At 34.2% G+C, this 288358-nt stretch overlaps 2 protein-coding genes across 2 annotated transcripts; one reads left to right on the top strand and one right to left on the bottom strand.

Annotated features, from left to right (window-relative positions):
* The first annotated feature begins 78054 nt into the window (after positions 1-78054).
* On the top strand, positions 78055-99035 carry Chodl (chondrolectin). The gene is made up of 6 exons (XM_020153569.2): positions 78055-78697; positions 87636-87945; positions 88097-88254; positions 91824-91910; positions 93844-93946; positions 97650-99035. Exons 1-6 carry the CDS (start codon positions 78616-78618, stop codon positions 97732-97734), a joined length of 825 nt encoding a protein of 274 aa, XP_020009158.1. The 5' UTR covers positions 78055-78615; the 3' UTR covers positions 97735-99035.
* A 1794-nt stretch (positions 99036-100829) lies between these two features.
* On the bottom strand, positions 100830-219307 carry Tmprss15 (transmembrane serine protease 15). The gene is made up of 25 exons (XM_020153573.2): positions 219163-219307; positions 216262-216392; positions 215940-216007; positions 204468-204619; positions 199819-199854; positions 191396-191527; positions 187297-187405; positions 183856-183962; positions 178492-178632; positions 177758-177907; positions 169850-169955; positions 169386-169536; positions 166505-166640; positions 159986-160075; positions 156941-157066; positions 154606-154746; positions 145451-145561; positions 143203-143335; positions 131606-131701; positions 128022-128071; positions 127696-127870; positions 112184-112365; positions 110823-110918; positions 106204-106343; positions 100830-101161 (listed from the first exon to the last, which is right to left on the bottom strand). The coding sequence occupies exons 1-25, from the start codon at positions 219305-219307 to the stop codon at positions 101006-101008; spliced, it is 3060 nt and encodes a 1019-aa protein (XP_020009162.1). The 3' UTR covers positions 100830-101005.
* Positions 219308-288358: the final 69051 nt, after the last annotated feature.

Genomic DNA, 288358 nt, shown 5'->3' with positions numbered 1-288358 from the left:
TTAGAAACCACCATTTTATAATTTAAAAACATAATATAAATTACACTTAAGATAAATTTCAAAACCATGTATGAGTTACAAGCTAGCTATTTTCAAAAGGTTATTGAATAATCTACATAAATGGCATAGCTAATATCAATATGTTTTTATGAATAGTAACATTTCTAGTTGATGTTACTCATTATTAAAAACCTTTGAACAGTAATTAGAAGGGTTCTTGGCATCATTTATTTTATTACTATTCTGTGTTTTATCCCACTTCTCTAACAAGTTCTGAGGGGATTGAGTTTTGTTAAAAATTTGCTGGTTCTAAATGTTGACTTCAAATTCATATTGCTTTCCACAATTTTTATTCCACATATTAATAGAAAAACACACTTACAGAAAAATATAAAAATCTCAGCTTAATGAATGCTGTATCTAATGGGAAAAAGAAAGTTCATGCACATTCAATTCTACGTAAACTGATTTCAAAGTAAAAGCAAGGATATTAGTACAAGGATATTGTGCTTCATAGGGCAACTTCATTTCTTTCTCCCTATTTTTAAATTTTGAGACAAAATTATGGTTATGCTTTTCATTTTATTCTGTAGATTTAGTCAAGAAGAAAGTATCCTGTGTGCTATCCTACCTGCCACCCTCTCTTCCATATTTGCTTTATAAGTTAGCATTAGCCAAAACAGATGAAGGGTGGAGGTTGAGTACAGCAATTCTAAAGTTACAACAACAACTCTATAGGGTGGAAAAAAGAGTTAAAGTATGTCATTGGTTTAATGCAAAAACCATTCTCTAAAGGCTTATAAAAAAGAAGACAACCATTAAAAACTTCTCATATTTTTAAAATACATTTTTTTGGCAGTACTGGGTTTTGAACTTAGGGCCTCACACTTGACAGTCAGCCACCCTACAAGTCTTTTTTTTGTTTTGTTTTGTATTCAAACAAGATAGGATTTTCAAGATAGGATTTCTCTAACTACTTGCTTTGGTTGGCTTCAAACCGCTATCCTTCTGATCGCTTCCTCCTGAGTAACTAGAATTATAAGCGTGAGCCATGGGTACCTGGCTTTAAAATAGATTGTAAAGGTATTTGAGAAGATAAATTTTAGAATCGCTTTCACCAAGAACACACTCAACCCTCCCTGATACCTGTTAATAGGGTTTTTAGGTTTTTTTTTTTTTTTGGTATTCCCTAAATTACGTTTATGTTATAGCTATGTATACTATCACAGTGTCTTTGGATGAGTGATAGAGATTGGATCCATGGGTTGGTTCAACCCCAAACCAAATTGTATCCTTTTCTAGAAATTTATAATAGTATATACAGGATTACACCCACAATTTAGAATAAATTGTATGAATTAGGAATTGTAGCATGACCATTATCTACTGGATTCTCTAGGTAGAAAAGGAAATAATGAAGATGTATAAATTAGAGAATCTGGAGAGAGAGAGACAGAGAGATTGAAATTCTAATTCTTCTTGAGAAACCAAATCTTTGGGATTTTTTTAAGTTTTTCCTTTTTTTTTTTTCGGTGCTGGGGACCGAACTCAGGGCCTTACACTTGCCAGGCAAGCGCTCTTCCACTGAGCTAAATCCCCAACCCCTTTTTTTAGTTTTTGACCAACCCTTCTGACCACAATCCCTGCTAACCACCAGAAAAAACAAATCTTAAATCTGTCTTTGATACTCCTGGGATTTTTTTGATATTTCTTAATATTTTTCTGCCTATCCTCTACCCCCCTCAAACTAGTTAGAGTTTGTTACTTGTAACAAGAAGCACTAACGATTCAAGCTTTCACAAAGAGAGAAGGCAATGCTTTTTTTATTCCTGTTTTTCCTGAAGTTGCTGATAGAGTTACATAAAAAATTGATAATTTTATGTGCACCAATGTAACACAGAGAAATCCTGAATTAAGGATATGTTTTTCAAGGCTCATATAACTCACAAATGGGGGAATTAGCTACAGAATAGACCAAAAACCTGATGTCCACCATTAGAAATTTTAAAAAAGAAACTTTTGCTTGGATTTGCTAATTTTTGTCTTTGTGAATTTTCTTACCACAAAATTCTAGCTTTTTCAAAGCCTGATTGTTTGCATGTTTTTTGACCTAGAAAAACACAAGGTATAATTAAGAGCATAATATTAAAGGTAACTTTCCAACAGCTCTTGTTTTCATTTTGGACTCAAAAGGAGATTTAGCTATGTGAGTTTTTCATTATTTAGAATTAGTTTGCTCTTTCTAATAATGGACTCTGTACAGTTTCACATATTCTTTTAAATTCTGTATTATCTAAAATGTCATAAAAATAAATTTAAAAAATTCAGTAACTGAATGATTTGAAGACGATGAGTTTTAAGTAGAATCAGTTTGCCTAATGTCAAACACAGGGAGAGAAACTTTTGCAAGGTTTGTAAATCTCAAAATCAGGAGGAACTTTTGGTTTTCGGCACTCCAGGAGCAAGGGGCAGCTGACCTCCTTCTGTCTCAACTGGGGACAAGTACTTTGAGAATTTGAAAGCCTTGTGGCTAAGGTCCAAGCTTTTGAGGCATATCTTGAAACTATTTCTCCCCGGGGAGCTGCAGACAAATAGGACCTAGTTTTCTGTCACTTATGGAAACTTATGAATCCGTTATCAAGTCAGACTTGCTAGTGCTGACAAGCCCTCGTGGTTCACTGTTGTTTCCCTTCTTGAGGGAAATGCCAGCATTGGCCTCTCTGTCTTTTCTCGCTGAGTCTCTACTTTCTAAATGATCCTGGTGGCAGTTTCCATAAGTAAGACTCCTGTCGCAATGCATAAAAATGAAACTCTCATTTAAGCACATGAAGGTTTATTATTGTCTTTTATTATTCAGACTGCTGTAACAAAATAATACTTAGGGTACTTTTTACATCAGAAACTTACTTCTCACAGTTCTGGAGGCTAGGAGTCTAAGATCAGCGACCAGGAAATTCAGTCTGTGGTGAAGGACTGCTTCCTGGGTCACAGATGACTGCCTTTCACGCTCATGTTGGAAAAGGAACCACAACATGGTCTCCTACAAAAGTATGAATCTCATCCATGAAGACAGAATCCTTATAACCCAATTATCTCCCAAAGGCCCCACCTTCTAGTATCATCACCTTGGTGATCAGGTTTGTTTTTTGTTCTTCATTTTTATTTTGTTGTTTTAGTTTGGTTTTCAGTGCTAGGGATTGAATCCAGAGTCTCAAGCATGCTAGACAAGCACTCTCACTGAGTTACACAACCAGTGTCATGATTAGGGTTTGACATATGAATTTTGGGGATGGGGCACAAACACAAAGACCATAATAACTGACTTAACAAAATGAAAGTTCCCTAGCTACCACTGGTTTCAGGTGTCAATATACCCAATGGTAAAAACATCATTCCTGCCTCTTTACTACTTGTTTTGATTTTCCCCTTGCTGTCTTTGCTCTAAAGCAGATTTACTCAACTGGAAACAGAGGTGGACCCTAACAGTGTTTGGCTCCCTTTATTGTTATTACATTTTTAAAAGTGTCAGTGAATGCTCCAATTGATTAATAGTATGGACTCATCTCTGTGGTAACCATTACGGCTGGGGAGAAGAATGATCTGGATTGGTCATACCAGAAGACATGGAATATGATAGGTTCCATGTGAATTATCAGAATAGGGAAGAAGGTGGTTCCTTAGACAAGAGCACCATGGGGAAAAAGGAGGTTCACTATAGGGCTTTCTTTCATAAGGTCCCTGATATAAAGAATTCTGTAATTTCCTTTCTACTTTTTGATAAAAAATTTTTTTTATTTCCCTTTGCTTAGACGACAACCTTAAACTCAGAACACAAATGGTCTGGTTATTTATTCAGGGTATGAGGAGGCAAAATACCTCTTGTTCTTTATTATTTCTTTTAGTAGTAGAACCAAAATACATTTCAATATCTTGTGTCTTAAAGTGTATACTTTAATAGTATCATGAGGTAAATAATTCAAAATTTAAAAAAATTTAAAACATTTACTGTTATGATTTTGCTTGGAGATATATTCATACACACCATCTTACATCTAGGTTAAGTTAGGATCCCAACCTCCCCAGGAATTATGAAATCACCTTTCTTCTTCCATGGCTCTCCTTTTAAATGCACTAAAGTGGCTAAATTTTTTATAATGCACAACTTCTTATTTATAAAATAGCAGTTATATTTTATGCACTTATATTCTCAAAAACATGCAGGTTCTCAGAGTTACAGGTGTATGACACAAGCATTTGGAGAGCTTTCAGTCTGTTAAAAATGACAGATTTATGATTAGATACTTAACTACAAAAGTATTGTGAGAAAGATAGAAATGTAACCATAGAGAAGACTGCACATTATCTGAGAAGTTTCATTTCCAATTAAACAAAATCCAAAATTATTAGCATGACATTTTTAGAATTCAGAGCTCTAGCTCAAATCTTCCTTTTGAGTCTGTCACTGCTTTGCATAGCCCTCCGTTACAGACAAAGGACCCTTGTCTCTTGGGCTCTCACCGTGTGTGTTTTCTAATGCCGTCATCTTTCCCCTCATTCCCTTTGTCTTGGAGTCCCCCTCCCACATCATGTCTACCTTCCATTAGCTTGCATAGCTTTGGTGCATAGCTAAAGGTCTTCCACTTTACTTTCTCTGGATTTAATTTCCTCCTTTGATGGCACTGTAGTGTCTTATGTTATTTGTCATGATTCATGAGTGTGTGCACATTATAGTTGTTATAAAGGCTTTCTCTTTGCTGCTCCCACCCACTCTAAACTTCAATTCAGATCCTTTTCTTAACTCATAAATGTGACTCAATTTTCATTCAGGAGTTCCCTTATATTCCTGTCATCAAAACTCATCTACAGTCTTCACCTTTCCTTCTATTACCTGAAATGAAGTTATCTCTGCTCTGTCGTGAATCTTATTCCTGATGACTTACCAAAGGTTCTGATGGCGAAATCATTGCTGCTACCCTCATAACATTGGTTTCTTCCCATGTTTTACTTTATTTTCTTAAAAATATAAACAACCCTTGTTATCCTATATCTTAAATGAACGATACCTTTTTTTCTGGGATTACTTGCACAGGTCTATAAATCCCAGTTATTTAGAGGCCCAGAAATTAAGATTGTGGTCTCAGTCTCCCCTGGGCAAAAGTGGGAGTCTCTATCAGGAAAATAAGCCAAAAATGAAAGCACTAGGGCATGATACAACTGGTAGATTACTTGCTTAGCAAGTGAGAGACCCTGAGTTCAAACCCCAATACTTCCCCCCAACAAAAAAAACAGATACTTTCTTGACCTGCAGTCTTGTTTTGACTATAATTTCCTTTCTTTGTTTACCTTTGCAAAAAAATTTCTTGAAAGAGGCATCCATAATCCTTTTCTCTATTTCCTACTATAGAGAGACAAATCAGCTGGGTAACCCCACTACTATATTTTGGGTCACACTTCCTGGTAAACTCTTGGATTTCATGATTACATGCTAGACTGGTTTTCTTTTTTTTAAGAAATATTTTGTCTCTTATTTTCCATGTTAAGATTTTAGTTCTGATTTTTATTTATTTATTTTTATTATTTTATTCACATGTGCATACATTGTTTGGGTCATTTCTCCACCATGTCCCCTTCCCCCACCCTCTCCCCCTTTTCCCTCTCAGTTCCAGGCAGGTCCTGTTCTACCTTTATTACTAGTTCTGTTGAAGAAAAGAGACAAGTCTAGTAAGGGAGACAAAGTGTTTTTGCTAGTTGAGTTGAGGATAGCTATACAGAAATATTCTTAACATTGCTTTCGTGTACACGTGTTATGACCCATGTTGATTCATCTCTAACTGATCTTTACCCTTGTTATTGATCCCCTTCTCATGATAACCTCTGTTGCTTAAAGGTTTCTGTATTAGCTCCTCTGGAGTGGGGACATCAAATGCTTTTAAGTCCGCATATGAGGGAGAACTTATGACTTTTGGTCTTCTGAGCTTGGCTGACCTCCCTCAGAATGATGTTCTCTAGTTCCATCCATTTACCTACAAATGATAAGATTTTATTCTTCTTCATGGCTGAGTAAAATTCCATTGTGTATGAATACCACATTTTCTTGATCCATTGATTAGTAGTGAGGCATCTTGATTGTTTCCATAACTTGGTTATTGTGAATAGTGCTGTAATAAACATGGGTATGCAGATGCCTCTGGAATAACCTGTGTTGCATTCCTTTGGGTATATCCCCAGGAGTGGTATTGCTGGATCATATGGCAGGTCTATGTTTAGATTTTTAAAAGTCTCCAAATTTTTTTCCAGAGTGGTTGTACCAGCTTGCATTCCCACCAGCAATGGATTAGGGATCCTTTTTCCCTACATCCTTGCCAACACATGTTGTTGGTGGTGTTTTTGATTATGGCTATTCTAATAGAGGTGAGATGGAATATTAGTATGGCTTTGATTTGCATTTCCTTTACGGCTAGAGATGGTGAGCATTTTTTCATGTGTGTTTTGGCCATTTGAATTTCTACTTTTGAGAAAGTTCTATTTAGTTCACTTGCACATTTCTTAATTGGTTCATTGATTTGGGGAGATCTTAGTTTCTTAAGTTCCCTGTATATTCTGGATATCAGTCATTTGTCTTTTGTATAGATAGATAACCACTTTTCCCAGCAACATTTGTTGAAGAGGCTATCTTTTCTCCATCATATATTTTTGGCCCCTTTGTTAAAAATGTCAGTTATAGTTGTGTGGATTCATATCCAGATCCTCTATTCTGTTCCACTGGTCTTGATGTCTGTTTTTGTGCCAGTACCATGTTGTTTTTATTGCTATTGCTTTGTAATATAGTTTGAAGTCAGGTTTTTTTTTTTTTATTCATATGTGCATACAAGGCTTGGTTCATTTCTCCCCCCTGAAGTCAGGTATTGTGATACTGCCAGCATTGCTCTTTTGCCTGAGATTTGCCTTGGCTATTTGTGGTCTCTGTGTTTCCAAATGAACTTTAGGATAGATTTTTCAATACCTGTGATGAAAGTCATTGGCATTTTTATGGGAATTGCATTAAACATGGAGATTGCTTTTGGTAGTATAGCCATTTTTACTATATGATTCTAACGATCCATGAGCACGTGAGATCTTTCCATCTTCTGTAGTCTTCCTTGATCTCTTTCTTCAGGCGTTTGTAATTCTCCTTGTAGAGGTCAATCACATCTTTTGTTAAGTTATTTGATTTTTTTTGAGGCTATTGTAAATGGAATTGTTTCCATATATTCCTTCTTAGTTTGTTTGTTGTTGGTGTATAGAAAAGCTAATGATTTTTGTAAGTTGATTTTGTATCCTGCCACCTTGCTGTACCTGTTTATGGTGTCTAAGAGTTTTTGGGTAGAGTTTTTTGGTATAAGATCACATCATCTGCAAATAGGGATATTTTGACAGTCTCTTTACCTATTTGTATTCCTTTTATTTCTTCTTCTTGTCTAATTGCTGTGGCTAGAATTTCCAGTACTATTTTGAATAGGAGTGGGGATAGTGGACACCCTTGTCTCATTCCTGATTTTAGGGGAAATCATTTCAGTTTTTCACTATTAATTATGATGTTGGCTGTAGGTTTGTCATATATAGACTTTACAATGTTGAAGTACATTCCTTCTATTCCTAGTTTTCTTAGAGCTTTTATCATGAAGTGGTTTTGGATCTAGTCGAAGGTTTTTTCTGCATGTATTGAGATGATCAAGTGGCTTTTGTCTTTGCTTCTATTGATGTGCTGTATTACACTTATAGATTTGCATATGTTGAACCACCCCTGCATCCCTGGGATGAAGCAACTTGGTCATGGTGTATGATCTTTCTTTGTGTTGTTGAATTCAGTTTGCCATTATTTTATTGAGGATTTTTGCATCAATATTCATGAAGGAAATTGGCTTATAGTTCTCCTTTTTGGAGGTGTCTTTGTCTGGTTTTGGGATGAGCGTTATATTGGCTTCATAGAATGAGTTAGGCAGTGTTTCTTCCCTTTCTATTTTGAGGAACAGTTTAAGGAGAGTTGGTATTAGTTTTTCTTTGAATGTCTGACAGAATTCAGCAGTAAGTCCATCGGTTCCAGGACTTTTTGTTTTTGGGAGACTCTTAATTGCTGCTTCATTTTCTTTTTGTGTTATAGGTCTATTCATGTGATTATATCTTCTTGGTTCAGTTTTGGGTGGTTGTAAGTTTCTAGAAATCTGTCCATTTCTTCAAGATTTTCAAATTTATTAGAGTATAGGCTTTCAAAGTAGTCTCTGATGATTTCCTGGATTTCTGTGGTGTTTGTTGTTATCTCTCCTTTTGTGTTGCTAATTTTACTTATTTGGGTTTTTTCTCTTCTCATTTTATTCAGGTTTGCCACGGGTCTGTTAATCTTATTTATTTTTTCAAAGAACCAGCTTTTTGTTCTCTGGTTTTTTTGGTTTCTATTTCATTGATTTCAGCCCTTATTTTAATTTTTTCTTTCCTTTTGCTTGTTTTGGGATTTGCTTGTTCTTGTTTTTCTAGGAGTTTGAGCTATAGTATTAGGTCATTGATTTGAGATCTTTCTGTCCTTTTAATATGTACACTCATGGCTATGAACTTTCTTCTTAAGACTGGCTTTGCTATGTCACATAGGTTCTGGTAGGTCATGTTTTCATTTTCATTAACTTCCTGGAACCTTTGAATTTCCTCTTTTATTTCATCAATGACCCATTTGTCATTGAGCAATGTGTTGTTCAGATCCAATTGTTTACATGTTTTTTCATGCTGTTTTCATTTTTGTTGTTGATTTCTAGTTTTAATGCATTGTGGTCAGATAGAATGCATGGGATTATTTCTATTTTCTTATATTTGCTGAGGCTTGCTTTGTGCCCTAAGACATGATCAATTTTGGAGAAGATTCCAATGGCTGCTGAGTAGAATGTGTATTGTGCAGAAGTTGGATGAAATATTCTATAGACGTCAGCTAAGTCCATTTGATCTATGGTGTGGTTTAGTTCTAGAATTTCTTTATCGATTTTTTGTTTGGATGACCTTATCTATTGATGATAGGGGGTTATTAAAGTCTCCCACTATCACTGTGTTGGAGTTTATATATGATTTTAGGTGCTTCAGAGTATGTTTTATGAAATTGGGTGCATTGACGTTGGGTGCATAGAGGTTGATAATTGTTATTTCCTTTTGGTATATTTCCCCTTTTATGGAAAGGAGTGTCCTTCTTTATCTCATTTGATCACTGTAGGTTTGAAGTCTGCTTTGTCAGAGATAAGTTTTGCTACTCCTGCCTATTTTCAGGGGCCATTGGCTTGGTAAATCTTCTTCAACCTTTCACTTTCAGCCAGTTCTTGTTTCTGTCGATGAAGTGAGTCTCCTGTAGGCAGCAGATTGTTGGATTTTCCTTTTTAATCCAGCTTGCCAGTTGTTGTCTTTGATAGGGGAATTTAGTTCATTAACATTCAGTGTTAGTATTGATAAGTATGTGGTGATTCCTGTCATGTAGTTGTCTTTGTTGATTAGGAGTTTGATTACGTGTAGCTGAAATAATGTTGCTCTTTACTTTCCTGCCTTTTCTTCTCCTGTGGTTTGGTAGTGCCTGCCCTTTCCTGGTTTTGTTTGCTTTCATTATCTATATGCAGAATTCCTTGGAGAATCTTTTGTAGTGGTGGCTTGGTTGTCATATATTGTTTTAATTTCTGCTTATCATGGAAGACTTTTATTGTTCCATCTATTTTAAATGATAGTTTTGCTGGGTAAAGTATCCTAGGATTGAAGTTATTTTCATTCAGTGCTTGGAAGACCTCACTCCATGCTCTTCTTGTTTTTAATGTTTCTGTTGAGAAGTCAGCTGTGATTTTGATGGGTTTACCTTTGTATGTTATTTGTGTTTTCTCTCTTACAGCCTTCAATATTCTTTCTTTACTCTCTGTTTTTGTTGTTTTAATGATGATATGTCATGGGGTAGCTCTATTTTGGTCAGGTCTGTTTGGTGTTCTGGCAGCCTCCTGTGCCTGAGTGGGCATAGTTTTCTCTAGATTTGGGAACTTTTCTGTTATTATTTTGTTGAATATATTATGCATTCCTTTTGCTTGAAACTCTTCTCCTTCTTCAATGCCCACGATTCTCAGGTTTGGTCTTTTGATGGAGTCAGTGAGTTCTTGCATTTTCTTTTCACAGGTCTTGAGTTGTTTAAATAATAGTTCTTCAGTTTTTCCTTTAATTGCCATTTCATCTTCAAGTTCTGAGATTCTGTCTTCTGTTTGTTCTATTCTGCTGGAATGGCCTTCTATTTTGTTTTGTATTTCTGTTTCATTCTTTTTACTGAGGTTTTCCATATCATGGGTTACTTCTTCTTTAATATTGCCAATTTTTGCCTTAATTCATTTATCTCACTGCTTATAGTGATCTTTGTTTCAGTTTGGTGTTTGTTTAGGGCTCCTATTGTTTCATGTATTTGTTCCTGTGTTTTCTGATATTCTTGAGTTTTGTTGTCTTGGAATTTCTTGAGTGCCTCCTGTACATTTTGGTTGACCATGTCTAGTACCATCTCTATGAAATTCTCATTAATTACTTGTAGAATTTCTTATTTCAGGGTGTTCTTGTGATCTTCATTGTGTTCCTTGGTATAGTTTATCTTTGTTTTGTTGGAGTCTGGGTCTGGTTATTTGTTTTCTTATTTTGCTCTAAATTCTGTATTACTTTATTTTTGGGAGAAGAATGGTTTCCATCCCTTTTTCTTCTTCCCATATTTCCACTAGGTACCATTTCTGTCCTTGGACTATGTGTAATTTGGTATTAGCTGGGTTACAGTATTAATAATAACAAAATCGTGAGAGAGGGATAAAAAAAGAAAGAGAAGGAAAATTAAAGGGAGAGAGAAGAGAAAAAAAGGAAAGAAAGAAATAAAAAAAAAAATGGAAGAGATGGTGGGTGATCAAACACCAAACCAGACTGCCAAACCATTTAAGAAGGGAGAAAAAAAAAATCACCAGTTCTGAAACAGTAGGATTGCAGGATTAGTTGTTTTTAGTTCTTTGGTGTCCAGTCCAGTCTGTGCGTGTCTCTTAGGCAAGTTTGGAGCCCTCTAGTGGTTGCCTGAGAGGGAGCCTGGTGGAGTGGTTATCTGGGAAGCCTGTAGAATTAGGGCAGGTTCCACCCAGGGGGCAGGGTTCCTGGCAGGCTGGTGGATGCAGCTGTCTTGCACCAGGCTGGTGCCTGTCCCAGTGAGGTGGGACTTCAGTCGCTCCATATGGAGCTGGAGACAGGCAGGGCCTGATGGATGGGGTGGGGGTCTGGTCAACTCATGTGGCTGGGGCTCAGCAGAACTTGAAGGGTAGTGGGCTTGGGATGAGGGGCATGTTTCCTGGTAAGCTGTGGGACAGGTTCTGGGCTGGGATCTGGCACAGACTGGTAGCGGGGATCGCAGTGTCATGGATCTGGTGGCATGGTCAAGTGGCGGGTATTCCTGAATGGTGTGGGTCCGCAGGTTGGAGGCCAGCATGGCTGAGGGATGGGTATCTCACCATATGTGGGTCTGGAACAGGGCTGTGGTCTGGCACAGCCTGAGGGGTGGAGAGCCCAGCAGAACAGAGCAGCAGCTCTGCAGACCTACAGGGTGGGGATTTGGCAGGTCGGCTGTTCTTTTATTAGATCATGGTGTGATGAAGCTTTCCATGATCTAAGCCTCTGGAGTGCCTTGTTTTTGGCTTTCTCTGGTGTTTTACCTTAGGCATATCCCCAGCTTCTCTGCAGGGTCTCTGGGTCAGGAGTTCAGGAGGTCTGTGGCTCTGTCTCCCTCACCATCTTGGATCCTCTAGACTGGTTTTCTTTAATGGTACAGGTATGTTCTGAGAAATGTTTCATTAGGTGATTTTGTCACTAGGTGATTTCATCATGAAAACATTACAGAGTATACTTATATAAATCAAGATAGCAACATCACAAGATTCAAGATGGCAGATAGAAGAGGGAAGCAGAAATTCTGAGCACTATGATTTCAGAAAACACTTCAGAGTCATGGTAGCTACACTGATTCATTTTAACCAATTAAGTTTCCACCAACACATAAGGTGCACATAAAATTCAATAACTGATCCTTAAAATAGTGTTTAATAGCACATAACAGCTGGGGAAGTCCTGATGTAGGATGGGACTGGCACAGTTGCCAGTCTGTCTTGGGAAAAGTCACTGGTCATTTCTCCTTTTTTTTTTTTTCTCTCTGTCTTCTTTTATTTTCCTTGAAAAAGCAGAAGACTGCAGAACAAACTGAAATTCTGCAAAGTACCAGACCTGTATAATGCAGACACAGCTTATACATTCTGCTGGTCTGGACCCAACTCCACCAGAGAAGGGACAGGTAGACGGGACCAGCAACTGCTCACAAACCAGCCTCCTGATGAGACCACTTCAGAGAGCCCACTGCACCAGATGGCTTATCAGACCAAGGACTGGGCTCAACCACCCTGAGCCAACTCCCTCCAAAGCTGTCCCACAAAGAGAGGCAACATCCATTGGCACACAGCCCAGCATACCACCTTGAGCAGGGAGAGGGAGACTGAGAAAGGTCCAGGAAAAAGTGCCACTACCTGGGTTTGATGCTAAAGGAACAAGTCCAGAGCTTTCAGTGAACTGATTTTGTTTTCCCCCTTTTAGTTAGTATTTTTAATTTTATTACCACTATTTTCTTATCTTTATTCTTACTTTCTTTATATTCTCTCCTTTTCTTGTGCTACAAGCCATTGTTACCTAGCTCCCTCTTCCATTCTGTACAAATATCAATCTTCTTAGCCCTCTCTTGCCCCACTTTGCTTTCTCTCCCCCAACTATTTTTTCTGCCCTTTTCTTCCATTCCCTCCTCCTGTCTTCACTTATCCCTTTTTGCCTCCCCCTACCTGTTACTCCACTGCCCTTACCTCCTTCATACTCATTACTCACTGAATAGTCTATTATATCAACTCTGCACATTACCCCCATCTGTCCCATCCTTCTACAAACCCTTACACAAGCACCCTCTCCCATAGCAACTGAACTACAACTTGACATGCATAAAGTCCCTAATACCCTACAGCCTCCACACTTGAACCACCCCCACACTCTCCCATCCTGCCTCCCAACATCTTTTTAATTGCCTAAGTGTAGATCTCTAGCCAAACAACCATTTCATCCCAATTCCCACTGTTTATAGATAATATCACCAACGGGTTCTCTAAATATATAAATAACTGGTCTGGCATTGAATCCATGAATTTTTTATTGCTCATTTATACCTCCAGATCAGGGAACAGAAATAGTACATCAACCTAGCTAATGACTAAGCAAGTCAGAGCATACTCAAGGGAAAGATAACAGATGACTAAAACTCCTGACTAGTCAATTCATAATACAGGAGCAAGGTATAAAATAGAAAAATGGGGAGAAGAAGAAGGCAAGGGAATACAACCCCTCAAAAGTCTAACAATTCAATAGAGGATATAGTGGGAAATGAAGGAATACTCACTTGCTGACTTCAACAGAGTGCTGATAAATATGTCCAATAAGCTTAATGAGGACCTCAAAGAAGTGTTCAAAGAGGAAATCAAAAGGGAGCACAAAGAAAACCTAAAATGGAGCTTAAAGAGAAGTTTAAAGAGAGCATACAAAAACAACTCAAAGAATATCAAGACAACACAAATAAAAAGCTTGAGAAGACACAGAAACAACTAAATGAACTCAGAGAGAATTTCAACAAACTCCAAATGAAACCAAGGACACTATAAAAAAAAGATATATGAAATAAAGAAGAAATCACAAGATATGAAAGAGGAATTAAATAAAGATATGGAAAATCACAGAAAAAAGAATGAAACAGAAATCCTAAAAATAAAAAGTTCCTTAAAATCAAATTAAAAATAAAGTCACTCTGCCAGACTAGAACAAGTGAAAGATAGATTTTCAGGGCTCAAAGACAAAAATGGACATTAAAAAACAGAACAGAAGAATTCATAGACAAAAGACTCAAGATCTGCAAATAAAATATGCAAGAATTCAACAGTTCCATCAAAAGACCAAATCTGTGAATCATGGGCATTGAAGGAGAACCAGTACAAGCCAAAGATATACATAATATATACATCAAATGGCATAAAATTTCCCAAATCTTGAGAAAGAGATGCTCATTCAGGCATAAGAAGCCTCCAGGACACCAAACAGATGTGAACAAAATAGAACCTCTCCACAGCATATTATCATTAAAACAACTAGCACAGAGAACAAGGAATGAATGTTGAAGGCTGAAAGAAAAATCAAATAACATATAAAGGTAAACCCATCAAAATAACTGCAGATTTCTCAACAGAACTGTTAAAAGCAAGAGTGGTATGGAGTGAGGTATTTCTAGCATCAAAAGAAAACAATTTCAGTCCTAGGATGCTCTATCAAGCAAAGCTATAATTCAGAATAGATGGAGGAATAAAAGTCTTCAATGATAAACAGAAACTGACATATGACCACAAAACCACCATTGCAAAAGATTCTGAAAGAATCCCACACACAGTTGAAAAAAACAAAGATAACTATGAAATGATGGGAAATGTTAAACCTTAAGAGAAAAACATACAAGTATCAGAGAATAGCATGGAATTCACTGCACACACTTAAATCCTTAAACAACAAAAACAACTAAATGCAGGAATCACCACATACCTCTCAATATTAAGATTAATTGCAAATGGACTCAACTCCCCCATCAAAAGACACTGTTTGGAAAACTGGATTAAAAAGAAAGACCCAACAATGTGTTGTTTACAACAGAAACCCAAATTGTTGTTTGCAAGAAACCCAAATTATTGACAGAAACAATGTTTTAAGCTGAAAAGGTGGAAGAAGATTTACCAAGCCCTCAAAAAAAGTCAGGAGTAGCAATATTCGTATCAGATAAAGTGGACTTCAAACCTAAATTAGAAGAGACAAAGAAGGTTACTTTATGCTAAGAAAAGAAGCAATACATCAAGAGGAAATAACAATTATCAACTTATATGTGTCCAATGTCGGTACACCCAACTTCATTGAATATACCATAATGGACTTAAAATCACGAATAGACCCCAACACAGTGGTAGTGGGAGACTATCATCAATGGATAAGTCATCCAGATAAAAAATGGCAAAAAAGAATTCTTGAATTCAATGACAACATAGATCTAATGTTTACAGAGTATTCCATCCTGCAACATCACAATATATATTCCTCTCCACAGCCCATGGAGTTTTTTCCAAAATAGACCATATCTTAGGGCACAAAGCAAGTCTCAACAAATGCAAGAAAATTGAAATAACTCCCTGCATACTGTCTGACCACAACTTAATAAAACTAGAACTCAACAAGAAAAACAACATTAGAAAATACACAAACAATTGGAGACTGAACACACTGCTCAATGATCACTGGTTCATAGAAGAAATAACTGAGGAAACAAAAAAGCTCCTGGAATTTAATGAAAATGAAAACATAACCTATGAGAACCTATGGGATACAGCAAAGGCAGTCCTAAGAGGAAACTTTATAGCCATGAGCGCATATATTAAAAATGCAGAAAGATCTCAAATAAATGACCTAATGTTGCATCTCAATCTCATAGAAAAATAAGAACAAACTAAATCCAAAATAAGCAGAAAGAGAAAAATAATAAAAATTAGGGCCAAAATTAGTGAAATACAGACCCCACCCCAAAAAAAAACCTTACAAAGAATCAATGAAACAAAAAGCTGGTTCTTTGAAAAAGTCAACAAGTTTGGCAGACTCCTGGTAATTCTGACAAAAATAAGGAGGGAAAAGACCCAAATTAATAAAATCAGAAACAAAAAGGGGGCAATAACAACAAACACCACAGAAATCCAGGGAATCATCAGGGACTGTTTTGAAAATCTATACTCAAATAAATTGAAAAATCTGGAAGAAATGTACAAATTTCTACACACATATGACCATACAAAATTGAACAAAGAAGATATTAAGCACCTAAATAGATCTATAACACACAATGAAATTGAAACAGCAATAAAGAGAGTCCCCAAAAAGAAAAGTTCAGCAGATGATAGATTCTCTGCTGAGTTCTACCATATCTTTAGAGAGGAACTAATACCAACACTTCTTAAACTTTTCTATAAAATAGAAAGGGAACATACACTGTCAAACTCATTCTATAAAGCCAGTATTACACTAATTTCAAAATCAGACAGGGACACAACAACAACAAAAGAATTACAGGCCAATCTTTTTAATGGACAGATGAAAAAATCCTCAATAAAATAATGGCAAACCAAATCCAACAGCATATCAAAAAAATCATGCAACATGACCAAGTCAGCTTTATCCCAGGGTTGCAGAGATGGTTCAACTTATGCAAAACATTAAATATAATACAGCATATTAACAGAAGCAAAGACAAAAGTCATTTGATCATTTCAATGGATGCAGAAAAAGCCTTTGATACAATTCACCATCCTTTCATGATAAAAGTTCTGTTGAAGTAGGAATATAAGGAATGTACCTCAGCATAATAAAGGCTATATATGATAAGCCTATAGCTAACATCATACTATAGCTAAATTATAGAAACTTAAAGGATGTAAATGACCTCCACAAGGAAAACTACAAACCATTGAAGAAAGAAATCAAAGAAGATTACAGAAGATGGAGAGATCTCCCATGCTCATGGATTGGTAGAATCAACATAGTAAAAATGGCTATTCTACCTAAAGCAGTAAAAATGGTTATTCTACCAGAAGCAATCTACCTGTTCAATGCAATTCCTATCGAATTTCCAATGACATATATCACAGAGACTGAAAAATCTACCCTAAAGTTCATTTGGAACCACAAGAGGCTACAAATAGACAAGGCAAATCTGAGGAAAAGGAGCAAGCTGGAGGTATCACAATATTCTATACTATAAAGCCATAGCAATAAAAATAGCATGGTACTGACACAAAAACAGATATGAAGACCAGTGAAATAAAACAGAAGACCCAGATATGAATCCATGCAGCTATGCCTACTTGATTTTTTGACAAAGCTGCCAAAAACATGTTGGAGAAAAGATAACCTCTTCGAAAACATGTTGGAGAAAAGATAACCTCTTCGACACTTTTTTCTGGGAAAACTGGATATCTGCCTGCAAATATCCACCCTGTACCAGTATCAACTCAAAGTGGATTAAAGTCCTTAATATAAGATTTGAAACCTTGAAACTAATGCAGAAAAGAGCAGGAGATAATAGGCATAGGCAATGACTTCCTCAATAGAACTTGAATGTCTCAGCAAAATGGAAAGGACTGACGTGTGACTACATGAAATTAAAAAGCTTCTGCACAACAGAAGAAATGGTTTCTAAATTGAAGAGGCTACCCACAGAAAGGGAGAAAATCTTTGCCAGTTACACACCAGACAAGGAACTGATAACCAGAATATACAGGGGGGCTCAAAAAACTAAACTCCCACTAAATCAGTGACCCAATGAAGAAATCAGCAAATGAACTGAACAGAGCCTTTTCAAAGGAAGAAATCCAAATGGCTGAAAAATACATGAAGAAATGCTCACCATCCCTGGCCATAAGGGAAAAGAAAATCAAAACCATGTTAAGATTCCATCTCACTTCTGTCAGACTAGCTACCATCAAGAATACAACAATAAATATTGGTAAGGATGTGGGGAAAAAGGAACCTACATACACTGCTGATAAGAATGTAAGCTAGTACAACCACTATAGAAAACAGTATGGAGACTCCTCAAAAACTAAAAGTAGATCTGCCATACAATACTGCAATACCCTAGGAACATACTTGAAGCAATGTGAATCAGGCTACAACAAGGGCTCCTGCACACCCATGTTTATTGCAGCACTATTCATAATAGCTAAGCTATGGAAACAACCAAGGTGCCCCATTACTGATGAATGGATTTAGAAAATGGAAGAATGAAATTTTGTCATTCACAGATAAATGGTTGAAACTGGAGAACATCATGGTAAATGAAGTTAGCTAGGTTCAGAAGGCCAAAAGCCTTGTATTCTGTCATATGTAGACTATACACCTAATACAAATGCAGCAATATTATCAAACAGTCATCACACTAAGGGGAAACCACATACTGGAGAGGTGGGGTAAAAGAAGGAAACTACAAACTTGAATATGGTTGATATGCTCTTTATACAAGAATGGATATAGAACTCTTAAGCCAGGTGAAAACTTCATAAGAAAGGACTAAGGCAGAATAGAGAAAGTTAGAGGAAATAAACTTCTTGGGGTTACAAAACAGATATACATGGAAATATCACAAGGAAACTCCCTGTGTAGCTACCTTTATCTCAAATAAGCAAAAAATGTCATTTTTTTCTTTTTTCTTCTACAAAATTGGAGAACAGTAGGGAAGAGCAAGTTCTGCCCTACTTTTACAAATGCCGGGGGGGAGGTGGTAGGGACGGGGGTAAGAGGGTGAATATGGTGTAAAAAATGTATACACATGTATGTAAATACAAAAATGTTCCTCTTTGAAACTATTCCAGGATTCAGGGCAAGGGGGTTTACAGGAGAGCTTGGAGAGGGTGAACCCAAGCATGATATATTTGATATATTGTAAGTACCTTTGTAAATACCACAATGTACCCCCACCCAGCACAACTGTAAAGGAAAAAATTTTTAAAAACTTAAAAAAAAGATAGCAACATCACTAGGTGATATGATGTTATGGGACCAGCATGTATACAATTGGTTATTGATAATTGTCATTATCATTATACAGCATGTGACTATGTGTGCATCTATCATCTGTCTATCATCTATCTATCCATCTATCTTTCTGTTCAGCACTGACTTACATAGAAATGCCAGGTCAGCAATTAGATATGCTCAGTTGATAGATCCACATGGATATTTAATAGGTGTTTCAAATTTAATACAAACAAAATAAAACATTTTATTTCCCTTTTATCTTATTTATATCACAATATAAATTATCAATCTGGTCCACACAAAATAAATGTCTTACTCAAAGCAAGTGTTATGAACATTAATGAACTTGATTCCCAGGATGTCCCACACCTTCAGAAGAGGCCTCTTAAGTCCTGTTTTCAAGTAGGGACACATTTTGATATTTGGTTTTGGAGTAACTGATGACCACTATCTATGAATTTAGAAGTCATGTAGGGAAGTTATTTTCTTATGGAGACTTAACTTTTATACTTCCTAGAATAACTGATTTTTTAAAAAAAATTTCATTTTTCATTGTACCTGAATCCCAGAAGTCCAGAGATTTCAGGTTCATAAAGTTTTTTGGTTTTTCTTTTTTTTGTGTGTGTTTTTAACAATAAGCAAGAACTTTGCTTATTCGCCAAAGTCCTCACAAACCTTAGGATTCAGTAAGGAAATGAGACTCTAAAAATTCCTTTCTTGGTTAGATCAAAAAGAATTAACCTAGAAGGTAACACCCACGCACAGGAAATCAATGTGAGTCAATGCGCTGTATAGCTATCCTTATCTCAACCAGCAAAAACCCTTGTTCCTTCCTATTATTGCTTATAGTCTCTCTACAACAAAATTAGAGATAAGGGCAAAATAGTTTCTGCTGGGTATTGAGGGGGGGGGAGAGGGAGGGGGTGGAGTGGGTGGGGGCAGGGGGGAGAAATGAACCAAGCCTTGTATGCACATATGAATAATAAAAGAAAAATGAAAAAATAAAATAAAATAAAAAAATAAAAATTCCTTTCTTGATTTGTGCATGTCATTTGAAGTTAGGGCTGATAGTGATGGGTATGGCAATTTCATGAGTGGTGTTTCACTCTCATATCAGTGTGAGGTAGGACCATTCTCAATCTAGTCTATTGTCAGTCTTTGATACAATGGGAAAGACATTGATAATTGCTGAGAGCTGAGTTGAAGAGAAGTTTATGAGCTGCTGCTGCCAGCCCATTATTCACAGATTACTTTGTACAACCTATCATTATGCATTGCAGAATGACAAAAAGGAGTAAAAATAAAAAGAATATAATAGAAAGTTGGAAATACATTTTCATTCCATAGAAAGATATTTTCTTCACAAATGAAGTCATCCCTTACTACATTCTTATTATTAGAAACATTGCAAGATATGAGTTGTGCAAATTAGAAATTACCTATGTTGTAAAGTTTTTCTTATATTTGCCATTTCATCATTATTTATTATGCCTTTCTAGCACATGTTTTATTAGCTTTTATGTTTTGCAAACATTTCTGATCATCTGTACAATGTGGTGAGTTTTAAAGAAGACATGAGATGGGAGAGGAAGATTTTGAGTCTAGATGTTCAGAAAATATTAAGAATCATTTCACTGCCGTAGTTCAGCAAGGGAATCAAAGCAACTCTTTTGTGATAAAAGCTACTTACTGCTGGGAGCTGGTGATTCAATTCTGTAATCCTAGCTACTCCAGAGGCAGAGATCAGGAGGATTGCAGTTTAAAGCCAGCTTGGGCAAATAGTTCCACACCCTGTCTCAAAAAAACCCTTCATAAAAAAGGGCTGGTGGAGTGGCTCAAGGTTTAGGCCCTGAGTTCTTCAAAAAAAAAAAAAAAAAGAAAAGAAAATAAGGCTAATTATCAAGGTCTTTTTTTTTTAATTGACCAGTAATTCAAAGCTATTCCATTTTGCTTTGTTAATGCAAAAGTAACTCTGGCATCTACAAAATTGAGGATGCTTCATCAAAAATCCCAATCAGCTGACAAATAAAGGGACTGATTATTTTAAGTCGTTATTGGAATCTCCAAACAGAGTAGTGCTTTTACTGAAAGAAAGAAAGAAGGAAGAAAGAGTGAGCTTTACTCAATAGAAAGGGTCAGGAAGCATATCTTTATGTCTGAAAGTATCCCCCTATAAGTGTGCTAAATTTTAATTACCAGTGTAATAGTACTAAGACATCAGACCTTTAGGAGGTGATGAAGTCATAAAGACTCTACCCTAATCAATAAATTTAGTGCCTTAGAAGAGTCTTCACACAGTGAGCATCAGCTCTTCTGTCATGTAAGGACAGAACAGCAGAATGCAATAACCAGGCACAACCTTTGTTTTCAGTGCTTGCAAAAAGACCCTGAAGTTTACACATGGTAGTCAATTGCTATACCACTGGGCTACATACCCAGCCCTTAAGGCACCATCTTGAAAGCCTAGAGAGCCAGTCTTCAGCAGACACAGAGCCTGCTGGCACCTTGATTTTGGACTTTCCATCCTCCAGACTGTAAAAAATAAAAGTGTTGTTTCTAAACTATCCAGTCTTAGGTATTTTGTGATAGCAGCATAATGGGACTAAAACACATTTAATAGAAAAGTATATTCTCACAAAAAGAGAAATTGCAAAGACTGGGTAAAAATGACAGAGAATGAAATACTAGGAAAGATATAGGGCAGAAAGTTAAGAAGGTTCTGCTCCCACCTGGGATGACTTGTTAAGTCACATATGTTTGGATAAGTCTTGTTTCATAAATTGATCTATTTCCTATTCATATTTGATGTCATAAAAACTAGAGTTTCAGCAGATTTCACTAAAGATTGTCAAATTGGAGAATTTGTAGGGTTTGTAATTTGATGGTGAAATTCAAGGTATCTTTTTCTGCTGAAGAGATTTCCTTTTATTAGCAAAATCCACGATAGATTTAATTTTGTCTCTTACTTAGAAACAAAAGGCCTGTCTTGGGGTATCACACTTGTATCAGTTCTGAGGATCACTTATCAATATTGCCTCTATGAGAGATTTGCTTTTAATGTAAAGAAAATAAGTTCCAACAATCACAATATCCTGCTTCCTTCATAGAGGTGCTTACATCAAAACTTTTTAACCAAAAAGGAAAAAAAATTCAAATTATGCTACAAAATAATTAGCTTTATGAAATTGTTAGCTTTACTAAATTGTATTAAGTACTTTATCATCATTCAGGAGTGATTTCAAAACTGTGGAACCTGAATTAATAGTGCATGAATATTCTGGTACTGCAGGAATTTTGCATAATATCAGAGGCAGAGCTCTGAAGGTTAAAGTATGGGGAGACTTGCAACAGAACAGTAAGCTAGATTTTGCTGAGGCCTTTGAAACTGAAAAATAGCTACAGAAAAACCATCCTTCCTAGCAAATATACTTTTTCATCAGGTTTAACCAGTTGCCAGTTCTCTGCCAAGTCTTGGGGAAAGTGTTTTGACCACAAGTGGGAAGATTTTTGTAACTTAAAAGAAAACTGACAACAGCCATCCCCAAAGGTGTAAGTATGTATCTGGCTCCAGTTTTAGTTTGCTTTTATTTGATAATTAGTGATGCTGAATGTACTTAGTAGAACATATTAGCCACTTGTATGTCTGTTTTGGAGACCTGTCTACTTAAGAATTTAGCACATCTTTTAATTGGGTTTCTAGATTTTTGCAACTGACTTGTAGGAGCCCTCAAGTGAAATGAACCAGTTACTGAAGTACAAATACTGGATGATTCCATTTATGTATGATACCTAAAATAGTCTCACTTACAGAAGCAGAATAGAATTGTGCTGTCGGGGCTGGGAAGAGGAAGAAGAGGGGATGTTTTGTTCAATGGTATAATGTTTGAGTTGTGCTAGATCTATAAGTTGCAGAGATCTGCTGTATCACAGTGTCCCTGCAGTTAGTAATACTGTATTTTTCTCTTAAAAATTTGTTAAGCTTTAAAAAAAGAAAGTAAAACTTTGTGGAAATTATTTTGCAAATGAAAATCTTGAACTGTTTCCATTGCTGCTTTGGTTTGAAAGTGAGAAAGAAAGTATTGAGAGAAGCCAAATGTTACCTACCAGGTGTTATTTAAACCACTTGGGAGAACTGAATTACATTAAACACTGCTTGTCCAATCTTTTCAACACAGGTAGTCTGCAGAAATAATCCTTTCTCTGAGTCTTCTCTTTAGCCTGAGAACTTGACTTTGAGAGAAAGAATAAATCCAATAATATACTCTATAAAATGTACTGACCTGCCTCTAGACACATTCTAGATTTCTGCAAAGAAGGCTATTCATTCACACACAGGACAGTAATGAGCATTTGATGTAGTTTCCAGTTTGTTCCAAGGAAAAGCAAGAGTTTTCTTGTTTTATGAGCATCTGGAACATGGAAACAAATCTTCTCATTTAATTTGAAAATTCAATACATGTATTTATCTTAAGTTTGGTTAAAAAAAAGGAGTATTTATGCAGCAAAGAAGTCATAGTGCTCACATAAAAATGTCAATTTTAGTTTAAAAAACAATACCTTTCATTGTATTACAGCCTGATTTTAAAAGATCAATAACCCAATACATTTTTATAACATTGCTTGTCCTATATTTGACGACATTGGGAGAGTTCAGGGTGGTATGGGTGTAAACTGCTTGCCCTATATTTGAATTTGAACATATTACTTACTAAGAAAATGTATCTTCAAAGTTTTGTAAAAGAGACATAAAGTTATATTTCTGTTTGTATTGCTTTGACTTTAAGATGTAGTAGCTTTATTATTCAACATAGTCAGTAACATTTTATGTGCAGAAATAAAATTGTTTAGAGTCTATTCCTACCTTTATTAAAATTGTATCTATTCACTCTAGTTTTAGAAAAAACAGTCCCGTTTTGATTTAAATATTATTTGCTATGTTTTCAATATAAGGTTTTAAGTTTTGGAAAATGAAAAGAATGAAATTGATCTCAAGAATCCTAAAGTAAACTCAACTACTATTTTAAAGTTGAGGACAGCTATTGAAGGTATTTCAGCTGTAAGAAAAACAACTTTTGTACCACATGTTATGGTGTTCATTACTGACTTGCCTAGTAGAATTTATTATGTGACTGAAGTTTACTGAAAGTTAAAAAAGGTTATGTGTAAATTAAATAAGTATTTACTTGCATTAGAATTGGTATCTGTGGGGTAAAGAGAAAAACAGAGTAAGTTGGCTAAGATACAGGCAGTGTTCTGCATGCATTGCTGTTATTATATATATCATTGATTGTGCTAGCATATTTTCTTAAGGTAGTAGTATTTATGTAGTGGTTCCCTGAGACCTGAAATGTTTTCAAGGTTTCCTCCAGAATAAAAATATGAGAAAGTTTAATTTAGACAGACCAGGATTATCATACTCATTGTATTTCAAAGTGGACGCTGCAAAGAAACCTTGAAAAGACCCTTTTTGTCCTTCAGCTAGTTGATTCATCAGTCAAGATTTACAATGTCCCCAAATTTGTCTGGTTTTCTAAGAAGGGAATTCTACATTCAAATACATGATAATGCTTTTCTTCCTCTCCTTAGAAAGTAGTTCCTAAAATTTTCCCCTCATTGTATGTGGTATCATTAGTTACCCACAATTTCCAACTTGAAGTATCTTTTCCTCACTCTCTCCTTGATATTCAAGGCAGAAAATCTCTAAAGGAAATCTCAAATCCCCAAACCTCTCTCTCTACTGCCATTGTTCTCATCCTGTGCAAACTATGATCTTCTCTTACCCTAATTATAGCATTACCTGCCTAGTCTGTCTCCCTGCTTTCACCATTGTCTTCTGCCTTTCTACTCTCTTCTCCCTAATGACTGAATAATTATGAAAGTCTCAAATCATATTATCTTTTTGTTTCCCTAAATTCTCTCCCCAAGTCAATATTCTTCAATGTTTTCCCATCAGATTTATCATAAAATAGGTTTGGTATTCCCAAGTAATATTTGGCCAGTACCCTGTTCACATTTATGACTTCATTTCCTAATGATATCCCTAACTCTTGGTCTCTATGCTTCAGCCATCTTTCTGTTCTCTGAATAAGCTGAGCTTAATCCCACTTTCTCATTTGCACTCACTGGTTTATTTTCCTGGAAACGTTTCTCTCCTAATCTTCTATGACTGGCTCCTTCTTTTCTTTCAAATCATATCTTAATGTCACACCTGTCAAAGAGGACTTTCCTGTGCTCCAATTTAAAGTAGCCAGAGTGACTATTTTTAAAAATTATGATATATTTTCACAGATAAAAACATATTTATAGTATACAACATGATATTTTAATATAGGTATATATTGTGAAACAGTTTTATTAAGCCAATTACCATATCCATCCTCTTAAACACTTTTTTTTTGCCTTAAATACTTCTTCTGGCTATTGAGAAAATGTTTGAGATTTATTCTCTCACCAATTTTCAAATGTACAATACATTGTTTCTCTATTTTTAATTGAATATATATACCCACATATATATGTTTGTTGTATATAGTGTTTTGAAATGTGTAGCTATTGTAGAATGGCTAAATTAAACTAAATAACCTATGCATTACTTTACATATTTTCCAGTTTTTTTGTGATAAGGACACTTAAAATCTACTCTTTTAGTGATTTTCAAGAATACAATACATTGTCATTAATACTAGGTATTATTATTAGCTATAGCAACAGGAAGTCATTCTGATTGTTGAACTGAAACTTTTCATCCTTCACCAACATCTACTATGCCCCCATCATCAACCTCAGTCCCTGGTGATCAACATTCTACTCTCTGCTTCTAAAAATGTTGACTGTTTTAGATTTCACATATGAAGGAGATCATCTGGTATTTATTTTTCTGTGTCTGGTTTATTTCATTTAGCATAATGTCCTCTATTTGTTCCATTGTCACAGTAATGGATTTTCTTTTTATACCTCTCTATTTTAATCTCTGAAAGGCACTTGGTATTTCTAACAGTTTCTTATTTACACATGATTTATTTATTTGCTTTTTGTTTCTTCCCAATAGAAAGCAAACTTAATGAAAACAGGGATATTATCTATTATCTGTGTGCTCATCACTGTATCCTCAACCTATAACAGTTCCTAGAACAGAAAAAATAAAGTTTTAAATGGCCACATTTAAAAAATGCAGGTTGACAGTGACTGGCATATCAGGTCAGAAGTATATGGTGATCCATCTGACCATGGTAAGCATCATGTGACACATACAACTTCTTTGTGTGTCCTTGTCACCTTAGTTCCCTCATTTGCTGGTAAATGGATGGAATTGGAGAACATCATTCTGAGTGAGGTTAGCCTGGCCCAAAAGACCAAAAATCATATGTTCTCCCTCATATGCGACATTAGATCAAGGGCAAACACAACAATGGGATTGGACTTTGAGCACATGATAAAAGCGAGAGCACATAAGGAAGGGGTGAGGATAGGTAAGACACCTAAAAAATTAGCTAGCATTTGTTGCCCTTAACGCAGAGAAACTAAAGCAGATACCTTAAAAGCAACTGAGGCCAATAGGAAAAGGGGACCAAAAACTAGAGAAAAGGTGAGATCAAAAAGAATTAACCTAGAAGGTAACACACACGCACAGGAAATTAATGTGAGTCAACTCCCTGTTTAGCTATTTTTATCTCAACTAGCAAAAACCCTTGTTCCTTCCTATTATTGCTTATACTCTCTCTACAACAAAATTAGAGATAAGGGCAAAATAGTTTCTGCTGGGTATTGAGGGGGGGAGGAGAGGGAGGGGGCAGAGTGGGTGGTAAGGGAGGGGGTGGGGGCAGAGGGGAGAAATGACCCAAGCATTGTATGCACATATGAATAATAAAACAATAAAAAATAAATAAATAAAATGAGTGCTGCATCAGAATGATGTTAAAGACCCTTTCCAGAATGTATATACCAATATACATTCAATAATGAATTGCAGTAAATTGTACATTAGGCTTCCAGTGACTTTGATTACAAGTATCTATATTACTCTCTACTTTGAACTGCAGCAGCAAGATTATCATGCATGTAATTAATACACATATCATTGATGTGACTGAGATTTTCAAAATGTTCAAACTGCATTCCATTTTAGCATGGTTTTTTGAAAGTATACCACTAACCACTATTGCTATACAAATATTGATATGAAATTTTTATTAGGATGAAGAGAAAAGATAGTGACATTTCTAAATCTTAGGACATTTTTTCATTTATTGATGTAGACTACTTTAAAAATGCATTTTGTGCCTTCCTTTGGAAATGTTTACTCCCGTTTCATACAGAATTGCTATGTTACAATTAACAGTAAGTGGTGACTGGCAAATATAAGTGACAGAAATACATTATTTTTGTGGAGAAGTAGGAGAAACATTCACAAAATCAATATGAATCCATTTGTGAAAATGGACTTGTTTAGAGATATATAAATATTTCAGTTTTTGTCCATCTACTGAAACAAAATGTAAAACTAAAATTGAAAAGGCCACATTCTTCTAGAAATTTTCCCATTAAATATTCTATCATATAAAATGATTTCATTGCTGTTATCACAAATATTTTTCTCACATGCAATATTTCCCTCATTCCCTTGTGACTAACTTTAGGGGGAGAAAATTCTTTAACAGAAATCCATCCGATTTTCTAGGAACCTAAAGCTATTCTTTTGGCACATTAAATATATAATATTAACTTTTCCTTTAGGTCAAAATAGCTATTAAACTTTATGTTATTTAGAATGATGACTGTATAACTTATTATTTTCATGTCAGTATTTACTTTCCTCAAAATAATAATCATCTTTTGTAGCAGCTGATATAAAGCTACTCAGTAAAGCAAGCAACCTAAATCTCTCATGTACCTCCACAATATTAAAACAGAAAGACAAATGGAATGTTGACTTCCATGCAAACTATGTGATAAGAAGCACTTTCCTCACTTGTCCCAGATTTCTTTGTAGTTTTTCCTACCATATTAAGAAAGTGTTTTGCTGTTACCACTTCAATAACCACCTGAATTCTTGTGACTAAAACTTTGCTTGCATTCACAAGCTCAATTTTTTACTGTCAAACCTCTACCACATATTTCATTAATGCTTCTATCTCAATATATTCCTAGGCTGAAATAAGCATTCACAATCCCCAAATCAGCTTCCATTATCAATGTCTCTATACTTTTCAGACATTGATATTATTCTCCTAGTCTTCATGTGAATTTTTAGGAAATGTAGGTTGAATACTCACTGTAAGAGCAAAATCCTGGGAATGCAACAGAGGCATGGCTCCTGTAGTGATATCCATTGCTAGTAGAGGTATCACATAATATTAATCAACTACAATTCAATGAAGTAAGAGGCAATGTTTGCCGCATATGCAAGTGTTCTTTTGCATCTTAACCTTTGCATAAGGTTTAAATAAAAAGAATCTTCCAGTTTTTATCAAGATAGGGTCTCCTGAACTTTTTTCTGGGACTGGCCTTGAACCATGATTTTCCTTATCTCTGCCTCTCAAGTAGCTAGGATTATAGGTCTGAGTCACCATAACCAGCTTTAATTCCAATTTTTATTCAAGCAGTACTTTGCAATATGCATTTGTTTTTATTTTGACTACTTAATTCATTTTATAAGTTTGCATATGTTCCGTTTCTGAATCTTCTATGAAATCATCTTAATATTATAGTATATTTTAGTAAGTCTTATTATTTCTAATGATTAGGTAAATGTAGGAATATCTCATTTAAAAATAGAAACTTATCATTTAAATCCCTGACATCAAAATTTCTGAGTGGAAAATTCTGTGGCTTGCTTGCTCCCAAACCAGTAATTACATATTGACAGTAATGTTGATGAATGTGATGAGTTTTGTCTGTATTATGTAACCTATTCTAAAGTAATCATACCAGGAACTTGGGAACTTCTGTATTTGGCTCCAACTAGCAAGCTTCTTATTTTTAACAGAAAAGACAACATTATGTGTATACATCTATCTATCATCTATTTTAATATTATATTTAATATTATATGATGATAAGTGTTTCTTAGATAGTATGGTACCCTTTAACATCAGCAATCTATTTCTGAAAATCACATATTTTGAACGAAATTGAAACTAGAAACCTACTAGTAATTCTCATTATTTTAAATGAGAGAACCTATATAACAACAACAACAAAACTGAACAATCTCCTTAAATATAACTGTAGAAAGGCAGAATGCATACACACACACACATAAGAAACTCTCATGCTTAGAGCACCATTTCATAGTTATCTGATAATTAATATTCTAAAAGTTCTTTTATATGCATTAACACATACAGTTTCTATATCAACTATCATATATTTACTATGCAACATTGTAAACAATACCTAATATCAAATAAACTTGTTTTAAAAACCAACAAAATATGCAATAAAATAATTGAGCAGCTTTATTAATTGAATTTTTCCCTTATAACTGGTAAGTTGAAGTGTAAAGTTTGAGCAAAGATAAGAAGCAAGTTAGGAAGGATGATTGAAGATACCATTTTTGTGGTAGATGAATGTGAGGTGGATAAGTTGAGATGGAAAAGAACAACAGCAAGCAATTATCAAATACAGAACTATGAATAGAGTTACTTTGCTTTTTAAATAAATATTTTAAGTGATGCTATAGATTTCCCTAACAATAAAGATTTTCTTATAATCTTAAGAATGTAGCCCATAATTTATAATGTAAAAATTGCAAAATGGACTTACTCTTTCTGGAAATTGTTTCATGGATTTATTTGTATGTATACATGAGTCCCTTTTTAAAAGAGTAGCTTTCCAGGATGTCTATCCTAGCATCTCTGTCACCCCTAAGGCATTAATGTCTTCTTCAGATTCAGATTTCATTTGCCCTATGCTGATAATTTAACATTCTTTTCAAGGTATCCATATGCCATTCTGATGTCTTCTGAACTATTTGGATTATAATTCAAGAATTTTCTAAGGCATCACTTTTTTTTGTAGAGTTTTAGGAACATAATTCTGAACTATATAAACATCAGCTGATCAACCTTATGTGAAAAATGTGTAATCTCTGACATTTACATTTAAAATCTAAAAAAAAGTTCATCAGGAGATTACCCAGAGAGATGATCTATGGGATATACATCACTTCTATGCTAGTTTGTGGTATTGTTGGTCAGTATTAGACATATGATTTGGGGAAAAACATTTGCAACTATTTCAATAAAAATACAACTAGAAAGAGTATGATCCAAGATGAGCACTAGTTATTTCTTAGGGTCTTTGATGGGGTCTAAGACATGGTAAGTACAGCAAAAGTGTAAGGAAAATGCAAATAAAAAAAATCCCTGTATTACTACTAGAGCTTAAATTAGGATATACAGCCTCACATAAGAGCCAAAACAACCTGGTAAATGAATGTACCTTTTCAATTATGTCAAAATAGGAACAAAAGTATCCTGTTAACCATAGAAGTAAGTATCTGGTGCTATATTTCCCTACCCTATATATCACAGACTTGTGATATTCAATATATATAATGTACCTGAGTACCTCACAGGGGAGGAAGTAAGAAGAAAGGCTGCATCAAATAAGATATAAAGACTGACCTAATGAGAACGTAGGCAAGTGTCTGCTTGGAGAGAAAAAGAGAGAAAATGAACTGAACCGAGCCATGGCACCTTCACCACATTTGCTAGTTAGAAAAGTCACTGCTTTGCCCACAGGGAAAAGTGAGTAAAGTCTGTGGAGAAAGGCTGAGAATACTACATTTTGTGATCAATTTTATATGGAAGGCAACAAAATCATTTTTGTCAATAATTCCCAATGTTTTTTTTTCTATTAACCTTTGCCTAGATAAAGTTCATTTTTTCAAATATGCTTCTTTGAGAAAGAAGGTAGCATGCACAAGAGGATTACTACTTAAATATAATAAATCTATAGTGTCCAACTTATCCCATTGGAATTTGACTTAGCCATCACCTGTGACTCTGCTCCTCTGTAGAAAAGATCAGCAGAATCTCAAGAGTCTCAATCTGCCATTTTCATGAGGTCACTCCCATGATATCAGCCAATGCTTCTTTGATTGTCTCTGTATGAAAAAAGGTTTAGATGAATAAGAATAGTGCATTTCAAGGTCACTATTCAATTATCATTAAAATATACTCTCTCTTATTTAAAACTTTATCTGGTTTTATTAAAAGTTCTTCAGTGAAATGAAATGATTAAGACATAGTTCTTAAATGTTAGCCAGGTGTGGTGGTACATGACTATAATCCCAGCACTGTAGTTTGAGGTCAGCTTATACTACCTAGAAAAATGCTGTCTTAAACAAAGAAGAAATAATAATTTAAAAAAAGGGAGAGAGAGAGGGAGAAATGCTGACAGTTCAATGAAACAGGTTTATAAAAAATTTGAATACAATTCACAAAAAATCATAGGAAAAATTACTATCCAAATATTAATTCACTTTGCAAGCTAAAGTTCAGTAGCCAAAAGATTGAAATTCAAACTGAATTTTTAGTTTGTGAATGGAAAGTTCAAAGCTATCTCCAGGGACTTTACTTACTCTCATCTAAAGATTTCATTGCAGACATAGAGCTAGGCTTCTTTAATAACTGTGGGAAGCCATGTTTCTGTGGAGTGGTTTCAGTCACACAGGGACTTCTTATTTATTAAACCGACTTTCTTACAAGATTAACCTTTTTAAGAGACCAAAAACTTAGTAAGACACATAAAATTATCATAGCACCCTTCTCATTCAAACCAAATTTAGGAAATAACCCAGCTTCCAAAGTCTGGAGCCAATTTACCATTTAAGAATTCAATATGTACTGTCCAGGATCAGAGCAGGGACTTAGTCTGTGAACATACTTTCTCAGTGCTATTTTCACCAGGATGTCAATTACTGCCAGTTGTCCATAATCCACGGCTGGAAGATGATCTGAAACTCTACTGAGACAAATCAATTTAGGTGGTGTTGATCAATGATTACTCAATAATAACATACCTATGCATACTGCCTCCTCACTGAAAGAAGGATCTTTGGGGGAAAAAACTCTAGCTTCTTGCAAAATTTAAAATAGGCATTGTTGGCAGCACTTGCATAGGTCTTATTTGAAGTTCCTTTGTTTCCTAGTTAGCATATTAGAAAATCTCCTAATTTACATTTCTGTTTGCACCTCTTGTTTCTGGCATCCCAGTACTGACCTGAGTGTGGGTTGGCCATCTTTGAATGATAGATTTTTAGAACTGTGACACATTGGCTTCTTTTACTACCTCTTACCAAAGAACAGTCTATGCCTGACAAACCTATGTCTTTGGGAAGTTTACTTCTTATTTATACTAAAACTGTCTAGTCATAAGAATAATATCATTCCCAGCTAATTAAAGGTTTGTGGCATTTTCTTTGGTAATTTTTAAAATGTAAAGTTTATATGATCAGATTGAACCTTTTAAAAAAACTTTCATCCAGTGTAATTCTTCTCCAAAATTATATATCTGTAACATTTCCATTCAATAATCTGGGTTCATGGGATGTAATGATAAAGCAATTTTATTTTTGTGTTTCAAAAATTATGACTGAGTTGTCGTAAAGTGACTGCATATCTCTCCTCTGTTATACTTTCAAAGAACCTGAGAATTTTACCCTTAACCTGGTTTTTACAATGCAGATGAAGAAAATGACTTAAGAAATGGCTGAGATCAAGATGGAAAGAAGTTGGATCCCATTCTCTCACACAATCATTTCAACTTGAGCTTCCAGTCAACTGGAACTCAGATTGTTACCAGAAGGAGAAATCAATTGCTGTCTCATTTGAACCATTTAAATTTTCTTCCTTGTTAAGCAATTAGCATTACTAGAAACAAAGTAGCAAGAAACACTACGATTTACTTGGAACTGGGCATGTAGGCAATCCTACTGTTATAGATAGGCAATTTAGATGAGTGTGGTTTAGACCAGGACAACTTACAAACATCTAAAGAGAAATATGTTTCCCTTGAGAAAATAAAAGCACACCTATTTGACGTTGGGAGGTAGAAGGGAGAGGAAAGGTAACATGGGATGTCAAGCATTACAGTTGATGGAACAAAATATGGAGATTTAGAAATGTTAGGAGATCACAAAGGAGAATGATATAAAGATGTAGTGAAAGAAAAACAAGAGAGCTGTGTGAGAAAAAAAGCAAAATCCTGATTGGGTAGTTTCATAGATAACAGTTTGTTAAATTAAGAAACAGTGATATAAATGTATTCTTTAAAGGTGTAAATGCTTGTTTACCTAGAAGAAATATAAGTAGAATTAGTTACAAGTTGTAAACTTTGGGAAACTTGAACTGTAGAAGCATTTGCAAGAAAAGTTTTCTTTTAATTATCAATCTTTGCATACTATGTGTTGTTTTAAAAGTATATACTTTTTACTTCCCATGCTTACTGCAGCATTATTCACAATTGCTAAGTTGTGCAATTAGCTTAAATGTTCATTGCTAAATAAAGGAATAAGAACAATGTAGTATATACTTGCAACAGAATATTTTTTCGCTTTAAAAAAGAAGGAAATCCTGTCATTTGTGACAATGTGCAAGAACATCAAGGAAATTATACTAAGTAAAATAAGGCAGGTACAGAGAGCTAAAGACTACACTGTTCTATTTAGAGGTGAAATCTAAAAAGTTGAACTCATAAAAGCAAAGATTGGAATGATAGTTCCTGGGCTTGGAGAAAATGAGACAGTGTTAGTGAAAGGGCACAAAGTTTTGGTTACACAGGAAGAATTCCTTCTGGGGATCTAATGTACAGCATAGTGACTATAGTCAAAAAAATAATGAATACTTGAGATATACTACACATACAGAAACACACACACAAATGTAACTATATGATGGAATAAATATTTTAATTACCTTGATTGTGGCAATAAGCAAATTTAAGTATACACTCAAAGTTTGAGAATATTATCAAGCACTGTAGTATGAAAGATAATATGTAAAGCCATGATTTTGAAGTTAAACTTAGTGAAAAAACTAGCTTTAAAAATTAGTTGTGGCACTCAAGAAACCAGGAAAGAATGAGATCTAGGATAAGTGAGATTTGAAAGGTCAACCAAAGGGGAAATATACCCAACTTTATAATATACTAGATATCATTTAGAATGTCACAATAGGATGGCAATGATACCTGAAGAATGGAGCATCAAATGGGAGGGAAAGAAAATGTGAAAGCTGAAAAGAAAGCTTTATTGAATTCACAGTTATTCACATGAGTATATAATTTGCAAATGCAACCAAATAAATATTTCATGATAGTTTAAACTTACCTAAGCATTTTGACTCACCATTAAGGAGAGACACACAGTTAAGTAGGCAACCACAGAACATTTACTTAATGAAAAGCCAGTGTTTATTATTTATTTGAAAATAGTAAGCTGAAAGTTATCTACAGGTCAGCAAATAGTGCAGACAATTGAAAGCAGATAGGTCCTTTAGCATCTATAGCTTTACTTATTAGATTTTTCAGTTAGATGGTAGACAGTGCATTATGCAAATAACTTCCATATTCCCTAGGTAGGTATAATAGTTTATGGAGACTTTATACCCTATTAATCATGGCATAATGGGATATCAACAGCAAGATTATAGGATTCATTTGGTAGTAGATTGTGCACATGCTTGCAATAACATTGAAATAAACCATGTTCCGATCAACTACTCATACTGTATTTCCCTTTGTATCTCAAATGGCAGCATATAACTTATGAAGTTTTATTATTATTATAAAATCATGACATTCAGACTAAAAAGAGTAGAAGGCAACATATAGTTACTTAAAATAAAAAATAATATGATGTCATAGAATACCATAATAAATTTAATTCACATGATTTGATATTGTTGTTTGGTATGATTTAATCTGGTGCAAGACAAAACATAATTTCCAAAATCCCAAAGAGCAAATTTTGCCAAAGTTTTGCTCCTTTTAAATTTTAAATTGGGGATCATATTAAGATAATAGAAGAGTAAAAACTATGTTCTTGAGGAGAGAAAATATTGTTGCTATTATTTTTCCATGTGATAACAGACTATGTTTGTTATGTAAATAAGATGTGTGTTGCTACACAAACATAAAAACCTTCATATAAAATCAATAGTAAAAATCACCCAAAGGAAAAAGGGGCATTCTATGGTGTTGGAAAGCCCTGCCCCTTAAATTACTTAAAGTGAGAGAGTATAAGTAAACAATTAAAATAAAATTAGAGTTTTGATACATATAACTGATCTTGAATAAAAGTGCTATGAAATTAATAGGAAATGCCATTTTAGATTAAAAGTAAGTTTTCAGCCTTTGTCTAATACCATTTTAAAGATATTGAGAGAGATTCTACAGGCCAAGGAATTCAAATAAGTTGATTAAGTAACTTCCTGCTGAATAGAAAATCTAAAATGCTAATAAGCTTATATGTAGATATTTAGTTCTCAAATAACAGGTTTGATTTATTTGTCATCTTTTAGATATCATTGGAACAGAGCTCCAGAAAACATGGAAAAAAGGAAAACAGAATGATGATCCTAAGCCATACCTCAGGGGTCCATGATCACAATCCTGGATAGCTCAAAAAGACTGTGCTGCTGCAGTCAAACTTGACTTAAGATAGAAAAAGCAATTTATTATTTTAATGTTTTATTAATAATCTTTATGTATTTTAAGTAAATTTACTTAAACTTTTTATAATGCATATATTTCAAAATATTATGTTGTACATAAATATAAACAATTTTATATGTGCATTTTAAAAGTAAGTAAATTTAAAAAACACTATTTATGAAGTTTTAGATTTACAGAAAATTTAAGAGATAGTAAGTTTCTTTCACATGCCTTCCAGTTTTTTCCCCATTGTTAACCTCCTGATTAGCATAGAAATTTTGTTATAATTGATGAACCAGTATTGATAGAGAATTAACTAAAGTCCATAGTTTACAACAGGATTTACAGTTATAGTTTTTGATAAGCACGTAATATCATGTACCCACCAATGCAGAATAAAAGCAGTTTGAGTTAAAAATTCCATCTGCTCCATGTATCTATTCAATCTCTCCTAACATGAACCTTTGTGAAGTCACTGATTATTTTACTGTATCTATATTTTCTCCATAATGGCATATATTTGGAATCATACAGTATGTAGCCTTTTCAGTCTAACTTCTTTCACTTAGCCATATCCATTTAACATTTCTCCAAGCCATTTTGTAACTTATCATTTTATTCTTTCTTTTGCTCTAAATATTTTTTCATTAATTTTTTATTAGAATATATTCCTTGTACAGGGGGGATTCACTGTGACAATTCCAAGTAGGCTTATATTGTACACTAGTTAGATCACCCCAACGAGTCTCCCCTTCAACCACATCCCTGTGCCACTTAAAGCTATTGCAAGAGCTTTCTTTGTTCTATTTTGTCTAAGTACATGAAGTCCATCAACCAAATTCCCTCACTTCAATCTCCTTTCTTCACCCTCCCACCTCCTACAAGTACCTCCCCACACACTGTACCTATTTTACAGTCCTGTTTTTCATTATTAATTTCTAAGTCTATGTTCAAAAGAGTTTCTCAATGTATCCCCACTATGGGCATACTTTACTTTGGTCTATTCAGCTTCTTCCAATATGCTCCCTTATCCCTGTACATCCCACCCCCCATTTTTCAACAGCTTTTAATACATATCCTTATATCTTCTGTCTTCACAGATGTTATGTTTTACAATATTGTTGATGCTCCATTATTCTCTTTTCCTCTCCCTCCCTCCTCAAGTTCCATAAAGTATTTCTATTATTATAAGCATGTTGTACATATGAGTTTGTATATGATCATTTTTTTTATTGTTGAGTAATATTCAACTCTTTAGATGTATCACTGTTCATTTATCCATTCATGTTTTGAATATCATCTTGGTTGCTTCTAGTTTTGAGCAATTATGAATAAAGCTGCTATGATAATCTCTGTGCATATTTCTGTGCCAACATAGGTTTTCAACTCATTTGATTAAGTATGTAGGAGACAGGTGGGTGAATCTTATGGTAAGACTATGTTTAATTTTCTAAGAAACTGCCAATCTAATTTGCAAAGTGGTGGTGCCATTTTGCATTCTCACCAGCAGTGAAATACTGGTCACATTGTCCTGCATCTATGTCAGCATTCAGTATCATCAGATGTTTGGATTTTAGCTGTTAAAGGTTTTGGCTTAGTGTGGACTCTTTTAAACTCACAGTTTGTGTAACTTGCTATTTTAAATCCAAATGAACAAATACAGAGTATGTTTAGAATCTGAATATTACTTGGTTAATTTCTCATTCTGATAACAGTGGTAATAAAGAGTTGGACTATCGATTTAATAAAGCTGAGTTTAAACCTTAACTACTAGTTATTTTGTTATTGATAATCACTTTTTTCACTATTATAAACACATCAATGCTTAATTTTTTTATTTTATTATTTTTTGCTTAAAATTTTAATGTAGATTTAAAAAATGGAGAGTTGCTAAAATACCTGTATAAACTTTTATGACTACAAACTTTAATGGTACAGAATCATTTACTTGATTTGGAAAGATTAATTAAAATGTAGCTTTATTACATTTAAAGCCAGTTACCATAAGGGTACTTTGCTTATTAATTTGTTGTTAGTATAATTTTAAAAAGCCTATAATTTGAAGGCCAGAAGATAAATAAACATCCTTGAAGGAAAAGTATGATCAGACATTTTGTAGGGACTTATTTTGAAACTTAAAAATTGTTTTTCTTCCCTTGATATATTGAACTAGTACTAAAACTATTTTAAATTTAATAGTGAACAACTGACATAGTGGAAGTATCTGAGTCTTAGTCCACATTCTAAAAGATGAACTGCTTTAATTCGGTGAATCATTAGGAATTTAGAGGTCATGTCATGAAAGAATTTGAATTTGTGTTTTGAATTATCTTCTGTATAGAAGAATCACAGATGCTGTGATTTGGATCTCCAGTGTCCCCAATGTTTTATGTGGTAAACACTTGGTCATCAGTGTGGCACTATTGGTAAGTGGTGGAACTTTTATGAAGTTGGGCCAAGTGTGAAATCTTTAGGTCACTGAGTGTATGCTCTCTGAGAGGAAAGTGAGAACCCAACCCCCTTCTTGTTTCTTTCTTTCATTTCCCAGCCATAAGGTGAACAATTTTTCTCTGCCACACACTCCTATGTGAAGACTGCCCATGAGTTTGACCCCAAAGCAGTGAATGGGGCCAGAAGATCATGGAATAAAACCTTCAGTGTCATGAGCACAAATAAACCCGTTATCTTTATAAAGTGATAATCTCAGGTTTTTGTTACAGTAATAGAAAGCTAACACAGAAAACTGGTACTGAAAAGTGGGGCCATTGTTCCTTTATTTTATGTGATGTGGAGAAGTCTTTGGAATAGGTTTTCAGGAGAATTCTAGAAAAGTTTGGAAGAGCGAGATAAAGTCTAGAATACTGTAAGTGGAACTTACCTAGTGATTCTGGTGAGGACTTAGAACAAAACAGAATGCTGACTCCATGCAGAAGGTAAAGGCAATGTTGATGTTTCATATGAAAATGAGGATTTATTGGAAATTGGAGTAGAGCTCATACTTGTTACACCATACCAAATAATATGGTTACATTTTGCCTATGTCCTGAGAATTTGTAGAGAGGCCCATCTTTAAAGGGATGGGCTAGTTTATCTGGTGGAGGAAATTTCCAGGCAGCACAATATTCTGGCAGCAGCATGGGAATATGTGAATTACTGGCTACTTTTAGCCAAATTCACAGTGAGAATTGAGAAAGAAAAACTTTTTGTTTCATAAAAGCATGAAAAATACACAATTTGGAAAGATAAGAGCATGTGTAAAATTTTGACCAAGGAAGATGCAGTTAATAAGCTAAGTGCTTTGCATCAAGAAAGTGTGAAAGATGTTTTCACATTATCTCAGGAATCAGCAAGGCCACACTCATTGCATACTAAGTGATGTAGAGATACAGATGTTTAAAATTTTTCTAGGACATAATCTTTTGAGAAGAGAGTACAGTGCGTTCTGTTTTCCAATGTCTGCCTAAGTTGCCGAGGTGCTCTGAAGCCACTGAAGCTCTCGTTCAAGTGAGTCCAGACACGGCTGGTACCGGCAGCAAACTTTGGCATTGGGTATGTGATGCTGGGTTTGCAGACACAGAATTCAAAAGTTACAGCATCATGGTGGCTTCCACCAAGATTTCAAAAGAAAGCCTGAGCGGCTAGGTGGTATGTTGGGGGATTGGAATCCCTGTAAGCAGACCCTGACAGAGTGAGCACAGAGCTGTGATAGTTATGCCAAAGCTGTGATGAAGAACCCATGAAGGAAATGATGTCAGGAGTGTGTACCATCTGTTGAGGTGCGTTTCTGGAAGCAGGCAAATGCACTCTGAGAGAGAAGCTATGTGGACTGCAACCAGGAAAACTATAGGGCAGGTCCTGAACATAGAGCTGTGGGAGTTAATGTTTGCTCTCTACTGGGTTTTGTCTTGCTTTTTCTTGTTACTTCTTTTGTGAATTGGAATGTTTACACTATGCCTGTCTCACCATTGTATCTTTGAAGTATGTAACTTTCTTTTTGACTTTTACAGGGGTTCACAGACAATTTTGCCTTGCATCTCAGAAGAGACTGGTTTGTTGAGCAATGATAAAGGAGTTAAAACTTTGGGAACTCTAGGAGATTGACTGAATGCATTTTTCATTATGAGATTAATATTAACTTTTGTATCAGGAACATATTATTATGGTTTGAATCTTGGGTGTCTCCCAAAAGTTCATGTGGTAAAGGATTGGTGCCCAATGTGGTGACTTGGGGAGGTGGTGGAACTTTTAAGCAGTGGGGCCTACTGGTCATTAGGGGCATGCCCTCAAAGGGGATTGTAGGATCTCAACCCTATCTTCTTTCTTTTATTTTATAGCAGGGAAGTGAGTGGATTTTCTCCATCATGTGCTCCTGCCATGCTGCCTTACCACAATGCACAAAGTAGTGGAGCCAAACATCATGGATTGAAGCCTCCAATACCATGAGTCAAAATAAATTCTTTCTCTTTGTAAGTTTACTATATCAAGTAGTTCTTACAGTGATAAGAAGCTGGTCTACACTCCAGAGAAAGGTAGACTCACATTATAATAAATTTACATTTGTAAGCAATTTTGTTGAAGTCCATAAAGCTAACAAGAAAAATTCTTTCCACTGATAAAAAAAAAATCCTTAATTTTTATTCAAACAATGCTGAAAAAATAGATGACTAGAGTCTGAAATATATTTTTAAGTTAAAATTATTTATAAATAATGTAAATGAAAAAGGAAAGCATATATAATAGACTGAAAGTATATATCCTCCTAAAATTTACCCCAATTGTGGCTGTAAGAACTAAGTAATTAATTCATGTTAAGTAAGACACTAATTTAATAGGATTAGTATCTAGTCCCCAGGAACCTCTCTTTTTCCATCTTTGTCCACACCAAGTGAAGACCCTTTGAGCAGTTAGTGAGAAGGCAGCTCTCTCAAGTTAGGAACAGAGTCCTCCAAAACTGTAAGAAAACAAATTTCTGTTGTTTAGGACATCCAGTCATCTGTGGTATTTTTTTTTTTTTTACAAAAGCCTCAGTAAACTAATATAACATGTAAACACAGCAGTCATCCTTAATTGGATGCCTCATGTTTCTTAGAAGATTTTTTTTCATTTTTTAACAGACAGAGTGAAGCTAATAGAAAAATCACTTAGTTTTTGATAAAGATCAGATGTTCATCTGGGTCTCTCATTGTATTTAAAATTATTGCATCTGTACCATTTAACATAAGCAATAAATATGCTGTATCCACCAAAGCTACTTTATTATTCAATGTCAATTCACAATTTGAATAATTTAAAAGGAAAGTCCATCTTTACAAATCATTGTTCCTAAATGCTCTCTGATATAAATAAAAAATAATAGTTTAGATGGTAAAGACTAATTGAATCATTAAATGAAACTTTCTATTCATTTTTTTGAGACTATTGAAAATATTTTACTTTTTTAAAACAGGCAAAACCATCTATAGTATTCTATTCTATTGTCTCAAGGACCTTTATAAATATGCACATACTTTTGAACAAATATATAATTTGGATTTTATTAATAAAATTCATGAAACTATATTCTAAATTCAGTGATTTTTTTAGTTTGCAATCCAAATTAAATTTTAATCTATCAAAATTACTCACATTATTTAATGTTCTTCAGCTCATAAGAAAATTATTTTGCTTAAATGTACATGAACCATCGCTCAGATAAAGTTTTTGTAATCATGAGGAAAAATGATAGAACAGCTTTTTTAGGAGTATTTAATGGCTTTTAATAATTGAGGGTGAAGTCAGATGACAGGTCTAATGTAACTTTTTTCAAATTTTGAAATTAGTTCTGCAATATTTTTAAGTGGTTACTAAAAAGCTTACATATAAAAATGTGTGCAAAGGTTTATTTTAAAATTTCAATCTTCTTTGTTGCATTTAAATCTCTATGGAAAACAATCATGGAATTATAATTTTAAGTTTTGTTTCTGGATTTACTTATCATAATTGAACATATAAAGGAGATTTTAATTGTAGTTATTTGTGGCCTGTAATTATACTTCATGAAAACTGCAAGTTTTCACACTAAGTTTTTTTATTATTCTCACACATTTGTCTCATAAATTGTAAGAGTGTAGTCATTAAATAAGTAGTGTTTAGAAAATAGTGCTTGTCCAATTTGATACTAATCACATTCTTCATCAGTTTGAAAAATATTGTCTTAAAACCACTTATTGAACTCTATTGTACTCTTAATGTGTTGAAATAACTTATCATGGCTTCTTTTACCTAAAACCTGATTTTTGCTCAAAAATTTCTATAGTATTTGGGAAAAATACTCAACAAGAACACTTGTATCAAAAGCAACAAATTAGTCTACTGTTCTACTTTTATTAGTTTTAAAAGTGATAGCTAGTAGGACATATTCTGTAATGAAAAAACTGACTGATGCTTTGAGCAAATTACAATTATTTAGTAAGTCTGTGAGCAAGACCATACAATCATATAAATGGATGCAGAAAAACCACCTCATAAAATTCAGAATCCAGCATCCTGTCAGGACAAAAATCTCTGAACAAATTAGGTATGAAAGGAATATATCTCGAAAAATCAAGGTCAGAGATAAAAAGCTCACAGGTAACATCAAATTCAATGATGAAAAGTTCAATTTTTCTTCTGAAGTTAGGAATAAGAGAAGATGCTCACCATTACCACTTCTATCCACATAATACTGGAAGGCCTAGCCAGAGCAATAAGTCAAAATATAAAATGAGTCATTTAAAGTGGAAAGGAACAGGTTAAATTGTAACTGTCTACAGACAGCTTATGTGTGCACACACATACACATATACATATAAAATCTATAGTCTTCACCAAAATGCTCTTGGAACTAAGAAGCAGTTTCAGTACAACATTGACTTATAAAAATCAGTAGCATTGTTGTACACCAATAACAGATTATCTTACATAGATATCAAGAAAGCAATCCCATTTATGATAGCATGAAAAAAGGAAAATAGGAATATTTAAACATAGAGATGAAAGATTGTACACTGAAAACCACAAAACATTCATGAAATACATTCATATGTTGAGATTTGAAAATGTGGATCATATAAAGAGGTGAGCCTTTAAGATGTGATTGTCTCAAGAGCATGGAGTCCTCATGGCCTAGTTAAGGCCCTTATAAAAGGTCTTTGGAGGGACTGGGGCTATAACTCCAAGGTAGAGTGCTCACCCAGCATGCTTGAGGCAGAGTTCACTCCCTAACACTAAAAAATGAATGAATGAATGAATGAGCAAATGAATAAGAAATAATAAAAAAGGTTCAGAGTTGGCTTACTGGCTTCTACTCTTCTGCTACAGGAGAACAACAACATTTGTTCCCTCCAGAAAATAAAGCAACAAGATGCCAACTTGGAAGCAGAGTCTGGGCTCTCCCTAGACACCACATTTGATGGCACCTTGATCTTTGGCTGTTCAGTTTCTAGAACTGTAAGAAATAAATTTATGTTCTTTATAAATTGCTCAATTTCAGGTGTTTTGTTATATTGGCATGAATGAACTAAGCTAGCTCTTGAATATCTCACTCTCAATGACTTTAAGCTAACAATTTGATGCTTTGTGATTACTATCAGTGGAAACTTACACATGACATATGTCATCTTCAGGAGTATTTTTGTTTTAATTCCCACTTCAGACTTCTAATTTACTGACATCTTTAAGAAAGATAATTATCTACACTTTTGAAAGATTGAAGTTTATTCTTCAAAGAACCTCTAAAAATGTGCTGTCCAATATAGTATCTTTTAACTACATGCTTCTTTATATTTAAATTTAACTTATTTAAAGTAAAACATAATTTAAAATTCACTTGCAGTAGCCACATGCTAAATATACAATAGGTACAAAGTGTTAGAGAGTCCTACATTGGCCAGCACTGATCTAGAACATTTCTATCACTGCACAAAGTTTTAGTTACCATCCTGTAGGCTTGATTTTACTGGTTGAAATAAAACTTATTTCTCCTGTTTGTTTTTCCATCTTAAATTTATTCATTTGAATATATGTATTCCATGACAAATGTATGATAGCCTCTATGTTAATGGAATTTAAAGAACTTAAAATACATGAACAAAGCTAAACCAAAATATTCATGCAACCATTGTTCCATTAGAGGATGTACATAGTATTATATAAATAAAAATGAAGTAGGAACTAATTTTATCTCATGTATGGTGACTATCATGCAACATTTTTTATTTATTAGCATATTATAGTTGTACAGAGGGTACATTATGACATTTACAAAAATGCTTATAATATATCTTAGCTAGTTTCACCCCTCCATATTTCTCTTTTATCCCTCCTTCCTCCCTTCTTAGAATAGTTTCAACAGGTCTCATTGTTCCATTTTCATAGATGAGTACATGCATTTCCACCATATTCAATCTCCTTCACCCTTTCTTTATGGTGACACCCCCTTCCCACTGGTGTCAACTCCTAAACAGGACTTGTTTTACCTTCCTTTCACTCAATTTTTTTTTCTAAAAAGGACAATCTTGTTTATTTATGATAGTTATACAAAATTTCATTGTGACATATATGTATATACACACATATATATATGTAAACCCAAAATTGATTCATCCCTTCCATTATTCTCCTTTCTACCTTAGTCCCATTCTTATGGTGATTTCAACAGGTTTGAATGTTCCATATTCATTCTTGTATAGAATTACATTAACCATATTCACCTTCATGCAGTATGTTCTGAATCTCTCTTTTTTGCTAGGGCATAACTGTCAGAAAGAAATAACCAAACATTTGTGTCTAGTATGTTTATATTTATTGTTGGAAAAAGCCAATCAATATCAATCTGACCATTAACTAATAGTATGGCTTTTCCACTGCCCAAATAATATCATAGTTAATAGAAATTTTAATGTCTGAACCACTATAATTGCTCTCAAGAATCAATAAATCAATAAAAGACTTTTTTGGTTTTTGATACATGTATTGAACCATAAATCACATTTTAAAAAGGTTACTTTGGTCATGACAGCTCAGACAAATTTAAAATTTACTTGAAGACTAAATAGAAAGAAGTGAATTCCTAAATCCTATAAATGTAGACTTAAAGAAGCACAAATATATATATATATATATATATATATACACACAGACTTTATTATATAATAATTTAAATTTAATGAGACTTTGCATGTTTTCTTTGGAAATACAAATTTACTAAACTAAAAGAACTTATAAGTAAATGAAGTTATAACTAAACAATACTGTTTGAAATAAAGTTAAAATTTGAAAACACCTAGATCCAAGATGGTGACTAGAATGCAGAAGCAGACAATGTGAGCTCCATAAATCAAAAATCTTGCTGAGATGCTGGAGCCACACTTGGTAGAAAAAAAACACCAAGAAGAATCAGAACTCTGACTCCCTGAACCCCCAGCTGTACACAGCTTCTTCATGCTGCATTACACTGAGAAGACAGGAGGGCTTCTGTGCTGCCATACGCTGGCTCCAAACCTGCTTGGGAGACTTTCAGTACACGAACAGGTGGGCAAATAAGCATCATGAGGTATTCCCACAGCCACACCTGGGATAAATCAGCATGGCCCCCTGGACGGACTGACCCTGCCCCACAAAAATAAAACAAAAAAAATTGAATAATAAATAAGGAACTGAAAAAGAACACACAGCAGAGGGGGGTAGGTGCTCTAAGCACACTGAAGTGAGAAGGAGCAAGGAGCTGATCTCCACAGGAACTTTCAGTAAACAAAGACTGGAAAAGCAGAAGGGCTGACAGTGGGCAGGTGATAAGCAGCTGCCTGAAATAAGGCAGATAGTGGTCTACAAAGCTCATCTCCAAGCCAGTGAGCAACATCTGAAGTCAAATGATGCTGCAAAATTGAAAAACAATCAGCAAACCAGCATAACATGCTGACAGCAGTGAACCAGCTGACAGATCTCTGACCTTGCCCCAGAGAAAGGGGGTGAGGCAAAGAAACAAGCCTCCAATAAACCAACACAGCAAAAACCCAACTCCAAAGCAGGATGGCTGGTGGGCTACACAGCTATTTTCTGAACCTGAGGACAATATACAAACTCAAACTGCCACACCTCACTGAGGGAGGAGCTGACTAAGCAGCTGCCACTGAAAGAAAGGAAAAATAACTCGCAAGTCTCCCCAACCACCTGGCGAGACTAAGACAGAGTCTTTGTTGCTTAAATACCAACACCAGGGATGGATGCTGAAGGAGTAACACCAGAACTACTAAGACTGAAATTCTAGTGTTCCTGAACCTGGAATTTTTTTATGTTTGTTTGTTTGTTTTGTTCCCTGTTTGTTTGTCTGTGTCTGCTTGTCCACCGCCCCCTGTTGATTTCTTTAGTTTTCTGTTTTTTGTCTTTCTTTCTTTTACTATTGTGAGTTAACTAATACTAAATTACACACAGACAAGGGACACAAATAGCATACAAACACAAACCTAAAACCCAACACACCCACAAAACAAAATTAAACCAAGGGAAAGAAAGCAGGTGACTGAAACTACCAATGGCCTCTCAAGAACATAGTAACACAGTACCACGTGGAGTGATGGGAAGACAAAAAAGGGATGGAAACCATTCTCTCCCCCAAAATAATTTAATACAGAATTCAGAGGGAAATGAAGAAAACAGATACCCACCTCCAGACTCCAACAAAACAAAGACAAACTAGGCCAAGGAACCCAACAAAGCCCACAAGAACACATCAAAGAAGAAATCCTACAAGTAATCACTGAGAATTTCATGGAGATATTGGCAAACATGTTCAACTAAAACATACAAGAGGCACTCAAGAAACTCCAAGACACCAAAATTAAAGAATATGAGAAGACACAAAAACAAATAAATGAACTCATAGGAGCCCTAAATAAACACCAAAATGAAACAGAGAACACTATAGAGAGATAAATGAATTAAAGACAAAAATTGACAATATTAAAGAGGAAGTGACCCATGATATGGAAAACCTCAGAAAAAAGAATGAAACAGAAAAACAAAACACAAGGGAAGGCCACTACAGCAGACTAGAGCAAGCAGAAGACAGAATCTCAGAACTGGAATATGAAATGGAAATTAAAGGAAAAACTGAAGAACTATTACTCAAACAACTCAAAACCTGTGAAAGGAATATGCAAGGACTCACTGACTCCATCAAAACACCAAGCCTGGGAATCATGGGCATTGAAGAAGGAGAAGAGGTGCAAACAAAAGGAATGGATAATATATTCAACAAAACAATAATAGAAAATTTCCCAAATCTAGAGCAAACTATGCCTATTCAGGTACAGGGAGCCTCCAGGACACCAAACATTGACCAAAGTAGAACTACCTCATGACACATTATCATTACAATAACAAGCACAGAGAATAGAGAAAGAATGTTGAAGGCTGTAAGAGAGAAAAACCAAATCATATACAAAGGTAAACCCATCAAAATTACAGCAGATTTCTCAATGGAAATCTTAAAATAAGAAGAGCATGGAGTGAGGTATTCTGGGCATTGAATGAAAATAACTTCAAACCTAGAATACTCTCCCAAGTAAACTATCATTTAAAAAAGATGGAGCAATAAAAGTCTTCCATGATAAGCAGAAACTAAAACAATATATGACCACCAAGCCACCAATACAAAAGATTCTTCAAGGAATTCTGCACACAGAAAATGAAAGCAAACAAAACCATGAAAGGACAGGGAATACCATACCAAAGGAGAAGAAAAGAAAAGGAAGTAGAGAGTAACACTGATTCAGCTGCACACAATCAAACCCTTAAACAACAAAAAAACCTAAATGACAGGAATCACCACATATCTATCAATATTAACACTGAATGTTAATGGACTTAACTACCCCATGAAGAGATGCTGTTTGGCAAGCTGGATTACAAAGGAAGATTCAGCAATCTGTTTTTTACAGGAGACCCATTTCATCATAGAAACAAGCACTGGCTTTGGGTGAAAGGCTGGAAGAAGATTTACCAAGCCAATGGCCCCCCAAAACAGTCAGGAGTAGCAATACTTACCTTGGACAAAGTACACTTCAAACTCACACTGATCAAACAAGATAAAGAAGGACACTCCATACTAATAAAAGGTGAAATACACTAAAAGGAAATCACAATTATAAACCTATATGCACCCAACATCAATGCACCCAATTTCATCAAAAATATTCTGCAGGAAAAAAAAATATGTAGACTCCAACACAGTAATAATGGGAGACTTTAGTATCCACTATCACAAATAGATAGGTCATCCAAATAAAAAATCAATAAAGAAATTCTAGAACTAAATCACACCATAGATCAAATGGACCTAGCTGATGTCTACAGAATATTTCATTCAACTTCTGCACAATATACATTCTTCTCAGCAGCCCATGAAACCTTCTCCAAAACTGATCATATCTTAGGGCACAAAGCAAGCTTCAGCAAATATAAGAAAATAGAAATAATCCCTGCATTCTATCTAATCACAATGCATTAAAACTAGAAATCAACAACAAAAACGACAGTAGAAAACAAGCAAACAATTGGAAGCTGAATAACACATTGCTCAATGATCAATGGGTCATTGATGAAAAAAAAGAGGAAATTAAAGGTTCCTGGAAATTAATGAAAATGAAAACACGACTTACTGGAACTTATGGGACACAGGAAAGGCAGTCCTAAGAGGAAAGTTTAGAGCCATGAGTGCACATATTAAAGGACAGAAAGATCTCAAATCAGTGACCTAATGCTACAACTCAAACTCCTAGAAAAATAAGAACAAGCAAATCCCAAAACAAGCAGAAGGAAAGAAATAATTAAAATAAGGGCCAAAATTAATGAAATAGAAACATACAAACAAACAAAAATACAAAGAATCAATGAAACAAAAACCTGGTTCTTTGAAAGAATAAATAAGATTAACAGATCCATGACAATCTGACTAAAATGAGGAGGGAAAAAAACCCAAATCAGTAAAAGCAGAAATGCAAAAGTGGAGAAAACAACAAACACCAAGGAAATCCAGGGAATCACCAGAGACTAGTTTGAGAACCTATTTTTGAAGAAATGGACAAATTTCTGGATACTTGTGACCATCCAAAACTGAACCAAGAGGATATTAACCACCTAAAGAGATCTATAATACGAGATGAAATTGAAGCAGCAATAAAGAACCTACCACTGAAAGATCCCAAATCAATGACCTAATGATACATCTCAAACTCCTAGAAAAACATGAACAAGCAAATCCCAAAACAAATAGGAGAGAAATAATACAAATAAGAGCTGAAATCAACGAAATAGAAACCAAAAAAAAAAAAACAAACAAAGAATTAATGATACAAAAAGTTAGTTCTTTGAAAAAATAAACAAGACCGATCGACCCCTGGCAAACCTGACTAAAATGAGGAGAGAAAAAACCCAAATTAGTAGAATCAGGAATGCAAAAGGGGAGATAACAACAAATCCTATACCTTAAAGACCCAAAAAACTCTACTCAGAAGCTTCTAGACATCTTCAATAGCTATAGCAAGGTAGCAGGATATAAAATCAACATAGAAAAATCATTAGCATTTCTATACACTAACAATGAGCAAACTGAAAAAGAATGTATGAAAACAATTCCATTTACAATAGCCTCAAAAAAAAATCAAATACCTAGGTGTAAACCTAACAAAAGATGTGAATGACCTCCACAAGGAAAACTATAAACTTCTGAAGAAAGAGATTGAGGAAGACTATAGAAAGTGGAGAGATCTCCCATGCTCATGGATTGGTAGAATCAACATAGTAAAAATGTCTATACTCCCAAAAGTAATCTACATGTTTAATGCAATTCCCATCAAAATTCCAATGACATTCATTAAAGAGATTGAAAAATCTACTGTGAAATTTATATGGAAACACAAGAGGCCACAAATAGCCAAGGCAATACTCAGTCAAAAGAACAATGCTGAAGGTATCAGAATACCTGACTTCAAACTATATTACAAAGCAATAACAATAAAAACAGCATGGTACTGGCACAAAAACAGACATGAAGACCAGTGGAACAGAATAGAGGACCCAGATATGAAGCCACACAACTATAACCAACTTGTCTTTGACAAAGGAGCTAAAAATATACAATGGAGAAATAGCAGCATCTTCAACAAAAACTGCTGGGAAAACTGGTTAGCAGTCTGCAAAAAACTGAAACTAAATCCATGTATATCACCCTATACCAAGATTAACTCAAAATGGATCAAGGATCTTAATATCAGACCCCAAACTCTAAAGTTGATACAGGAAAGAGTAGGAAATACTCTGGAATTAGTAGGTATAGGTAAGAACTTTCTCAACAAAACCCCAGCAGCACAACAACTAAGAGATAGCATAGATAAATGGAACCTCATAAAACTAAAAAGCTTCTGTTCATCAAAAGAAATGGTCTCTAAACTGAAGAGAACACCCACAGAGTGGGAGAAAATATTTGCCAGCTACACATCAGACAAAGGACTGGTAACCAGAATATATAGGGAACATAAAAAACTAAATTCCCCCAAAACTAATGAACCAATAAAGAAATGGGCAAGTGAACTAAACAGAACTTTCTCAAAAGAAGAAATTCAAATGGCCGAAAAGCACATGAAAAAATGCTCACCATCTCTACCAATAAAGGAAATGCAAATTAAAACCACACTAAGATTCCACCTCACCCCTGTTAGAATAGCCATCATTAGCAACACCACCAACAACAGGTGTTGGCGAGGATGTGGGGAAAAAGGAACCCTCTTACACTGTTGGTGGGAATGTAAACTAGTACAACCACTCTGGAAAAAAATTTGGAGGCTACTTAAAAAGCTAAACATTGATCTACCATATGATCCAGCAATACCACTTTTGGGGATATACCCAAAAGACTGTGACACAGGTTACTCCAGAGGCACCTGCACACCCATGTTTATTGCGGCACTATTCACAATAGCCAAGTTATGGAAACAGCCAAGATGCCCCACCACTGACAAATGGATTAAGAAAATGTGGTATCTATACACAATGGAATTTTATGCAGCCATGAAGAAGAATGAAATGTTATCATTCGCTGGTAAATGGATGGAATTGGAGAACATCATTCTGAGTGAGGTTAGCCTGGCCCAAAAGACCAAAAATCGTATGTTCTCCCTCATATGTGGACATTAGATCAAGGGCAAACACAACAAGGGGATTGGACTTTGAGCACATGATAAAAGCGAGAGCATGCAAGGGAGGGGTGAGGATAGGTAAGACACCTAAAAAATTAGCTAGCATTTGTTGACCTTAACGCAGAGAAACTAAAGCAGATACCTTAAAAGCAACTGAGGCCAATAGGAAAAGGGACCAGGAACTAGAGAAAAGGTTAGATCAAAAAGAATTAACCTAGAAGGTAACACACACGCACAGGAAATTAATGTGAGTCAACTCCCTGTATAGCTATCCTTATCTCAACCAGCAAAAACCCTTGTTCCTTCCTATTATTGCTTATACTCTCTGTACAACAAAATTAGAAATTAGGGCAAAATAGTTTCTGCTGGGTATTGAGGGGGTGGTGGGGAGAGGGAGGGGGTGGAGTGGGTGGTAAGGGAGGGGGTGTGGGCAGGGGGGAGAAATGACCAAAGCCTTGTATGCGCATATGAATAAAAAAAAAAAAAAAAAAGAACCTCCCAAAAAGGAAAGGCCCATGACCTGATGGATTCTCTGCTGAATTCTTTTAGACCTTTAAAGAAGAAATATAGCAACTCTCCTTAAATGGTTCTATAAAATAGATAGGGAAAGAACACTGCATGACTCATTTTATGAAGCCATTATTACACTCATTCCAAAACCAGACAAACATACCTCCAAAAAGGAGAACTACAGGCCTATCTCCTTAATGAACATCAATACAAAAATCCTCAATAAAATAACGGCAAACTGAATCCAACAACACATCAGAAAGATCATTCACCATGACCAAGTCAGCTTCATCCCAGGGATGCAGGTGTGGTTCAACATATGCAAATCTATAAATATAATACAGCACATCAATAGAATCAAAGACAAAAACCACTTGATCATCTCAATAGATGCAGAAATAGCCTTTGATAAATTCAAAACCACTTCATGATAAAAGCTCTAAGAAAACTAGGAATAGAAGGAAGGTACCTCAACATTGTAAAGGCTATATATGACAAACCTATAGCCAACATCATACTTAATGGAGAAAAACTGAAACCATTTCCCCTAAAATCAGGAATGAGACAAGCGTGCCCACTATCCCCACTCCTGTCAAACATAGTCCTGGAATTCCTAGCCAGAGCAATTAGATAAAGAGAAAAAATAAAAGGAATACAAACAGGTAAAGAAACTGTCAAAATATCCCTATTTGCAGATGACATGATCCTATATCTTAAAGCCCCAAAAAACACTACTTCAAAATTCCTGGACACCATAAATAGCTTCAGAAAGGTGGCAGGATATAAACTCAGTTTACAAAAATCATTAGCTTTTCTAGACACCAATAACAAACAAACTGAGAAAGAATATATGGAAGCAATTCCATTTAAAATAGCCTCAAAAAAATCAAATACCTAAGAGTAAACTTAACAAAAGATGTGAAAGACCTCTATAAGGAGAACTACAAACCCCTGAAGAAAGAGATTGAGGAAAAGTATAGAAGGTGGAGAGATCTCCCATGCTCATGGATTGGTAGAAACAACATAGTAAAAATGATTAAACTACCAAAAGCAATCTACATGTTTAATGCAATTCCCATCAAAATCCCAGTGACATTCATCAAAGAGATTGAAAAATCTGCCTTAAAGTTCATTTGGAAACATGAGAGACTGAGAACAGCCAAGGCAATACTCAGCAAAAAGAGCAATGCTGGAGGTATCACAATACCAGACTTCAAACTGTATTACAAAGGAATAGCAATAAAGAGAGCATGGTACTGGCACTAAAATAGACATGAAGGCCAGTGGAACAGAACAGAGGACTCAGATATTAATCCACACAGCTATGCCCACTTTATTTTTGAAAAAGGCACCAAAAACATATGATGGAGAAAAGACAGCCTCTTCAACAAATGTTGCTGGGAAAAGTGGTTATCTGTCTGCAAAAAACTGAAACTAGATCCATGTTTATCACACTATACTAGGATCAACTCAAGATGGATTAAGGACCTTAATATCAGTCCTGAAACTCTGAAGTTAGTGCAGGAAAGAGTAGGGAATACTCTGAAAGTAATAGATATGGGCAAGGACTTCCTCAATAGAACCCAAGCATCTCAGCAACTAAGAGAATGGATGGACAAATGGGATTTCATAAAATTAAAAAGCTTCTCCACAAAAAAAGAAATGGTCTCTAAACTGAAGAGCCACCCACAGAGTGGGATAAAATATTTGCCAGCTATACATCAGACAAAGTACTGATAACAAGAATATACATGGGACTTAAAAAACTAAACTCTCCCCAAATCAATGAGCCAATAAAGAAATGGGCAGCTGAACTAAAAAGAACTTTCTCAAAAGAAGAAATTCAAATGGCCAAAAAACACATGAAAAAATGCTCACCATCTCTAGCCATAATGGAAATGCAAATCAAAACCACACTAAGGTTCCACCTCACCTGTTAGAATAGCTGTAATAAAAAATACCACCAACAACAGGTTTTGGCGAGGATGTGGGGAAAAAGGAACCCTAAGCTACTGCTGGTGGGAATACCAGCTGGTGCAACCACTCTGGAAAACAATATGAAGGCTTCTTAAAAATCTAAACATAGATCTGCCATATGATCCAGCAATCCCACTCCTGGGGATAAATCAAAGGAATGCAACTCAGGTTACTCCAGAGGCACCTGCACACTCATGTTTATTTCAGAGCTAGTCACAATAGCCAAGTTATGGAAACAGCCAAGATGCCCCACTAGTGATGAATGGATTAAGAAAATGTGGTGTTTATACACAATGGAGTTTTACTCAGCCATGAAGAAGAATGAAATCTTATCATTCTCAAGTAAGTGGATGGAACTGGAGAACATCATTCTCAGCGAGGTTAACCAGGCTCAGAAGACCAAAAATCGTATGTTCTCCCTCATATGCAAACTTTAGATCTAGGGCAAATACAGCAATGTTGTAGGACTTGGGTCACACACTAGGGGGAGATCACAGATGGAGAGCACAGAGCGAAGGTATGGGGATCAGTAAGAAACCCAAAACATGAAAGTGTTTTATGTCCCCACTGCAGAGGAGCTAATACAGTAACCTTAAAATGTCAGAGGTCAATTTGGGAGGGTGACTGGGAAGTAGTGAAGAGGTCAGGTAGAGATGAATCAATTCAGGTTGTAACACACTTGTGCATGGAAGCAATGCTAGGAATCTCTCTGTATAGCTATCCTTATCTCAACTAGCAAAAACTCTGTCTTTCTTATTATTGTTTATGTCTTCTCTTCAACTACTTGGAGAAAAGGGTAGAACAGTTTCTGCCTGGAAGTAAGAAGAGGATTGGGGGTAGAGTGAAGGGGCAGGGGGCAGGGGGTAGAAATGGCCCAAACAATGTATGCACATGTGAATAAATGAATAAAAAATTTATAAACACCTCAGTTAAAAGAGTAAACTCATAAATTATACTGAGAAAACATCTTGGATTTTAAAAAAAGTTTTATCAAGAAATATAGAAAACTTTCTGTATTTCCTTGAAATGAAAATAGTTTCATTTACATATTTCTTTTTGCATTCATGTATATGCAATGTATTGAGATTCTTCTATAAGAATGCTACATTTAAAATTTTTCACTTCAAAGGGAGGTGATTTTATAGTCAAATGTGTAAATGCCATGTTTATCATAGCTGGACATCAAACTAGGCTGGAAGCAAAAAGCATAAGGACATCATATTGTTTGGAGGAAGTGACGGTGTTATCATTTAAAGAGTAATCACTTATATTGATTGCATTCAGCATTCAGGAAACTAATAGAGATGCAGTAGTTTGTTTTCTAGGTATTTGGGTGATGTCAAACAAAAGATTTGGGTCCAATCTCTGATACATGAACTAGTCTTCTGTTGGCATGTGTTTACTGGAATTGTGAGTAATATTCTGATACATCTTTTGAGAAACTTTTATAATTTAGCCAACATCGTTGGTCTAGATTGCTATTTGGACATTTTCAGCCTTTAATATCTGTAGAGCTTGTACAAGTACAGACTACTCACTACTTATGAAATGGTTATTAACATGATCAAAATGCCTATAATTTCCTAAGGCAGTAAAAAAATAATCTTTTCTGTCCCAGAATATAAACAAGATGTTCCAAAGAGATTGCCCATTTTGTCTCCTTCAGTATGGTTCAATGAAACAATTGAATGCTATTATTACTCAACTCTCCTTTTTACTGAGTTTGAGACACAAAGAACACTTCTCTGCTGTTGAAGCCAATAGGATTTGGATATCATGATATGACCCTTGACATTTGAAGGGTTGAACTTAGAAATGTAGGAAATTAGTGGTAAGAAATAAAAATTGTGTGATGTTGGATTGTGGGGGAGGGAAACCAGTTGAGATTGGAGGATAAATTTGAATAGAGGTGAGGTAAACAGGACCCAGAGCTAAGAATAAAGGGACATCTGATTGAATCATCTTAAATGCATAAGCTCTAAATTTTTTAGTTAGAATTGTACCAGTATAGGGATTTTTATTCTTTAAAATCAAGGTAGTATGAACAGAAACTGAGACCAGGTCAGTGAGAAGTGGGTTAGATCACAATGAGTTTTGTCAGGGTGCAAGTGGGTCAGTATTCCTATCACTTATTATCTCAGTGACAAAGTTGGGGAGAGAGAAACACTTGATAACTGAGTCAGCTAGTATTTCTCCTATATCAGGAATGATTAAAAGCAGAACTTCTAAAACATATGGATGAAATAACAAGTCTCTCATCAAATTTCAATGAAGTATGTTCACTGAAATTAACTTTTTTTCCTATCCATGGAATGAAGTAAACATACACTGTCAACTTCATCATCCACCTGCTTTTTTCCCATATCTAATTTCCTCAAATTTCTGCTGCTTTTATTTTTGACTTGTATTACTACATCAGCCTCTCATTCTCCCACATTTTCCTCCGAAATCTTATTTGTCCATTAAGAGAAAATTAAAAGTCATCTACTGTTAAAGTCTTACCATATCTATTCATTATAGTGAAGCTCATTATTTTACCTCTAATTAGTACTTACACTATGATTGAGTTTGCTTTTGTATTTTTCCTGTGATATTGCATCTTAAAGAGATTAGTGTCTTATTTTTCTGTCTTCCTAGCACCTAGTGGTGCACATAGTAAGCACCAATAAATGTATATTCAATCAAATTACATGATATTTGAAAAACTTCTAAATCTGACTCAGTGATTTATGAACCTCAGATGGGTTACTTTGTCTATCTTGTCATCAGCTCATCATTTGTAAGTTGTAAGATACAATTTAGTTTCACAAGTTTATAGATTAATTTTAGAGTTAAGGAATTCATATGAAGAAATAAGAGAGACAGTAATAGATTAAACATATATTTGTTGAACATCAACATTTTTCTAAGCATTCTTCTGGGTATTATTAGTTGCTAGAAGAATCTCTTCAAAGAGAGCATTTGAACTTTAGCGAGAGACAGCTATATAATATTCTTGATTTACAACGTGGGCCAATCTTACACAACCACAATATTAGGATGCTACTTTAAAAAATAATATGCAAATAAAAGGACATAAAAATAACATCTAAAATGAAAAAGTTGTCAAATTTAAATAATCTCAAACACAAAAACGCAGGTAAATATCTTCAAAGTAAAATGAAACCTCAATTAGCCAAAGTAAAAATTTAATATTTTTCTATTTTTTATGTTTGCAGTACTGGGGATTGAACTCAGGGCCTCAGGCTTGCTAAGCAGACAAGCCCAAGTAAAAATTTAAACATAAATAATTTTGGCAAATAATATACTTTGCTCTGAGGTTACTCTGTAATCAGATACCATATTGTTTCATTGTCTTCAAACCTGGACTCACTCTAGGCAAGCCATGTTAGAGAAGAGATATCTCAGGGTTATATTCTTTGATTCCACAAATGTGGGAAATAAATGAGTTCTCAGAATCACTTCCTTCAGGAAATTTCTTCCCATTGTATAATAATCTTGTTCAGTCTGGGTAGGGCTAACTTTCCTACTCCCAACCCCCACCATAGGACATGAAGCAATTGGTCTTCCTCAGCACAACTTCAGAAGCAATTGAGATCGTAAGCATTTGCTGCATGGGGGAAAATTGTCTACGAACGAAGCCAAGTAGAGCAGAGAGGTATATAGAGAGGCATGGTCTTGATAATATCTTTTGAATCCTTTCATCCAACGATGTTCAAATTTGGTTCAATTCCTTGGCTTCTCAGTTATATTGAATAAATATGTATATAATTATTAGTTACTAGAAAAATCTCTGTAGGGTCAACTCAGAGCAGAAAGCATTTGAACTTTAGCCAGTAGTGTCACATGGGCTCTCTATATAATATATAGTGTGTATATATATTATATATACAATATTATATACTTATTTTATTTATAACTAAAGAATTTGTTCTAACATTAGTCTAATATTACCTAATATTAAGCCTATCTTGTTTGTCTGGCATCAAATCATTCATAATTCAGAGACCAATTTAGTTCTTGAATTTTTTTCTTCTATTTTCAGTTTTCTCCTGAAAGTTAACACTCAAGGATTTGTTTGGTTCTGTGGTATTGGATCCCTTACTATTGTCAATCTAAAAGAAGAAGAAGGAGGAGGATTCTAAGATAATTTGAATTCATTTGGGACAATACAGCATGCTAGGTTATGAGAAGTCAAAGTACACCCAGAAAAGATGAGGTAAGGGGAAGCTTTGGAAGGCAAAGATCAGCCCTTAAAGAATTTCTTGTGATTAACTATGTTACAGAAAATATGCAGATATACAGGACAAGCAAGGAATGTAAGTCAGATAAGGCACAAGATACATATAAGCTGCAAAGAATTTCCCATGGAAATCAGAGTCTGTGTGACAGTCTTACCTCAGGTACATAAACATGAGCCATCTCTCCCCATTTTTCATAATCTCCCAGCTCTACTTTGTTCTAATGTTTTAGAAGACCAAGAATATTTTTTCTTTTTTTTCTATTATTGTTGTGCTGGGTGAGGGTACATTGAAGTATTTACAAAGTTATCTTACAATGTATCAAATGTATCATTCTTAAATACCCCCTTCACTGCTCTCTTTCATTCCCCCCTCTCCCAATTTCTGGAATAGTTTTAACTGGTATTATGTACACATACATGTGTATACATTATTTGTGCCACCTTCCCTGCACACTTTTGTATTGAAGCCACTGTTAAGAGAATTGCTATTACATAAGCCAATGATTTGTGATACTACATAAAATACTGCTATAATTAATGTAGAAATCAGAAATATGCAGTTACTTAAAGGTAATATATGCCATTGGAATTAAACATACATCATATTAGCTAAAAATATAACCATCCTTGAAAAATTAGGTAGTACTTTTGTTTACTTCTGAGTGTGTGTATAAAGTGTTTGGTCTTACATGTAAGGACAATTGCTTATCACTTACAGTTGCTACCTTACACACTCAAATTTGCCAACAATTGGAAAGATATCAAGTAAAATAGATTGCTTTCATTCTGTATTAGTATTATGTTAGAGGCATGCAGACTTTTTGCTTTGCTAATGTGAATAAAATGAATTTAAAGCTATTTAAAAGAGCAATCACTTATTGTAGATAATTGATAAAAGTATATTGTAAATTTTTTAAAAATGCAATGTGCAAATGTACATGGTATTCTATTATTTGAGTAAAATTAATGGGAAAGGAGTAATAATACAGTTTTATTTTTTCTTATAAATGTTTAGAATATACTTGAAAGAAAGCAAAATAATCAAAGTGACTTTTTGTTGAATGGATAGGATTGGGAAAGATTGGAAACGAGATTGAAACAAGACACAGTAGTAAACACCTTTATGATTCTTAGTCATAAACATTATAAATAGGCTGCCTACTAAAATTTAAAATAACATGTAAATGTTCAATACATTTCCTAAAATATCAAACAACTAGATTTTATATGCATTTTTCTCCAAGACCCATATAAAACTACAGATGAACACAGATGACATTCACCTGGAGATATGGCACTATAAGCAAAGGGATGCAGCACCTTGGGGAGAAGAGGCAGGAAGAGAAGGGAGGAGGGAGGTGCCTGTGGACAGGAGCCAAGAGTGAGCTTTGTGGCCTTGCACTCTAGTGCTCGTTAAAGGCTGTGAGAGCTGCCAAATTTGGGGAAAAACGAAGTATATCATTTTCACAGAGATTCTTTCCCTTCATGCTTAGGACTAATGGCTTATTTCTTCCAAAGTTCTAAGGAATAGACCCATTATTTTAAGTTATAGACGAAATGAGCGGCGATTGAAAAGGAAATGCATTGCATTTTATATACCAAACAGAAGATATTCTTCCTGTTCCTGTCTCTCAACAGTGTTATAGTTTCTTTGATTTTGATGTAAATTGATTTTTTTTATTGGGATCCTCTGTACTGTCTTATGCTTTTTGTCATTTAAAATAAGATTTTAATATGGTTCATATATTTAAACTAGTTGTTTAAAGTCTAGTTTAAAACAGTAAAACAGTTTTTCTCTTCCTTCCCCGGGGAGGAGAAAGTTGGGGAGGGAAGGAGGGAAGGAGTGCAGGTGAGAAAGAGAGAGAGAGAGAGAGAGAGAGAGAGAGAGAGAGAGAGAGAGAAATACTAATCTAAAGAAAGCTTAAGGCCTTCAAAACATTTCTAAGATATTCTGCTTTCCATCTGCCACATAAAATTTAGCAAAATAACTATGTTTGTCTATCCAGTGTACAGTAACAAAACATCATAAACTGGATAACTTATAAATGACAGAAATTTATTTCACACAGCTCTGAATGCTGGGAAGTCTATGATCAAGACTTTCACGGGTTTTGTACCTACTGAGGGACCTCTTTCTCATAGATGGAGCATTCTCACTGTGCCCTCACATGGTAGAATACACCAGGCCAACTCTTGGTGGCTTCTTTTAGAAAGACACCAATGTCATTCATGAGGACTCTTCCCTCAGGACTGAAACACCTTCCCAAGCTCTCCCTCCCAATGCTACCACCCTGGATAGGATTTCAATATATGAATTTTGGGGATATACAATAATTTAGACCATAGAAATAATTGGCCTAAATATTATAAAATTTTAAATTGTGAATATTCAAATGAATACCTCTACTATGAAATTAATATTCTTAACATACAAAAGATTAAGATTTTCTGTGCCTAATATTTACAATGGAAAATATTGCTTATAATTAAAAAATTTTTACACATGTTATATGTAGTGAGTATTTAACTTTTGCTCCATTAATTTCATATTCATGTGAGGAAGGCACATATATCATAATTTTACTGGTAAATAAAATCCTTTCTTTATTAGTAGAAAGTCAATTTGATTTGGACTTAAAAAATCAAAATTTAGGTTTGTCCTCTTCCAATTATAGCTATGTGATGAAGTGAGAGGACAGGGAAATTGATTTGTTCATGTATCAGGTGCTTCATTGTTAAATGCAGATGATAGTATCTAATGTTAATAGAACTTATGCAATTATATAAAATATTTTCTCAATTATAATATCTATAAATTATAATATATTATAACATATAATATATATTATAACCTAAATTATAATAATATGTAAAACCCCTTGCTCATGGCATAGAATAAAGAAACTGGAAAACATTCTACACCATGTTTCTTGGATAAATTTATATGCAAGGCACATGATGGTGACAATAACTGAAATAAAATAATGCTCTATTATAAAAGCAGACAAAGTTCTAATGTTTTAGAAGACCAAGAATATTTTTTCTTTTTTTTCTATTATTGTTGTGCTGGGTGAGGGTACATTGAAGTATTTACAAAGTTATCTTACAATGTATCAAATGTATCATTCTTAAATTCACCCCCTTCACTGCTCTCTTTCATTCCTCCCTCTCCCAATTTCTGGAATAGTTTTAACCGGTATTATTTTTGCATTCACATACATGTGTATACATTATTTGTGCCACCTTCCCTGCACACTTTTGTGTTGAAGCCACTGTTAAGAGAATTGCCATTACATAAGCCAATGAGAATAATAAACTTGCAATGTTTGGGCCATATTAATTTTTCAGTTTTTCATCTTTTAAATTGATATATATCATTCTTTGTGTTAGTACCATTTGTTCACGATTTTCATGTGCAATTGATAGTAATCTAGGATTGACTTTCCTCAAGTTCTCTTATATTCTGCATCAATATTTTGCACTAATAATATAATTAATTTGCTGACTCATGCTGCCAATACATTAATTTTTCAAGCTGTTGGCATCACACATATGAGAGTGTAGATGGTACAACATAAGACAGATTTCTAGACAATTAGTTATGAGGCTGTGTCTACATACAAACAACATATCCAAGTAATTTCTTCCCATGCCATGATTCAAGGATTAACTACAAGTGAAAAAAAATGGCATATGAATAACCCACAGATGGTTTGGTCTTAAGGGTTGCACATGGGATGGATCATTAGCTTCGTGTCTATGCTGCCCAGGAAAGCTAACTTCACCATGGGCATCTGGCTGGCAGTTCTTCAGGGGATTGTGGTACATGGAATCCAAACACCTCAGCTGTGTTTCCAGTTCCCTGGTGTCTACTCTGGCATGGAGAGGCCCTTGTGAGGCAGACAAATTCTCTTGTCAATTTTGTAAGCAGCTAGAGTGGACGCTTAAGTCCTAAAACCCTATTATCTGCTCTGACTTCCTTCTTTCATTTAAATTGGTTGATTAGCAAAAGATTTTTTTTCTTAGATTTTAATTAATGAGACTTAGGACTAAAGCTTCATTTGAACTAAAATAGTGATTATAATGAGATAAAATATACATGGAGTAAAAATTGCATAATGAGGCCACTAATATATATGGTTGCAAGTTTTGTGGCTGTTTTGTGTTTAGTTTAGCAGATAGAAAGAGCAGGTTATGCATATTTTAGCCATATCTTCATAATTTACCATATAAAACAAATTCTTACGGTTTTAATGTCTATGAAATATATCTGGGAGAATAGCTAGGTTGAAATCCTAACCTTAGCATTTATTTATGAATCTCCCATAGTCCTGTGAATGATGTAGGGATGCTTGGTATAAACAAGATGCCAATACAATATGTCTTTGCAAAATAATAGAGTATATAAAATATAAGAAAATGGGAGGAAGCAGGAAGAAGGCATGATCAGATGCAATCAGGTAAAACTAAGTGTAAATTGCTCATTTGATACGCATGGAATCATGCATAGTGACATTAGTGAAATTATCATGTGGTAGTTTTAAATAATAGCCCCATATTTCAATGGATTATCAAAAGTATTTGTTCCTTACTCACATGGCTGCATTATGGATGAGGCCATCTCTTCTCCAGACTGAATATACTAGATGTATTCAACATATGTGTCATTCTGAGACCCAGACTGAAGGAACATAATATATATTTTTTCAAGGGATAGAGGAAAGCAAAACAAAACTACAGAAGATGTTTGAAGTTTGTGTATGTGCCTGAATAGAATGTGTTTCATATCCTATTTCATTCCTTTGGTCAAAGCAAATCCCATAATGAAGTTTTCCTTTCTTCTTTCTACAAAATGTATGCATCCTTGTTTCCATGAAGACTTTCTGCTCTCCTCAAAAGTTTTTTTGTGTTTGTTTGTTTCAGCAGTATCAGTAGTCTAAAATCTTGTGACAATCTTTTTATTTATTTTTTTGGCTCTGGGGTTTAACTCAGGGCTTCTCCTTTGCTAGGCAGGTGGTATGTCACTTGAGTTACATGTCCAGCCCTTTTTGCTTTAGTTTTTTTTCAGGTAGGTTCTCATGTTTTTGCTTGGGCTGGCTTGTATGGTGATTCTCCAACTTTAGCTTCCCATGTAGCTGGGATGCCAGACACAAGCCACCATGGCCAGCTTTTTCATTTAGATGGGGTTGTATTAACTTTCCACCTTGGCTAGCCTTGAACCATGATCTTTGAGATCTCTGCTTCTCAAGTAGTTAGGTTTACAAGCTTGAGTATTTGTGCCTAACCATTAAGGGAAAAACTTTTATCATTGTTTTGTTGGAGGCACTTTTTTAGGGCCTGTGCTTGCTATGCAGATGCTTTACCATTTGAGAGCCATGCTTCACAGCCCTAACTATCTTTATATCGTATCTTTCCTTTCCCCAACATTTAACCTTGGAATAACACAAGATATTCTTCATCAGTGTGTAGTTTCCTGGCCTTCTGCACCTGGCCCCAAAATGAATACCATAATTTAAAGTTTTCCTTTAGGCAGCTACCTACCTGCCTTTGGAATCAATAAGTGGGGTATACCCAAAGGTGTGGAAGAACAGTAAATATTTTTGAACAGTAATATGATCTACCTCAAATGTCTAAGTGGGCTGTAGTTTTTAAACTTGGGAGGCAAACACTTATAAATATACTCTAAGAGAAAACTTTCATATAATGTTCATTTTCTCAGTGCCTTCTGGGTCTTCTCAGTTCTAGATACACAGAAAGTTTTCTTAGCCAGAAAATTTCTCTTTGCTAAGAAAAAAAAAAAAAGTAAGAAGAGGTGAAATCATTCAGTATAAATCACCACAAGTGTAGGCCAGATAGTTATTCCTTTATTGCATAAAACATAAAGAAGAGATTATTTTTAATGTAGCATTTTTAGTTCCTTATTATGCAATTTAAATTTTAATATAGTCACACTGATTAATAGGAAAGAGGAAAATAAATCAAAACTAAATAGATTTTCAAATATTGACATTCATGATCAATTGGACTTTATTCTTTGTATTGCTGTTGATACCATATAATAAGACTTTTTCATTTAAAAAATATTAAAAGGGAAATAAAGTGGGGAAATATGAAGCAAAACATAAGAGAATATTTATAGTAGCATTTTATAAATAAAAATCTTATTTAAAGAAATTGTCTGGAGTTAAAAATAATGTTAATATACCTCTTAATAGTATTATGCATTAACATACCAATCAAGAAAGTAAAATACATGACTATGAATCATTAAACAATTAGAGTTATAATAATTTTGGCACAACTTTTTCATTATTGGCTAAAATTATTTTTATACTAATATGACTTTCTCAAAAGTGGGTAACAAAAGAAGAGTAATATAAACTGTTAGAATACAAATGATTTTTCCTTTTATGATTTACATTTCACTCCCACTTAGATTATCTTTATTTATTACTGTGCAGTTGTTCTAATCTTTATAATGAGTTTGGTTCAATTCAACAAACATTCATATAGTCTCAACCATGGGGGAACCACCATGATGGCAAAAGTGGCCCTTTAATTTGATTATATTATTCCACTGGGGAGAATATGTCTGTTTTACTTTGCATTTGAAGAAACAATCTTATTCACCTTTTAAGTGTAAAAATGAAATAATCAGGCTATAATAAAGTAGCCATATTTCTAATACAGATTTTGACAAGGTAAATGACTGCTCCTTTCCCTGCCAGCTCACTAAAATGCTCCATGTTTTGGATCCAGCATCATAAAATGACACTGCTTGGAGAGTGCCCTGCAGTAGCCTATTTTATTTTACAACCTACTCAGCAGAAATTGTTTCCATGGCTGTCAGCCATTGCTCCTATGCTAACTCCATGACTTGGCACAGCAGTGCTTCCACTTGACTTAATTTAAACATGGTTCTTCTTCAGCAAGACCTTCCAGTGAATGCTCAAGCCTTTCCAAAAATGGGGCTACAAGTAGCCTTGCACTGGCCCTTTAAGGCGGTAGTTGTGAATTCATGACTAATGCACTCCTAATTTTTTTTAACCTTTTATGAGGAGTATTTGAAATATAAAATTTCAAGGTCTCTTTACTTAACTTCAGTTTTTCTGCATTGTTCTCCTTCAGTCTGTCTTGTTGAGTACAGAATTCCTGTAGAATTATAGAAACCTGGCTCCACACATTGCTTTCTGGGTTGGCTTAGGTTTCTTTAACTGTAAATGAGGGACAACCATGCCTTTCTTTTTTGTTTTTTAAAGCCTTTTTATTTATTTAGTTATTTAGTTAGTTATTTTTCCTTTATTGTTGTGCTAGGTGGGGATGCATTATGGCATTTACAAAAGTTCAAACAGTCTATCAAATATATTACACTTGAGTTCACCCCCTCCACAGCTCCCTTTTATCCTCCCTTCCCCAATTCATGGAATAGTTATAACAGGCACCATTATTGCAATTACATGCATGTGTATACATTCTTTGTACTGTATTCACCTTCCTACCCCTTTCCCTGCCACATCCCCTCTTCCATGAGTGCCATCACCCACCCCTGCAGGACCTGTTCCTCCCTCCTGTTCTCTGATTTTGCAGAAGAGAAAAGATAAAAAGGAAAACATGACATCTTTGTTTCTTTGAGATAAAGGTAACAATACAGGGAGTTTGTTTGTGGTATTTCCATGTACATTTGTGTTATACCCCCAGATGGTTTATCTTCTGTAATTATTTACATTCCACCTTAATCCTTTTGTATGGTAGTTGCAGCTGGTTTAGGATTTCTATGTTTATTCTTGTATAGAGAATATGTATCAACCATATTCAACATCTTAGTTTCCTTCTTCTACCATATCCTTCCCATGTGTGACCTTCCCAATAGTGTGACCAGTGTTTCATAATATTGCTGCATTGTATTAGGTTTATATTCCACATATGAGATAGAACTTGTGGCTTTTGGCCTTCTGAGTCTGGGTAATTTCACCTAAGATGATGTTCTCCAGTTCTGAGCATTTACTTGCAAATGACAAAGTTTCATTCTTCTTTGTGACTGAGCAAAATTCCACTGTGTATAAATACCACATCCATGATGACCATGCCTTTGTCACAGCATTATTTGGAAAAGCAAACTAGCTGAAGCCTGTAGAGTATAATATTTTAAACACTGCTTAGTATGAAAAAAGTGTTTTCCCTTTTGGTGTCCCAATTTTGTTCCTTGCCATCTATCCTCACCTTTTTCTGTGTTTACTCCTCAGAGCACTATGAAAGGGCCTGGCTAGGTGTTCTGAGGACAACAGAAACTGAGCCCCACTGTGGTCTACAGGAGGTTTTGGGCAGAAAAGCCACAGCTGAATAATGGGTACAACTGCTTTTGTGGTCTTTGGTTGTTCTGACAAGAGAAAGCTTGTAGATTTTTGACACTGCTTTGATAATTCTGTCCCATTGTTGCTGAGATACTCCAGGGTTGGTCTATGTACAAGTTTCATTCAGAAAGAACAGCACAAATCAGCAAACACCTATCAGTCCACTCTATTTGTCTACTGCTAGTCCTATTATGCACTTAATATTATTTTCTAACAGTGATACCTGCAAAATCACATTTTGATGTGCTCATTATTGATTTTTTAATGCACATTAAAAATAAACATCTAACTCTTTGTCTTAATCTATTGAGGCTGCTATAGCAAAAATGAAGAAATTTTTAAGGAATGAAAACTTATTTCTTGCAGCTCTGTGATTGGTGTATAATGCGATCCTTTTTCTTGTAAATGGCACCTCTGGCTGTATTTCCATATGATGGAAGGGGCCTAATAAGCGCTTCCTTCATAAGGGCACTAGTCATTTTCATGATAGTGAAGAGCTCCTGAATCATTTCTCAAAGGTTCCCCCTCTTGGTACCACCATGTTGCAGATTAGATTTCAATGCACAAATTTTGTGGGGTCATAAAAATTTAGACTGTAGAAATCTTAAAATTTTTTAATTCTAAATTTAGGGTCCTAAAAACTATCTCAATCACATTTGGGAAACATTGGCTTAGTTTTATTGAGGATTGGTAAATGACTGTGTGATTACCTGAAGAATAATGTATCTGAAGTGAGAAAGATATCTACTGTCTCAGGAAATAGTGGAAGCTCCAATATTAGCACTTCTGTGGCAGGAAGGTATAGTATCATTTTTAAACTTTATATTCTTTAAAAAATATTTTCAAGTTGTAATCATAGATATTTAGATGGTATGCAGTGGTGTTTAATAGATAAATGATAGATGATAGATAGATAGATAAATGATAAAGTGTAATGGTTGAACCAAGTCAATTAACATATCTATAACCTTAACCTTTAGCTATTTCTTCTCTCTAATTATAACTTTATAGCCTTTGGACAACAACTATCTCTCAATTCCTCTCATCCTATAAACCCTGCTAATGACCATTCTATTTTCTGCTTCTATGATTTGGGTGGTTTCAAATTCCACAAATAAGTAGTAGCATGTGTTTTTTGTCTTTCTGCATCTGGCTTATTTCATTTCCCATCAAGGAGGGCATATTTTTGAGAGGTGATTTGCCATTGTGTTTACAAGCACAGACTCTAGAGCCTGACTTCTTGGGTTCACATTCCAGCTAACATCCTTTACCTTCTCTCAAGAATTTGTGCCTCAGTTTACTTATCTTTAAAAATGGGGCCAATTGTAGTGTCACAAGACATTTGTGAAGATGAAATGAGTTAATATATATAATCCTTCGCAACAGTGCCTGGCACATAGTAACTATGAATTGTTATTACTGATAACAATTGATAATTACTCTTCAAACAGGTCAAGTTGGTCTCACTCTCTTCACATTATCCAATGTGAAGATGATCTTTGAGTTTCAACAGTTCAGCTAATATTATGCTAAAAGAGAAATAGGAAATATTCAGGGCATTTTTTATTTTTACTAATATAATTTGATTTTATTTCATAATGGTTAGGTTGTTTCTGGTAACACTTTATGCATTTTTCTTTTCTTCTCCTCTAAAGTGCCAATGCAAAGATTTGATATCCAAAATTCTATTACTTATTGCTTTACCCTGTGACTTAGAAAAATAAATCTATCAACGTTTAAAAGTTTAAGTCAATAAAATATTGTCTATATTCCAGTCACAACTTTTCAACATATCTAATGCAAAATCATGGTATTTTAATTCTTGATAATATATTAATGAATAATAATCCAAATTATATTGTTTTACAGATAATCAATAGAGCATTAACTTTTAAAGACACTGGAATAAAGAACCATACCCAAGGCTGTGGCTAATGGCACACATTAATACAAGTATAAGAAAGCAAATAGTATCTTATATTTTACCACTAAAGAGAATAATAATCTACTTAGTGTAAATACAAATATGCATCTTCATTGTATTTTTACTTTGTGACTGCTGTCAGACTTCTCTCTGTGAGTGGAAAGTGTTTGCCAAATAAATGTAATCTTTTTTGCCATAATGATTACAAAGATGCCTGGAAGGATATTAGATGACTTACTTAGGGGTTCAGGAAAAGGAAGCAGACTGGACAATACTTTTTTGTCCTTACTTGGTCATGAAGCCTCAAGGTGGCATGACTGGTCATTAAGCAGAGAAGGCACACCCACTTTTCAGTGGACAATTTTCCTATCTTTTCTGTCCTCTTCAAAGTATGTTCTGAATGTATGCGAAGTTCTCTGATGGGTAACTACTGAAGTTAAGGGATTTCAACATTTATTCAATATCTGAATAAGAGAGGGCAATACAGTTGAAATGAAAGGTAGGAAACAATACTGTTCAAACCTTTCCCTTTATTCCCCAGAAGTGTTCACACATGTCTGATGTCTGGAAGAAGAGTGAGTTACCAATGTGTGTCACTGGAAGGTGGGAAGGGTTGGGACCAAAACTTCCCTGGAGCCACTAAAAGAAAACTATTTAATACAACAACACCAGTGTTGAGTGAGATAAAGATGTAGTTCTTGCTTTGAATAACCATTCCTTCTCATTAAGTAGATTAAATATGTACATGTAAGCAGCTAAGTAATTTGTAAAGATAAAATCATAGTATGTAAAATTCTACAATATAGATTTTATTCAGGAACTAGATGGATATGTATTAACCATTTAGAGAAGGAAAGAGAGTAGCTTGAGATGACATTTTTTTTTTTCAAGAAAGGTAGAGCCAATGTTTTGGGTAGTTACAACAGAGGCAGACATTACAAACATGGAGAAATTACACAGATATACAGCAAGTAACAAAACATAATACTGTCAGTCACCTTACTGGTCGTGGAAGTGACTGACGGTATAATGATAAAGAGAGTCAGATAGACTTCAGACGTTCTTGAGTCAAGGGAAATTCTATCTTTATTCTATTGGCCAGAGTGTGACTTGAAAGCTTAAAAGCAGAAGATTATATAAAAGCAGGTGCATCTTTAAAATATTCTTTTGATGGTGGCCTTATGCAGAAATTATTCTTCTAATTTTTCACTATATGTTCTACAACTATGTTTATGTTAACATTGAAAGAAAATTAAGAAATTAAAATTCTGTTTATATAAGAAATACTTATTCTGGACAAAACTATGTGCTGATGATATATGAGTGATGGTAGTGGAGCTGGAAAAGGCTAAACCAAATCTCAATTAACTTGTTGGACTGACTATAAGTATGTCTGTATTCAAGTTATTCCTCATTGTTAATGAACATGAGGGGTCATTTTACATTATGAAAGGGTTAGCAAGTACCAGTCATAGGAATAACATGATCAAAGGTGTTTTTATATAGTAGACTCTGTCATAAATGCAATCAACTGAATGCATTACACTTAAGATAAATTAGGTGTTCCAAATAGTATTCTAACAAAACTTATTGAAGATAACATTTATTACTATGGCAACCTAGAATAGAAATTGAAAACTAGAGCAATAAAGGTGAGATAGAAACAATAGACAAATTGTTTCTATTTAGGTACAAACTATTTTTAATTTTTATAAATCCAGGGACAAATTTGAAATTCTTATTAAGTGTTCAAAAACATACAGATTTTTATCCTTAAAATTGTATAGATTTAAAATGTACAGTTACATTTGTATCTTCTGTTGGTTATTAAATAAATGAATCAGTTCTCCATTTTTTCTGAATCTCAAAAGTGGTCTTTATCTCTTTGTTTCTGCTTTGATTCCTTTTGGTCAATTCTGAGCATTTATACCCTTACCTCAGAATGTTATACCTGTTTATTGATTAAAATTCTGGTTACCAAAGCATGTTTATAACACTTAATGATTACACAAAAAAACTGTAGTTTTTTTGGAAGGAAGTATGGTCATGGAAATAGGTGACTGGAGTATTTTATATTTCTTTTGCATTTCACTTCAATTCCACATTAGAAATTATAATTGTAGAGCTCAGAAAATGAGCATGAAATTTCATGATTTGAAAAGTTTGGGGCAATTTGATAAAAAGTTATAAAATAGCTTAAGTCCTAGTAATTTTTAACATGTATTTCAGATAACCATTTGAACAATAAATGATACATTTCTATTTCATTTGTAAGTTATTCTCATTGAAAAAGTGGTATTTTAATATAGATAAAATTTTATTCTACATCATTTTTTTCCTTTTACAAAATCAGAGAATAGGGCAATAGAACAGGTCCTGTCTGGGAGAGTTGGTACTGGTGGGAAGGGGGGAGGATGTGGGTGAAGGGTATAAGAAGGTGAATATGGTGCAAATACTGTGTACACATGTAAATAAATGAGAAAATGATACCTGTTGAAACTATTCCAGAAATGTGGGGAGAGAAGGATAAAGAAGAATGGTGGAGGGGATGAATTCAAGTATAATATATTTGATATAATGTAAGAACTTCTGTAAATGCTACAGTGTACCCTCACCCATCACAACAACTAAAAAAATTAAAAAGAAATAAGGTAAAAAAATTTATTCTGTTTTGCCATTTGTAAGATTGTTAACAATTTAGATTGAAAACATTTATTGAATTTTTAGTGCACAAGAACTGCTAGTCAGTCACCAAGGACACAGGAATATTATGTATCCTGTTTTACAGGAGAATAATGTGTACACATAAAGAGACATAATATACCAGATAATTGCTGAAGAAAAAATATAGTATTATGTTTAAAAATCAGAGCAAAGAATAATACTTTTTTATGGAAATTTAAAAATTAAGCTTCATATAGGAGGTGGTAATGAAGCACCTGGTAAATATCAAGATGTGAGCCTTCATTATTTTGGGTAAATAAGGACAGTTTCAAGTGGAGCAGGATATGTGGTCACTGTATTTGTGACTGATGTTACTTGCAGGAGCGTTTAGCTGTATGAAGTAGAAGCAAAATTTTGAATCTGTAACATTATCATCTAGGAATGTCCAGTCCTCCCTGGTTACATGTATTGTATTGGTTCCAGCAACTCCACAGTTATCAAATGCCATGGATGGTCCAGTCCCTTTATAAAATGGTGTAGTATTTACACATAACTTACATACGTTCTCTTTTATACATCAAATCCCTGTAGATTACTCACAATACCTAATGTAATGTACATGACATATAAATGTTTGCTATACTGTATATGTTTTGTACAGATCCAACTTTTTCTCAACTATTTTTGATCCACTACAAGTTAAATCTATGCATGTACAACCCAAGAATGTACATTTGATTTTTGGACTAATGTTCACTCTTTCTTAGAAAACAAACAAAACAAAAGAAAACCCATGTACACTTAAGGTGAGAGTGACTGATTTCAGCCAAATAGGAAGGAAATGAGAACTCAAAAGTCTGAAAATCAAGGGACATGAATTAAGCTTGAAAACTTCTCCTTTTTAAGCATGAAATCATTTGCAAAGTTAGGTGAGGTTTTGCAGGATTTTTGTGAATTACTGAAATCTCTTTTTTCTTTTCCTTTTGGCAGCAATAGGGATTGAACTCAGGACCTTGTTCTTGCTAGGCAAGTCCTGTATCACTTGAATCACTACTCTTAGTTTGTTTTTCAGATAGGATTTCCAGCTTTGCTTAGTCTGGTCTTAAGTTGAAACTTTCTTACCTCCATCTTCTAAGCAGCTGTGATTACAATTGTGCACCACACATCTGGCTAGATTTTTGAGGTAGAGTCTCACTAACTTTTGCCTATACTGGCCTCTTAACTATAATCTTCCCATCTCTGCCTCCCAAGTAGCTGGGAAAAAGAGAAAAAATTTGAAAGCCTAGATATAGGTGGAGATAACGAACGTATTAATTCAGAAATTCATGCACTTATTTATTCAATGTACATTTAAAAGCTATTAGTAAATAAATGTTTATTTAATATTTATAATCCCATGTAAGTAATAAATATTAACTATACACACCAAATATTTATTTACTTAGTATTCATTTATTTATTTATCAAATTATAGTAAATATTGCCCACCTATTGCTTAATTATCAAAAGATATCAACACTTCCACACCTACTCTTCATTTGCTATTTTATTTACCAAATAGACAATAGGTGGGGATAAAAACATCTACACATAGGAAATTTTAAAAAGCTTAGAATTTACAATCTACTGGAGGGAAACAAACGTTAAACAAGTATACACACATTTTAAACAGAATAATTGCCTCATGTTCTCAGCAAATATTTGTTGAATGAATAAAAGATGCTGTCATAGAAGGAAACGAGGTGGGGGAGCGAGGTAAGCAGAGGAGGACTGAGGTTCTCTAGCTAAGGAAAATCTTTATGCAGAGAGGCAGCACCTTCACTTCTTTTGTGTTGTGCTAAAGCTTCTTAGGTCGTGAAGTTTTAACTTGGGGTAGGATAACAGTGTAGAATCTAGAAGACACCAGGGCTTGTATACCTTACCTGTTAGAAACTAAGCCTTGTGGAGAGATACAGGTGTGTAACAGTTTGGGGAGGGGTTGCTGTGGATGATTAGTGGAACTAATTAGGGTTTTAGGATACTTGAAGATCTTGAAGTCTACCTCTGTTCTTTATTTCCAGTAAGTATTTTTTCAAAAGTCTTTGAGTCACGAGTTAATGCCTCCTTGTGGAGTTGAGCCTGGGTGCACCATGATTATCCTTGTCTTGTTGTAAGAACGTTATATATATTGTATTATTTAACTTCATAAACACTTCAAATTTAAACCATTATTTCTGATTTTTAAAATATCCAATGAAATGACTTCTGCCCACTAGACTAGGAAGCCCTTGGCTAAAACATTTTTGATGAGGTTCTTAAATTTTTAAAACTGCTATAAGTTAAGGCTATCTTATGAATTTTGGGGGTCCGTTGTTTGGAAATAAATATGATAGTTTCAATTCCTCATATAATATGGGAAATTTTTTTTTCTGGTACAAAGGATTTGTCAATAGAAATGCATTTACTTTTGCTGTTTTTCCTCCTTCAAGTTTATTTTAAAGGCGTTTCTGTGGAATGCAGAATATTTATCTACAGGTTACTTGGCAGTATGGTCCTTATTATTTTCAAATTTTCCATTTTGCTGTGCTACAATATATACATGCAGTTGGCATGGGAGCTATTTACACTTAGAAACAGTGTATGCAAAATATCAAAGTGACAGATGCACATCCAGAAGGATATTCAAATTGATTTTTTTGTCTTAATACCTTTGTTTTCTCCCCAAATTCCCTCTAACTTCATATGTCACCACACATAATGCAGTTTATTGTTATTATGTCTGGCTTTGGAATCATTGTTTTCTAGTCACTTCATATATTTGGAAAAACCATTGACTGTAAACACCATAAAGACATACTTAATTTTTTTAGATCTTTTGATATTACTCCTCCTTGCAGCACATTTATCTTTTTAGTAAAATGGAACACTCTTAGAGAAAAAACTCTTGGCTCATTAAATATTCATTTATAGTTTTATGATCTCTTAGTTGGATTATCTTCAACTCAGTTTTATTTTGCTTTGTTTGTATTTTCCATTTATGTGACTTCTGTGTGATATTTTGATTTTTTGTGCAAAGGACCATAGAAAAATTTTCCAGGACTCCTACTTTCAGTATAATTTGGAAATAAAATAAGGTAGAAGAACCTTTTATTATAAAATGGCATCATATTGTTTCTATAAAGACAGTAAGAAAGGAAGGGAGAGAAGGAGGGAGGAAGGGAGAGAGGGAGGGAGGTGTTAGGCTTTCTTAATAATAGTGAAATAGAATTGTAAAGCTGAAAATTACTTCAAAAATGATCAAGCCTGGTATTTCTTGTTTAACATATATATTATTTAGGAGTCCACTTAAGAGCAATCATTTTTTCAGTAAATATTGATCAAAAGATGTGGAAAACAGTTTTATGAAGTTAGTAACACTTTAAAATTAAATTTATATCTGTTAAAACCATAGGCTCTCTATATATTTGGGAAATTAATGCATATGTATAAATAAACATATGGAATTCTGTCTGGGAGCATCAAAGTTTAAGATTTGTTCATGGTTGACTATGACAGAAATACATAATATATAAGTATGAAAACGTCATAATGGAACTTAATATTCTATAAAATTGGTAATAACAATAAAATTTGCACTTCATCAAAAAAAGCTTTGAAATTTTGTGAAATACAGTAACAGCATTTCTAGAGGAGAATGTCATCAAGTTGGGAAGTACAGAATTTTCTCAACTTAGTCTTTTTGTTTTTTTTAAAGTCAAACCCAAAGAGATAAAGAAACTTGGCCAAGATCATATTATCTGAAAATTTGAATTTATATTTCTGCTAGCCAAGCAATCTTTCTATTTTGCAATACACTTTAAATAGAGTCTTCCAATTATGTACCAAATAAGTAAGACTGCACACTTGAAGCAAAGATAACTTGGGCTTATGTCTTTGTCTTTTTTGGTTTGATTATTTGGGTGTATTCATGTATATTAAGACCAGACTTTTAAGTAAGCCAAGTATTATTTTAAATTAAGAAAGAATCGCTAAAATGAGTTGATATAATATTGACATAATAATGAATAAATGTTTACTTAAATATTAAGTTATGTTTACATGATTTTTCATATCTGGTAAGTTGTGTATCCTTTAATATCCATACGTATTTTAACTCATTACCTGAATAGTCATAGCTTTTAACAGAATTAATGGCTATTAAACTTAAACTTCAAGTCATAGGAAGGCATGCTTTTGCAGAGTGTGCAATTCTTCATATGTTTCTCACATTGCTATGAATAATGGGGCTCTCCTTGTTAGCCCTACAAAACTAAGACTTCTAACTGAGGATCTAAGAGTGGATCTGACTCCTGCATGAGGCAGGTCGTGCATCCTCCAGTGCACACAAATTTAGAAACACTTGCTCTTTCATTTGAGCTGGTGAAAAATTGCACACATATCATCTCTAAATATTGAGAGGAAAAACTTTGTATTAAATGCTTACTTTTTTCCAGGAAGTGCAAAGAAATCATTACTTAGAAACACAGTGTTTTGCCTTTTGATAAAGTAATTATATATTAATTGTTTTAATTTTAAACTTTCAACATACTTTGTTATGTCCTGACAATATTATGGATAGTGCTTATGGAGAATCATTGACTGTGGTTAAACAAAACAAATCAGCTAATATTGGATTCTGGTAACACCTCAGACATATGAATGTAAAATTATAATAGTTGTATGTATTGTAACAAATCTCCTTTATAGACCATATTGATCACCTTTTGATCTGGGGCACATATGAATGAGCCCTGCTGTGACTGAGGCTGAAGTCACTGCATGGAATTGTCCTTGTGAGGAGCCACTGACCGCACATCAGTGCCTGGAATTCAGGCTGTCTTGAGATATATTAATGGTAACTTCAGACATTTGAAAATGAATGAGGAGAGTGAAGAGTAAGTCCTATATTTGGGATATACAGATTCCATACTATACTATTAAGGGCTCTGATATCACGTTTCAAACCTTGGGATTCCAAATAGCATTGTTCTGTTGATGTTTCAAAGCTTCTGGGAATTCAGTGATCGACTAATTCTGGGATTACTTTGGTCTACTTTTATTGAGACCATGCTTTCCATTTTGAAACTTGCAGAGAGACATATATCATAGGTATTGGATCAATGTTGATCTCCTTAGCCAACTCAATTTGAAGTTCTTATTTGAAACTTTTCATTATTATTTTTACTGAGAAAAGAGTCCTAACACTTGAGAGACCAAATGATTTCCAGTGCTGACCTGGGGTTTGGCTCCACACACATACAAACAACAACTTATATATTCTAGGGTCTCTTGCTGGCCTTAAAGGAAGCCCCTAATCTACTTATTGATTCACACAGAGTTCTTAAACTTCTGACTGTGTCTATTTAATTTGGAACTAAATTGTGTTTGCCATCCGAAAAGCATTTGTTTTCTATGGTCTCTTATGCATTTCTAGTGAATGATAAAAACTGTTTATTAATAAAACTAATTAATCTCTGTTGCTAACCCCAAATGTATAACATTTTAAAATGCAATTTTTTGAAGATCTTTAATGTATATCCCTTGATATATACAATACTTATTTAATATAAAATATATATCTTATATAACTTTTATGGTGAAATTCCCCAGTGCTCCCCAAAGATAATGCCCACTACTTTTTAAAATTAAAAACAGAATCTTTAATTTTAATTATATAACACTGTTTAAAAGAGTGAACCCAGACTGGAGGCTTGGCTCAAATGGCAGAGCATGTGCTTTGCAAGGGTGATGCCCTGAGTTCAAACTCCATTCCTACCAAACAAAACCAAGAACAACAACAAAAGAGTGAACCCAATTTACATAAGTTCACATCTGATCATTTATATTTGGTATGTTTTAAACTTATGTATATATAATATTGCTCAACAACATTTTCCTAAGCATCCTCTCTTGTAATAAATTCCATAGGAGATACTTTCCTATGTCTTTAATAATTCTTCTTGATGACTTTACAAAATAAAAGGTAAGATGTGTGAACTTAAGGTATGGCCACCTACAGCCAACTTCTAGCATAAAGATAAGAAAGAGTATTTTAGGAAGTCAGTGCAAACCTATTGAAGATGAAGTTATTACTGTAATTTGGTTTTTCTGAAGTATTAAACCTATGGGGCCCTTCCCTGCCAATAATGGTTTTAAGCACTTGTTGTCTTAGGCATGAGGTATATTTAGGACATGATAAGGTCAACTAATATGTAGGAAAACACATCCAGTGTTCATGTTGTATTCTACGGTTTTCTTCCCAAAGAGAGACCTTCTCACAATAGCTTTGGTCTATACAAATGTCCAGGAGTAGGGTACCATGAAAAGGGGAATGAAGTATCTTTCACAATCCTAGTTGTATAGGCATTTGGAGAAGTCTCTCAGGCCACGAGCCAATGGAGATAATCACCCTCAACTTGACAGCACTGGAGAGTGCCTGAAAGTATACTACCAGGTGAATTCCTGATTCCTCTGCACTCCATTTGCCCTTCCACCACAGCTTTTTTTACTCCGTCATTATTTCATTCCATTTCTCTTTTCACAGTAAGTTGTGTGTACCTGGAAGGCAGCTTTCTGACCAGAAACATGCCTAGTGATCCTCATTGACAAGGTTTCCAAGGCTGAGCTATTCCTCCATCGCCTTGGGACATTTATCAGTTTTCCATTCAAAATCCCTCTGGTGCCTGTTTCTTGGGAACATTTAGCAAGTGGAAAAACTAACAGACCCTCTGCCAAGTCCAGATTTATCAATTATCCATGGTCCTACAATAAAATAATATATTTATAGGGAATATAAGTAAAAATGAAGTGACAAGGTATGCATAACTGTAATTATTTTAGATATTTTACTTTCATGAGTTGGATAGCTTTAATAATGAAATTAAAGTTTAGCACTTGGAAAGAACAAGTGCTAAAAATCTTGATTCTGCAAAACTTATCCTTGCTGTGGCAGTATGGACTCCCTTTGTCCAAGAAACTAATCCAACAAATATTTTGAGTATCCTTATGGCTTATGAAAACCAAAGACAGTGAGATCTTACAACAAAGTGTGTTGTCCATTGAGATATTAAGGATTTTATTTAAGAAATCCTGGTGCCTTTAAGCAACATAATTTGAAATGTCAAATTCTACCAACACTGATCATGACAGCATTTTCAAGGTCCATATCATGAACTAGATATGAACTCCCATGAACTTCTGTCTGATACTCCAGGAAGCTGTGTAAACAGGCGTTGTGTGGATTGTTATAGAAAAGAGCAGGTCAGGTTATGGAAAACTGTCCTTCCAGTTTTCAAAATGAGCTTTACTTATAAGCCACAGATCACTGACAAATGATTGCAAAGGAAATTCCCAAGAATTCAGGACATTCATTTTGTCTTGATGGTTTTCTCTGGAGGTGCAAACACTGAGATTGAAATCAGTTGAGAAAACCATGTTTCTAATATTTTTTTTTCAATTTGCTTCTGTGGCAGTTTAGTTAAACAACCTTCTTGAAAACAATCTATTTGCACAACCTAGGTGGGGAAAACCCTGGCACATTACATAATTCACTGAGCAGATTTTTGCTCCCCCTCTGCCAATCCATCTTAAATACTGGCTGGCTACTACCCTGCATCTAGCAATCTATATGATCAAGCAATTTAGCACAAAAAGAGAGAGGCCCCACAACTTGGCATCCCTGTGGACATTTATCTTTGAGAAAAGCAAATGGAGCCAACTTTTGCCAGAGTTTAATAGCAAAACTGTCACATTTTACACAAATGAATATTGAGGTCTGTTAGCCAATGGAAAGGAGGTAGGGGGAGGGAACAGGAGGTGGGACTGCTGACTGGACTGTTTTCAAAGTGGCTTCAGTTTTTCGGGGAGGGGCTGGATTTTCTGCTTGGCAAGAGCGACGAAGTAGTTAAAAATTATTACTAGCTAGGGGCAGGAACCTCGGGATGTGGGTATATAAGGCCGTGCCTCCTGCGCAGAGCCGCTGCTGCTGCTAGAACCCTCCAGGACTCAGGGGCTCAGCTCCTTAGTACTCAAAGGCTAGGAAGGGAAGCAAAGGTGAACGCTAAGAGTGCAAGCTGGGGCTCCAGCTTCACCTCTGGAGCAGACGAGGGCTCCCCTAACTTTTGTCCCCGTTCGCAGACACGCTAGCGGGTTTGTGCGCTCCAGCCCAGCAGACCCGCGCGCGGCACAAACACACCCGGCAGCAGGTCCCGAGCAAGGGCGATGTGCTCACGGGACGGAGCAGGGCTCTGGCGGAGAGAGTAGGGCCCAGGAGAAGGCCAGGGAGGCAGCAGGGTTAGAGCCTCGGGCTCCCCAAGGGCGGAGGCCGCCTTTGCTCCAGGAGACACCTGCTGCTGACGCCTTGCAACCATGATGATCCGCGTGCTCTCCCTGCTGCTGGGCGCCGCGCTGCTCTGCGGCCACGGAGCATTCTGTCGCCGGGTGGTTAGCGGTGAGTCAGGGGGACGCGGGCCAGCGCAGAGGATGACACCAAAGGACCATGGGACGCTGCGGAGCAGTCTGTCCTAGGGTGGAGACTTTCGGGAGGGTTGGAAACCTGTACTGAGTAGGAGGTCGAGGGGAGGTAGGGGAAAATGGTTTGTGTTATTCTTTATTCTACTCCCCCAAACACACAACAAAAAGTTTAAATTCTTTCGAAGTGCCTGGTTTAGTAACTGCGGAGCAAGTTTCTGCTAAACCACCAGAAAAGCTGCCTTTTCCAGGAGTGATTTCCACTTTCTTTGTAAGACAGTTAATCTCAAGACAGGGTTGGGCACCTGCAAAAGGGGTGGGGTAGGGCGGATGCTGAGGATCCCAGAGACAGAGAAGCTCTTGCAGAAATGCCATCCTCTTTGGCTTGGCTCCACTTCAGCCCTAGCACCCACCATGCACCGTGTTCACACGGATGGTTCCTCAGACCGGACCAGTTCTCTGTGGGTCCTTTACAGATGTCTGGATAGGCAGTCTTTGTTCTCAGCAGGACTGGCAAAGAACAAACGGGGGACAGGTCATTGTGCACACACGCCTTTTCTTTGCACATCTCATCTCAAATTAGGGATCTCTCCGAAAATGAAGTCAGCCACATTTGGGTTGAGGTGTACTTGGTAATGACTATGGATTCGTGCATTTAGAAGGTGCAAAGTAAATGGATCAAAATTGGAAAACTTCCAAGCTTTGTCTCCTTTTTTTTTCTTTTTTCAACGTTCATTGTCTTATGGTTGAGCAGTTTATCTTGTATCCACCTTCCCTTTCTTTTTGGAGAATTCTTTTAAGAAGGGGATAGACTTTCAATGGCTGGGATGAATGTGAATAGCGCCTCACGTGAAAGTTCAACACAGGTATAGCTGCCCTTACAGAAATCTCTTGCTATGCTCATTAAAGTTTCAGTGAATCTTTGTTAGATGCTTGTGGACATTTTTTTTAAACTAAGGGTGAAAAGGTTTTTCTTAAACATAAACATCATGCTTTTCACATTTAGTGCATCTATACAACAGGTGTCACTTGTTGTTGAGCTACATGACAGATGATAGCAACTTAATCAGTTGTGAAGCCAGACCTTTAGAAATTGGCATATTAAGCCTAATGTTACTGATCTTCCCCTCAGCAATTGGTGGTGTTCCAGATCACTGAAATATAATTCTTAAATGTGTAGTGACTAATCACTCTTTACTAACCTATTAACTTTTTTCAAGATGTACAGAAACCGGTCTTAGTTTCCCTAATTTAACTGAGAATAAAAAGTCCACTATAGAGACCTATCTAATGGTATGGATTGCATATCTGACTGTCTTTATCAAAATTATTCATGCAAGTGAATGAACATGAGAGACCATACTTTGAACATAAGGTATTTTTCAAACAAATAGAAACAATTAATTGACTTAAATAATAGCCTTTTTGTCACAGTCTTTCATTTGCATGTGCCTTAAAATTTCGAGGGAGAAAAGAAATGTAAAGTAAAAACAGAATTTAGGAACTTGCTGATAAAATGTTTACTCTGTTTCTATGTGTACATCAATTACCACAAACCTTTTGTTGTGTTTCCTTCTAAGAATTTATAGGCAACTTGAAGGTGACATCTGGAAAATTTCTAATTAACTAAACCTGATCTATTTGATTTAGCATAAATGATGATGTTTACTTGATATTAAAATGATTACTCAGTTCTGTTTTTGTTATAAATAATTTGATTGTCTTTAGTCATAAAACTCATTGCAATTTATCCATCTGTAAATTGATTTGTGACTTTTATACTTTGAAGAATAATTTTTTAAAAAGATAAATGTCAGCCATGTTGGGCTTAGTAAAGAGCAGCCTAAAGACTGACATTTTTGAAGCAATTATTTCTTAACAGGTTCACTGGTGGCCCAGTTGAAGGAAGTTCTGAAAGGTGTGTCAACCTTTTCATCCACTAGGGACCATTTACCCAATCTCTTCTCAAGTGTCTGAGGAGAAATGAAATAGCATTTTTGGTTTCCACTATTTGGAACATATTTACAACCCATGGAATAAAGTTCCTATTAAATTCACAACAATTTCTATTTTCTATGTGGTATACTTAAATTGTCACCCAACATACATACCCCTTCCCCCAGGACAGGCATTCACAAAATAATCCTTTTAAGAATATTCAGTAAGGTAATTTCCAGTACCTTTCAGATGCATCATTTGAAAAATTCAGAACCCTATTTAAAACTAAAGTGAAAATAGTTTAACAAGAAATAGCATTTCCAGCAACTTCATCATCATCTGGCCCCTAAGATTTAATAGCATCCAACAGCAAAATGGAAGTTTTTGATGCATGAATTAGCAATAAAATATATAATTACAAGTGATAGCAATCAAAGAGTACTTACTGAATATAATTCAAATTCAATTCTACTTTGAAGAACATTTTAACTCTACTGATTTCTTACTACCCAGAGATGTGTAGAGAGTATCTGTGATGGCTGCAATCATTTAATTCTGGAAGCAGCTTGTAGGTAATAACATCTTTAGGATAGAGGTAGGAGGATTTTTATCTATAGTGTATGAATAAATCTGAAAAAATAAGCATTCAAAATTCAGGTCTCTAAGTTGAGAGGATGTATTTGAAAGCAAGTGATATTTTTAACATTTGAAGTATTTTAAAGTAATATGTTCTTATTTTTCTTTTCCTTCTTTTGACTTTTTTTTCTTGGTATGTACAGCAGTGGTCCTCAGCCTATCCATGTTGCAATTCTGTGTACTTCATGACATCTCCAAATTTCTCCAGAATATCTTAATATGTGTTAGTTTAATCTTACTACAACTGGCATGTATTTTATTTCAGAGACTGTGTGATTTAGAGACCTCTCCTTGTATTATGCAGATAATATTACAAATTCATGAGTGATGACCAGTATCATATAGATTAATCTAACTTAATGGCAAGGGAAATACAAGAAAAACTGCTGAACATAGCTCAGCCTATGGAACAATTCCATGACATCATCAAAAGATAAAATGATGACAGTGCAGCTTTCAAAACTGCAATTACTTTAAGTATCTCCTGGACAAGTAGGGAAAAATTAATCTTATTAGTAGTCATTTAATAAATTACATTTATCATAGCTATTATTCCTTAACAGCTGTTCCTCATTATTTTATGATTTTGTTTTTATAACTTTTTCCTTAAGATGGTGATATCTGTACATTAATGTTAGCAAAGAGCCAGTATTACATAAATGGGCCAAAGGGGAAATCCAGCTGGTGCTTCACTAATAATTTTTATTATTTGCAACTGCCTTCTGTGTCAGAGATTCACATGCAAGTGGACAGGTATGCACAAATGTGAGGTAAAAGTGTTTCTTTTGTTGTTAGCAAGCCTAAGAACTTGACTGCAATTATATTTTTTATTGTTAGGAAAACATTCAGTTTAGAACCCATTTGTTTTATTTCAAAGATAAAGGGGCTAATTTAAAAAAATTAAAACTACACATGGCTTGAAAATTGGAGATATGGTGTCCCAATATAAACTGTGATCTAAATGTTCAGCAGGGGAACATCCAGAACCTCCTTAGAAACAAGTTCTCAGTGCACAATTCCTTGCACATATTACCTACACAGTAATCAATGACTGAACAATGCTGGTGATTATAGCATAGGTAACATGCATACTGTGTATAGTCATCAATCCTTTTGTTTATGAAGTATTTCAGCATTATATTCTGTTTAGACATACATGGAAACAGCATGAAAATCAGAGTAAATGAACTGCAGAGCCAGACAGCCTGGTTCCAAGCTCCAGCTTTGGCACTTGTGCTTGTGAGCTATGTGAATTATGTAACTTATTAAACTTTTCTCTGTCTCCTTTCCCTCATTTAAAAAATGGAATGATATGCAAAGAGGATGGGAGGAGCTCAGTTTGGCAAGCCCTGTGGCCAGAGTTGAGGCTTCCTAGAGGCAAAGGCAATCCTCTCCAGTAAGTAGTCTAGTAAATAGTCTCCTTACTGTCTATCACCAGGCACATCATCCTTTCCTAATTTACCCAAAGGTGTGGATTTTACTAGAAGCCAGGTCCTTCACTCTAAATGATTTTTAACCTAAGAACATTATTAATATCATTATTTCTATGAAACCCATAACCACTCTCACTTTTTAGGTGAGGAAGCTGAGGACAGAAAAGTTGAAGTAATTCCAAGTATTTGAAGTTCAAGTTTAGAACTGGGATTCAAAGTTAGTTCTTTTTGATTGAGTGCTTAAACTCTTAAACTACACTATTACTTGGTTTTCTACTAATTATTATGATCTCAAAAATATTAGTGTTAAAATAAAAGAAGTCTCATCCCCCTGTCATAAGCTTGTGGTACTTTCCAGCTGGACAAGTTGCAGCCATCACATCCATAAAATGACCCAACAGTACAGACTCGATTTTGTTTCTCCTTGTCGGATAATGGATTCCAGTCATAGTGCACTCTGCAATTACAAGATCTCTGTCATTAAAGTGAAAGTTTATTGTATTTTTTTCTTATTTAAAAGAAAAATTCTTAGGAAGTTTGTGTACTATTGATCACTGAAAGCAGAACACTTAGAATCTAAAGCATTCTCTTTTATTTCAGTTCAAAATTGTTGGCATTGTTCTCAGAGGTCATGCCACCCTGCATATTGTCATATAAACATATCTTTTATTGTGATTTTGAAAGATTCAAAGGATTTATGATAAATGTGATTTTGTGAGATCATAATAAAAAGTCCATAGTTTAGCCAATCATGCTTTAGGGAAGATTTTCCATATAGATACTCTTCTATGTAACTTCTTTTTTGCAATTGAAAGTAGAAATAATAGGAATTTATAATATATAAGGCATTATAGTATATCTTCTATATATAAATTTATACTTTATCTTCTATGTTTTTACTGAAAAATGATCTAAATTCAGTACTCATTTAACATTGATAATATTTTATTACAGTGTGAGGCAAAATAAAAATTGTCACTTTCACCGTGAATTGTTGAACATTCAACCATATGAGAGTAAATATATTAGCAAAATAAAACTAAATTAGAGATCCTTCTATTCAGGAAAACAAGGAAATTTCCAAGACTTCATGGGTCATTACTAAGAATTATTGCTACATAAAAGTGCATGTGCATATTTGTAGCTGGGTATTTGTATGCTTCATGTTTGTAAAATAAAAAAACTAATGGGGGTGAATGTTTCTTTTCATAGATCTACAAAAATTCAGTGCAGAACATTTAAGCATGTAAATATTTTCTAGATTTAAAATTATTTAGCTCCTGTTACACATCCCAGTTGTTAACAAAAGAAGATATCTTGACTTCATTTTGCTCAATGTCTATAGAATCTTGAGTGGGAGGTCTTTCCTTTCTCTTATAGATAAGCCAACATGTTATATCAAAGGATGTTTACAATTATAGATACTTGGTGACAGTTATTTATCATTAGATAGCATAAATGTAACCTTAGTGTAATAAAAGACAGTATATGGTCCACAGAATACTTACCTATCCCATAAAATATTAATGGAAAAATTTTTTTGAATATATTATTTAAAAGTAAGAGACTGGCGAATTCTCCATATGGTCTCACAGTACATAAGGGAGGTAATCATAATTGTTCTCTACAAAGATTACTCTTTACAGAAGTGGGAAAGTTGCTTCCAGAAGATCTGCATTAACAGAACTTTTCTGGGAATTAGGGCAACATTTGTTTCCCAGCTGTCGGAGTTCCACTGTGATAGCAACCAAACCGGATCAGCTGAAATGTAGCGAGAGGTTCTGCTTCTTCTGCTGCTGATTTTGCAGCAGCTTGGACCAAATTTGCACAATAAGGTAGAAATCAGTAGTAAAATAGAATTGGATGTAAAGAAATTTGCAGTGTCAGCTTTAACTGATTATACATAAACCATTAAATTGTGTCTATAATTTTCCTGGAAACTGCCTACTAGATTTGACCTGTGAGTAACTTTTATGTTTAAGATCCAAAGACACGGCTGATAGTCACTCAATACCCTTTGGAATTAATATGCCTGTAACAACTGATAATTGGTGGCTGTTCCCCATCTCTTTGAGAGTCCCCATTCTGTGCACTGATCACAATCTCTATTCCTTCATCCAAGACTTGTAGAGCACTCCACTATCCACAACCAAAGATTGCCTGGTACAAAGAGTGCTGTGGTTGGCCATTTTCCAGGACTCATGCAATAATAGTTGTTAATTACTGTCAATCATTGTAAACATAATCCCTGTCAATAATTTTTTTGTTATTATTTCTCTATACACTATATAACATTATTAGGAATTTCCACATAATACTTAAAATTCTCATATACCTTTTCGTGGAAGTTCTATATTAATTTTGTAAACAAGTTAATTCTCATCACCATTTTTGTGTGTGCCCACCATGAATAAATTGCACACATTTTTAAGTGTATCAAAGACAACAGAATAGTGGGTCCTTTGACTGTGGTGCTGGCATTGTTACAAATGAATACATTTTACTCATTAGAACATCTGGCTGTTTTTAAGAAATTGACATATTTTTGACATGTTGCAAAACAATCTTCCACAAGTTTAACATTTCAAAACTGCTGGAATCAAATACAAGGCTGAAAGTTCATGGAGTGAAAATTGGTCAAGTTGAAATCTCAAGAGAATGTAGTTAGATATATTTGGAGACTTAGAAATGCGTAAAGGCTGTAGTAAACGCAGATGGAATGTAGGCTTCTAAAATACAGGCACAAAAATCTAGGCTTTCTGGAATTGCCAGAATGTTACCAAGAACAATCATCCTAAATAATGGATTAATTACAAAACCTAATAACATATAAGAAAAAGACTAGAGATTACTGGAGGATTGGGACAGCTATTTGAAGAAAAGAAAAAATAAGAGAGATCCATGCAGGTTTTTTTTTTTTTATTCCATATGTTTCTCTTTTTTTTCTATTGTGCTGGTTGAGGGTATATTGCAGCATTTACAAAGGTTCTTACAATGCATCAAATATATCATGGCAGTTTTTAAAGTGAACGCAGAGCTCAGAGATGAACAAAAGAAGAAGCTAAGAAAAATGAAAATAGGATAGTCTGACCATTCTGGAGATGGTGTCTTTAATCTTAGCAAACATGCCTAGTGGTGAAAGGTGGTGGAGGTGAGATAAATATAACCAGAAGAAGAACTAGAATTCCATTGCTGTTAGAGTTAGATAAATCCTATCCACTGTAATATCTCTACTAAAAATATGCTTTAGTATGACCTAATAGAGTCATTCATATTTGAGGTTATGTCCCAAAGTAATTGGGGAAAACTCATTCTGCTGTGTAACATTTGGTTTTGAAAGTTTTCTTTTTTTTTTTAAGGTCAAATTCTTGTTGCCTGTATATTTATGATTTTAAACATGTGGTTAGACAATATGAAGTCTCATAGAAGGGTGTCATTCCATTCAGAGGTTGCAGGGATTATATTAAATGTTTGTCATAGTTCTGGTTAATGAAACAAACTTATTTAAAATATATATATATATGCTTTTTAAAGTCACTAGATGTCAGAATGTGGTTAAATTGGGTGCTATAACATATATAAGCCTTTAAAACATAAATATAAGTTTAAAATTTCATTTTATACTTCCTGTCCAAATTTTGAGTACTGAAGATTTTGGTATTTGGTTGGTACCAGTCTTTATTCCCTAAGAAATATGTTATAAAGTCACCAATTAATAAGTTTAACTAGATTAATTTAGGTCTAAATTTAATGAAACTCTAAACTTTTAAAAAAATGTAATGTTATAACTTTTAAACTTGAATAGGCACAAACTTAATCTAATAGAATCTTTTAAAAATTAAATTTGAAGAAGTTATTGTTATTTAGTGAGTGTTTTATGAAAACATAAGTCTTCTAAAGCTGGGAAATAATTTATTCTCAAGTTTCCTAAACATTTATCACCTTACCTGTTTTGGACTAACCTTTTTTAACTGACTTTGAAAGATGAATTTGGCCAGATTTCAGCCTATCCTTATCTTCATCCAAATTATCAGAAAGGAAATAATTAGCCCTTGATAAGATTTCACTAGATCCTTTATTTCATGACGTATTCATTCCAACTGTACTCTAGGTAATCAAATATTTTTGTCACATTTAGAAAACATTCCTTTTTTGAAATACTTGATTCTCTATGAATTTGGGAGATTTCACTTGGAATTTATGATTTATCAGAGATGTTTTTGTAAAATGAGAGATGTTAATCTAGTAATTTGAGTTTACTAACAATATGTCCAATAAAAACAGAAAAATATTCAAAGAATTGGCAATGAGATTCTTTTCAAAGGATAGTCTGGAACTCTATTCTGCCACATCTGATATAATATTATATTAATTGTTCAATGCTATAATTACCTTCATTTTGGTCTCTACTACCTTTCAGCTTTGTAGATTCCCTCTCAGACATAATCAAAGTAAATATTTGCATTGCAAATTTGACACTTTGAATCTTCGTCAGAACATCTTAGAAAAAACTATTTTATTTTGCTCATTTTTAAATAATTAAGCTCTTTTATGATGTATTGTTCTTTTGTGGCTTTAATTTTTCAGCTCACTTTACTATATATAGTATAGCTACTTTTAGTTCCTATGATATTTGGCTTATAAAGTTTAAGCCAGAAGAATTTGACTTCCCTCAGCAATCACTTTCTTCAAATACTATGTTTGAAAATTTATCTTCCCAATTTACAAAAGAACCAATTTGCTTTTATGAGTTGAAAATAATGGGCTAGTAAATAAACCTTACAAGATTATGCAGTGAGAAAAGCATTATTCTTGATCATATGCTTCTTGTTTTGACTGCCTCTTCAATTTTGACTAATAGTGGTCTTATGAGCATAGTCCTAATGAACAGTATGTATTTATTTTTTTTAGGCCAAAAGGTGTGTTTTGCTGACTTGAAGCATCCCTGCTACAAAATGGCCTACTTTCATGAACTGTCCAGTCGCGTGAGCTTCCAGGAGGCGCGCCTGGCTTGTGAGAGTGAAGGAGGAGTCCTCCTCAGTCTTGAGAATGAGGCAGAACAGAAGTTAATAGAAAGCATGCTGCAGAACCTGACCAAACCTGGAACAGGGATTTCTGATGGTGATTTCTGGATAGGGCTTTGGAGAAATGGAGATGGCCAAACATCTGGTGCCTGCCCAGATCTCTACCAGTGGTCTGATGGAAGCAGCTCCCAGTACCGGTAAGTTTGGATCCAAGGAGTCCATGGGTGCTCTTGGGGACTCAACAAGATAAAGGGAGAGTTCTGTTACCTGCAGTGGATGTCAGAATAGAGCATGCAGAAGCACTCAGAAGGCAGGGAGCTAAATGTCCCTGTTGCTGTCTATTTATAGAAACTGGTACACTGATGAACCTTCCTGTGGAAGTGAAAAGTGTGTTGTAATGTATCATCAACCCACTGCTAACCCTGGTCTTGGGGGTCCCTACCTTTACCAGTGGAATGATGACAGGTGCAACATGAAGCACAATTATATCTGCAAGTATGAACCAGGTAAGAAACATCATCAATAAGTATAGGAATATATTTGTGCATGTTAGATTTTTTTCTTTGACCTTTACTTCCTTTGGCTCTTTTCTTTTTCCTGCTACAACATAGAAATTGCCTTACAGTTGCCCTATCATTCACTGTACTGAAGCACATTATATGTCACAGAGCAAACTGCGCAATGAGTTAAACAGAAGGAAGTAATTGAAACATTTGAAAAGGTGTCTTTAAAAGAAAATGATCATTTGTAAAACTAAGATAAAAATTTGTTGTAATGAGAATTCATGAACAATAAATAACTCCTTTCAAAAGTCATAAAAATTTAGTACAATGTATGGGAAGTAGGTAAAAGTCACCAATGCATCTAAAGATGTGCCCATGCGAGAACAGTTCTTCAGGAGATTTCTGGTGAATTTAGGGGAAGAAAGCACATTAACTTAACATGTTGTAGCACAATATTTGGCATGTGAGACTCCTATTACTAGTCATAGCTCCTTGGACTATAGTGAGACAAAGTTGGGATGTGTGACACATCTACCTCCGATTTCCATTCTTTGGAATGTGCGACCTTAGTCAGTCTTCTGAAGTCTCCAGTTGTTTGCGATATGCAGCAAATGGGGAAACTGTTGCCTTGAGCTATATTAGTGTGGCTTACTCCTGAAGTAGTGAATTTTCATTACTTTGAGTAGGACACCACAACTGAATTGATATTTCACTAAAAAAGGACTAAACAAAACCATGTAAGCTCATACTTTTTATCATCTGAGAAAGGCAAGTTAGATATTTAGACTTTGAAGGTATTTTTTTTTTTGGTGTTTTTTTCTCCTCCACAGTATTTAGAGGTGTCATTTTAACTCTTCTGGAGAGCTGTCTGCTTGAACTCATAACACGTGTTCATGGAAGGCAATTATAACCAAGTACTACTGCTTCCATTATTCTCTTGAAATTACATGGTTCTTTTTTACATAACGCAGTAAAGCACAAGGGCTATTTGGATTAACTTACCCTACTCTTATGTTTATCTGGTTCTTGAATATATTAGCCAACTTTTTATATCCCTGGTAAATTTGCTTTTTAACCCCCTTGGTTGCTAAATCCATCATTATCCTCCCGGAAGCCTTTGCAATGCCAAGTCTGTTCTGTACTTACACTCTTTCTTTTTATCTTTATCTTGGAAAAATATAAAGCTGAGATTCTCCAATATTTTAAATTTGTAACACTAGGTAGTGAAAACTATTGAATGAAATAAAAAGTAAGTTATAGAGTATTCTTGATATATTTCTCTGTCTGATGTTTTCAGTTCTCAGATGAGATATGTGACCATTCATTTTATTTATTGTATTCTATACATCCAGTCTTATTCCACTATTTAAGACTTTACAATATTTGTCAGCCTTATAATATTCTTTGTGTGTCTTGTATTATTATCTGTTACTCATGTAAGAGTATTTAAGATGAAAAATTATTTTCTATATTCTACTAAAATCTCCATATTTATCAATCCATATTTTTCAAAAGATATTTTATGTATTTATTCTTTTTGTACCACATGTGCAGGGTTATAGTTGTCCTTATTAATATACTCAGGATTTTTTAGACTTTATTTTGCTTTTTAGTCTTTTTATCTTTAACAATTTGATTTCTCCTTCCTTGAGTTTAGTTCTGCTTTGTAAATGATATTGATTTTAAGCTCCCTGGTTTTCTAGTCAGTGCTTGACTTTTGGTGGTGAAGGGGGTTAGAAGACTAAGAAGTATAGCTAGATAGAATACATGAATTATACCACTGATTATTTTGAACTTTGTTGTTCAATTTTACTAGAAATTGATGTATACTATGAGATAGAAACTCATCTTTCTGCTCCTATACATGATCTACTAACATGACTAATGATATCAAATGTGGTAGAGAATTAATCTGGCAAGGCAAAAACTAGAGAATTCACTTTAAAGTTTTGTTCCTCTTCTCTCCTTTTGTTATTGGTCTGTGAGCTGTATATCTATTCTTTGGCTCTACCAAAGTCATCTGAAGACATTTCATGGGGATACTGTTAATTGTAATTTTAATGTTAAAATTGCCTTATGCACTCTTGTCTTTAGATACTGAAAAATGCATGTATGGAGTTAGGTTTCTAAAATTTTGTTTGATTGGTAATCACATTAAGGTTTGTTAAAATTATTTTTAAAGTAACCAGTTCTTTGCTGGTAAACTGCATAATATCTATATCATTTTTTCAATAAACACTAGTTGACCATAGAAAGACTAACATCTGTAGAGGAGCAGGTATAGGTTAGGAAAGAATCTTAAACCTACCAAAAAGTATTTCAGTATTAGGATTAAATTTATGTATAAGCATAATCATAAACATTATTAAAGAATGGTGTATAAACTTTCAATGACTTGAGATTCTGACAATATATAATAGCAAATATGACTTCTAAAGACTGTAAGAAGATGCATTTAATTTTTTTACCCATTAGTTGATGAAAGTAAACAGAGAATTACATTTTTGGAGCAAATGGACACAAATTTATGGGCTTTTCTTGGTTGTCATTAACAATACTGGGGTTTAAACTCAGGGCCTGTGGTTGTTAGGTAGGTGCTATGCTACTTGAGCCACATTCCTGACCTTTTTACATTAGCTATTTTTTAATAGGGTCTTACATTTCTGGCTATAGGCTTGATTCTCCTACCTGTGCATCCCATGTACTGCCCAGCTTGTTTGTTGAGATGGGTCTTACTAACTTTGTGCCCCAGATGACTTTGAATGGGGATCTTCCTTATCTCTCTCTGAGTCCAGAGTACCTGAGATTACACATGTGAGTCATCATCCCCAGTCCACTTTTTTCTTGTTAATACAATTGATTTTCACTAAATTACTAATAAAACAAATAGTTCCTTAAGGGAAAAATCTGAGACAGAGTAGTACCAGATCATGGTAAAAAATTTCACCATCTTTGATGAAATTGAATCTCTTAAAACCAGAAAAGAAAAAAACTTGCAATGTTTATTATTATTATTTAAAGAAGTATATAGCATTGAAATAAAATATAAGAATAGTTTTGTTGTGTAAGACATAAATGTGTCTTTGAGCATGGTTGTTTGAATCTTGAATCATCATTTCCAAATGCAATCCACTTAGTCATCTGCTGATTATTACTGGAAGGAGAAACCTAAATATTACACTAAGAAGTCATCTTTGCTTGTTTTTGTACTGCATTCAGTGTCTCAGATTCTCACATTCATGAATTCTTGCTTTTCTTTGTCTAACTTTGGTCCTGCTTTATATTAGCACAGGTAACAGGCTGCCATCTGCACAACCGTACTGTTGATTGCTAAATGCAGTTTCAGATTGCAGAGGGAATTCATCGAATGGATTTTTTTTATTCAAACATAATTACATGTTAACCTTTATACTTAGATAATTTTATATAAGTTTAACTTCAGAATATGTTTTTATGTATGTTGTTCAGAAATCAAATTAAGATGTTTTTATTGTCATATAATAAGCTTTCATTTCTGTTTGTGTTTTTCTTGTCTAAACATTACCTGTGATTCCCTTACTAATTATTTACAGAGATCAACCCAACAGCTCCTGTAGAAAAGCCTTATATTACAATTCAACCAGGAGACACCCATGAAAATGTGGTTGTTACTGAAGCAGGTAATTCATTCATGTGTCTTAACTCTGTCAAGTGTAGAACTACTTTAAAACACTTTTTCCACATTGACCCTAGTGAAATCCTTCTTGTTGAATTGGTACACTAAATATGTCTATGGAAATTTACTTTTGAAGTAGTTTAGAACTAATCGTACCAAGCCACTTTTTGAATAGAAGAACCTGTTTTGTTTTCTCTGGATTTTCATTCCAAGTTGATATAACTAAATGATCCATGTTGAAACCTGGACATACAAAGAACTGTTCCCAACAATAGGTAAACATGTTCATTTCTGTTGGTCTACAAACACAGTATGCCAATTAATGCTTAAGGTTTGGCTGAGGTAGGGGTGAGGCAGAAAATAAAAAGCTTGATTTGTAGCCCTTTCTGATTTCCATGTGTGAATACTCCTACCTGGGCAGTTTTAGGCTACCCAAATGACTGCATAGTGGTTTGGGAAGAGATTCATATAATGAGTTCAGATCCAGCTGCTTCTAGCACACTACTGCCTACCAAGTAAACAAAGTGCAATCAGCAGTGCAAATCTCGTATTAGAAACTGCTCACTAGTTTTAGTTAGTGGATCTTTATAGCATGGCCCTGTCAGTTAGATGGAAATGTTTATTTATCCAAGTTGTTTTGTGAACATTGGGCCAAAGACCCAATGTCTCAAAATCTTTCTGCGAGTGATTCAAAATGCACACAAGTGTAGTAATACTTTCTTTTTCTTTATCATTGACATTAGGAATGATAATAGCATTTTGAAAAGCAAGAATTTCATGAATTCTTAAAATGCTTGACATTACCTCTTGGAGTCTCTAAGGAGTAGGTGAAAAGAGTAAAATATTCCTAAATTACTCCTCTTATTAGACTTCACTAATATGTGTTCTTATAACACAGGAAGTGATATGCAGTTTTAAAAATTTTTAAATTTAGTTTAATTTTTGGCAGTACTGAGTCTTGAACTCAGGGCCTCACACTTGCTAGGCAGGTGCTCTACCACTGGAGCCATTCTTCCAGCCCAGTATGCTATTAAGTGAATAAATTGATCTACATCTGGTCCTCTTTGACCAGAATTATTTAGATTAGTCATAATGACAACTTGCAGTTTGCAAGATAAATGCATAGTTTTAAAACTTGCTTTCCTTATATAAATAGGATATTAAAACAGTGCTTTTCATTTTTTGTGTAGCTAATTTTAACATTATTCATAATATCTAAACCTAATTAAAGATATCAGTAAATATTTACATTTGGAATATTTTCCATCTATATTGAAAAGAGTCATTTCATGCTGGGTGGGACTGGACTGTTGCAATATTTTATTTTTTATACATTTAAAAAATTTTACTAAGAATATCTCATATTATCAAGTTTAAAGGAGCAGGACTAAAAAATGATTCGTTTCAGAATTTAATTAAGACCATGTCTTTGTGCTTTTGGTGTCTGTGTCTCTAGGGTAAGATTGTATTATCGCTTAATATTTGTATATTGTGGTTTAATCCCAGAGACCTGCGTATCATCATAGCATTGAATTTATTGGGTAAGCTAGTGATTTATCCAGTAAGTTAACAGTGATTTTAATAAGTTCTTGCTTCTCCAAATAATGACAGAGAAAAAGTAATGAAATTAAATAATGAAGATTATTAACATATTATAAAAATTGGTCCATGTCTGAATTGCAAATTTAATAATAGCGTTAAAAGTATAAATATCAAATTGAGCATGACAACCAGTGCCTAAAAATTTTAAAAACTTTTATCAAAACTTGTGTTTTTAGTATTTTGGAATGAGCCTCATTTGAAATACATTTATTGGTAATAATTCTGGGTCTTTGTGTGTGTGTGTGTGTGTATGTGTGTGAAATTCTTATGTAACATTAGTGTTAGAATCCTTCCTTAGTCACCTTTGTACATTAAGACTATTTTACTTTTTGTAGGCATAATTCCCAATCTAATTTATGTTATTATACCAACGATACCACTGCTTTTATTGATACTGGTTGCTTTTGGAACCTGCTGTTTCCAGATGCTGCATAAAAGGTAAATACTTTTTTTATGAAGAGATAACTTATAAAACTTTAAGCAATTTCAGAAATATTTAAAGTAAATTATTTTTAAAATTTTCCTTTAAAAACTTCTGATGTCCATGTCTGCCAGTACAAATTCAGTATACACAATCCTATAAGGCATGCCTCATCACCAGCCTTGTGAAGTAGGCACCCTTTTGTTTCTGTTTCTAGTTGGAAAAATGGTGGTTTATGGGTTACTTCATCAGCTTTTGGTCTCATAACTAATGTAAGTGGTGGATGTGGATTTGAATACTGTATGCATACAACAGAGGCACTGTACAATTCTACCTCTTGTTTGTTAAATATAAGGATTGTTACTAAATTTTTCAATCTGAATATTAAACTATATAAAAGACCTGATTTTTGTACCATTTCAAAATTCAAATTGTACGCATCTGTTTTATTTCAAAATGATCCATGAAGAATGAGAAATAAGGTACAGTGGTAAAAATTAGTCACTATTTGTCAGGTATTTTGAAATAAAATTATGTATCTGAACAGCAAGATTTCTGTGAATATTTTAACTTTTATGTCTGCTTACCCATACTCGTTAGTTTTTTCAACATGTCAGTTTGTCGGTTAAAAATTTAAAGTGAAATATAAATATATACCAAAGGAAAAAAATAAGATATTAGATTGGAATAAGAGCATGTTTGTTAGAAGAAACTACGTATGTTTGTCAAGATGTTTTAAATAATAGTGGATCCAAAGAATGCCTATAGCAGTGATAGATCTGCAAATGAAATAATTTTTCCCTTTTGATTTCATGTTCTTTCCCTGAAACAAACCCTATGGAACCAACTGAATAGTAAAACCTCCCACCAAAATTAAATAGTATAAGTTCTAAATAGTTCATATATAGTTCTAAAAGGATCTAAACTTTAATTAATTGGATGTTAAAAAATTTGAATAATGACAAAACGAAGCCTAACAAATTGATGGGTTTTTTTGTGTCCTCATGGCTTTCTAATATATGTTTATAGAATACAATATAAATTTGTTCTCTAATATTTTTGCTCAATATAAACACTATAGTAAATTTTTAGTTTCTCCTTGTGATGAAGATGATTTCTCCTTGTGAAAGAACAGTGATGTTATTTCACATGAATTCTCTATTAAGGAATAGAACTATTTGAGTAGTAAATCAGTTTGACAATGATTTTACTCAGCCATGAAGAAGAATAAAATCTTGTCATTCGCAAGTAAATGGATGGAACTGGAGAACATCATCTTAAGTGAAGTTAGCCAGGCTCAGAAGCTCAAAAATCTTATGTTCTCCCTCATATACAGACTTCAGACCTAAAACAAATGCAGTAATATTATTAGACATGAGTCACACGTTAAGAGGGGGGACACATACAGGAGGAATAGGGAAAGATAGGAAACCCAAAACTTGAAATTGTTTGATGTGCCCACTATAGAGGAGCTAATATAGTAATCTTAAACTAACAGAGGTAACTACGGGAAGGTGACCGGAAAGTAGTGAAGTTTGGGAGAGACAAATCAATTCGGGTTGTAATAAACTTGTGCATGGAAGCAATGCTAGGAATCTCTCTGTGTAGCTATCCTTATCTCAACTAGCAAAAGCGCTATGTCTTTCTTATTATCACTTATGTCTTCTCTTCAACAAAATGGAGAAGAGGACAGAACAGATTCTGCCTGTTCTGCAAGGGGAGTGGAGAGGATGGGAGACAGGGGGTAGAGATAGCCCAAACAATGTATGTACATATTTAACCAAAAAAAGAAAAATAGATTTAAGACTACATGTGGTGGCTTTAGTCTATAATCACAGCTATTCAGTAGGTGGAGGCGGGAAGATCTTTGTTTAAGGACAGCTTAGGCAGAAAGTTCAAGACCCCATCTCAACAAACAAACTGGACTTGGCGACACATTGAAATCCCAGCTGCACTGGAGGTGTAGGTAGGGGAATTGTGATCTGAGGCTGGCTCTGGGCAAAAAAGTGAGTCTCTATCTGAAAAATAGCTAAAGCAAAAAGGAATAGGGTGTGGTTCAAGTGGTAGAGTGCCTGCCTAGCAAGTAAAAGAATCTGAGTTTAAACCACAATATGGCAAAAAACAAAAACAAAACTAGAAAATACGATTCAGATGTTATTATTTGTAAAGTAAAAAAGTGCTAAAGTATTGAATAATTGCAATTTCTCTAAAGTTTTAGTTTTTCCCAAACAGAATATTATTGTGGCAATTGTATTCATTCTAAATCTTGTAGTTTGCTTTTTTTTATATCAAGACCTATGGACTTTTCACTTGTTTGAAATTTCAGAGAGAGAAAATATACAAAAATTGAGCCCTTCCAAAGGCCGGAATTAGCTGTCGTACTTCCTTCATTTGTTCTTAGATCCTCCCCTTTTCCTTTCTTCCAGGAAAGCAAGGAGAAACTTCATCAAAGATTCAACTCCATTATCATCTGAGTGCCATGCAGAAAATTTAAATTCCAATCTGGTACACATGATGGTTTCTATCATTCCATGTCATGTTCAAAACAACTCTGATTTCCTTAATTAATCGTAGTTCTTAAATGAAATATGAACTTTACACAGAAGTCCCATTAGTAACGTAACAATTTTTACCTTTTAAAATTTTGTGCTTTTAATAAACCTTGCCTTATTTTCTATTCATGTTAGATGACTTGGTAGAATAAAGTTATAGTGATCTTATTTATTTGGAGGAAAATGTGTAAATCACACAATCTGGATATATTTACTAGTCATATAGTTAAGTTTAAGTGAATGAAGTAAATTTTTAAAAATGTAATGATCAGCTGTGTCTAGAAATAGTTTTTCTGTCCTTGAAGATGTCTGTAGGATGAAGAGGTTGGGTGGGGGAGGCAGGTCTCTGGGAACTGGAGGGAATGATGGAAACTTGAGGAGTTGCTCTGGGGCAGAATAAGTACAGAGCACAGTGAACAAGAACAGGTAGAGGATCCTGATCCAGACCAGAGGTCATGCTCAGGAAACTGAGCAAAGAAATGTAGATGTTGAGATGTAATCTGGTAGAGGACAATTTGGTTCAACTTACAGATAAATGCTTCTGCAGGTGCTCAAAAGGTGATAATCTAGGGAAAAACAGAAACAGAATTCCAAGCACAGGCTGGAATGCAGGCTAGAATTCCAATTGACAGGAGAAACTCACATTCCTTATTGCTATTTTAGATGCTACAATGGTTTTAGACACTCAGGAGCCAAAGACTTAAGCAAAGGGCAGAAAAACTGATGAAAGGAGGGCAATATGTGGGCACATACACTTACACCATAGCATTTGTTTTCATGATTTGACATCAAATTCAGCACACATTGTAGCAGGTTACTTAGAAAGCAAGGATCAAAAAGCATTGATCAAAGAAAGTAAAGGTGGATTGAAGAATAAAATGGACATTTTTAGCATGGTGTCAGACACATTTTTGCATGTGTATATCTGAACTCTAAGTTATGAAGAGTCAGAAGGAGAAAGATACATTTTTATTTTCATCATTCATGAGATCTGTTTGCCATCTTCACATTGGAATAATTTGAAATTTTTTGTAGGAATGAAAAATACTCTGGTGAGAGAAGGCTTCTTTTATCAATAAGTGTCTGAGACATCTCTCTGTGGACCAAAACACGCACAGTTTGATAAGAAATTTCAGGCACTGAACTTATTTCTTATTATGTCTTTCAGTAAAGGAAGAACAAAAACCAGCCCAAACCAGTCCACATTGTGGATTTCAAAGAGCACCAGAAAGGAAAGTGGCATGGAAGTATAATAATTCACTGATTTGGTTCCAGAAATGAAAATAGTTTTATACTTCTGGATCAGTATAAGGAATGGCATCAGAACATAGCTTGGAATGGCTTGAAATCTCCAAGGATCTGCAAGATGAACTGTAAGCTCCCCCTTGAGGCAAATATTAAAATAATTTTTATGTTTATGATTTCATTTACAAAAAATGCTGTGCTAATACTGGAGTGAGACATGCTTATTTTGCTAAAGGAAGCACCCAAACTTCAAGTAAATAAGAATGGACCATGCAGATGAAATTGCTGTCAACACATTAGGAGTCTATGTGTTGGAAGCATTTATTTTTATTTTTCACCTTTCATAAGTTGTAATCTAGTTAATGTAATGTAAATTGTATTGAAATTTACAATGTGCAGAAATATTTTACCTTTGCATATATGTTTGATAGAAATGGACTCTTCTAATATTTATTTTTATGGCATTTCATTTTTCAATACATACTGTTTTGATTATAAAGGTAAATCACTATTGTCAACTGAACTCACACACAAAGATACATTACCATAGAAAAACATTGTTTTCTAGAAATGGTTCATCTTTTTTCAGTTTCTGTGTTTTTGGTTGGACAATGTGTAGGAAATCTCTTAAGAAATAAGAAGCTATTTCATTAACTGTGGTGTAAATCTCTTGAAATATTTGACTTAGAGGCAAGTACTGTCTAATTTCAATTGTGCAAGACATGTGCCTTACAATTGTTTTTAGTTTTTAGTTTAAAATTAAACAGATTTTATAATAAAATAACTTTACTAATAGCTGTATGAATAGTATTATGGTCAATCTTGAACAAATGTGGCATACACAGTATAAATCATTATGTCTTCACATGTTGCCTACATAGCTACAAGTAGCTGAACTACAAGGGTTCTGGAATCATTGTGGACCCTCCCTTGCCAACCAAGCAAAGATGGCTGTTTGCAGGCTCAGGATTGACATCGGAGGCAGATACTTGGAGAATTTTTCTAAGGTTTCCCTAGCTGAATTTAGCCTCTTTAGTATATAAGGGGGCCGTATAGGTGAGACCAGGTGAATGGTTTTCATCAGTGTGGAGCTGAGCACAGCACACTCACATTTTAGGACAAGAAAAGAACTACGAATCACATCAACTAATGTCACATGGTTGAAGGTCATTGATGATTGAATATTCATTGATGAGGGTTTATTTGTGATGGTAAACCGTGGCTCCTTTCTGTCTAATCTCCTAGTTTCTTCAATTTTCTGACTTGTTCTTAAGAGAGAGTTGTAACTATTTGGACTTCAAATGTTCCTGTGCTCCTTTTAACCAAATAAAAAGTTCTTGTTTCTGAAGAATGATAGCTGGTGTTGTCTAAGTCTTTTACATGAACACAGACATGTTGCGTCATGACCTGAGATGAAAATTTGAGATTGTGGTTAAAGAGCGTAAACAAGGAAATTTAATCTTTACTCTGTCAATCCTTTTCGGCTGGACAATAAAGTGCTTTCATTAAGGCAATTATCTAAAATTGGTTGACAAAACTAAGAAGCAAAATAGAAATTAGTGGACATCAGCCCCTTTTAAGATGCTTTGTGACTGAGAGATTCTCAGTTCAAAATCTGCCCTCATTTCTCTCCTTCTTTTCATGGCTATTCATCTTCTTAGGTAGACACAGGAGAGCAGCTTGTTCCCTACAATCTACCAGCATGAGTTTCCTCCTTTAGTCAGGACTTGCTGGAAGGAAAACCAGACATTTTCCTTTGCCTGTGCTACCCAGAACTAAAACGGCTGCAAGGCAGAAGCAGCCAACAGATGGGGAAAGACTCTGTATTTGTCTTTGATCATTATTCAGGTCTGGATGGCTCTTCTGGTATCAATGACTAAATTTGTAAATGACTAAGGATGGGAAATGAAACTTTTCTTTTATTAGAAGGTGGTGCTTATTCACCTTCTTAAAATGTTGGCAGACTTTTGAGAAATGGATAGGAATAAATGGTGTTTCTGTTGAGAGTGTTCATGTTTTCAGAACTGGGTTTGATATGTGTTGGGAAGTGCCAGTGAAATGTGAATCAATCTTAAAATATTGAATACAAGCAGCACACCCTATCTCTGCTGCTACATCCCATGTGGGAGAATCAAGTTAGTAGAAAGTTCTTAAAAAAGAAGAATGTACTCAGGGATTCCTCATTTTTGCCCTAAGAATAATTTCCCCATTTTTCAGTCATTTGTCATTTGGCCACAGCTTCCTTACATGACGTTTTCCCTTTCCCTGACTGCTTCCCAGGGAGAACCATCTCGTGTCAAAACACATGATTCACCACCAACCCCTGTCCCTGAACGCTCAGCGTTCTTCCCACCTGCAAAGATGTCCTCAATGCCCACTTCTATGCATTAATTATGTAACCATTCCTTATAGGTGGAGCCTGGGCCTCCTTTCTTCATAAGGCCAATCCATCCTGATTGCCCCATCTTTCAATATCTCTAAATCTCTCTCTTCCATCATACTGGCTGCTGGAGAAAATGTATATTGTGTTTGTGTTGTGTGTGTGTTTTGTATTATGTAGATATGACTTTTGTGTCCCTAAATGAATCAACAGATATTATGTGGTAAACTGAATTGAAGTTTGCTGTTATTCTGGAAATAACCCAAGAGATTGAAGGAGTGAAACAAATTCATTTATTACACATTTTTGGCCTTCTAATGGGCAATTTAGCCATGCCCAAGTAAGTTTTTCACATGCTAGAAATGCTCACTATAACACACATAAGCCAAGAAAAACATGTCTAATAGTTGCATTTCTTTGAAGTGTCTGGTTATTTTTTGAGACTTAAAATATTAGCTTGAAAAAAAGTGGAAAATATTAATAAACCTGATAAAATGATCTGTGTGGAATGACCATTATCAGTTAATTTAGTTTTAAAAGCACTTGGATGAAAAGGCAAGAAAATGACTGAGATTCTGAAATCTGATGCCAGACAATCAATATGTCTTAAAATAACAAAATTACATAACAGAAAATAGTGAAAATAATGATTAAGAACAAAGGAAATATCCATGGAAGAATATTATTCACTATGAAATCAAAATTTATTTTAAAATTACTTCGTGTTGCAAAAATCAATTTTAATTTTTTGTTTTTCTCCCTCCCTTCATCCCAGCATTTCAGTGATTTAGGTAAAAATAAAAATTTTCAGTACTTTTTTTCCCATAAAACTCTGTTTCCATGCTCCTTTGAGTGAAGTGGGAAAACTGCCCAGTTTTCATGTTTGGCTTAGGAAATGCTTAATGTACAAGGCTCTGTATCCATTCTGTGAACCTTGGAACCCGGACATACACTCCTGGGCGATGAGGCTGTGCACACTGGTATCCAAATGATGTCACACCAACAAGGACCCACCTGTCGTCTTCTTGGCACATCAACGGTCCTCCTGAGTCCCCCTAAAGAGTGAGTCAAAAAAGAAATCTGTGGATATGTGGTCAACTAGTATAATATGTAAGAATGCTGTAAGCTAATCAATGAAAAAAATTACATATTCAGAATAATGCAAGCCATGTGTATATACTTTCACCATTATTTTAAGGCATGAATGGGAGCCCTTTGTTCCTCAGTAAGGAGACAGAGCAAGCAATGACAATAGAAACACGGTTCATAGTTTTTGTGGTGCACTTTTTCAGCAAGAATTCCCTCACCTTGGTTAAAGTGTTTTAATGGGTAGTAAGAAATTCTGTAAGGATAATGAAAAACACTGTAACAAAAATATAAGATAAGCATTTTATTAAAGAAGACATGCTCTAAGTATCAGGAATGACTTCATAAGGAAAGACAAAATAATTCAACATTATAATTTAGGAAAACTAAGAACTCATACATAATGTTGATTTTATTTTTCTTGGGTAGCAATGAATTTTCTGCAAACATCAAATAATCAGAGTTGAGAATCTTACCATTTCAATTGAAATAAGCAAATCTTTGATATAATCTCTAGAGATTAGAACAACTATTCTCATCTAAGATTTCAACTGATGGACAAATATTTTTAATTTTCAGAAATATTAACCATAGCATATCTTATAGAATTGGCTATATAGGTTTTATTTACAATGAAAATAAAGATAATATAAATATATACTATAATTATTTAATGATGTAAAATTGGCAAATACTAATTTGATATTAATTATGCAAATATTTTAAAAGTTATTTGTATGGAGTTTTTTTTGCGGGGTGGAACTCAGGACCTTGTGCTTGCTAGGCAGTTTTCTGCCACTTTAGCCATGGTCCCCAGCTTTTTTGTTGTTGTTCTTTTTGGACTGAGGTTTAAACTAAGGGCTTCTTGCTTGCAAAACAGACACTAACACTTGAGCACACCTCTAGTCCATTTTACTCTGGCTATTTTGGAGATGGGGTCTTGTGAACTATTTGCCTGAGCAATCCTCAAACTAAAATCCTCCTGATTTTAGCCTCCCAAATACTAGGATTACATGTATGAACCATGGGCTCCTAGCTCTCTGTTCTTTTTCTTTTTCTTTTTTTGCTTTAGTTATTTTTCAGATAGAGTCTCAGACTTTTTGTTATGTGCTGGCCTCAGACCGTGATCCTCCTACATATGCATCCTTAATATCTGGAATTACAGACATAAATCACCTCGTTTGGCTTGTTCGTTGAGATGGAGGTCTCACACTAACTTCTTGGTCGAGCTGGCCTCAAACCATAATCCTTCTGGTCTCTGCCTCCATGGATCTGGTGTTTCAGGTATGAGCCACCACATTTGGCCCTATGTTTCCTTATATTAGGAAATAATATATAGCCTTCTATACCTTGTTTGAAACCACTGGTGTCAGAATACTTCAACCTTAGTTTCATTTAGGAAATATTCTGGAAGACTTTGTGCCTGATTCTTTATATCTTTCAGCCCTATATTTAAAAGGAAAAAAATGTGGCCTATCCAAACATGTTTTTCCTCTTGGGTGAAAAGAAACATAAATTGCATTGACAACCACAGCTTACCTAAATTCTAGAGATAACAAAAGTGTCCAAGCTGTTCAAAGGGAGGGACGGTGATTTACATTGTTGCAGCCTAGGTCGTCTGTATGTACGTGAGTGCAGAAATATTTATGGAACTGTATAGCACCATGGCTCAAGATATATCATATATGATTTAGAAATTGTTAAAAATAAGCTTTAACTGCTCAGAGATTTTTTATTTTTTTTTATTTTTTATTTTTTTTTCATTTTTCTTTTATTATTCATATGTGCATACAAGGCTTGGTTCATTTCTCCCCCCTGCCCCCACCCCCTCCCTTGCCACCCACTCCGCCCCCTCCCTCTCCCCCTCCTCAATACCCAGCAGAAACTATTTTGCCCTTATTTCTAATTTTGTTGTAGAGAGAGTATAAGCAATAATAGGAAGGAACAAGGGTTTTTGCTGGTTGAGATAAGGATAGCTATACAGGGCATTGACTCACATTGATTTCCTGTGCGTGGTGTTACTTTCTAAGTTAATTCTTTTTGATCTAACCTTTTCTCTAGTACCTGTTCCCCTTTTCCTATTGGCCTCAGTTGCTCAGAGATTTTTTAAATGAGTCATTTGGCTGTTGTTGTCTAAAATAATTTACTTTTAACTCATAGATAAGTCATAACCATACATGGGTTGTATAAGCAAGGATGTAATTCACCAGTAACCCTGGGACAGTGATCGCCTTCTGCTGGATAGTTTCACTCTGTGGGAGACTCAGGTCTGTTTCCATCACATCACCTAGTAATACCATTTCATTTAAATTATGTAACATCCTTGTCTTCCTTTTCTGATTTATTCAATCAAAATATTTCCTTCTTCCACTATTTCAGAGATATATAAGTACTTAAAATGTGAATGAATGGCCAGGTCATAATTGTGTAAACTTCATTTATACCCTTGGGTCCACTGAGATGCTATATTTATAAATAAAAAATGTCACCACCTTTTTAAAGTGGTGACACTTGTTTAGAACAGTAGTTCTCAAACTTCACTGTGTGTCACAATCCCCTGAAGGACACCACGAAGCACATGTTGCTAGGCCCCAGTTCAGGGCTTCTGACTTAGCAGGTGTGTGATGGGATCTGAGGTTTGCACTTCTAACAAGTTTTCATGTGGGGATCATCTGTCTGCTGGACTGGAGGCCATGCTTAGAAAGCCACTGGTATAGAATGGGATTCCGAATGGTTAGTAGAATGTCATTCACTCAGCTTTGTAAAGAGACAACATCGTCCAGTCCCTGATAATGCTTTTGTTGTTTTTGTTGGGACTAGGGTTTGAACCTAGGGCTTCACACTTGCAAAGCAGGTGCTCTACTGCTTGAGCGACACCTCCAGCCCATTTTGTGTTAGGTTACTTTGGAGACGGGGTTTTGTGAACTATTTGCCTATGCTGGCCTTGAACCGAGATCCTTCTGATCTCAGCCTCCCAGGTAGCTAGAATTACAGGCATAGCCTGATATTGCTTTTGAATTCAGACAACTGCCTCAAAACTGCCAGCTTTTGGTAAGCCAGGAGATATTTAAAGAAATGTGAATGCCTGACAGGGCAAATTTTGAGGCTAAAAAATATTGCTCTTAAGAATCTACTTAAGAAATGTATGAATAATAACTAGCTCACAATTTTAAATAATGTATTCTTATTTAGCCATTTAGTACTAAAGTTATCCCAGAAAAATCATGTGACAATCTAAAGTATTGATTGCTCAATTTTGATAAGATTTTATTAAACAAAGTATTTCCATGTGTAACAAATTTCTTACTTGCTAATGAATAACATGCTCAGATTCTGTAGACAGCAGAGGCAACTGTAAGATTTCAGAGCTCTGGAATGAGTTATTGCTTAAGGTAACCCTAACAGCAATGGTATTAATATGGTGATATTTTCTGCCTAGAGCACGAGGTATCTGCCACACAGTCCCCATTAACTGTAATTGAAGTTGTACAGCTGATTTCCCTCCTGCACAATGATTCTATAAATCTCCACCTAAGTGGCAATATATCTACCTTTAGCACACTTTTCATTTAAAAGGGGAGTATAAAGATCCAGAGGTAAATTTAAAGCAAGAAGAAAGTTAGCCAATTTGTCTTGAATTTGCAAGTGTTCATCAAAGCTGAATGAATGTAAAACAAATCTGATAGTTTAACATGAATTGAGATGGATTGAACTAGAGGACAGAAACACAGATTTATCCGTAGAAGTGTCTGTTAAAAAAAAAAGGTTTGTTGAATGATATATGTGTTAATATATTATTCTTTAACGTTATGAAGCCATTTTCCCAAGATATAAATTGCTGCTGTCATATGTACGAAGCATTCATTTGGTCTGTAATGCTTTTAGGTTTAATCTAATTCCATAAATGTTGATGCATTAATAGTTAATATTCAAATGCAAGAAACATGTTAGAAAATTTATTTACTAAGGCTCATGGTAAAAACTGTTAATATTTTTGAGTGTTTACTTGGTGTCTCACTTGCTATCTCCCACTTCTCAATAAATCCCAGGTGACTTGCCCAAGGTCATTCGTTCTCATCAATGACAGGAAAGCCAGGGGCAAACAAGAATAGTCTGAAGACAGAATCTGTACTCTCAGTGACTGTCCCATAATGCACATAAAGTTAATTATCACTCTAAAATTAGAGAACTTCTATTTCTTGCATATATTAGTTTTCAGGAGCTAATAGATGGCTATATTTATTTTAGCTGGTAAGATGTTCTGATAACAGTAGTACATAGGTAAGTTTTCTACTGATGGTCACAGAAGTCAAAAACTATTGACACTTCAAATTTATTGCAATATTGATTTCTATTATAGTGAGTTCATGTTATTACACATTTAAAACAAAATCTAAAAAATACTAACAATATTCTAGACTAGGAGTTCTAGAGCCAGAGTCATGCCAGGCTGTCTTCACTTATGCTTCACTTCCTTAGTGGTACACTAGCTCTAACTAGGCTATCCAGAGAACTTTTCGTGGAAATTACTTCAGGTCCCTGGATATTTGGACCATACTCTACAGTCAGGGTAAAAATTAGAGGATCACAGATCAAATTGGTATCCAGGCTTGTTTTCTTTGTATTACATTTGCCTAAGGTTTAAAACCACTGGAAATTTGAAAACAAAGTCTGCCTGTTAAGCTGAAAGCTCTCTGGCTCATACCAAGTCCATCACTCCCCATTTTATCTCACTGCCTCACACACTCAAATATTATTTCTAGTCTCTAAAAACATCTGATTTGTACTATTTGTTCCTAAGAACTGATTTTGTTTCTAATGCTTGGGTTTACTGATGAGTACTTTGCAAATAGCCAAAAAAGCCAGCTTTATAAAGGAAGAGTGAAATTCAATAATGAATTCTTTATTCTCAACTGAAACAATTATCAAACTCCAATACTGCCAAAAAGCCCCAAATAATTATATAGAGATGCTTTCTGAAAGTGTAAAGTAACCAGTTTTACATATTTACCTGGCAAGTGTCTACCCCTCCTTCTTCGTAGCCTGCACATATCATATTTTCAGTAATGTCGTATTCTGGCATCTGTTGCTGGCATTTTTCATTTGATACAAGAGGAACATCAGCTTCTTGCAATATGTCTGCAGGGGAACCTGTTCAAAATGAATAATGCAGACAGCCAGTCAGAAGTGATCAACATGCACCCTTGAATGAAAACCATCAGTCTCATTTATTCCAACACTTTGCTCTCATTATTGAGTACTGTGTGTATATAGAATGGAACTAACTACTAACCTTGCTCTTTAAAAGCACATAATAAAGCCCACCTGTGGATTTTTCCAAATGGATAACAGTAATACACCTCTTTATTTCCCAAGGGCTAGTCAGAATGGTGGATTGGACTAGGGTGGTTGTTAGGCATTTTCAATAATTTTAACAGTTGCAGTATTGCTCATGGAAGTAAAGCATGCTAACACAAAGAGTCCCATTCATAGAAATTAGCACTGACTCAGAAATCTAGAAGTGCTTTTTCATCAGCACCTGAGGAGGAGTTCCCTCCTATATAATGGCATTCATCTTCTTTATGGTGCTGTGTGAGTGAACAGGTGCACACTGAGCAGAGGACAAAGCCCTGTGAACTGTGCCCTGGTCTAGGGCCAATCAGCTTGTCATTCATATGCAGGTGAAGAGGGAAAAAGCATTTTTTAGCACCAAGTATTCATATTCTCTTTACTAAATGACTCATCCACTTAAGTAGTATTCTTGTTTATTGAACATCCCAAGAGGATATGAAACAAGCAGGTGTTAATGTCCCAGACAAGATTCACAATAAGAACTTTCTAACAATTAACAATTCTATTGGTTCCTCAAGAGAAGCAGAAAGTTGATAACAGCCACTATTGCACAAACTGCACATGACCTCATTTCCAGTTCAATTTCACCTATGCTCTAAAGAAACTAAGGAAATCTTGTGTGTGTGTGTTTGATCTAGGTGCAACGCAACATATATATGACTCAATGGTGTGTTGATAAATGTAGAGCAACTGTTTTTTCAGAAAAATATAACTTCAAGGCATCTTCTTCATTGCCTGATGCAAGCACTTCCACCACGACCAATTTCAGGGTAGCAGCACAAGAGTGAAAACGGAGTTGGGAGGAGCTGCCAACTGGAGCCAGTGAATTGAGCAGCACACCCCTGGATAACTTTCAAAGTTTGATAATAGATTTTAAGTTAAGAAAACAAATTGGAGAGATTGAAATGGGGGAGAAAATTCAACAGCTTGCTATCATCTATTCTGTGAAATCAAGAATGGGTTCATATACCTAAGTTTTATAATAAAAACCAAAGACATGTTTGTTCCTTGAAGAAAAAGTTTGGGTAGATAATAAAACCCTTTCCTCAAAGAAAATATGAATAGTATCCTTATACTTAATATCATTTCTTAACAAATTGCCATGAGGACAATTGAGAACACACAGGTGCACATGCACATCCACAGAACTATATGTAAAAATTTCAGTAAAGTTATTTTAAAGTTACTGATTGCCTTAATTTAAACAACTAACATCACCTCATTTTTCCTAGTGAACAGTATGTTTTTGGTTTTCTTAGCTAAGTAATTAGTCCAGTATTCTCACAGAATGGGAAACTGGGATTTTTTATAAAATTAAGTGGATGGAAATCAAAAGGTAAAATTCGTAAAGTTCATTAAAATTGCAATCATCCAAGAAGGATTTAAATGTGACCTGGCCACTTTTTCCTAAATGAAATTGATCTCAGACATAGCTTTACTCCTGGTTCCATATTATTCTTAGAGACCTTCTTAAGTCAATTAAACATATATCCTAGTGACAATAAATGTAAGCCAAGTTTACTCAGCTCAAAAATTTTTTTCCCTCTGGAACAAAAGAGAGTTCAATTTTGTTAGTGGATAATTTGTTTTTGAAGAGTCTACCTTGTGGCCATATAATGTCTTTTAGTTTGAAGTCTGAAAGGAAATATATCTATCTAGAGAACATTTTTGCTCTGTAAATTTCAAATTGAATAAATCATGACATTTTTTAAATGAAGGAAATACAAGAATATAAAGTCTTTGACTTTAATATGTTTTATGGACAGAAGGCATGAAGTATTTTAAGCAAAATAATGTAATAGCTGTGGAGAACCATCCTGGGACTCATCACCATCATTTGACTTGGAACTTCATGCTTTCTGTGATGAGAAGTAAGGATATTTGCAGTGTGAGCATCTGGATTCTTCTTCTTTTGCAGTTCTGGGATTTAAGCTCAGAGCCTCACACTTGCTGGACAGCTGCTCTACCATTTGAACCACTGTGCCAGCCCTTTTTTTGTGTTAGATATTTTCAAGATAGAGTCTTGTGAACTATTTGCCCAGACTGGCTTCAAACTGTGATCCTTCTGATCTCTGCTCGAGTAGCTAGGATTATATGTGTGAGCCACTGGTGCCGGAGACCTGCATCTCTCCACAAGATTTTGCACATTTTCATATTACAGCTAGGACTTTTTAACATTGTGACTATAATCTATTTTGACTACAGAGGTAATATGCTTCTACCATACTAAAGTCCGTTTTGCCTAGCATTACTGTATGGTAAAAATTCTGTCCTAGATGGGTTCCTTATGTAAGGCAATTCTACAGTCAATGAGTATCCAGATTACATGTAGAAGATTTGAAGTACTGGAATATATTTAAAAAATTCATGCTTGGGCATATATTTTTGACTTATATATTTTGCTTAATTTTGTAAAAATTTATTATAATTGATACATAAAAACATAAAAATTGTACATATCAGTGGGATACCATGTACTGTCTTGATGTATATATGCATTACATAGTGCTTAAATTGGAGTAAGCATATCTGTATCCTCAAGAATTTATCATTTCATTAGGCTAAAAACTTCCCAAATATTTCCTCTAGGTTACTTTTGTCCACTGTCACCCTATTACACAATTACACACACCAAAACTTCATGATCCTACCAATTTATACCTTAGAAACCATTGATTGACCTGGCTCCACCTGCTGCTCTCCACTTGTTACTCTCAGATAAGCACTTCTGCTCTCAACATTTATAAATTCAACTTTTTAGGTTTCCACATACAAGTGAGATCATATGGTACTTGTTTATCTGTGCTTAGGGTATTTCAACTTAACACAATGATCTCTAGTTCTAACCATGTTGTTGCATATGAATTCTTTTCATGGCTGGATAGTGTTCCCTTGTACACATAAACTACAGTTTCTTTATGCATCATCACTGATGGACACATTTTGTTTCCATCTTGTGGCTATTGTGAATAGTATTGTGACTACAAGGAACATGGGAGCACAGATGTCTCTTTAACATCCTGATGCCATTTGCTTTGGATATGCCCAGAAGTGGATTGCTGAATTATGGTAATTTTATTTTTAATTTTGAGGGAGAAGCTCCATGCTGTTTCCTATAGTGGCTATACTAATTTACATTCCCACAAAAAATATGCAAGTTTCCCTTTTCTCCTCATCCACACCATCACTTGTTATCTTTTGCCTTTACTAAATATTCATTCTTACTCTGATAAGGTGCTAGCTCATGGTTTTGATTGGCATTTTCCAAATGTCTAGTGATTTTTTTGGACATAATATGTATTGATTTTGCATTTTGAAAACATGGGATAAAGTTCTGTAATTTTAGATGGTCAGTATATCAATTTATAGTCTTCAAGGTAAGATTCATGCTATAACTGAGTCTTCTTGCTAATAAGGCAGAATCAGCATGTTGAAGCTAGAAGAAATTCCCTTCCCATTTTAGGGAATTTAAATGTGAAAGTTTGCATCATAAATAAAGATAAGTTTATTGATTGTAGAAAAGTGGTTTTTGATGAGACTTTATCCATGTACTTTATAAAAACAAAATTTTGTAACTTCTCAATAGCTGTATGTTTTCTAATTATCAGAATGTTTATAATGCTAAAATTAAATATTGAGTTTGGCTGATACTTAAATTGTCCTTCAAAGGGCTATAATACACACCTACATGGAAATGTCATGAAGAAACTCCCTGTGTAGTAATCTTAAACAAACAAAAATATCATTTATTTTTTCTTTTACAAAATCAGAGAACAGAAGGGTGGAACGGGTCTTATCTGGGGTGTGGCACAGTGGGAAGGGGAAGGAGATGGGGAGAGGGTAAGGGAGGGTGAATACGGTGCAAATACTGTGTACACATGTATGTAAACAGAAAAATGAGACCTATTGAAACTATTCCAGGAATGGGGAAAGGGGAAGAATGAAGGAGAATGGGAGGGGGTGAATTCAAGTATAACAAACTTGATAGATTACAAGAAATTTTATAAATTCCACAATGTAACTTCACTCAGCACAATAAATAAGTAAAATATTAAAAACATTTAAAATAATTATAATTTTATAATATGCTTTCCACAATCTGGAACTATTTTATGATAGTATATAAACATATTAATCCAAGTCTGAGAATGTTTTGGGAGGGTTATAAAAATAGTATAGTACAAAAGTTGCAAAAAATATTAAAAATATTCACAAGATAGTACAATAATATACTCTTCACTACTAGGAATTTTATTTTTTTCAAATCAGTTTATTTACCTTGATATATAATCCTTCCCCAGCCAGCAATAGAACAATTCTTTCCAGGAAGAAAAACTTGATTTTCTTCTGGTAAACAAATAGGTTGTATGTAATCTGAAAAACAAGCAGGAGAAAATAATAAAACAAAAAATAAGAGCAGATGTACATGTGTTTCTAACACAGTTCAAAAGACAATCATTTGTCTTTGCTGTAAAGCTTAAACTTTGGTTTTATCTTGCCTGAACAACTTCTAGAAACAATTTTAGTCGAAAAAGGCATTTTGAAGCAATACTTTCTGACAATGTGTGAGGTGCCACTGTTAGGCTTCTTGGGCCCTCCCACTGGTCCTGTAATTACTCTTTTATAGTGTAAACAGTGTCTCAGTTCAGTAATCATCTATGTTTGATTTTTAAGTAATCATAGTGTTAAGTCCAAAGTAGCGCCAGCTTTCTGAAATCTTGGTAAGGCTGTTTTTCACTGTCAGTTAAGAGAAACGTGGACAAATTTTTTAAAATTTGTCTCCAATTATCTCCATATTTAAAAAATTTTTACTCACTTCTTTTACAGGGCACTTATGGAGGCATTAACATTGGTCATCTGCTTTAAAAGCCCTTTTGCATCAATTTACAAGTTCACCTATGTTCAGTAAGCTCCCGTTACCTATAAAACCTAGGAAAGACCTAAAAATGAAAATACAGTGCTCACCCTGAAGGACAGGGCCATACAACTAACCACAGCGATAGTCTGCCTGGAGTAAGTTCTACAATTCATGTGTGGACCAACTTTCATGAAAACACAGAGATAGCAGCACTTTATCCTAACAGGACATAGAAAAAGGCTTCAGAGTGAGAAGAGATCTTCAAGACAAAGCTCCCTTCCTCAGGTGAAATCTCTCACGTTTTCCAGGCGTTTGGAGGAAGTTCTTCTATGGTCAGTCTAGTAATGCTATTGAATATACTACAAAACCTTCCTCATACGAGTAACTTCTTACTTTCCTTTAGAACATGTGCTCTTCTCTCAGTTTATGTCATACTCTGTCCTTTCTGGTAGATGGACCCACCTTTCTATTACATTAGAAACAGAGAGGGCATGCATAATATTTCTGATGACCTATCTGTTAGTGCTGCTCCTTTAAGTTTACTGATTTAGAGGGTTCAAAAAGTTTTATCCTACTGATCCTTTCTAGAAAGATGAATTTAATCCACTTTAATGAGAGAAAGTTAAGATATTTTCTCTACACCACAATTCCATTTAAATTATAATTTCTCTAAAAAATTAGCCAATTTTATGAACTATTAATGAACACATACTGATAACATTTCCAATTTTATTCTGGAGTGATTCAAGCAGATAATATGACTAAAAGATACTACTTTTACCTGTGTAATTCACTTTAAATTCAAGATGCATCATGGCAATGTCACTGTCCTTTCTCCGTTTATTGTAATGAGGATTTATGACAATTTGATCTATCAGCAGAGTTACTGTATGAGGAGAAGTAAGATTTGATCTCGTATTCAGGCCTAGGATTGCTGTCCACCTCGATGGCTGTACGTTCCTCCTGAAGATTGTAACAAGGAAGTATGTGAAACTCTCCATTCAAACTGTTACTTATAAGAAGATACCTAACATAAAAATTTTAGAACTACTTATTTCCATTCTATAGAAGTATTCTTATATTTCTAAGAAGGATTCTTCTTTTAAAATATTTACTTTCTTATTTATTGTTTTTAAATGACAGGCGCCAAACTCGGATGTCCTTATGGGGTACCACAGGATGCTTTGATATGTAAATGCGTGGCACAATGTTCAAATCAAGGAAGCATGTCTATTTCTTCAAACATTCATTATTTCTTTGTGGTGAAAACATTCAAAATTCTTCTAGCCTTTTAAAATATGCATTACTGTTATCTATAGTGACTATATTGTACAATAGAGCATCAGAACTTATTTCTCCTATTTTAGCACTTTCTATTCAACCTTTCTCCTTCCCTCCTCTCACTCCATCCCCTAGCCTCTGGGAACCACTATTCTAGTCTTAACTTTCAGATCAGCTTTTCTGGATTTTATATATATAGTTAAATTTTTATATTTCTGATCAGAATGTATAAAATACACTAATTATTGATAATCTCACTATAACACTGCTCTTAAATTGTGTCTAGTTCTAGATTGTGGTTCTCCAGTCTGACTGCACATCACAATCATCTGGAATGCTTTTAAAGAACAGGCACCTGCTTCTTTTCCTTCCTCAACTCTGATTTGCTGAGTCAGGAACGGTCCATGAGACAATTTTCAAAACAATTTTTAAATTTAAACTCCATATTTATGCTAATATATAGCTATGCTTGAAAACCTCTGCATTTGATCACACTCTACTCTGGAGATCATGGCCCAGTCCAGGGTTTCTTCTGACTCCTGCAGCAGCTGAGGTAATACTGGAGGGAAATTCAGGGACATTCTTCCACTTAGGAGGTCACTGAACTTACATAAAGTTAAGGTAAGATAAGCAGTAAAACCTGTCATGGTACTGACTTGAACAATTTCCATATACCATGTTGACCTTAGTTAACACACTGGTAAAAAATAATACATCTATCATAAGGCAGGTTAAAATGGGTAATATATTATAATTTAAAAATGAGCAAGGACTCCTAAATGTGCTATTGGCCTGCACTATCTTGAAAATTACCAGAGAAAAGCTGGAATTAAGTCAATTAAATCATATCCATAATGAAGTCAAAATTCAATGTCTGTGATTATAGGCAGAAGTATTGATTCAATTCTTAACAGTTGCAAATGCCTGGTTTAATGTGGTTTTTAAAATGTTATAATCCAAGTCACCTACAAATGTAAAGTGAGGTGAAGTTATTTTATATCTAGCTACATTTTAATATGTCACTATGTTTTATTTTCCAAATTTTCATGTTTGACCAAGTAGCAGTTATCAGTTAAGCCAACAAATATCTAAGCAACCAATGAACATATACTGACAATCACATCATATTAAAACAAATTATTAAACAGAAGTAAGTACACATGACCTAAGACTGGCTTCAGAGCCTATACTTGCATGGGCACACTGGAATGCCTCACGCAGCTCAGAGCAGGGTTCTGTGGGAGGAATGAGAACTTCAAAGGAGGAATTAGGGGATGACAGGAAGGAGGGAGAGACATGGTCTGCCTGGATTATCTGGGCTCAAATACAGCAAGGGTGTCTCTGCTCCCAGTGGTTTTTGGCAGCTCCTTAGGTAGTTTAGATGCTGGGTCAGGAGAGTTCTACACTTCTGCAGAGGCTTTGTCTATTTCTCAAGAAGCCTTCTTGCTTTCTTTTCTCTAGGTGAGAGGATTCAATATTAGGTTATGCCTGGCACACTTTTAACTGCAGACATCTTGATCATACTTCACCCTCCCTGTACCCTGGTTTTTCCCTGTTACCTTGGCCTATCTTGAACAGTAAAATCTATTCCCGGTTGTCCTATCTCTGAACTTCCTTCTCTACCTATCATGTAATTGTTTTCTAAAGCGCAGATGATCACAGTTTCACTTGATTACTTTGCCTGATAAGATGGAGAGATACTAGGTACCTCAGCTATTTAAAAAATTATATTTTTATTCAGCATTTAATTCATATATTTACTCAACCTTTGCAGTTAATGTAGCAATTAATCTTGATATTACTATAGCATGTGTTTCTTACTTTGTACTTCATTTTATTTATTATATTTTTCACTATATTTAGTTATATAACCAATGCATTGTATTAATATTTTATATTTATAGTGTGAACAAAAATTATCTATATAAATTATTTTGATTATATTAATAATATAAAATTTTAATAATTTTAATATTTGCTCAGAGGATATGAGAAACATCATGCAGATCTATTTGAAAGTTAACAGAATGTGTGTTGTTATGATAAATGACTAGATTATTTCCTGAAGTGTTTGCTACAGTTTTCATCTTCAGAATCTGTACTATAGAAGTTCCAACAGGTATATGCAGTTTATTTGGTACAGATTTAAGTCAATGCTAAATTGGGGCAATTTAGAAGAAGGATGGCTAAGTTCCAAATTCTTACCTCTTTTGTGAGTACTGTTCTCTGAGAGCTAATTAATATACTTACAGAGAGAGCTTATAGGTAACACAAAGTTTAGTAATCACCATTTCCTCTCATCATTAAAAACCTTGAGTAGAAAACCAACAAACAAACCAAGAATTATGAAGATTAAGTATGAATTCTTTAATCTACTGGACAAATTAAATACAATTTCTAAGGTCAATCTGGCAAATTTCTGATTATTTCTAAAATTGTTATCACACTACCTGGAAAAACATCCTCTTCATACGTTTGTTACTTCAACATCTGCAGTAGCACCATGGTTAAGAAAATTCCCTCCAGCATGTATCATTTACATTTCTTGAGTCTCAAGTCCTACTTGCAAAGCTTTCTGTGTCTAAGTATGTAATTTCCCCAGCATAGTCACTACTGATATTACTGCATTCTGTGCTAATCCCAAAGCCTTTTCTTTGGGATTGGAACAATGACTGGAGAATACAGAATTATAATCAATGCTTCTCAAATTTTATGAATCACCTGAAAAATTTTCTGAAATTTAGATTCTTGGTTTCTGTCTGCAAAGATTGTAACACAGAATGCTAGAGCTAGTATCAAGAATGGGTCCTTTTTAATCACTGTTGGAATATTGGGCAATGGAAAAGCCTTAGCTTTTTTGTTTATCTACAGTTTAGGGATGGGAAAACAAAGGCTTCATAGATACTTCAGCTGATGAGAGGGACTCATTATGTTTTTAAATTTTTCTTATCTTACAAGATGTATATTATAGTTTAAAAAAGAAGAACTATAGGAAAGGCAGCAGGTGTGGGGAAAATGTGAGCAGGTGGCATCTTGGATAGGCAACCCACAAATCCACAGATGCTAAATAAGGCAGACACAAGACATCTTTAGGTAGAGAAGTTGACTGAAACCACCAAATTTCACCTCTATCTGCCTGTACAATCAAAATGTTTATCCTGACTTCTGTAACTTCAAAGACTAGCACATTTCCTGGGACACAGATGCTACACTGGATGTAATAAACCAGTGTTATCACCAAACTTGGTTGCTATATGTGTAGTGTGTAAACAACTTCACTGCCCTTCACTGCATCAAACTTACCCCATTGTTTGTGCTCACATCTTTAATGTTTTCTAAGTTCCTTACTTCTTATCTGTTTCCTTAGTAAATTCTGATGACTCTAACCATCAGAACTTACTGAGATTTAACCACTTGTCCAGGATCCTACACCATGATCACAGGGTCACAACTAACTGGTCTCCACAATTTTACTCAAGCCCCTCTCAGCAGTCTCATCTCCACACACCAGTCTGATTATATAAGGTCATTCTGAACCCTCTACTTGGCCTTTCATCCCATTTACTATAACATACTTAATACTTACCTGAGCCCTATCTCCACCTTAGTCTCTTGACAATCATGTAGAGCAGCAGTGCTTCCTGAGGCTCCTGGAATAAGCCTACTTCACCCCTACACCAAGAACTAAATTAGAGTTGCCTGGTACCTCTGCAAATATCTGTGTAATTTCCACTTCACTTCTCTAGTTCTTCCTTACAGTGGTTCAATGAAATTTTCTCCAGTCATCCTGCCCAAATTGACCTCCATGTTTGCATCACTCTTTTTCTGTTTAGTTATTTTATCCTTCTTCATTGCACATAGCATTCCCCAAACTATTTATTTGAATGTTTTTCTGCCTTTACCTATAATATAACCATTTTCAGGACAAGGATTTTGTTGGTCTGTATAGCATTATCAGCCCCAAAACTTAGAATAATGCTTAGCAAAGAATAAGTGCCCAACAAATATCACTTGATTGAATGAATATATGAAAAACAGAAAGAAATTCAAGTTCAGGAAGGACTGAGAGCCACCAGTGATCTCATATTGTTGCCAGGTAAAGAGAGGTGTGTTATATGTCAAGCCATATGAGCATAGGTGCTTACACAAAATAAGTAAGAAATGAGGGTTCAGCAACATGAATAAAGATGATGACATTATTCTTAAAGTGGAGATATGTCAGTGATCTGATACTAAAACTTCTAGAAAATAAAATTCCTGAGTGGACTAATTAATAATTATACCCAGTAAGAAGAGATATGTGACTAAAAAATAGTACTCTTACAATGGTGTCAAGAAAATGGGTCAAGAGGGATTTAAATAATTACATAATTTGAGGGTGGGTGACAAGGTTTTAAGTTGATAAAGATCCATGTGGAAGATATAAATTAAAAAGTCCTAGTCATACAATAAGAAATTTTTATTTTGGCAGTGCTAAACTCAGGGCCTCATGTGTGCTAGCCAAGTGCTCTATCACTGAGCTATATCCTCAGCTGCTCTTCATTTTATTCTGCAAAAATAAATATAATCTTGAAATTATAGTATTACTACAACCTGAAGGAGACATTTGTCATTGTACTAATTCCCGAAAGTCATAAGATTAGATAGATAAACAGAAAAATGACATTAAACTCATTAGGTTTACATTTTAGTATAGGTTTAAATAGCAAGTAAATATTTTAAGATTAATTTTCTTTGTGTAAGTTCTATGTATGAGACATTGAAAAGAATCCTAATTTTACACTGTTAAGTGCAGTACTAATTAAGAAAGTCATTTTGTAAGCAATGCTGAACCATTTATAAAACTAATTTTCAAATTTTATTAGTTATATCAGTTTAATAAATTTTGGCACTAAAAAAGCTGTAGTACTGTGTATTTCTCACCACACCTTGAATATATCATTTATTAAATTATCTGTTTCAGGAATGTTAACTCCTGTTTCAAGGAATTCTTTCAATAAAGAATTATATAATCCATGTGACATACTTGGTCTTCTCTGATAAACTAAAGAATGAGAGAGTGGCAAGAGGCTCTCTATGGTTAATTTCAACTTTAATACATGTCTATTCCATGAATATGATCAGATCATAAATCTGTATATAACAGCCCACCCAGATGACTCAATAGTAGTTGCTACTGAAAACAAGGATGGCGATTAATTGGGAAGAGGTATGAAGGACTCTTCCAAATAATGGAAGTCTTTTGTATTTTGATGGATGTATCAACTTCACAGTAGTAAGCATTTTCAAAATTCATCAAATTGTGTACTTGAGATGATGCATTTTGCTATATATGAACAATTTCTGGATACAAAGTTTCTAGTTATTGGACATAATAACAACAAACACAGAAGACAAAATAAGAATGTAGCCTGTGGTATTTTACTGGAATTGGTGTTATTATTTTGAGTTAATATATAGCTATGTCCAGTGAGAGAATTTAGAAGACATGGCTACAATAGACATGAATACACAAGAACTTGTTTACTATAATGGAGAAAGAACTAAAAATGAGTAAGTGGGATTGGAGTTATTTATAGGAAGTCAGACTTGAAGGCTAGAGCTGCAAAATCACGAGATTATTTGCCCAAAAGCAGAGTTCTCACTTATGGAATATGTATCCTCATGGTCACCTTACAGATGAAGAAAATAAGACTCAGAGATACTAGGTATTTGTCTGTGGTCAAACATGTGGTCAGTCATATACATGGAGTCAGAATCTCCTTTATCTCAAAGTCATCCTTGCCCTTTAAATCACAGAAAAGTTGTGCCACACTTTTCCAATTTCCTCTTTTAAGACTATAAAAGGAGACAAGTTGAGGATATAGAATCAGAATCAGAACAGGGATATTAGTATCATCTAGAAGCATGGTGCCTGAGAGATGCAGATGGAAGTTTTGACAATAAGATTAGGGATAAGAGAGGGCTGTCTTACCATCTGCTATTTAAAATTATTGGAACAGGTTTGCATTGAGAAAAAACCATTTGTGTACTGTGAATTCAATAAGTTTCTTGATATGGGTTAGTTTTATTATTAGTAGATTAAGTTTTTACTAAAGAAAAAGCAAGAAAACTCTTGGTAAATAGAGAAATTGAGTAGTTCAAGATATGCAAAAATATAAAGATAATTTTGAATTTACAATTCTGGTACAGCTCATCTTTGTTCACTTGTGTTTTAAATAAAAACAATGGGAAGACATTTTAGGTTCTGTATGTTTTATATTATGTGAAATGGCCTTTCCATTTCCTTCACATAGTTGTTGTTTGAGAAGATAGACACTGGTATCTCTGACCTGTAAAACCTACTGAGGAGGATTCCAAGATGGTGGCTAGAGGGAGGAAGCAGAAAGCATGCTTCCTAAAATAAAATCTTGGAGACACACTGGAGATACACCTTACAGGACAAACCACCAAAAAGAGGCAAAACTTTGACTCCTGCACACCTCCAGCCTGCGCATAGCATCTCCACTTCATGTTAAACGTAGAAACCAGGAGGGCTCCTGCGCTGCTGCCAGATGCCAGCATCCAGATGGCTTGGGAATGTGAGCTAAGTGGCACGTGGTACTCCCACAGACAATCCTAGGCCAGATCAGCATAGCCCCCTGGACAGAATGACACCCCCAGGGGAAAGAAAACTGAATAATAAGCAATAACAACAAAAAAGACATGTAGCAAAGAGGGCAGGGCACCCTGAGTGCTGAAGAGGGGGGAGGGGAAATCCCTCACAAGCAGCTGGCTGGAGAAGGCAGGAGCAGCGGCACATGCTCAGCAACCAGGAGCAGGAAAGCTTGTAAAAGTGGTGGTGGGAGGAAAACTCCACAGGAGATGGGGGGAAACCCACTTCCCACTTGAACTGTAAATAAACATGCCGGCATGAGAAAGGTGGTGCAGTGTCACCTGCCCCAGTGTGCTTGGAAAGGGGAAAGATTGTGGCAGTGGCAGCTGCACCCAGAAGAACTCTAAGTAAACAAAGCCAGTGCGGCTAGGTGAGTGTTAAGCTCACTCCTGAGATCTGCATAAATAACGCCTCCAGCAACAGCAGGCTGACAGCAGTGGGCAGGTGAGCCGTAGCCTCAGACAGCCATTCACAGAACTGTCTCCAGATTCTTTTTTTTTGTCTCCCTTCCTTTGATGAGACAACAACTGAACTACACCTGCATGCTGAAAAACTTACTGAAACTGTATTGCATTTGAACTTGGGACACTTTGTGGTGCTTTTTTTTTTTGTTTTGTGTTGTTTTGTTAGTTTTTTTCCCCTTTGATGAGACAATAACAGAACTACTTCTGAGACACCACCTCCAGGATTGGCAGCTGAAGGATGACACCAAAGTTATTAAGACTGAAACTTTATTGCATTTGAACTTGGAGATTTTTTTTTTATTCATTTTTAAATTTTTTATTATTTTTTCAATCCTCTCTCTGCCTCTAATGCCTGTTAAGCTTACTATTGATTAGTACACTATCTCTCCCTGTTTATATCTTTGAAACTTTTTTGTTTCTTTCTTTGTTTTGTTTTTTCTACTTGTTTGTTTATTTGTTTTTCTCCTTTTCTTTAACTTCTTTGCTTTCCATCTCCTCTCACCATTCCATTCTAAATAGCACCAGTGTTATTATTACAAGCTAGAAAATACTTAATTGCACACAGTACAGGGACAATAACAACACCAAGGGCAATGATGGGAAGTCAGAAAAACAGGGAAACCAGTCTCCCCACAGCAAAAAATTAGTACAGGAACCAGAGAGAAATAAAGAAAACAAATACTCAGATCCGGACTCCAACAAAATGAAGATAAACTATGCCAAAGAACCCAATGAAGCCCACAAGAATAATCTAAAAGAAGAAATACTACAGGTACTCAATGAGAATTTTATAGAGATGATACTGGATACGGTCAACCAAAATGTACAGGAGACACTCAAGAAATTCCAAGACAACAAAATAGAGAATTTGAAAAAGCAAAAGAAGAAATAAAAGAAGCCATAGAAACACTGTATAAACACCAAAGTGAAACAAAGAACATGGTTAATAAAGAGATAAATGAACTCCAGACAAAAATAGGCAACATTAAAGAGGAAACAACTCAGGACATAGAAAACCTCAAAAAGAATGAAACAGAATTGCAAAACAAAATGGAAGGCCAATCCAGCAAAATAAAATGAAATGGTAATTAAAGGAAAAATTGAAGAACTATTAAACAACTCAATACCTGTGAAAAGAAAATGCAAGAACTCACTGACTCCATCAAAAGACCAAATTTGAGAATCATGGGCATTGAAGAAGGAGAAGAGGTGCAAGCAAAGGGAATGTGTAATATATTCAACAAAATAATAACAGAAAATTTCCCAAATCTAGAGAAATCTATTCCTACACAGATGCAAGAGGTCTCCAGAACACCAAACAGACCAGACCAAAATAAATCTACCTCACAGCATATTATCATTAAAACAACAAATACAGAGACCTGAGAAAGAATATTGAAGGCTGTAAGAGAGAAAAAACAAATAACATACAAAGGTAAACCCATCAAAATCACAGCAGACTTCTCAACAGAAACATTAAAAACAAGAAGAGCTTGGGGAGAGATCTTCTGGACACTGAATCAAAATAACTTCAACCCCAGGATATTCTACCCAGCAAAACTATCATTCAAAATAGATGGAGCAATAAAAGTCTTCCATGATAAGCAGAAACTAAAACAATATGTGACCACAAAGCCACCACTACAAAAGATTCTTCAAGGGATTCTGCACACAAAAAGTGAAACCCAACATAACCATGAAAGGGCAGGCAGCACCAAACTACAGGAAAAGAAAAAGCAAGAAAGTAGAGAGTAACATTGATTTAGGTACACGCAATTAAACCTTCAAACAACTAAGACAACTAAATGACAGGAATCACCTCATACCTATCAGTACTAACACTTAATGTTAATGGACTTAATTCCCCCATCAAAAGGCACCATTTGACGAAATGGATTAAAAAGGAAGATCAAACAATTTGTTGCTTACAGGAGACCCATCTCACCAACAGAAATAAGTATAGCCTTAGGATGAAAGGCTGGAAGAAAATTTACCAAGCAAATGGCCCCCGAAACAGGCAGGAGTAGCAATACTTATCTCTGACAAAGTAGACTTCAAACCTACATTGATCAAATGAGATAAAGAAGGACATTCCATACTAATAAAAGGGGAAATAGACCAAAAGGAAATAATAATTATCAACCTGTATGCACCCAATATCAATGCACCCAATTTCATTAAACATACCCTGAAAGACCTAAAAGCATATATAAACTACAACACAGTGGTTGTGGGAGACTTTAACACCTGATTATCATTAATAGATAGGTCATCCAAACAAAAAATCAATAAAGAAATCCAAAATCTAAAATATACAATAGATCAAATGGACCTACTTGATGTCTACAGAACATTTCATCCAACTTCTACACAATATACATTCTTCTCAGCAGCCCATGGAACCTTCTCCAAAATAGATCATATCCTAGGGCACAAAGCAAGCCTCAGCAAATATAAGAAAATAGAAATTATACCGTGCATACTATTTGATCACAATGCAGTAAAAGTAGAACTCAACAACAAAAGTAAAGACAAAAAACATGCAAACAGTTGGAAAGTGAATAACTCATTGCTTAATGAAAAATGGGTCACTGATGAAATAAAGAGGAAATTAAAAAGTTCCTGGAAGTCAATGAAAATGAAAACACAACCTGTTGAAACCAATGGGACACAGCAAAGGCAGTTCTGAGAGGAAAGTTTATAGCCATGAGTGCATATATCAAAAAGACTGAAAGATCCCAAATCAATGACCTAATGATGCATCTCAAACTCCTAGAAAAACAACAAGCAAATCCCAAAACAAATAGAAGGAGAGAAATAATAAAAATAAGAGCTGAAATCAATGAAATAGAAACCAAAAAAAACCACACAGAATTAATGAAACAAAAAGTTGGTTCTTTGAAAAAATAAAAATGATCGACAGACCCCTGGCAAACCTGACTAAATTGAGGAGAGAAAAAACCCAAATTAGTAGAATCAGGAATGCAAAAGGGGAGATAACAACAAATACCATGGAAGTCCAGGAAATCATCAGAGACTACTTCGAGAAACTATGTTCAAATAAATTAAAAAATCTTAAAGAAATGGAAAGATTTCTAGATACATATGATCATCCAAAACTGAACCAGGAGGATATTAATAAACTGAATAGATCTATAACACAAAATGAAATTGAAGCAACAATCAAGAGTCTCCCTAAAAAGAAAAGGCCAGACCCGATGGATTCTCTGCTGGATTCTATCAGACCTTTAAAGAAGAACTAACACCAAACCTCCTTAAACTGTTCCACAAAATAGAAAGTGTAGGAAAACTGGCTAAAACATTTTATGAAGCCAGTATTGTACTTATCCCAAAACCAGGCAAAGACACCTCCAAAAAGGAGAACTATAGGCCAATCTCCTTAATGAACATTGATGCAAAAATCCTCAATAAAATAATGGCAAACCAAATTCAACAAGAAATCAGAAAGATCATTCACCACGACCTAGTAGGCTCCATCCCAGGAATGCAGGGGTCATTCAACATACGAAAATCAATAAACATAATAAACCACATTAACAGAAGCAAAGACAAAAACCACTTGATCATCTCAACAGATGCAGAAAAAGCCTTTGATAAGATCCAACACCATTTCATGATAAAAGCTCTAAGAAAACTAGTAATAGAAGGAAAGTACCTCAACATTATAAAAGCTATACTTCACAAACCTACAGCCAGCATTATACTTAATGGAGAAAAACTGAAACCATTCCCTCTAAAATCAGGAACTAGACAAGGATGCCCACTATCTCCACTCCTATTCAACAGAGTACTGGAATTCCTAGCCAGAGCAATTAGGCAAGAAGAAGGAATAAAAGGAATACAAATAGGTAAAGAAACTGTCAAAATATCCCTATTTGCAGATGATATGATCCTAACCTTAAAGACCCAAAAAATGCTATTCAAAAGCTACTAGACACATCAAAAGCTATAGCAAGGTAGCAGGATATAAAAATCAACATAAAAAATCATTAGCATTTCTATACAATAATAATGAACAAACTGAGAAAGAATATATGAAAACAACTCCACTTAGAATAGCCTCAAAAAAAATCAAATACCTAGGTGTAAACCTAACAAAGGATGTGAAAGACCTCTACAAGGAAAACTATAAACTTCTGAAGAAAGAGATTGAAGAAGACTATAGAGAGTAGAGAGATCACCCATGCTCATGGATTGGTAGAAGCAACATAGTAAAAGTGTCTATACTCCCAAAAGTAATCTACATGTTTAATGCAATTCCCATCAAAATTCCAATGACATTCATTAAAGTGATTGAAAAATCTACCGTTAAATTTATATGGAAACACAAAAGGCCACGAATAGCCAAGGCAATACTCAGTCAAAAGAACAATGCTGGAGGTATCACGATACCTGACTTCAAACTACATTACAAAGCAATAGCAATAAAAACAGCATGGTGCTGGCACAAAAACAGACATGAAGACCAGTGGAAAAGAATAGAAGATCCAGATAGGAAGCCACACAACTATAACCAACTTGTCTTTGACAAAGGCACTAAAAATATGCGATAGAGAAAAAGGAGCCTCTTCAACAAAAACTGCTGGGAAACCTGGTTAGCAGTCTGCAAAAAACAGAAACTAGATCCATGTATATCACCCTATACCAATATTAACTCAAAATGGATCAAGGATCTCAATATCAGACCCCAAACTCTAAAGTTGGTACAGGAAAGAGTAGGAAATACTCTGGAGTTAGTAGGTATAGGTAAGAACTTTCTCAATGGAACCCCAGCAGCACAGCAACTAAGAGATAGCATAGATAAATGGGACTTCACAAAACTAAAAAGCTTCTGATCAACAAAAGAAATGGTCTCTAAACTGAAGAGAACACCCAAAGTGTGGGAGAAAATATTTGCCAGCTACACATCAGACAAAGGACTGATAACCAGAATATATAGGGAACTTAAAAAACTAAATTCTCCCAAAATTAATGAACCAATAAAGAAATGGGCAAATGAACTAAACAGAACTTTCTCAAAAGAAGAAATTCAAATGGCCAAAAAACACATGAAAAAATGCTCACCATCTCTAGCAAATTAAAACCACGCTAAGATTCTACCTCAACCCTGTTAGAATAGCCATCATCAGCAACACCACCAACAACAGGTGTTGGAGAGGATATGGGGAAAATGGAACCCTCTTATACTTCTGGTGGGAATGTAAACTAGTACAACCACTCTGTAAAAAAATATGGAGGCTATTTAAAAAGCTAAACATTGATCTACTATATGATCCAGCAATACTACTCTTGGGGATATACCCAAAAGTCTGTGACACAGGTTACTCCAGAGGCACCTGCATACCCATGTTTATTGCAGCACTATTCACAATAGCCAAGTTATGGAAACAGCCAAGATGCCCCACTACCGACGAATGGATTAAGAAAATGTGGTATCTATACACAGTGGAATTTTATGCAGCCATGAAGAAGAATGAAATGTTATCATTCACTGGTAAATGGATGGAATTGGAGAACATCATTCTGAGTGAGGTTAGCCTGGCCCAAAAGACCAAAAATTGTATGTTCTTCATCATATGCAGACATTAGATCAAGGGCAAACACAACAAGGAGATTGGACTTTGATCACATGATAAAGTGAGAACACACAAGGGAGGGGTGAGGATAGGTAAGACACCTAAAAAACTAGATAGCATTCGTTGCCCTCAACACAGAGAAACTAAAGCAGATACCTTAAAGAAACTGAGGCCAATAGGAGAAGGGGACCAGGAACTAGAGAAAAGGTTAGATCAAGAAGAATTAACCTAGAAGGTAACACACATGCACAGGAAATCAGTGCAAGTCAACTCCCTGTATAGCTATCCTTATCTCAACTAGCAAAAACCCTTGTTCCTTCCTATTATTGCTTATACTCTCTCTTCAACAAAATTAGAGATAAGGGCAAAATAGTTTCTGCTGGGTAGCGAGGGGTTGGGGGGAAAGGGAGGGGTCAGGGAGGAAAGGGAGGGGGTGGGGGACGGGGGGAGAAATGACCCAAACACTGTGTGCACATATGAATAATAATAAAAAAAAACCTATTGAAAGACATTTGTAAGATAGATAATTAAAAGAAGTCACTAACACTACTTCAAGTCTGGCCGGCATTTACAAAGCATATGTCCTACCAGAACATCAAACAGAGGAATTTACTAAATCCCAGGTTAATATTGCAAGATTGTTAACTTACTAATACCTACCTAGGTACAACAGAAAAAGACAAAATCTGTGCCTAAAAGTATCCTTTATTTGTAATACAGTTATGATATAGATGTTACCCATCTGAGACTTGCTCAAGGCAAAAACTATGTGTGAAGATTAAAGCCATGTTGAGCAGGAGATGGGAAACAATTACCATAGATATTTCTTACAGTATGATTGAAAACAGATAAAATGTACCTTTTAGGAGGAACAAAGTCAATACAGTGCACTTTTACCATGGGAGAGGCTATAATTTAGTGTCTAGATACAGCACCCAGTGCATAGTATCAGAGTTTTAGATGTAGATGCAATGATAGCTTGGATAGCTCCCCTGTAGACCAGCCTGTTGACCAACCTGAGATCTGGCCAAGGATCCTATCTCTCCAGATTCCTAGGATTATGCTTTTAAGTTTCTTCTTCTTCTAGTGCCATGGGTATTTGAGCATATTCTCAATCCTTTAATTCTTCTTTTTCCCTTTTCTCCTGATATCCCCTAAAACTTTCACAACCCTCTTTCTCTGACAATTTGTCTTTATATTCCCTGTAACTTTCATTTTCTATGTTGATAGGGAGAGTTTAAGTCTTCACCTGCTGAATTGCACTTGCCTCCTCCATGTCAGAGACACACAGGTCATTCTACAGGGTGACTTGTCCTAGTCCTCAAGACAAGGCCCTTCTTTAGAGGCCTTGCATACTCAGAGGCAGAAAATCAGTCTAGCTTAGGCTCACAAATATATTATGAGAAAACTTCTCTTTTTTCTTGAAATGGTTCAGAACTCCTGAATGTTACTATCTTAAAGAGGGACTTTCCCTCATATGGAAGTAGGGAATCAACTTGTTCTTGGATTCAGTTACTGTCTCCTTTTCCCCTTGCTCCTCTCTGTTCACTGCATTCTCTCCTGTGGCACTGAATGAGCAGTGGCTGATTTTAGAGAGAGGCAGTAAATCCTAGAATTCAGCATGCATTTTGCTCCATATTGCTACCAAAACAAAATTAGAAATGGAAATCAGTCCTAAGTTTTAGTTTCATGTAGCACTAGAATAAATCTAGCATGAGAACTTAATAAACATTTTAATTCACAGTGCAGTGCTTGTACATGAACTTGTATAATACAACAGCTTTGTAACTTGAGAGCTCTCTAGGCACATGCTTTTTGGTATTGCCAATTTGCCAACAATAAATATTGATATAGTTGAACAGTAAGAAGTACAACTTATAAAATAAATACCAATCCCATACTCTTAAAAATGTTCTAATCCCAGCACTGGAGAAGCTGAGGGAAGAGAATGGTGAGTTCTAGGAACCCCTGGGCCACCCAGTGAGTCTGAAACCAGTTAAGGCTATACAACAAGAGTCTATCTCAAAAAAAAAAAAACAGTTTTACCTTGTGACTAGGTAAAAATTTTAATTTTTATGTATGTAAAAATACTTGATATATTACTTGATATAAGTATAATGAAGAATGACTTTTAATTGAACTTTATTTTTCGATATGGCTTCAGTGTAAATATGATTGAAAAGCTTATAATTTTCATAACATTTTCCTAGTAGGTATGAAACTGCACAAAATGAAAGACTCTGCAGTGTCTGCAGAGGGTCCTTGTTAGAGAAAAGACCCATGACATCATACTCACCCATACACGCAGTGTGCAGCAGATACCAGCCATTCACTGCTGACCAAAGTTGCACCACAGAGCAGCTGGCTTCCATAATACAGTGCCACAACCCAGGGCCAGGCCCCTTCATTGGCATTACTTCCTCCAACAATTTTTGGATTGCCTTTTTGAACCACCAGTCTTTTACCACATGCTATTAAAGTAATTGAAGAAAAAAATATCTACTTTACTATTTATTTTGACCATGAAAAATTGAATGATGACAAGATAACTTGAGGTGAAATAAAACTCTAAATGGAATTTTAAATTGAAGGCTTGAAGGAGGTGACAAAGTATTTACTTACGTTTATGGTTGCATTGTAACAGAATCAAGGAATCCTGTAGGCACTGTTGACTATAATAGAAGAGTTATTATATGTCAAAAATGTTCATGTTACATTAAAAGTAAAGCCTAGTGTAGGATATCTTATTTTTTCATTAGTTAAAACTATATATCATGTATGAAATGTGGGAAAACTGAACTGTACAGAAGAAAATACCCTAATTTAATGTAAAGTAGAGCTGGGTTGCATTCTTACTACCACTTACATTTTATGTGCTCGATACCTTGAGACTCAGTTTCTGAATTTCTAAAGTGGGGGTTTATTATATATAATGTATTGGAATTTTTTATGAGGGTTAAAAGAAATTGAAATGGAATTGTTCTTTTGCCTTATACATACTTAACACTTGGTTGTTTGAACCAACCTCGGATTTCATCATTCTCTAATACAAATCTTTATGAAGAACATGTTATAAGACCCTTAATGTGTGCCTCAAAGCACAGATAGTACCTCAACCCTATGTTTAACCCCTTTTTCATTGTTATTAAATACCTATCCTACTTTGCAGCTGTAATTTTTGCAGTTTGGAGGATAACAATAAAGCTACCATAAATTTCTTTTTCCTTCTTTATAATTTTATAGATAGAAAATTCATTGTTAACATTGATCGTAGATCATAGAACCACTGTATATGACTTTTCTTTTCTTATTGAGACCCTTCACCTTTTCACTCAAAAGAAGTAGTACATTATTACTATTTTGCTTTAGGGTCATTATTAAGTAGAATAAGCCTTCTTTGAACACAAGTACTGAGATATTTATTGCAAGTCAATTAATGAAACAGCTACCAAGTGACTAACAGGAGTCAATGCACATGGGAGTATATGTTGAACAAAAGGATGATTCACTGAGATTTATACCTAATTTAACATATCTGAATTGCTATTTCTTGAATTTTTCCATTTAATGCTTTTAGACTGTGTTTGATCATGGTACCTGAAACATGGAAAGAGAAATGGGATGAGAGACTATTGTACAGAATTTATTCCAGTTTTGCCAACCCCACAACTATTTCAGTAAGAATACTATCTGTGAGGTTATATCCTTCATTTGGGAAATTAAATGATGAATGAATCACAGGTCCTTTTCATTAAGGAGAGACATGCATATAAAAACTATAAAATAAAGTATAAGGAAAATTATGTACTTATTTAAAAATTTGGACACCAACTTTTTCAAAACAAAAAACTCTTAAACAAAATTTTAAGCAAAGAAAAATTGTTTGAATGTGTTATACAATCCAACCACTAGAGATCAGTATAAACCAAGGAATTATGGTACTTGGCCACACCATCTAGTGCAGCTTATGCAGATAGTGGGCACGTTAAAACACGCATTCACACATGCACATATAATTTTAATAACTTACATTTATGTACTTACCTACATCTAATTACTCATGTTGTTTGAACTTTGGAGAAAAATTAAACAAAAAAAGCACAAAACAATACAATGTGCTCAATCAAAGCAACTCAGTGTTTCTGGAACATGAATGATAAAGTTTATTTGAAATCATATGCATCTATATTGTCTGGTTGACATTCCCTTCTGAATAGAGGAAAATACATTTGTATTTGACTGACAAATATGTATGTATATATGTCTCTAGGCATAGATACATCATTATGTATCCATAATGCTCCAGGGGAGTGGAAACTGACTTCACTTCTAACATGCATTTGTGCTTGAGAGGAGTCATTTCTAGGATGCTGTCTAATACATTTTCAGGTCTCATCAAAACTGTTTTCATATCTACAGTATTCATCAATGAAAATCCATATTTAAAATGGTTTAACTTCATAAGGTATTTTTAATGTTCTAGTATAGGTAGTTGCATGGCCTATTTAACATTTCTAGTTAATTCAGTTCAGACTGCTGATTTCACAGTGGGTGGCCTTTTCCCAGGGCTGGCAAATGGGGGTCTGAATCTTGTCTATACCTCACAATACTATAAAAACTGATGATTATAAGTCAGTAGAATTTTGTAGGTGAGAGAATTATTTTCACTGACATCTTATTCTTTTCCTGATTTTTTATTGCAATCACAAGTGCAAGAGTATTTTAAAAGTTCAAGTTCTCAAAGGACATTGACTATAATCACCTCTTCAATAAAAATAAACATAAATTAACCAACCAAATGAATGAATGAATGGATGGATGGATGGATAGACGGATGAATGGATGAATGGATAGATGGATGGATGAATATGTCTGAATCTTTGACAACTCAATATAATGTGGGTAATTAGAGAGGGAATTAAGATGTTTAACTAACTAGTTTATGGGTTTGATGGAAGATTATAGTACACTTACAAATGGTGTCTGTTTCGAGTATAATGAACATACTTGAAATAGTGACATCAATATAAGTTGATAGTGGTATTTTGTTAATAAGTGTGGAGTAACCTAATCCTGTTCTGAAACATAAATGTAATTAAATTCAGTGGTTTTAAATTTCTTTCTTAGAAATTCTTATATGTCTATAAAATGTGAACAGATGAAATTCTCAATGTACAAACTGCTTCAAGATCTATAATGATAATATAAATTTAGGTGTGCCTTGTAGAGAGGCGACATGGAAGCCTACTTTCTCACTTGCAGATAGGTTACTTCTTCCTTGATGAGACTCATAATATTATTCAAAGCTCAGCAAACATCGAAATAGGACATTCAAGTGCTTTTATTGGTCTAACAATACTCTGCTACCAATTTGTTTTACTAGTTGAGTTTACAGAAATGCTAACTTGGCATGAGTAACTGAATTATATTTTTTTACCATTAAGTATGTTAAACAAAATATATTAACAATAGCATCTTAAATGCTTAACTATAATTTTGGCTTATTCTTACAGTTATTTTTTCTCACCTCCTGCTGGCCTTTGGTGAAACTAAAATTCAGAAGCCAATTTTACAAATTTCAAACAAAAATTACTCTTAATGCTCAAGCAAGAGAAATGACATAATTTAAAATTAAAATGATCTTTGAATAGAAGTTTACTTTCCAATATTTTAAAAAATGTTTATAAGCATAAACCTAAGTTTAAAAAGCAAAATACATAGGCTAAACTAAAAGTTCCAACATTTTCATTTAATGTTCATATTCTATTTGCTAAGGAAGACAAAGATTGCTATGTCCCCCACCTTTCTCCTCTATTTATGGTAGCTAATTTGTATCACTTTTGTTAATTTGAACAACTTTAAACCTATTTATTCCACATATCATAATTTCTTTCTTTGGGATTTAATGGTCTGTGACTCTGAAAATAAGAATAAAAGATGTACTATTAGGATTTATCAAATCTCTATCAGCGTGCTAGACAATTATACCCAGAATACCTCATTTGACTATCTTGTCATATATATGGGATGAGACAATGTTAATAGAAAGTATCAATGAAATACTGCTTCAGACTGCCAAAAAATAAATCAAATAACTTTCAAGATTATTTGCCCAGTGTTTGGCAGCATTCAAATGCAGCTGGCTTAGAAACTATTTTCTTTTCAGCTCACGCATACCTAGTCCAGTAATAGATTTTAGAACTTACCTGGGTGTTAGTATTAAACTGCCATTAGGTGCTGTGTTTAATTTTACAAATGGTCCATCTATGGTAGAGCGTGTTGGTGTTGAAGAGTTTTCACTCCTAGGAAAAGAAGATATGCAGACAAAAGAAAAATCCAACAAAAACTCATAAGTTACATTTTTAGTTCTTTAAAGCTATAGAGATTGAAAGAAATTATGGGATTCTATTAAAAACAGGTCAGCATTTTAATATCAAACTTCAAGTGTTTTGCTATCTCCAAACATCTCATATTAGTAGAAGAATTATCCATAATGACATAGAGCACAATTTTAAAGTTTGTTTTGTACCTCTAGTCCTTGTCTAGATGTCCATATACTGTTCTACAAAGACCATTATATGTACCATTTGAGTATCATTACATTTATCATTTGACTTGCTTATGCTGCCCAACAGTTCCCAGTAGTTTAACAGATGAATTTGAATTAAAATTTAGTAGAATTGCTGCATCATAACGTAAGTCTTTCTCTTGTTGAGTGTAGTTCATCTTTCAAAAAATGCATGTCAGTTAAGAACTATATAGAAAAGAAGATTTTTCAATGTGTATCTTTCCAAATGTTTTTTGTTTTTGATATTACATTCAATTCAAAGCCTAACAAACCTAATTCTAAAGTTGAAATCCATGTGAATGTGCTAAGTGAGGGATGTAATTTGCAAGGGTAAACTAGTGAGCTACCACAGGGTAGAGTAAATAAAACTTCCATGTGACAAAAAACATTGAATCCCCTACGCTAAAGACTAGCATATCCATGTTCTCAACTGTGAGTTTTAATTGAAGATTTCTCGTAATTATACTGACTCTCTTCCTTAGACTCAATTGGTGATTTTTAGCTTTAAATTCTCAATCTTGTTTCCTTTCTTTTACTCATTCCAGATGTTAATAGTCTTATAAAAATATTCCTTTAGGTTGGAGACATCCTGATTCTGCTTTCTTTGGTGAGCAGGAAGACAATGAGTTTTCTATCTTTTTAAGTAGCGTAATGGACTCTCCCACTGCCTCTTCCAAAGAAGACTCAGTGACTTCTCCAGATTATAGCTAACTCTGACACTTTGTTATTTGTGTATATGGAATTTCCAAGGAACACTCAAAGCTTTAATGATCAATAAGGAGAAAAGAGCTGAGTTAGAAGGGGGTTCCTCTAGTTATTTCAAAGTCTTCAAAAAACTGAGAATGTTTGTCTGGGACAATGGAGGTGAGCTCTAATGTTGCAGAAATTAGCATTTTGTGCTTTAATTTAATAAACATAAAAGTAAGTCAAGCACACAAATCCATTACTAGTTCTTTAATAAAACACCAAGTAGATTTCCCAAAGCAAAGATGAGCCTTGTTATTGTTATTGTTGGAGATTAAGAATCCCCTTCCATGAGGCCAGAATAACCATTTTATTTGTTTATATAGCTGTATTTGCTAAAGCTTTGAAAGCAAATCAGGCATGAAGAACTCAAAGGGCAGTAAGGATGCAGCAGGTCATGTATGCTTTAAGTCATGAAGCTCTTCACAAAAGCAAAGCCGCTCTATGTATGGAAGAGAGAATGTGTATCAAAACAGATCTGAGAGGATGCTGAGTTTCACCATCATACAGCTTCTGCTAGAATTCATCACACGAATATTGGTTTTAAAAAATGTTAAGGAATTTCTAGGTTTGATATCAGTCCAGGTGAAAAATGTTAGCAAGACCCTACTTCAAAAAATGAACTGACTGTGGTGATTCATACCTGTAATCCCAGCTATGTAAGAGGCAGAAGTAGAAGGATTACAGTCCAATGCCAACCTTGGGCAAAAACATGAGAAAAATAAACTAAAGCAAAAGGGCTAAGGTTGAGTTTCAAGTAGTACAAGGCTTGTCTAGCAAGCACAAGGCCCTGAGTAGTTATTATATGTATGTATAATTTTTATACATACGTATAAATATGAATTTTGAAAAAGTAACAACATTATGTTAAATCATCATTTACATTTGAAAGATAAACTCTTGGGATTACTGCAGATTGATTTAAGAGAGAATACATTAAGTTCTACAAAGAAAGCATGCACCTGAGGTTTTTTTTTTTGTGTCCGTTTCCTTTTCTTGCAAAGAAATTGTTATAACTTTTAGAGATTACAACTAGGGTGTCTATTTCCTAAATTTTGAAAATTTCCAGATCTGCAGAGTTAGATAACTTCATTGCCCATTTACATGACTGCCTGAAATCAGTGAAAATTTAGCATAACATAAGAACGTCACATAGCATTACCTTGTTGACATTTTATTGCCCTTCTGGTAACTTATTTCTAAACCTTTATTACCATTTTTGTGGGTTATGTACCCTCAAAGGGCTCTCCTGACTCGAGAAAAGCTTTATTTATGTGCAAAAAGAAGCACCCACATGCAACCGTTATTATTTTTTAGGTCATAGATGGAATGTAAGAATATAAATGAATTCTAGAGAGAGAAAACAGGATATCCCAAGGCTATTTGCATGGTATTAAATCTTTTGCCTCTCTTTTGAGGCCCTGCTTAGATTTCTTCTCCTTTGTCTCATTACTCAGACTATATTTGCTGTGATAAGAATTCTTCCCTGAAGCAGGAGCTTAGGAAGGGTAGTTTAAGCCTGTGGTCATACTAAAGCTAAAAGGAATAATAATGCCTACTGCAAATACTACAGCCAGGCACTGTAGCTCATTTCACACCCCAAAAGGTTTAAGTAATGAATAGAGTCAGGTGGGATGAACCTAAAAATGCTTTTGGTGAAGGATGGAGCTATCTTTTCAGATTGGAGGAAAGAAGGAGATTGATTTGCCAGGACAGAAGACAGGGCAGAGCATTTGTATAGGCAAAAATATTTACAGAATAGTGAATGGAAAGGATTCGATAGCAAATCATTCCTCTGGGAGAGTCGCAGCATGTGAGCAGTTATATAAAAACCACCACTGAACTGGACACACTTCAACTACAACCGTATATTCATTTACCACATTTACAGCAATCTACCTACCACTCACCTAGCCTATGATAGCTCTTACCCAACAGGTAAACTTAATTAATTTTAAATTTTCTGACTCTAGCTCTTAAAAGTTTGTGACATTTGTATACAGGTAAAGACATGTTAATAGAAAAGTTATCTTAAGCTAATCAATTTCCTCCTTGTGGAAGCTACTATATTAAGAACAGGAGAGAAATCGATGGGTCAGGCTGGTCAGTGCCCTCGTTATCTTACAGATAAAATGATGTTTAGAAGGAAATAAACTGCTGGCAACTTCACCAAAAATATGGGTGGGAGAAATGGTACTTGAAGATTGTCACGGAGAGAGGCTCTCTATAGATAACATGTTGGGTGCTTTGAACAATGGAGGGTCTATCTAGTGTCCCAGAATTTGCATTTGTATAAATGCGTCCTACGGATTCAGTGCTGCAGGGTTGGTCTTAAAATCACATCTGAGAAACACTGATCTAGACCACCCTGGCTGGATTCGAGGGTCTGGTACTTGATCTACTTTAACTTTTTTTTTCTTCAGAAATGTAGTATAATTGGCATGTGAACTTAGGAAAGTTTTCAACAAAATTTTTATGTATGGAAACCAGTTCTGATTAGACTCTAAACTCAGTATGTCAACTAATATGCACACATGGCAGAATCTCAAAATGTAGTCATATCTACAGAAAAAGAATAACAAAAATAAAAAGCTGCTACAAAACTCAGAGAACAGAAAACTAAAGCCAATACAAAATATAGAAAGAGAAAATTTTTAAAATAATTTTTAATAATGAGCTATTATTTTCAAACACACCACCCAATTTTAGGAATTAGTCTCAATCCCAAGACTCAGAAATTCCAAATTGGTGGTATCTAAGCTATTAATGATTTAATTGTAATTTTATAATGTTAAATCTTTTGGCTTAAGGTATCTTAGCAAAATTTTCTTTAAAAAAATTTGTATTGTCATATTGTTGTACTTGGGGTACATTGTGACATTTACAAAAGTTCTTACAATACATAATCTACTTCTATTTTGTCACTATGTCTGCTATAAGAGATTTTTTTTCTTTATTTTTAAGTAGGAGGCCACATTTGTTATGAAGTGTTCTCAGTCCACATATTTTCCTAGCACACTTTTACCTAATAAGGATATACCTGTGAGATTTCTTTTAGAGTTTAGTGTCAGGTAAAACCTCTCTCCTTATAAAATTGGTAGCATTTATGCTATTCCATAATGAAACATTTCCCTTTTACATGAATTTTCCAGAATTTTGGAGGTAAATTCCCCTATCTCTCTCTCCCTCTCTCTCTCTCATGCTGGAGTTTGAAGTCCTTGTGCATACCAGGCAAGTACTCTACCTCTTGAACTACATTCCCAGCAGTTTTGTCTCTATTTTGTTTTTGAGAAAGGGTTTCACTGCTAACTTAGTTCAAGTTGGCCTTGAACTCCTGATCCTCCTGCCTCCGTATCCAGAGTAGCTCGAATTACAGACATACACTATGATGCCTGGGTCCCTTATTGTTTTAGGTCTTATTTTTCTTGTAGTATTCTATAATAATACTCTTACAGTATATGCCTTTGTCATGTAGATCTTTTTTTTTTTTTAAGAAAACAAGACAGTAGTAAGGAAATAACGGAGAAATAAGGAAAGGAATAACGGCATGCAGAAGGAAGGATATAAATAAGGAAGAAAAAAATCAGAAGAGGGAAAATTAAAGAGAAGGAGGAAATAAAGAACATTAGTGCCTTAGATTTTATCAGTTTTACTCAAAGTTGCCCTTGATCTCATAGAACATGTTACATTAATACCAGGTTGAGCTTTGAATGTACTTAAAAAAGAACCAGGAGGAAAATGGCGTTTTCTTGACAAATTTTATACTTTTCTCCTGCCTTACCATATTTGCTCTATACCATAGAAGCTTCCCCTGAACCAAAAACTGTCTAAAGAAATGATAAAGAATATTGCCTCAAGGGGAGATAAGCTCTCTGGTTAGTTTTCTATAAAGACAAAACACCTAAAATCATTGTTGCAAAATTTATTGTAAAAACCTTACTGCTGCAAAAATTATTGGTAAATAATTCATAACTATAACAAACCATAACATAGATTTTTTAAACTTTTTTTGCATGTAATTTAATTCTTAGTAATTTCCTGACCATACAAATCTCACTGGGATGCCAAAATACCAATAAAAATGTATAATCTCAAAAAGAGTTAATGACAATGAAAATTCTCCCTGAATTGTATCAGTGTAAATAAGCAACATTTCATAAAGAAAAGACTCCTCCTTCCCAATGATATGTTTTCAGATATTGAGTGGGCTAAATGAAGCATGATTCTTTTCCGAATATGATATAATACTAGTCCTGCATTGATGAAAACCTAGTCAACAGTGTTTTTTTACTCTTTTAATGATGTCTTTCTTATATGAGTTTATTTAAACTCTGCATTTGTCTTTTGATCACAATAGGTTAGTGTAAGAATGACAAGCTAAAGAATTCTTTGGATTAAGTTAGAGATTGTTCTCAGCAGGATATTAGATATTGTAGCAACAGAATATAAAAGGATTTTTGATGGTTTATTTTATATTGCTTTGTTTTGCTTTTAATATAAGGTAGAATCAAACCACCAAGTTCTATGTTTCTACCAAAACAAGTATATGAAGGATCATGAGTTTCTTAAACGTAAAAGGACAACTGGTAAGAATCACCTGGAACTCTTTAGAGAGTAAGACCTCCATGTCTTATTGTGGCCATGGACCTTATCCTCTTAGCCTTGGTTCTATAGAGACTCAGGTAGTCCATGTAGGGTGTTCGTAGTTGGATAAGGAATAAATACATCTTTATTTTCACTAGCCTCTAATTGAAATCTATTCATTCTTGCAGTGTATATGCAAGTAACTAATCACAGTGTTATCAGCACCACCTATAAAATTGTCATTAAAACAAACCTCAGATATCTTTGTCATATTGCATTTGGTGCATGTATATAAAAACCCATTTTTCTATTCATATGTGCATACAATGTTTGGATCATTTCTCCCCCTCCCCCCCACCCCTTCCTTATCCCCCCCTACCACACTCCCTCCCTTACCCCCTCTCTACCTGGCAGAAACTATTTTGCCCTTATCTCTAATTTTGTTGTAGAGAGAGTATAAGCAATAATAGGAAGGAACAAGGGTTTTTGCTAGTTGAGATAAGGGTAGCTATACAGGGAGTTGACTTGCATTGATTTCCTGTGCATGTGTGTTACCTTCTAGGTTAATTCTTCTTGATCTAACCTTTTCTCTAGTTCCTGGTCCCCTTCTCCTATTGGCCTCAGTTTCTTTAAAGTATCTGCTTTAGTTTCTCTGTGTTGAGGGCAACAAATGCTATCTAGTTTTTTAGGTGTCTTACCTATCCTCATACCTCCCTGTGTGCTCTGGCTTTATCATGTGATCAAAGTCCAGTCCCCTTGTTGTGTTTGCCCTTGATCTAATGTCCACATATGAGGGAGAACATACGATTTTTGGTCTTTCGGGCCAGGCTAACCTTACTCAGAATAATGTTCTCCAGTTCCATCCATTTACCTGCAAATGATAACTTTTCATTCTTCTTCATGGCTGCATAAGATTCCATTCTGTATAAATACCACATCATTGGTGTATCTTATTTGATACTTCAATAGAGAAACATACATTACCACATCACATTAGTATTTTTCTGATTATTAGAAAATGTAATTAATTTCTTCAGCGATTTACATGCTTAAATATATGAACCTGAGAAGATGCTGGTAAGTTTCCCTAGACTGATGAAAGTGTCCATGACAGACAAAAACAAGGTTAAGAACACCCACCCTAGACAGTGGCTCTTGAACTTTAGTGTGAGTCTGAATCACAGAAAGGGCTTATTAAATCAAGTTTCTTGAGTCCTATTCTAGATATTTAGATTCAATAGATCTGAAGGAGGATTCCAGAATTTTCATTTCTATTAGTGTAAGGCATCCAACACTGTTGGTTTTGTCTTAAAAATCACATATTGAGAACCACTGAGCTAGACCACCTTGAATCTCAGTGTCTGGGACTATGACCAGGTGATATATCCAGGAGCAACTGTATACAAGCTGGTGGTACACTTACTGTCATTTCTTTGCCAGAGCAGAGATAATTACCTACTCACTCTGCTCATCCCAATTCTGTCATATAACAAACTTATCAAAGATAAATCTTAGAAAGTTATCAAACTACTGCATTTTGTTATCATTTATTCCTTGTTTACTTTTAGTTATTGCATTTCTAAATAAAATAAAATTTTAAAATAAGAAAAAAAACAAACATTTAATTTGTACTTCAGGTAAATGGTAGGCTTTTAGTAAAGTTTGGCATTTACCAGACTTATTTAGTAAAGTCACTTAAATCCAATAAAATATTTTTTCCACCAATTTACCTATACTTTTCCCTACACCACTACATAATAGTAACATGGTGCAGAGTTGTAAATTAAAACAGAAAAAAGTAGAAAACATTTGTTTTTGTGTACAGTTGGCAAAAAAAAAGTAGTCAATAAAGTCAAAGATACTAGTTATGGTTTTCTTCTGCTATGATGTTCATTGTTTTGTGCTCTCAGTTGTAGTAAGTTAAGTTTTTCCCTATGTAGTTGAAAATTTGGGAGATAATGACAAAAATATTTATAGTAACTGGAGTATTATTTGTCCACCAACTTCTCAAACTAATATAACACAGATTTTAATTTCAGTCTTTGGGACCCGATGCTAAATTGTGGAAACAAATTCATTATGGTGCTTACAAAGGAATTCAATCAATTATTCTTTTTTTATTTAAAAGACTTAAACAATCTTTACTGTCTCCTCCAATATTTTCAAAACACTTCTGCAATGGAAGAACACTGAAGTAATTCCATTTCTTACTTGGGTTTGAGAAATGAGAGGATCAAGTTGATGTTTCTGATATGTAAGATGAAGATATACTGTACAGGACTGTTGTAGAACTTAAAAATTAGCACCAATTCTTCATAGAATTCCTAGGATTCAAATAATTAACTATATTTAATACATTAATATTTTCTAAATTCTGTAAAGTTTTACACAGCTGATGGGCTCTTCATTTTTAGTAACTTAGCAAGGCAAGTCAACTACATTGGAAATTTACTGGGTTAGTTACAGTGTAGTGTTGTTTCATAGAAAATATAATTTAAAATTCACTTCTATAACTTTCTTTAACATTTATTTTTGCATTAGATTAAGTATTCTTTCATACTTTGATGAAAGACATACAAATGTTATTTGAAGAACTTTTTACTTGTGCATGTTATAAATGTCAGGGAATTAAATATTTAACATAAAAAAGGTGAGGCTGATGAAATCTGCCTCATATGATTTACTAGAATCTGTGGACAATTCAATTTTGTATCTTATCTACATAAATAATCTTGAAAGACTACATTGCTTTTTAAATAAATTAACCCTAAATTACTTTCCAAATACATTTTTAAACTCACCAAGTTTTTTTTTCAGGTACCATGTACTAGTGTAGATAAATTCTCATTAAGGCTATAACTTTCTTTCAATTACTCAAGCATTATGAAGACTATTTAATAAGCAAGCACAGAGCCAAAGATTAAAGTCTTGGCAGAAATTACCTTACCCTTTTGAGAAGAAAGTACATGACCTTCATCAAAAATATTGTATCTATGGTAAGTGGCATGCACTACTTGTTATATACACGCTAAAAAATCAAGTTTTTTGTCCCAATCTCAAACTGGAAGTTCTGTGATCCAAAGGAAATGAGGTCAGTGAACTAGACAGTAAAATCTGGCTGGAGAAAAGGAAATTGTAAATAAATAGTGCATGGTCATGTGAAATTGACTTTCATCCACCCAGTTTAGGCTATTTTCTAGAAAGACTTTCCTTAGATACTCAAATTGAATTAGGTTCAGTTCTCCTAAATCACATGGTATTTGTCACATTATATTTTAATTTTCTATTTGTCTATTCTTAGTACATAAGCAGAGAAAGCAAGAATCATGTCTTATTTATTCATGGACCAGACAAATAGCATGTCTAATATTGATATTTCTTACCCAGGAGTAGTCAAAATAACATATTTATATTGTATGCTGTTAAAATATAATAAAGATATATGATTTTGCCCAATACATTCCCTCATGCAACTGAAGAAATCAGCATTACTACTACCATTATTCAACAGAGTTCATTCAAAGTAAGATGCTGATCATTTTGACTTTTGTGAATAAATCACTCATCTTAATCACATGCATCCTCCAGGAAGCAACTGAGTTAAGATTCACAAAGCACAGTGGAAAAACTCCTATATTTACAATCCTATAGTGATGCTTAGGAAGCTGCTAAATTGGTGTACAAAGTTCCTGGGCAGTAAAAGCCCAATCACCCAGAACATTCATTTGGATGCACCAATTTAGGAACAAGGTCAAGATACCAATCTCCTTAGTTCATCTTTAAAAACAGCACATAAAAGAGCTCTTCAGCCTTACTGGCAATTCTGGGCAGTTGTACCAAAGGAGTTCCTAGGACTCCACCTCTCTGAACTTGCTGTTGAACTAAACTCCTTACTAAAGTAGGAAACTGGAATTAATGCCACTTACCCAATGGTTTCTTTGAAGTAAGAGTGAACAATTGAGAGTTTCAGTGTTTTCCTGACTTTTTACCAGAAAAAAACATTATTCTCCCCACAATTCACCCTCATCCAAGACTCTTTCATCTAAAATGCCCCCAAAGTTGAGTTTTTGGTAGAATAAAGTCTATAATGTATTATTAAGAGGTGATACAAACACACTTATATACATATATGTACTTCTAAAGTATAGGAAGTGAAGACTGTTTGTATAATGAATGATAGAACCCATTTCCTCCCTTTGCTCTTGGTATGAATTACCTTCCTGATGAGGATGGCATCATTTGTTTGAGGTGTGGAGCTGAGAGTCCTCATTATGAATGTAAAAACCTTGAAGAGATAAGGAAAACTGGAAAATTTCACTCCAATTGCAAGAAGCTACTGAGTTTTCCCTGCACTCCAAGTGGGATCTAACACACTTCTCTATAGAAAAACATCTTGTATGTAGTGATTAAATACTATCTTGGCATTAGTTTGCAATATTCCTCTCTCAGTCTACTAGAAGTTGAACAGTTTTTGTGCTCTAAGTTGGAGACTTAAATACTACATGTAAGGTTATTTTTAGAGAAAATAGGTTTTGGATTCCAAACAAAAATAAAATAGAAAACTATTTTGAAACAAATTTTGAAAATCTGTGTGTAGCGATAAGACTCTGACATATGAATTACTAGTCAGTTAAAAGAGCTCATTATAGAAAAGGCAATCTATTGTATTTGACTAAATAAACTAGTAATTGTTGGGTTATCTGCCAAATGTTAATGCATGCATATGATTTACATGGATTTGTTCTTCTTTTTAACTTTGTAGCTTTCAGAATATGTTAAAAAGTCAGTTACCAGTTCAGGGCAAAGAAAAAATGATAATACTTTATAGTTTGACAATTTTTGGAATACATTTGTATAGAAAAATCTATCCATATGTATATGTACATATATATGATTACATAATGATCATGGACTGGAACCACCAAAACAGTGAGACAATGCAATCCTTTTCTATTTATAAGTTGGTTATCTGATGTATATATTATTGTGATGGAACGTTTACAAAACAAGGTTCTTACCTTTACAGACCTCAAAGTTTACTAGGACACTCTGGTAAACAAAGTAGTACTATAATTGGTAAAAATAATTACATGTGATCCAATATGCTTGTGAATCTTGAAATCTTCACAATCAAGGATTAGAAGAAAAGTAAATTATTACTACTTATTAACTTATGTTTTCCCCTTTATTTTTTAGAGTGCTGAGAAGGTAAACAATGAATACCATGAACTTATGTATTTTGATTTATATTCTATGTATTTCAATTTATATATTGTTACATTTGACTAGGAAGTATAATAAATATTTGGTGAGTCAATTGGAATTTTCACTTTTTTGGTAAAGTTTTAAACTTTTCATGTAATTTTCCATTATTGTACTTCTACAAATTTTGCAAATAACAAGTGGAAATAGTTTACAAAGATATTTCAAAAGTATTTCTCTGTAGTACTCTTGTGATTAGTTATGCTTATCATGATATAGCATAAAATGGAATATTGTGAGCCCTCTGCATTTATAACTTCCATAACTTTACATTTAAACAATCAAAAATATTACAAAAATTGCATCTATATTGAGTATTTGTAGAATTTTTGTCATTATTCTCTAAACAATATAGTATAACAACTATTTATATATTATTTCCACAGTATTTACATATGTAATCTAGAGATGATTTAAAATGTATGGGAGGAAATGCACAGGTTTTATGCAAGTGTTTTTCCATTTTATAGAAAGGACTTTAGCAGTGAATATTAATTGAGAATAGGGTTAATTGAGATCCTTATTTTCTTCCTTTTGTTCATGTATATTTTCTTAATTCAGAAATATGTACTTTTCTAATAAAGCCAATTTTATATCAGTAAAAAAAGAAAATTTCTTAAAAGACAGTTGAGTAGAATTACTTACCCTAGTCCCAGCAACTGACAAACATCACTTGAAATTTGGGTGGTCCAGTTCTCAGCACAAGCCACATGCCATACTGTCTGGATTCGGAACTGCACTAAGCCATTGTTGTTCATTGTGCCATTGAAAAGACGCACTGAAGATGTAGAGAGTAGAATGGTGGTTACCAGAGACTGGAGGGTGGGGATAGGGAATGGCTTGTCTGATAGTATATAATTTTAGACAGAAGGAATAAGGTTTTTAGGCTCTCTTATACAACATGTTTATTACAGTTAAAAAACAACTTACTAAAGTGTGGCTCAGTGGTAGAATGTCTGCTTTGCAAGTGCAAGGCCCTAAGTTCAAATCCCAGCACCACCACCACCGAAAACAAACCATGGTGTATTTCAAAATTGCTAAGGATATAAAGTTCAAGTTTTCTCACCACAAAATAATCATGTGTATTTGATTTGAGGTGATGAATAGGTCAACCAGCCTGACTTAATTATTATATACTTCATACATATTGGGGTTATAAAACATATACACAAGGCAATATCACAAGGAAACCCCCTGTGTAGCTACCTTTAAATCAAACAAGAAAAAAATGTCATTTTTTTTCTTCTACAAAATAGTAGAACAGGAGGGCAAAACAGGTCCTGCCCAGGGAGGTGGTTGGTATCAGTGGGAAGGGGAGGTGGCAGGGAAAAGAGGTAGGAGGATGAATAAAATGCAAAAACTGTGTACACATGTCTGTAAATGCAAAAATAGTACCTGTTGAAACTATTCCAGGAATGGGGAACAGGGAGTAAATGAGAACAATGGATGAGGTGAATTCAAGTATGATATATTGGATACATTGTTAAGAACTTTTATAAATGCCACAATGTACCCCCTACCCAGCACAACAATAAAGAAAAAAAATCACTTTATATCCCATAAATATTTACAATTACAGTTTGTTAATTTGCAATACAATTTTAAAAATAATATACACCAAAATATGCACTGAGACATCAGAAATCATTTGACCTAACTTTATAAAAGTGAATGATGACTTTTGAGCAAAATGTATAATGTTCTTAACATTTAGTTTAGAGACTGATGGTAGTTTTTCTTGAGTAGGTTGGAAAGCAAAAGTTGAAAGATAAAAATTTAATAGATTTAATTTTGTTTTTTCAAACAACTATAAAAATGGAAAAAGCAGACATATGTAAGTTCATTTCACAGTGATACAACAAATAAACAGAAAATAAAGATAGTTTTGAAGAACATTGTTTATAAACAGTTATCAAGGAGGAAAAACTCAAGTTCAGGAAAAATTACAAAGGTACTTTTTAATCCTTCTTTCTTCAGAAACATTTTATTTCCATTTGCCATTTTGCTGTTTCATTTTCATCATCTTCCCCACCATCTTACAAACATTTTGGGTAGAATGCTAAGAGTATTCATGCTCAGGTAAGCACTGGACCGAGTTCAATTATCTTATCAAACATGGAAAACACGCAATGGCAGTCTTACCTACAACATCCTATTACAGTTATAATTTACATTTCTTTCTTATTATGAAAAGAGTTAAGGCACTGATTTTTAGAATTAGACAGACTAAGGTTTGAAACACAACTTTGGCCAATATCTTTGGCAGATAGAGAACTTTTTCCATACTCAGTTTCCTCATGGCTGAAATAGAGTAAATTCTTATTATGGGACTGTTTTGCAGCACATAGTTACAGAGCATGGCACATTGAATATATAAACTTAAATGTTTTCTTTAAAATAAAAATAAGACATAGTAAAAGAATGAATTGCTCATATAGTTGTAGAGATCTGAATGTGAATGCTGGACTAAAAACAAGCAAGGCAGGAAGAGTAAAAGGTACTGAAGAACCAAGAATGAAAAGGACCAAGTCTAGGGAATTCAGTTATAAATTAGCATAAGGATTTCTCTGCTTAAAGGTAGTAAACAGAATACAGTAACCGGTATGAATGGTACTAAAGTGACTGATTTGAGCTACTATGTATTCTCTCTGCTGTATTTATGTAATCTATCTGAATATTTGTTGTCCCAGACTTACAATTATTAAATATAGCCTGGTTTAAACACACAAACAGAAACAAGAGTTCTACATGTTAAATTTTATCCTAACTAGAATGGTACACTAGAAGATAGCCATACCCTACATCAAAATTCAAAGTAATAAACATATTAATAATCTTTGTAGAATCAAAAAATGGAGGTTAATATAAGCATTTTTAGAAAAATAAGACATACCACAATGTGCTTCATCAGAGCCATCCTCACAGTGTGGTTGACCATCACAAAGATTCACCAGTGGAACACACTCCCCATTTTCACACTGAAAACTGTCATTCTTGCAGGGCTCTATGGAGAAAGAATATTTATTGTACAGGACAAAAAAAGCATATAGATGATTTTAGCATACTCATTCCATTTAGGAGCCTTTAAACATCAGTCCTATGCCAAGACACATGGTGGAACAAGCTTTAATATTAAAAGCATTCCACACTTAGCTACTCAGAATGCCTCAGAAATAGTATCAAAGCCAAACATATGGGTTTAAAAGGGTGAAGATAAAACCTCAGGAATCTCCAACCAATGAACAAACAAAAACAAGAAGGGACAGGGAAACTTCTATTTTGAAAATGATTAGTAAAAATAAATCAGTATAATATAATCTATGTTGATTTCACTGAGTCATAATTCAAGTTAAAAGTATATCAGAAACAAGTTAAAAGTATATCATGGATACTTTCTTAATTTACAATGATCAAATGTAATGGGACTTGAAAGGAATTGTCTCTGTTCAGCATCTAGGTTGTAGATTCAGATCAGAGAACACTGATAAATATTGTCACACTATAAAGAGAGGTTCTTTTTGTGTTGTACTAGGAGCACAAAGCAAAGCAACATCAACAATGGGACAGTACAACTCAAACTGTTCCAATGAGTAGCTTCCAGCTATTAAAAACAAAGGTGACTTACTATTTTTTTGTTTTAAGAAAAGACTGACTAGGGTCTCTGGAGAGTGCTTTCCTATGGGTGTTATCTATCAAGTCAAGTGTGGATCCCCTATGGCAACTAATTCATGTTTAATCATGTAGAAGTGAAGTGAACATACCATTCTTCTGCCTGAAGTTTTAAACATTGCAGAATCCATGGGGCTAGTGCAAGGTTTGTCAGACTTTTCTTTAATTGTGACTTTAGTAAGAAACCATGTTAAAGTGAAAAATTCTATAAAAGATGATGGCTATCTATGCCTAAAATTTGTGGGTAGATTTTTATGCAAACATTGGTGATCAATTACTATATAATTAATTTAGAAGCCAGAAAGTTTGCCATATGCAAATTTGGGGCAGATATCTAAATCAGTGAAACTGCCTGTCAAGGCAACTAGCCTACAGCACAAAGAAATGGCATTCATAGCTGAGCAGGGATAAGAAATTATCTCACAAGGGATGCCTACAGTGTAGTAGTTCAGGATAAGGTGGAAGTGCTTCAAAGAACACACAACCGTGCTCTACAAAAGAGCTAGCTTTTGGACAGAAGATGTTGCTGGTCAAAAGAAAACTACAATGTGATAAATTTCTCCTACCTCTTGTCTTTTAACATTGGAACTACAGTGAGATGGAAGGAATGGAAGGAGAAAATGAACTACAGACAATATTCTACTCTCCTCTACTCTATTCTACTCTACATCTCATTGAACCAAGGTTTGTGCTTGAGTTGAAGGAATAAAAGAAACTTTGATTTAGATGATCTGAAAGTTTTCATCCTACACTAAACTGTGCATTTTATTTAAAATTAAGTCTTAGTTATTCAGTTAAAAGAATGATACTGGAAGTATCTGGAAAAGTTAAGAGGTCTGCCTGGAATATTAAGGAACAAAAAGATATTTGAAAAAAAAGCCACAGATGAAATAAAGATGTCCTTGTTAATACTCTCACCTTGGTCAGCATTCTTTAAATTAATTTTACCATATAGTGTCCATTTTGCTATATTTCCTCACTGTTGTATGTCCAAGGCTCAGCAAAATGTCACAAAGTAGAAAATCAGTAGATGTGGAGAGTGGATTATGGGAAGCGATGAGAACTGGACATAAGCAAGGTGAGGTGCAGCTCAGCTGCTTTTCCTAAGATGTTTATCTGTAGGCTAAGATTGGCACAGCTCCGGCCACAGAAGAGGAAAATGCAGAACAGCTGCTTCTCCTGAAGTTGTTTACATTCAGAGATACAGGAAGGCAGGTTTCTTCTCTTACAAAATCATACCCCTCCCTGAGAACTGCTGCTCCACCCTGTTTACCACTGGATATAAAAGACTCACTGAAGGAGGATGGGAGGCTTTTGCTTTGGGGCTTTTGCTTTGAGCTTTTTGCTTTAGGGATTTTTTGCTAGGGGCTTTTGCTTTGGGGGCTTTTACTTTGAGGCTTTTGGGCTTTTGGCTTTTTGATGTGGGAGGCTTTGGAAGGGAAAAGGATTGCTGAAGGGAAAAGGATTGCTGAAGGGAAAAGGACTGCAAAAGGAATGCTGAAGGGAAAATGAATTGCTGAAGGGAAAGTGCTGGCCGAAGATTGCTGAAGGGAGAAAATGAATTGAAGGGAAGATTTCTGCAGGGAAAAGAATTGCTAAAGGAGAATTGCAAAAGGGGAATTGTTAGCAACCCTGAGGGCTGAGATTTTAAGAAAGCTAAAGAGAATATGGGACAATGCAAGTCTGCACCAAGAACTTTATACATAGGCTTTAGAAAAGCTAAGCTAAAGAAAAGCTAAAGAGAGAACATGGGAACTGCAAGTCTGGGGGCAAAGACTTTAAGAGAGATTATGCTAAAGAACAGCTAAGAGAAAACATGGGATGGAGTGAGTCTAAGGAAAGAGGTTTTAAGCAAGGTTTTAAAGAAGACTTTAGAAGCAAGGTTTTAAAGAATTATAAAGGAGTACGGCTTTAAAGAATAAAGACAGAGATAAGAAGCAGAGTAAATGAAGAGAATAACAGAGAAAAGAAGCAATGAGGGTTGTGCTTCTCCACCCGATCACCCAACACACCTGGCCCCAACTTTCTGTCTGTCTGTCTGTCTATCCTTTGTTCTTTCTTCATCTCCAGTCACCCCCAGCTAGCCCCAGTTAGGTTCAGTAATAACCAAGAGAGAGAGAAAGCTCACTCCAACAAGGGAGCAAGAGAAGAAAGCTTGCTTCAAGTAGATATTTGTTAAATATTAAGTAAATTAATATTAAATGGTTGAAATGTATAAAAAATCGGCATGAACCTTAATAATAGATTTTACACTATTATTATAAAGGGCCTTTTTAAAGCACCTTTATTTTTAGCTTCTTACCCAGGATTATACTCTTCTACCTATTTGTCTGTAGGGCTATATGTATTATGGGTGATGAAATATGAGTTTCCTAGCTATTACCATGCATATAGTAATAACTGATGAAATAATAAATGCAGCTTCAACTTTCAGACTGTTTTATATTACACTATAGAATTTGTAAAAGGAAATTAATTAAAATTCATTATATTATTAAGCAAAAGTAACTTTTTAAATTTAAGGTAGTTGATTGATGGCAATTTTAGTGATTTGAAAATTAAATTGATTTTATGAATTATAAGATAAAATTTACCTATTTAAATTTGAATAGCAGTTAAAATATAGCTATGGAATCATTTGGTCTTGGTAAGAGCTATATTTTAGACATTTTCTTTCCTTATTTTTTGACCTTGTGCAAATAAATAAATATTTTTGAGACTTGGCTTCCTTGACTGTCAAATGGCAATAAGTACTTTTGCCTTAGATGTAAATAAAATACATGTATTTAGTTTACCAATATATGCATACAGTGAGTATTCAATAGATAATATTCTTAACAGCAAAAACAAGAACATTTAAAATTCTTCAGAGTTTGAGTGTGTGGCACTGAAGTTAAAACTCGGGGTCATAAATATGTTAGGCAAGTGCTTTACCAGTAAGCTATATCCCCAGACTCCCCAAATCCCTTTTCACTGATATTTTTAAGTTAACATTTTTACTACACGCAGTCCTTGTAACACTTCCTCCTCCAAATTACCAGACAAATAAGAAAATATGCCTAATCATTTTCTCTTGTTGTTTTAGAACAATTGGAGCTATTTGTATGTTTTAAATTTGAACTGTTCTTTATTTTTTTAACCTAAATCTAATTTATTTCAATAAAATATTTTTAGGAAGCCATGGCTGCTGTTTTTACAAACTTTTATAAATAATAATGTATAAATAATAATGTAATAATAAATAAATGTAAATAATGAGATTCTTATAAATTTAATTATCAATTTGTTTCATACATATTTTTAATCAGATTACTGAGAGGACAAATGGGCAAAGACAATTACATTTTCTACAGTCTTGCACTTATATTTTATCCAAAAGTTTTATTTCATATTTCCTTTAGATTTTATCTTTCTTTTAATTTTCCTTTAGAATATAGGAAGACTTAAAAATACATATAGTTATGTATGCATACATATATTCCATTATAAATTCATAGTTTATCATATGTAATATTCATTTTTAGGATCTGACAGCACTAATTCCATACCCATAATCAAATATTTTAATATACTTATAGAATATTAGTTTTAACTAGCTATTTTAAATTATTTATATTTTTCAGAGGTTTTGTAATAATGAGTTCTCAAGGACAATAATATAATTACAGATAAGTTTTTTGATAATTTTACTCTTTTGTCAGTGTAGTCAGGCTATATTTAATTAGTAAATCACTTATTAGTTAAATAGAATAAATTTAAATATGTGAATAAAAATTTGAGTGAAAACGTGTATGACTATCTGAAAATTGTAACTCATTTTGGTACTTTATCTAAAGCTATTAGGAATATACCCTATGAATTCAGAAAAAAATAAGAAATTTGTTTTCAAAGGCTGAATGAGTTGGATAAAAAAGTGGCTAATGGGGCAGTGATCTACTGTTGCTGATGCAAATAGAAATAAGATCCAAGAAGAGGTATAAATAAGCTATTTCCAAATTTTCCTTACATGCATAAATTTGATTTTGATTCTATGGAACATATAACAATTTGGCATCATTAAGAAGTCTTTAATATAAAGTTTTAACTCTCCCTGGACTCTGAAATCTTATTTCTAATAGTTTTATTCCCATAGTGAGAGAGAAAAAACTAGAAATATTGCTCAGAATTAAATTTCCCCATCTTCTTTTTATGAACTCTCCAGTTGCCCTGCTTCATTTAGTCAACATATGCTTGGTTTTAAATGGAATCAAATTCGTCTCTAAGGCACATGCCACACAGTCTGGGGAGGGCTCTAAACCCCTAAATATAACCAGCTGCCACTTCCAAGTTGCTTGATATACACTACTGAGTATCAGAAAAAAGCAATGAAAGTACATTTATAAGAGACTTTATCTTAATAAATACATACTATACTCCAATTTGATGTAAATAGAACTGTTTAAATTAGGAGAAGACATACAAAATATGTTATATAATTTTATTTCAATTGAGTACTTTCAAAGGTGCCCTTAAAATATCTCAGAAAACAATTAAAGCACATAAATACTGAAAACAATTTGTGATAACTGTTTTGTATTTTTTTCTAAAATGATCACCGAAGTAGAGCACCAGTTTAAGCAGATATGTGTGTCCAATCTTACTTTCCAAAACCAGCTTGACTATCTCCTATTGCCAAGTCCCTGTTTCTATAATTGCTTTTCAGGTTTCTGGTACAAAAAAAAAAAAAATCTTGATGGAAAAAGACTGCTGATGACAACCCAGTCACTTCATGTTCTACTCTCCAGCAACATCGGTGCCAGGTCCAGACAAGAGTGTGAACCCCATTTCCAGGATATTTCTCACACAGTGGTGGTCATGGCAGACTCCACTCTAAATTAATATTTTTCTCTTAAAACTAACTCCTTTCATAAACAACAAAATAGTAGCAATTGAATTATAGCTATAGAACAAATAATTATAAAGAACCCCTGAACAGGTATCCCTTTTGTGTTGAGAGTAATAGATTATGTAATTTTGGGGTATTATCTTGTATAGAAATTGTTTGTAATACTTTTCAAAATCCTTGATATTGTTTATTTTATAATAAGAACCTGATAAAAGCCAATAACAATAATACATTTGATGGAAGAGCTGTGTTCATGTCTTCCTTTTCATAGTTTATTCTTTTTCAATTTTTTCCTCCCTTTTCATTTGCAACATAAAACTATGAATTTAAAGTCCTTGGAAAAATGGTTTAAGATCCTCCCCTCCAGTAGAATAACTACAAAATATTTGTTTGCTCTACTGTATGATATTTTGTTGAAGTATATATTTTCTACTGCATTCAAATACAGATGATATTGAGACCTGTACCTTTTTTAAATTGCAACATTATCTCCTTAAAAACTTAAAAACTTAGTCCTATCACTGCTTTTAAGTGTTCATCCTTAAATGTAGAGCTGATTCAATTTTCAGTGCTTTTGAAAATATTGATTCTGCTCATGAATTTGACAAGAAACTTCCTCTTGACATTTAATACTCTAAATAGGAAATATTATAACATTGATTTGTATTTAGTATCCTTTCTTATAAAACATAGTGAGAAGTTGTTTTTCAGATTTTTTTTAGATAGGGTCTTCCTGTGTAGCCAAGGCTGGCTTTGAACTTCTGAGCCTCATTCCTCAATGTCTGAGCACTGGGATTACAGGTCTGCTCCACCAAGCCTGGCTATCATTTTTTCAGATACGGAAAGTATACATCTTCTGCTATCATATCTTTAATTTTGATTTAATCTTTTCCTTTGTTAATGTCTCTTGTTTTTTTATTATTCATTTTTTCACATGTGCATACATTGTACTGCTTCTCCCCCTACCCCCTTTTTTTTTCTCCCCCCACTCCCGTTGCTTCCAGGCAGAACCTGTTCTGCCTTTATCTCTAATTTTGTTGAAGAAAAGACATAAGCATAATAAGAAAGACAAAGCGTTTTTGCTAGTTGAGATAAGGACAGCTATACAGAGAGATTCCTAGCATTGCTTTCATGTACAAGTGTGTTAAAACCCAAGTTGATTCATCTCTAACTGATCTTTACGCTGGTTCCTGATCCCCTTCTCATGTTGACCTCCATTGCTTTAAGGTTTCTGTATTAGTTCCTCTGTAGTGGGGACATCAAATACTTTCATGTATTCTTTTCAATTGTGGTTGGGGTTCTTTGTTGCATGCCCATTCATTACAGTCTCATATTTTTTCTTTTTATTGATTGCATTCTTCAACATACTTTCCTGTGTCAATTTTTGTGGAAATTGGATATTTTGGAACCAGAGTTTCTAAGTAGTAATAAAATTGAAAAGAAAACTATGTGGCTCATATTATTAATAAGCAGGGGAAGATGGGAGGGTGGCCCAAACAATGTATACACATGTGAGTAAATGTAAAAATGATAATAAAAAAAAACCCAATGGCCTCTAGTCATATTAGAAAGAGTAATCTGTTTATGGCAAAGTTTCACAGGAAATTGCTTGACAAACATGACCACTCTTTTCCAAAGTTCTTGGGGAGAGAAATGTCACTTAGGGGATCTTGTGCTAAGCAAGTACTATTCTATCAGGAAACAAAAAATATATTTAATTAAAAAATATGAATCAGAATTTCAGTTATAAAAGTAATGGTGAAAACATTTTGTGTTTTTTTTCTGTTACTCAGTTTTTTTTAATCATTTAATTTATTTTTCCTTAATGCAATAAGAACAAACTAACTTTTATGAAAACTACACATCCTAGGTATGTTTTATTTTAAAATTTCTGAACATTAGCTACTAAAATCCTTATTTATGCCATAACTTTAAAAGTATTATCAGAAAACCAGAACATCTCAAAGAGAAAAACCTGAAACAGTAGATAAAGTGTTGGCAGACAAACATGGTTATCATTTATAATCAGTAGTAATAAAATTACGATGGGAGGATTATTGACTAAAGTGAAAAATGTCTCAGTCAAAATTATCTTGTTTAATATTTCCAACGCAGTAATTTAATTTTCTTCTGAGTTAAATTCTGATTATATATAATGCATACACACATATAGTTAGCCTAATACATATTACTTATTTATGGATAATTTATGTCAATGGATTTTATTCTTTACTATTTCATAAAAATTGAATCATTTTCTACATTTTCCTCCTTTTGTGAACTCTAAGACAAATTCTAATTGTTCTAGTCTTTTTCCTTTTCTTTTATACTATGTGTTTTTGCATAGGTCTTAATATTTTAGTTTATCTTATTAATTGATTATTTTGATTGGTTCATGTTATTGTTGTTTCTAAGTCAAAATCAGCTGCTTTGAAAACCAGTCACAAAATGCAGAAAGGAAAATTAATTAACTGGGTTACCACTTACCTCTACAAAATTGCTTTGATAATCATCCTTTGAAGGCCAGAGAGTGGCAACAAAGCTGAAAGCATACAATTCTCCGTAATGGGGTCAAAGGTCTAGGCTAGTTGTGAGTGGAGGGACAGATTTAAACAGAATTTAATTACACAGTAGAATTTAGGACCAGATAATAGGCCAGAAAAGGATCAATTATCTAAATCTTCCTCTTTTCTAGGTGCTTAAGTGCACGATAAACAGACCAACGTCTGCAATGGAAATAAAGAGAGAAGTAGAAAGTAACATTTATTCCTTCTTTCTGACAGGAAAGAAGCACTACCTTGTAGGGCAGTAGTATAAGAAAAATCATAGCCTTAGTACAGCCAAAATTAAGAAAAACTTTATTTCTCTGTACATTACTGAATATAAAGCATTATATCTTATATATGTAAATATTCCTATAAATGTATTCTTAGTCTATCTGTACAAATCTCTACAAGTGTGTAGACCACATTTTGTTTGCTCCTGCTGGTTGTGTTATGGATATGATTAAAATTGAAGGAAGAAGGTTGACATGCCAGCAGCAACACTCAGCATTAAATTCATTCATCGTGCTAGCTGTCTCTAATAAGTTAATAATGTTAGATCTTTTAATTGGATATTGTTGGCATTCCAACAGGTCACTTGTCTGCCTCTCTTCTGCTCTCTAAATATGACCTTGGCAAATGGAACGTCCTTGTTCACTGTGTCAACTGCTTCACTTTTAACTTAACTTTAACTTAGCCCTCTTTAGTGCACAAAATTCAAGACCCTTTACACAAGGTCTGAGAAAAAACACTCTGTGTGGATACTTGCTTTAAAAAAAACTTAGGCAATGATTATGCACATAAAAAGAAAGAAACTCTTCATTATACTGAAGAAGAAGAAATATCTTAGATTGCAAACATAAAAATTGTAATTTAGGTCTTGAAATCCTTGGTATTTTTATTTTTGGGGGGTTACTTCAACAGTATAATGCTATGTATAATTTGTCTTACCTGGAACCCCCAATTGATAGCCTGTGGTGAAGTTTGCTTTAAACCCCCCTCCAGCCACACTTGTGTCAGTAATGAAAAGCACTGACATTCTGTTGGTGACAGAGAAGACATCCTCCACGGGACCAGACCCTGTGTACACAGCTGTTCCAAAGGAAAATGAGGAAGTTAGATCTTTGAATGCAGGAATTATTCCCCTTTTCTCTCATCCATCTTCTTGATGGATGAACAACATGCAGCTTGGCTCACTCATGAAACAGCCACATGTAAATAAATGTGTGCAGTTTTTCATATTTTAGATACTGTTTCTAAGAACCCAATTTCTCTATCGTTCTGTGTAATACTACGTGAGATTCTTCGTCTCTATAATTTAATAATGAATTAATCATATGAGGCTCAGCACCACTACCGTTCAAAGTTCACGTTATCCCAGAAAAATGATTATTTGGCTGCTTTTAAAGGCATTAATGAAGCAATAAGGAAATTAATCTTCTTTAGCAAAAGTTTGTCCAAATTTATTTATACTTTTTGGAAGTTGAATCATAAACCCAATCTGAAGAGTAGATGAGAGAAAGATAAAATAGACCTCAGTAGTGGTCTTTCTCACTATTCCCTAGGCTTCAGAAATTTCATAAACACTCTTTACTAAATATTACTTGAGTTAATTAAAACATACATTTGCCTTTTTAATTGTTTTATGTGTTAGAAGCCATGAAAACAATTTAGTTTCTAAAGAAATTACTATCATTTTGAGATCCTTCTGTAATTCTTATTTACTTTTCAAGAACTTATATAAATATTGAGATGAAATGATGAATTTTTGTCATCTTTTTGGTTGTACTAGAATTTGAACTCAGGGCCTTGAGCCTGTGATCTGCCACTAAGCCACACTCCCAGCCCTTTTAGTTTTAGTTTATTTTTCATATAGGTTCTCCTGCTTTTTGCCTGGGACTGGCCTCAGACAGAGATCCTTCTACCTCTACCTCCCACCTAACTGGCATTATAAACATGTGCCACAACACCTTTCTTATTTTCTGAGAAAATAAAATATGGGGTTGAGCTAACTTTTGCCTGGGTTGTCCTAGAACTGTGACCCTCCCATATCCACTTCCTGAATAGCTGTGATTAAGGGCTTTCATCACCATACCCAAACAAATTTTTATTTTCTAAATCAAAAGAACACTAAAGACAAGTAAACAACAGTTTGACCTGAGAATTTATAAACTGAACACACTAGAACATATAAATGTATGCACAAAAACCAAATTTGAAAAAAAAAATTGAAGTTCCTCAGTTCTTGCTAGCTTCTTAGCTCCATCAAGACTTTCATTGTTTATTTTTCGGTGTGGGGTCTTAAAATCCTTTCCCAGGAAGCATGCATTCTAGAGTATTGTGGACTTCTGCTGAACAACCCTACATAAAGTTGGAGGGGATTATGTGACTGGGTGCCCTTCTCCATGATCCTGGCCCTTCACATGTTACAGTCTTCTTCTACTTGTTGCAGTGTTGATATGACTGTATCCTGATTACAAAGACATCAGGTGAGATTTCACAATAAATGATAAATTTAAATATAAAGCACAGTGAGATACAACACTTTTAGTCATAAAGTACACTGTTTAATACAACCAGCTGGCCATTCAAGTATCCTCAGAATTCAATGTGTGACTTATTAAGAGAAACACCTGCCAATTTATAGCAGTTAAGTAAGATTATAACTGTTATGTTTGGTATATAACTTTTTAATGTGTCACTACGTATTTTATGATCTAGATACAAAATTTTTTCTAGAAGAATCAACTCCCTTTGTTTATTCAAAAAAATAATAACAATAGAAATAAGAAAGTAAACTTAGGTCACTTTTGAATCATTCTCAGATACCTGAGAATGATTTATATAGAATGATTTATATAGAAATAAAACAGCATATAAATGGTAAAATAAAAATCATTTAAAATTTTTGTATAACACAATTTAGCTATTTTGAAGTGAAATAAAATCCAATTTAATTTTTATCTTTGACATCTACTGTACACATAAAGCAGAGATAAATACATAGTGGCTATCTTTAGTTCTTAGTGTATGGCTATAAAGATTATTATAGTGAATTAATACTAGATGGTAAGAACTATGTCTCAAAAGTATTAATCCCGATTTTCTAAGAAAACTTGAGAAGAAAATTGTTTTGTCACCATGCAAACATGCCTCCTATTGTAAGTTTTTATTCTGCTTCTGTTTTCATTTTGCTGTTGTAAAAGTGATTATGTCGACTAAGAAATGTTATCTTCATCAGTACAGTGTCTCAAGTTATATGACTTCATTCAAATCCCAGACTTACCCAGGATCAAGGAATCATCTTCTCCACCATCTCTGATTTCAACTACATCTTCAACATTTTCTAGGTCAAATTCTTGAAAATGAAGATGTATATTTTGTCCATTTTGTGCATTTAAATTCCAGACACCTTAAAAGTAACAACACTTAATTTACAATATATTTCTTTTGATTTCACTTAAATCTTCACTCTGTTGAGAATTTCAAATTACTTCTAAGGTAATTTTTCCATTTCATGACAACCAACAATCCAAGTTATTTTTATTATTTTGTTTTTTTAATTAGGAATTATATTGGTTCAAAAAGAGAAATATAGCCAAGGGATTAACAACCCGAATATATAGGAAGCTCAAAAAACTAAACTCCCAAAATATCAATGACTTGGTGAAGAAATGGACAAATGAACTGAACAGAGCTTATTCAAAGGAAGAAGTCCAAATGGTTAAAAAACACATGAAGAAAAATGTTCAACATCCCTGGCCATAAAGGAAACACAAATCAAAACCAGGGTAAGGTTCTACCCTAGTCTTACAAAAATGGCTACCATCAAGAACACAAACAACCAACATTGGTAAGGATGTGGGTAAAAGGAACCCTCATACTCTGCTGGTGGGAATGTAAATTGGTACAACCACTGTGGAAAATAGTGCGGAGACTTCTCAAAAAACTAAAAATAGAATTGCTATATGGTCCAGCAATACCACTTCTAGGGAGTGTGAGGTTACGATAAAGGTGCCTGAACACCCATGTTTACTGCAGCCCTATTCACAATATCCAAGTTATGGAAACAGCCAAGATGCCCCACTACCAATGAAGAGATTAAGAAAATGTGATATTTATACACAATGGAATTTTACTCAGCCATGAAGAAGAACGAAATTTTGTCATTTGCAGGTAAATGGACGGAAATGGAGACTATCCTTATAAGTGAAGTTAGCCAGGCTAAGGAGGCCAGAAGTCACATGTTTTCTTTCACATGTGGAATATAGATGTAATACTTTTTTACTTTTATAAAATCAGAGAACAGGAGGATGGAATAGGTCCTGTGGGGGCAGGGTGCCAGTAAGAGTGGGGAGGAGGTAGGGAAATGGTGTGGGAGGGTGAATACAAGAGAAATACTGTATACACATATATGTAAATGGAAAAATGATATTTGTTGAAACTATTTCAGGAGTGGTGGAGGGGGTACATTCAAGTATGATATATCTGACATATTGTAAGAACTTTTATAAATTCTACCCAGTACAAAAATTAAAAAAAAAAACAAATGTTTTAAAATAAAAAGAACATGTTTAGTAAAATTTCAATTAAATTAGAAACAATTTACCATAATTGAATTTAATTTATATAAAATGGAATACTTTAATCAAATATTCAATTATTCCTACAATATAGAGTATATTAAGAGATACTAATATTCTAACTCATTTCACTGAATTTTGCCTTAGAAAGTTAAGAAAGTCATGGTCTCCTGATTTGTGTGGTAAGGATCCACCTACATCCTTCCTGAACAAATCCTACCTTTGCCTTTAATTTAGTGTTTTAAATATTTTATAAAGCCTGATAATTTATCTGAAACTCCACCTGCTCTGTTATATTTGTTTCTTTTTTAACTTATTTTACTGCCTAACAAATACTGTATTTGTTAAATATTTGAATAGATGAATTAATACATAAATAAAGAAATTAAATGGATTTCTCCAAATTGTTATTTCAGTATTCCTCTACTGTTTGGATTTTTAGATCATTACTTCATTCAAATGATACATTTTTAAAATATAGTATTTTTAGAGTAGAGATCACAATCTCTTTTGCTCCATTTAAGTCAAATTAGATTAATGACTTATTATTTATTATTTGATCAAGTGTAGCAGTATAACAGTGAATCTCTTTACTTTGAAAGTGATACTTGTTTGTCTCTTGAACACTGCAGGAAGAAAGGTTGTTATTTTCCAACTTAATTAAAAATTTTTTATTAGTATGTACAGGGAGTACATTGTGACATTTACATATGTGCATACGATTTATCTTAATTACATTCACACCCTCTGTCTTTCTCCCTCATTCCTTACTTCATAGAACAATTTCAACAGGCTTCATTATTCTATTTTCATATATAAATATAAAGTACATCCATTATATTTGCCCTTCCTCTTCCTTTCCTTCCTCCTACTGGTAGGATCCCCAGACAGGACCTGTTTTAGCTTCTTGCCCTTTATTTTTTTTAAACATTTTTGTTGGTGTATGATAGGTATGCAGGGGGTTTCATTGTAGCATTTGCATACATAAACTTTTTTTTTTTTACTGTTATTGGGGCTTTCCTTTTTCTGGCCAAATTCTTCACTTAGATTAGTGGTCTTAAGGAGTCATGGCATGGGAAGAATGTGTCTGTTTCCCAGCCCAGTAAGATGGGCTGGTGAATCTGCATCTTTAATGTAATTCTTATACAACTATAATGAGTTTCTTTAGTTAGCCACATTGACGCAGAAATAGCCTTTGCACAGTTCTGGCAAACAATTCTCCCTAGATTTAGGTGTTTTAGCATTCCTTCTTATTTCCTCCTTTCTACAGGGAATCTAATCACATTATTACAGCTGTCTGCTTTATTGGCTCTATTAAATATTTGCAAAAGGTGTGGCTGTCACAGTTTGCTCTTTACTTTTTATATTTTCCTTGGCATTGTTCCATGAAATTGCAGGCTTGTTAAGCACACTATAGACAGTATATGCACAAGCTAGGAGAATTACTAAAAGAGTATCTGGTGTAAGACTGGCTCGCTCTCTGGTGTGTCATTCAATTTTAAAATTTGGAATTACAATAATAATAACTACTTTAAAGAATTATTGTGAAAATTGGCTGAAATAATATATATTTGACTATCATGAATTAATTATAAATTTAGCAACAATTTTGCTTCTTATTATATTAAGAATGTCATTAGATAGACAAGGTGGGTGTACCAATGTTTGACAAATTTATAATCTATTTTGACATTTGAAGGGGATATGTATACTTTTTTTCCTGGTAGCCTGGAAAACAAATGACTTACAGAATGCCTGGTTAGGGTAGCTGTTTGGAAAATTTGGAGAATTGAATGTCGTATTTGGTTCCCACAGTTCAAAAGGTCCTCCACAGTCCGCTGAAAAAGGAAAGCAATAAAAAAGAAAATTAGCAACATACTGTTTATTTCAGAGAGATAATGCTATGTATCAGAAAATTTATAATTATGTTGCTCAGAATACTAGTTTGACAAATTTTAGGCTTTAGGTAAGGGAAAAGTTTTCAACTTAAGATAGGAAAAATGTAAGTAAATAGTTCTCTTTACTGAACAACTCCTCAAAAATCTTTATTTTCTTATTGGCTTTGTGAATTCTCCTAGAGAACATAATAATGGATAGTGCTTCCCAAAGTTATTTGAGGAAGGGAAAGCTTTTTGCCAAACATCTTTCATAAGCAAGCTTCATAAAGTAAGATACTGAATCCCTGCTATAGACAAACATAAATGTTTATAATAGGACAAATCGTGTGTCTGCCACTCTCTTGAGTCACTAATCCAAAATGTGGGGGATTTTTTTCCTTCTTTCCTTCCTTCCAGTAGCATTGAAGCTACTGGACTAACATTGTGTTAAGAGCTGGTTGTCTTTTTAAGACTTGTTTTTCTCATACATAAAACACATATTGAGGATTTTTCAAGTTGTAAAAATCATAGATAACTCATAAAAAGCACCTACATATTACCTGGCATTCTTAGCAGTGGTTTTCAAAGGATCCTTGTGGATTAGTTCAACTTTAAATGGAAAATCTAAAGTTTGGAGATATTTAGTTACTCATTAATCCCACAGACATTCACCTAGCATCAATGTCAAGACCACATTCAGTTCATTTCCAGCTCATCCTCCACTACATTACTGTCTCCCATCAGGGTGTCCAAGCCATAGGCAGAGTTTAGCCTGAGTGTATGTGACAAAAACAAGGGAGCAGAAATGAATATGAATGAAAGCATTGACAAGAAAGGAAATGAGAGATCAATATAAAAGGAAGAAAGTGTACATAGTGTGCTGAAGAAGGCTATTGAATCAAAGAAAGAAGAGGAAAGGGCAGTTTGTCAATGGGAAACATAATCTCATCTATTTTGTGGTAATTGTTTTGCAAATATTTCTGAAGAAGGATCTACTATAATCCTCTAACCCTTACATGCACATGACTATTTAATTTGAATAATTTTCAACTGTGTTAAATGCTTACATTAGTCACCAGTGAGACCAGTAAGGGAGGTTAAGTGTAACTGCAGGACAAAAATAAGATGGCAGATTGAAGAGTGGGTAAAGTAAAAAATTCCTATTTCACAAATTTAGTCACAATCAGTACAGCCAGTGTGCATGTGTGTGTGTGTGTGTGTGTGTGTGTGTGTGTGCTACCATTATTCCACCATTCCCATTTTCAATTCAAGGAATTGAAAAATATCAAAAATTCTGTACTTCTAATACGGTAAATGGGTGATATCTTAAGAATGCATTAAAATTTCACATAACCTAATACTTAACAGTACATTATAGTATAAGTAATGCTGAGTTGATAAACTCACAACCAGAACTTAAAACCTGTCAGGTAGAATTGTTAAACTTGTCCAGGAAGGCAGTTGATTTAACATTTCTCAAAGTAAATGTCTTGGGAAAATCATTCTTTTAAAGTACTTATGAAGTACATTTTGAAATACATTTGAATTATAATTTCATTTCAAATAACTGACCAACGAGATACGGCTGATCCTTTGCTTGAGATGATATTTTAGTTGGTCTCTGCACATAAATGACTGTAAAGAACTGAGAGAAGCACTTTACACCATTCCGAATATGATGACACAATTTATTTTAATGGCAGCATTGCAGTAATGGAGATGTAGCATATGCTTTCTAGACAGAAGTCAAAGATCCATGAAATGTGATTCCAGGCATCACAGCCACACTGTATCATTAGGTAAACCATGCCCACTCGGGAATGAAAGTAAAGAAGCCTGTCCAGTATAGGGAGTTCTGTCCATTTATAGTGTTAAACTCATGTGTTTTTCTTTTTCTGAGAGCTGTTCTCTCAAACATTCATACTCTGATTAATTTCTTATTATGCCAATAGGTATTTTCATGGTATATACCATGTATATAAATACAGTATTTTGAAAAATAGTTCTCAGGGATAGATACTTTCCTTGAGGCAGGTCACTTTTAATCCATGATTAAACTTCCAAAGCCTATGAGATATATGTCAACTTGGAGGTATTTTTGTTAGGGTGGAAAAGAGGAGAGTTCAGCATTCATTTATAATAAGAAAATTTGAATTAAACATATTTAGAGCCAAACGAGAAATAAGAATAAAATGGTTTTAATCAAAAATAGGCTTGGGATTGGTACTTCTATATGTGAGGGAAATGATAGATGTAGCTTTAAAACTGATGCCTCCAATGATGCTTGAGTATGTTAATTAGTTTTAAAAATCTGCAATTACTTTTTATTATCCTAGTAATAAGTAAAAATTCTTCAGTATTATAAACAGCATTTTAAAAGTTCAGGCTGTCAACTCTCCCATGAAAATATTGGGTTCACTTTGTGAAAATTATATCTCCACTAACAAATTATTATAATTACTCATGGTATAAATATTTTTATTAAATTTGCAACAATCAAGCTTAATTATCATTCTTAGTAGTCTAAATTGAACTTGTTATTAATAGAAATCTAGCTGATGAAAACTAAAAATTAGGCAACTTGTTGGAAGGATAAAATGATTAAAACAATAAACAGTCAAAACTCAAAGGTAAATGAATCTGTAAGTGCAGTTATCATGAAATTTGCTAGTTTTGACTAAAACAAATGTTACAGAATGATGATATGATGAAAATGGCCACTGATTACAAGGGAGAGCTAGGTACTGATTGATTTCTATTTGATGAGCTCAAGTTAGATTGTTTAGCTCTCAGTATAATGCATGTCTATTAAACTTTACAAATTAACTTATTTTGTGCTTAGAAATGGAAATTGGCTAAAATAATAACTAAATAGAGAAAACCTGTAGAAATCATGACTACTAAAATGACTAATAAAAAACCTTTATATTTTTTCTCAATTATTTATAATAGTCCTACAAATAAATTAGGGTATAAAATACAACTTTTCTATTTAGTAAATATTTTGTCAAAAGTCATCAGAATTGTTTCACTAATTGGAATGATGTTGTGTAACAGTATGTTTGCTTTCTTTAAGTGTTCTCAGTATAATCCCCCTTTTTAAATTAATCTGTGCTCATGTCACAGGCTCAATTCTGGAACTAATGCAGCAGCAAGTTTAAGTCACAAAATGGAAGAATCCTTGTAGTTATGAAACTGAACTTACATTTTCCCAAATCAGACCCAGTGTGCATCCTGAGGAATGAGGGGAAAATCTGAGCTTTATTTTCTCTTACTTGTCTAGGATTATTTTCTTATTTATATTCTCTACAAAAAGTGAAAGAAAGGCTATTAGCCAGTCAACCATGGTTTCCTTTTATTTTTGCTTAAACAAACCAGTAATCTGACACCAGAAAAGCTCTGTTCAAATAAGACTTTCAGTGAAACAATTGCAAATGACATTAGAATGAAGTTGTTCAGACTATATCTGATGGTAATTAACATTTTCTGCTGTGCTAAATATTGCCTTGAAGCAAATCATTTAGAAAGTGGAACAAATATACTCTGGGCAGATACTTAGTTTGTATTTTAAAATCAAATTTATTATTCTACCATTACAATTTTCCTAATGCTTAAATATGCAATGATAACAAGCTTCCATGACATCAGGGAATAGGTATTTTTCCTTGTGGCTAAAATAAATATGAAGATAATAAAAATATATCTCAAGTTTAATTTGTATGTGTGATGTTATATATAAAAGTTATCTCATTTTAAAATTTTAGATAATGAGGTTTCACTATGTTTTAAAAGTACAGCATATAAAAATATGTTATTTAGACCTGAAAATTTTTTGACCATTTATTGATAAATACAGGTCCAGACTAACAGAAATCATTAAGAAGAAAATCTAGGCTGGGTACAGTGGCTCATGCCTGCAATTCCAGCTACTCAGCAGGCGGAGATTGGGAGAATTGAAGTTTGAGGCCACCATGGGCAAAAAAGTTCACAAGACCCCATCTCAACCAATAAAAGCTGTGCATGGTGATGCATACTTGTCATTCCAGCTAAGAGGGAAGTATAAATAGGATTAGTGTCCAAGCCACACATTATGCCATGGTATAAGAGTGAAATCCTATTTGAAAAATACCTAATGCAAAATATGGGCTGGGGATATGGCATAAGTGGTAGAGTGCCTGCCTAGCAAGCACAAAGTCCTGAGTTCAAACTTTAGTTCTGCAAAAACCAAAACCAAAATAAACAAAAAAATCTATTGTCCTAAGTGATTGCAAAATCAAACTAGCAAAATCTTGCGAATATTTGGTCTATAGGAAACATTTATCAAGCTGGCAGTGATTTTAAGGATTCTAAATATGCAGTTTTTCATACAAATACTTTATATACTAGGCATTGCAGGACACTTACACAGAATGAAGTGAGACAATTATTTTTAAGTAAGACAAAGCACAAATTATTGTATTCACGTATTTTCTCTACTAACATGAACTAGCATTAGTTATTGTGACAAAATTTTGTTTGAGAAAAAATGGTTTTGTCTCCAAAAGAAAAAGAGGGCCAGAATAGTGGGAAAGTAAAAGAGAAAAGGTTTAGTCCAGGTCAAATAGTATTATTGATTATCTATTCATGTGATATCAGGAACCAATCAGATACTTGTGAAGCAAAGGTGAATTAGACCTAGAATTGGTCTCAAGAAATTCACTTCTTGAGCTTGCCTAGCATGTACAAGGCCTATGGTTCACTCCCCAGCACTGGGGAAAAAATTCATTTCCTGTGAGAATTTTCTGACCAAACTAAGACATGAAGATGGGTGTCCTTTTATACTTTTCTTTCAGCTGTATGAGTGTCATTCTGTCTTTTAGCTGCAAGCTTTCTTTACACCTTTGCCAGCTCACATCCTCCATCCTCTATTACTTTTCTCATATATTTGGCATATATACTTACCTGTTGTTTTAAGTATTTATTTATATTCTATAATAATTTTTCATTTATCAATGGTTATTCCTATATTTTGCATTTCTTTTGCAGTATTTTTCACATAGTAGAGGTTTATTAAGCAATAAGGAATGTGTGAAACTCTGAAAAAATTTATGTGTACTCCATACAAATACCTAAACATGTCAATACATAAGATGGCAAGAGGAAACTACATCCCCTTTTTGGTGGGATATATGTGAACATTCAATATGGTGGCATGGAACAGTACAACAATATAATCATGCCTTCAATTTAAGGGCAGTTCATTTCTTACAAGTTGGCAAATACCAGTCATGTATCTTTCAGAGTCTTGGCTTGTTAAAGTTACTCATCTGAGAAGTTTGCGTTTTCTTTACGTTTGAGGGTTGTTAGCGGTAAAATATACAGTTTTAGGAGTGAATATGGTAATTGTTTCAAGGGTGTTTGGAAGAAAATGAGAAATGGAGTTAGTGGTCTTTGGGGCTCAGATCTGAGCTGGAACATCACATCTATGAAGTTCAATCAAGCGAAGCTAGGCAGCTATATCAGCTTCCAACCACCACAATTCAGACAAAAGGGATCTTTTTCCATAAAAATAACAATGCAGTGATTATGTCCTCATAGGGAGATGGTAGGTATAGATATATCATTTATCTGTGCTTTTATTTCTTTCTTAGCAAATTATATAGTCTGAAAGTAGTATGAAGTGGTCATTTCTTTGACATTGATAAGATAAATGGTAATGAGTTTTCTTTGAAATGTCATGTTTCTAATTTGACTTATAACCACAATTGGACATAGGTTCTGTTGTGTTCTATTGAGTTAAATGATCTCATATGGCTGGAAATCCTGATTAATATTCAGCTGCAACATATTAGTGGCTCCATGAAGGGAGTCTGTTGCAAAGCCTTACAAAGGTGTTGTTTTAGTACAAAAATATTTTGTGTGAATCAAGTCTTTATGTTAAAAGCATAGGCTCAATTTTCATTATTACATTTTTCTAAAAATAGGCTTGTTGGGTTTCAGGTTTAACTTAATTCTTGAGACCTTAAAAGCACTCTTACAGAGGGAGTAAGAACACCAAAGCTCTTTCTTTAAAGACTGCAGGTCATTCCCCAAGGCCAGTATAGCATAATTATTTTGTATTTTAGTGACAACAAAATGGAAATTGGTATCTTCAGTATTGTAAAAAATGAGAAGGTACTAAAATGATCATAAATGTGATCCATGGTGAAGCAATAAGTGACTTCTTTTGAATTTATGTGTGACATTTAACATTTTATGGCCTTTATTTAATTATGGCTTCCACTTTACTTACTTTTAGTCTTTGATTTTCAATGAAAAAACAATTTTAGGTTGGGATAACAAAAATGATCCAAAGCAAGATCTATCTGAAAATATTAATGACTTAGAGAAATACAGGTTGAGGCTACTTACTAGGAAGTTCTGGTGGAGAAGTTGGGACCAATGTTGGTTCTGGATGAAGACTCTCATTGCAAATCCCATATGTTAGGCTAATGTCATCCAATGCTATATCACTCATTAACTGGTTTTTAAAACCATTAAATGCAACCTGAAATTCAGAGACATATTTAAAATGACTTCACTGTAGTATTTTCTAATTTGACTTTTCTATAGCTCAACATCCTCTGAAGAACCAATAATGCCATCTCCAAATTTATGATGACCAGCTACTACCTAGTAAGATATGATGGATCATGCTTTTTTAAAATCCTTCTGATAAACCCAACTTTACTGCTATGTATACAACTGATAATTTTCATTCATGTCTTCTTTCTGAGTTAGATAATATTTTTATGATAAATAATATTGTTATGGTGTTTCTCTCTCTCTGTTTCTCTTGCTAGCTCTCTCTCTTTCACTCCCTCTTTTTCTCCCTCTCCCATCTCTCTATTTTACTCATGATATTGTCATACTTCATTAAATTCTATAATACATATGTATTGTCTGGCATCAGAGAGAAATCTCCAAGATTTCTTCCCCTAACAATAATAAAATCCAGGTAGCTGCCTGTCTTCTTAGAGTATAACAGCCCTGAAGAGAAAAAAAACACTGATTAGATAATTAAAATGGGAAAGTAACAGGACAAGAGAAAATTATTAGTATAATGTGACCATTTAGGGCCAGATTATACTGATCATAGTTCACCCAGTGTTCAGGAAAGAGATATTGTGCCTATAGGACACAGAACCAGATTGGGGAGAAAGCTGCAGTGGTCACAGTAACATCTTAGGTTCTCAGAGACAGTAGGAATTTTTAGCTGTACTTTCCTGGGATTGTCTCCTATGTAAGAGAATAAAGATAAGAGCAGAATGTTTGCTATATGTTCTACTTGCTCTTCTAGGCACAAAATACACCTTACTTTATTTAATTTTTCAATATGATTATACATCATCCATTCACTTATTTATTCACTTATTCTACCTACCTCACTCCTAATAAGTTTTTTCTTCCTTTCATATAAGAGCAAATAAAATTTCAAAATGACTACAAGGATTGTTTAAGATTTCACAACAAAGTGGCAAAGCCACAGTGCAAATACAGTAGTCTCCCTTATCATCACAGAGTACAAGCACAATTCCAGTGGATTCGTAACACTGCAGGTGGTACTGGACACTGTGTACACTATATTTTTCCCTACACTACATACAATGAAGTTTGATTTATAAATTAGGCATATTTAGAGATTAGCTACAATAACAATAAAATAGCATAATTGTAATAATACATTATGACAAAGTTATTTAAAACTTATAATTTTTTTCTGAAATTTTCCACTTAATACTTTAGGACTGAAGTTGACCATAGGTAATTGGAACCATAAAAGTGAAACCATAGATAAGAAGAGACTACTTTGTTTACAGGACTTGACACTCTCATTGCACTTGATGAGCTAACTACAAAATAATTGGGTCAAGTTTTATTACTTTAGAAAATATGCTTAGTGAGCTGAACCAGATTTGGCTACTGATATACTTATTCCCAACTCCTGCCATCCTTCTGTTCCCTTGATGTTTCATTTTCCCTTACACTTACTTGAATTATCAGAAAAATAAACAAAATTGGAGGAGAAAAAATTTATATAAGAAATAGATTCAAAAGAAAAAAAGAAGAGAAAAGCAAGGGAAGGAAAGAAACAGAATATAGATGTAGGTCACTGATTATTGTGTGACTTATTTATATCTTGTAACAGGAGAGAACTGAAACCTTTGATGATGACAGTGTCCAAATATACTATCTTGTTTGAAAATGACAAGGGTCTCCCCTTGTCATGGGGGATATTGGAAGAGGTAAAAAACCCAAAACATGAAAGCGTTTGATGTCCCCACTCCAGAGGAACTAATACAGAAAACTTAAAGTGACAAAGGTCAACACGAGAAGGGGATCAGGAACCAGTGTAAAGATCAGTTAGAGATTAATCAACATGGGTTGAAAGCAATGCTAGGAATCTCTTTGTATAGCTGTCCTTAACTCAACTAGCTTTGTCTTCCTTATTATGCTTGCTTTCTCTTCAACAAAATTAGAGATAAGGGCAAAACAGGTTCTGCCTAGAAGTGAGAGGGGAAGGGGGAGAGGGTTGAAGAGGGGGACAGGGGGAGAAAATGAACCAAACAATGTAAGCACATGTGAATAAATGAATAATAAAAATAAATTAAATAAATAAATAAAACATTGTTAATTTGGTCAAACTAATAGCCTATATGATCCTATATTTTAACTGCAAAAACCCTCAGGAAGAGAGCACATTAAACTGTTAACTGAAAAATTAATTTGCCATAATGTGATATAAATGATCAGCAACTTCCCAATGATACTGCTCATAGCATTTGTTTCTAAAGAGCTATATGCAGATTAAGCCAGCATGGGGCAGGTTGAGTGGATACTAATGGGCACAGAGATCCTAACAGGAAAGGAAGATCATTACAAAGAATAGAACTGACCTAGGAGAAGCTTGGGAAAGGATGGAAGTCCCAGGTAGGCAGGGTACACAAGCAGAGATGGCTGGTTTGTGCAAGAAAGTTGCTAAAGGAAGATGACATCTCCATCAAGTTTCCTACAGATTTTACAGACCATTGTGAGCTGAACTTTCATATAGCAGATTATTCCTCAATACGTGGTTTTTATTAAGTCAATGAAAAAGTGAACACAAAGATTCTAAAAGATTAAAAAGGTAGATTAGAAAAATAGAGAAAGTGACTTGTATACCTTCAGAAAATATATTTTTTTTACCAATCACTGTACAGTTGTATAACCATAAAAAAGAATATAAACATAAATCACAAACTATTTTACAAACCTTAAATTCCACTGTTTCATTTAATGTTACTTGTCCATAATTCCAGTTTTCACCATAGTTTCCTTGCCTTTCGAAAATTGTCTTCTCCGTGTTTTCATCACTGGTGAGATTAATGCTTAATTTATAGACATTTTGACCATACATATGATACCTAGTTTGGAAGAAAGCAGAAATGTTTGGATTCTTACCACATAACATTAAATGCATTTTAGGTTCTTTTGACTACTTTAGTGTCTTTCAAATACTTTCCCTTGGGTGTGAGAGTTGCTGGGGAAAGGGAGGTAAGTCTACCAGAAGTTTGCTGCTCTGTTAATTAAAAAACTTATAACACAGGCATTAAAACATTAGCCAATACTTTACTGATATCTGAGTTTCCAACATTGAAAAAGGCGATAGTACTCATTAAATAAGATCACTTAACATGTATCTTACTAGAAACGAGGAAACACTACTCAGAAACATACCAGAAACTAAGACAGGCTGGCTCCAAAGTGGGGTGTATAGGGAGGCTTACAAGTCTGACTCTTTCTCTGCCCCCTCCTGGTCCAGTTGGTGTTGAAATGTAAAACCCTGTAAGCAAAACAATCCAATGTTTTACTTGCTTAAATATTAGCATGCCCATTTTATGAGATATATTATTCCTGTGAACAAAAGAAAACTTCAGGTGAAAACATTAGGAAACATTTTTATATACTGGACAGGACACTAGACTTAAGCCCAGAAAGCAACTGTCATAACAAACTGTTATTTATGAAAATCATTCCACAACTCTGTCCCTCCCACTCTCATTTCAACTTACTATGCATTTTCACTAATTCACATCCTTATAGACATTCAGTTAGTGAAGACACTTAGAGATGCTGGTGGCCTAGCTCGTGATATACCCAAGTATTTAAACACACATTTGAAGGCAAAGTTAAAAGTTTCAAAGATCCTCAGTTTTATATTCCCATTGACTATACTGCAAGCTTCTAAATAAGAAGTTACTTGATTGTATGAGTTTCATCTTCTTGTATTTCTTCAAATAACTAAGCAGGCAGAGCAGCAGGAAGAATACTAATCCCTATAAAAGCTTTCAAAATAGCACAAGTGACTGCATAAAGTAGTTTCTGCTTTAGAATTCATTATTCCAGCCAATGATTTGAGCCATTTGAAGTATGTGAAGTGTTGTTAGGTAAAACCATCTTGAACATTTTCTTAGGGAATTTATTTCATTCTTAATTTGTCACATATATTTATGACCAGAAGAAGGAACCATCTAGCAAAATATGCAAAGCAAATGAAATCCTAGATTAAGCTAGTTTAATTGCAATGCATTTTTATGAAATGTTGAAATTTAGTTGTTTGAGTGAAATCAAACATCTCTCTTGTGCCTTCTAACAGAAAAATATAGGTAATGTTGCATATAAAATTCAAACTCATTCATTTGTAACATCCAGAGTAAGAATAAGACATGAAGAAAAGATATATTCATGGAACTGCCTATAGATACATCAATGCATTTTTAGACCAGCGAGACAAAAATTATTCAGAATAAGTGAATGTTTTACCTAGGTGAAATCAGGGTCAAATGTGTTAATAAATATAACATATTCACATTCATTGGAATTACATTATAAAGTACAAAATAAGAATACATGTGCATATAACATTTGATATTACTAACCCACTCATATTTTATATATGGTGTAATATTTCATGAATAGTTATTTTAACTATTTATTTAGAGTTTAGTTGTACAACCTAATGAAAAAAGCAAAATGGATACAGAAGAGAGGCTCGAGAATCCACTGTAAATCTCAACTCCAAACCTAGTTTAAACTGATTTTATTCAGTTTAGGGCATAGTTGGGGAAGAAATAACTAAAATGGCCCTGAATTCCATAGATAAGTACTGAAACGTTGAAACTACACAGAAATATTTCTAGTTAGCTATAGTTATATAATACCAACACACATCATGGTCCTATTTATGTTTGGCTGTGTTCATTCCTAGTCAATTAGTTATATTTTGAAATACCTTGAGACTGCTCTTTACTCATGAAGCAGTGATGTATTGGGGGTTTTTAGCAAAATCAAGGTATAGGTTAGGTCTACATAAAACAAAATTAATCATGCAGATGATAGTACCTTATGATTTTTGCATAAATAGGTAAATAAAAATAAGTAAATAGTATAGTAAGTATCATATAGAGCTACATGTTATGGAATATATTAAAATAATATATAATAAAAAATTATATCTGTGATATCAACTTAATTATTTAAACTAAAAATTGAAGGAAATTCTTGATAAAATTATGAATTTTAAAAGTAGAGAATTACAGTCTTCATAAAAACTTAGTCTAACCACCCAATTAGTCTTTCTTTTCTCTTTCTTTCTTTCTTTTCTCTTTTTCTTTTCTTTCTTTCTTTCTTTCTTTCTTTCTTTCTTTCTTTCTTTCTTTCTTTCTTTCTTTCTTTCTTTCTTTCTTTCTTTCTTTCTTTCTTTCTTTCTTTTTCTTTCTTTCTCCCTCTCTCTTTCTTTCTTTTTGAGATATAGAGTTTTAAATCAAGGCCTTGCACCTGCTAGGTAGGTGCTTTACCACTGGAGACATCCCCAAGCTCTTTTTATGTTCTAGCTACTTTTCAAGTAGTCTTATGTTTTTGTCCAGGGCCATTCTCAGACTCCAATCCTTCCTATAGCCTTCTACATAGCTGGGATCATAGACTTATACCACCATTCTTGGCTTATTGATTGTGAGGGGTCTCATGTACTTTTTGCCCTTATTGGCCACAAACCATGATCCTCCCAATCCTTTGTTCTCTTACTGAATAGCTGGGATTACAGATTTCTTTATTTTAACCCATGACATTTTACTTATACAGATCACTTGATTTATTTAACATATGCCTGATGAAAAAGGCATCAGTGCATTCTCAGGTAACCCATTTCACTTTTACATGATCAGATGTATTTAAGTTTAGGTTTTTATACACACATTGTTTATCATTTTGATCTCTAGGAATGCTGTGGATGTAAGATGTATTTGTTAATGCTACACATACTAAAGGCTACTATTATATCTCTCCTAAGTCTTCTCAAGATTACCTGTCTTTGTGCCTTCAATAATTTTAATGTGGTACAATCTCACATTAAAAAGTTTGCATCTTCATTTGATAAACTGGTTGCACATCAAGCTGGTTCCATTCATAGTAGGAGTAGCTCATTAGCATAGGAAGGATATTATACCTAGGGATGGTGACTGAAGCAGACCACCTTTGTAGCTACTTATTTCTAAGGGTGTCTCACTCCAAGCTCTCAAACTCAGAAATTCTCCATTATTTACAGAATTGTTTGAGATCTAGATGATTGTGTATTCAGAATCTCTTATGACATCTCTTTTTTCCAAGTACGACTTCAAAAATGTGGCATCTCTGTACTATAACCAGAATATCTTTTAGCCATCATTCTTATAATTCACCTATGATACAGAACACTTGTACACATTTATATTCTCTTAATATTTCTATCCACATAGAAATCTTGTGATGCTTGGGTCTTTTGTATTTTCTTGACCTTCTACGTCCTCTTCCAGTTATGCCTTATCAATATTCTCCTGTTTTTTTGAGAGAAAATTTTAACCAGATGGCCATCTCCTCAGAAAACCCTCCAGTTAAATAGTTACATTTTTCTACCTAGTCAGCTCCTTTTAATTCTTAGTGGGACATTTTACTTATCAGATGCTGCTTTATATATTCTACTGTGCATTTTATTCATACACATGTGATAAACTTGCTAGAGGTTTTGAAACATGAAAAGATACCTTATTCATTTTGTGTTTTCTATGTTGATTAGGTTAACTGCTTGTTTAACACATTCTTGTCACACTGATTTGCTTTGCTTTCACATTTATTAAAGCCCTACACAAATGCGGTGATTAGATATTTTCTAGAACCATATGGAGTTTATATGGTCAAATGATAATGCCTTTTAAATCCTTCAACTTTTTTAAATGTCTTCTAAAGCTGTTGAAATTAACCTCAGAGTCAGTTGAAAACCTAGAAGACTGAATACATTTTGTTAATCGAAGCGCACAGTGAATGAACCTATTTCTCAAGTCATTAGGTTTTTCTTACAACTTCCTTCTGTCACTTTTTCTGCTTATTTCACCATGAACTTAACTCAACCTCTCTCTACCAAGCACCCCAATTAAAAAGAAAAACTGCTGGGTATGTATTGATACTGATGTAGACAGCAGAATCTGGAGGGACTTGTGCTTTCTGGAAACTTGGAGATCCTTCTCAGGAAGAAAACAGGCTGATGTAAATGACATGGTAAGTTGTGTAAAATTAGCTGCCCTTGTGTATAGGGACGTGTTATTGAAAGTTTTATATTGATTAATGGCTCAAATTCATTTAGATTCTATCTATATTACAATGTACATTCTTTTCTAAAATTCAGCATCACAGGAAAAATAAAATAAGGATGCTACATGCAAACATTAAAGTTATGCTAAGAAATGTTGATAAGCTTAGGTGAGATGTAGATATCTAAAAGACTAACATATTTTTGAAAGTTGAGCCAAATAAATATTTTGCTCCCCAACATACTGCTTAGAATAGTATTACAGACTAGTTTTGTCCCTTGAATGCTTTTATAGCATGAAAAGAATTCTCATAACACTTAATATTTATGCAGCACTTTCATGTGACATACATATTTCTAAGACTTTTTAAGCAAAGTACTCAATTTGTTGTTTACTTATTTATGGTACTGGGGATTGAACTCAAGCCCTCATGCTTGCTAGGCAGGTGTTCTACCACTTGAGCCACCCAGGAGCTCCAACTTAAGGGTTATAACATGTCTGTAAAGTTAGGTCTCACTATTACCATCCTCAGTTTCTTAGATAAGGAAAGTGAGGCAGAGAGAGAGGATACATAACTTGCCCAAATGGAAGAGCTTATGAAGATTAAATTTGATGAAACTCTAGAGTCTACAGTTTAATAATCTTTAGCTCTACAGCACATTACCTTCCAAAACGTTAGAAACCATTATGAGTTCCTTAAAGTGGTAGGGAAAGAAACACTGTCTTTGAGCTGTGACCCCTATATTTCTGAAGTCTTTGCATGTTATTAACGTCATTTTTTCCCAAGTATTCCAAACAAATGGGTTCCTTTTAAGTACCCCCAAGATATTGCTCTGAAAGTCCCCCAGATCCTTTTGCTTCTAGGAGGTAAAGAGAAACCCTGAACAAGCAAAGATTTAGTAACAGTGACTCCACCGAGAGAGAGGGCTTCAGAAGATCTAGAAAAGTGAAGTGGTTTAGATGTTCTTCCCTAAAGCAATGTTAATTCAAAGTTTATCTATTTCATTTAGGTTCTCCTGTCTTTTAAAGTGAATGTAAAGAACAAGAAACCCTGCCTAGATAAGAAGAACAGCAGGAGAGATTTAATTCTCTTCCATTTCACACATAGGATGTTCTGATACTTTTAAAGCCTGTTGGAAGAAAAATGCCTCTGGGGGTGAATAACTGGTAGATTATGAATCATCGGTATGAGAGCTGGAGAGGACCTTTTAAGCCTTACCATCATCCTCATTACTTTGCTGCCTCTGGTGTACTCTGACCTGCTCCATCTTGCATAATTTTAAATAACTCCAGCAACATGACTTTCTCTGGAGTTCTTATTTCCCACCCAACTATTTAAAAACTCCACCTGACATTCAACCTATTTCACTTTGGTCAGTTTCATCTTATTTCTTTAGCTATTTAGTCTGCTGGCAAGTTGAAACCAGTTTTTCTCCTAATGTACTTATACTCTTTAAATATCAGTGGAAGTATTTTATCTCATATTATGGTAACATAAAAGTAGAAAAATGATAATTTAAACATCAAAGATTCAACAATATAAAAGGTATCTGTCATAGTCAATAGATATAAATGCTTTCAGCACTCTCCACTAACTACTCTTGTATAAGTGTGTAAGAGGTTTTTTTTACACTATATGAAAAAAATGATCAAATTATTTGACTATTTTAGTATCTCTTTAGAGGACTAGGGTGATTATCACTTCAGGGATAGCCTTTAGCTGTGCAGGTTACTAATTTATCTACGGGGGACCAGGCTCTGGGAAACAGTTTACACAAAGAAGATTAGTTATATAGGAGAGTATGCATTTCATCATTTTCTATGCTAATTATTTCTGGTCTTATGGGATCGACATCTACTTGGGGCACATTTTTATTCATAGGTCCACACTGGTAACTGCTTTTGCATTAATAAAGTATAAGTGTTAGCTATTAATAACTAGTAATGGGTAAATGTTATTGCTCTCTTAAGATTATATCTATAATCTGAACTATTCTCACCAAATCTGCTCCACTGTCGGAGTCCCATGAGCTGTTCTCTGTTCTCCCTGCAAAACTCTAACCTTCCACCAATGATTCCCTGCCTACCTGTCAGACTGAAGCCCATCACTACTGTGCTCAAGAACCTCACCTAGCTCCCTGTTTCACCCAAGGAAAGCAAGAACCACACAGGAGCCATTATCATCTGGACCTTACTGCCTTACCTACTCATTTCAGGTTTGCTGGCCTCCTGGCTTTCCTCAAACAGATCAGTCATGCTCCTGGTTAGAGTTTTAGCTTTGTCTGGTCCTTCTGTCTGGAATAATCTGTATGACTAATTCCTTTAATTCCATAAAATAGCATCTAAACTGATTAATGAGCATCTGCCCTCTGATGCTCCTTTCCAAGCTTTACATTTTCTCAGACGAATTTAACATATAAAAAATTATTTTTCATATTTATTTTGTATGTTTTTCTTGATATAATATGTAACCTATAAAAGCAGGAAACCTGGTTCATTTTGTCCACAGATATGAGTCTCTTGAACAGGGCATGGAACTCAAAAAAAAAACCAAAACGATTCTTGAATAAAGAAGTAAAAGGATAAATGAAAAAGGGATTTTGATGATGATTATAAAAATAGATTAAAATAGTTATTTTTAGTGAGATTATTTTTACTAATTTGATGTTGTATTATGAAACAGTTTGATATTCTTGAGATGTCATTGTCTAAGAACCTGGATTAGTTAGATACATTTCTATTTTGAAAAAAAAATTCTTTATAATTCCCTTTAACTGAATGTCAGACACAGTTAACATTAAATCAACCATTTATTTTTCAGGCCATAAAAATGAAAATATTGATCTTTGTAATGGAAGTGGCCATAAATAATAAATTTCAAAGCAATTGTGTTTAAGTTTTTCATGTTATAAGCTATTTCATTTAATCAATGAACTATTCAGATAGTATTTATTGATTCAAAGTTGTAGACATTCATTTATATATTAAAAAATGTTCACTATATTCAGGCATTGAGAATGCAGAAATTCTAAGATAAAAAAGACTAGGTTCTTGCTTCTGAAAAGAAATACTAGAGTGAAAAGAAATCAATAAATTTTAATTGAATTATTTTTTTATTAGTAATCAAGTCATATTATATAATGGATTTTGTCTAAGGAAATTATGTAGATTCATAAACTCCCAGTCTTTTGTAATTTTCCTTTGTTTTAAGATCCACATTCCTTCTAAGTTTGTAAACTTCAGATTATATTTTGTATTATGAGTATGTACTTCCAAATCTTTCAGGAGTGATCTTCCCACTATGATTTCCTTCTCTTCTGATACTGTCTATAATTTCTGAATTCTTTAGGAAAATACTGTTTCCTTCAATGTTAATACTTTTTCCTGGAATCCACTGTGATTATCCCATGCACATGAAAAATGTACTTATGCAAACATCACAACCCTTTAATTATGGCCATACTCTAAACTCAGTCTTCTATCAGGCTTCCCAGAATTAAACCTGTATTTATTTCAAGATGTCATGATCTTACATTTTGAAAATTTTACTGAATTCTTTTTTTTTTAAACTTATTTGAACTAACAAATTCAGCAAGATTTCTGTGTATCAGATCAATATACAAAAACTGTATTGTATTTTTGTATACTCTCAATGAATAATCAGAAGATGGAATTAATGCAAATCAGACTTATGCTCTGAAAAGTTGATTACCTCCCACATGTTCATGGGGTTAATAGAAAATGGCAAATCTAGGGTAATGACTTAGTATCCTTGTCTCTAATGGTCGCTGGGTACATTTCAAGACCTTGTGAATGACTATTTAGTATAAAAGAGTATATTTTTTTCAAACACATTCACTTTTACTTGCCTATTTTATTAACTACCATTTTTCCTTTAAATGGATTTTTTAAGCCATAAAAAAGAGCATACGACAAGATTTTTTTCATGTGTACTGTTCTTTTGAAATTTCTGAACAAACACACCTTTTTTCCTTTTGATTCATGAATTAAATATAAATTATACCTGAAATATTGCCAAAAGTGTGGTCGACATTTGGTCCAGTAAGAGGAGGAAAGGTTGCTCCCTGAATCCTTTCCCATTCATTATCATCATTCAGATCCTGGATCCAGAAACAAAATCCATCCTCAAAATTGCAGTTAATTTTCTCATAATCTGTGAATTTTGGATGAAAGGAAAAACCATTAAATTTAGTATATAAGGCAGAAGTTAGATTACATTGAAAATAATCTGGTTTTATACAGTTTATATTTGAGAAGCAAGCATCAAATCATTCTTTTTTTTTTTCTCTTAACTATGTTTCATTCCATTTAGTTAATAAACTGCTTTTTGTTTCTGACTGTGTTATATCCACCGAGGGATTTGCAAACACAGTTTTTGTTATTTAATTTTTACAACTCTCTCCATTGGTTTACCACATGAACTTTGTCTCATATTTTTCCTTGATCAAAAGTCAGCTCATTTGGACAGTTTTCTGAACTAGGTTTTTGGAAATTTTTTTTATTTGCAATAATTGCTGTATATATATTTTAAATTTTATTTTATATGAATTCATTATTTTTCTCAAATATTTATTTGATTCCTGTGAAGAATATAAGGTATTTTCTAATTAATTGTTTCTTTCTAAGCATCTGGTAAAAGAGATGCACATAAGAGACTCAATAAAGAACTTAAAAAAGGAAAAATTTTCTAAAGTATTAAAGCATCTGAAAATTCAAAGGATAATACATACTACTTACTATTAAGAACACTGCTGTTAAATGCGCTGTATGTTGCATTAAAGCCTGTGTAATCATTTTCATCAGATTGTATAAGAAAGGTGGCAGTAACTTCGTTGGAAAAAATTCTGATTATGCCAGGATCAGTTTCCCAAAGTGAAGCTACAAAAGAAAATGAATGACTGTTATATGTTAATATGTATTCACCCATCCATCCATTAACTTACCAGTTTATGTCTTGATCTATCAATCTATCTGCCTGATACCACTCAGTTAAAAAATATTTCACTTATGGTTAATTAATTTTAACTGGAATGTGTCTTTTTCTAAGCACCTAAGCACAAGTTGCTGGACACTGGAGGCACATCTGTAATCCTAGCTATTTGAGAGGCCAACAGGGAGGATTGTGTTTTGAGGCCAGCCCAGGCAAACATCATGCTAGACTTTATCTCCAAAATAACCAGAGCAAAATGGATTGGAGATGTGGCTCAAGAGGTAAACACCAGCTTTGCAAGTGCAAAGCCCTCAGTTTATCTTTAGTTCTCTACCCATATAATTGCAGGCCCTCAAAATAATACTAAGTGACTTGCAAATTACTTTTTAGAAGTATAGGAGTATCATTGTTTTGTTTTAATTCTAAGCTTCCTAAGAAATATCTTTTCCATTTTTCATTCTCAAGCATTGTATTCATAAAAAGTTTCCATAGGATGATTTATAAAAATCATTGTCTGAAATGTTAAATGTGTAAAGCCCAGATCTAAATATATAAACAAACACACAGAATACAAGTATTAAAATTACAAAGGAAGCAATATGGAAAAAAGGCCAAAAATGTTTCTTAATCATAATTTAATGAAAAACAAGTAAAGACAGAATGGTTTAGTATTTTAATTTAGTTTTATGGTGGTACTAGGGTTTTGAACTTAAGGCCTTGCATTTGAAAGGTAAACAGTCTATCTCTTAAGAACCAGACCTTTTAGCTTTTTGTTATTTTTCAGATAAGTCCTGTGTTTTGCCCAGGCAGGTTTTGATCTTCTTATTTACACCTCCTTTGTAGCTGGAATTGACAAGCACATACCACCACACCAGGTTGAGATGGGGGTCTTGTTAACTTTTGCCCAAGCTGACCTCAAACTGTGATCACCCTATCTTCATCTCCTGTGTAGCTGGAATTACAGGAGGAAACCATCTCATCTGGCAATAGAATAAAATTCTTGACATTTATTCCTTAAGAAAATCCAGGGTCTTCCTCCAAAATTCAGTACTTCTATGGCTATTAATGCACATAGACATGCTGAGTAGTTACAATTAAAAGTAAGTTAACTCATCATTTGTCTTCTGTCAGCAATAACTCTAGCAAATTGTTTCTGTGAAAGAGGAGAGCAGGGAAATATAAGAATGCAGGGGAATTTAAAAAGAGGGCAAAGAAAAGAAGTGACAGACTTTTTACAGATAGTTCAAAGCTATTTAGTGTATTCAATTTATAAAAGTATGAATGCTGCCATTAGATTGTCACCTTTATGATTCAGACAATTTCTAATATATTCAACACATCTTATTGAGTGCCCACTGTAAATTAAGTATGAGACCAAATGCTGATGATATGGAGAAGAAATAAGCAGACCTTATTAGAAAAACTCAGGTTGGCGAGTTATTTTAAAATAACTCTAGAATTATTTAATATGAGAGAAATGCCATGGAAACACTGAGGAAGGAATTCTTTTGCCAGATGCTATGATTAGGTTATCTTTGCGGTTTCTGGAAGAGGGTATGGTGGTGTGGTGGGGTTTGAACTCAGAGGTTCATGCTTCCTAGACAAGTGTTCTATCACGTGTGCCATACCTTCAGCCTGGGAAGCACCATTTTTTTAAGCCAATGTTTGTTAAATATTTCCAAATAATGAATCCCTGAACTTTTGAGTTTAAACAAAAGTATCCCAATGAAAGCATAAAGCTTACCAAAAATGCTTTACCATCAAAAATATATTTGCATATATTACTCAATTCCATATCCACAATGTTTCTTTTTATTGTAAGATAAATTGACAAATCAGAAAGATCCATTGTGTTTATTATAGGGCTTTTGTTATTCCAATGCACATTTAATTTTAGCATGGTCTTACACAATTGGATATACTTCCAGCAATCCTACCCTGTGGATTAGCTGAGCATCTGAAATATAACAAATGACACAGGAATGGAGTACTAGCTAAGTGCTTGTAAAATAAAGAATGACATAATAATCACATACCCAGAAACACATTTTCTGGATTTGGCAACTATAAATCAGTTTCAGGCTATTACTGTTGTGTTTTTTTTTGAGGATGCAAGAAAACATTTATGAATTTTTCTGAATAAAATTTTAAGTGAACTCACTCATTGTATTTTGCCCTTTTCTATATACCCAGTACTGATCATTATTACCACCACTGAATTTAATATTACACCTCATCATTGCAACCTAAAGGAACCATTTTTAAATTGACTTTTTGGAAAATACAATTCCAATTTCCAAAGTATTTGAAGACCATATTGTATTTATCATCTTTCTTTATGTAATGCTAATCTTGCTCTAACATGTTTTATTAGTTAGAGAACTTTTACATCACAACCATTTCTCAAAGTGATTGAAAAATGTCTTGGAATTTGTTTATACTAAGTACACTCATCAAGTATGTAATTACTATTTCATGGTATTTGATGATTGATTTCATTATAATTTCTCTAAATAATCAATTTGTGCTAAAGTGGTATTGGCATTTGAAATATATACTCTGAATTAGAATTTAGTGAAAATAATTCTGATAAGCATTTTTTCATATAAAAAAACTTGCTAAAAATTTAGAAAAATGGATTTGTAAATTATGAAAACATGTACATTTTAATATAAAATAACTGAAGTTCTGAGAAATACCACTTGCCTCCTTTAGCTACATAATATAATAACATATGATAGAAATATGAGCCTAGTAGTGTAAAGTTAAGTCAAGATGATGATTGAAAATCATGATTTCCAATTTCATTGTTTTGTGACACAAGAGATTGGTAATACATACTTCTGAGAGTGTTTGTGAAGGCACTGACACAAGGGACAGCAACTAACTGAGCAAGATCAGCCCTAAAAGTGAGTGTCATAATTGAATAGCTGGGAGCTCTGATGGAACAACAATGAAGGAGGAAGCTTGCTAATATGTGTTCTTTCTCAGCTGTCTCTGTTTCCTGGCTGTCATGATCACTGGGCCTTGCCTCAGGTCCAAAGCAATGGAGCCAGCTGTCCATGGATTGAAACCTCTGAAAACATGAGTCAAAATAAATCTTTCCTTCTTTAAGGTGTTTCTCTTAGGTATTTGTAAAAGCAACAGAAAACTCTAGCAAAATCAGTGAATAGTGAGTTTTTATAATATACCAGGCATTATGACAAATCCTGAGAGTGAAATACTTTCTTTCCTTGAAAAAGTTATTATTTTTAACTTTATAATGTAAGTTTTAACAACCAATAGCCTTTCTCAATTTTTTTTGGTTAAAATTAATATAATTTTCAAATCTTTGAAATTGATTTTTATTAGAAATACTTTAAAGAACTACCTTTGTTATAATTTAAATATACTTTCATAGATTTTTTTTCTTACTTGGATTTTTAGTTTCATATTATATTTTATAGGAATTATTTGTATATTATTCACATCACTATGCATAATTATTTTAACTTTTACAAATTACACTCTAAGCATGTGAAAATAGTGTTTAGTCAAATCATGGTATTTGCAGAGTAAAGGAAAATGAAGGTTACTTATAATTACATTTGGCAGTTTCATAATTCTATGAATTTAGATTTTACTATCTGTACAGTAGAGATTATAATAGCACCTACATAACTGGTTTGGAGGAACATTTTTAAGTTGATGAAGCACCTACAACACTGCTTTATACATAGTAAATGATGAAAATTTATCGATACGTAAACCTTTGATGATATGTATATGAATGAGAATATATTTGTCTAGCTATGTAAATACTTCTTGGTCATAATTTAAAAGAACTGCTTCTGTTATCTACAGAAATAAATGCGTTATGAAATGATTGACTCATTTGTTTAAACTTAAATGTGACTTAGTATGAGTGGACATGTTTTAAGTACATTTATAACTGTATTTGTACTTGGGCTGTTTTTGTTTTTGTTTTTGCTTTTTGGTGGAGCTGGGGTTAGAACTCCAATCATTGAGCCACAATTCCAGTCCTATACTTGAACTCTTAAAACATAATGGATAGCTGCATTGTATTTGAAGTCAGAGAGTTTCAGGGTTGATTTTGGACTCTAACACTAATTAACACTGTCAACTTGTGGTCACTTAATCTCTTAGGCCTTGTTTTACTTATTTTAAATAAACAATTTGCAGGAGTATCAAACATTTTAAATGGGAAAATCTACGTAAATCATTCAGCACAATGCCTGATAAATAGAATCCAACAAAAAATGAAATATTATTAGACTATGCTTAAATATTTCCTAAGTTACTAAATACATCAAAACATTTTGCTAGATAGCATTCACTTTTCATCAGCCACACATACAATTCTAAAGGTGAATCACTAACCTTTAATATCAGGTGTCACTTGCAACCTCATCTTGCTCTACACTTGGCTGTTTCCCCACAGTATAAGAAAAGCCAAATAGTCTCTCTACTCTAGTCCACACTGCTTTTTTCATTCTCATTTAATCTCCTGCTGGAATTTTGCAGCTAGTTTCATTGGCTACTATTTACAGGACTTTGCATTTGAGCCCAAGGGAAGCAAATGGGGCAAGATGTGTGTGTTACTAGTGCGTTCCCTGACTTCCTCTCAGCTTCCCTCAGTCTGTACTAAGGATAAATGCTTGTGTAGCAGCACTGCTATCTACACCTACACCTTACCAAGTCTACTTCTTATGTTAGACACTACTTCACCCACTTTATTAGAAATAGTTCTGCAAGAGACTGAGGAGCAGATTGAAAATAAGAACAAAGAGTCTATGAGTTTATAACCTATGTGATTGGAGATAAATACAATTAATAATTTTTAGAACTGGTCTGAATTTTGTTTAGTGGGAAGTAATATTTAAATAATGCATAACAAAAATATACCACTATGTTTCTTTTAAATGCTTTTTACACGTCATTTAGAAAATATTATGTGAAATAGTAACTATTTTATTACAAAGAAGATTATATAGTTACATAGTATGCTAATTTCTTAATTTTTATAATAAGGACCAATTTTGCTTTTTTCCCTTCAGTAACTTAAATTTTAAGTTCACATTCAGTTCCAAATCAGAGAAAACATCTTAGCCCAAAAAGCTCCTGCATGTATTTTCATTTTACTAGTGGACTATATATTTGTTTTAGCTTACCTCTTAGGATTTTGGCTGGTCCAACACCTTCATAAATATTTAACACATCTGAGTAATATGTATTAAAAGAATCAAATTTCAGTTCAACAGAAAGTCCTTGGTTTACACTAAATTAAAACAAAAAAGTAGATTAAAACATTTATAACTAGTTGTCTTAATTTTTAATCCATTCTAGAACTAAAGTGCATTGTATTTTCTTTTAAAAACACATAATATGAGACATACTATACTAACAAATTTTAAGTGTACAGTTCAGTATTGCTATCAAAACAATGCTGTACTGCAGATCTCTAGAACATACTCATCTAGAACTACTGAAATGCCATAGCCATTCATTCATTAAAAAGGCCATTAAACAAAAATCCCTCATTGCTTTGTCCTTCCAGTCCCTGAAACCACCATTTTACTTCATTTCCATGAGTTTCATTGCTTGAATTGCTTCCCATAAGTGAAATCATGTAGCATTTACCACATGTGACTAGCTTATTTCACTTAACATACTGTTTTTCGAGTTTCATTCAAGTTCTACCATAGATAGGAATCCCTTCCTTATTCTGGCTGGACAATGAATGTTCCAATGTATGTATATGCTACATTTTCCTTATTCCTTCATTTGTTGATGGAAATCCAGTTTCTTCTACCTCTTGCATATTGTGAATAATGCTGAAATAAACAATGGATTACAGATACACCTTTGAGATCCTGATTTCAATTCTTTTGGATAAATACCCAGAACTAGCATGTACCATATTTTTTATAGAAACATACTGTTTGCATTGCAGCTGCATCATATTACATTCTTATTAATAGTGTTCAAGGATTCCCATTTCTCCACATTCTTCCAACACTTCTTATTTTGTTTTGGTTTTTGTAATCACCACCCTAACAAGTATAAGGCAATATCTCTTTGTGTTTATGTTACATTTCCCTTATGATTTAGGATATTGAGTATCATTTCATGTACTCATAGCTATTTTTATGTGTTTAGAAAAAATATTTATTAAAGTCTTTGTCCATTTTAAATAAGGTTCTTCTCTGCATTGCTATTGAGTTATAGAAATTTCTTACATATTTTAGATAATTACTCATTAGCATATATATGATTAGCAAGTATTTTGTCTCATTCTGTAGGCTGCCTTTTTACTCTGTTGATTATGTCCTTTATTGTGCAGAAGGTCTTTAGTTTGATGTAGTCCTATTCATGTATGGTTGTTTGTATTGTTTGTATCATAGCCAAGAAATCATTGCCAAGTTCAAAGTCAAAAACGGATTTCTAGTTTCCTGCTAGGTTTCTTTAGGATTATAGGTTTTTAATCCATTATGAGTAAAAGTTTATGTAAATTTTGAGATAAGGGTTTAATTTCATTCTTTTGCATGTGGATTATAGGTTTTCTTAGCACTGTTTGTTGAAGAGATTATCTTCTTCCTCTTGTGTAGTCTTCACAGCCTTGTTGATGAGCATTCGACTGTATTTCCAAGTGGTTACTTCTGTGCTGTCTGTTTGTAATTTGGTGCATGTGTTATGCCGGTACATTACTGTTTTGCCTACTCTAGCTTCATAATATGTTTTGAAATAAGGAACTGTGAGGTCTCCAGTTTTGTTCTTCATTGTCAAGATTGTTGGGGCTATTCAGGCTCCTCTGGGGTTCCGTGTGAATTTTAGGATTTCTCTCAATTTCTATAAAAATGTCATTAGTAGTATTTTGTTAGAGATTGCATTGAATCTGCACATTACTTTGGGTAGTATGAGCATTTCGACAACACTAAGTCCTCCAACCTATGTGCATTTTCATGGCACCTATCACACTGTACAAGTCTCAGTTACATACTTAATTGTCTTGTCTATCAGAATTTACATGACTCAAAAAGAGGAATTAATTTACTCATCATTTTACTGTCCAGTATTTATAGAAATTACCACAGACTTGCTGATGTAAAAATCATCTATGTAGCTGTCATTATAAGTGCATAGAAAGAAAAGTGTGACAGGTTCATCAGATAAATTTAATTTGATAGAGCAATTGTGAGGAGCTCATAAATTTGAGTCATGGCCACTTGAATGAGAGGTAGGTGTGGGGCATGCCATACTCATGAGCTATGCTCAGAAGTTCTTGGGATCCTCAGAAGTTTGACAGGAGAAAGGGGATGAATATTAGAAGCAGCAATATTCACAGCCCAGCTTGAGAAGAGAGCAAAGCTAAGGGTGGCAGCTGTTTATTTTTGTTCTGGCTCTGTTAGGTCGATTCAGCGAAAAGGCAGAGTTAGTTTGCTGGTAAAACATGAGCGGAATCCAGAGTCAAAGGTGGAGAAGATAAAGACTGAAGAAATAAAGTTCACTTCAGGGATGATTTCTGTTCTTTTAGTTAAAGTTCTGCTGTCCCTAGGCAAGAAAATTGTGTGTTCTTCCTGTCCTATGGCTTTCAAGCTATGATACTAAAGAATAAGAGAAAAGCATGCTAGGAGCTTTTGTGTTCAGGGTCCTCTGCCTTCTCAGACTAGATAATTGGAAGCAGAAGAGAAGAACAACTGTATACATTTTCTACTTTCTTCTAAGTCACAAAAGCAAAACTTATTTGCAATGAAAACAGAGGCACTTATAAAAGTAAGATTAATAGAGTATTATAATTATATGTTTTTAGAATATTTGGCACCTTGGTTACCTTGTAACTTAAAAGAAAAAATGGGCACTTTTTAAGTATAATGTATGCACTTTGTAATATTGTATTATTAACTAATGTCTTTTTAGTGTTTTTCATTGAATAATTAATATGTATTACACACTTTATATTCATTGTTAGATTTTAGAATAATTTTGAACTCTGTAGTTAAAGATTCTGAAGTCTATGGATACAGAAACTTGGGGCCAAAGAGGTTTATTTGTCTGTGATCTTGAATCTGAAGAGCTAGATTTGACCCCACAAAGAGTGTTGGTTCTCTAATATCCATTGGTATTATGCTGGGTGTAATCACAATGTCAAGAATGGGCTAGATTACTCCAAAATGTAGTTTAATTGTATATTAATTATTTCTGCTCTACTTAATTGGTCTTAATTGGCTTATAGAAAAATCACTGTCATTAAATAAACTTTGATCACTATTGGTAAAAACAAACTACATGGTATAATGCATCTAAAATTTAGTGACACTTTGAGTCATTATTTATTTGACTAATCATGAAGTACAGTATTTGTATTAAGGTAATATTTTGGAAAAAAATAAAATTTTCTTTAAAGCCCAATCACATGGTCTTATTTATGATACAGCATTTTTCTTAGGACAGAATATTTGTTAAAGATTAAGAGTGAAAGAGAAACATTTAGAGCAGGTTGTCATTTGATAGGACTTTTTTTCATATTTAATGAAGACAACAATTGTTAAAAAAAATTACTGAAAGTAATAAGACTTTAGGACTAAAAATCGACACAGAAGATGGCATCTTACCGTATGATCCACTGGCAAACAACAGTTGACTTAGCCAGTGTTGGATAATGGTCAGCCTGGAAAAACCCGGAAGATCCAGTCAACAAAAATTTTCCATCGCAAGCAGTGGCTACAGACAAGGACAGTTGGTATTAGACAGAAGCAATCCTGGATTTTAGAGTGTTGTGTAATTAGCATAAAGTCTCCAGCAGTTTATAAGAAACAATTCAAAGGTGGCATTCTTATTCTAGAAGGTACTGTGTTACATTTCCTAATACAACAATAGAGGTCACATAGACAACATACCATATATTTTGAGCTGAAAATAGGTTAGGGAAAGTAAGATGAAAGAGGAAGCAGGGAATTTAAAAATATTTCATAAGTTCCAATGTTTGTAAAAATAGAATACAGGTCATGCTTGTAGTAGAACACTCAGAAGGAAGAAAAATAAATAAATGAATATCAAATTAAAATAAGAAACCAAGTCAAGTTTAAGAAGTTGTAAAACAATTTTACAAAAGTTCTTGAACTTCTAGTAATTCTTCAAATTCATTCACTATATATGTCTTAGGAAAGGTATCAATAGCTTTGTGCTGCACAACAGAATTCATAAGCTTCCAAAAAGCTGAGTTACATATCAAAGTTGAGTTACATAGTGGCAGAAGTTTTTGTATGCCTGTCAGACCCTGTTTCAGCTCTTCCCAAAGTACATGATTGAACTCTTGCAGTCAGATAGAGTCATTGGACTGAGTTGGTTAACAAGATATTGTAGAAGTAATTGTGTTTATTTCCGAATGTGGGTGTATTATCTGTGAGTAATTTATAAAAGAGTCTGTGGAGGACTCTGAGGACTGTGATATAAGTGAAAAATAAACTGCTATTGTCCTAAATTGCTAAAATTGTGTATCATGGTATTAAGCCTGTCCTAAAGAATATGACCAATTTGCCTTCCAGTTTTCTATGAAGTTGCAAAGTTTTATTGGCAATAGATAATCAATGTCTGCTGTAATTGATGTCTGGTAATTCCTCCTCCTGTGCAAAGATGGATAGTATTCCTGAAGGAGTTTACAATAAAATTCTAACAGTATTGAATTACTTATGATATCAATGTTCAGAGTCAAACATCATTTCATGATGTAGGATAGTATTAAGAGCATTCCTATATATTTTTCATTTAATTGTAGGATATTTCTGGAGAAACTAATTTTACATGGGATAATGAAGCAAGATAGGCTTTGAAGATTAAAAATATGTAACTCAGCCATTGATGAGTAGAATTTTGGGGTGTTCAGGGTTTTGACTATGTGGATTTCTCAGAGTGTTCTAGTGTAGTATCAGAAAAAAAAATTCTGAGTGGGAGATAAATGAACCTGTCAAAAGATATCAGCCATTCTGTTGCACTATCAGAATTGCTGTCTGCAAAGACAGAATTCTTAAGGTAATCCCTTAGATAATTTCTTAAGGAATTTCTCAGTATGTGTTTAGGACCCACTGAGAGCTCCCTCTGCTGGCTCAATGTTTACTGTGTGTTTGCTCAGGGCATTGAATTCTCCAAGATACATAAATCAAATATGATCTATGATGGCCCACCAAAGTCTGTTACGCACACGCATTTGATCCATGCAAATTATAAGGGCACTTGACAACTTTCATTTAGTCTTGCACCTTAGCCTAAAGATGGTGAATGAGCATCTTTTCTCCTCATAGGTCAGCTAAAAAGTGAATTTCTTGCTGATCCATTCTAATCAAAAAAGGAAAACAATTTAAAGAAATCTTGCTTAGCTATAGCCAGCTATAAGTTGTGCAAACCTAAATAACCAAAGACTAAAAAAAGAAGCTGTGCGAGGAAGTCAACATTAATGTGACTCTATTAATAACACAAACTAGAATTAGTGCTCACAGCTGGTGCAAAATAAATAAGTAACAGAGATTAGAGGTCAATTTCATACAGAGAACATTCTCTTAAATTAGTTGGTTGAATTGTTTTGTGAATGTAGGTTGATGGACAAGAGCATTGAGTTGAAATTTTTGCCACTAAAAATTAAAGTTGGTGCTGAAGTTCACCACCATCAATGATGAATAAATTGGTTGTACTCTTAAGCTCTCATTGTATAAAGATAGAGTAATTGATTGATTTTTGTGCTACCTTATTTTATAAATGATTTAAATTTATTTTCCAAGAAGAGATGCAGTGCTAACTTTAAAACGCAAATTAGACAATGAAAAAATGCAAAATGAGTAGTTTTTACTTTTATGTTTATTAAATCTAAAATCACTGTGGTACTAAAGAGTAAAATTGCAGCTTGGTTATGTCTTCAAATCAAATTAGATAATTATTTCAGGGCTAATCCTGAAGCTAATCTCAAGAGTTTATAGTGGGTCAGAAAAATAGTTTACTGCTTTAAAAATTATTTTGTGACAAATTATCAGTTTTACATAATACTAGTGGTTTTTTTGATATGATTGACAGATATTAACTTCTCATGAAAATTATGAACTCCATGAGGGTAGATACTGATTATTCTATTTATCTATTAGTTATGCTTTCCTGCATTTAAAATTAGTAACCAATATTGTATAGGCTTAGTGTTATGTGTGATATATAGTATTATTTTTGAAATACAAATCAACACTACCTCTGTTACCTCATGATGGCACACTTGTATCATATTCTCCCTGGAAAGGTTTTAGAAAATGCCTGAAAACTGTAATATAAAATATCACTTTCTTCCTCTTTGAGTAACTTAGTTATATAAAATAGATTTAAAAATATTCTGTAGCCTGCATTTTCTTCCAATATGTTCTGAGTGCACTTCAAAGCATGGACTTAAACTTTGCAGGTTTGAATTTTATCCAAGAACATTTGAATTGGGATTGCTGAGTGGAAGTCTCTTTAGTACATTTGCCTTTTGTTGAGTTGGTCCTGGGAAACAGACCAAATGCCCATCTTAGAACATATGTACTAAGTGGAGAGGCAACTTAAAAAACAAAACAAAACAAAAACTTTAGGCCTTATTGGAACATTCATCTTCAATTAATGTCTCCCAAGATCAGAAAAGTATAACAAATGGTGAAATGTACAGCAAATAGTAACTACAGTCCTTAACACATGGAAGGAACTGATTATACTCACCGTCGATTTTAAAACTCACCGTCGATTACAAACCACACCCAAAAAATGTTCAATTCATGCTTTCAGTTTAATTTTTTGAAAATGAATTATAGGTTAAACCTTTACATTGGTTTTCTCATTGCTTACCAATCTATATTTACAGTGTTGTGGTAAATATTCTTAGATATGTTACACATGAAATTATGCAGTTGGATATTGCTTCCCTGTAATATTTTCTAAATGGAACTCAGTTATTAAATGAAGACACAGGCAACGAGAAAGCCTGGTTTAATCACATGGAATAATGCTTGGTGTACAGAGAGTGCCACTTAAGTGTTTAATAGTAAAATAATAAGCTAAAAACCCTCAAAACAAATATCAAAATGTACAGATGAAACACGAGTTTTTTGATTGACGAGAAGTTACGTTGTTAATTATAACCACTCTATTCACAGAGTTACAAGAGGCAAAGCAACAATCAAAATTGGGTGATGTTCACTGAATTAGATTCTGTCAAAAAGGGGAAAATGACTGATATTATGATATGAAGGAGGAAAAACATTAGTAATGAGTTATATAAGAAATCATTTTCACATGAATTCAGAGTAGTTTAATATAGAGCAAGGGTTAAATAAAGTCACCATCTGTCCCCACATGAATTACAAACATCACTTAATACAAAATCCTTTACAAAATCATCAAATAGAATTCTGTGATATTAATGTTTAACATTATGTAATAAAGTTTAGGAAAATATGTCTTTAGATTTTATATAAAATTATACACGTGGCAATTGGATACTTCATTTTTTTTTGGTGGTGCTGGGGTTTGAACTCAGGGCCTCATTTTTGCTAGGCAGGCATTCTACCACTTGAACCACTCTACCAGCCCTGGATACTTTATTATTAAGTAGTTTATGATATCTGAGATTTTGGTATGTGTGCTTATGTGTGTAACTTGAAGGAGGAGAAAAAGAATGGAAGAGATGGACTAGGTGGGTGACCTTACCACAGGTTGTATCATCTTCATCAGAACCATCTGAACAATTTATTTCTCCATCGCAAAGTAAATCAACTGCTATGCACTTCAGAGCATTAGCACAAGGCCATGAAGCAGGTAGGCACTCTATTGAGACATTTCCTTAAAAAAAAGATTTAAATTGTAAAATTCTTGCTCAGTAGACTTAATTTCTAATTAGTGAGTTATATAAAATATTTTAGTATTTGTTATTTTTTTAGGTCTTATAAGAATATACTTTAATTGACTTTATTTAATAAGTCAGTCATTGTAAACATAAACAGGATTTTAAATTTTGAAAAAAATTAAATATGAATGTTTACTTTGTGTATTTTAACCTTGATAAATTAATACTACAGTGTAGGCATTTAGTTTCTAATGTTTGTACCTCCTAGCACTGTTTTAAGTGTTATGTGGGATAATTTATTGGCAAGTGTATCATGTTATCAACAATATCTACTAGCCACTTTATTTACTCATGAATTTATTATTTGAAAATATAGTGACTTCGGTAGAGATGTTCATCCTGCAGAGTAAAATATACCAATGAAAGTCATCATTAAGGTAAGATAAAACACTTAAATTTCTAAGTGTGTTGCTACATTGAGCAGTGGAGAAACTCAATGGCTATTTTTGCTTTTATATCTCTTTGCTTCTTGACTGATGGATTCTTAGAGGATAAGAGACAACACCCCTGCAGAGTTCTGTGTCATACTCCAGTCAGGAATGGATCAATTTGCAGCTCTCAGCCTGTCTTATCCTTCACCTGTTTATGTCCACACGCATAGACAGAGAGATGCACCAAAAACCAGATTTTACTCCTAGAAATCAACTAAAATTTTAAGTGCGTTAAAAGTAAAACGTATTCTTATTTGCCTCCAAGCTATGACATATGTGTCTATTTGCAGAACTATGTGGAAATTTGAATATTTTTGTTCTGTTACTGGAATAACAATGATTTGAAGTTTTTGAAATCTTTAACAAAATATCATTTGTTTTGTTTTTGTTCTTAATCTTAAAGCCAGCACTGTACTGCCATCTGCTGGGTTTTAAAAACTATTTAAAAAATTGAAATTTATGCTCTATAGAATTAACTAGAAAAAATAAAAATATTTGCATCAGTGAATTTACTCAGACAACACTTGATTAAGAACATTTATAGGCATGGTTGCTGAATACTTTGACAACTAAATTAGGCTTTTATAACTGGTTCTATGTAAAAGGGACATAGACCATTGAAAACTTCATGGAACCACTAACATCTAAAATAGAACATAGAGATCAGAGCTAGTCTCAAATGACAGAATTCCCCATTTATGAAAATGCAAATTAATACTGAATATGTCATTTAATAAATCTAAATGTACATTGAATTTGCTGAGATATATATAACTTATTTATCAAGAAAGGTATTATTCATTCAGTCCCATACATTTGATAGTATTTCATAAACACTTGATAAACATATAGATGGTTAAAAGTGCTGTACTTGAATCTCCATCTTATTTTAATACAAGCTAATAATATTCTATGACTCTAGCACTTGAAAGACTAGGTTTGGAGACACATAAATTTGTCTGTTCTAATGCTTCTCAACAGAGTTCACATCCTGAATTCCACCTTTCTGTCCCTACTCTACTGAATTACATTTTCAAGGCAGAGCATTTTGGATCCCTTGATCCCATTAATGATCATTCACTCACTCCACAGGTGTTTATTGTCTACTTCTTTGTGTTATGGAATTTTATGAGATGGAGATAATAGGATATGTAAGGCAGACTGTTCTCAGAGTTTGATGTAGGAAACTGGTTCATTATTTTTTCAAATAGTAATAAAAAATTGCTATGTGCATACCATAGATTAAGGAATTTGTTTTCATCTGAGGCAGGGATTAAAAGACTTTATGAAAGAGGTCACATTAAAACAAGATTTTTGAAGGATCCTAGAAGTGCTGCTGAACAGCTATGTGGAATGTTTGTGCTGATGTGACAGGAACACTTCAATACATAGAAAACAGATGAGTCTAATTTATGTACATGGCAGAATGATTCTAGGAATCATAATAGGGACAGAGGTGGGTGCCTGGTTTGGGTGACACTTTCATCTTTGTTAAGTCTTAGAAATGTTTCTCCATAGGCAGGGACATTGAAAGTTTCCATATTTTTGTGTGAATTTGTGTGAAATGACCAACATATATCTCATAAAGGAAATTTCTGGGGTCATGGAGAATCATGTGGAAAGGAAAGACCAATCAAGAGCTAGTTAATGATCCAGTAGAAGTTGATGCAGGCTGACTCACTGGCAGAAGAGAATTGTCCTGGAATCAGTTGCCATTTTACAGAAGTGACCAAGTGAGCCACCGACCACGATCAGAGGAGACAGAAAAGGGGGCTACAGGATGATCATCAGTCACAATTGTGATTGTGAGAGGAAAAGATGAAGGATTAAAAATAGGTAGTCTGAAGTATTTTCATTTGAAGGTAGAAATATTAAATACTCTTATTTGCGTTTTAGTCTTTTTCTCTACAGACTATTTCATAAGTGCACTTCAACCGATTTGATCTACAAAGAAAGAGAAGTCTCTCATTTGGAAATTGAAGATAGAAAATAGGAATCTACGTATTATGCAAGAATAATGAGTTTTAGAATTTTTTCAAATTGTATTTTACCTAGTAATCTCTCTAACACATACTTATATACTCTTTTATAATTACAATTTCTGACAAAACTATTGATTAAAACATCAGCTGTTATAGAAATTTGTCACATGTCAGTTTTTAATTGCATTGTATTGTTAAAATGAGAGTTCTTTCACTTGTGCACTACTTGCTTTGCATTGCATTCCTTAATTATTGCACTGATATTTCTTCTCTAAGCAATGTGTTACAAACTGTACTTTTTTCTTTTTTTCTGGCAGTTCTGGGATTTGAACTCCCACTTGTTAGGCAGATGCTCTACCACTTGAGTCACACCTCCATTCCTTGTCACTTTAGTTATTTTCAGATAGGGTTACATGTGTCTTTGCCTGGGGCCTGGCCTCAGACAATGATCCTCCTTCCTAAGCCTCCTAGTAGCTGGGATCACAGATGTGTACCACAATGCCCGGCTTGTGGTTGAGACAGGGTCTCAAATGTTTTGTCTTGGACCAGCCTTGAAGAGCTATCTTCCCAATCTCTGCTTCTTGTGTAGTTGAGATTGTGGTCATGCTACGCCTTGCTCCAAACTGTACTTCCTTACAGAAAAATTTTAAGAGCTATTGAATTCTAGACAAAAAAAAAATGTGCATAAAGAGAATAATAATTGGTTTAGTTATTAAAAGTTTATTAAATTCATGAATGTTAGACACTATTAATTTGAGTGGAAAAATGTATGGCACATGTTTTTATATCTGTATAGTATTTTACTCAGGATACTGATTTTTACATATTATGAAAGCCTTCTAGTAAGTTAGCATTATTTAAAATTATTCAGATAAAAAGTTTTAATTGTCTATGTTTGTATCAGGAAAGATTCCGTATATGCTAGGCTTTATGGGGGATAAAAAGGCTACAATCTATTATTGTGTATCCTAGATTACTTACATAAAATTTTTTAAAAGAACAAATTAAAAATCATAATTTGGAAATCTTAGATATTATTTTCACTATCATTTAAATGGGAATAATAGTACTGGGTGGTCAAAGTATTTGAGATATATTGTCCAAGACCCTTATAGCTTATTGTAGTGGGAGTAGAATCTAAATTCTCAGAGGTCTACCTTTACAGATCAATTTCACTTCACTACACTGTACTGGAAAATAGATACCATATTACAGAAATTCCCAATTGCTTTGATTTAGCAAATGAAGTCTTTTAGCAAGGCTATTGCATTTCAATCCAGATGAAATTACAGTGGGAGGACACTTTAATAGTCCCGATATCATTTGAGCAGGAGTATCTTCAGTTAGAAGAAAATGTCTAGCAATACATAAATATTGTTTTCTCAATACATTTGTTAGAAGATAGTCTCTACATGTCAATCTTGCAGCAATTAAGTGGAGGGGCATAATTCTTCCCAAGGTTCTTTGGGCCCAAAAGTATGTTTGTCACAAAAACAGCCAATTACTCTTCTTCTTCTACCCCCCTAGATCCCCCACGGAATAGAATTTTAGGAAGATTGCATTTTGTATGAGATTCAGGAAGCCCACGACAGTGAAACTTTTGTGTTTCTGTAATCATTGCCTGCACAGTCAACAACAAAGAACTAGAGCAGGCTGTGGTCTAGAAACCCTTCAAGCACACGAGCAATTGCCCAAAACAGCCCCTCCAGGCACTCTGTAGCAGCCAAGAAATCAATCCGTATAATGTGACCTTAGCTCCTACTTCTCTCCTCTAGAGTTTCAAATGGGTGGTATAGCATTACAGTAATTGGCAACAAACACAGTTGAACAACAGAACACAATCCTCACGGGCTTTGTACCAGTTATCATATAAAAATACTCTTTGGCAGAATTTATACTGGTGCTAATGCCAGGTATATGATGCATGCATTTGTTGATTTTTCTCAAACTCTATCTTCCAGGCATATAAAAATGAGAATAAACTTAACATCCCTGAAAGACATATTCATAATAAATTACTGCTTGGAAACTGCAGTTTTCAAGTTTAATTGCTTCGTTCCCCTCTATAAATCTATAGTATCTTGCTGTATGAGAGGAATAAATGAGAAGTATGATTCAGAACTCATGTAGTACATGGATTTAGCACAAAGTGGAATATGATATTTTCCCAACTACTTACCTTATAATAATTCTTTGTGAATTGATTATAGTAATTCAACACATTTTCAAATAACAGGAAATGCTTGAAAACAAAGTTTTTTATCTAAATAACCTACCAAATATAATCATCTTGCTTTAAATTTAGTGATTGAAAAATCTTTTGAAATTTTTATGCAATTACTATTATTATTATTATTATTTTACAGTCCAAGTCAGTGATTTAATATGTACACATAGTGTCCTCCAATGTGTGAATCATCTTGTTGACCATGGTGTAGTGATACCTGTATTATCTCTCTTTTAATCCTCAGTCACTGACTAAGGCTTATATATTAATGTTTATCTTTTATATAAATTATATGAAGTTCAAAGATGCTTGGTAGCTTTCTAAACACATATGGCATAATTCACAGAATTTAGGTAATGGGTGACTCACCGGAGTCTTATTAGCAATAGTTTTCAATTACTTTTTTTTTTTTTTTTTTGCAGTGCTGGTGATTGAGCCCAAGGCCCCATGCATGCTAGGTGAGCACTGTATCACCTAGCTACTGCCCCAGTTCTTTTATAGCTTCCCGATGTCTATTTTTTTAAGTCCCAAGCAATTTATCTTTATTTAATACTTTACAAAAGGAAGACTAGCTACAGTCTTTAAATTCCAAAATAATTTTAAATAAGAAGCATTTGAAGAAAATGTTTACAACTTATTAGCTTCCTACTATTCTGTAAAATAAAGTTGGAAATTTATAAATTAATTCATTTGGCCAAAAAATATGTGCATAGAAACTTCTGCAAGAACATAAACTATTAACAGTGGCTTTCTCTGGGAAGGACTGAGGGGACTCATGCAAGAAGAAGGAACTGTTTTTCATTATATGCTTTTGCACTGAATTTTTTTTATGATGAAGATGTACATTTTATAATAAAACTCATTTAAAAAGAAAAAAATCTTATGTGTAATTATTGTTCACAAACTCAGGGAGAAATTTAGAAATTGTAATCTCTTCCAAATATATTAATGACTCATATTGTTTAAAGTTGGCACTTCCTATTTATTCTCTCTTTAATAAAATATGAAAGTGGAAAATGAAACAGACAGTGGGACATAGGAAAATGAGACATATAGATCAGTCTCCAAATCAGGAAAATTAAATACTCATTATACTTAGGAAAGAGAAATTTTCCAAAAGCTCAAATCACAGACACTGGTCTGCTTATCAGTTGCTCATATAAAATGGAAAGAACAAGGCCAAGTATATCCTGACTACAGTTATGTAATTTAAATGAAGGAAACATGGGTGGAGTGCTTTCCTTTGCTCTCTGTCCCCTCATTCACCATTTCTTTGTTCATCCAGAGGATACTGCATATAGGACTCAGCCAATTCTATATTTTTTTAGGTTTGTCTTCAAGATAGTAAGAGACAAAAACTTGTTTTAAGTTCAAGGTTTTCTTGCTGCTTTTTTTTAAAGCACTGATTCTTTTCCCCCTAAGTTATTCCATATGTTTCTTTTAGGACATTTTATGAAGCTAAGAAGCCCTCCAATAATTGGGTTAGATGAATCATTCAATGAATCCATAAACAGGCAAATAGAAAGCAGAACACTAATTTAGATATTTGTGGCTGATTATCAAAGTTTTATGAGCAAATTTCTTAAGACATATTTAAATTATCTCTTCAGTTTATTTTTAGATTACTGGAATTAGCCATTATCAATGATAAAAATATTTTTAAAGATGACTTTAGATGCCATAAATTTTTTTTTCATATTGGAGAAAAGAATGTGGGCTTAATAACAGTTTTACAATGTTAGGCTGTTATGTGGATATACTTAAGCAAAACTGCAGTCAGACTTCTGCTGTTGTGTAGATCTCTGTGGGCTGTAGAGTTGTTATGACTTGCTTAATAAAGCATTTTGACTTGCGGTGCATGAACTGCTTTAGAACTCAAATATTGTACTTCTATTTTATTCAAGAATTATTAATTCTTACTAAGGGGAAGTATTTGTGCTTTTACAAAACAGGTGATGTAAATTTTAGTAACATAAAAATAGTACCCTTTTAAAGAGTTTCATTTTCCAAGTTTTCAGTTACCTTTGGTCAACTATGTTCTGAAAATATTAAATGGAAAATTGTAGAAATAAACAATTCGTAAGATTTAAGTTGAATGCCATTCTAAGTAGCATGATGAAGTCTTTCACAATTCTACTCCATATCACAAGGGAAATGAAATACCCTGTTCTCCAGCATATTTGTGCTGTGTACATTACATAGTCACTAATTACTTAGTAGCTACCTCAGGACATTATCACTGTGCTTGGGTTCAAATAACTGTTTTATTTTTCATTATTGGAGATTGAACCTGGGGCCTCATGCATACTGGGTATGTACTAATTTATCACTAATCTATTTGAGCCATGCCCCTAGCCCAGGTAACTCATTTTTAATAATGGCCCCAAAGCACAAGAGTAGTGATACTGGCAATTTTAATATACCAAAGAAATATCATAAAATACTTTCTTAAAATGAAAAAGTGAAAGTGTCTCATAAGCATGTATTTATAAAGAAAAATAATATATAGAGATGCTTCTCCATTGCCAGTGGATTTACATCTTGAAAAACCCATCATTATTGAAAATTTTATAAATAAAAGAGGCATTTAATACCTATTGTACCAACAGAGCTTAACTTAGCCTACCTGAAATATGTTCAGAAAACTTACATTATCTTACAGCTGGGCAAAATCATCTAACACAAAGCCTAATAATAAAGAATTGCATATGTTAAAATTAATTGCATATTGTATTAAAAGTATAAAACAGAACATTTGGATGTGTATACTGTGATACCATCATAAAGCCAAAAAATTGTAAGTTAAGTCACTGTAAATTAGGTATAATCTGTGGAGAGTTTAATACTTACTATGTGCAGTTTTGGGAATCTACTGAGGTGGTATCTTAGAATATGTATCCCACAAATGGGGGACTGTGGAATTATTCTTGGGAGTTTATTGAAGATTTGCACAGTATTTCATTGATTGAATTTACTTGAAGGGTTTAGTAACACATTTAGGTCATGTAACATGCAGATTAAATCAAGCCAAGAGAAAGCATTTAGTTGACTGGCAGGTAGAAACAGTGGACAAATTATTAGAAATCCAGAGAAATTGGCACATCTAAGATACATAATGGGATCTGGTATAAAGTAGACACCTGGTTAAAAAGAGAACATTGACTGAATGATTCCAACCCCAGTTTGGTAGTGGTTTGGCAACAGTATCTTACTAAGAAGAGAGTAAGGAAATCTAACCTGTATGCAGACGGAATCATAGAGAGAAGAAAATCCCTCATATCTCATGAAACACCTGAGACAGCATTTTAATCCTATTTATGGCATTCTTAACAATAGATAATAACCATGGCTCTAAACGTCAGAAGACTGGAGTAGGGTAAAATAACCCAGGTATTAATCCCTAATATATTATAACTTTTGGTAAAATCTTAGGCTAAAACTGCAAACTTTAAAGTTCCAGTTTTGCTAGTAATCAAATATAGTCAGTAATAAATATTTGTGGTATCACATAATTTTCAGGAGCCTAAATGAAGCAAGAGTGAACACTTTTTTAAACACATAGAAATAGTGTTATTATTAAGACGAGCTTAGAGTTCTCAGAGGACTGCTGGTTGTTGGCTTATCTGTAAAATTATAGGAAATTTAAAAATGATTGCATATCTTAAAGGGATTATGAAGAATTTATTATATATACATTTTGTTTAATATTTCACCTGAGAATTTTTAAGTTATTGTGAATTATTAATATATTAACTTAGGAAGTGGTATTTGTATCTGAATCTAAGAATAAATCTTTTATATTTTCTTTTAATTATTTCACAATTGATAAATAATGATTACAGATACTTATGGAGTATAATGTGATGTTTTGATACATGTTTACAAAGTGAAGTGATAAAATCAAGCCAATTAACAAGTTTATCACCTCATGAACTTATCATCCATTGATTTTTAGATTATAGAGTGCAGATTTTAGGATTTTTTAACTCACCTCACATTTTCTAAATAGACAAAAGAATGTTATTCAGTGTCCATTAACTAAATTTTAGTACTCATTTCTTTTATAACAGCTATGAATTTAAAGGTTCCAGGGTAAATATAAGCATTTTAAATAGAAGCATGGGATTTGTTTCGACGATGGCCTTTGGAGTTAAGAGGAATTGCTTTTGATTTTTGAGACTGATACTTAACAGCTCTGTGACCATCGACATACTACTTTTTTCCTTTATTTATTTTTAAGTAGGAGAAATATCACTTCCCTGAAGGCTTATTCTGTAAACAAAATGATGAAATGTTTGCTAAATATAGCCCTGGAGCAAGTGGATACTTTAAAAAAAAATGGCTTTCAGGTATTATGAAAATTGTCATGGTTATAGATAAAAGTATTCTCTTTATGTTTTTATGACAATTTACATTTAATATTATTTATACATAAAGTTGATATTTAGGATGATGTCTGAAATATTCAGAAGAGCTTCATTATTCACGATATATGTGATGCTGAATTTCAGAGGGGTGAGGAGACATGTGCAATGATTCTGCCATTTGGCAGAACCAGAATTAGAGCTCCATCTTTTGGCTTTGATTTTAATGGATTTTCTGCGATAAGAAAAAATTTACATTTAAAGCCACTAAAGTAGATTTTTTAAATGTTTCATAATTTTTCAGAGAAGTTTTTTGATAATGGTATGACACTGATGAGACAAAATGAAGTCCTAAATCTTATGAGCATTGATTATTGAAGTTAGAAAGAGAGAGTGAAGATGGTAAGGTACAAAGAGAGAGTGAAGAACGTAAGGTACAGTAGTTAACATTAGGCATTGAATTGTATAATCCATTTTGAAAGTCATCATTTGAATGACTTTTAAACTTCATTTCATTCCTAGTGATTCTATAAATATGGTTTCATCCCCACGGCCACATGAGTCTTTGGGATGCTACACACAGACACAGATCAATGAAATAGGAAATATATATCCTGGGCGTATGTAACTAGCATTATGAACATCATGATATTATGAATTATTTAATATATACTTTTGCATTTTAATATGAAGACTATTTCCAAAAGAGCTACAGAAATAAAATACATCTGGTCTTAATGTCATGAAAATTGATGATCACAAAGTTATATATTTTTTGAAATACTGTAAGTACTGACCTGAAGTTGTTGCTGGGCTTGCTGTGGAAATGTTCTCCAAGGATGCTAGAAGAAAGTACAGTTGATTTGACACTTGGGCTTTTAACATAAGTATATTGCTGAGCATTTGGTACAGTGTAGCTATTTGTTTAAAGGGCATTTGATCTTTTTGAGTTACTGCTTTGTCTGCACTCCTGCTATTTCTGTTCATTGTATGGTTATGATATACTGGACAAGTTTTCAGTACATGCATACGCTATCTAATTTACTATGCAAAATATGCTATATTTTGTATTAATTCAAGAAAAGTACCTATTTATTCATGCTGTACTTATATGGAATAATTTATATTTTATTCAACTAATGTAGTTTTACACACCAGATCTCAGCATACCTAGAACCAATAGTTTATACCAAAACATATGAAAGACCTAAATCACAAAATATTTGTGTACATGTTGAAGCATGATGTTCTCTTTTACTATACATTTCACTATTTCTTCATTTTTGTTTTGTCTTATTCCTACAAAATCCATGACAGTTTTTGTAAAACATAAATGGCAGTTTATTGATTAAGAAGATAATTAACCAAGATTTAATAGAATTTTCTTAAGGCTAATTTTTGTTGTTTTGTTTTTATTGTTGTGCTGGGTGGGGTACATTGTGGCATTTACAAAAGTTCTTACAATATATCAAATATATCATATTTGAACTTATCCCTTCCCCCATTCTCTGTTCTTCTTTATCCTCCCTCCCCTCATTTATTTAAGGCTAATGTTTAATTTTATCCTGTTTCATTTGACAGCATTCTATATGAAATTAAATATGTTATACATGAAATTCTTAACCAATTTAAATGGTAATTAATTAAAAAACATGACCAAATATTAAACATAAATACTTAAAGTTAAGCTTGGTGCTGTGCTTACAAATGTATTCTAAAGCAGTTCAACAAATTTTATATAACCTCTGACTTCAGCTTGAGAGTATTGTTGCTGCAATGACCTCAATGTCATTTATAATACTGATTCTAAGTTAACTCAAAAGGTATGGTTTTCTTGAATAAATATATGATTCTTAAAACCATAAAAGTAAAGTCTCTTAAATAGTGCAACGATAGGGAGTCAATTCATTTACCTAATAGACCTCCAGAAATGAATTCATATTCAAATAAAGGTAGTAAAAAATTCTAATTTTTAGAAGAAAAATGACCATTGAAGAAAACCAATATTTTCTCAAATATAAGCAAGCATGCTGGTGAAGAGGACAGAATCATATCAGATAGCATAGATCAGAATCCTTTGTCTACCTGTAAATAGCATATGATATGAAGCTATTTACCAGTTATCTGTGGTTTGGTCTTCCTCACTGTAAAATTAGGGAGTAGACATCACTTAACATGATTGACCTGGTAAGTAAATGTGTTGCTAGCTAAAGCCCATGTCCTGGCACTAAAAGTATGGCCTATCTTCTCACTGAACAGGAGCCGCAGGATATAGAAGGACATTTAATAGAAGAGGAATCTGTGCTCAATGAATCAACCCTGTAAAGAAAAAGCTAGTATGCCAAAATTTTGTATCTTCCATTACAAAATGAAAACACAGCACACAAACCAAGTGTGGTATTGAATGCCTGCAATCTCAGTATGAGTAAGGTTGAGGCAGAAAGACCATAAGTTCGGGGTCAACTTGGGTCATATAGGAAATTTGAAGCCAACCTGGGCTATATATTGAGACCGTCCTCAAAATCGCAAAAATAAAACACCACATCACACAGCTTAAACTTCTGCACTTTCGTCTACTTGAGTTAAAGAAAAACCTTTATCAGCTGATCTCCTCCTACCAAAACTGTTTGAAGTTAGGTTACTCAAGAGTTTATCTATATTTTATTTGGTGTGATTTATATATAGTGATGTTATTTGGATATGAGCTTTCTACCATCCCCAAATTTCCAAGTTCCAAAAACCATTCTTGACCCTAAAGTTTATAGATAAGAAATTTTAAACCGAGGTGATTCTGCAAATTACTACTATTCTTAACCAAAATGAACAGAAAGTGCAAGTATTTGTCAAATTGAATTGAATGGAGAATAACTAGAGTGGAAAATTGAGAGCAATTTGAGATCTGTGTTAAGAGAGGACATATTTATTTCCGTTCATGGTTTCAGTTCATGTTGGCAACTCCCATTGCTTCTGGGCCTGAGTTGTACTAGTAACATCAGGGCAGGAAGTTCTGGTAGAGGAAAACTGCTCATCTCATGCAACCAGTATGCAAAGAGAGAGTAGCAGGAGTGGGCTGGTGGTGGTGGTGGGGAGGTTGTCTGGAGATGAGATAAACCTTTCGAAAGGCATGTCCCCAGAGATTTACTTTCACTAACTAATCTCTACCTCCTAATAATCCATTCACCAATAAACTCATCAATGGCCTAATCCACTGATAAAGTTGCTGCCTTCATAATACAGTCACCTGTCAATAGAGCCACCAGCTAAGGACCAGTCTCCAATACATAGCCCTTTTGTGGGAATACTTCATATTTCGAGTACAACAGCAATACTTCAATAGAGGAATTGTGCTGATATTGTTTTTGATACCCCAATTCTTTTCACTGTTGATATATTCTCATAGTAAAACCTATTTGTCATTTTTAAAATAAAGTTTAATATTTACATTTAAGGAATAGTGATGGAACAAACTCCTTCTTTTTCTGCTTCTATTTTTTAGTTTTTCAATTTCAGATTGGATCTTGCTGCTTGACTTTGTAATGTAAGAATATCTATGACTTAATCGGAAAGTCCTGATAGAGGGCTCCTGAAAAGTCAGGGTATGTAGACCACTGTAACAAGACTCACAAACATTTATGCATACCAACATTTTCAGAACCTTTTTATTATTTGGGATTTTACAAACTTCTTCTCACCGATATTTTTTCTTTAAATATGATTTCTAAGATTTCTACTTTACTCATGTAAATGTGTTACCTCAGGCAATAAGTCATGCTCCTAAGTCGAGGACCATCCCACTGCTTCTCTGGTATTTTGCTAGAATCTTAATTTCATAGCTTAATGATTCAAAGAAATCAAATAATGTTCACAGATACCTGTGATATCAATGCTGTTCAAATCAATATGGAAAGTGACCAGTTGGCTGGATTTATTTGCTTCAATGCCTTGAATCAGTTCTTCTTTTACATTTTCATTTGACAACCACTGAGCAAAAAAAAGATCAAATAGGACTATAATGCTGCCATTTCTGTAAAGCAAAAGATGATATAAGAGGAAAAAGTCAGCCATCTTCAAGTGATTTGTGCTCAATTCATGTAAAATATCTTTAAAATTCTCTATGGTTCTCAACTTGTTAATCCTCATTACACTAGGATAAGGTAGTGTAACCCCTGCTCTGAAATATGCATTTTACAAGTTGATTTTTCTTTTGCAATTTAAAGAAATATAAAAATGAATAAGACAGGTAACATAAAATGGTAATGTAAAGTACTAACTTTTTCTTATAACAGATAGAGGTAAAAGGAATTGACACTCTAAATTGCTTCTCCTAAAACACAAATCCCCAAATAAGCCCAAAATTGCAATCTGTGATTTCTGAGTTCCATATTAAAACAATAATCCACAGGCTATGCTGTTCCCCAAAGTCACTTTTATCAAATTAAAAAAAAAATGACATGGTACCATAGCATTTGTTTAAATTTTAGTGTTAGAAGGAATGAAAGGTGTGGATTTGTTATTCTCTGGTTGATTTTTAAGCACAGAGAAACCTAATTAGTTTTACTTGCTTCAAATGAATTTCTTCTTTATCTACTTTAAGAAAGACTAATTTTTTTTCTTTTCTATTCTGCTTAACCTAAAATTTCAATGTATGCCCTGATATCAAGGAATAGAAAGAAAACAAATATAAATGAAACTATTGAGAACTCATGGAGCATTTATTCAGTATCACGGCCAAGAGCTCTGAGTTTCTTGCCTATGTGATCTGTTGTGATTGTAACCTAATCTTCTTCCTTGTTATTTTCATCCCTGTTCTGTAATATGCATTTTGAGAGGTGTTTTTGTAAAAATATTTTTTAATATAGATAAAAATGAATACATTTTGGGGCAGTGAGGATGACAGATTTTTCTTGCTTATATCTCTACTAACCTCATGCTATCCATTTATATACAGCCACTTGGGAGACAAACTTTAGATGTACCTTTCTGTAAGATGGGAGTACTCAGAGTGTACCTGATTTCTTAAGAGACAAACTAGGGAAGGTCAAATTTTACATGATATGATTGTTGGCTCCAAAACATAAGTATTTAATCTCATAAATCCTTATAATGAGGCAGGATAACAGGGTAAGGTGACAGGGACATTAGAAAACATGGAAAAAATTAAGTCAGATTTAGGAACTGAGTCAGGTTCAGGAACTAAGACTGAAAGATCACCAGTACAGACCTGCTTTCTTTCCTTTGACCTTCCTTCACTTTTACATGTTAAATGAGATACAGTGGCCCTAAAGGAGTAATTGATTCTGAGAATAGAAAAGTGACTGGTTCTTATGAATGTGTGAGCAGAAGGAATATCTAAAAACAGCACAAAAACCAGGCACCTATGTCACAAGGTCTTTTGAGAATAAATCCAACTCAGTCCTATTGTCTCCATGCTGCAAGATAATATGAAAACAGGATAATTGAACAGTTGCTAGGTTACCAATTTTGAAGGCAACCCCCTAACCCAATTAGGGAACATAAACAGCCCTGGATCAAAGACCACCCACTGAGCTTCAGATACCACCTTCTGGCTGAGGCTAGTTTATTGCCTCTTTCTCTTTTTCTCTCTGCTTTGTCTTCCTGTGCTAAATAAATCTCTACTGGCTGCTACCTTGTGTGCCTACTTTGTGGATCACTTTGAAATTCTTTTCATCATTAGTCTAAGAACCTTGAGTTTTTGTGGGCAACTGAAAAATTGAGTAGAGAGTTATACTCTTCTCTCAGGGAAAATTTCCTCTTTTTCAAATACATTTCTGGTGACAGTGCTATTTGTAAGTTAATGAGCTTCTCAAAGGAAGGACTTTGTCAATGCCAAAAGATTTATTTATTTGTCCATCTATGTATCTCAATAGAACCTACAGTAAATGTTATTTTTTCCCTATTCATGTATACAGCAGCAGAATATTCCTGAAAGATCAGAGTTCAGCATCTCCATTAGATAAGATACTTTTTTTAGCCTGTGCATTCAGCTTCCAAGTTCAGCAGCAGTTACTCCTTTCTATGTAGCTGATTTTGTGATTTTTTAAAAGAACAGTATACTTTGATATAATAATTTCACATTCACATCTATTAATTATCTAAAAATATTGGAAGGTTTAACTGTCTGGTTACTTGTTTATGTCATAGGAACCAAATCTTGTAAATGACAGGGCTCTTTTTTGCTATTTAGTTCCTAAACTTACACATTCATGGAATCCTTGCCTTTAATAAGGATACATTTAGACATGGATACTGTTTTGCATCTGGTTTTCCATACTTGTTTATTTTCTGCATTAGCCAGTCCCTAATTTTATTGAAGGCTAGCTCTCCATTTCTCAGGAAAGGTGACATCTTTTTAACCATTCCTCATATCAATCACAATCTTATTCATGGGCAGATGATTGGAAACTTCTGGAAAACTTTTTCACATCTAATAAAAGACAGGCTACAGAGAATACTACTCTCTTTGTTAAACATTACTATATCTACATATGATTGTCATCCCTTGACCTTGAAGGAAGTCATGGTTGACAATCCAGAGACAACATAGTGGAAGAAAGCAAGCACCAGAATTCCTCCCTGATTATGTCATTTTCATTATGCCACCGAATTACCCTCAACTGAAACCTCCAGAGTTCTTGAGATGTCAGATGATAAACACTTATTGTTTAAGGATCTAATGGCCATGTGCTTTGTTAATTGAAGCTTCAGAAAAGGGAGATGATTTTAGTTCTGTGCCCCATATTGGCCAACATTTTCATTTTAGTAATAAGGCTTTTAAGACTCCTAGTAAGGTGGGTGACTTTGCCCAGTTATACTACTTATTAGTGTCAGGGATAAGATATCTAAGCCTCTATCTTCCAGAGGTATTTTTATATAATTCCCAACTTCTCACCTACAACGTCACTTCTTTTAACATTGTTGTGAACTATTTGTTCAGAGGAAAGATACAACAGCACATGAATTTAGAGGCAGTTCCAAGTTTTTATTATATGTTACTGTTACAAGAATTTCACATCCAAATATAAAATAGCTAATAGGGAGAAAAAGGAAAGATATTTTACTCCTTTCATGTTTTCAAGATACATGATCTCTTCTCCTCTTCCTCTTTTCCCATCTCTTCATCTTTCTCTTTTTTTATACTATGTCTCCATAACAACCTTACTCCTCAAAATATGATTATCTGTGGATTAAAAGTGGACTAAGTGTGGTTAAAATAAAGCATATTTATTTTAAATATGGTCAAAAAAAGCAAGTATGCACAATATCCATTGTTTTCTCAATCTTCGATTCTACATTTTCACTTTACCATCGATTGCACACTAGATAACTTTAATTCTAATTAAATCTGACTTTTCTCTTTATGATTTTCTACATGTTTAATTTGATTCAAATCTTTTGTTTTATTTGAGTTAGGGAGTAGAAGAAGTAAGGTACTTGAGGCAGAGAAAGTGCAAATGTGGAATTTTTCTTCACTGAGTTGAAAGTAACTGGATTAGTTCATCCTCAGGCATAAAACATCTTTGTATGAAAACTGTGTTCTCTTAGTTGTGAATTATATATTGCATTTAATAATTTATACTTTGCAAAGGATAAGAGTTATATATCGTATATCCACATATGATTGTATTCTTTGGACATTATTTTCTTATTCACTGTAAAGGTTGTGTTAAGAGAGAGATATATAGTAGAAATCAAGAAAACCATAACATTTGTGTTTCACCTCCTAAGAAGACTGAAGCTGTTATTTTTTGGTAGTTTAACAATGATACCTATCACTGTTGTGAGATTGATTTTATTTATTAAGATAAATGAGAATTACTCCTTTAGGGAAAAAAAAGCCATTTTCATTTCAAAATACTTGTTTCAGTAGAATAGCTGATTCTTTTTCCTTCTCTCTTTGTAAGCAGATAAATCCTATCACTGTACAGAGAGCCTGAGTGTAATAGATCAAAATGTTTCTTATCTCATATTTTTCCTTAATGATATTGATAACCTCTAGGTTTGCTGAATAAACAAAAGTCTTTTCTTTCCTAACTTCTTAACTTATCTGTGCTCAAAGGGCAAACTAAAGTGCATATTGCCATGGAGGATAAGCAGTACTTTATTAAAAGAATCAACTGCAAATGCTCTGTGTATCAAAGCACTTTTACAAAGAAGAATAACAGAAAGTATTCCCAAAGGAGCTTGTTCTGTAGAGGGCACACACACACACACACACACGCACACACACACACTATCACAAGTAAGCAGGTGACAAGGGGTGACATTAAGTATTTGTAAAAGTAAGAGAAAATAGGTTGATGACTAAGTTCAGTATTCTGAGTTCTATAATTTGACTATTTACATATGTAATGTGAGTTTATCCATATCCACATTAAAAATTGAATGCAGGTATAGTAAGGCTTTTTAGATATATATTTTTTTATAGTTCATGTGGATATTGTTAAGTAGGGGAGGACTCAGTTCTTTCAGTTCTCTGATTTTATAAATTGAGTTTCAAAATAAAAATAATAAGTTAATTATGAGGCTGCCACTTTTTCCTCTGAACGTGTGTATTCATGTTGATTATTTAAAGTAATCCCAAATGTTTGCTTGTTACTCTCTCCTACTTCTGAATGCATTTTGCTATCCTCCTCTTCTTGGTCTCCCAAAGTAACAGCCTATAATTTATCATACAGACATTTTCTTGAAATTCCTTTACCTTGCATTTCTCAAAAACTCTCTTCTGATTTAAAAGTAGTTCAGCTACCACCAGAGGAAAATATCTCTACACTGATAAAGTACATTATTTGGGAATCATTATAAAATATTTATCAAGGTTTGGGCACTATACTGGCCTCCTACATAGCTATAAAGGAGAGGAAAGCAATAATTCCTTAGCTTAAATAATTTATAGTTTCAAATATAATTGTTTTACCACATAGCGAAATAAAATTAATTACTTACTAAATATCCATTCTGGGATTTTAATACCCCACCAGGCTGTCAGATTGATAAAAGGAAAATTCTGAGATAGAGAGTTGAGGGGGAAAAAAGATAAAGGAAGTTAATCAATAGGCACATGCTGAAACCCACAAAGACTGTTGTACATTCATAAATGCATGTTAAAACCCAGACTTAAAATCCAGATCCCCAGGTACTGGCAGCTCCCTGTTAATGTATAAGCTTCCTGGATTACTAAGTTTAACCAATCCAGAGCAATTTATGCTTTTCTTCCCCAAATTCTCCTTATAGAAATATGCTTGACCCTTAGGTCCTGTGGACAATTTCCAGCTGCTGTCCAGCATTGTATTATGGTTTAAATATGAAATGTCCCCTATATATTTATATGTTGAAGAATTAATCCCTAGCTGGTGGTACTATTTTGGGAGCTTCTGGTGATGCTATCTAAGTGGAAGAAGTAAGGCACAGGAAATGTGTCCTTGGGGGTATATCTTGCCCTGGTCCCTTCCTGTCTTCTCTCTGTTTCCTGTTTGCCATAAGGTCAGCTGCTTTGCTGTACTACATGATCAGGATGGTCAGCAGCAATTCAGGCCCACAACAATGGAACCAACTGACCATTGACTAAAACCTTTGAAACCATGAGCCCAACTATATCACTGTTCATTTAAACTGTTGCACTGATATATTTGTCACAGTAACAGAAGCTGACTGGCACACCTAGCTGTTGATTGCTGTAAAACTTGTCGTAAGACATGATTCTTTCCTTGATGACATTTGTAATGGGGTAATAAGCCCTTCATTTCAAAGAACATTCAATCTCAAGAGTCTTTGTAATGTTAGAGAATGAAAATATTGAAATAACCCATCTATATATGAATATATAATTCACAGTATAGTAGCTGTTGAATATTAGGGTAGCATGGTGATAAAGAATGAGTAAGTAATGGAGGGGAGGTGGTTAACTTTAGAACAGTATGATATATACAGACCTGAATTACCAAGGCAAAACCCCTTTTGTTTACTAATATATATATTTAATTTTAAAAATGAAGGGTAGGAGGGAAAAATAAACCTTTTCTGGGAGTGGGTACCAGTGGGAGGGAGTAGGCACAAAGAAAGGGGGGAATGAGAGTGAATATGGTGGTTGTATTTTGTATCCATATATGAAAATAGAAGAATTAAACCTGTTGAAATTGTTCTAAGAATGGGGTGAGGAGGAAGAGGGAGAACGATAGAGGGGGTAAATCCAATTAAGATATATTTTAAATGCTATGCAAATATCATAATGTATCTCCCTGTACAATTAGTAGATGCCAATGCAATCATTTAAAATAAGAAAAAAAAAAAGAGTTTTCATTTGGCCAGGTACCTGGGGCTCTAACTCCTGTAATCCTAGTTATTCCAGAGGCAGAGATCAGTAGGATTGCAGTTTGAGGCTAGTCCAGGCAAATAGTTTGAGAGGCTCTGTCTCAAAAATACCCAACACACACACACACACACACACACACACACACACACACACACACATATGCACATACACACACATTAAAAAAAAAAAGATTGGCACAGTAGCTCAATTGGCAGAGCACCTGTCTAGAAAGCATAAGGCCCTGATTAAAACTGCAGTACTGCAAAAAAAAAAAAATTTATATTCAGCAAATTTTTCCAATCTCTTAAAAATAAGGTTACCTAGACTACTCTAGAGATATGAACATGAAAGACCCCACTCACAAAATGATCCTGATAATTTCTGGAATGCACAGGATGAATTGATGTTTTCATGCAAATCTACAGACCCAATCCTCTGCAAAACTACAAAAGAAAGATTGGTTCCCCTACCTCCATATTAGACAAGCAGCTCAAAATATTACAGTGGCAACAACAGAACCCTCAAAACCTTGCAGGTATGTTTTTACATTATTCATAGTTATTCATATTATAATTCATATTAATAATTATTTAATATCAAATAAATATTTTTAAATAGCACATTGAAAAAGCCAATAAAGAATCAATCTTGAGGTTTCATTTGTCTATGATATTGGGACAGTTAATGAGGCTATCAGAGGTAATAAACTCTGGAAAAAGAGGTAAAAGTCTCTGGATTGTAAGCAGAAATGAAGAGGGCACATGGGTATCATGTTAGCTAAAATGACTTAAGATTTCAAGAACATGCAATGGTATAAACAATAATAAATATACTGCAGAGAGATAAATAGGTGTGTGTGGAGGAGTAGAAATAAGAAGATGAAACCTATGACTTTTTGCATTGTGCCTTCAATTGATAGTCCAACAGAAAATGGCAACGCTCTGCATTCTATCTGCCATTAAATAATCTTCATTTGAGTTTCTATCTTTTTTTGTTTAAGCATGATTCCTTTGTTCTGATTTGACCATACTACTTCTATTTGGTCACTAAGAACTAAGTACTCTTTCATGTCAGGAAAAATGCAAAGATCATACATGAATATTTTGTATCCAAGTTCTTTGACTCAATAGTATCTGATCTGAGATACAGAATTTATGCTTCTACAATGACCTATCAGCCTCCTGTGACTCTTATTTACATTAACTATTTTTCAGACCCCTATTCTTATTTTCAATACTCTTATGATGACTTAAAATCTTCTTAGGCAGATTAATTCTTCTTTCTTTGCAATAGATGGCTTCACTTTTTGTCTGTACTGACATGGTTTCTACCTAGATTTCTCAGACTATTTTTCACAAAACTTTCCATGTCCTTCCATGCCAAGTCCAGATGTTCTTTAATAAGTTAACACACCTAAACTTTTGGAAAACTATTTTAGGAATTTTTAAATTGAAACTACATTGTAACAGAAAGTTAAATCCATGATGATAGCATGCTTATGTTTTTTGTTAGTGCTGGGAAATCAGAAAAGCAATCCCATTTGCAGTAGCCTTCTTTGGTTAGGAATAAGCATAATCAAGGAGGTAAAAGACCTCTACAATGAAAGCTATGAAACACTCAAGAAATAAATTGAAGAAGATACGAAAAGATAGAAAGACTTCCCTTGTTCATGGATTTTCAGAATTAATATTGTGAAATGACCGTAATACCAAAAGTGGTTTACAGATTTAATGCAATCCCCATCAAAATTCTAATGACAATCGTCACAGAAATAGAAAAAAAAATCCTAAAATGCATATAAAAGCACAAAAGACCTTGAATAGCAAATCAGTCCTAACCAAAAAGATCAATGCTGGATGTATTACAATACCTGTTTCCAAATCATTTTTATACCTACAGAAAAATGTGCTAAGAGCTAACAGAATAGTCATTGTGTTAACAATAGATGTATAAAATGTCATTCATTTCATATGCCTTTATAGAGAAAATACTATAAGGGATGCATTAGTTAAGTGTAGAAAAATACAGACACCAAAGATAAATTCTGTGCACTGAGGGAGCTCATAGTCTAGTAAGAAGATAGGCAATTAGACACTTGCACTGCACTTTATATGTTTGTACAATGTGTTAAATGAGCAAGAGAGAGTAACCTAATTCAGAGTAGAATATCAGTTAAGTGTCACTACAGAGGTGATATGGCTTTACTCTTAGTAGATTTTAAGAATGGAATAAAGGATGAATGCAATATACAGCAAGAAAAAATTGAAGTCCAGCCAATGAAAAAGTATGCAACAGAGAGAAATCAGGATGCTTTTAAAGGTAGGTAGGGAATGTAACAAAGCTGGTACAGAAGCTTATGGGAGTTAGGGAAGGAAAAATGGAAGGCAGAGTGAGTTTATGAGATAAAACAGGGGCCACACATGCATTTAGAATAATATCACTATCAACATTCTTCAGGTACTGAAAGAATGGTATATAAACTGGAGATAAGCCTACTCTCTAAAAACTTATTAAGTACAACTAGGATCAGTGGGTGCAAACCACAGAAACAAAGACTTGATTAAGAATAATAAAATAATAAACAAAGCATGGTAATAGCTATGATTACTCAGTGAGAAATTTTCAGAATATCCCTGGCATCACTGGAAATGGATCCCTAATTTTTGTGAGATATCTGTGAGATAATTTATTCTAAATAGTATAAGACTTCTTTTGTAGAACTTGAACAGCCTTCCTTCTGAGGTTGTGAATATTCCAGCCCAAATCAGTCAAGAGAAGTTTAGACTATGTCATCTTAAGGATTTTTCTTGAAATATTGGACAAATTGTATATACAACTTGCCATAACTTCCTAGAAGCATTGTTAGCATTTCTTGACTCTGTCATATCCCCCAACAATATTTTTAATTCCTCATGGCAGGAATTTTACAGCTTTACCATCAGAGGTTCTTTATAGTTTGACTTATTATTGATGGCTGTTATCTATTTGTCACTTAAGTAGGCAATTAAAAACCTTATAACCTATTTGGGAGAAAAGAAAGAAAGGAGGGGAAGGGAGGGATGGAGGAGGTGAGGGAAGAAGGAATGGGAAAGGAAAGGAAAAGATACATCAGCATAAGAGAAAATGTCTGAGTGAGGATCATTTCATGTGTTCTTTAATAATATTCTCTCTTAATATTTTTATTCTCAGAATCTAGTTAATTGGTTCAAGCATGCCCTATATGTTGCTACAGAATAAATGAGAGAATAAATGGATGACTAAATTAACATTAATTTAATCCTGTGCTGAGAAGACAAAAATGTTTGCTCCAGTTTTCCATGACTATATATATATATATATATAATATATATTAATATATGTCTACTTTTTAAACAAACTACCTATATTAACCATCATATTGGTGGTGATTCTGCTGTCTACTTTGCAATGCACAAAACTTTATTTTATATTTATTCATCTCTATTCATTATGGATGGTTTTAAATTTTCATTCCATATTCTCTTTCAAAGTACACTATTTCTTTCATAGAATTTTAGGGATATTTACCCCAGCTAAGACAAAGATCATTTTTAGAAGAAAAGGAAAATGCTGCTTTCTGAAGACCTTAGAAACGTCAAGGTAACATTTTCTATTTCATCTCAATTGAAGAGCCAATGCTTAAATGGCTCAGATGAAGCAATAATGACAGCAATGTGTTATTTTCAGGAAGTGAAAGGAAAAGGATTATTATGATATCAATTTTCATTCTAAAACACAGACATTTAATTCTTCTAAATGCACACAAACACATACTTGAATGTACTTTTTATGTTTTTGATATGCTTATATACCATATAAACTTCAAGAGTCACTGTAAACTTCCTTCCTCATCTTTAACTTGCCTATGCCTTTTGATAAAATAACAATGAGAAAATTAGTAAAAAAAAAATCAACTAGTTCCAAAGTTAGACAGTATTGTAATCTTAATGCTATAAAAATTCCTCATAGGCTTCTGGATGGATTATCACATCTTCTACTTCAGTAATGGAGTTTTACAAGGTTACTACATTGTTCATTTTACTTATTCTATTCTAATTTCTGACTATTTTCTTAGATGTTAATTCCAACATATAGCACTGCTGATGCAGAGAAGAATAACACACATATAACCATTAACAAAGATAAAAATTAAGGAAAAATAAATTGTAAAATAAAGTGCTTTTTGCCCTAATATGGATATGGACTATGTCATATGTTTACTCCGAAGGTATCTAATTTTATAAAGGTTAATATAAGGGTGGAAAATAAGGAAAAGGAAAAGGAAAGTTGAAAGGATGGAAATTTCCTACCAAAAAGGAGTAAGGCAGTTTAGGATATGAACAGAATCAGAGCATGTCATCCAAGTGAACTGTAGTCACTAGAAAACATGTACTAAACACCAATCTGACAATCCTGAATGTGTAACTCGTTAGGCTTAACTTTCATTGCTTTGCTGTCTGTCTTGAATACGTTTTTATATGAATATTGTCATAGAAAAAGAACATATCTTTTTAGACAAACATTCTAACTAGAATTACAATTTTCTTTGATAACATTCATGCTAACCTTCTGATCTGTATTTTCATTCCAAAGGCCCTTTGGTAGTAACAGTTTAGAAAACTCTAGATTAAGCTTAAAGTTTGCAACCAGCCTAGCAGGAAGTCCTGGACTCTCCCTTGAAGACACATTGGTTTAACAGTGACACATGGATCAATTCTGTGTGCACATGCACTCAACCCTAGCCCTTTTCATGAGACTGTGCAAGATTTTACTCTTACAAGAGAGAGACACTTCAACATTAAACCAATTATCAGAAGTTACTATTACTTATCACAAAAATAAATGTTTATACTATGCCATTTTTCTCAACTCTCACAAATTGATGTAACTTTTAAATATTCCTTTTTTCTTCTACACATGGTGACCCTACATATTTGGTAAAAAGATTAGTAGTTTGTAATTCTGTGATATCAATAAATTTTTTAAGTAAACTCACTCAAATTGTACAACTCTTGAGTTTTTATATTCATTCTTCAGATTGCTTGATTGAAAGATCTCATCTATCTAAAAAAGAGGTTGCAAAGTGTTAAATTTAAGATTTTTACTTTTGCTGAAAAATTTATATGAAGTATAGATATGTTTAGTTTAGAAATGGGGATATTTTCTTCATGTTAATGGGGATTCATAATTTAAGAATTTTGATCATATTACATTTTTACTAATTTTTCTTAAATGAGAAATGGGATCTATGGATTTTTTGAGAAGTTAATAAAACTACTGTGAAATTTAAAAACAGCTGAAAAGAGACAGTACCCTACCATTTGCTGAAGGTCAAAAGCAAGAGCTTTGAAATCCACTGAGTGTTGATCTTGTAAATTAGGATTATAGGTAGCTCCAGATATTATTGTAAATGTACCTCTTGCTTGATAGCTGTTTTCAAATGCTGTGTCTAGATGAATGAATAAAAATTAAAACACTGAATTATTTATAAGATACAATAGGTACATTCTGGATTAAGACACAGAAATGAAGTTCTTGCTTGATGTATTGATCTTATGGTTCTTGCTTTTTCTTTGTAGAGTTCCCCCACCTCAACCCTCCACCCCCCTTTTACCTGCCTGGTTATTTTAAAAGATCAAAAAGTATACTTCTTTTTCTTCCATTATTTCTTTCTATTTTCTTTGAATTCTGATCCACACTATAAGTCTTCCAGTTTTTTTTTTTTTGAAGAAACAGAGACTAATCACATTTTACCAATTATAGGAAGTGATTCAGGAAGTCATGGTGAGAAATGGACTATTAAAAGTTTTGTAGTTGCTTTGAGATACTTCTTGAACCCCTTGCATCCAGGAACACTGCTGGTTTTCTACATGTGAATTGCTGTGAAGATTTCAGTATGTATGTTACTTTGAAACACAGCTTTGAACCTTCTTCTTATGTTCTAATAATTACAAAATTGGCATGTATGACTTTTGGCATTAGAAAGTGATTGTCCTTATTGAAGAATTTATTGAGAATGATGCTAAAAATAAATTATCTCAATAGGAAGAAAAGGTAAAAACATGGTGAACAAATTAAATAATCCATTTTTGAGAAGATCTTCTTTGATATATGTTTATATTTAAAATGAACAGCTTCAACTGAAACTCACAATGACAAAATCATCAGTAAGAGTAATAATAGTGATACATAATTCTGATAGAGCTATGTGTGAGAGGATGATAGTTTTTCTTTTCTAAAATGGGGAACCTAGGGGTCGGGATGACTAAGAAAATCTCCAAATGTATTAAATGTCATATGTGACAGGTCTGCAATGCAGACTTAGAAGTGACTTACTCAGTATCACGATCTGTAAGAGGTACCAAACTGCCCAATCCAGGATAACATTTCTAATCTTTCAAACAACAACCTTGGGTATAGTCTAAATGATTATTGTTGCATAGCTGATGTAACAGCTTTATTTAATGTACTCAAAATTAAACATTTCATGTTTAAATGCAGAAGACAAAGAAAAACTGAAGAACTGTCATAGTTTAGAGGAGACAAAGGAGCTTGATAAGTAAATCCTATGTGGAAAACTGCACTGTGTCCCAAACATTAGAATGTTAGTAGAAATAATAGTGAAATCTAAATAAAGAGCTTGGCTCACCCAAAATATTGTAACAGTGTTGATTTCTCAGTTGTGACAATGACTATGGGTATATAGGATATTAACATTGAGGAAAACTAAGTAAAGACTATGTAAGAACTCTGCAATTTGTATAAAGTTCACGTTGATTTCCAACACAGTAAAAAATATGTATATTAAACACACTGTAATATATTTTTTGCCCTCTGATGTTCTTTTATAGATTTAACTCAAATCTCTTTTAATATTTAGTTGTTTCCAATTAGGTTGTATTAAAATTTATAAATATTTGTTTTATATTTTATAAAATAACTGATTTTTGGATCTTAAATTAGCATAAAAAATTCCAATATATTCCCAAATTACTATGCCTTCTTGAACTTATCACAGCATGAAAAGAAGGCCATATCCACTTTTCTAAAAGTCTAAGTGAAACTGTATAATTGTTCCTTAAGTCATATAAAATGCAAATGTGCCATTTCTTTAAAATATATTGTTATTGTATTTAAATAAACGCTATGGGACATACTATTTAAATAAATGAGAAATTACTCTGAAATTATTTTATATAAAACTATAAAACATTATTACATTCTAACATTTATTTACTGGACTTATGTAACTCACCCCAAAGAAGAGAATTTGCTTCATACAACTAAGATCAATCACATGTAAAAAGTTCTGAGAGTTTTTAGAAATCATTGATGTGCCCATATGTAATTCATCACCATAATTACATTCATTATGCAAACATTTTCTCATAAAAAATAAACTTTTAACACTCAGATTATTGTTATGCTTCTAATTTGTTTCATTTATTATATATGTGAAAAAATGGGAAATAAACGCAAACTCCTAGACCTGAATTATGTAGTTTGGAATCTTATTTCTGCTATCTACTAATGATACAAACTTAATCAAATTAGTATTTAAATTTATTGTCTCAGATTCCTCACCTGTAAAATGAGTTACTAATAGCAATTAAGTCATACGCTTATTGTATCAAGACATTATATTTGAATGTCTTGAAAAACTATTTTAACAGATTAAGATAGTTCTAAATAATGATGTTTTAAATTTTTTCTTCAGTTTATTACAAGTGGATACTCAGACAGATTGAGATCTATGTAAATCTTTAATTACTTTCAAAACTGTTTATACTGTTGTAATAAAGATTGGCCTAAAGAGAATAAAGATATTATCCCATAGAAATAAATGGTAAGTTTTTATTAACTTCCCATACTTACCAAATTGTACAGTCAACCATTTTCTAACATGTTTATTATTTCAAATGTATCAGAATGAGCCCACAAAGTGTGAAACCTACTATATTACATACTGAAATTAAAAAAAAAAATCTTGACATTATCCACTTAAAAAAATAGTCTCATGCTTGACTTGTGGATTAAGTTTCAAGTTATATACCAATTAATTTTTCTAATATTCTGTGAAGTACAGAGAAACATCTGAATGTAATAAAAATACCTCATGATAAACCCAAAGCAATGAATGAGGTATCCTGAAGGATAGCTGAGGTGAAAGTGTGATCATTCATAGAAGAATACCTTCAGTAGCCAAGTGCATGACTTACCTCTTTCTGATTGATTGACTGCTAGCCAGGACACTGCAATTATTCCAGCACAGACCACCACTAGTATGGCAAAGAGAGCTGCAAACATGATTTCATAGGAGCTGAGGGATTGATGCCTTGGAGATATATTTCTTCTTGAGCTCATTTTTTGGTTTTTGGAGGCTTGCTAATTTAAGAACTGTAAGAGAATATAGATAGATATATATTTTCTCTACATGAGCAAAAAAAATACTCCAACTCTAGAGTCAAATCGCTCATATTTTAAGGATTTGTAAGGGAGAAAAAGCCTCCTAAGTTTAAACTCTTACCAGTTGGTATAAATGTGTTGTCTATATCCCTTTGGAAACATCATGTCTCTATACATGAAATAGCCTTAAAAGGGTAGTTAAACTTTAAAAAGATATGAAATACTAACGATGCCTAGAGTTGTAAATAGTAATCATCTGAACAGGTCATTTGTGAGGTGAATGAAATTAAATTCATATTGTAAACAAAACATGATACTCTATCATTTGGGAACTATTAGAAAATATATAAAATTCATGACAAATTAGTCATTAGGCACATGCAGTTGGTATTTGCAGAGAGAGTTCCTAACAGATCAACCTTCTACCTTCTGACCATAGGTCACCAATAACTCTTTTCTCTCATCATACTTAATTATAGATATCTCAAAAATAATTCATGCACAGATATATATGATTCTAACCTATAGTTTCTCTTTCTCATATATATACATATATGTATTTTCTTTCTCTCTCTATAAATACATATATTCAAATCAAAACAATCAAAAGTGTTAATGACTATTATGATACTCATGGAATTATGCAATGGAAAATCTCATTGATTTAGCTTAAAGTCCACTTAAACAAGGTATCATATAATTACTCTTTATGACCTCATACTCCCATCAATATATGGGAATAGCTGTCATAAGAGAAATATGACATTTATTTCTATTTTAAGAAAATATTCTGGGTGGGGAAGATATTGCTCACTTGCCCTGGATTTTATCTTTTAAAATATGCCAATTATAACAAGAACACAGTTTCAGATAACCATGCTTACAGTTGTAGATATATGCCTTCTGGGAAAAGCAAAGGTATTTTCTGATCAAGTACAGTGTATCACTGAAACTTCAACACTGTGTATTACCATGAGTCAAGAATTAAATACAAATATGTAAAACCAACTCTAGCCTGAAAGTACACCATTTGTTTTTTGCTCTGTTAGGCCAGAAGTAAATAAATTCTAGGTCAAAAACCCTTAATATACTGAAATTGCAAAATTATAATTGGCTAAGAATAGCAACAACCACTTTTTCTTCTTCACTGTTAAGAGAATTGCAGATTATATGAAATCCTTTCTGATAAAAAGTAGGCTACAAGTAAATATAAATATGTCATGGGAATATTTACATGTTTATTTAATTAGATATTTATTATTTAATGCTCTACATTATTAATTAATTGAAAGACACCCATACTGAAGGAGTTGAGAGAAGTTCAACTTATTTTTATTAGTAAAGACAGTCTAATAACAGACTAGATCCTCTGATAAAACTGGAGACTGGAAAAGATGCTCCTTGAATTTTGAAAGCCAAGGGAGTAAAAGCAAAAGTACTCTTCTCTTTGTATAGCTGATGCAGAAGCAAGCATTCTCAGAAAATCAAGTAGATCTCCAAGTTTCACTTCTTTTGACTTTCTAGAAGGAAAGGAGAAGACAGCAAATGATTTCACATACTCTGTGAAATATAATCTCCCATGAAATATACAATTGAAAACCAGAAATGATTTAATTTGAGTCAGAAAGAAAAACAGCATTCAGATTATAAATTCTCTTCAGATGACATATTATAATAGTTATATTTAGTATACTCAAATAAGCGGAAGAATATCTTTTTAAGGCAATAACTTATTAAGAACAGACTGAAATTTTAAAAAGTGAGTGAAAAAAGAGTAAACCATATCTTGAAATAAAGAAGACCTATTAAAACAAAATAGGATTTGGCCTATCAGATAACAAAATTCATTACAGAGCTGTAATAATAAAGAAAGTGTGATATCAGTCTAGGAGTAGAAATGTTTCTCAATGAGATACAATAAAGAACCATAAACAACCTGATTCACATGTGGAAAAACATCATACATCAAAAAAGATAGTTTTACTGTTAATAGATGAGGAAAAAAATGACTATAATCCTAGCTACTTAGGAGGTTGAGACTGGAAGAATCCCAGGTGGAGGCCAGCCTTGCAAAAGAAAAATGCATTCTAGTGGATTAATTATACATAAAAAGTACATAAAATTTTAGAAAAATATGGAAGAAAAAAGTGTCATTTTGATAGTAAATTATGAAAGTTTTTTTAAACATCCAAATATAGAGGCACAAACTAGGAAGAATATGATAAATTTATCCAGTAATAGCATTCATTTTTCTTTTTAAGGAAATGATATCAAAAAGAAATGAAAACTCAAAGACTTTGACTAGAAGATTAGTTTTTCTGTGTAAGTATTAGTCTGGCTATAACAAACAAAAAAGAGGCAAATATTTTAATATGATATCCTGAAATTTATTTGAGAGGCAATCCACAGAAAGTCCATCAGAAGAGTCGGGAAATGAAAACTGAAGGAGAAAATGATGCCAGTGAAAACCATGTGGTCATGTCACTTATCATTTGGAACAAAATCCTAGAGGACATGAGCGCGAGATAATAAGAACAAGCTCCAGAAGTTCCCCATCAAGGGGCAAGGAGTAACATAATTATTTTCCAACTAGCTATAATAATTGAGTGAGACTAGCTATGGGACTTTGTCTCTGCCACATTCAGGTTGGTCTCTGAGTGGTAGAACATCCATGAAGCTGACCAGCAGACAGACATAAAAGTGAGTACTTTTTGGATATAGGAGTCTTACAATGGTTACTACAGCTTAGCAATGAGAAACACTATCTGGATTTTTTATGAAGAGTTTCCTCTAGTTAGTGAAGAGAGACAAATAGCAAGTAATTAATAAAAAATACAAGCTAAGCAAAAAGTAAACAGCACAAATGCACAAATGTCTGTAGATGCTCAACTTTAGTAGATATCTAACTTTAATAATAATTATAGAATTGCAATTGAAATAAAAAATGGAATATTATACCCTCAAGTGTACCAGTAAAAATAATGACCTTAGCATCACTAAGCTCATAAGAATTCATTGTTTATGGCTTATGAGAGTGAAAATTCAAATAATCATGTTGAAGTACAATTTGATAACATCTAGTGAAACTAAATAAGTGTACACAAAAAAATGACCCCCAAGTTCCTCTTCTAGTTAAATGTCCTAGAGAATGAATCCAGCAATCACAGATAATGAGACAATATTCATTGTAATACTATTGTAAACTTTTATAAAGTATAAGAAAAATTTTATATGTTTATCAATAGGAAAATTTAAAAGTGAATGGTAGTTTTTTTACCACTTTTAATTAATGCATATTAATTGTTTAATGAATGTGGGGAGTTCATTGTGGTATTTCCATACATGCACAGAAAATATTTTGAAAATATTTATCCCCAGTAGTGTTTTTATTCAATAAAATATTTTGTACAAGTTAAAAGTCATGATCTGAACCTGTTTTTACAATACTGCAAATAATAAAACAAAATATTAAGCAAAGAATCAATTTCATAAGCATAAATTCAGTGGTAAACTAAAATTAATAAAAGTAAATTAATTTGTTAAGTGTTACAGTATGTACAAATGTATATGTGGAAGTAATAAGCAGAAAAATTACTATGATGGTTACTCTAAGCAGAAAAGAAAGATGGTAGGGGTGGATTAGCAATGTATATTTGTGTTGTGTTAGTTCTCTTAATATTTTTGAAATTTATCAACACATCATGTTAACTTCACTAGAGTGGCACCATAAACACATGTGAGTTAATAGTATTCTAAGTATTTTTTCTGTATAAATTAGTAGTTAAAGGAAAGGCCTATGATTGACATCCTTGTGATATTAATAAAATTTTTCATCTTTATTAAATAATTACTAAAACCTTAAACTTTATGCACAGAAATGTCAATTTTAAGATATGTGGAAGATACAGAAATATATTTTCTAAGTCATATCATTAAATGTTTATAGGAGAGTGAAATATTTATTTTAAATATATACTTAAAATATTTAAACATGAAAGTTGAAGTGAAGTAGATGTGAAATAGAACCGAGTAGAGGAATACATTTCAGGATGTCCAGTGGATGACTGAGACCCTAGAGAGTACTGAATCCTCTATATAACATACTTACTTCCTTATGCCTATATACTTATGTCAAATTTTAATTATGACTTTTGCAATTATGTAAGCATCTGACAACAAGAACTAATAATAATTGAACATTTATGCCAATATACTGGACACACTGGATATACTGGATGCTGGGTATTTGACAATATATGGATACACGGATATGCTGGACAGAGGAATGGTTCATATCCTGGATGGAAAGAAATGGGGCAGTATGAGATTTCATGTTGTTCAGAATTGGTGCAATTTACAATTTAGTAATTATTTATTTCCCAATTTTCCACTTGATGTTTTCAGACACAGGTAAGTGAAACTGCAGAAAAGTAAAACCATAGCTAAGGGGAACTACTGTAATATATTTGTGATGGTGAATGAAGAGATTATATGTAGTTATGAAGTTTCATTAACACTCAATGAAGTTTTCAGTGAATAAATGAAAATTGGGGTCACTATTTCAGTGATAGTGATGACATATTCTGGTTAGGTAAATAATGAAATAGAAAGACTTGAGAATAGTTGAGGTAGGGGTTATTAGAGCCAATGATGACCTTTGGGAAACTCCTAAAGAGGAGTTAGAATTATTTTTGTCTGGAGTGAAGGACAGGATAGGAATAAGATAGCTAAGAAAATTAAGTCTAATAAAGCTCTTGATAATCATATCAAAGCAAACGGAGCAGGGGGTTAAGGACCATGGTGACAAAATGATCTGTTCATTTGCTCAACAAATAGGTGGTTTTATACTCCGTGCAAAGTGACAATAATAACTGCAGAGCACCTCTAATGATTAAGCCATAAGCATTTACATAAAATTTCTTCACTCTTCAAAACAAGGTGAGAAAATCCTAAAAGCTTTCCCTTTCTCCCTCCCTCCTTCCCTCCCTTCCTTCTTTCCTGGATGTTTCTACAGGGCTGCTACACTGTATCTTTTCATTTGGTTCATGTTTGACTTAAGGCTACCTGGACTTCCATTGTTTTTCCATAGAATGGGGAAATCTTACTCATTGAGCTACGACTTTGGTTTGAAGACAGTAAACTATATGACATTTTCCTTTGCTGAAATGTCAAGGGATTTGGGTCAGAGAAAATCTGTAAAATGGGCATATAAATAACCTGGGCTACATATGCTTAAGGGCTCATATTCCACAATTTTGTTAAACACATTATACATAGTCTCCCTTGTAGTAATGTGGCCTTTATTCTATCTGTGAGTGTGTGAGGGATGCAACTGTGCTGCTCACTACTCCCCACACATTACAGAACCACTAGGAAAGGACAGAATCCTATATTTCTCCCCTGACCACTGATATCCTAGGGCAGTCCCTGGCCACTAGAAGCTGCTAGTTCTGAGTTATTTTCCCTTTGTTTTTTTAAAGATGCATACTCACCAACGCCACCTGCTTTTCTGAAAATTTTAAGGTATTATTGAAAATTAGAACTTTTCAAGTTCATTTTCAGGAGATTGTTTGTTGAGCTTCTTAATAGTCTTATTTTTAAACAAAATGTATATTTTGAAGTTTGTTTTTTGTCTATTTTTTGCTTGTGTTTTTTGCTTTTGTTATTGTTTTGCTGCTGGTGAACTTTTGATGGGTTTATAACTAGTTCATAACACTTAATCATATTCCAGAAAAGGATGTTTAAAGCTTTAGGTTCACTTAAGTTTTACCCAAATGTCTGTCCAAAGTAATTTGTGGCCTAAAGATTACATTAATTTTATTCAACCAAAGCTATACCCTAAAATTAATTTAGGTTTCACATCAAAGCTCTCTAGCACTATAAAGATAGAAATGGCAATATTCCTTATTTCCTTTATCTACCCTATTAAAAATACTACAAAATCCAGTATTAGCTGGATAATATTTTATAGAAAGATATAGGGAAACAGAAAGTGAACAAGGTTAAAATTCAGTTCAATTAGTTGCAATTTCATGCTTTGTTTACAATCGTTAAGCAGAAGTTAGGCTCTTTACTACTTCCAGGTTAACAATAAAGCCCTTAAGTAGGCTATATGCTTGTTTAAGATTGCAAATGCACACTCCTTTAATTAGATAAAAAAGTACTTGCTCTTTCGGAAGATCATGTGATGTTGTAAAAAAAAAAAAAAGCTGGAGACATGTTGACAAAAGACCCATTTTCCTTGGTGACAGTGACCTTTCCTGGGCAACTTTGGGCATTTCACTGAAACTCCTTCTGAGCTTCAGTTTTCTAATCTGGAGAACAAAGTTATTGATCTTAAAATCACTTTCACTTCTGAAATTTTATGACTTTATAATTTTTATGGATCTTCCCAAAGGAAAGTATATGATTTATATCCATTCATATTTTTAAAAAAGCCTTTTTTTCTAGATTTGTTTCATATATTCACCAAAAAACATCGATGTGAAACAATGTCTTTTAAACATTTTCATAAGATCTTTTCTTTCATATCTCCCACTGACCTTTCCTTCTCATTGCAGCTTCTTTTATCCTTCTCTTGTCTGACTACAGTGAAACCATATTTACTTTCCCTTTGCTAATGCAAATTCACCTTCCTAGCTCTTCAGTTCTTTGTTCCTGCTCTACATGTGGTTTCTTACCTTGCCTTATAAAAGGCACTCTCACCCAGCACATCTTCCTAATCCACTTTTATCTGTAAAGTGGATTATGAAAGTTTTGAATAAAAGGTATTATACCTGAACATGCTGAACTGCATAGCACTTAACTGTTCCCAAGGAAAGAACTCTCTATTCATGGCAGTATTCAAAAATAGACCTGATTTCAGGAAAGAAAAATGAGCTAGGGTGGGAGAGATTGGTTTTTCCTAGTAGGGGTTACCACACTTTTTATAGCATCTTAGTTGGTTAGTAGGGAGCTTTGAGAAAATATCAGCATGTTCTTCCCTATCAGCTGCTAGTTTAGGTCATTTTCAAAGAAACCCCCTGTGTATCCAGAATCCCTAACCAATTCTCAGCCCTATGATTTTATATTGTTGTGCCAGCCACATCTGTAGCTCAGGCAGGATTTATCTTCTCACCACGTTGCTTTTTAACTTTAATCATCTTAGTGCCTGGAGGTCAAAAGATTTTTTGATATTGAAAGAGAGTGAGCCTACTTGTCAAATTTTTCTCCTTGCTCTTTTATCTAATTGCCCTGCTTTCATCACCAAAGTGTTGCATCAAGCTTTACTTTTTCCATAGGATAAGATTTCCACATTAACTTGCTAAGTCTTGTTATTAAAACAAGCCCAGAGAGATTATCTTTCATTGCTTCTTCATGGAAAGAATAATTATTAGATCCAACTAAGAGATCATTTAGTTAAAGAAACTAAAGTTTCCTGGCCTGGTCTGGTCTGAACCTCAAAAGTCCCAAGCAAAATTAAGCACTTCATTTTTCTGACTATCACTTTTTAGATCCAGTCAATTAAGTATACTAGGTAATATTTGTACAAGGTAAATGCATAACTTCTTCATATGAATATCATTTGCTTACATTTATCAATAAGAGAGTGTCAGTTCCTGGAACAAAGTGGATAAGTATGTAGTATGCTTTTGCTCAAACTGCCATACTGCACCCAGAATTGTATATTTAATTAATGTTTCTAGCAATCCTACTACTGTTGCTGAGAGTTGGGACCATTAAAATTAAAACTAAAACAACCAACAATTAATATATGCTAATAAAAAGTGAATAGAAAAAATAAAAGTTGAGCTTCCAAACTCAATGAAACAAAATAAAGTAAAATAACTCACAGTAACCAGGAACTGACTTTATTGTTATTATTTAAATTCTGTAAATGTTGGAAATGTAGGCCCCAAAAGTGACCATGTGGAGAGGAGTGATCTGGCCAAGAGATTCTTGGTGGGAGAGGGAGACAGCTGAGAGAGCCAAGAGAGAAGCAGGAAGGGCAGGGGCTTAAATACCCCTCAGTGGGACTTGGCATGATCTGATTGGTTAGGCTCTTATGGTTCATGCTGATTGGAGGTTGGGGCAGAAGGAAGATTCAAGCTAGACTTGAGGCAGGACCATGACCCTGGAAAATAGAAGCTTAGGGGTGCAGTAAGAACTGAAACCTATCGGCGCCATTATTGCCAACATTCCTCCCTTTTTTGTTTGTTAAGGAAGGGGGGAGTTGTGTTCTCTCTGGCTTCTTTGAGCTGGCAAGGGGCAGCATAGGGGAAGGGAGGGTTAGTTGGCAAACAATGTTGGGGTGCTGAGCCTCATGATTGCATACACCTAGGCTCCAAAAATGAAGATTTCCTCTTCCCTGAAGCTGATGAAGGTCCCTTGTAACCATAGGTAATAAAGAGTCTTGAGCCAATTCTCTGACCTCTGCATGGTGGGTATCAGCCAGCTATCCTCACGTTTTGGAGAGGTTGGTATCCCTGGAGGTACAACTGGTTAAATTTTTGATTGGCAAGAGCAGACATGCAGTATGATACAAGGGAGGAAGCTTAAGAATAGGAGAGCAAGAACACAGGATTGGGATGGGCATTGGCCAGGAGAACCACTGTGAAATGTTGTTCCCTAGACAATTTCAAGAGTCCTCCAACTACAGAGAGAGAAACGGGTGGCCATACATTATCTAAGACCCAAATAGGAATATTAGGAGGAGCATAAAAAGGTGTCTGTTCAGGGACTGCATACATAGGGATCTAAATTCTGCAAAATCCTATAACTGCCAGGAAAGCTGTAAGCTGTCTTATGGTATGGGGGTTGGGAAACAGAAGATCGGGTTGAGGCATTTATGACTCAGGGAGTGAGTCTGTCCCTTTAAGGCCACACCTAAATAGGTGACCTGTGGGAGGCAGGGACTGTCAGGATTTAAATGTAACACTCTTGGATAAAAGAGAGCTTTAGCACATTATTTTATATAAATTGACACTTTTAACCTTTTAAATGTTTGTACCATATTTAGATAAAGTATAACATAACACTGTTACAAGGTGGTCATTTAAGACACATAAGCAAATATGTAAATGAACTCTGATTTAGTAGTACTTAAAAGCTTGACAAGATCAGCAGAAAACACAAATAATTTCTTGATAAAATCTTTCTTTGTAATGGTTTTTTGTAGATGTTACTTAGAGCAGAACAATATTAAGACAACCTTATTATTTCATAGACATAGAGAATTTTATTTTAATTTGACATGACCCTAAAAATCTTTAGTCAGCTCTCAGATTATATTCAACTTTCACTTTATCACACACCAAAGCTTTTATTATATACTTTTCAAACTTACTCAGACCTTCATACAACATACTAAAGCCTTCGATGGTTTGTCCTTATCCTTCCTATTTGAAACAATCTTTAGGACAAATCCTTCTTTTCAAAATCCCTTCTCATCCAAAAACCATTCCTTTTTCCTTTATCTATCTATATCCTTTCCAGTTGTTTACTTTGTAACTTGTATTTTAAAATTAACTTTTATGAGAATTTTAAATTTATTGTAGGGGCTGGAACAACTAATTAGTAGCCCTTATTGTTTTTAGGAATAGGCATAAGGCCTTGTTGTCCCTCAGGCTTGAGGGGATATTGTTTTAGGTGTGGAAACTGTGAGGGATTTTGAGCTTTATTTGAATAGGGAGGGCCATCCTGGCTCCCCCTACACTCATCTCATCAGTCCACACTGTGGAATTGCTTTGTTCCTGAAGGAGGGGGAGCAGAGATAGCTGCCTGGGGGGAGGAGAATTTGAGCTTTAGTTGAGATAGTAAATCCCATCCCAGCAGGGACACCGGAGTTTCAGGTACTATGAGGAAAGAGTGACAGAAGAGGAAGTCTCCCAAGAGCAGGCCAGAGGCCAGGTAAACTAGCACTCTAGGGACTAGCCAGATTTGCCCTGAACGATAACTTTTGTCATTGGACCGGGGACCAGGAGAAAAAGGTAAAACAGAGAAATGGACTCCACTGTCTAGGAGGAAATGACCTTTTGCTTTTCTGCCATTATGGCTCCTCAACATTGATGCCAAGAAGTGGAGTGTGACCAGGAGGCTGGAACCCATCAATACATAAGAAGTGGCACCTCACCTTCCATCTGGTGATGGGGGCACTTAGACCTCCAGTGGTTATCCTTGTAGAGGGCAGGGTCCTGGTTGGGGGTGGGGCTGTCTCCCGGGTTGTCCCCCCTTAAGCATTCTCTGCAGAAGTATCCCTTCTGTCCACCATGGTAGCAAGTTCAGGATACAGGCCCCATCGTTGGGGCCCTCTCTGAGAGCAGCAATGAGGCCATGGTGTCTCTTATCTTTTTCTCTCCTGTTAGTAAGGTCCCGGACATACAGACATAGCCATAAATACAGACATGGCCAGCTGTATTACTTGGTTCAATGACTTTTCCCTTCAGTCACAGTCTGAGTTTTTACGAATATCGGGCTGACTGTTAGAAATTTATCTTTGAGGAGAACCTCTCTCACCTGTGACTCTGTGTCCATCATGGTATGCTTTCTGATAGCATCCTTAAGATACTGTAGAAAGGTAAGAGGATTTTTTCTTTTTAAGTTGTTGCTGTAAAGTAAAGTTGTTATTTTACATTGACACCTGACACTCTGGAGAGCAAGTCTCTGAACTGTTCTGGGCCTCAGTTTCCTCACTTGAAGAATGAGGGATCTGGTCTAGGTTAAACTCCGTTTTTCCACTATGAGATGGCTGAAGTGACATTAATGCCACTTATCTTCTTTACCATTTTTTATTTTTATTTTTATTGTTTTAGTAATGCTGGGGAATTGAACCCAGGGCTTTGCACATGCTGGGCAGACATTCTCCCATTCAGCTACTTCCTCAGCCCCAAACATTAGTATTATTTCTTACTTTGGCTGTACTGGGCTTGAACTTAGGACTTTATGCTTCTAAAGTGGCACTCTACTGCTTGAGCCACACAATCATTTCCAACCTGACGGCCTGGGCCAGAACCCATTGCTTTTCTAATGAGATAGGAGTTTGGTCTAGTAGAAGCATAATATCCTTTCGTGTCAGTTGAAAGGTTTGGATCACAGAGATAAAGGCTTGAATGTATTTGTCTGGGCATCAGTACAGCTGTTCAGATGTTTTTAAATTTCCCTTAGATCTGATAACTGGAAGGGAACATAGACTTGCCCTCTTCCTACCATTGCCTGTTGAAGAGGGAAGCACTCATTAAGAAGTTCTGAGTATTGGGGTGGCTGAGAAGGTATAAATTTGTATAGGGGACCTCAGTTTATGTTTTTATGTTTATAGAAAAGGTCTAATTGGAGTATGGTATTGTAATTTAAGGAGCCTTGTGAAAGCCACTTCTCTTGGTCACCCAAGGCATACTGAGGCCAGACCTCAGTACAAAGCTTCCAACATCTACCAGCCAGAAGACTGGAAGATGCAGGTCCCATCTAGAAAGAGCAAAACGTTAGGATCCTGTCTTTTAGCTAACAGCAGGCAACCTCTTTAATAAAGGCTAACTTTTTAACAAAAAAATCATTTCTAAAGTTAGAGAAGGGCATTCAGAGGGCATTTCAGGCCAATAACAGTGCCATACAGGACAATTAGTGTTAATATTTGGAGGGAAAAATTTATACTGAGGCCAATAGTATAGAAAATTCTAAATGAGAAATTTAGAGACCACAGTAATGTCTATTTAGTTATTTCTAAAACTATAACCTTGAGCTAACAATTGACTTACAAGGGTCTGATGCCGAGGTGTGAGGTAGGGCTAGGAGCAGGACTTGTGCAAGACGCCACTCCCTCCACACACACCTGGGATAAATGACACTGACTGCCTAGGCCTGATCCTGTGGTCTGTCACCCCTCCCCCCTTCCTGTGTACTCTGCAAGCATTTATTCTAGGGAAAGTGGCAGCAGGCTGCAGCCATCGCCACGTGTGGCTGGCAGCCCATAGAGAGAAAATCCTCTCTATGGATTTTCTTAGCTATGTTGTTTGCTTTCCCTCCTCCCCTTATGGGGGCAGAGTTAGAGCATAAGTGTGGCAGCTGCAGGTGTTTGTAAGCACTTTTGTAAAGCCGCTGATTTAAAGTTACTTTAGACTGAGAGGCCAGGCAAACTAGTTGGAATAGCTTAAGTCATAAGGTACCATGCTACAGGTTTTTCCTGGGAGGCAGGGTCCCAGTAAGCCCAGCGAGGGGAAGGCAGACAGAGACAGAGGACATGTGGTGAGACCATGGAGGAGGCAGAAAGGTGTGCTGACATCTTAGGCAAGGGAGGGGAAGGCAGATTCTGGAGGCATGACACACGTTTAAGGGATTAGCCATCATCTGTGTCTCCAGGTTGCTCCCATTGATTGGTACTGGCAGGTTTTCAGCAAAACGAAACCTCCACTCTCTGGTCACCAAATCAAGCATGAGCTCTCCCAGGGCTGGAACTGCCTTGAGGCCAGAATTGGCAAGGAGTGGCTTGCTTAACTCCATGACAGGGAAAGTTTTTCACGAAGATAGGAGGAGATAAGTATGGTAAGCAGTGCAAGAAGTCTGCTTACGTGGGGAAGGAGGAGGTTTGGAGAGGAATTGGCTGATTTAGAAACTGGTTTACAGGCTGATAGAATCTGCGCAGGGGAACAGAAAGTACAGAGGGAGGGTTTGAAGTCAGAAAGCCAGATTTAGATGGAGGTATGAAAAAGGCTTGGACAAAATGGAATCTCTCCCCATCGTCCCAATTGCTCACAGTAGTTATATGTCCCATAAAAGGTTGGGATCTAAAAACCTGAGAAGGGGCCAGTGACTTTGGTTGTCTAAAGGATAAGTGGGCCAGATTTGAGTGCAAAAGCAGATTAAATTTTTTTGTTTTATATATGGGGGTCAAACCCAAGGTGTCTAAATTATTGAGGAGGCATCTCAGTGGGGAGTCAGATGGCAGAGAAGATGTAGAGGCACCCATTATGAGGGACCCGGTCCTGGAACGGGAGAGGAGGATATTATGTACTGTGGAGCATCCTCACGCAGCACAAATATCCAAGAAAACACAAAGCGCATGAGAATCAGTTGTCACTGAGTTCAGGTTGTTTGCAGGCCAAAAAGGCCCATGGAGGCTATGGGTCACCTGGCGCTGGCCAAGGATGACAAGAATAGACCCAAGCCCATGGCAGATAGGGAGATCTTCCCCAACAGTCTGAGTCCCAGGGATGATCAGAAAGGGGAAACGTTGAAACCCCAGAGACACTGAAGGGAGAGACCACAATGGGAGCCCAATAGGGGTGTGTGGACTCACCAAGAAGATGTCCGGTGTTGGATGCAAGTGAGGGCGATTGGGAGGATGAGTCCTGGCCAGTCACATCCTCAGGGTGGTTGTGGGGTGAGTCAGAATCAGGGTCCCACCAGGATTAGTGGGGAAACCTGCCCCAAGTCATGGCATTAAATGTTGGAAATGTAGGCCCCAAAAGTGACCACGTGGAGAGGAATGATCTGGCCAAGAGATTCTTTATTGCCGGGTAGGAGAGGGAGACAGCTGAGAGAGCCAAGAGAGAGAAGCAGGAAGGGCAGGGGCTTAAATACTCCTCAGTGGGACTTGGCATGATCTGATTGGTTAGGATCTTATGATTCATGCTGATTGGAGGTTGGGGCAGAAGAAGGATTTAAGATAGACTTGAGGCAGGACCATGACCCTGGAAAACAGAAGCTTAAGGGTGCAGTCAGAACCAAAACCTATTGGCGACATTATTGCCAACAGTAAAAACAATGATAGAGAAATAAATTTGGTAAAGTTTATGTATAAGGAAATTAATGGGATAATAACATATTAAGTTAACATTATAATGGATCACTGAAGAAATTGTAGAAAAATAAGAGAAATTTTATGTAAGCTTGCTGTGGTTTAGATCTTAAATGTACTCCAAAGGTCCATATGGCTTGGTTGCCAACTTGTGGCACTATTGGGAAGTGGTGGAGCCTTTGGGAGATGTGGCCTGGTAGACAGAAGTTGAGTGTGTGCCCTTGAAGGGGACTGTGTGACACTAGTCTCTTCCTGACTCCCTCTCTTTGCCTCCTGGCTGCCACAGGTGAACAGATTTGCTCTACCACACACTCCCTCCCATGATATTCTGCCTCATCATAGACTCAAAAACATCAAAGTCAAACAACCATGGATTGAATTGTCTAAAACCAGACAGACAAAATAAACCTTTCTTTCTTTTAAGTTGATTCTCTCAGGTATTTTGTCACAGTGATGCAAAGCTGACTATCATAAACTTAATTCTGCTGCAGCACATTCTGCATATCAAGTTCCTCTTCTACCTTTTAGTGATGAAACTCCCTGAATTTTACATAGAGGCCACCAACTACCATCCCTAGTTTTTTTTTATTATTATTATTATTTTAGATGTGGTCATGGCATTAAGGCATGAGGATGATGAAGCTGGGCACTGCTGGCTCACACATGTAATCCTAGCTACTAAGGAGGCAGAGATCAGGAGGATTGCAGTTCAAAGCCAACCCCAGGCAAATAGTTTGAGAAACCTGATCTAGGAAAAAATGCATCACAAAATAGTTCTGGTGGAGTGGATCAAGGTGAAAGCCCTGAGTTCAAACTCAGTACAGAAAAAAAAAAGAGGATGATGAGACATAAGAGAAAGTGATTTGTACAACTTCTGGATCATGTCCTTAAGGAAACTTGTTGCAATTTTCCTCTTCCCCCTTAAAGTTTGCAAAATAGGGAAAGTTAGACATTTTAGAAATTAAGTGTGAGTGGCAGAGCCACATATTCTGGCTATTCATAGCTACACTTTTGTGTAAAAGTGAAGCAAAAATCTTTTATTTCATCAACTTATTTCTTCTGTACTGAGCTTATACACTGAAATTGGAACCATGACTAGGATTAATATTCTTGTTATTTTAGACTTTAAATACCCAAATAGCTTTGGGTATTTATTCACTTATTTATCATTATCAGTAACTTATTTATCATTATCATTCATTCAAGCATCTACACATTTTATGTCCTCACACCTTAGATGTACTTAACTACTGTGGACATACATTCTGTGATATATCATTTTTTTCATAATGTTAAAAATATTAACTCAGAAGCAAGGATGACTCATACTGCATTGATTACAACATAAAGCCAGTCAATTCTTCATCTTTATAAAGATAATGGTAAAAACATATCAATTTGTGCTTTGACCAATTATAAGACTAATGTTTATAGGTAAGGTACTGATTTTAACTGGAATGATTATAAAGCAAAGTTTCATAGAAAAAAATGATGATTGTAACATTTCAGCCAAATTTTACCAAAAAGTAGTTTTAAGATTTTGGAACATGTAAACCAAACTGCCATTTATTTGACTATTAATTTTAAATAATTTTTACTTTTTCTCCTCAAAGATGTGTTATTTAAAAATTCAACCAAAAACTCTATGCTTTCTGAGCATAAGAAAGTAAATAAATAATTAACCATCCACAATTCTATATAATCCTATCATTTTTTCCCTTCCTTATATAAAAATTTCTGTCATAGCAAATAGGTAGGTGCAGTGGCAGCCAGACTAAGATCTCTGGAGACAATGAATGAATAAAGATGCTGCAGAGATGCTCCAAAACACAGTTATGCAATTAAAACAGTTAATGTACTTCCTTTCTATGGCAGGAGACTACAAAAATAAAAAAGCTATTTTTGAAACATTTTAAGATTCCTACTATATAAGCTAGTATGTATGCTGAACAAGATTTGGTGTGTCCACAATTTAATTAAATTCAACTTCTTAATGCCCTCTCATAAAAATAGAGTCTAAACCTTTCAAATGTGTCTTTCTGCTAGTTGTTTCTGATCTAGAAAAAAAGATTAACTCTTCCATGAAACCAGCCAAATACATTTCCAGAAGCTCTTGATTAATGGGAATTGATCCATTTTAAGAGAATGCTGTCCTAATAGCAGCTATGTCTGTCATTTAGAACAGCACTCCATACAACTACAAAAAACAAATATATTTGGATTTCTTCCTTTGAAAATGTTCTGTTTAGTTCAGTTGCCCACTTCTTTATTGGTTCATTGATTTTGGGGGAGTTTAGTTGTTTGAGCTTTCTGTATATGCCAGTACCATGCTGTTTTTATTGCAATGGCTCCTTAATATAGTTTGAAGCTGGGTATTGTGATACCTCCAGCATTGTTCATTTTGCTGAGTATTGCCTTGACTTTTCGCGATCTTTTGTGTTTCCAAATGAACGTTAGGGTAGATTTTTCAATCTCTGTGAGGAATGTCATTGGGATTTTGATGGGAATTGCATTAAACATGTAGATTGCTTTCGGTAGTATAGCCATTTTTAGTATGTTGATTCTTCCACTCCATGAGCATAGGAGATCTTTCCATCTTCTGTACTCTTCCATGATCTCTTTCTTCAGGGGTTTGTAATTCTCCTTATAGAGATCATTCACATCTTTTTAAAAGTTTACTCCTAGGTATTTGATTTTTTTTTGAGGCTATTGTAAATGGAATTGTTTCCATATATTCCTTCTCAGTTTGTTCATTGTTGGTGTATAGAAAAGCTAATGATTCTTGTAAGTTGATTTTGTATCCTGCCACCTTGCTGAAGCTGTTTATGGTGTCTAAGAGTTTTTGGGTCTTTAAGGTATAGGATCATATCATCTGCAAATAGGGATATTTTGACAATTTCTTTACCTATTTGTATTTCTTTTATTTATTCTTCTTGCCTTATTGCTCTAGCTAAGCATTCCAGGACTATATTGAAGAGGACTGGGGATAGTGGGCATCCTTATCTCATTCCTGATTTTAAGGGAACTTGTTTCAGTTTTTCTCCATTAAGTATAATGTTGGCTATAGGGTTGTCATATATAGCCTTTATAATGTTGAGGTACATTCCTTCTATTCCTAGTTTTTTTTTTAAAGCTGTTATCATGAAGTGGTGTTGGATCTTGTCAAAGGCTTTTTCTGCATCTATTGAGATGATCAAGTGGTTTTCTCTTTGCTTGTATTTATGTGCTGTATCAAATTTATAGATTTGCATATGTTGAACCACCCCTGCATCCCTGGGATGAAGCCGATTTGGTCATGGTGTATGATCTTTCTGATGTGTTGCTGGATTTGGTTTACCATTATTTTATTAAGGAGTTTTGCATTGATGTTCATTAAGGTGACTGGCTAAAGGTCTTCTGTTTGTATATGTCTTTGTCTGGTTTTGGGATGAGTGTAATACTGTCTTCATAGAATGAGTTAGGTGGTGTTCCTCCCCTTTCTATTTTGTGGAAAAATTTAAGGAGGGTTAATATTAATTCTTTGTTAAAGTTCTGATAGAATTCAATTAGCGAATCCATCAGGTCCTGGACTTTTCTTTTTTTGGGAGACTCTTTATTGCTGCTTCAATTTCATTTCTTGTTATAGATATGTTTAAGTGGTTAATATCCTCTTGGTTCAGTTTTGGATGGCCATAAATATCTAGAAATCTCTCCATTTCTTCAAGATTAATGAAAACATGGCCTAACCAAGAGGAAAGTTTATAGTGATAAATGCATATATTAAAAGGACAGAAAGATCGCAAATAAATGACCTAATGCTACTTCTCAAACTCCTAGAAAAACAAGAATAAGCAAAATCCAAGTGAAGCAGAAGCAGAGAAATAATGAAAATAAGGACTGAAATTAATGAAATAGACACCAAAAAAACCATGCAAAGAATCAATGAAACAAAAAGCTGGTTCTTTGAAAACATAAACAAGATTGACAAACCCCTAGCAAATCTTACTAAAATGAAGTGAGAAAAGACCCAAATCAATAAAATCATAAATGCAAAAGGGAAAGTAACAACCATTGGCTTTTGAATATTAATTCTTAAATGAAAATCTTAGCCTCTTATTACTGATCCTAAAACTATGGAAGGAAATCCAGAGAATCATCAGAGACTACTTTGAGAGTCATTTTTTAAATGCAGCATAATTTAGCTTTTCTTGACTGAACCAGTAATATTGGCAATATGTATGTGTTTGCAAAGGAGGTTTGTTCTTTCCTAGACATTAAACTAGAAGTAAAAAACTATAAGGATATCTTTTTTATTGTTCTAATAATATTACTTTGAAAAACTTTCTAAATTCCTCAAATATTGGTTTTTGCAATTGAGACCTATTGCTGATTTTCATGTTCCTTGAATGTGTGTGAGTAGAATAACCTTAAACAACATTGTTAAAGCTATTACTACCTAGCTTGTGGAAATCTCCTTCCTTTCCTTATTTCTTTACCAAGTAGCTGGGAAGTATTTTTGGTAGGAAAAATACAAGCAAAATTGAATTGTGGCCTCCCAAATAACAACTTTAGCACATAGAAAAAAATAGTAAAAATTTTGGGGCTGTGGTGCATGTCAAATTAATCACTAGCAGTATGTTGCACATAGTAAAACCTATGTTATCTAAAGCAATTAATACTTTGAGTTAAAGACACTATCATTTTAATGTCATCACACTGGATCAAGATGTGCAATAGGTAACAAAAAATATATATTTTTGTTATTCATTTATTCACATGTGTGTATATTGTTTGGGGCATTTCTCCCTCTTGCCCCAGCCCTCTCCCTCCACCCCCTCCCCTCTCCTTCCCAGGAAGAACATGTTCTATGCTTTTCTCTGGATCTGTTGAACAGTAGAAATAAGCAATAATAAGAAAGACATAGCATTTTTGCTAGTTGAGATAAGGACAGCTATGCAGAGAGATTTGTAGCATTGCTTTCATGTACAAATGTGTTACAACCCAGGTTGATTCATCTCTAACTGATCTTTACACTGGCTCCTGATCCCCTTCTCCTGTTGACTTCTGTTGCTTTAAGGTTTCTGTATTAATTCCTCTGGAGTGGGGAAATCAAATGCTTTCATGTTTTGGGTTTTCTATCTAACCCTATACTTCCCGTATATGTTCTCCCCTTGTCATGTAACCCAAGTCCTACAATATTGCTGTACTTACCCTAGATGTGAAAACTGCATATGAGGGAAAACATATGATTTGTGGTCTTCTGAGTCTGGCTAACCTTGCTCAGAATGATGTTCTCCAGTTCCATCCATTTACTTGCAAATGATAAGATTTCATTTTTCTTCATGACTGAGTAAAATTCCATTGCATATAAATACCACATTTTCTTGATCCATTCATCAGTAGTGGGGCATCTTGACTGTTTCCATAACCTGGCTATTGTGAATAGTGCTGCAATAAACATGGGTGTGCAGATGCCTCTGGAGTAACCTGAGTCACATTCATTTGGTTATATCCCCAGGAGTGGGATTGCTGGATCATATGGCAGATCTATGTTTAGATTTTTAAAAGCCTCCATATTTTTTTTCAAAGTAGTTGTACTAGCTTGCATTCCCATCAGCAATGTATGAGAGTTCCTTTTTCCCCACATCCTCCCCAACACATGTTGTTGGTGGTGTTTTTGATGATAGCTGTTCTAACAGGGGTGAGGTGGAATCTTAGTGTGGTTTTGATTTACATTTCCTTTATGGTTAGAAATGGTGAGCATTTTTTCATGTGTTTTTTGGCCATTTGAATTTCTTCTGAGAAAGTTCTATTTAGCTCAGTTGTCCAATTCTTAATTGGTTCATTGATTTTGGGAAAGTTTAGTTTCTTAAATTTCTTGTATATTCTGGCTATCAGTCCTTTAACTGATGTATAGCTGGCAAATATTTTTTCCCACTCTGTGGGTGGTCTCTTTAGTTTAGAGAACATTTCTTTTATTGTGCAGAAGCTTTTTAATTTTATGTAGTCCCATTTGTCCATCCTTTCTCTTAGTTGTTGAGCTGCTAGGTTCTATTGAGGAAGTCCTTGCCTATACCTATTAGTTCCAGAGTGTTTCCTGTTCCTTCGTGTATTAACTTTAGAGTTGTGGGTCTGATATTTAGGTCCTTGATCCATTTTGAGTTGATACTAGTACTGGGTGATAAACATGGATCTGGTTTTAATTTCTTGCAGATGGATAACCACTTTGCCCAGAAACATTTGTTGAAGAGGATGTCTTTTCTCCATCATATGTTTTTGGCATCTTTATCAAAAATAGGTGGGCATAGCTGTATGGATTCATGTCCCAGTCCTTTATTATGTTCCACTGGTCTTCATGTTGGTTTTTGTGCCAGTACCATGCTGTTTTTATTGCTATTGCTTCGTAATATAATTTGAAGTTAGGTATTGTGATACCGCCAGCATTGCTCTTTTGGCTGAGTATACCTTGGCTTTTCGCAGTCTCTTGTGTTTCAAATTGAATTTTAGGGTAGATTTTTCAATCTCTGTGAGGAATGTCATTGGGATTTTGATGGGAATTGCATTAAACAGGTAGATTGCTTTTGGTAGTGTAGCCATTTTTAATATTTTGATTCTTCCACTCCATGAGCATGGGAGATCTTTCCATCTTCTGTAGTCCTCCTTGATCTCTTTCTTCAGGGGCTTGTAATTCTCTTTAAAGAAATCATTCACATCTTTTTTAAAGTTTACTCCTAGGTATTTGATTTTTTTTTGAGGCTATTGTAAATGGAATTGTTTCCATGTATTCCTTCTCAGTTTGTTCATTGTTGGTGTATAGAAAAACTAATGATTTTTGTAAGTTGATTTTGTATCCTGCCACCTTGCTGAAGCTGTTTATGGTGTCTAAGAATTTTTGGGTAGAGTTTTTTGGGTCTTTAAGGTATAGGATCATATCATCTGCAAATAGGGATGTTTTGACAATTTCTTTACCTATTTGTATTCCTTTTATTTTTTCTTCTTACCTAATTGCTCTGGCTAGAAATTCCAGGACTATGTCCTTGTCTCATTCCTGATTTTAGGGTAAATGGTTTCAATTTTTCACCATTAATTATGAGGTTGTCTGTAGGTTTGTCATATATAGCCTTTATAATGTTGAGGTACATTCCTCCTATTCCTAGTTTTCTTAGAGTTTTCATCATGAAGTGGGATCAGATCTTGTCAAAGGCTTTTTCTGCATCTATTGAGATGATCAAGTGGTTTTTGTCTTTGCTTCAATTAATGTGCTGTATCAAATTTATAGATTTGCATATATTGAACCGCCCCTGCATCCCTGGGATGAAGCCAATTTGGTCATGGTGCATGATCTTTCTGGTGTGTTGTTGGATTTGGTTTGTGATAATTTTATTCAGGATTTTTGCATTGATATTCATTAAGGAAATTGGCTATAGTTCTCCTTTTTGGAGGTGTCTTTGTCTGGTTTTGGGTTGTCAGTAATGTTGGCTTCATAAAATGAGTTAGGCAGTGTTCCCTCCCTTTCTATTTCATGGAACAGTTTAAAGAGTATTGGTATTAGTTCTGCTTTAAATGTCTGATGGAATTCAGCAGTGAATCTATAAGGTCCTGGACTTTTCTTTTTTGGGAGACTCTATTGCTGCTTCAATTTCATTTTATGTTATAGATCTATTCAGGTGATTAATGTCCCCTTGGTTTAGTTTTGGATGGTCAGAAGTGTCTAGAAATCTGTCCATTTCTTCAAAATTTTCAAATTTATTAGAGTATAGGCTTTCAAAGTGTTCTCTGATGATTTCCTGGATTTCTTATTGTTTGTTGTTATCTCCTCTTTGCATTTCTGATTTTACTGATTTGAGTTTTTTCTTTCTTCATTTTAATCAGGTTTGTTGGGGGTTTGTCAGTCTTATTTATCTTTTCAAAGAACCGGCTTTTTGTTTCATTAACTTTTTGTATGGTTTTCGTGTTTCTAATTTGTTGATTTCAGCCCTTATTTTAATTATTTCTCTCCTTCTCCTTGTTTTGGAGTTTGTTCTTGTTTCTCTAGGAGTTTGAGTTGTAGTATTAGATCATTGATTTGAGATCTTTTGGACATTTTAATATATGCACTCATGGTTATAAACTTTCCTCTTAGGACAGCCTTTGCTGTGTCCCATAGGTTCTGGTAGGTCATGTTTTCATTTTCATTAACTTCCAGGAAACTTTGAATTTACTCTTTTATTTCATCAATGACCCATTTATCATTGAGCAATGTGTTGTTTCCAATTGTTTGCATGTTTTTTACTGCTGCTTTTGTTGTTGATTTCTAGTTTCAATACATTGTGGTCAGATAGAATGCATGGTATTATTTCTATTTTCTTAAATTTGCTGAGGCTTATTTTGTGGCCTAAGATGTGATCAATTATGGTGAAGGTTCCATGAGCTGCTGAGAAGACTGTATATTGTGCAACAGTTGGGTGAAATACTCTGTAGATGTCAGCTAGGTCCATTTGGTCTATGGTATGATTTAGTTCTAGAAATTTTTTACTGATTTTTTTTGTCTGGATGACCTATCTATTGGTGATTGGGGGGTATTAAGGTCTCCCACTATCACTGTGCTGGACTTTATATATGTTTTTAGGTCCTTCAGGGTAAGTTTGATGAAATTGGGTGTGTTGACATTGGGTGCATATAGGTTGATAATTGTTATTTCCTTTTGGTGTATTTCCCCTTTTATTAGTATGGAGTGTCCTTCTTTATCTCATTTGATCAGTGTAAGTTTGAAGTCTACTTTATTCGAGATAAGTATTGCTACCACTGCCTGTTTATAGGGGCCATTGGCTTGGTAGATCTTCTTCCAGCCTTTCATTCTCAGCCAGTGCTTGTTTCTGTAGATGTTAAGTAGACTTCTGTAGATGTTCTGTAGACTTCCTGTTAAGTTCCTTGAAGGGCCAGGCTTTGGCAGTAAATGTGAGACTGCCAAAGGGGTCACCATGTAGATGTCTCTTTTAGTCTTTGTCAAACTAGAGACACCACTGTTGTTAACTCCAGCAATATATAACCCTGGTGTGTGCTTTCTCTATCTTATTCCTAAGAAAGATCTAGAGAAGTTTTGAAGAGGTTATTATTTTACCTCACAAAGCACACTCTTTGAACATTATCTGGAAACTTGTTAGAAAGACAGAATCTCCCCAGAAGCATTGTCTAAGAGTCACTATTTCAACAACATCTGCAGGTGACTTTTATGCCCATTAAGGTTCTAAAAGCTTAGGGAGTAAATCTGAAATTCTTTTTTATAGCTATTACATTTGGACTCATGAGTATGCTAATACTAAACACTAGACTAATAATGCTGGGAAATTTACATAGGATCAATGCAACTACAGTGCTACCAAACTATGAGTATGCTAACTAATGTTCAGGTGGGCTCGCTGATGAATATCATGCAGGTATCTGTTATTTTGTGTTTTGAGACTTTGATTATAGTTTTTAATCTTGCCTCCTGATTGTAAAGGGAAGGCAGTTTGCATAGAAATTAAGATCATTGGCTTTTGAATACTAATTCTTAAATGAAAATCTTAGCTTCATATTACTGACCCTATAACTATGGATGACTTTTATTTATTTCCCTGAACTGAAATTTCCTCATCAATAGAGTAGCAATAATAATTGCCTAACAATGAAAGGAAATCCACAGGAAAGTTCTCTTTGGAGCCAGATAATCTTTCCCAGAGCAGTTAACAATTTTCCTATCTTAAGGCTTACTACTGAAGTTCTGAAATTCTAACCAATGTTTTTATTTGGCATACCAGAGGTCAGTATATTTTTTGTAGATAACCACAAAGTTTCATTAAAGAAAAACACATGACATACAGACTTTCTAGGCCTGTACTTGGGGATCATATGTGCAGCCTTTTGAATACACTTCTCCTTATTCAATTTATGGACCACCTGGGTCATTTGTTTAAGGTCTAAAAGGATTTTTCTGATATGACAATGGAACAAGCTTCTGGAGACATTTAAGTAGATTTTAATCAACTGCTTTAACTTCAGCCTTCATTGTTCTGAGAAAATAATTATTGGCACATCCCTTTAGTTATGTCCACTGAAAATTATAGTGTCAGCTTCGGGGACAGTAGTGTTAAGGCGACTGGGTGATTCTGCTGCTAGGCAGAGAGCAGAAAGCAATGTATTACCATTAACAGAAAACAGAGAGAACGTGAAACTCTTGGTATCTTGGTGTTTTACCTTATTATTATTTTGAAAAGAAATTCATAGTATGTCCTAACTCTGAACAAAGAAACATGTACTTTCTCACTTCATGAGATGATTTACACTGGTGACTCGCTCCAGGTCTTCACAAATGCCAGGCAAGCTATTCCAGCACTGAACTACACCACTCATTTATTTTCAAAAAAAGGATAAAATGATGTAAACACATAATGATAATCACTTATATTTTGTCATTGTTTGCTATGGTCTATTTATAATTCTCAGGATTTTTTATGTACTTATTTATTTAATTCTCAAAATAACTCCATGAGGCAGGTACTACTATCCTTCTTACTTTATAAATGTGGGAGCTGAGGTACAGAGTATTTACATAAATAAACTAAGGTATCAAAGACATTAAGTGTCAGATTCAGGAGCAAAATTCAGGTATTCTGAATTCTAGAAACCACATTAAATAGTTTTGTAGGTGTCAACAGAGTTAAATTCTAATTTTATTTTTGAGAGCTTGTTTGGAGGTTCTAGCAGGGGAGCGCAGCTACTCGTATACCCTTGACCGAAGAACGGTCCTCCTCTCTCGGGGATGGTCGTCCTCTTCGACCAAGCGTGCAGCTTTGGGAGGGATGCACATGGAGTGGTGAGGGAGGAAGGGGACACCCGCCTAGCCAGCCAGATCAGCCGAATCAACCCTGGCGATCAATGGGGTGACAGATGTCACAGCCAGATCACCCTCACATCCTAATTTTATTTTTGAAATGTCCATCTCTGTATGGTGTGGGACTAGGCTGACCAAAAGAGAAATTTGTGAGGTTTGAAAGATGGATGTGAAAAATTAGCCAAGAAGTTAGGAAGTTGGTGTCAGGGCTCCAAGCATCACTATAGGTCTTATGTATTGGTGGTCTGGTAGCACATCCAAATGAGCAGTGTCAAGGTGGAGGGCCCTGCTGTCTCTGCAGGTCATCAAAGGTAGGATGCTAAAAGTGAGATGTAGAGTTATAACTAATGAGAAAAAATAGTGAATACAGCAATGGCTTCTCATTTATCCTCATGGGTTTAAATTTGTCCTCATGGATTTTATTTGTCTTCTATTTCTCCTGTTTTAGGTACAGATTTTATTCACAATTGCTAGCTCTGCTGATCTTCAGTGACTGCCTGAGCACCCTCAATATAGAGGCAATACTATAGACATTGCTAACGCTTATCCATGATTCCTTGTTAGTGAGTGTCTCTGATCCTCTAACCATATCCTTACTAATCTCTGCGTCTGTGCACTTTCTCAAAATTGTGGAGCCTAATCTTCAGAATAAATTCCTACTCTGTATTCCTCAGTGGTTCTGCTTCTCTGATAGAACTCATTGATACATGTCTTGGTAACAGAGAAGTTATCCATTCTTTATAAAAATATTTCCTTATACTAAGAGATTGAAGCCTAATATGATTAGCATATGACCAGGAATACTTTTTATCATTTAATGATGTTTGGGATCATCCACATTTTCTTCATATGTGAAAAATTCATGAAATCTTCACCACAAAGCAAAAACAAAAAAAAAAAAGGAGATTTACAAGTATACTTTATTTAAAGAAAGAAGAATTTCAGACTGACACAGATAGTTTGCTTAAATATTTCAATGGAAGAAGAACTTCTTCACAACCTTTCAAAAGGTAAGCCATTATATTTTCACCTTTAAGGTAAGTGTTTTTAATAGTCTATTATAATAGATTCATAGGGTTATCTGAGGTCTTACATTTATTCTTTAGGGTTCCATTTACCTTAGCAATAATATTCAAGTACTATAACCTCTGCTAACTTGAGAGAAAATTCTATTTTCTAGCCACTTAATACTGCTTTACATTCTCTTCAAATCTGAACATTTTGCTTAAACTTCAGTGCCCAGATTGTTCCCAATTGTCTAATAAAGCTCTAAGCCCAAGCAAACATTGTGGAGGAACTATACAGTAATTCTTTTATGCACCACTCTTGTTTTGACATCTCAGTGAGTCTATTTACATGTAGTCATTTCCCACTGCCAGTTAAAGCCAGAAAAAAAGTGATTCACTGTGGCATTCTTGCAAAATATGACAGATGGGCTCATTAGTCTTTTGATTCATAAAACTCATGATGTTGTTTTGCTTAAAATAAGAAGCAAAAAATAAGCAAGTCTCTGATAGGTTTAATTCAGAGTCAGAGCTAAGTAATGCCAAGTCTGCAGATTCATGTAAGGAACTGACAAAGGAGCTTCAGGGAGACAAAGAGAATAATAATGCAATGGAAAGAGATGTGCAAAGGAATGCATTCTGCTTTGTGAAAAGTTATGAAGTATAAGGTGATGGCTAAAAAAGAGCTAAGAACTCAGAAGAGCTGGACACAGGAAGGAGAGAAAAGAGACTATGAAAATGTGCCATTTGCTGTGATTTCTTCTTACAAATACGGTGACAGAAAGAAAACAAATTAAACAAATGAGCCTTAAGAGAGTGTAAAACAATGCTGGAGACTTGAGGAAAAACTAAATTTCCCTGAAGAGATGAATAATAGCGTACAGAGTAGTTTCTTTTCACAAAGCATCTAAAATTTAAAGAAAGACATTTTTGGAGTGTCATAACCAAAAACTCTTCAAGAAAGCTCTAGAAGAATATTTCATGTGTATTGTTATTCAAATAGTCATTCATATTGATTAACCATTCATGTTTTGTTGCAATCAGCAAAACTGCATGCTCTAAGGACTCCACAAATCTGAATTTAAAATTATGGATAGTTGGTTTTTGCATCTAATCTGCTGTCTTGCCTTTGAAAGCTGGTTAAAGAAAGGCTGTGGGGCTTGCAGCATTTTTTATAGTACTTAAGAATAATAAAAACTTAATAGATTAGTGAAAAACAAAGCTCATGGAATAAGTCATCACTGAATAAAAGGCTTTGTGAATAAATTAAATACATCACTATTGCAGGAAAGAAAACAGCTCTGTTGGTTTCTCATGGTTTGTGTCTGTTTCATAATTGTCTTTTATGACATGTGAATCATACATTATTTTATAAACTCTGGAACTATTTATATGATTGCATCAAAAATAAACATTTAAATATGTAGAAATAAGAACTTATTAAAGTTTGAAAGGTAAATATTACCTTTATGAAAAGCTCATTTAATTTACATTCAAGGAAAAGCATATTAGAAATGACTTCCCAAGTATACTTGTACACATTTCTCTTAGATGTTTTGAGGATTCCCATGAATAAGTACTCTAGTCGCCATGCAGGGTTGGGTCAAAAGCGTTTAACAACCTGAATGTAACATTAAAAGAAAAGTACATTATTTTGTGGGAAAAGAGAAAATGTTAACATTTATTTTTGGTTCTGTGTTATAACAATTAACTAGTATTAATGAAATCTCTGTTCTTATCTACATATTTATTCTTTCCCTAAATAGTTTTACTAAATAGACTTTTTGCTTTTACTCTGCATGCCTTCATCTGTAATGGTACCTTTGTTTTTCCCTTTTTAGCTTCAAGGACCAATGATGTTTTATTTACCAGCTCTCACTTAGCGAGCACACTCACAATGTATACTGTGACAGACACCCTAATTAGTGACACTGTAGAGAGATACTATTTCACTTAATTCTCAAATATGTTCTTTGAAGTAGGAATATTATTTAATGTATTATTAATTTACATTCAAGAAAAAGCATATTAGAAATGACTTCTCAAGTATACTTGTACACATTCTCCCACTTTAAAGAGGAGAATAATAAGGAAAGGCAAAGTTAATTAATTTGTCCTCTGTCTCTTAGCGAGTAAGTGGTAAATTAGAATTTAAGTTCAGGCAGAGGATCTGGTTGCAGAAGATGCAATACTGTGATATGAAGAGCAAAGTTTCCATGAGCAGTTGGACTCAATGTTACTTTTTGATCACAAAACTATTTTTTGATTCTATTAAAACCTGCTTATTGATAAATGAGAAATATCAAGAAAATCTGTTCCATTATTAAATGGAACTTAATATATAATGTTATATCTTATAAAGAATAGTGATACAAACATATATGATATAAAATGTAATAAGAAATGGAACTGCTGGAACTCAGCCTATAATATTTCTGCATTACAAAGAATTCTTTCATTATACATTTTCATTGACAACATTTTAAAAAAGTAGATAAATGTGTTGCCAAGTGAGTAATCAATTAGTAATTTAATGATCATATATTTCAGTTTTTCCTAGCTCACTCACATAGCATAATCTGACTTCTTTAAAACAAAAAAACCCAACAGCAGTAATAATCAAATGTAATGAAGGAAACAAGTAAAAGAAAAAAAAAATATGCTCACCTTCCATTCCTACCCTACACTATTCCTGGACTAGAGTGATTAATCTCTTGGTGTTTGTATTAGTGATAAAATACAATGTTATTGGGTTTTTGTGATTTAGTGTTGTTAGTTGTCTTGCTGGTAGCTATTATTTAGATATGGGTTGAGTGTTTGCACCAAGTGTTCTCATGTTGAAATTTGATGCCCATAATGAGGTATTGTTAGAAAACAGCTTGCTTGGGTCCTTCTGCTCTACCTAGATGGAAATCCTGGGTAGACAAGAAATTCCTCCAGTTAGTCTGGGACCCTTGGTGGGTATTTGTAGCAAGCAGAGTGAATGGCAGTGGGCAGTGGCTGTTGACCCTGGACCTTTAAAAGCTAGTGTGGCAACACGGGATTTGGGCCTCAGTGGCATGGGGTTCAGATCTTGGGGCTCTGGCTGAGACCCTAAGTGTCATAGCTGTGTCATGCTTTGCTCAGTGGAAGGATCTTCAGTGGGAAGGTCTTTACTTGGGCATATCCCAATACACCACTGTCTGTTTCACGTTCACTGGAGATGTCAGTTTTGCTTTTTCTACCTTCATCATCACTGCTGTGATTTTTACTTTGATTCTTTGTTCACCAATGTCACTAGCTGTTCCTTGTCTCCACCACTCCCAGTACCTCACTTGTGACTGGCCCAAGGCTGCTCCTGCTGCAGGACACTTGCCAGCCTTGGTATTGCACTGCTGCTGGGGAAACTCCCAAGCTACTCTTCTTACCTCCATTGCTGCTGCTGCCCCTGCTTGTCTTGGTCTTGTCAATTTCACAGATCAGTTGTGATCACCTGAGGTCTCTCCCCTTGGGGACTGCCCTGCTAAAGTGGCTTCTACTGCACTGGAAAATAGTTCCTTGTCCTCAGTTGCCCAGGGAAGCTTCCTTCCTTCCACTGCTGCCCTTCATTCACTGCCACTGCTTCTTCTGTTTCTTCATGTACCATCTCAGCAAAGGTAGGTAAGATAGTTGGAGAGAATGTCTTTATTGGGATCATACCAGGGGGACAGCATAAGAGGGTGACTCCCAGCTGTTCACAGTGAGTTGAGCAGCCTGCTTATATATCAGAAAATGTCAGGATACTAGGAAATCTGTATCAATCATGGCAGGCCCCTCATGAAGATGAAGGTTTGTGCTTATAAGTCATGGCACAGTCCCTGTCACCAATCACAGCAGTTCCTTATGCAAATGAAAGACTATGTTGATACCAATCCCAGGTCTTCTGTTGGGTTACCAGGGTAAGTGTTCCCCCATTGGTCTGGGTGGAAATGGATACGGTTCATCTATAGTTTACCAAGAATGTTAATGGCAAAAAGTCCTATGTTAGACATTTGCTAGGACAGTGGCTTCAGGAGCTAGAGTTGTGCTCTGGTGTGTAGTCTCCTCACTGTGTCCATGGTGTGTTCAAAGCAGCCTGTGCAGTCATGTCAAGCAGTCTGCCTGACTGCGTGGCTGACAATCCGTCACTCCTGGTGGATAGAACATCAGAGAAGAGTTTCAGAGCTGTCGATTTCAGAGCTGCACCCAACATATCTGCACATTTAAAGGGAAAATAAACATGAAAAGGGTTTCTTACAATAAAGGCTTATAATGAACATTAGCAGTGCTTAAACTGAATTTTACAGTGCTCTTACTAAGCTTAACTCTTGTCCCACTGGCCAAGGGAGAGGTGAGTGCCTAAGATCTGCCTCAGTATTTGGGGGTTGGAACCATAATACTGCCAAAGCATTTGGCGTGGGGCCTATGGGAGGTGATTAATTTTGCATACAGCTATATATAAGCTCTTTCTTACTGCAATCCCATATATTTTGCCATTCTTTCCTCTTTAGAAAACATAAGCTCTCTCTCTGCAATCAGCAGTGCCTACTGGAGGCTCCTCCTCTTTCAATTTCTGAACATTTGATAAATGTGATTTCTAGTTCTTCCTTGTTTGCCACTATCTCAGACTGAATTTCTATAATCTAAAATACTTATATTTCTACTGTTTAAAGCATGCAAATAAATTATCTTTATTTTTAGGACAAGTAAAAAGTATTTGGAAGAGGATTCAAAGAATTTTAGTGAAATGTTCTTAATTTTATGTTCAATGTCAGGCCCTGTCACTTATCTGGAAACTGTGAATAATTTTAAATTTTACACTTTACTTTTCCAGTACCACATCTCTGAGGATAATGTGTTCTCTTTGTCTGAATTATTGTCCCTTCTGGACCTCTTCTTACCTGAAGCATGGTCTAAGAATTTTCTCTTCTGATAAGATTTCTCTGAATTTATGAATTCTAGAAACACTATGTCTTTAGCAACTTTGAGTCTAATGATTTAATATTTAGCCTTACAAAAATGTTGTGAGCTTAGTTTTGTGTCATGATAAGAGCTGAGTTTTGTCCCCTCAAACAGTTATGGTGAGATCCTAAATCTCTTATTTAGAAATAGGAACTTTGAGAATCTCATTAGTGAACTTACAAAACAGACTTGTTGAGGAAGGTTGGATTCATAATCCAATATAACTGATGTGTTTATAAGAAATAAAGCCATGTGAAGTTTCAGAGATACAGGGTGGATGAGATGTGGAGAGGAAGACAAGATTGGACTCAAGCTGCAGAGATAAGGGATTGTAGGACAACTAGGAGCTGTAAGAGTCAAGGAAGGGTCCTCCCTCAGAGGCTGCACAGAGAACAGGTTGACACTTTGATCTGGAACTTCTAGCTTATGGAATAGGGTAAGAATAAATTCCTGTTGCTTTAAGCCACCATTTTGTGGTACATTTTAAAGCAATGTAAGGAACTGACCCAGGTGATAGAATCTTAGTATTACCAGAAGTCAAATTCTTTTGTACTTTTATAGACATCAATCATTAAATGATTTTGTCTCAGAAAAATTTTATGAGTAATTACTTATGAGTTGACTAATTTTGTCAAACAAGTCACATAAGGATTTCTGTTTATTATCCATATTATTTTAAGATGCCTATATTATCAATACTGTTGAATGATCACTTTAATGTAATGTCCTAGAAATATTCAAAATAGAAATTATATAGTTGATAGAAAGTTCATCATTAAAAGGCATTATCAGAGCCAGGTGTGGTGGTGCATGCCTGTAATACTAGTTATTTGGAGGCAGAGCTTGGAAGGATTGTAATTTGAAGTGAGCACAGGTGAGACTCCATCTCAACAAATAAGACAGGCATGGTGATGCATCTCTATAATCCAGATATGTAGGAAATCATAGGCAGGAGGACTGTGATCCAAAGTGTCCCTATTCAAAAAATAACTAAAGCATGGAAACAAACAAAAGGCTGGGAGTGTGGCTCAAGTGTTCATTAATTAATCATAATGCAAACTACAGTTTGATTTGACCAATGGAGTCTTTTATGTATACCTAGTAGAATTTATTTCTGGGAACTTTAGACTGGAAAATATCTTTTGGTAACTTGTGCATTTTCAGTATTTCTTGAGGAAAGAAATCCATGGAAAAAGGAAAAACTTATACCTTGTCTTTTATTTTACTGTCCTTAGATAAAATTAAAAAAAACCACACAATTATTAAAAGAAAGATAAACGTTATGAATGAATTCCTCTCTAGGCCATTCCTTATATCAGCAAACGGCAAAGTAAAAAGATCTATAAAACAGTTCCGTAATAATGATAAAAATCGCTTCCCGCTTGCTCTGTTTTCTTTCTCAAGGACCTTCGCATGAATTCATACTATACATAACTGCCCACTTTGTAAACTGCACTTGGTCCTGAGTTGCAGAAGGAAAATCATCAGCAAAATGACACATCTAACCACAAATTGCACTCTGATTTAATTATATGCAAAGTCTATGCATGCGCATAGATATCGATTGTAGAAGTTTTGGTGATATGGAGTTGAAAACTGACACACTGTGAGTGCTGGTTTAGAAAAATAAATCAAAGTTGGAAGCCATTGTGTCACACATGGCTGTGCATCAATTTCTGTTTCGTTTTGAAGTCACCGTTTAATGAAAGTTGTAATTCCACTGTGAGGAGAATACTGAACTGGGTTTAATTAATGACTTTAAATCATTGTTAAATGATCGAATGTTGCAGAATATTCTTTTGTTCTCCTGTAATGTCAGGAAGCTGGTAATGCATACAGTTTTCTTTAAAATCTTTTAATTAATCTATGCTCTATATTCTTTCTTTAAATTTTCTTTCTTATGGTTAAACAATGTTGAAAACAATCTGCCCTAAAAGTCGATTCTTTCTTTGTATCCAATCCAGATAATGTCTCTCTTCTATTTTCACTGCTAGTCATTTGAGATTTACACATATTCTCTGTATTTGGTTTTCAAATTTAAAAATATTGAATGCTCATTTTTTTTTACAATGCTTTGCTTGTAAATGTGTACTTTATGTATACAAATATAAAATATAAATGTACTTTGTAAATGTAATGGTCATTATATTTAAAATTTCCAGTGAGTTCTGAAAATACCTCTATGTTAAACAAAACAATAATCTTTAAAGTCATATTATTGTTGAAAGAAGATCATAGTTCAGATAATTTAAGTGATGTGCCCAGAGATAGTCATTAGGGAACAGTTTCTTTGGTGACAAATACACAGGATAACCTAGTTTAAAACAGTTTTAATTCTTTCCTTGAAGCAGTCTTTTCTAAGTAGGCACAATGAGTTTTGGAGAAATTTCAAAATAATACAAATCAATGAGTTTTTATTTCAATATAAGGCATTTTCAGTATTGCAGTGACCTGAGAACTTTCCAATTTACAGCATTTTTTTTTTCAATTCAAATAGCAACTATCATTTCTTTTTCTTAGAGAAACAGGATTTTGAAAGGACGGATGCTATTTCTAGACATTGGAATTTATAAACGCATAATAATAAAAGTAGCAACAATCAATACCAGAAAGTCAGGTTAACGGGAGTTATATGTTATACTGGACTTATAGATGAAGAGACTGATAAGATTTAGAGGTAAAAAATTATAGCACAAGAGGAGAAGACATATTTTCTTCAAAACTCCTATTGAAATGTAGCATATTCTGAGTAGGTGAGTATTACCGGTTCAGAAAGGCTTATCCAAAGCAAGAGATCACTTGAAACAGAAAGCAGAGATCTGAGATAGTGATTAAGAAACATAAAATATTTTCATGAAGGATAGTTGTGAAGGTGGCAAGGATCATGGTGAAAAAGTTCTAGAATCAAGGAGCACCATGGAATCAAGGGATTCCTAGGCAGTGTTCAGACCAAGAAACAGAAATGTTACTTATGTGAAACTAAACTTAGACAAAAGAAAACTGCAGCGATGCATCTTTCTATAAGGGTCATTGCAAAGTAACTCAAAAGAGAAAGCAATGACAGCCTAAGTTGGGACCTACATTTTTGTGACATTTTCACAGATCTGGTATGTATCAGAATCCTAGCTATATGTCATGAATTGGGATGAATTGTAAAATTGCATGATTTTTAATCCAGATGTATAATTCAGTATCAAAAGTGGTTTTTAGTTTTAAAACTTGAAATTAAGTGTTAGAAGTAGCTAAATTTTTAAATTGAACTTTTCATTTAAAAGTTGTACATTTAAATGCATTTAAAAACATTTTGACAGTTGTACATTTTTAATAATTGCATATTCAAATAACAATGCTTTGTTAAATACTTGTCATGACTTATGTAAATGTTAGCTTGACACTCATTGTAGCATATTATATTACATTTTCAAGATCTAATTTAGAAGGGAAGCAGTATAATAATAATACTAGTAATATAATTGTGTTTTTCTGCTTAAAAGATACCTCAGTGTTACAAAATCAACAATGTGCTGACTAAAAGCACAGCTTAGAACTGTTGGGATAATTGAACAGTTAGAACATTTTTACAGAAGAGGAGGCTTACAAAAAATTGTTAACATTAGGATACATTAATTTTTTAAATCCTCTTCTGTGGTAAACATAGTTTTTCTTTGGTTTTTAACATAATCTCCTAGGGATTGTCTCCTCTTCCTGCATTCTTACTTCACTGCAACTGTCCTTTCTGCTTTTAAATTTCCTTTGTTTTCTAATATACAGCTTTAATTTAATTTCAATGAATTTTTCTTAGTTATTTAGAGTATATTGATTAACTTCATTAAAATTATCCCTATATTTTCTCTTTACTGTCCATCAAATACAGCTATTTATCTAGAATGATATTTATCCTCCTTTGCTTCTCATTAGCTACCTTCATGCTAGTAGATTATCTACTTAAGTAGTAAAACATTTTGGCACCATATGACTATTTATTTAAACCAAATAAATGTTTTCAGTTCTCTTTCTCTTATTTGCATTTTCATCCACTCTCCCAAACTCTTGCTCCAAATGTGAAAATAAGTTACATAATAGTTATATATATTTTAGAGCAAATTATTCAAAGTGATCAATGTTTGTGTTATGTTGTTAATAACACAAAATTTCTTAGACATCCTTATGAAAAGAAACTTGTTTTAGTCACATACAGCCCAAATACCACTATCTTGATTATTGCAATTCAGATTAGGGTCAGTTTGGGACAGTTTACCTGGCTCTTGTAAAGTTATTCAGATTTAGAATATTACTTTTACTTTGCTTTGTCATCAGTGGTAATTCCTTCAAATTTAAAATTGGGCGAGTTATTACATAGATAATATTTTGAATGAATAAAATAAATGAAAAAACAGTATAGTCTAACATGCTTCAAAATTATCAGTTTTATTTAGCCTAAAAAAGTAAACTGAAAGGATTATAGATCCACTTAGTCACTAGAAGGGCATTGTGAAAGAGCTTATTGAATTTATTAAAAGTTTAATAATTTATTTTGTTAGGGAAAACAGATACTTTAATAAGAACTAGGTTCAAATATTTTGGTTTTGTAAATTCTACTTCCCCACCAATTATCCATAACCTTTTGATGTATATATATTTAAAACTGAAAAGAAATTATATCCACACCCAGTACAACAACAACAACAACAAAAATAAATAAATTGGGAGCTAGTCCCAGGTAAATAATTCTAGAGAAACAAGAATAAAGACAAGCAATAAAAAGAAAAAATAATACTAGAAAAGAAGAAAAGGAGCCAGAGTTGTTAGAAGGAAACTGCTACAAAATCTCTAAAATAATGCATTAATGAGCTTATCTAAGTTAAGTTTCACCATGGATGGATTTCACTGTAGCTTTTTCCAAATACTTTCTTTAGGAATCTCTTTTGTGGAAAAATGGAGGGAGAATATCAACTTGTCTCCTGAGTCCCCTTCTCTCCTGGCTAATTTCTCCCCCGGTCTCAATAGGAGCAGCTTCTCTTTCATTAATTCTCTATTCTCAAGGCTAGATTATTCAGTTAATAGAAAATTGCAACTAGCATATAGCAGATTAACACAAGATTTTAAAAGGGAAGTATCTGGCTTCAAGAACTCATTTTAAGTTTATAGTCCAGTAAAGGAATGCTTTCATGCCTAGTGTCTTCTCTGTCCAGGGAGGGAGAAAGAACCTATCCATACCATCGGAGCACATCAGGAATCACCTCTGATGTTCAAACTCATTAGCTAGAGAAACCATTTGTCTATGGTTGGCCTTCCAAGTCTGATACCCTATTGGAAGACCTGCCTCATCCTGACATAGTGTCTAACAAACACTTAACCAAATCACATTCAGAGTACACTGAAGAGAAGCTTAGATGTGCGGACTTCTTTAATGGTTTTTCAACAAAACACAATAAACTCAACATTCATACAAAAATATACACATATCTAGTGTTGTAGGTGACAACACTGTCTTAGAGAAAAGATACTATCCAGAGTTAGGTGAAATTTGTTCATTTTTCTATTCATTTTAGTTATGTAAGTAAAGCCAATTGGAGAATTATTAAAGAAATTAAAAATAAGAGAAGAAACATAGCTGCTTGAGAAGTTAGCAGTTAAAATCATAGTAAGGTTATGTTTAAAAATGAGAATGGCCTCAGGGTATAGTTTAGTGGTAAGATGCACACTTTGCATGTACAAGGCTCTGCATTTGGCACTCAGGAATAAAAAGAAACAAAAAAATTTTAAGAAAAAGAAAATTTATGTTTTCCCTGTCCATGTTTAATTCCTAAAACATGGAGTGGTACTTTTGTAGTATTGCTGTTTTTTCAAAATGATTAAATGTACTTTTTAAAAATATAGCAAGCTCTTGCATATCTGCATTTCATAAATCCTGGGATTGTGTATCAGAGTGATTGTCACTGTAGCAGAACAAGTGAAGCAAAATGAGAGAGGAAAGAATCCAGGTAGGTTGGTCTAAATTAACGTATATGCATAGAGTGTCTACTGTGGCAAATATTTTTTCTTTTATTTATTGCTAATTGTTAGGTGAATGTTTCATCAGCATACTGATTTGTTCTTTTATATGCTGTATACCTAAATGTTGCTGAACATGTCTCAGTTTCAGGAACTGAGAACCCAGACATGGTCATATTTGCAAAGCATATAGTGTTTGTGAGTCACGTGGAAATTTTGCGAAAACCATATATGTATCTTTATATTAAAACTATATATACTTCCACATCCAATCACCAGAGATGCTGATTTAGTTGGTCCTGGGTAATCCAAGGAATTGCTTTTTAAGGCAGTGATGCACATGCATCTCGTTCCTGGAACATACATTGAGAATACTGGATTCTAAATTAAAAGTGGGTTATAATATTCTATCGAATTGAACATATGAGTCAAAACTAAAAATGAGACACTAAGAAAGCTGAATGTGGAGCCAGATTTCATCATTTCATAGCCTAGTTTATTGTGTACTCACAACCTCTGGAACTTGAGCAAGTTAGACAATCTGCCACATTTTCCCCTCCTTTTGAGTGGAAATAGTAACAGCACTTTCATCATGTAGCTGTTAGAATGATCAAGTGAGGCAATAGATGAAGCCCTTCAAAGAGACATGTCTTCTTTTGACGAGTCAATGCTTTGGTTGGATTTTGAAAACATGTAATAATTCTAAGCCTAGAATGTGATCAAAATTGCATTTAGGATACACAATCAAAAGTAGCAACCATTTTATTATGTGATCTGATTATGTACTTTTAAGCATCTATTTTTACTGTGGTCCCATTGTAATATTCAGATCTCAGAAATCATCATATTTCTGTTTCTAGCATAGCTTTCACTCATAAATGTCAAAGGCCATTGCTTTAATTAACTATTTTAACTGTTTTTGCTGCTGCTTCTTACTAAGCAAAATAATAATAACAAACTGTCATATATCAAAATAAATAAAATGCATTTTAATGATTTGAAAATTTTCTGATTTTCTGATATTCTGATATATGGTCTAGCATGTTTTATTTTGACTTTTTTTAAACAGAAAACAAGCTCACAAAACAAATCTGATAATTATGCTTTTCCTATCAGCGAGGTATATAAATCTAGTTAGTGAATGAGAAATAAGTGTTCTACTAATCAGAATACATAAACATAATTTGTTTCTCTAAGCTAAAGAATATGCACACCAGAGCAAAACTCTTGCTCATTTTGTTTCTTCACTTTGTTTAATATAGGGTCTTCCTAATTTTGTCCAGGCTGCCTCAAACTCATGATCTTCCTGCTTCTATTTTCCAAGTAGCTGAGATTACGGGTGTGTGCTACTCTACCAGGCTTGTTTTTCCTGAAATATTTACTCTTTAAGTCTCTGTCGCTTGAATATCACTTACATTTGTCATTTTCAACTTGTATAAGCAATTGATTGAATGAAAACTTCAAAGGAATGAATCACCAGAGAATATAACTCACTCAATACATGTTTTTGCATTTTCTTATATACAATGCCCTTTAGTTTCCAAGTGAATGGAAATTATCTTAACTTCCTATCTTTGCTTGTAGAAGTTATCATTTCAAACTTGATAGAATGAACATTTCATAATTCACTTTTTGTTTTCAACATACACATTCCATCTGGGACTGCATATTGGAAAGATGTAATTTATTCTGCAAATGTTTGTCATACTTTGAAAGGAACAATAACTATTTTCATTGTTTCAGTTTCATGTGGCCATTTCCTGTGAGCCCTAAAATTTAGAACTGCAATGCATTTTTGTCTGCTTAAATATTTTAAATCTTCTTAGCTCATTCTGTGATTATACAATCCCTTAACAATGTTTTTGCTCAAAGATTTCAAAAGCTGAATTCTGGGAGTAGAGACAGGTTTCAACTTTGAATGCTATTTTCTGATCAATTGGAATTCCTTAATCCTTTTCTTCCTTTACTTGACTGTGCTCTGGTAAATAGCTGTCAGCAAGGGAAGAAGTTCAATACCTTTGGGCCATGACCCACTTAAATACTAGTTCTGCTGGGGAAAAAATCCAAGGTAGCCTTAAATGTCACTGTTACCCTGAATCCCCTGGTGTCAGTCTCAGGAATCTGACTGCATTGTGTATATATAAATTCCAGTCTTTTCAAATAAAATACTGGAAATTATTATATCTGTGAGATGAGGCAGAGGTAAATATAAGCCTGCAATATAATTATTTGATCAATGTACATATTGTAAGCAATAACAAAGCCAGAGAAGACTTCCAATATTTGAACCTGCATGATTCATTATACAATTGTGTGTTACATTCATTGAAAATGGATTTTGCGGGGGTCAGGAAACTGGAGATTGAACCAAGAGTCTTGTGCATTCTAAGTAGGTGCTCTAACACTGATCTGCACTGCTGACTACATTGCTTATTTTTATCCTAACCATTTAAAGATAATCTACAATTAATCACTGGCATAACATTTTAATGCAATGTTCTCTCAAATTTATGCAAAAGGTTGACCTAATTTTTGTTAGCACTGAATGCTCCCTCTTTCACTTCAGATACATTGATTTTATTAAGAATTCTATGATATGCAGTTCTTCAGTGTCCTGGGAAATTATACTGATATAAGATTATTTCTGTTTTATTTTGTTTAATCTTTGAGATAGTGTTTTGCTATGCAATCCAGATATTTCTAGCTCGCTTTCCTGAGTGCTGGAATTATAGATGTGTACCACTATTCCTGGTTGAAAAGTCATTTCTTAATAACAAGTTGTTTTCAACATTAATGTTAAATAATGAACCAAACACTACTCTCAGTGGATTAGTTAACAAAATTTTTTTAACTACAAACAGCCAAAAATAATGTTGAATTCAATGTACAGTTTTATTTTAATGAATTGCTCATAGATTTGTCTTCAACTTATTTTTATGAGATGTTGCTCCATTATTCAAGATACCTAAGATATGGAAATAACCTATGTCCAACAGTAGATGAATGGATAAAGAAAATGTGGTGCCTGGAGGTAAAGCAAGATTGAGGTGGAGTGAGACCCTCAGGTGCTCTTATCCCCCACAAAGACATACATTTGAACCACTATTCATGTACCGACTACCTCAAGAACACAAAGAAATCAGACAAGAAGCCATAGTACATAGTTCTTGAATAATGTCAAGCAAAGATGCCCTGTAGAAGTCAAGAAGGGAAAAGTTGCCTATGTTTGTCCTCTGTCAGCTCTACATAGGAGTATAGAGACACCTCCTGCATGGGGAGGGAATGGGAATCAAATACAGACCTTAGACCTGGAACTCAGGACCAGGACCACTGCAATGAATCCCAGTACAAGGTAGAGTGACACAGCTTCTGTCCTCAGGCCATTGCTCACCAATACAATCTATGGACCGGTCTGGTACTGGAAAGGGACTAATGGCCCTAGTAGTTTGGACTTGTATTCTGACATGGAACAAATACCTGGAAAATTGGATATTTGTGTACAGAATGAAACTAGTCCAGTATGACATACCAATTACAAGACACAATGAAACACACTGAAAACTCTTGAGCAATACAGGGTAGGGGAAAAAGGTATGAAGAGTTAATAGTGGGGATTAGACTGATTAAAATACAATATATTTACAGGTAAAAAGCCAAGGCAAAACCCCACTGAACAATGAACAAACACTTAACAAAATGAAGGACAGGAATGTAAAATATTCATTGAGAGAATGGCACTAGTGGAAGGGGAAGGGAAAGTGAAGAAGATAAAGAGGATGAATACAGTTGTTTTATTTTCTATACATATATGAATATGGCACATTGAAATCACTGAAGTCACTTTAAGAAAGGGGATTGAGAAGAGGGGGGAATAATGGAAGGGATGAACCACACTGATGTACATTGAATGGATACATGAAAATGTGACAATAAAACCCCCTGTACAAATATTATATACAAATAAAAATATTAAAAAAATTAACTCAAAATGGATTAAAGTCTTAAATGTCTGAGTAAAAATGTAAGTACTAGAGAAATGCCTTAGGACATTGGAATGGAGAAGAATTTTATTTTTTATTTTTTGGAAATAATCCAAAACCACAGGAAACAAAAGCTAAAACAGAGAAATGAGATTGCATCAACTAAAAAGCTTCTGCACTACAAAGGAAACAATAAATACAGTGAGGGACAAGATAAAGAATGGGAGAAAATAGTTGTAAAGCATATATCTGTAAAGGAATAAGTACAAAGTATATGGATTAAGAAAATGTGGTATTTATACACAATGGAATTTTACTTAGACACAAAGAATGAAATTTTGTCCTTTACAAATAACTGGATGGAACTGAAGAAAATCATCTTTAGTAAAGTTAGCCAGGCTCAGAAGGCCAAAAATCATATGTTCTCCCTCAGATACAGATTATAGACCTAAAACAAATGCAGTAAAATTTTTGGACATGGGTAACATACTAAGGGGAGAGTGCATTACAGGAGGAATAGGGAAAGGGAAGGAAACCTAAAACTTGAAAGTGGTGGATGTGCCAACTGTAGAGGAGCAAATAAAGTAATCTTAAACTGACAGAGGTCACTATGGGAATGTGACTGGGAAGTAGTGAAGAGGTCTGGTAGAGATGAACAAATTCTGCTTGCAATACACATATACATGGAAGCAATGTTAGGAATCTCTCTGTATAGCTATCTTTATCTCAAACTAGCAAAAATGCTATGTCTTTCTTATTATCACTTATGTTTTCTCTTCAACAAAATTGGAGAATTCCAGGTTCTGCCTGGAAGTGAGGGAGCAGGGGAGAGAGATGGCCCAAACAATGTACACAAATATGAATAAAAGAAAAAAATTGATTGTGGTGAATTGTGAATATACTAAAAACCATTGAATTATATCCTTTAAATGGTGAGTAGAATAGTATGCAAGTTATACATCAATAAAGCTAAATAAATTGGTATCAATTTTTAAAAAGAAAAATAAACTCAAGCTATCAATATAAACAAAAAGAAAAACAATATCATTACAAAATAGACAGCAGTCCATAATATACATTTCTTAAAATAGCACATATGTCCAACAAGTAAATGCATAAATGCTAAATATCATTAATCATGAAGGAAAAAAAATCAAAACCAAAGAGAGATAACACCCCATTTCATTAAGAATTAAGAATGATTATTACCAGGGCTGGTGCAGTGGCTCAAGTGGGAGAAGGCCTGCCTAGCAAGCATGAGGCCCTGAGTTCAAACCACAGTACTGCCAAAAACAAAGAACAAAAAGATGAAATATAACAAGTGCTAGTGAAAATGTGTAAAAGAAAATCCTTCCACAGGCTATAGGAATGTAAGTTAGTATAGTCATTATGAAAAATAGCATGGACGATTCCCTCAAAGTAAAATAGAACTGTCATCTCATCCAGCAATTCCACTAACTGGTATATATTCAAAGAAAATGAAATCAATGTGTCAAAGAGAAATGTGCACTTCACATGCTATGACAGCACTACTTACAATAACCAAGAAATGGAAAATCCACATATGAGAGAGAACATACATACAATTTTGGTCTTCTGAGCCAGGCTAACCTTGCTCAGAATGATGTTCTCCAGTTCCATCCATTTACTTGTGAATGATAAGATTTCATTCTTCTTCATGGCTGAGTAAAACTCCATTGTGTATAAATATCACATTTTCTTAATCCATTCATCAAGAGTGGGGAATCTTGACTATTTCTATAACTTGGCTATTGTGAATAGTGTTGCAATAAACATGGGTGTGCAGGTGCCTCTGGAGTAACCCGAGTTGCATTCCTTGGGGTATATCGCTAGGAGTGGGATTGCTGGATCATATGGCAGATCAATGTTTAGATTTTTAAGAAGCCTCCATATTTTTTTCCAGAGTGGTTGCACTAGCTTGCATTCCCACCAGCAGTGTATGAGGGTTCCTTTTTTCCCCACATCCTCACCAATACATGTTTTTGGTGGTGTTTTTGATGATAGCTGTTCTAACGGGGGTGAGGTGGAATCTTAGTGTGGTTTTCATTTGCATTTCCTTTATGGCCAGAGATGGTGAGCATTTTTTCATGTGTTTTTTGGCCATTTGAATTTATTCTTTTGAGAAAGTTTTGTTTAGTTCAGTTGCCAATTTCTTAATTGGTTCATTGATTTGGGGAGAGTTTAGTTTTTTCAGTTCCCTGTATATTCTGGTTATCTGTCCTTTGATGTATAGCTGGCAAATATTTTCTCCCACACTGTGGGTGGTCTCTTCAGTTTAGAGACTATTTCTTTTTTTGGGCAGAAGCTTTTTAATTTTATGGAGTGCCATTTGTCCATCCTTTCTCTCAGTTGTTGAGCTACTGGGGTTCTATTGAGGAAGTCCTTGCCCATACCTATTATTTCCAGAGTATTCTTTGCTCTTTCCTGTACTAACTTCAGAGTTTCAGGTCTGATATTAAGGTCCTTAACCCATTTTGAGTTGATACTAGTACAGGGTGATAAACATGGATCTAGTTTCAGTTTTTTTGTAGGTGGATAACCACTTTTCCAAGCAATATTTGTTGAAGAGGCTGTCTTTTCTCCATCATATGTTTTTGGCATCTTTGTCAAAAATAAGGTGGGCATAGCTGTGTGGATTCATATCTGGGTCCTCTATTCTGTTCCACTGGTCTTAATGTCTGTTTTTGTGCCAGTACCATGCTGTTTTTATTGCTATTGCTTTGTAATATAGTTTGAAGTTGGGTATTGTGATACCGCCAGCTTTGCTCTTTTTGCTGAGTATTTCCTTGGCTATTTGTAGTCTCTTGTGTTTGTAAATGAACTTTAGGGTAGATTTTTCAATCTTTGTGGGGAATGTCATTGGGATTTTGATGGGAATCACATTAAACATTCAGATTGCTTTTTGTAGTATAGCCATTTTTATTATGTTGATTCTGCCAATCCATGAGCATGGGAGATCTTTCCACCATCTGTATTTTTCCTCAATCTCTTTCTTCAGGGGTTTGCAGTTCTCCTTGTAGAGGTCTTCCACATCCTTTGTTAAGTTTACTCCTCCACTAAGTATGATATTGTCTATATGTTTGTCATATATCGCCTTTACAATGTTGAGATACTTTCCTTCTATTCCTAGTTCTCTTAAAGCTTTTACCATGAAGTGGTATTGGATCTTTTCAAAGGATTTTTCTGCATCTGTTGAGATGATCAAGTGCTTTTTGTCTTTGCTTCTATTAATGTGCTGTAATTTATTTATAGATTTGCATATGTTGAACCATCCCTGCATCCCTGGGATGAAGCCGACTTGGTCGTGGTGAATGATATTTCTGATATGTTATTGGATTCAGTTTTCCATTATTTTATTGAGGATTTTTGCATCAATGTTCATTAAGGAGATTGGCCTATAGTTCTCCTTTTTGGTGGTGTCCTTGTCTCATTTTGGTATGATTTCTGGTATAACTCTTAAGAGTCCAGAGACCTAAATACCAAAGTCCCAAACAGAATACAGATGCCTCACCCCATGAACATGGGATGAATTCACCATTCTGCTTCTTTAGGCCTATTTGGGTCCTCATGGTTTGGATGCTTCTGCCCCAGACAGGTGAAGGTAGATCTTCTTTACCTCAGTGCACAGAAACAAATGCAATCTATTGTAGAAATGCCTTCAGATTCCTGTCATACCTTAGTTTAGTCAGTTGACACATAAAATTAACTCACCACATGAAAATTTATTGCTTTTCTGGTGATAAGAGATGGATGAATTTTAATATCCAGATAAAACTTTTTTATTTTCAATCAAATCTTATAGCCATAGTTCTTTGTGGAAAGCTATTAGATAGATTCTAACCATTTCCTTGTTGGTATGAGAGTTACCTTGTTGGTATGAAAATATGTCATCCATAAGGTATATACGCATTGGTGAAATCATGACCTCTGTTTCCCCAAAATATCAGAATTTCAATTTCTAAATTCCTATGAAGCCCTAAACCTTGGAATTATTCATTAGTCTAATATCAATTTTGAACATTTTCTCTTTGCAGAGATTCTAGACACTTCTCTACAAGGAAAACATCTGCTAATTCTTTGTTTTCGTGCTTTGAGAAAGAAGATCTCCTTAACTTCCTCAGCAAAGGACTCTTGCTATGTTTCAGACACTACAGTGAAAATCAATGAGTTTGGAGAGCAAGAGTATAATTATTTAACCTTATTAAAATATTTGAAAGAGAAGGGGAACAAATAATTGTAGCTAATTTTAACAATTTGGAGGATAAAACCAAGTCAAAAATGAAAAGTAAAAATATTTCCAATTACATACTATTATATACTAATACAGATAAAAATTTGATTTGGTTTCTTCAGAATAATTAAATTCTGTCTACTTAAAGATTACTAAATGAATAAACCAATACACTTGCAAATTATTTAAAATAGAATGAATTGTTTAAATAAAGTTACATGAATATAATTAATATTAAATTCTTTAATTACAAAAGTCAAATAATTATTTTTTTCAAAGAAATTTAATTATTGTGATTATCTTTTAAGCAGATAATATAGAATTACTTAATAGATTATTTTAAAGTGCCCACAAAGAAAAAGGAAGCTAACTAGTGAGTAAAATATTTGCAGTGCATTGAGAGATTAATATTCCCCTGTAAGAGAGTTCTTATAGCTCCACCATTCATTTGCAAAGACTAAATTAGAATGGTTGTCTAACTTAGAGTTTCATTGAACAATGATGCAGGCAATTTTAATTTAATTTTAGAAATTGTTTAGTGACATGGGCTTTTAAATCAACAATCAGCACTACGATATTTAGTATTTGCTTTAATTAAACACAAACACACAAAGCCCACTTATATTGCCATTAAATATTTTAATATCAGGACATTTTACCGCATCTACTTACTTTTTAAGGAAAATTTAATAATGGAGTAAAGAGAGCTACAGAGTGTTACGTAATTTTCTACAAGATAGTCAAACCATTAGTTAAGAATAACCTTTAAAATGGCATGGGGAAAGAGTACAAACATTCACTAAGAGTCTTACTAGAAATGGTTAGAATTGATAATTAGAGCTGGATATTTTTCATGAATTTAAATCTTCACTTAATGATCATAATGCTATTACTGATTCCAAAGGTAACCAAAGTATATACTTGCAATATTCACACTGTACTTAATACAAACATTCTAAATCGACAGAGATTTTCAGAAATTCATATTTTCCCCTTTAAACATTTTAAGAAATTCTGATCACTCATAACTTTCTTTAAAATAAGATACGCTACTCTAAAAACAAGATATGTAAGTAGCCTAAATTAGGCTGTGAATAACCAAATTAAAAATTTCTACAGTGGATTCTATTACATTTAGACAATATGGTACTGTGATTAAGAAAATGAACTCTATAAATAAATAGTGTGCATTTGAATTTGTTCTTTGCCATTTCCTGTGTGACATTTAGTAAAGTGCATGACCTATACATAAGCTTCAGTTTCATTATTGTGACATAAAGAGCAGTGGTAACCATTCTGCACATTCGTACAATGATTAAGATCATTGCATGTAACCAGCTGAGACCATTGTTTACCAAGTGTCTCAACACATGTAGCCAGTTATCACAGCTTCTCATAACATGTAGTACATCCCAAAGGAAAGTGAAATCATGGGTGGTGGTAACCTTAGAATATTTATACATGTCTTGTTTAAATTAGGCCAGAAGTAATATGGAAGACATAAGAACTCTAGGCAGTATGGCTATGTGTTGGAGATTGTAAAGCTTTTTTCTGTGTAATTCTCTTACCTTGAAAGTTCAGGAATGCAAAACAACATTAAAGATTGTGAAAGTAACAATTTTATACCAGTTATTAATAATGAAAAAGTTTGAAGTCCAAACTTCAGTCCTGAGGCACAAAATTTTGTTTCAATGAACAAGATATAGCAGATAGACTAAGAAGAAACAGATTCCCACTTCTAATGAGAAGTAGGCAACAATATTGAGCCTTGAATCTCTGGGGTAAACAGATCATTAAGGAGCAAGTGACAATTTGTAATGCAAATGGGTCAAAATCACTAAAAGATGACTAAATCCATATGAATGGATAAGACCATAATCAATATAACCCATTCTTTTGCTTAACACTCTTTGGTCTCAGTACTTGGGTAAACTTTGAATAACCAGCTTAGTTTTGGAGCCCAGAAACTGTGAAACAGGGTAATTATGGAGACATGACCACCACCTCCTTAAGCTTTTAGTCATACTCTTTATTAAGAGGGATCCTATGCAGACTGAGAGAATACCATGTATTGGTATCAAGGTTAGAAGTTTAGTGGGATTATTGCTAATTCTACTACCTCTTTCTTTGTCCACTAAACAAAATAATAACGGAAAATTTCCCAAATCTAGAGAAAGATATTCCCATACAGATGCAAGAGGCCTCCAGGACACCAAACAGACCAGATCAAAATAGAACTACTCCACGACATATCATCATTAAAACAACAAGTTCAGAAACTAAGGAAAGAATATTGAAGGCTGCAAGAGAGAAAAAACAAGTAACATACAAAGGTAAACCCATCAAAATCACAGCAGACTTCTCAACAGAAACATTAAAAGCAAGAAGAGCGTGGGGTGAGATCTTCCGGGCACTGAATGAAAATAACTTCAACCCCAGGATACTCTACCCAGCAAAGCTATCATTCAAAATAGATGGAGCAATAAAAGTCTTCCATGATAAGCAGAAACTAAAACAATATGTGACCACAAAGCCACCATTACAAAAGATTCTGCAAGGGATCCTGCACACAGAAAGTGACACCCAACTTAACCATGAAAAGGCAGGCAGCACCAAACCACAGGATAAGAAAAAGCAAGACAGTAGAGAGTAACATCAAGTTAGGTACACACAATCAAACCTTCAAACAACTAAGATAACTAAATGGCAGGAATCACCACATACCTATCAGTATTAACACTTAATGTTAATGGACTTAATTCACCCATCAAAAGACACCGTTTGACAAAATGGATTAAAAAAGAAGATCCAACAATTTGTTGCTTACAGGAGACTCATCTCACCGACAGAAATAAGCATATGCTTAGGATGAAAGGCTGGAAGAAGATTTACCAAGCCAATGGCCCCCGAAAACAAGCAGGAGTAGCAATACTTATCTCTGACAAAGTAGACTTCAAACCTACATTGATCAAACGAGATAAAGAAGGACATTCCATACTAATAAAAGGGGAAATAGACCAAAAGGAAATAATAATCATCAATCTGTACGCACCCAATGTCAACGCACCCAATTTCATCAAACATACCCTGAAAGACCTAAAAGCATATATAAACGCCAACACAGTGGTTGTGGGAGACTTTAACACTCCATTATCATCAATAGATAGGTCATCCAAACAAAAACTCAATAAAGAAATCCAAGATCTAAAATATGCAATAGATCAAGTGGACCTAGTAGATGTCTACAGAACATTTCATCCAACCTCTACACAATATACATTCTTCTCAGCAGCCCATGGAACCTTCTCCAAAATAGATCATATCCTAGGGCACAAAGCAAGCCTTAGCAAATATAAGAAAATAGAAATAATACCATGCATACTATCTGACCACAATGCAGTAAAAGTAGAACTCAACAACAAAAGTAAAGACAAAAAACATGCAAACAGCTGGAAACTAAATAACTCATTACTTAATGAAGAATGGATCATCGATGCAATAAAAGAGGAAATTAAAAAGTTCCTAGAAGTCAATGAAAATGAAAACACAACCTACCAGAACCTATGGGACACAGCTAAGGCAGTCTTGAGAGGAAAGTTTATAGCCATGAGTGCATATATTAAAAAGATTGAAAGATCCCAAATCAATGACCTAATGATACATCTCAAACTCCTAGAAAAACAAGAACAAGCAAATCCCAAAACAAATAGAAGGAGAGAAATAATAAAAATAAGAGCTGAAATCAACGAAATAGAAACCAAAAAAACCATACAAAGAATTAATGAAACAAAAAGTTGGTTCTTTGAAAAAATAAACAAGATCAATAGACCCCTGGCAAACCTGACTAAAATGAGGAGAGAAAAAACCCAAATTAGTAGAATCAGGAATGCAAAAGGGGAGATAACAACAAACACCATGGAAGTCCAGGAAATCATCAGAGACTACTTTGAGAACCTATATTCAAATAAATTTGAAAATCTAAAAGAAATGGACAGATTTCTAGATACATATGATCATCCAAAACTGAACCAAGAGGAAATTAATCACCTGAATAGACCTATAACACAAAATGAAATTGAAGCAGCAATCAAGAGTCTCCCCAAAAAGAAAAGTCCAGGACCTGATGGATTCTCTGCTGAATTCTATCAGACCTTTAAAGAAGAACTGATACCAACCCTCCTTAAACTGTTCCATGAAATAGAAAGGGAAGGAAAACTGCCAAACACATTTTATGAAGCCACTATTACACTTATCCCAAAACCAGGCAAAGACACCTCCAAAAAGGAGAACTATAGGCCAATCTCCTTAATGAACATTGATGCAAAAATCCTCAACAAAATAATGGCAAATCGAATTCAGCAACACATCAAAAAGATTATTCACCACGACCAGGTAGGCTTCATCCCAGGGATGCAGGGGTGGTTCAACATACGAAAATCAATAAACGTAATAAACCACATTAACAGAAGCAAAGACAAAAACCACTTGATCATCTCAATAGATGCAGAAAAAGCCTTTGATAAGATCCAACATCATTTCATGATAAAAGCTCTAAGAAAACTAGGAATAGAAGGAAAGTTCCTCAACATTATAAAAGCTATATATGACAAACCTACAGCCAGCATTATACTTAACGGAGAAAAATTAAAACCATTCCCTCTAAAATCAGGAACCAGACAAGGATGCCCACTATCTCCACTCCTATTCAACATAGTACTGGAATTCCTAGCCAGAGCAATTAGGCAAGAAGAAGGAATAAAAGGAATACAAATAGGTAAAGAAACTGTCAAAATATCCCTATTTGCAGACGACATGATCCTATACCTTAAAGACCCAAAAAACTCTACTCAGAAGCTTCTAGACATCATCAATAGCTATAGCAAGGTAGCAGGATATAAAATCAACATAGAAAAATCATTAGCATTTCTATACACTAACAATGAGCAAACGGAAAAAGAATGTATGAAAACAATTCCATTTACAATAGCCTCAAAAAAAATCAAATACCTAGGTGTAAACCTAACAAAAGATGTGAAAGACCTCTACAAGGAAAACTATACACTTCTGAAGAAAGAGATTGAGGAAGACTATAGAAAGTGGAGAGATCTCCCATGCTCATGGATTGGTAGAATCAACATAGTAAAAATGTCTATACTCCCAAAAGTAATCTACATGTTTAATGCAATTCCCATCAAAATTCCAATGACATTCATCAAAGAGATTGAAAAATCTACTGTTAAATTTATATGGAAACACAAGAGGCCACGAATAGCCAAGGCAATACTCAGTCAAAAGAACAATGCAGGAGGTATCACAATACCTGACTTCAAACTATATTACAAAGCAATAATAATAAAAACAGCATGGTACTGGCACAAAAACAGACATGAAGACCAGTGGAACAGAATAGAGGATCCAGATATGAAGCCACACAACTATAAGCAACTTATCTTTGACAAAGGAGCTAAAAATATACGATGGAGAAATAGCAGCCTCTTCAACAAAAACTGCTGGGAAAACTGGTTAGCAGTCTGCAAAAAACTGAAACTAGATCCATGTATATCACCCTATACCAAGATTAACTCAAAATGGATCAAGGATCTTAATATCAGACCCCAAACTCTTAAGTTGATACAAGAAAAAGTAGGAAATACTCTGGAGTTAGTAGGTATAGGTAAGTACTTTCTCAATGAAACCCCAGCAGCACAGCAACTAAGAGATAGCATAGATAAATGGGACCTCATAAAACTAAAAAGCTTCTGTTCATCAAAAGAAATGGTCTCTAAACTGAAGAGAACACCCACAGAGTGGGAGAAAATATTTGCCAACTATACATCAGACAAAGGACTGATAACCAGAATATACAGGGAACTTAAAAAACTAAATTCTCCCAAAACTAATGAACCAATAAAGAAATGGGCAGGTGAACTAAACAGAACTTTCTCAAAAGAAGAAATTCAAATGGCCAGAAAACACATGAAAAAATGCTCACCATCTCTAGCAATAAAGGAAATGCAAATTAAAACCACACTAAGATTCCACCTCACCCCTGTTAGAATAGCCATCATCAGCAACACCACCAACAACAGGTGTTGGCGAGGATGCGGGGAAAAAGGAACCCTCTTACACTGTTGGTGGGAATGTAGACTAGTACAACCACTCTGGAAAAAAATTTGGAGGCTACTTAAAAAGCTGGACATCGATCTACCATTTGATCCAGCAATACCACTCTTGGGGATATACCCAAAAGACTGTTACTCCAGAGGCACCTGCACATCCATGTTTATTGCGGCACTATTCACAATAGCCAAGTTATGGAAACAGCCAAGATGCCCCACCACTGACGAATGGATTAAGAAAATGTGGTATCTATACACAATGGAATTTTATGCAGCCATGAAGAACAACGAAATGTTATCATTCGCTGGTAAATGGATGGAATTGGAGAACATCATTCTGAGTGAGGTTAGCCTGGCTCAAAAGACCAAAAATCGTATGTTCTCCCTCATATGTGGACATTAGATCAAGGGCAAACACAACAAGGGGATTGGACTATGAGCACATGATAAAAGCGAGAGCACACGAGGGAGGGGTGAGGATAGATAAGACACCTAAAAAACTAGCTAGCATTTGTTGCCCTTAATGCAGAGAAACTAAAGCAGATACCTTAAAGCAACTGAGGCCAATAGGAAAAGGGGACCAGGAACTAGAGAAAAGGTTAGATTAAAAAGAATTAACCTAGAAGGTAACACCCACGCACAGGAAATCAATGTGAGTCAATGCCCTGTATAGCTATCCTTATCTCAACCAGCAAAACCCCTTGTTCCTTCCTATTATTGCTTATACTCTCTCTACAACAAAATTAGAGATAAGGGCAAAATAGTTTCTGCTGGGTATTGAGGGGGGGAGCGGGAGGGGGTGGAGTGGGTGGTAAGGGAGGGAGTGGGGGCAGGGGGGAGAAATAAACCAAGCCTTGTATGCACATATGAATAATAAAAGAAAAATGAAAAAAAAAAAAAAAAAAAAAAAAAAGAAACAAATGAACTTATTTTAATAGCTTTGTATTAAGGTAGTTCACTTAGAATGATGTGATAAGGACAATTTGCATTAAGTTGCTCCCCATTCTTATTTTGTCCTTTAACTCTGTCACCATCTCTAAGTGGCTGTTGAAACTTTTTTTTTTTTTGAGAATTGAGGTGCTTAAGGTATATCTGGCAAATTGCAGTGGAAATTAGAGCAGATGTTATGTAGTCCACTTTGTCACCTGTTTTCAGTGTGCAATGTTTTGGACATTGTAGTCCAGTATTTGGTCAGTTTAGCCAGCTTAGTAGTATCCAATGCACAGTGTGCCATAGCTGTGTCATATCTTTGAGACTTCACGATATACATCTCAAGTGGTTTTTGAGTAGATTAAATTATATAATGATCACTGGACATCTTTTAATGGAAGGCAGAAATAGAGCATTAGAAGAGTGGAGGCTTGTTTTATAAATTGGTTGTACAAAGGAAATATCTGACAAGAAGAGCAGCTAAATAGTGATGGGGGACTTACTCTAAGAATGTGATATTTCAGGATTAAAATCTTACTGTAAAAGCTGTGCATTCCATCAGTACAGGAGGAATTAAAAATGAAATCTGAGTGTTGTTTTTATAAGAACTGTAGAAGAGACTCACTACTGACAGACTCATGGCCCTTTCCCCAAAACAGAATTCATAGTTGAGGAACATGCAGACTGACACAGGTGACATATAGCAAGCATTCATTTCTCTTGATCATGTGAGCTTTGTAAAGAGCAAAGTGTATCTTATGAAGATTGTAACATTGTAACTTTCATGAAATCAATTTCAACTTTTTCTTTTGTTATCCTTCATTCTCTGTCATATTTTATTGTCTCGTTTGAAAAGTGAGGATCTTCTGTACTGTTTTCCTTCTAGAAGGATTAAAGTTTAGTAATTATGTTTAAATCAATGATTTGCCTTTGGTTCTGTTTTTGGTATGTGTAGATTGTGTACAGGTGAAGTTCACTTTTGTTCCAGATGGATATCCATTTGTTCCAGCATGATTTGTTGAAACATATTTTTCCCCAGTTAATTTGATACATTTTCAAAAACAAATCCATCATATAAAGTGCATCTATTTCTGGACTTGGCAATCTGTTTAATTTATCTATATGTATATCCATAAACTAATATTTCATCTTTTAGTTAACATAACTTGAAAATAAGTGCCTATGTCTGATAGTGTAAATCATGCATGTGCTGGTCTTTTAAAAACTGCTTTTGGTCTTAGCCAGGCGATGGTGACTCACACCTGCAATCCTAGCTACTCAGAAGGCAGAGACCAGAAGGGTCATGGTTCGAATCCAGCCCAGGCAAATAGTTCACAAGACCCAATCTCAAAAATACCCATCACAAAAAAAGGAAGGCTGGTGGAGTGGCTTAAGGTGAAGGCCTTGAGTTCAAGATCCAGTACCACACAAAAAAGATCTCTTTATTTCTCTACACATTTTACAATCTCAATTTCTATTTAAAAAGCATGCTGAAAATGTGATGATTATTGTAAGTATATTAATCTGCAGAGAACAAATATCTCAATAATCATTCTTTTAACATGGTACATATTTATAAATATGATGCATCTCTCCATTCTTTTAGATTTTCTTTAACTCATAAATATTTTGTAATTTTTAGTGCAGAGGACTTACACATAATCAGCTAATTTGTTTATAAGAATTTTGCTTGAAGCTATGATACATGGATTTTAAAAATTTTATAATTTATTGATAACATAAATTGATTTCTATATTTGGCATTTTATTCTTTAATTTCTAAATCAATTATTCTGCAGTTGCTTGGTAGATTCCTCATAAATATATACATATTGAGGAACTTTCCTTCTACTCTTAGTTTGCTAAGAATTTTTAGCATGAATGACTGGTATTTGATGTTTTTCTTCTTTATAAACTGAGAGAACCCTCATTTTTCTGTTTTATCCTGTTTAGGTAGTTGATTCAACAGTATATTTTAATAAGCTCCTGTAACAGTGCTTATGCTATTTTACTTAAATTATTCAAATGTTTATTTATACCGTGCAGTTTTCAAGGTTCCATAGTTGAATAAAGCCAAAAGTTTGTGCATGGATAAGGAAAAAATTTACTTGAAAGAATTGGCTTAGATGATAATGAAGGTTTACAAGTCCCAAACTTATATGATGTATTGACAGCCTGGAGAAGCAGTGAGATTCAAAGTTACAGTTCAAGTCAAAGCAGTTTTTATGAATTTCCTTCTTACTCAGGGAAGGTCAGTCTTTTGTCCTGCTCAACCCTTCACATGATTGGATGTGACTCACTCATGTTATGGAAAGCAATTTACTTTCTCAAAGTCCCCTAATTTTACAATGTTAATCTCATCTAAATATACCTCAGATGATCTGGGAGTGGTGGCACATGTCTGTAATCTCAGCTACTTGGGAGGTATAGGTAGAAGGATCATGATGTGAGGCTGATCCTGGCTAAAACACAAAACCCTATCTAAAAGAAAAAAATTAAAAATGTGGAAGAGAACAGCTTCAGATTGCCCAAGGCTACTGGCTTCCCAGTCCTGAGAGGAATCTTTGGACCACCACCCAGCATTGAATATTATTTAGGCACTGTTGACCAGAAACTTTCAGCAATCCCAGATCAAAATTGACTAAAAATGTTATTACATAAATTGCTTCTTGACAGTAATTCTCACTCTTGAATAAAAGTACTGTGTCCTAAAGTGGAGCAATAATCAAAAAAAAAAAAAAAAAAAAAACACTTGCCTAATAAGTGCAAGGCCTGAGTTCAACCCTCAGTACCAATGATTTTTTAAAATTCAATAAAAATACCTTCATAGAAACCCCCAGAATAATGTTGATCACATATCTAGGCTCTGTGACCCAGGCAGGCTGACAAATAAAAGTAACCATCGAACTATTGCTTGATTCCTCCAATAGTTTTATGCTCATTGCATCTTACACTTGAATTATGAACAGGCTTTATTAGTCAATATGCTTCGATAAAGTTCATAAAAAATTAAATGAATATTAACATAGTTTATGCAGCATCATTACTAATGATAAGATATTAGGAAAAAATAAATCTCTACCCCTTCCATTTATCTAGGAAGGTAAAATTGCATCTTATTAGTGTGGTTTCCATTCTGGAAAATATATAATTTCTGTTATAAGAAAAAGTCTATGAAATAGTTATGAAATAAAATTAGTCTCATAACTAATTTTTTTCTTCCAGTGTTTCATCCAGACATATCCTTCTTCTCCTTCTAACTATTCAGTATATAATTTCCTTATAACTTAGAATGGATTTATTTTTGTATCTTTTCAAAGTTTTTTTTGAGTCTGCTTCAAAAATAAGGCGAGTGCACACAAGGGAGGTGTGAGGATAGGTAGGTAACCCAAAAAAATAAGATAACATTTGATGTCCTCATACAAGGAACTAATGCAGAAACTTTAAAGCAACAGAGGCCAATAGGAGAAGAGGACCAGGAACTAGAGAAAAGGTTAGTTCAAGAAGAATCAATTTAGAACGTAATACATTTGTACATGGAAGCAATGCTAGGAATCTCTCTGTATAGCTATCCTCAACTAGCAAAAACACTTGATCCTCCTTATTATTGTTTATACTCTTTCTTCAACAAAATTAGAGATAAGGGCAAAACAGTTTCTGCTTGGAAGTGAGGGGGTGGGGGAGAGGGAGGGGGCAGGGGGAAAGAGAGGGGGCGGGGGAAGAGGAAAGAAATGACTGAAACATTGTATGTACATATGAATAAAAGAAAAAAAACACAAAGTTTTGATACTGTTATTGTCCTGACTTTAATCGCATGTGATTTAAAATAGGCATATTGCTACATGAGGGGAGGAGTCTCTTTGTATGTCTTTGTTTATTAAAATTATTTATAAAAATTACAAATCTTCTATGCAAAACTGCTTTGATAGCATTAAATTTTAAAAGTTATTTTCACCTTATATGAATGTGATTTTATTATATTTTTTTGTTAATGATTATGAAGTAATTTTATTTCATCTTTCTTAGTGCTATTGTGAATGTTCAAATAATTAAGGAGTGAAAACTAAGTACACAGCATTGATAACATAAGGAAAATACATTTTTAACCTGAAAAGAAACAGACCTAGCATTCAAGGCCACAGAATTTTGACAGTTAATTAGATTTTTGAGTAGTGAAATCTTGAAAGAGAATTAAGATTTGCATCTGTGTTATGCATGATTACGTGTAGCAGAAATACAAAAAAAATGTGATGTTATAATAAATTATAAGACTTTGTTTTTCTAAAAGCCTTTGTTGCATATAAGAGTGTGATACAGTGTCTTAATTTCTGGTGTTGCTTTTCGCACAGCATCTTTAGTGCAGATTTTTCAAGGAGGCTGTATTATACCTACAAGAGAATCTTCTTGGTGGAGTAAATCAGTATTGGACATAATCAAGAAACTATTGTTTGTAAATGGCCTTATCCATGAAGGAACATCATTTTCTTTGTAACAGGTGAATAAAATAAAATAAAAAAAATTACAACTTTTATGCAGAATCTATTAAGTTTTATTTTTTTAAAGATGTTGAGGTTTTGAATTTGGAACATGAAAAATTTTTAAAAAATGAAAAGTGCAAGCAAGTAAAACAGTTGATATATACAAGTAACTTTCAGCTAAACAAACAAAAAATGCTTTCCTAAATAACTTGGTTAGAAAGGCTCTGACAAAATTTCATATTTAAAAAATAAGGCCCTATTTGCTTATCATGAAGCTATAATTTGAAGATAAAAATGCATTTTATTAGGTAATGTCTTAGTGAATCTAATATTGAGATGCAAATGTCAGAGTAGTTGACCTTTAATTATCCTAATACGAAATAATCAACATATTGGACCTTAAAAATCTTTTTGCTTGAAAAGTACTTTTAACAGAGATGAAAAGGGAAGACAGAGAAGAGTTTTTTAGAGCTCAACAACACAGGCCCAATCTGCGATGCTTTGGTGTGTCTGTGAGGATGGATGTACACGTCAATCAGGAATTGAGTTGCAAAGTTGACAATATGGTGAAGTTATTTCATTATACCAACTTGTAGATGATATGGATAAATGAAACTCAGAAGAATGTGAAACAAAAAGAAAAGGAATATTAGGGGTGGATGATATAAAAAATCTAAAACCATTTCACAATTTCTGCAGTTTTAATTTTTTTAAGACAAAGTAAAGAGAATTGAAAAACAATAGACCAAGAAGAAAGAGAAATACAGGCAGTGGGAGAAGGATGGAGAGAAAGAGACAGACTTCTGAAAATTCCATGAAAAGCTTACTGAGCACATATAGTATTTATGTAAAATTATAGAATATACACTTGATGAATTTAAACAAACTCTATAAACTTCTGTTTTCAGAATAGTTACATGAGATCTTGTTTCCTGCTCCCTTGGAAATTTAGATTGTTCATCGGGACAATTGATTTACCTGATTCCAACCCACTCATTTTCACACAGGAAGAGAGAGGCTCTTTCAGTGGGTGGTTTAGCCTCACCCTAACTTTTCCTCTATGTTCCTAACAGAGCTTCACACTGGCAATATAACAATTGCATCATTTCTATTATGACAGCGTGTGAGTCAGTTTAGTTTCAAATGTAATTGTTATGCAGTCACTGGTCTCTTGCTCATCCATTGTCCTTAGAGTCTTCCACAGGGGCAGCCTTCCTAAACCTCCCTCAAGACTAATGGTTGGTGAGTACGGAGAACAGAACAAACCTGCAAGACATCTCGTCCTTAAATAAAAATGGAATTAGTGAGAGTTTTTTCTACTTTTATCTCTCCATCAATTAATTATAAGAACTCTTACCATTAAGTACATTTGTAAGTCTTATACTTGATTTCCAAAATGAGAAATGAGACAAACCAGAAAGAAAAGCATAATACCCAAGCAGCTTCAAAAGAGAGTAATTGTTTGTCTGCTCTACACCTATTGTTTCATTTTATTTCACGTAACAATAAATGGCTGTACTTTGTCTGTCTACTTTGTCCTCTCCTGTCTAATTTACCTTCTCTAAGACCTCCAGTTGGTACTATACGTAATTCCACCTTTCACAGGTATGCTGTACCCGGTTAGGTTTCAATAATTGTGTTCTGGAAATAACTTTCAGTTTGAAAAGCAAAACAAAATGTGGCGTATTCAGGAATAATGGTACATTATGACTTTCCCTAAATGAAAGAGAAATCATTCTGGTGCTAATAAAATTTGCATTTATCTAAAGTAGAAAATCCCCTGCTTTACTGTTCTTACCAGAGGAGAAAGCAGCTGCAGCTGGCTGTTGAGGCCTTTGATGCATGTGTCCACCTGGCTCAGGAGCACAGCCCTCCCCACAGCTGTGGGTCCTGCAGTCTTGCTTTACTTTTCAATTACAGTTTGCAGGCAGGAGGAGGGCATGCATGATTACAGAATTCTTCTGAATGTAAATGAATTTTTGCAATAATAGAAGAAAGTCATCTCCTTCTCAAGTGTTTGAATGACTAAATTTAAGCCTTAGATTTCTATATGTTATGGTTTATACTTTTTTAATCTAAATTTAATTATACAACTGGATATCTTACATTTAAAATTTTCCCTGCAAGTCAGTTTGTTGTTCTTTCCTTATAGGAAGCATTTTTAATAAAAAAGTTATTTAGATACATTATTAATATTTTTTGTTTGTTAGGACAGAAAAGATTAAATTTTACACTTAGCTTTAAAAAATTCTGGGGAAACATGAGAATTTGTATAATAAATCATCAGATAATTCCACCTGATTCTGTATTTTCTTACTCTGTACATTATTATAGTATCTGTCACAGCAATTCAAATTTTGTTTGAAGGCAGGCAGGAAGTACATACTACATAAACCATATGTTGTGACAGACTTTAATGAGAAACTAATGTAACTGATAGGCAAAATTATTCTGAGATGTTCTATGAACTTGATTCTATAATGCTGTGGGAAAGACAATGCAGTAAAAACTTAAGCAATTGACCTTAATTCTGTTAGCTATCAAAGTAACTCAATCTCAGATATATACTATCTTTAAAAATGCCAGGTGTAGTGGTATATTTCTGTAATCCTAGCTACTTGGGAAATGGAGATCAGTAGGATTGCAGTTAGGGGCCAATCTGGACAAAAAAAAATTAGTGAGGCCCATCTCAACCAATGAGGTGGACATGGTGGTATCTATCTGTAATCCCAGGGAGGCATAAGTAGGAGGGTCACTATCTCACTTTGGGCCCAGCCAAAATAGCGAGACCCTATCTGAAAAACAACTAAAGCAAAAAGGGCTGAGGGCCTGGCTCAAATGGTTCAGTATCTGACCAGCAAGTCTAAAACCCTGAGTTCAAATCCTAGTACTGCCAGAAAAAAAAAAAAAGAAAAAATAGTTGTTATTAAAGTTAAAGGTTAACTGTTCTCCCCCATATTACCAATAAGTAAGATGATCCTGAATTTTCTCAATTACCATGAAAACTAAAATAGAAATCAAATCATTGTTAACCTTTAGTAAATTTGGTGACTTGCTATAAACGTATTTTACTTTCTATTTGCTTGGGGAAACAAAGGAAGGGCAACTTGGAGGTTTTAATAAAATTTCAGGTGAAGCTGCCTACTGGAGCCATGGCTCTACTTTCCTCCCCCAACAAAGGTGAAGAGAAAGCACCCTCCTCAGGTGCCTCTGTACCTCACATCTGCTTTTCTCCTAGTTGTCCTAGGTAACGGCTTTTTTCTTTTTTCTTGGATACAATTCCAATTCTTGCTCCTTGGTCTCTTACATTCCATATCAGTATAGAAAGCAAAAATTATGATGTAATTTTATGAACACTCTTCTAGAAAAGCCCTAAGATTATTATAGATATTGCTAAGAAGTACAAATTTCTATAATACTGTGTTCTTAGGTCTAAACTACATAAGGAATTTACATCCCAACTGAAGACAAATGAGTTCTAGGTAAACACTGAATTATCTCCTCTCTGATAAGCATGTATAAGCAAGTTGTATAAAAATAGCTGGAAGTTTAACATTTGTTAACAATGCAAGCTTTTATCAAAAAAGTTCACCTACATATAGGTTCTATAATAGGTATTTAGAAACTGATTTTGCCAAAAAACACTGACTTCTTACCTGGGTCCTAAAGGTAAATAAAAGTAAGACAAAAGCTGAGCTTTTCTGCCTTTTTTTTTTTTTTTTCTGTATCTAGCCCCTTTATTTTGAGTCAGAATCCAGCTTAGCTCTGCACATAAGCATGCTAACATTCAAAGAGGGGCTGTCTAAAACTAGTAATGCCTTTCCCATCTCATCCTTCCTCAAAGCAGAAGGCATCTGGATTAACAGTAATAAGGCATTTTGATGTCAGCTTTTACAACATCCTGTTCCAAATTCTTGAAAAAGTATCTGAAAGTCCTCTGTCATTGTCCTAGACCTGCAGTCACCTTGAATTCCAGGACCAGCAGAGTCTCCCAGACACATCACCCATGGGAAGGTCACCTCCCTTCCCCCCAGCAGGAGTAATCATCTCATGGGAAACTGGATTGTCTCCAGGGCTGCCTTGCAGAACCAGAACTCAAAACTCAGATAATGTTCAAACAGTCCACAGTCTGACAAAGAATGTTTAATTATGCTTACCTTTCACTCCTGCTCCAACTCTTCTTTATTTAAAGGTAAAGCTCATGTTGTTATTCTAAAAATGGGCTGAAATGCTTAATTTTTGTCTTCCCAGAATTGCCATTTTGATTAAAATCTGTCCCTGCATTTTCACTGTTGCTTTTCTTTGTTATCTTTGGAGCAAGTGGCTGGATCTGATGTTTTGGAGCCCCCAGAGTCAGGCCTCTGACCTAGATCTAACCTAGGATTTCAGGTACAAATCTACCTTCATTTCACTTGAGTTGCAGTTTGCTTTATTTTCCTTCTGCCTGCCTGTCCCTCCCTCCCTTCCTGTTTTTGTTTTTTGGTTGCATTTATCAATAGTGATAAGCCTAACTGTATTTTGCCATTAAGAAGAGAAGAAAGGGAATATGAAAGAATAGGAGACACAGAATTCATGTGATCTCATTCTGAACATTCAACATTTCAGAAAGTAAAGCCAGAGAAGACTCAAAATGTAGAAAACACTTGACATAGCTAAGATAAGTTTCTAATAATTAGGTTTTCATGTTGAGTACCTACAGGCTGACTCTCCAGGAAGCCCATCTTTGTAGCTTTAAAAAGACTAGTATAGAAATAGAAAAGTCACATGGTCCACAAAAATTAGGATCATTTGTTTCTTAATTTCTTAAATCTTTGTTGCCCCTGTCTGGCTAACTTACGAAAAGGGACCAACCGCTTTTTTAGAGAAGAACAAACTCCGTGGTGATAGAGCTCATTTTTTTTTTTTTCTTGCTGTCATGAGCAGGAATGCTATGTTTCAAGAGAATTGAGTCAAGATGTTAAATTCCTAAAAGGAATTAGACTAATATTGAAAAAGAGAGAATGTTCTATTTATGAGTTTGTTGTCTATGAGTAGTGTCTATGTTGCAATTCTCTTCCATCTATAGTTGCTCCCTAATTTAGCCTCCACTCTCTTGGTTATTTTAGCTGTCATGTTTACAGAACTCTGTACAGCCAAATAAAAGTAAATGGTCTAAATCTATAACTGTTTATCACTGTCATCATAGTGATTGAAGTTTTCTCAGACAAGGTTTTGAAAGAAAACCACCATAATGTGGTACTTTAATGAGATTTAAGGGCTATTGCACAATTGTTCAAGCTAGCAAACATGTAATGCAGAAAAAAATCAATGGATAAGTGGATGAGGAAAAGACAGTGTCTTAAAGACATCCTACAAATAATGCATATATTTGAAAACTTAACAATAGTCTTTATTGACACTTAATGCAAAAAGTCACTCACATGGCAAGATCCCTCAGAGTATGAAAATCCTCTGCAGGATTTTCTGCTCAGCAGACCAGTATAAGTTGTCTGCTCCAGGAGATCCTTGCAAACAGATCCAAGAGATCCAGGCAGAAGTCAAGAAGCCTTTCACTACTTGTGAAATGCACACACACATGCACCTCCATGGGAACTAAATGCAGTCAATATGAACAGTGAAGAGAATCACTGCTGTCTGATGGAGTGAGAGCAAAAATATGACAGTATTTAGAGCCCTTTTGTGGACTCTGATAAGCAGAAATAAAATAAAAATCCTAGGGAAAGATAGCATAGTCCATCTCCTCTAAAAATGAATTTGCTTCAGCCAGAAGTTCAATCGCATGTAGAAATCTCTCAGTTTAAAGATAACAAAAAGTCAAGATAGAAAGCTTAGATTATGTGAAATATTAACAAATAATTGTTTCAGACCCTCTTCTCCTCATAGGTGACTTACTGGAAACTCTCCACCCAACCCCAAAGAATAACAAAGGGTCAGATGTTAACCTTTATGTATGCGGTGCAAGGAGAGTTGAGCAGAAGAGTGACCTAACCATAGTTTATCTTCCTTGGTTGCCCAGCAGCAGCATTCCTTAGTCACCCACCAGAAAATTTTCTCATGCAGCAACCTTCCTGATACTTTTCTACCAGGTCCCCCCATCTTAACCCCAAAGCCTGTACATGGCAGTAGGCTCCAGCTCTTTTGCTGGTGATCCCCTCCACAGGTTCCTTCTCCTGAATAAAACCTGTGCTGACACTGAGCCATTTCCCCCCTGACCTTCCATGTCTTTTTTTCAGTCTAACAATAACTTGTGATTTTATTTTTCATATCACTGAATACATAGTTTCTCTCAAGAAAAGACTGAAGGTAGAAGTAATGAATAAGTCTTCGAGTTTATATATCATGCCCTAATGGAAACCACATAAATAAATATATGTATTGTTTCCCAGAAATGAATGTATTAACTTTAATATGTGAGACTCAACTCAGCCTATTATTTGAATAATATTTCTAATAATAAAGAATATGGGGAACCAGGTGTGGTGTTTCAAACTGTAGTACCAACTGCTTAGGAGGCAGAGATTGGGGCAGTTACTGAAAACTCCATCTCAACAAACTAGAGGTGGTGGTATACATTTGTAATCCCAGCTATGTGGGAAGTCTAGGTAAGAGAATCTCAGTCTGGGGCTGGTTTCAGGCAAAAAATGTGAGACCATATCTACAAAATAACTAAAACAAAAAAAGGGGTGGGGTGTGGCTCAAGTGGTAGAGTGCCTGCCTAACAAGCACAAGGCTTTTAGTTTCTACTGCAGTATTTCCAAAAACAGAAAGAAAAGAGAACAAAACAAAATAACACAGAATAATGACAAGAATTGAAAGCCAAAAGAGTGATACATATGTAATCATTTAATTGGCTAGGACTGTAGTAGCTTCATGATCTCCAAGTAAACTATCTCAAAATAATCTCATAAATCACGACTGTAAAGTGTTGGGTGAATGTAGATGAGTGCCCTGTGTGCAGAAAAAGCAGGATCAGGCCAATGACATAGCTGTCCACAATAGAACACAATTAAGGAGAGAAAAGCCCAGTGATGTGATAAGGACTGATAAATTAAAATTTCAGTCACAGTAACTCAGTGGGGAAGAAAAAAGAAATTGCATAAATGTTAGGAAAAATAAATGGGACTGAATGAGATTGGAGCTGTAAGAAAAACATCAGTACAATTATGCTAGAGCATCAATGCCAACTCCAGGTTGTCATTTCACAAAGAAGACTCAATAATAGCAAATAAGATTGATACATTTGATTACTAAATCTTGTGACTGCAGTGATAATTCCTGTATGATGAATGTTATTGTTTGTATCCAAATAAAATTCAGTCCAAATGGGGAATAAGTTCAAGATCTTGTCTGGATTAGCTTTTGAAGATCCAATGGAGAGGCAAGAAATGGGTCAAAGAGAGTAATAATGAACTCTTACCAACACTGTGCTTCTGATGCAGCATAAAAATCAGAAGCTCTTTATGCTGGAGTGGATTTATCAAAGCACAAATTTCTCCATGTTTTTGCACAATTGTCCATATGGAAGAAAGGAATGTCATTGGTCAGAGGAAAAAGAGTATGGTTTATTTTCAAATTCAGCTCAAGTTAGTTAATGGAATATTATTTTAGAAAATATGCATTTTGTGATTATGATTCTGAAATTTGTTGTTATATTTATCAATAAATTCTCTGGGCTACATTCACAACCATGAGCAAGGACAGTCAGTTGTATTGATCATAAGTAGAAAAAAGCATGCTAAATAGATGAAAACAGGACCACTTAACTGTTATGAGGGCCCAGGTAACAGGCCCAGCTTTGCATTTTCAGTCCAGCATTCTTTTCACTACTTTCCTTTTAATTTTATCTCACAAATGTATGTGCTTATGTGAGTGTTTGTGTTTAATCTTTCTCTAGGTTATCTGTTCTTCATGTAAGTATTTTGAATGAATCTATCTTTATCTAAGAAAGATTGGTATAGCACTCCATTGAAGTGGACTTGAGAAATACTCTTTCTAAAAAGCCAGGTAAAGAATCCTAAGAATATCCATTCCTAAGTTTTCTTTTCTTAGTGCCTTCATATTATCATTCAATATAATTTTCATAATTGTTATAAATTATGATAGCCTCCTTATTAATGCAGGATTATTGTTATTATCAATAAACAGGAATGTTGACTTTATCGATTTAATTTAGTACTACTGATTCTTGACTTCTCCAACCAGTTGGCTTTGTACTATCTTGCTAAAAGTCTCATTGGTTGTGTGATTAAGCACAGATGATATTAAATATATAGATGGCATTAAACAAAGACCACAACCCAGTGATAATTATTTATTCAATGTGGCTGGGTACTTCTTGCTTTCAATGGAGCAGTTCTTTAGTACACTGTAGACTATATATCATAAAATATTTAATATAAAATTTCATATATATCTGTACATATACATATATATTGGGCATATAAACATGTGTATATCTAGATAAATCTACATATGATACATCTATCTCTTTTGTTTGTATTCTTATTTATATATAATTGGTTGTATATTTTTATATATCCAACACACAGAGAGACACATGGGTAGATGAGTAGGCAGAAATATAAACAAATACATAAAAGTTTTTCATCATTTATATATATATTTTGAATGTACAACTTGTCAACCGGCTGTCATGATCAGAAAAGGAATTTTTGCAATGAAGCTTGGAAGAGCTAAAGAGTTATGCTCTGTGAAGGACAAGAATAAGAGAATTTCAGAGATAACCAAAGCATGTATTACTTACTTTTTTTCATGGTGTCCACAAAAGATTTGGAATTCTGGCATTTTAGGATCTGTGTTTCTCCATTTGAGTTTTTTAATTCATGGGAAAGGCAGTCATGTTAGCCTAGACTGACTCAGGCTACACAAGTGAATTTTCATTTTCCGTGATAGGGTTATGCAGAAATAAGTACAAGCACTCACTTCCAGAGAAGTGGAATCATGATGAATTAGCAGTCTCAGAAGATACCTACTTTCTGTGAGTTAGATTATACATCCATCAGGAAAAAGTGAAACAGTAGTATGGAGTATCTCCAAGTGAGTGTCCCTCACATACTGACCTTTACAACTGTAATATTATCTGTAAAAGAGCTGGAGTTCAGACATACTATTTTGCTCATTTTCCAATATACACTTTAAATTACTAATACTTATGGTACTCATTTTATAATCCAACAGAATGATGAATGTATTTTAATCTTATTTGATTATGTATACATAAATGAAAATTGTAAATTGTTCATTCTATTCAGGCAAATGTTAAAAAAATTCCAAAAGTTATGTAAAGTTTGAACAAAAAAGTCCATATTTTTTCCAAGAGACAAAATTATGAATTTTAAGAAAAGGATATCTACAAACTGTGTTATTTTATATCTCTACTTTTGAAATGCTTCGTGCACTTCTAAACATTTTGAAAGACTAGTTGTTTCAAATAAGGACTTAAGTTTGTCTACTGCATACACATTGGTGCTGAATAACTACACAGAAGTAACAAAGGTTATATATGAAAGTGTCTTCTAAGTAGGAGTATTCTAGTATAAAACACATCATTTTTTTAACTCCTTCTATCCTGCTTCACATGTGCTATACATACCTGTCACTTACAGATACGACAATTTCACTTTTGAAAAGTCATTTTCAGAAAACAGCCTTTCTATGAATTTTAACACAAAGTATACAACATGTTTATCAACTCTACTTTTGTCATATATTGGCAACCTCTTCAATATTTAGAGACTAAATATTATAAAATTAAGACTCATTTGCCCAGTAAATACACAATATACACAGTATAGCAGTTAAATGAAATTCACACAGTGTGTAAGGTAATGAATTTACTGAAATATTCTAGTACACACTAACAGAATAATTTTTGCAGTTTCTTCCATCTCACTTCCCTCAACCCAACAAACAAGTCCAGACAGTACACTGTTCAAAGGTGATTTTACAAGAATGTCTGATATTGAAAAAAAGTGAGTTAAAGGTGGCATTTTCTTCAATTTAAAATATTTTTTATGCTCCCAGTCATTTCAAAATGAGAGCGACAAAGAGGAGGAGATTTTAATCCAAAAAAATGCTGATTTTTTTCTTTGGTTAATTTTGTATAATAGGGTGTTTGGCTGAAAACTACTCTTTAAATTCCTTTACAATAATGACCACCTACTGCTATGATATAGAGGCAATGACTACGTACAACAAATCAAGGAACAATTACTTTGATTTAAGCTTGGAGCAGTTTGAACTTCTGGGTTTTCTTTTCCAAGATTAAGTTTGGACTTTGAACAGATTTTATTTGCTTGCTTAAAATTATGATGCTTATCTACATCTATGAAATATAAGATTTAATTTTATTGACAGAAATACAGAAATGCAACATTATTTGCCAAGACCTTGGTAATACAGAGTATAATATGCTAAGTTAAATATTAATGAAAACTTTATTCTACTGTGTTCCAAAGACACAAAAGAAGAATTTGATGTAATATGTGCAAGTCTGCATTATAGCGACATTTAAGCAACACTAAGGAGTTATATATGAATAAATAAATTGTATGCCATAAAACCATTTTATCTGAATCATATTTCTTAGTATTCTTCTCTTTTAAATAGCTGACTCAGGGCTTTAGAATTTCCTGAGAAATAATGTCCTTCCACATGGGAATTATAAATATTCCTTGACTGGAAAAGATACATTTACTCTTTATTTTTAGCATCCATTATTTTATGATTTCAAAGAGCAACCTAAAATTTTTCCATTACTAAACTATTTTTTAGATTTGTGGTAGAAAATTTATTTCACATCTTTGTGGGAGGGAATAATTTCTCAAAAGCAAAATATAAAATCAAAGAAACAAAATTTTTCCTATGTTTGCAAACTGCTTAACTAGAGAAGAGAGAGAAAAAACATGAAAATTTTTCTTATGATTATAGTGACCAAGATTTTAAACTGAAGTAAAACCACCATTGTCATATATTATTAAATCCACAAATATTTGCTCAGAATCCAGCTAAGCTCAGAACCCATACATTTAAGAAATGCTTACAACTTGAAAAATGCTTTCTGTATCAGAAAGCTATACCATGTATAGGTATTTCTAAGCAGAACATTTACCTAAAAGTAGCAGAGAAGCTGACCACTGGTTAGATAGTATAATAATTCTCCTTTCTTTGTTATATCAAGAACTTTGAAGAAGTCAGTTCCAAGGCTCCTCAAGGCATTGATATTCTCCAACTTGTGGTTCTCCCTCCTTCCTTTTCTGCCTCCCTTCCTCCCTCTCCCTCCCTCTCTCTTTTGGTGGTTGTTGTTTGTTTCCCTTGGTTCAAATATGGCTGTGCTAACTCCAAGCACCACATTCTCTCATTGCAATGTCCAATCCTGGGAGAAAAAGAAAAGAGCAAATGAAGTGTATTGCCCTGTTTTTATAGAGTCTATGTCCTTTATACTACTTAATCTTAATTATTTTCACTCCTCCGTCTACACTATTCTCTCTGCTCAATTTTATAACCTCTCTTCCTGTTTATACTATACTTGTCTTACATTAAGTTTAGCTTGCTCTTTTCAAGTCTCTAGGTTATCAAAATTTTAAAAATAACCTCTTATTTTGTAATGATTTTATACTTACAGTAGTTCCTGGTGCACTAGAGAAATCTAGTGTGCCTCTAAACAAATTTTGCTCTTTATCATCATTTTGTATTACCATGGTTAATTTGGGAAACTAAGAAATCACATTATAGAGTACTTGATTAGAACTATAGTCTTTACTTGACTTTTTTTATTTCCATAATCATAGTCTCTCTGTTTCAAAATCCAACTTAAGATACTACTTTGAATTTAATTGTCATATCATTTCAATCTTTTCCAGTCTGTGAGAGTTTCCCAGTCTTTCCCTGTCATATTTGAGAGATACTAGCTAACAATTCTATGGAGTATAATACCTGGCTCAGATTGACCTAAGGTTTTTCTCATGATTTGACTGAGTTTGGAGTTCTTGAAAAGAAAACCCAGAGTTGAAATGATCTCATCACATTGTATCATGTAAAACTTAATATCAACATAATATTATAGGTTACAGCAGTTTTTGTCAGGTTCTGTATTTCTCTAATGTAAAATTACAAATTTTCCCTTTCAATATTCTCTTCCTTGAAATTATAGAGATATACAACACACACACACACACACACACACATTAATCTTATACTTAATGTTTTCATTCATCAATGGGCCCTAAATGTGAAGTTCCAATACAATTGAAATATACACATAGCTATGCATACATATATTCACACTCAAATTATATGCACTGATTTTAATATCAGCTGTTTCCTGATACTGATTCCTGTTTACTATTTACCAGGAATTAGGAAGTGATAGTTCCAAAAATCAAGTCCAAATTCCTTCAGGAAAGCTATCTCTGTGAGTGATTATCAAGTCACTGCAGTTAAAAATTATTTATTACCAAACTGTGTATCATATTCAGTGAATATGAAATATACTCTTGATAATTTTCTGTTATGGCTAGTAAGAGAACAATTTTAATACTTATTTAACATGAAAGTGTATCAAATACTGGGAGGATTCTACCTTGGGCTGAAATATGTCCCTCCCAAAATTCACATTTGAAGTCCTAATCATAAGTACCTTGTATATGACTATGCTGAGAGATGAGGTATTTAA

This window comes from Castor canadensis, chromosome 5, assembly GCF_047511655.1.
Source record: "Castor canadensis chromosome 5, mCasCan1.hap1v2, whole genome shotgun sequence".
Taxonomy (NCBI): Eukaryota; Metazoa; Chordata; class Mammalia; order Rodentia; family Castoridae; genus Castor; species Castor canadensis.
This window is presented reverse-complemented; position numbering and strand designations above follow the sequence as displayed.

What these genes read in the sequence shown, in the direction of transcription:
- Chodl (XM_020153569.2), top strand. Translation starts at nt 78,616, where the DNA reads ATGATGATCCGCGTGCTCTCCCTGCTGCTGGGCGCCGCGCTGCTCTGC. An exon ending in TGTGGTTGTTACTGAAGCAG is followed by an intron (nt 91,911 to 93,843) that starts GTAATTCATTCA and finishes TACTTTTTGTAG; the next exon opens with GCATAATTCCCAATCTAATT. An exon ending in TTCCAGATGCTGCATAAAAG is followed by an intron (nt 93,947 to 97,649) that starts GTAAATACTTTT and finishes TATGTCTTTCAG; the next exon opens with TAAAGGAAGAACAAAAACCA.
- Tmprss15 (XM_020153573.2), bottom strand. Translation starts at nt 219,307, where the DNA reads ATGAGCTCAAGAAGAAATATATCTCCAAGGCATCAATCCCTCAGCTCC. An exon ending in TAACAGCAGTGTTCTTAATA is followed by an intron (nt 177,908 to 178,491) that starts GTAAGTAGTATG and finishes CAAAATTCACAG; the next exon opens with ATTATGAGAAAATTAACTGC. An exon ending in CCAGCCTGTCTTAGTTTCTG is followed by an intron (nt 169,537 to 169,849) that starts GTATGTTTCTGA and finishes CTTCCAAACTAG; the next exon opens with GTATCATATGTATGGTCAAA.